The sequence below is a fragment of the Apus apus genome, chromosome 1 (assembly GCF_020740795.1).
Source record: "Apus apus isolate bApuApu2 chromosome 1, bApuApu2.pri.cur, whole genome shotgun sequence".
NCBI classification, from domain to species: Eukaryota; Metazoa; Chordata; class Aves; order Apodiformes; family Apodidae; genus Apus; species Apus apus.
The window spans coordinates 61291513-61579870 of NC_067282.1; the positions used below are offsets into that span (position 1 = coordinate 61291513).

The 288358-nt window shown below is 41.0% G+C and overlaps 4 protein-coding genes across 12 annotated transcripts; 3 read left to right on the forward strand and 1 right to left on the reverse strand.

Annotated features, from left to right (window-relative positions):
* Window positions 1–26438: 26438 nt before the first annotated feature.
* On the reverse strand, window positions 26439–167342 carry RASA3 (RAS p21 protein activator 3). Of its 3 annotated transcripts, none has more exons than XM_051631667.1 (25): window positions 167317–167342; window positions 119565–119682; window positions 108090–108193; window positions 95995–96089; window positions 82705–82781; window positions 60239–60319; window positions 57535–57607; window positions 53150–53229; window positions 48866–48970; window positions 48206–48362; window positions 47005–47153; window positions 44914–45028; window positions 43957–44031; window positions 43347–43470; window positions 42104–42210; window positions 41400–41477; window positions 40384–40461; window positions 39755–39828; window positions 38706–38753; window positions 36010–36116; window positions 34977–35059; window positions 31761–31972; window positions 30863–30966; window positions 28910–29093; window positions 26439–28291 (listed from the first exon to the last, which is right to left on the reverse strand). In XM_051631667.1, the coding sequence occupies exons 2-25, from the start codon at window positions 119639–119641 to the stop codon at window positions 28216–28218; spliced, it is 2463 nt and encodes an 820-aa protein (XP_051487627.1). In that variant the 5' UTR covers window positions 119642–119682; window positions 167317–167342; the 3' UTR covers window positions 26439–28215. The 3 variants fall into 3 exon arrangements, with proteins under 3 accessions (XP_051487627.1, XP_051487612.1, XP_051487619.1); XM_051631652.1 differs by lacking the exon at window positions 167317–167342 and adding an exon at window positions 157275–157527; XM_051631659.1 differs by lacking the exons at window positions 38706–38753; window positions 167317–167342 and adding an exon at window positions 157275–157526.
* Window positions 167343–203680: 36338 nt separating this feature from the next.
* On the forward strand, window positions 203681–227163 carry CDC16 (cell division cycle 16). Its single transcript, XM_051634615.1, has 18 exons — window positions 203681–203834; window positions 205969–206023; window positions 206943–207040; window positions 207530–207568; window positions 208332–208472; window positions 210281–210440; window positions 211093–211187; window positions 212021–212154; window positions 213818–213897; window positions 215448–215497; window positions 216192–216265; window positions 217533–217658; window positions 218388–218540; window positions 219158–219221; window positions 220891–220952; window positions 223002–223137; window positions 223994–224084; window positions 225177–227163. Exons 1-18 carry the CDS (start codon window positions 203787–203789, stop codon window positions 225440–225442), a joined length of 1872 nt encoding a protein of 623 aa, XP_051490575.1. The 5' UTR covers window positions 203681–203786; the 3' UTR covers window positions 225443–227163.
* Window positions 227164–230001: 2838 nt separating this feature from the next.
* Window positions 230002–256865, forward strand: UPF3A (UPF3A regulator of nonsense mediated mRNA decay). 6 transcript variants are annotated; one of them, XM_051611389.1, is made up of 10 exons: window positions 230002–230243; window positions 232197–232303; window positions 240427–240533; window positions 242813–242911; window positions 243001–243111; window positions 247552–247607; window positions 247699–247857; window positions 249618–249778; window positions 252106–252400; window positions 255366–255567. In XM_051611389.1, exons 1-10 carry the CDS (start codon window positions 230085–230087, stop codon window positions 255537–255539), a joined length of 1428 nt encoding a protein of 475 aa, XP_051467349.1. In that variant the 5' UTR covers window positions 230002–230084; the 3' UTR covers window positions 255540–255567. The 6 variants fall into 6 exon arrangements, with proteins under 6 accessions (XP_051467349.1, XP_051467370.1, XP_051467358.1 ...); XM_051611410.1 differs by lacking the exon at window positions 247552–247607 and adding an exon at window positions 245528–245694 and having other exon boundaries at window positions 230174–230243; window positions 232197–232334; window positions 252106–252180; window positions 255366–256865; XM_051611398.1 differs by lacking the exon at window positions 247552–247607 and adding an exon at window positions 245528–245694 and having other exon boundaries at window positions 230174–230243; window positions 232197–232334.
* Window positions 256866–261362: 4497 nt separating this feature from the next.
* CHAMP1 (chromosome alignment maintaining phosphoprotein 1) lies at window positions 261363–272529 on the forward strand. Of its 2 annotated transcripts, none has more exons than XM_051644050.1 (2): window positions 261363–261435; window positions 268823–272529. In XM_051644050.1, the coding sequence occupies exon 2, from the start codon at window positions 268884–268886 to the stop codon at window positions 271743–271745; it is 2862 nt and encodes a 953-aa protein (XP_051500010.1). In that variant the 5' UTR covers window positions 261363–261435; window positions 268823–268883; the 3' UTR covers window positions 271746–272529. The 2 variants fall into 2 exon arrangements, with proteins under 2 accessions (XP_051500010.1, XP_051500011.1); XM_051644051.1 differs by lacking the exon at window positions 261363–261435 and adding an exon at window positions 262297–262530.
* The last annotated feature ends 15829 nt before the right edge of the window (window positions 272530–288358 follow it).

Here is a 288358-nt window from a genome sequence, read left to right on the forward strand (position 1 = left end):
GATCCTTGCAGACTAGTTTCTGCCAGTCCCAGATCACTGGTTGCTGTATATTTGATGGGGTTTCCTTTTGCTCTTCCTTTTGATTGGTTTGGAAGGGAAAAGGTGCTGTCCCTGAGGGCTGAAAGCAGTGAGTCCTGAGGAACAAAGGCTGTAGACTGTCTGGGAGCTTTGCAAGCTGTAAGGCCCAGCACAGATCCCATGGCGGGTCCTTCTCCTTGCACCCCTTGCAAACTTTTCCCTTCTGACTCATTGAAGGAATCTCCGAGGAGAGCAGGAACACTGAAATTTGAACACAAAGAGACAACTGAGGGGTTCAAGAGAGGACACAAACTTGATCAGTAAACCAGCATCACGCTGTGTGGCTTCTCCTAGCAAATCTCAAGTGAAGATGTAAAATGATGTCTCCTGCTGGCTCCAGCTGTCCCTGCGTAGGAGCACAGCTCTGAATTCAGTTTCCACAAGGGAGATTTCTTTTTCTTTTACTTGGATAGTGGTTAAAACCATATTTGGGATTTTTTTTTCTGTCTTGCCTGAAGCAACACCTCCCCTGCATGTCCCAGGCTGCTGCTGCTGCTGTATGATGGAGATTTTGTTTTGGACTACTCATGGGTTTGGAGGCATTTCATACCTCATCATAGCCAATACTGCGACTCAAAGCTCTCCTATGTTGTGCACACTATTAACCAGCCAGCAATTTAAAAAATATTTTTATTGCTGCTAATTACCCTTCAGGGAGACTGTAAAACAGAGTCTTTATGGGAATCTCTGGGCTGTCTATGCCTGGAGGAAAAATATGAGAGTGATTAGCCACATTTGCTAACCAGAACATCACAGCAGTTACCACTCTGTGCCCAGCTTGTGCCAGGCTGCTTGGGGGATGTCTATAGCTCGCCTGCTCACAGCTACTCAGAACACTGATACTCACTTGTGAGGGAAAAAGAGTCATAATTCATTAAATATCTTCCTGTTTCTGAAATTAGCACTTCAGTTAATTTCACTCAGCTACTCCAACTAATACACTTCATCTTGCAGGCCAGGACACTAACTGTATCCTGGGCTGCATCAAAAGAAGAATGACCAGCAGGTCAAGGAAGGAGATTCTCTCCCTCTACTACACTCTTGTGAGACCACACGTGGAGTTCTGGCTCCAGCTCTGGGGCCCACAACACAAGAAGGACATAGGAGGAGCAAGTCCAGAGGAGGGCCATAAAGATAATCAGAAGGCACCTCTCCAATGAAAACAGGCTGAAAAAGTTGAGGTTGTTCAGCTTGGAGAAGAGAAGGTTCTGGGGAGACCTTATAGCAGCCTTCCAGTACCCGAAGAGGCTACGTGAAAGCTGGAGAAGGACTTTTTACAAGGGCTTGTAGTGATATGGCAAGGGGTAATGGCTTTAAACTAGAAGAGGGGAGATTTAGGTTAGACATTAGGAAAAAATTCTTTCCTATGAGGATGGTGAGACACTGGCACAGGTTGCCCAGGGAAGTTACGGAAGGCTCATCCCTGGAAGTGTTCAAGGCCAGGTTGGATGGGACTCTGAGCAACCTGGTCTAGTGGGAGGTGTCCCTGCACATGCAGGGTGGGTTGGAACTAGATGATCTTTAAGTTTCTTTCCAACCTAAACCATTCTGTGGTTCTATGATTCCATGATCCAACCTTCCACCAGTGGACTGCAGAAGTCCCAGTTCAAAGCAGCTACATTACAATGGCTTGGTCTAAGGCAGCTCAGGGCAATGGTGGGGTGCTGTGGGGAGACAATGCCCATGAAGCTCTGAGGCTACAGCCAGACTGACACAGGTTACCTGTGAGATATGTGGGAGTGGGGTGCTGGGGAAGGAGCTCTTGTGGCTTATCCTGGGCACTGCAGAGCTGTAGCTCTGTCCTTACCTGTACTGCTCTGACTAGGCTGCCTCAGGGCAGCCTAGGACCACAGGCAGCCAAAAGACAGCCCCCTGCCTGCTCCTGTACCTCTGGCCAGACACGATTTTCCCCTGTCTTCAGTGCCAGCACCAGTGCTTCTAACACCACAGCTGGAGTGTGGCAGGAGATGAGCGAAAGAAGGGGTCAAACGGCTGGGGGCTACAGAGGGCATTAAGGTGCCTTCTTTGATCACCATGTAGATTCTATACATCTATACATAGAGAAAGAGAGGTTATAGCTTAAGTGCATCATGAAGTTGCACCAGGGTGTCCTTGAGCCACACACCTGGCCCTACATCTGCAGAATGGGTGCAGGCACCTGCCCCTTGGGGTTAGTGTGACACCACACTGAAGTTCAGCAAAGAGCCAACACTGAATGTTGCTGCAGCCAAAGGAGGGTTTGTTTGTGTTGAAGTGGAGAGGAAAAGAAGAGAATTTAAAAAAATTATTTAGAATTTTTAAAAAAAGGGGAAAAAAAAAAGAGAGGTGGATAAAGACATGAGCACAATTCCTTCTAGCATACAAAGAGGTGAAAAGTAAAGCTCTTGGGAGAAAGTAATCTTGTCACTACAGCCATGCAAGTCCACAGAGAGCCTTGTAGGGACAGGATTTTCCAGTATTCCTGAAGCTGGTGGGCAGCAGGAGGCTGAGAAAAATGCCTTACCCATGCCAAGCTGCCCTACCTGCCCCTCTGGGCAGGCTGCCCACCTCCTCACTGCCCTCGGCAGCTCCCAGATGGAGATGCAGCTGCAGTTTGCTCCCTTCATGCTTTCCCCTTGGCCTCTGTGCAAGTGCTGAAAACACAAAATACTTAAGACAAAATGCAGGTCCCTGCCTCCACCCATGGAAACCTGGATCTGCTTCTGGCCCCAGCTCATAAGAGTGACACCATGCTGGTGGTGCGAATAGCACCTCATTTTGTGGATTTGAACATTGCAAGGCAAATTAAGGATAAAACACTTTATTGAGGCTTAAAACCACATGTCTGTGCTGGATTTGAGTCACACTTGAGCTATTTTAAAGCTCTCTTAGAATGCTTTGTCTTATTTTTCAGGAGTAGTAAGTAAAGATGGGCCAGATTAAAAGCTGTGGCCCAAACAGTCCTGAGTTTGGGTGGGGGTCAATGGAAAACTACATGGCAATTTTCCAGTTTGGCTCATCCTGTTGTAGGAGACTTTTGGAAGCTATCTTGTACTTGAATATTGTTTGTGCTCCAGGTTTTCCTTCCACAACTCCACTTCTTTTGCACACCAAAGTGCAGATTGAGTATTTGCTTGAATGTGGTGAGCTCAATTTTTAAAGAAACAAAGCTCAAAAGGCCGGAGATCTGGTAGATCCTTGCCAGACTGAACTGTGGAGTGAAAGGCAGCAGTTTTGATCTGAAGTCCCATATGCAAAAACCTTTCTGTCCTGTGGGAGCTTGAACCTAACCAGCTTTCTCTTTGAAGGAGCCAAAAATGTCAGCATGAATCCCTTCCTGGAAGGACTTGCATGCTTGAGCTGATGTGATCATGTGAAGACACTTGGTCTGTAATTACACAAACTGAAAAATCAGAACAAAATACTGAGACTGAGCTTTATTTCTGTCAGGAAACATCCTCTTTTGCTAGGTCTGAATGCCTGCTCTTTCTCCACCTGTGCTGAGTTTGATGCTGTAGCACTGGTCCACCAGGAAAGAGGTATCTGGCAAGTGCCTGGTGTTGTCCACGTAAATTAGGGACTGTTGCCCAACTGGCTCTAATGTCACCCACTGTGCTGGATGCCTGGTTCTTCTTGGGATCAGGGGCAGCAGCCTTTGAGGTCCCAAGCAGTGATCAGCAGTGCTTCCAAACTGCAAAGCCAGACTACTGGAATCCCTACAGTGCACCTGGGTATGTGAGTGGGAGGTCACATCTCCTGTGAATTCTACCTCTGCTGTCAGCTAGAAGTGGGTGGGAGGCATTGGTTTGGTGGGAATTCACCAGGGTTTGCATACTCCTGGGCTGGCCACTGAAACCAGCTGCCAGGGGCCAGGGCAGTGAGGTTTGCAAGCAGGGCTGGAGCAGCTGCAGCACAAAGATGGAAGAGTTGCAGTCAAGAGGTCTTCCTGAGGTTGGAAGGACATAATGCACAAAAACATGCACACACACACCTAGTGGCTGCACCACACTGAAAAGCACTGGGCCTTCAGAGCAGGGGGTCTGGGAGGCTTTGTGGGCTATAGAGAGAAGAGCTGGGAATTAGTCAAGGCAAACACAGCCTGATGGCCCTGGTGTTGTTACTTCAACCTATGTTTCTGTGTGCCCTTTTCCCTGAGGAGAAGTCTCATAAATAACCCACTCTGAGGGTTGTCTTTCTCTTGACAGCCTTCCAGCCTTAGCTTTGAAGCCACAAAATGCTTCCAAGCAATGTCAAGCACAAGGGAAGCAGGTACAGCTGCTGGCACTTGCCCTTTCGTGACAAGCTTGCCTGACACATAGAGGTAACATGGAGTGTGAAGTTGCTGAAGGCAGCAACTTCTTCTGTTCATATGCATTTTTCTGGACTCTGCAAAGTTCAGTGACAGAAGTGTTAAAAGAAGTTAATTTAAATGGTTGACAGCAGGCAATTGCAGGCAAGTCCTGCTCATGACGAGTCTCAACTTAGACTATTGATTTATTGCTTGTGCTGTACACACCTTCATGTTTCAAAGGCCAGGAAAGTTTTTGCACCAATGCCAAAATATGAGCAAATAACACAAAAATTAAACGTCCACAAGCAGAAGTACTGTATGGGAGATTCTCAGTCTCTGGAGGTGCTCTGCTTTTGAGTCCTGCCTAGCACAGGCCACTAGCGTAGGGTGTACTATGGGGTAACCTCATTCAAATAAAATTATGGATTGCTACACAGCCTTTCCAAGAAGGTTACACACTTGCTAGGGGCCTCTTTCAAAGTGAAATCCCCCTGAATCATCCTACTGAGGTTTTTGGATCAGAGCTTTCAAAGTCAGAGGTTAAAGGAAGATGGATGAGATAATTTTCAGCAAGAGCATGTAAGAGGAGTACATGCCTGCATATGATTTTCCATGACATTATTCTATACAGGGATTGGAAGTCCTGGGCATGAGCCTTCCCAAGTCATTATGCTTCATTCCTGGAAAATGGGAGAGACAAGGCAAATGCCAGACTCCAAAGACAGGTCACAAACTGGTCAGGTATCTTCTCCATTAGTAGCATCTTTTCTGTGTGATTCCCACTTTGGTATCAGCTGATGGGTTCATACACAGATCTCTGCTTTCCATGTTATTTGAGTAGACTAGGCCCAGGCTGGTAGAGTCTTAAACAATAAGACCTGAACTGCAATCTGTGATTGTTCTTCCCATCCTCAGTGCTGAAACCGTGGCTGAAATCCTGACTTTATGGTAATGAGTGGCCACAAGTCCCTGTATGGAAGAGATGTCAGGTTATAGTTTTAAAAGCCTACCAGTGCAATAATCAACAGAATAGAAAATATGACTACTGTCCTTCCAGCACAGGGTAATAAACTCTTTATGGACACGGTAAATTCAATGCCAGAATGATGCAATAATTTAGACAATAATTCACAACAGCCAACAAGATCAGACAAAGTTCCTGTTGACTTCAGTGAGGGCAGGATTGGTCCCAGTGGACACTGGCTTGCTTTGGCCAAGAGCTTACAGTATTTAACCTCATGTTTTCCAATGGAGAGAGCCATGCCAGCCATCTCTTACCTCACTGTGTCTCAGTGCTCTGAGTCTGCTGCAAGAAAACATCTGTTGAAGAAAGCACAGGAGCTTTGTGGGCCCACAGGACCCAGTGGGTCCGATTTAGGTACCAAGCTCACACGTGCCAGGTGCCAACTACAGCCATTCTCCAGCAGCAAGTGCTAAAGTGCCCTGTATGGTGTGGCCACCTGTAAAGATGGCTTTGCAGGTGGGTCCGCACAGAGGACCTGCCAGCCAAGAAGTGCAGGTTCATGAAGTGAAGCCATGGCTGCTGGCTCTAACCTGCAGCTGCAGTGATGGATGGACATCACCTGGTCCTGGGCATGGATAGTTCCCTGCTCCTAAGTAATCTCTTTTGTGACAAAACCCCAGACTGCTTGCCACAGAGGGTGAAGTTTCCTGATTGCTTTAAATTGTTCTAAGTGTGGGCTGCTGATGACAAGAGGCACCTCACCCTACCCGTGGGCTCTGGGGCTGATTCCTGCCCTCCCTCTGCTGCTGGAACTACTTGTCTTTTTGTAGTTTTGGTAGACTTACCTTTCAGTCAAAGCAAGTCCCCTGTTTGACTTTAACACTCAGCCTCACAAACCCCAGGTGCAGGAGAAGAAAATCTGTTTTGAAGGGACTGGCCATTTCAGTGACACTGCAAAAGTACAGCCTGGTTTTGAACAGTCCTTCTGCTCATCAGTGCCACAAGTAGGTGTGAAATCCTGGCTTTAGCAGTAGAGGGCAAAAAATTCTGCAACACATGGGATGTTTGGAGCTGCATAATGCAAGGATAAAGAGGAGAGAAAATGGAACTGCTGCCACTTGAAGGTGGGCTAATAAGCTTTTTGGATGTGGTGGTTGCAATCCCAGTGTACCACAGTAATTTAATAATTTATGCCTTCAGCAGCCATGCGAACTTGCTTGAGCTGGTCATGCAACCATGTCCTACAAGATGATGAACAGCTATAATTTTACCAAAGGGACTAAAATGGGACTAAAATAGCTCACTAGAGAGGATATAATCTCTCCCAAACAGTCTTTTGATTTATGTTCGCACAAACTGTCTCGGGTGAAAGACTAGGATGCCAAAGACTTGGGTATCATGTACCATGCTGGGAGATGTGCCCAGCAGCTCAGGCCAACACCTGACCTGCTGTAAACCTGAGCTGAGCTGGATCACTCCCATGTAGCCCAGTTCCTGTGCTGGGGGCTGGGGATGCTAGCAGAGGCTCCACACCATCCCCAGGTTTGACAGGCGTAGTTAAACCAGGCTCCTAGACACAAGAAGGACGGAAAGGTTTGGTAGGCTGGAGCATCTTGAGACAAAGCAAGAGCACAAAAACAATTTAGGAAGCACATCTTTGTAGATGTACCCTCCTGGCAGCATATTCAGCGAGGTGGCTTGAAAATGTGAGCAGGCTGTTTTGCAGGCCTGGCTGCATGCCCATGTCCAGCAGCTCTATGCCAGCATGGCCAGCCAGTTGGTCCAGGGGATGTTGTGGCCTCTATCCACCAGCGAAAGCAGGTACAGGCACCCTCCTCCCAGCCTGAGCACCTTCATTAGCATCCCTGTTGGTAAAACGAATTAGGGGACAAAGAGAAGGAAAAACAATACCTGAGAGTTTAAACAGGGGAGCAGTCCAGCCCCTCCTTTCCCCTTCCTTTGGGGCCTTGTGGAAGCAGCAGCTGCCAGGCATTTCTGAGGGCTCCCAGTTCAGCAGTGAAGCAGTTAGAGGAGGTGGTGAAGATATTTAGTTCCCCAGGCACTCCTGGGGTGAAATTCTGGCCACAGCAAAGCTGGTGGGAAGGCTGCCATTGCCTTCCACCGAGCCATGATTTCACCCCATAGGTATTAGTTTTTCCTCTCCTCCCCAGACCAGTAGATATTAGAAAACCACAGCTATCAGGCTGCTGCAAATAAATACTTCTGGGCCACAGACCTAGTTTTTGTGTCAAAAGGACCTGAAAGACCCTAAGATGACAGGCTGGAGAACAGCAAGGATGTCACATGACAAAGCACAATTAACACGAGGTGGAAGGAGAGATGAAAATCAGCTTCTGCTCTCAGTAGGAAATAATATTGTGTTCTGCAAAAATAATCAGCTGACACATGCTGCTTAAAGCACGTTAGGAACTTTGTTTTCCTGTGGTTATAAACAGCATCTTCCAGTGGCACACTGCACAGCCTTCGGCTGCCTTTCTGCCCAGGACACACCACCCGAGCTGATTTATGACCAGCATGAGAGACAGCAAGGCCTTTCCTGACAGAAGATCATTTTATTGCTGAACTAAAGCTTAACTCAAACCAGCCACTCCACTGCAGCGTGGCAAAAGGAATGAGGTGGCAGTGTGTGGCACAAGACCGGGGAGACGGAGATGCTCCTCTTACCTCTGGGCCTTCTCCAGCCAAGCCCAGAAGATGCATCAAGTGCAATTTTAATGGAGGGAGAAAGAGAACAGTTATATTGACCTAAACTTTTCCCTTTTTTCACATGCACATAGCACTGCTTCTCCTGGTCACCAAGAGGGTTGTCTCCAGCATTCATTCATGTGGCTCTGTAAAGCACCAGGGATGATGCCACATACATGACACACACGATCATGAAGGTGTTTTCCACGAGTAATCCTCACAGGCTGCTTTCTTGGGTTATATCTGAGAATTACTAAGTGTTTTAAGGTGAACTAGTTATGAATGATTGGTGCTGACAAAATGCTGGGTGGTTAAAACAGCTGCCTTCTAAAAGCATCTCATTATAAGCTGGACCACTGTCTGTCTCTGTTGAACACAGTAGGGAGAAGAGCTGCTGTAGTGAGCATAATCCAAACAGGAAAACAAAACTGATGGTAAGATCAAAAATGTGAATTTGAAACTATGGCCTTTTTTAGACACTTTTCTCATTGTAGCCCAGAGGAAATCAGCTGTGTTGCATGTACTTTTTTAGAAGAGTTCAGACTTAAAACCTGCCAAATGACCCAAAAAACCATGCAGATGGAGGAGAGCAGAGTTCACTGCAGCTGCCAACCCACAGGTATGGAGGGAATTTTGCTAAATATTGCATTTGGTAACAGAACTGGGAAAAGAAAAACAAAATATTTCACAGAAGACAGCATGCTCCTGATAAAACCTGCTGAAGATTAATGACCTTTCTGAAGACAATCTCTTAAGATATGAATGTATTTACATCCTGCAGTCAAACGTGGCCTTCTTATTTGCAGTGTTTCTTTCATACTTGATGTGCATATGGACACACCTCACTACATGGAGGGCTCCTGCCTCACCAGCCTTCAGGAGCTCTCACACCCAGAAGCCTAGCATGGAGCTCCTGGCAGGGCTGCAGCCTCATGCCCTGACCCTAAAGGAAACCAGCTGACACAGTCAATGGGATGTGTTCAACTTGGAGTCCCTCCTCCTGTGACCACTCACTTTCTAATCCAGCAGGGAGTTCCTCTGTGTGGAAAATATTGGGATCTTCAGGATCTCAACTAGTTTGAATCTGTGTATCCCATTTCTGCTGGGAACAAGCCAATCTCACAAGAAGCCTTGCTCCTCTCCCTTAGCAGAACAGGGAGTTTGAAAAGGAGGAAAAAGGGTCTCAGCTTTGATTGAGTGGCTCAGACTTTAGCAGCCACCAGCAGTGAGCCCAGGGCAGATGCCTGCTTCCAGTGTAGGGAAAACATTTTCTCAGCTGCTCTCACAGAAGGTGCTGAAATTGAAAAACCCCCTCTGCTAAGGGGGGAGGGGAGGGAGGGTCTGAAGCTGCCCTGAGGGCACTCTAGCAGAGGAGACTGAACCAGAAGCACTCCACAGCCAGATCTCTGCAAACCTGGAAATCTCATGTGCAGCAGGAACCAGGGGATCGAGTAGAAAGATCAGAGCCAAATGTGCCCAGATGGACACTAAACAATCCCTGAAATGTCATACAGAAGTGAGGACCCTGGCACAAGTAGGAAAGAGAGAGGTTTAGTTAGAGTGTTTATTCTTCTCAGACCTGTGTATTTTGAGCTTTGTCTATGATAGAATGCCCCTGGTTCAGAAACTCCTTTGCATTATCTGCATTCCCTTGACCATCACAATACTTCAAATAAGTGGGACAATAGCTTTCAAACTGGACAGTGGTTTGAAAATATTCTAATGAAAAATACACAAAGAAATGGTTTGAAACTCCAGCAAGATCAGTAGGCTGAAGAACAGGTGATCTACAAGAGTCTTCCTCATGTGAAGGCTGACAAAAGTCCCTGTCAATGGCATCTCCTCTCCCTAGAGGAGGGAGGCTGAAGGAATTACTGAACTAGGGGAGACTTTGTACTGGGAAAGACATATGGGAGTTAGTATGTAGACAAGCAGAGGCTGGACATCCAAGCTGTTTTTAGGAACAGAAAGGTCAGAATGGTTGAAACACAAGAAAGCAAGGTCCAACCAGCCCAACACCATTTATGAGCCAGTCATGAATGGAAGACCCACGCCTTTTGTCTTGAACCTCCCACCCACTTTGGATGCCCCTGATTCACACAAACATACACGCAAGAGCCAAGGACCTCCCAGGTCCTGAGACATCTGCTGAGGGCCAAGATGAGTCACCATACTGGGAGGGCCAGAGGAAATGCCCTGAACCTCTAGAAGTTTGAAACCAGTTGTGGTGCACAGCAGGATGGAGATTCACCAGGGTAGCACAGTGGGGCAGCTCACAGCACCAGGAGCATCTGTGAGCAAGGTATGCAGTGAACATCTGGTAAAAGCATAAAAATATAAAGCAGTGGTGGATGATAGATAGAAGTACAATGAAAAGAGAGGCTTGGCACTGTGTCTGACATGACTACCATTGGTAGAAGCTGTTGTGTTAATAGGTTTTATACCTTATACTCCTAAAAATACAGTGCTCTTCAAATATAAGCTGTCTTGAGTGTTGTAATGTGCTTGGACAAAAGTTAACTGATGGGTTTTCTTTATACTCTGTACGTTGTTTAATGTGCCAGTTCCTCTCACTTCTTGTGGTTTTGGGGCTGAAACAACTCTGGATGTTCAATTTTTTATCAATATGTAGGTCCCTCAATTTTTGCTGTATTTTCTAGACTATTTCTTTCTGTCTCTTGCTCTATTCTGTTTTGTTCTAGCTTGAGTTTATACACCCCATCACATTTTGTTTTGCCATGGTCTCTGTGAGCTTTCCACAGAGCTATCCACAGAGATTGGAAGGGATAATTAAGGAGTTAATGTCAGACTACTACCAGACTGGAGGGCAGCATTTTGGAGAGTCAGGCCATGAAATCTACAATAACTGGGGAGCTGAGACATGAGCTGGGAAAGCATCTCAGTCTGTCACACACATGAAGTGCAGTGCCCAGGATAAGAAGGTCACACCATGCAACGTCTTATCTGATGCTTACAGGAACATGCCTCAACCCTAGCTGTTGTGCAAGGGGTGTTCCTGCAGAGCAAGCTGGAGGTTCTCAGAAGAGTTTGCCTCACTCAGCATTGCAGGGGAAGCTGCACAAGCAGCTATCCTGGCACCAGCAGCTTCAAGAGGGAGTTTCCCTCATGTAAAAGCCAAAAAAAGAGAAGTAGGACTGTCTCCTATTGATCCTCATCTGAAACACCAAAGACCCCCACTGGTGCAGTAGGATGCAAGACAACCAGCCCACCCGCATGGACTTGAAGAACTGGGGTCTGGCCAAGGCTGTCCTAGGACAGTATCATACACAAACTCATCACAGCAGGAACAGGGAAAATATTATAATGAGAGGAGTCTCTGTAATTGCCAGGGACTCACTCAGGCAGTCTGGCTACACAAGTCATGCCCCTGCACCAGCTTCTTCTGATTTACAAAAGAAATGAGGAAAAGTATTTATAAGCTTTTTTTGCTCTTTTTTTTGTTGATGTTTTTCTTTTCTTCTCTGGAGATTGCTGGTACATAGAACAGCTGAGACATCCTTGAAAAACTGGAGTTCCAGCTCCCACTGATGACACCCCTTTATTCTGCAGCATTGCAGCCTGGGTCAGACTGCACCATGGCTCTCATCACAAGTTCCTTCCAGAAGGTGACAGTTTCCAGAGGATGTCTGCTTTTAAAAGGTTCCTGAAAGACAGCTAAGAAAAGGCAGCCTATTGTTTGCAGAAGTTAAAGAAACACAGGGAACCCAAACTGCCATGGAGAAATGTTCAGGAGTCAGAGACACACGCAACATTGGCAAGCTGTGCCAGAGGACACGTGGTTTGTGTTTCTGGCTGCTTATCCTGTAGGCTTTATCCTGTGGGATTTGTGTTTTTTTTTCTTACAATACCACACCTAGTTTGTTTTGACTCTCAGTTGGTGTAGGTATGCAATAGAGACCAACTACAGATGGGTATTAGCTCATCCAAATCACTTGGTTTCACACACAGAGTCACAGTAAGTGATCTCTTTGTGTGTTCTTCAGTCATGGGGTCTGTGGAGACCCAGATTTACTACAAAGCAGAGTCATACTGGAGAAATGTCATAACTGCAGATTGATCTACACTGGCTTCTACAGTTAATCAGTTTTATTACTCCCTGCTTGCTCCATCGTTTCAGTAGCTATGAGCACATCCAAACAGATAAATAGGAGAAGACAGGAAAGCTCTGTTCTCAATCTCAGTATCTTGAGTACTATTTTTTTATATACCAAGAGCAGCTAGATGGTATTTTGCAATCTAAACTTTAATGTTTTATTTCCTTAAGCTGAGGCTGCCAGAATTTTGTACTAGTACAAAGTAGTACAATTACAGTGTCTATCTCTGCACCAACACCACAAAAAAGAAGTCAAGCCAACATTAAACCCGTCCTCTTAGAAGACTGAAACTTTCTACACCATGTCAGTCTAGAGCTCCTGAATGAGCAATACTGAGCCTCTTCCATGGGGCTCTCTAATGACTTAAAAACATACTTTTAAATATATATTTCTGAATGTTTTTTGAAAGAAGAACATGCCAAAAAAGTACTTTGGCCAGGCTCCCTCATCTCACTGGCTGTGTAGATGAGCAGAGCCAGGCAGTGGCTTGGTGCCTCTTGCATGAGCTCGTGGGATTCTTGGAAACCCTGTGTCCCCACAGCCAGGAAGCAAGCAGAGCTGGGACATTGTGTAAATCTTCCTGTAAATTGCTGAATGCTCCCTCAAGGTCCCAAAACAGGGAGGGGAGGAGCCTTTCTTAGCTGAACAAGCCTCCATTCATATTTAGCTGAGAGGTGACCCTTCCTTAGCCTTCACAGATCCTTCCTCCACCAGCATGAGGAAAACATCTCCAGGGCTATCTGCTGCTTTTGGGATAAACCGTGAAGCTCTCATCAAACAGAAGCTCTCTTACCACTTGCAAAAAACAATGAATTTCAAGGAGGCAGGCACCTTGTCCCCAGGCCCCTTTCTGTTCATAATATCTCCTGCCCTGTGCCTTTGCTGGGAGGGATGCTCAAGAAGGTAGAGTTCTCTGGCACTGGTGACAGGCCTGAAGTATTGTGCATTTTTTAGCATAGGTCAGAAGAGTGAACAATAGGAAAATCAGAGTCCCATCAGACAAGGAACAGTTTTCCAACTCAACTCCGAGGACACAGTTGTGGCTCACCTATCTAGCTCCTATATGCTGGTAAAATAGAAAGTTTCAACCAATCTATTAGAGATGCTTGTCGCTGGCCCTCAGTAGGATTGCACTCTAGGTCAGTTCAGCTAGCAAGTTGTGTGCCATAACTCCACAGGAAAGCACCAGGAAGAGGCCAGTTACAGACTGGTCATAGAAGAGAATCACAGGATCATTTTGGTCAGAAAAGACCTTCAAGATCACTGAGTCCAACCATCAGTCAGGTCCAATGTGGTGGGCATAGAGCTTGTTTTGTAATATGCTGCTCTACTCTTTTACAGGACCACAGAAGAACCTTCTGGCAAACTGAGCTCATTTCTTGTGCTCAAGCTGGACAGCTATTACCTCGTCTACCACCCTCCAAAAGAGATTTCTTGACAGGGTTCTCACAACAGCTGCTTTGAGGAAGGAGAGGTGACTGCCACTCTCGGAGGAGTCGCAGCCAGCCTCAGTTGGTGGAGAACCCCACTGGGCTTCGCTCTGCAGACTTCTCCAGCTGCCACAGGCTTTGCATCTCTTCACAGAAACTGCAGTTCATTCACAGAAACACCGGATGGGAGCCCACCAGCCCATCTCTGGTGTCCAGCTATAAAGTGCCTGTTTGGAGGGGCTGCACTGCAGGGCCTGACATGATTTCTGACCCTCTGCACTGAAAAGAGGCAGCAAAACAAAAATGTGTCTTTGGGTCAAATAGGAACCACCTCTGGTTCAGAGGCCCAGGCCAAGTGTGATAAAGTATGAAAGCAACAAGCATGGCTGAAATCTGTCAAACATGGAGCAGGTAAGAGGCAATGTCCTCATGATGGGGCTCCATCTCTCACTTAGTAGCATAGAAATACTCTGCAGCAGGGCAGGAAACACATTGTTGAATAGGAATAAGAGGTTTCTAGGACAGAATAACTCTCCAAATCATCAATCTCTTCTAATAGGTTCTGATGCTTGAACATTTTCCAGGTATTATTGAAGGGAAGACAGGTGTCAGCCAATGGGGAAAAGAACAAAATAACCAGTCTTCTGCTAGCAATTTATTGAGAGGCCATGGGCAATTTCTTTATGACTTGTTCTTCTTCTCCTTCCTCCAGGTAAGGCGTGGCCTCCGTAGGAGCCACCTGCAATACCAGCCAGCTGTGGTGGTTGTACCACTGTGGCCTCTCCTGTGGGGAGCTGGGTAACAGAGTTCAGTTGTCGTCCTTGTGCCAAAGAGCTCCTCATACAAGACTGATATGACATTTTGACAGGTAGCAGTAGGAGGACAAGCAGAAACTTCATGTTCAGAAAATATACTTTGTGAATCTTGCACCTTTCAGTCTTCCCACCCTCTTCCTCTCTCCCAAAATTTCAGTGTATGCAGCTGGTTACACTGGATGTACTTGAAGTATTTGTCTAGCGGTAAGAGAGAGAGAGAAACATAAAAATATAGAAAGGTTTGGGTTGGAAGGGACATTAAAGATCATCTAGATCTAACCCCCCTGCACAGGAAGGGACACCTCCCACTAGACCAGATTGTTTAGAACCCCATCCAACCTGGCCTTGAATACTGCCTAGGATGGAGCTTCTATGACCTCCCTGGGCAACCTGTTCCAGTGCCTTATCACCCTCATAGTAAAGATCTCTGAAGCCTGAATCTCTCATGCCCAGCAGTAAGAGAAACCTGATCTGTCACTTGCAGGAGAAATAAAAAAAATTAAAAATTAATAGGAGGAAGAAGTAGTTTTCTGTCTGGCCATGAGGTAGCACCGTTGAGCCATTCACAGCAAACCCCAAAGCTAATCTGGAGGCACAAGGCTCCTGTCCATTTACAAAAGATTGGTTTAACCACTGTGCTAGTTCAGTTTCGGTGATGAGTCAGGCCATGCCTACCTCTCTCTGTCCTTTTTCCCCCCTCTATGATCTTTCCAACTTCTAATATGAAAATCAGCATTTTGTTGATCATGCTGACATCAGACCCTTTCCCAGGGTGTTTCTGGGCACCTGGTAGGTGCTGGTGAATGCAGATTCTGAGCAGACTAGTGCCATCATACAGCTTTCCAAGGGACAGAGAACAAACAGAGAAAGCTGGGCAGGCTTAGAGAGTGAGGAGGTGGAAAGCAGGGGCTCTAAAAAAATAAATTCACAGATTTGAGTGGGAGACTAAATTTGAGCTCCTAGTTTCAGGAAGTAGCCAAAAGGGCTAATGTGGTTTTTTTTGTTAAGTCCATGAAGAAATAGAAAAAAACAGGGAAAAACTGGCAAATCTGTTCCTGCACAACCGGGTCTGACTATATTATCTGCCTTTTGAAGATGCTGAAGAATTGGAGAAGAGTGCAGTTTGCTGCCAGAGACATTGTCTGGAAAACATCAGATCATGGCCTACAGGACTTACACATCTCTCCAGTGCAGCCTCATTCTTTGTTTTTGTATGCTGTTGCCAAGCAAATCAGTTGGTCAGACAAGGGTGAAGAAATCCAGCTTGCAGAGACGCCTTGCTGGCCCCCTGCAAACCCGTTGCTATAAATGACATATTCCCTGCATTAAAGATGATCTCAGGGAAAAGAACAGTAAAAGAAAGACTGTCTGATGAAAAGCTATTTCCATCTACAGCTGCAAGGTGATGAGACCTATTCAAAGGCAATTAAAGAGCATTTCAAGGAGGCTGCACGAATGTCAGATCAAGTTCTTCAGCCCTGGAAGACATTTACATTAGGAGAAGGGAGTTATGCTCTCAAGAGCTTCTAGGGACACTGGTTGTGCTGAGGTCTGACAAGATTTACTTCCCTGTGCAGCACCCCCAGGGGCACTGTACGTATCACCCAATATTTGTTGCTGATGTATCTGATGTGCAGCTGGTTTGACAACAGCAGCGAGTGATTTGGTTGCAGAAAGAGATAATGTTGTGCTGTTGAGGAACTCAGCAAGACTTCCCATGAGCATGGGAAGCTGGTGGCAGATATACACTGGGAATTTCAAAGAAAATATGCCCGTGCCATTGATGGAGGCAGGGCAGAGAGAGGAAAATGTTACTAAAGTACTATGGAAATGGGATTTTACCCATTCCACCAACTACTCAGCAGAAAGCCTCGTGCTTTGCAAGATGGCAAATGACCTGTAGTTCTAACAAACACCACAGGGCTGCTGAAGCAGAGGCAAGCCCTCTGGGAAGGGAAGCTATGGTGACCTTGGAATATTTTTTTGATATCTCAGTCTGAGCTGGAACAGCTGTGCTGCAGATAGCCCTACAGCACTGAGAACTAAGTGGAAGCTCTCAGAGGTCAGCACTGCTCAGGCTCTTCAGCCCTGTGGCAGCCTGTGTGCTGGAAGGCTTTGGAGGAAGACAGCTTTCTCATTTCTTCCATAATTCTTACACTCAAAGGAAACATTGTCTTCAGACCTCCCTCACTGAAGGGCTAACAGACAAAAGTTTCACCCTCTAGCTCTTTCTAATCCTCTGAGTATCTCAGTGAAAAGCATTCTTCTAGTTAAACTACTGCAACAGCTCCATTTGGTGCTGTTGATGTGTGCCAAGAGCAGAGGCAATGAGCAAGCATTATTGAATGCACAAGTGTGATAAGGGTATAAAAATGTTTTCCATCAAGCAATTCTCCTGCATCTTGCTGTACTGAATTTAGGCTAACAGTGGCAGTGATGGAGTCTGTGACTGTTTTTTCTACCTTCCAGAACAGAGGTTTCCAAACACAAGCTCATGTTGCCTCGAGGTTTTGCAGGACCAGTGGGTCTCAATAAGAACTGGAGAACAGGATTGCACACTGCTGTTACAAGCTGAGCAGGGTTTTGGGGTGTTATATTTCAGGTTAAGATAACAGCTCTTCGTTTTGTCAGGATTTGAAAGGGTTTAAGACCACACAGGCCTTCCTCTTATCAAGGAAAGCTGAACAGAATGTTTCTCTCTGGTCTAAGGGAACTGAATTATAAGCAGCTCCATGTATCATGAGCAGCTCTGACTTACCTTACCTGGCTCCACAGGTCGTCAGGTGCACTGGAGTTGTGTCCCTCAGATGCTGGTGGGATTACTCAGAGCAAAACATCATCCATCGAGTCCTCAAAGCTGAATTTAAGTCTCATTTTGTTTGCTTGATAGTTTAAATCCCTGAGGGTCAAACTTTTAAAACTCATTTAACAAGAAAAATTGTGCATGAGGCTGACATGTTTTATACACTCACTGTACCAAAAATATCTCTCAGAGCCACCTTCCAGATCCCTGCTCCTTAGCAAGGTGAAAAAGTCCTCTGTTAGAGTCTGAGACTACTGGACAGCTTAGTTATCAGAGAGAGGGCTAAAATTCATCTGGATGGTGAGCATGTGGGTATGAGGCTCTCACTGCCTGAGGAAGAGATGGTTTCTCTCATGCATTATCCTGAGTGTTTAAAGCAAAACATGATCCACTCCTAGAGAAAGCAACTCTGCTCTCACTCACCTATTAAGGCAGCATGCTCCTGAAAGCAGCAAAGATTTAACCTCCAGCAGGTTTCTCACAGCTGCATTTGGCATTTTGCTCATCCTTTTCAGTTGCCAAACTCAGAGAACTTCTCACTCATATAAATTTTCTTCTGCAGAGCTTTAGCCCAGTGGTGCTTTCCCCAGCCTTTGAAAACATTCGGAATGACACACAGGTCTCACTCCTGGGAAATGCCCTCTACTTGCAGTTGAGTGGAAATCTTCCAGCGTCATCTCACCTGTGCTTACTATGAAAGAAACAAAACAGACAGCAGGATAAATAATATTGTATTTAACACTGCTTTCTTCTTCTTCTTCTTACGGGCTTTTGTATTTGCAGCAGATGCATCTTGAGCAGAGCAGTCTGAGCACACTCCCATTTCTCTGGTGCAAGATCAACCGAATTTCTTCATTGCCCCCAGCTCTTCCCACCTAAACTGTTGCTCTGTACTATGAAAGCAGGACCCTTATGAAAAAACAAGGTAGGTACGATTTAGGCCACAGAAAATGGGTATGAGACAGACCAGTAGCAGGAACCTAAGGTGTAGACATTCACCTAAACACGAAGTTACACATCAAATAAGAGTGGCTTCAACGTAGCCCTTTAGAAATAACCATTACAAATCACAGCCCCTCCTTCTGCATCAACCACAGAAAGTAAAAGTGTTGGCCCTCTGTGTAGAGCAACCTGGATGTATGAACAAACCAGGCTGAAGCTCTGCTTTTCCATTTTAATTAGCATCTGCTTCTCAGCTGGTCCTTGTCAGCCCTCATAGCCAAGGATGAGACACTCCAGCATCTGGAGACAGACATCTCAGAGAGCCAGCGCATAAAACGTCCCAGGCTCTGGCAACATAGGAAAAAGCAGCCTGTGCCACAAATATGCAGCTCCTGCCAGCCCACCTCCTACCAGCCCTGTCCCCATGTCTGCCCAGGCAAAAGGCAGGAAAAGCTGCTGTTTAGTGGTGTTGCAGAGGAGGGGCTTGCTGAGAAGTGCTCTGCCCCCATACCCCAGCGCTGGCTCAAAACCGAGGCAAACATTTCTTAAGAAAGGATAACTGCAGACCAAAGATCATGTGTCTTCCAGGGAAATACACACAGTGCAGACAAAAATAATTCAGCTGATTTGTGCTGAGTAGGGAGGAAAAGCCACCCAGACAGCATGATTTATGCTGTCTCTTCCATGATGTGCACTGGAGAGGTGCTCCATGGCCACATGTTACAGCCTCACCAGCACCAGCCAGGTACCTCTCTTTGGGAAACTCCCTGGGCTGGCACAGTCCTGCCAGTGGTGGCTGAGGGCATGTGGGAAGCAGGATCTGCTCCTCCCAGGAAAGCTGCCAGCAGCCACCCTCAATGCCACAGGAGGATGGTGACAGCAGAAGGGGCTGGGGGAGGTCAGGTTTGGGTTAAGACACAACAGGGAAGAGGTCTGAATGCATGGTGCTGGGGAAGGGACATGAAAGAAGGCTGGTGGAGAAAGGTTTTCCACATCCTTAGGTCGCTGGCATGCCTCATCCCTGCCCAGCTGAGGTTTAGATCCCTCCTCAGACCAAGGTGCGAATAGCTTCTGAGAGATGGTTACCTGTTTAGCAGTGCTCCTCTTTCCAGCTCCTCTGGGGCCTGGATGACAGGAAAGAGGCAGAGATGGTTTGCCAGCTAAGGACAGCACCACTGGTAACCCCTGCAAATGAAACAGTAAAGCACAAACGATGCTTACAGGGTCCTAGGCAAGCGCTCTATGGTTTTTCTTGGTGAGGCAGCTGAGGGGCTCTAAAGAAGTCTTCACCTGATTATATTTCACAAGACTGGTCAAATATAGTATTATTCTTGCTTCACTAATGCTTGCCAAGACAATAATGAACTATTTGGTGTTCTTAATGAATTTAGGAATGCCAGTATCCTTCACATTTTTTACAAATCCCAATTAAAACCACTGTGGACACACCACAGAAGGCTTTAACCTACCTGCTTAGACTCACTCTACCAGTTTGAACTTGTTTATGAAAGGGGACTTGGTCCTGGCAGCTTTCATAGTGCACCAGGAGCAGGTCCAGATTTGTACCTGACTGGGTGTCCTCCTGTCCTGCTGCAGCAGGCAGAAGAGCAAAAAGCTAGTAGGGTCCTGCAGGGCATGTTCTGATGTGCTCAACGGGAGCCCACAGTGCACTCACACCCCACCTGGGTCAATCGTGTGGCACCAGCCGAGTCAGCAGTGCACAGAGCCAGCGCTGGTGCTCGCAGCTCCTCCTGGTTGGGATCCTTGCATAACAAGGCACGCTGAGCAGTGCTGTGGGGCAGTGGGACGGATCCTGCAGGAGAGCACCCCCATCTAGTGGCCTGAGCCCTCCCTGTGGCACCCAGGGCAAGAAAGAAAGGAAATTCCTGTGGGAAGAGCCAGGCCTTGCAAGACAATCACTGCAAAATGAGGGTGAGTAAAGAAGAATGACAACACTCATCACAGCAGCTGGGGTCCTCTCCTATCACCTTGGGTGGAGTTCATCTCAACAGCTTCAGATGTCTTTATAGTAAGCGATCATACCAGGTTCCTTGTGGTCAACAGAAGGGAACTGGCAATTTTTAGGTTTTAATTTCATTCACTTTAATTTCATACATTTCATTACATGTAAAATTGTGATTCATGCTCTAGAGGGGCCTCTCTCTTTCCCTTAACTACTGAAGGAGGAGTCTGAATAGCTAACTGAAGTGTAGGAATACAGATGTTGTTTCCCGAGGATGCTAACAAGACATCAGAAATTGGCTGGTTAAGTAACACCCAAAGAGTGCTGTAAAAGCTGTATATGAACCTATTAAACAAAGCATCACTCCCCACCCCCTGCAAAAGAAAACCCATTTCTGATTAATGCAGTTTCAAAGCCCCTAATGTCCATTTTTGAAGACTCAGCCCATGATACATATAAATACTCAGAGGAGTGAGATTTTACAGACAAGGATGCTTGTATCATTGCTTGTGTCATGGAGACACAGACTCCTTCTGCACCCTGTCAGCTCCAAGGAGTCCTGAAGTTATGATATTTGTAAAGGAAGAAAAAAAAAACAACAAAGCAAAACAAAACTCCATGGAGAGTTCACCAGTTTCCTTCCTTCTCCACTGCAATGTGATATTGCCACCCAAGTGGACTCCTTGATCAAATGAAGATAGCGGTGTTGTCTCACAGAGGTACTATGAGGAGGAGCAGAAAGATCTGCCTCATCTGTTTGAGAGGGAGGTGAGATGAGGTGGACCCTAGAGGTGTGTTCCACATTGTGTCTTACAGTGAGTGTCTAATTAGTGATGGTAACCAGGACTAGGGCAGTGGTGAGCAAGTGGTCTGACACACAGGAAGGGGCAGCAGGCTGGAACTGGTATGCAGGACAAGAGGGAGGTGCTGGGAGGCAGAGGCTGTCGCCATATTTTCTCCCCAGAAGAAGTGAGGGACAGTTTTGAAGGGACAAGGCCAAGCCAGTACATTTGAAGGAGGGAAAGCAGGCAGGACTGGCAGAAGAAATTGTGCCAGGTAGAGCAACTTTGCCTGGAGGTACTCCCAGCAGCCTCATCCTGCAGCATCCTGCAGGGAGCCTGGGCAGAAGTACTCTGCTCTCCTCCTTGCTGCCCCCAGGCAGTCAGGTGGCCACTGCAGCTGCAGGTGGACCCTGCACACATGGCTGTGGGGTGGCTCACAGGGTTTTCACCCAGGTGCTGTTCTGAGGAACACAAAAGAAACCAACAGCTCTCTTGCACAGCAGGGAATGTTTAAGCAGGAGAAACAGTCAGAGGAAACTAATTACCAAACAGCCTGATCAAGGAAGCAGTGTTCAACTTAGGGAGCCTGGTGGCCAAAAGCAGTTTCTGTTTGATCCTGCCCAAGGCCTCTTGATTCTTGCTTTACCTTGACTGTGTCAGGTCTCACCTCAAACGCTGAGCGGGCTCTCAAACACCCTGGCACTTGACCTCCTCCAGGCTTGGAAGATGAGTCCTGTCTTCTTCCAGCCCAAATGAGGACTTCCAGGCCTTCCTCATTTCAATGTGCTGATAATTACCTACCTGCCCAGGCCTGTCAGTCTCTTCATCCTCTCTCCTGCATTTGCAACTTCTAAATAAGCAAAAGCATCAGTTATCTCCTGCTGACACCAAAATAACTTGGGTGGCAGCTACTCTCTCCTGAGAATCAGTAGCAAGTTCCCTCAGATGGCTTTCCAAACTGCTCCTCCATACAAGGGCTTTTTGCTTACCATTGCCCTTTCCTGCCACTTTTGTCAGAAATTATGCCAAGGGGACTTCTCCAGAGTGAAAAAGGATGGTATTTTTTCAGACAAACAAGCTTCAGGCATGGTTTGCCGGGGGAAACCTGCCTTTGAGCCTGTGGTGATGTTCACCAGGGGGTTTCATGGCAGCAAAGAGCTGGTGGGTAGGGTACCTGTGCACTATCAACAGGTCCAGCTCCTTAGTAAACCCTGAGGAAACAGCACTGTGTCAGCAGGAAGAGCCAGATCTCAGAGCTGAATTTCTCCCTGCTTTTGCCTGGTTCTCATGCTGGAAGAACAGCAGGACTCTTGGGCAGCTGCCTGGCTGCACATGCAGACAAGGCAAAAGATGAAGATGGAACAGGGGTCACCAAGCAGTAGTGCATTTTTGAGTGATGGGACATTCATGTAGGCAATACTGGCTTCAGAGAAAGGTTACCCCTATGCATCACTGATTTTAATGGAGAGCATAAGGTGGCATGATGCTGGAAGCAAATGGCACACAGCTGGGAGACACATTCAGTTTGGTGGCAAAGCCATCTCAGGTAGCTTGTCCTCACCTCATCAGGTGTGCTGATGCACGTGTTTGTGAGGCTGCTGTAAACCTGGTGAGGTAGATTGCCCAGGTTTTTAAAAATTTCCCCCTCTTCACAAGTCTCAATTATTCCATTGATTCAGTTGCATCAAGTGCTATTAACAGGATGCTGAATCACAGCCAGGGCAGGGAGCTGGAATCTCTTTAAAGGGGCTTTACAGCAAGAGAAAACATACTTTGGGGTTGTCCTCGTAACACTGTAGCTCAGCAGGAGGCAAAGTGTTTGCATCTCCAGACAACACACATGAGCTTGTCTATTTATAAAGTTGCTTTTCTCAGCTGTGAGCTCTCCAGTCATTTCAATCATAGCTATAAGATGCCCTGGCTGCCGGGGGGGGGCTTCTGGAGAATGAGAAGCAGGAATTACAGCTCAGCTGTACCACAGAAAAACTTGCTAGAGAAAGCAAAACGAAAGGTGTTTTGGAGTGGCCTTTTTTTGTGCATCATTTCTGTTTCCATCAAGTATTTCCCTTTTTCTTCCCCTACAATTCACAAAATTTGCTTCCTTTATTCTCTTCCGCAGATTTCTCTACACAAACATGGTGACCACAGTTCTAGTTTCCATCGCAGAGAAATACATGGCTACACTTACCCCAAGTGCCTTTCTTAATCAAATAAATATTCACACCTCTGATACCTGTAGGCAGCCCTGTGAGCCACTGTCATCTCTACCAAGCCTTGTTTTCACATTGGTAAGTGTCTGTATCCAAGTAGTGCATCTGTTGTGGCCTCAAGTGAATAACAACATGCTTCCACAAGCTTTAGGGCAGGACAGTGCAACAGTGACAATCATGACAGAGGTTAAAGAAGTTGAGTGAATTTAGTACAATTAGACACCTTCCAGCCCCCATGCTTGCAAAGAGAATTTGTCCTTGATGTCAACCAGAACTGTGTACACACAAGGTGTTTGTTTTTTTGTTAAGATTCAGCTTAGCAATGTCTTCAAACTAGTAAAAAGCCAGTTTTCCCTTTTATAATTTAAACATTCTTTATATCTAGCCCAGGCTGCTGGTGACCCTTTTGTTTAATTAACACATCCACAGGCAAGACTGCTAACACCAGGCAACTTTGTGGTTAAAAGCAATAGCTCTGCACAAACATGAGAAATCCAACAATTTGAACACTTCATGTAAATCAAAGTAACTCAACTGGAGCAGTAGGAAAAACAGGCATTGAATTGGAAAGGCATGTGTGATTTGTTCAGAAGCTAGGTGTGCTGGTTTCTAGGCTCAGGAATAATCTCCTAGGATCCTATTTTATCTTAGGTTATTTTAAGAACCGAGACCAATTATTTGCTCTGTGATGGTTTCTTCCTGCCTTGCCTGTGTAAACAGTCCAGATCCAGAATCTTATACATGTAGGAATAAAGAGCTTCTGTCTTTAGACTTTTTCTTTTCCTTGAGCTTTGCAATAATTAATTTACTGTTTAATGACATTAGCTCATAGCCAGGAACAAATGCCTTCTCCAGTCAGCCTGCTAGCCTTTGTCTCCAGCTGTAGCAAAAACAGAGGGTGGCTCATGGGAAGATGCTGTTAAACTTTACCTCCAAGCACCACCCAGCATCAGCCCCAGCCCCCAGCTGCACCCACACTGCCCTGTGCCACAGCCCTCCTGCAGCCTCCATTTCCTGCAGCTAGTAACGGGAACCAGCAGTGCTCATGCATTCTCTTGCTGACCAGGCCAGCTTTACACACAGACCTTTATAAGCATGCTTACCAGATTATAAATTAAAATTACCTCCTTGGAACTGTGTGGAGGGGAATGGAGATGGGAATCACACCAACATCACATGCCTCAGACAGCTGCATTGCACAGACAGGAGCCTTAGCCTTCAATCAGCTTATCTTACAGTCTCAAAGTTCTCACTGATTTCTCTCAGCTTCTCAGACAGCAGTCACTGACATACTCACTCGCATGAGCCTTGTCAGGGTGTGGTGGGCCCTGGGTGCTCTTTGCATTAACTGCATGCCATGCCCGTGGCACATTGTCTGTTTCTTTTTTTCCATTTGGCAATTTTGACATGGAAACATTTCCAGACAAGAACCTTGTTATTCAACACTCTCATCCACACACAGACCTCGTTAAAATCTTACTGGGTGAAGAACCAAGTGCTACTGGTGCCAAAAGAGCTTTGGGACATTATTGGCAAGGGTAAGTCTTGTAATTCCTGATGCCCACCTGACTGCATCCCAGCACAGCTACAGAAACAACAGTCACACTTGTTGCCACTGCAGCAGCTGCTTTCCATCTCTACTCCATCCACTGAGAAAACACACACACAAGTGACCAAGGTTTTATCTGTCAGCTAAACTCTACTCCACTGCCTTAGGAAACTCTTAACAGGAAATCCGACTTCAGATGTGCAGTTTCACAGTCGAATTTCCCAGTCTGAACTCTTTACTTCTGAAATGGAGACACTCCCCGGCCAGAGAGACGACCTCTTTTGAACTGGAACGGACACAGGCCAAGGCCACTGGGGTCCTGTCACCAGGTCAGCTGTGTCTTAGTACGCTGGTTCAGGGAGGGAGAAAACAGGTACTAGGATCATCTTTGGAATCAGGAGTGTCAGGACAGAACAGCCCGACTTCTAAATCTTTTTCTGTTAAAATTTTCTATTTTTTTTTTTTGCCTTTCAGGCTGAGATAAAGGAGAGAAGGAAAGAAAACTGACCTGAGCTGCTTACTTCTGGCCACGGTTTTTTGTTCGTTTGTTTGGGGGCTTTTTAATGTTACTTTCTTCATTCCGGATATAAAGGATGCTTTCCCAAGTGTTCCTATCAAATCATCTGTCTTGTGGGTACCATTTGCTCAGTATTTCTGAAGATAGCATCATAAACATATGCTGTAGACAGGAGAGAGAGGCTAAGCAAGTATTGGAAGACCAGTTTTAACACAACTCTCTCACTAACCCTGTTAATTAAGTTATGCCGTAAGAAAAGCAGCTTTCAAAAAATTCCTATTGACTTAATCTAAGACATGTTAGCAGGAAAACAAAATTATTCTATACACTGAATGAGACTGAGTGGAAAAGAGAGACCTGGCAATAGTGTTACAGTAATTTTGCATTTAACCCTGCTCATTTCTTGGAAATCCTGTGTCACTTCTCTACTTCATCTTGCTAAAAACTTCATTTGATTTTAAAACAAGACTTAAGATTCCTCAGCAATAACACACACTTGCATAATTGTGGTCAAGTTCACCTTCACCAAGACAGTAGTGATGTGTCTTCTACCATCAGTTAGGTTTTCTTTCCTGCCTGTGGCATATCTGTTAAACCACTACTGTCACTCAGCTAGACTGTGCCTGCAGAAGCTCTTCTTGAGAAGTTTCCTGGAAATGCACACCTGTGTTCTGGTGACAGTGATGCCTCATACAGCACACACCTTGAACACGTGTCAGACTAACACACTCCTGAATGAGCCGGTCAATAGCTTTCCATCCCGGAGGGGCTGCTGCTTAGCCCTCCTGCAAACACCCCACAAACAGAACCAGTGAGTGCAGCTTGCCACACCCAAGGCTGCGCCACAGAACAGGTCCTATTCAGAAGGGTGGCAGTTCCACAGAGTCATGAACCAATCTACACACAGGATGCTGAGCTCCCAACTTTTTCCTCCTGTCCCTTCAATATAGACTCACTCCACCTGAGCAGCAGCAAGAGCTGTGTAATTATACAAGGAACCAGTTCACAAGGCTGATCTAGATGAGCCGTAACTGCCTTCTTTGCCAGAGTTGTTTGTGGTTGGCTCAGGTGCCCAGCCTGGTTCACTGCAGAGTCCCATGGGTGTGGTGCTGAACCAAGAACAGGGCTGGGGATGTGAGTCGGGGTGAGGATGGGACTTGGCAGCCCCCACAGAGATTGGTTTATACTCAAAAAGGATCTTGGTCCCTGGTCCAACTTTGAACAGCAGATATTGTGCCAACAGGCACCCCTGGTGACCACTGTGAATCTTAACAGACTGCAGATGTGCACACAGTTTTCAGAAATAAACATTTCTTTTAATTGGCAAGTAGAACACACATTACAGGTCATTAGTATTTGATAAACAATATTAAGTTACAAATACACGTTAAAAATTGCAGTTCATGGCAGCTAAAAGCTTGGAGTCCAAAATGCATCTCTGCAATGCTTCATTACTTCCCTTTCCTCAGTCTGCTGGGTGAAGATGTATAACAGATCATTTATCATCTACCAGGAGGTGGTCTACTATATACTCAAACAAAAAGAAAACCTCATTCCTAAGAGCATCACTAACAAAGAGAGGCATCCAAAGTACTTCAGCCATCTTAAAACATGTCAGATGCAATGAGGACACAGTTAAGAGTTACTCTGTAACAATTTAAAGCAAAGATACAAGTATCTTCACATTAAAATGATAGTTCAATGCTTTCTGTTCCGATTCAGCTTAAAACCAACACTAGCTTCTACCACACAGAAGTTTAAAGTCCATCATGCAGGCTTCTGTGCCATCAAAGCTAGATGTTTGTAAATCAGACCTTTATACAGAGGAAAGTTAAGGTGTACAACTAAACAGCATACACAAATATTTATCTTACATTTAGCAGATCTTTATTCGCCTCCTTAATGACTTTTTGTTGGTATTAGTGAGATACACAGCTCATTCCATTTTCACTACACTCAGAATATTAACAAGTTACCACTATGTATGTTAATATACTAAACATCCTTTTACAAGACGCTTTAAAAAAGTATTTTTAAAAACTTTGGAAAAGTAGAAATCTATTTTCCAGAAAAAGCAAGTGATACTAGGATAGCATGAACTCCAGTGCTAAAATCCTTTCAGAGAAAACCCATCTTGACAGCTTTTGTGCCTGGGAATCAGTGTGTCTCAGCTGCCAGACTCTTACTCTGTCTGTCCTTCTTGCTGTGGTGGTAAAAGGTCATCAAAATCAGCTTACCTTCCCTTTCAGTTGGCAGACTTTCAAAGGTTACCATTCACTGGACTACGAAGAAGAGACATGCAGCTTTCACATAAGTTCATTTCTTACTCACATTTATGAGAGTCAGTTTTATTACACCATTGAGATTGCATCTTTAAAACTGAAGTCTGCTGAACGTGTCTGGAGAAATGACTTTGTATCTCAAAAATATCAAGAGTACCATTCAGATCTGAATTTCTATTAAAAACTGTGCACATTTAGCAAAAATTATGCTGCTGTAAAAACAAAAGGCCTGCTCCTTGGCCTGCTCAGAATATAAGCTACAATGCAAGAGATTACACCAAAGGGTTTTTTTCTCTGCGTCATTTCTAAATGCAGGCATTAAAAGTGTTACTAAGCTTTTCCTAAGAGAGCACACAGGGGTGTGACATAATATACATTGATCGGGAACAAAAAACAGTAACAAACAACCATTCTAGAAAATGCTGCATATTAGCAGCATGCTTGGTTTCCAAAATATAAGAAATTGCATTGGAGTTGTCAAGATGAAGTCCACACACCTCGATCATTGAACTGATCACTAGATTCCAAGAAACCAAAGCAAATTTAAAAATACACATGACAACAACTGCCCAGAAGGCAGAGTTTTATCATCTGTCAATAACCAGATGAATAAAGTGCATAGCAACTATTATAACAGTTTCTTGAAAAGAGAATACGTTTAGCAAGTCTCAAAGTTTGTAAGCTTGACACTTATCCATACATTTTGCTACATGTGTGGCTTCCCTTTTGCTTTGCTATTTAGCTTCACTGATCGACCCTTCAGCACTGTCCTGTGATTTCCTTTGCACTTCATATGGAATGTGCCGAGATCTCTGACTGCTGCCTGATGTAGGTCTGGAAGCTCTTGTCACCAATGGGATGCTCTCTAAAAGAAAAGAAAAGAAAAAAAAGGGAAAAAATACTATGCATATAATTTTCTGTCAGGACATCAAAATATCATAACAGAAAGTGAACAGACAAAACCTTTTCCCTAAGTCTGATTTTCAAAGTTTTAACTGCAATGATAACACTACATCTTACTTGAACTGGAAGAACTGATTGAATTGATCCTCTTTTTTGTCAGCCATGCACAGAATGCTCCTTTATTTACATGTACACAAAATACATTTTATGGCTGTACCAGCCACTTTTCCCATTTTTAAACCAACACTCTTTAAGAAGGTGATAAATATATGTAACTTCTGGTAACAACTACTCATTCCATGAGAACAGGTTCAAAATTAGAAAAAAGAAAAAAATTTTAAAAAACCCAAACAAAAACCCCACACTTCTTTTTATGAATGAAACTGAATTTAGAAATAAGCATTTCAAATTTTCTTACAGTTGTTTCAAATATTGCTGTATCAATCCTAAGTCACAGTCTTACTTTGCAAGTATTTGCAGGATCTTTTTTGAACATGAATATGGTGAAGGCCAGGACATAAGCATGGGAAATAACAGTTTCCAGGACTGTTCCCCTATTTGGGCAAACCATTATACTTACTGGCTTCCATATTTTGTCTTCTTAAATTTATCCCTCTTATATTGAGCATGCTCCTGCTCTAAAGTTCCAACACCTTCAATAATCAGCTTTAGTGTTTTATACGTCTCCTTAGGGTCATCAATGATGAATGTAGAATATTCTTCCTCTTCAGGTCCATCATACACAGATTTGCTGCCACAGGCCTCTGGGAAAAAAAAAAGTACAGGTATAGGTATCAGCTAGGCAGGGGAACATAAGCAGACTAAAAATACTCAGTTCGGGGTTCACAGTTCCTTGGTTTGCTTCTGTATGACCACCACAGAACTGTGGCTGACAACAGCAGCAGCAGTTCCTTGTTCTTTTGCTGGACTGCTGGTAGGCATAGAGAATGTCCCATGCCTGTTTCCTCCTCCTCTTGCAAGGGAAGGGCAGCAAGCCTGGCAGCTGCTCCTGGCTTGGTGTGAAGCTGTCCTTTGCAGCACAGGCAATGCTTTCATCTCAGTTACCACCAGCAGCACCCCCTACACACACTTTGGGAACTCTGACACTGGCCCAGCTGTGCCACTGTGCTGTAGGGCTGGCCTGCACCAAGTCAAGCATTCACTTGTCAGAAGGACAGGTTCCACCCCTAAGCAGCAGCTAAGCAACAAGTATGGCACTGCACAGAAGTCTGAATTCAAAACAATTGCAGTTTGAAGTACTAATGGAAGATATTTTACCACATTACTCCTAAGAGATTCACACAACAAGCATAAGCAGACTATGTCATGACTACTGCCTGGTTGCCTGCTTAAGGACACACCTAAAAGCAGGGGCAAGTCATACTACCTTCTTACCCTACCAGAGAGCCTTCCTGGCTAAGGGATCAGAACACTGATTACACATGAATGTTTGCAACACATCCATCATATGATCTACTTCTACGTTGTAGAAGGGGAGAGAGAACATTTTGCTTTGTCTCTGTTTTTCCCTAGCCTTCTAGCTTTACTGCTGTCTCAGTCTCAGTTTTCAAGTTACCTTCCCCTTGTTGCACTGGTTGTGCCAGTCCTGTGTCCTTTTCCCTGACACTGAAACTCGATGCTGGCCCTGGCAGTGAGGATTTGGAATAGGGAAAGCTGGGCATTGGTTCAGACAGCTCGGAAGTGGTGGGGATCTTAAGTTTGCAATTGCACAGCAGCCAGGAATGGACTGAAGTGCTTTCCAATCCGTGTGTTTGACACCACTCGCTTATCTCATATTATAAAGTTCTATTAAAAGAACAGTGCCACAGTGAAGGCTTCCCTGCCACTCCCTGTGCTAAATTTGGATTCCAAGTCTGGCACCATGTACGTCGGATACTTTTCTTGGCATGCCTACCAGTGCTAACTTCCTCTGCTGTCTCTTCTTTCTTTTTTCCTTCATGTCACATCTCTACTGCCCTCAGCTCCTCAGGGTTTCCCAGCCCAAACTTCACTTGTCAACATTTCACAGACATCCACAGGTCCTCTTTTGATGATAATTCTTAAGGAGCCTTACTGAGAAAACCATTTGTACCCAGCCAGTTCTTGGGATTTGAATCGGGGAATGTGCACATGACTTCTGGTAACAGAAAACAGTGTTCCACTGAAACCTCAACTTTGCTGGTGCTTCTTTTCAGGATCAATAAACTTCTGGTTTAATGCATGCGCTGTTTTGTCAATCCAGAGCATCCAAGAAATGCTCTGTGCCTATGCTATTTTAGGATGTTGTGGTTAAAACCGTATTTCAAGCCACTGTGTATTATGCAAAGAACTTTGTAGAGACTGTGAGATTGCACACTGCACCACAAATAATTCACACAAGTGCCTCGAGACAGCAGAAGGGGAAACAAGTCAAATAATAGCCACTGTGTTCTAGTATGTGATTCGCCAGGCCGGTCTAGCTAGAATATACTATTTTTCACAGGTATTTTGCCTTGCTAAGTGTATTGGAGATGCAATGATCTTTCATCCTCACCTTGCATTTTCTCCAATTTTGGCATATATAAGTTGAAAAGAGAGTAGATGCGCTCAGTTTCTCTGTCTCCATCTATATCCAATTGTATATTTGCTGGCAGGCCTCTGTAAGGCATCAGGAAGAGAGGTAGAAGTTATATGCTAAACAGCGTATTATAGCACAAAAAGCACTTATCAAGGATGGAAGTAAAAGTGAGTACTCATGGAAGCAAACCAGTTGTATGGGATGGAGCTCAAAGCTTCCCATTTTGCCCAAAAGAAAAGGCAGACAAGTTCAAAATTCTTTGTGCCTAGATCTATCCAACATACTTTCAGTCTGACTTGAAGAAAGGACTGTATCAGTATCCAGACATTTTGGTGAATTTGTCTGCTATAACCAGATGGAGGAGCCAAAGCACTGAACTCCCAACTATCCGAGTCTCGTATCCTGACACTGAACTATCACTACAGACTCGCTGCTTCTCTGATTTTAGATGAAAATGGTTTCATACTAACCAGACAGTATCTCTTTATTTAGCAGAAAACATGAGTGGGCCCCTTAGAGAAAGATCAGTTTAGAATTAAATTTAGAAGCAGACGACTGTCTGTTTCAGGAATTTACAAAAAGAATGTTGAAGGGATTTCTGACATTTTTGCTAACGACAGGTGATCAGAACCACAGTATCTAATCCCACAGTCAACTCCTATCAACACCCTGAACTTTAAAAATTTCTGCATTTTGACCAAGACAATGCAGATACTGACAGTATTTGAAATAAGAATAAAGATGGCCCTTGAAAGCACGCCACCACCTGCACACCTAGCAGATATCCTTAGTAATTCCGTATCTGCAAGTCACACTGCAGAGATGCACACAGCCCTGGCAATATTTAGATCAATAGTATGTTACCAGTCCTTACCCTGTGCAGGGTGTGCAGCCAGGAGTATTATCTGTGGTAGCTTTACAGCAAAGCCAGTGGCCATTAAGATAGGCAGACGGATGGTAGACTGTGAGGCGCTTCTTGTTGCATTGGCTGACTTTGGTGAGGATATCAATCCAGTCCTTGGCTTCCACACAGTTATTTGCTTGGATATATAGGACTCTTCTTTCAGGCTGGATCACCTGGAACATCTGCAAATAAGGAAATAAGCCCCAGAATAAACCACCAGAATGAATCTGTGAACCTAAGACTGGACTCAGACTGATGATTTATTAAAGGAAAAACACAGCATACTAGGAGAAGGCACCAATAAATACATTTCAGCACAAAGCCAAGCAGCAAATGTGCCCTTCAAACAACAAGACCTTTCACCTGGTACAATAAGTAAGATACTGTTCCTGTAGGAGATGATTTACAAACAGCTAATATCAACTTGCTGGTTGGGCCTCAACAAGATCTGTTGTCAGCCTCAGGGGATGCAATTTTAGTCATGTTCCAGCTCCAAGTTTTGGAAGGCTGACAAAGGGACCCAACGCAGAGCTGAGAGGAATTGCTAGTCAGCAGAGGGCAGAAAAGAGACAAACGACAGTTTGGATCCGGCCTCGGGGACAGATTTGCTTTAATACTGCAGTATCTCTTGACTTTTTAACACCTATTAGAACGTGATCCTTTCCTTTTAATAACTTTCACACTTCTGCACCCAACTACAGCTGCTTTTAGCAAATCACAGCAATACAGTTTCTCTTTTGGGCACAAAAAAACTCCAAACTAAAACAAAACAAACAAACAAAAAAACTACACCACAATTGAAATGTACTTTTGTCTATTACAAAGACCTGAAAAATTGGCCTAAATTCTCCACCTAACTGGTCAGGAGAATATTACAGACTGGCACCAGGTGCAATCTCTTAAATTTGAAGCAACTTGCAAATATACTTAATAATTTGTGAAGAAAAGGGTTTTTTTAATTAAAATGTCTTTTAACAGGAAAAGGAAAGCTCCAAAAGACACTTCCCTAGATTTAGCATCCTTACAGATGTCAGACAGTAATTAGAAAGGTAGAACACACAACAGCAGTGTAGGACCTGCTAGTGTGATCAGTCCAGCACTGCAAAAAATACACACCAAAAGAGTCCGATTCTTTTTCATAAAGCTTTTCAGGATATAACTGGCAATTTGAGTCTGGAGAATAGGATAGGATAGAATGAGGAAGACAGCAGTGTGCAGCTTAACACAGAAATACAGGAAAAAGAATGTTATTGTCCTGCTGGGGTAAATGGAGGCTTCTGCATTACAAAAAAGGAACAGATTTAAGGAGTATGACTTTGTGTAAGGGGATACCAACCTAAGTGAACTAACATATGGCAACTGTTACCGAGAAACCCACAACTAAGCCAAGAATTTCAAGTGGTTGCAAGACCTTTACACTACCAAAACCGCCAGCAGCTTCTCAAACAACACAGAAGACCTGACCAGTACTTAAAGCCACCCCCACACCTTCCAAACTGTGCTTAAGGAAGATGAAGGCTACTGGTCTTACTGCCAGACAGGCAGATTTATCAGGAGTAAAGAAGACACACTTGGTGCAATTCAGAGCACAGATACACAGCGAGTATTTATAGAAAATGTGGATCTTTAATCACACTTAGCACCCATGATGGAGTATCTATTGCAAATACATCTGCTGTGGTGTTTTGAGAATTCTGTTCTCGCTGCAGTATTCTATTTATGTATGGCAAGATAAATGAGAATATACTAGTAAGGGAAGGTAATAATGGTACTTTCTACTGCTTACAAGAAGACTCTGAACCTTACTTTCCAGAAGGGATGTAGTTACCTTAATTTCCTAGGTAATGCTAAATTTAAGCAACCAAAATAGCATAGTTTCTGATGTTAACAGTAACTATAACAAGTTTTTCCTGTTTTGGATGCATTCTAGCCCAATAGGTGCAGCAGCAGCTCATTTAAGACTGCTGTCACTGGAGACTTGATCAGAATAACATTTCTGCTCCTCCCCACGTACAGTAAGTTCTATCTCAACTGAGTGGCTACTTTTAGTTCAATCCAATTATTTTGCAGAGTACAATTGGCAACATTTCATCGAATGTTGCAGCTGCTTTCTGACAGCTTGAGAATTATTTTGCAGCTTGGTTGCTTTTGCCTGTGTAACTACCATGAGCTATAAACACCAAGAGCCAGCTACAGTGCAATGCTTGCTCCAGATGCAAGTGAACTGAAACTTCCTCCATCTTTTAGCAAAGAGAAATATACTACCAAGACAATACCTGAAGCAGGGAAAAAACTGATGAGTCAGGTATTGTATTTCACTTTAACACGGTGTTTTTTGAGGAACCTAATATCTGGAGCAGGTCTGAGCACTGTCCTCCATGGTGTCCACAAGCAGCGCAGATGGCAGGGAAGACTCAAAGGCAGGAAAGCTGAAAGTCACAACTGTTCATGTGTATAAAGAAGTCTGTAATGTATGCATGTTTAGAAATAGAAAACACTGACCTGCTTTTTTCTTTCTTTTTAAACAAAACTTTTTAAGGACTGTAATCAGTTTTACAAGCAGAAAAGTATGAAAAAGGCCCCCAACATCACCTACATTGATGACATTTACAAACTGTTTTTATGCAATGGATGGTATGTCTTGCATACAGAAGTTGGCAGTAGTGTCCCATGCATGAGAAATACAGCTTTATTTGACCCCTTTGCGTGGCAATCAAAATGCTAAACCATACTGGCACAGCACAGATGTTTTCACACATGACCTAACCCAAATATATATATATATGCACTTCCATTAACTGCTAAAGAAATCCTTATAGCTAAGAAAGATGTGATCCTTCACAATGATAAGCAGCCAGTTCCTTCCCAACAGAGAGATCTGACAGAAAGGGCAGGGACTCGATTATCTTACCTGTGCCTGACATTACAGAGCCCAGAGACAGCTGGTCAGCAGTGGTCAGATCTGTGTGTGCTGCAGATCATGAAACCCAAGGACTGCTGACTGGGCTGTTAAGAATCTGAATGGGTTGTACTTTTGGAAACTCCTGCTACTATATACAGAACAAGCAGCTGTGGTTGTACATCTTCCAATAGAAACTCAATCCAGGTTACAAAAGGGAAAAAGGCTATTAGGCTGGTGGATCTAGATGAGCCTAACAAGGAAATCAATGAAGATGACCTACTTACATTTTTCATTTTAAAGGATTCCTCCTCCAGTCTTTCTACTGCCAGAATGTTTTCAATTGGAATGCTACACAGAGGGTGATCACCTGCAGAACATACACACACACAGATACTGAGCAATTTAGTCACAATCCAACTTCACCCACTGCCCTTATTCTAAGGGCTGATTATGTTCATCTGAAAATCATTTTGACTGCACATGAAAAAAACTTGGCAGGGATTTACTCGTGTGGCCCTGAAGTATTATCTTAAATTAATTTCTGTTTTCAGCTGCACTTCACTGTGCTAGCAAACCTCTTAGAAACTAACTACTGCAGCAGAACACAGTATATCTCCTGAGAAGGTGACAATGGAATAAATAATTCCTGTCAGTTCAATTGAACTAGGTTGATGGTGGTGATGTAAGATCTCGAAGTTGAGTGTGAAATGATGACTGGCATGACGAAGATAAGGAACACGCTTCCTTATCTTTCTCACTTCCTACATATTTAGACGATGGAAGGAAGTGGTTTTGTTGTGTACTACTGAACAGACAGCAACAATTGGTGAAAAGCAAAATTCCTGATATTGGGCAACATTAAGCGAGACATTTTTGCAAGTTCAAAACTTGCAGGCAAATCCCTCCCTTCTGCAGCCAGTTGTGCCAATGCTACAGAATTTATGAGATGCATCTAAGAATGTTCCATACAAACCTAAATCCCAGTGTAAGGTATTTGTATCCTGAGTTTTGTTTCCTTGGACATTCCACTAGGTAACTGTGAAACCTACATTTGACGTCGACAACTGACATTTGACAGATATTACCAAATATTCTGCTAATTCTGCTAATTTCTAGGATACTGTGCTATCCAAGAAGCTTCTCTAACAGTTAGTACAGATAAACTAAAATAAGGGTAAGAACATACAGGCTGGCAGACTTGTCTGCACTGTACCTTCTACAGTTACATATCTAGATCTCAGTGTTCTGTTCTTACAACATCCTTATGTTTATTCTTTACTTTAATGTATCAAAAGAAGACTGGCAAACCTTCATTACCTTTGCTTTTCTGATAGGTAAACTCATGGTTTGTCAGGCGAAACCATCTCTTCTTGAAGTTTTTCATACCAAATCGTTTTCTTCCTTGTGCTCTCTTGATCATGAACCTAGTAAACAGGACAACAGCTGTTACAATACACTACAATTTGTATAAACATGCATATATATATATATACAAACACATGTAAAAATATGTATTTATTTCTAAATATTTATATATATACAAACACATACATGATGGCACTTGCAAAGCTTTAGGAGGGGACCCACAATGTCTTCTAATTATTGATGCCTTGTCTAGACAAGCAAAGGAAAGCCATATTTGGATAGGTTTAGTGCATCTGTTAGTTATGCCTGTCCTTTTCTCAGCTCTAGATAAGGGGAAAGACATGGAGCTTGACTTGCAGTCTACACAGGGGCTCTAGTTAGTTCACTGAACTGCAGCTTGTGCCCTTTCCTCAGTTACAAATCCAGCTAATTGGCTTCCTACTCCAGCAGAAAAAGGGCAGAGCATGGTTAGTATAGCTCTGCTAAGCTTGACCTCTTAACTCTACAAGCTTTATAATTTTTTTTAAACCTGTGAGAAAGCTGAAGATGCTTAGAATATGTTTAGTTAAAAGGCAGGTTTAAGACCTCTGGGGCACAGGGGCTGTTCCTTTACATGCTTTAGTCACTCTCAAGCTCTAGAAACAAAATCAGGACGTTCCACAGCTCCTTTGCAATTGCATATTGATGCTGCAGTTGGAAACATGCTTTCAATAACATACAAAGCAATTTGATGGCTGAAAGCTAGAAAGCCCTGCCTCCCTTTTTTGGCGGAGGAGGGGCATTCATTTACTGAGTTCTCACTTTTAATTGATTTCAAACTTGAAATGGCTTACAAGAAACTCTGATGTGTCCAGCACCTTCCTAATCACTAAATCAATCCAAAAGCTTCAAGGTGACTTTGGAAAGCCTGGTAATGTCGTCCTGCTCAGCATCACTTTTGGTGGAAAAATATGCATATGCATGTGCAGTAGAGAGTTCGTGACAACTACTCTACATATTAAATTAACTATTATGTAAAATACAGAATTGTATAATGGAGTCAGTAAAAACTACTTACTAGAGAGTAGTTTTTATCAAGAAAGAAGGTACTATACAGCACAAAGAGCACATGGAGAAAACAGCAAATGGTTTGAAGACTTTCAATAGCAGAGCTAAAGCCACTTAAAATGGCTAATATTGTTTCTCACTTCTGGTATCTTCAGCCAGAAACAACCACCTGTCTGTTTAAAGCTCAAACAGACACTCAGGTTCCTTCAGACTTTAACTATTTCATAACCAGCTGGGCTGGTGCCCACCACCCCATTCCCAGTTGTGTGGACAGTTACAGTTATACACCTCTCATTCTTAAAATGCTCAGACAGTTACTACCTTGGTCCTTATTCATGGATTACTTGAGAAATGTTTAAAAAAAACATATGATTCAGGTCATCACCAGGGCCACTGGCAGTAGTCTTTGTATTTCAAAGTTTAGGCAGATATAAGTGGGCTGGACAGTATGCTCTTCAAGTTCAGCTTCTCTTTTTTTCTCAATAAAACTGCAAACCCCTGCAGATCCCTTATTGAAAAACGCAAACCTCATACTGCAGAGTTAAGAGCATATTTCTAGTTAAATTCTTCATAGTTGACATAGCCAAGAGAAAAAATGTGCTTTTATTTGCCACATATAGGTAACAAGCATTCAAACTCACATTAAGTTAAGCTCAATTTAAAGAATTTGTTTCTAATATTCACAGAACATGTGAGAAGTTGGAGCAAATAGAAGGGGAAAAAGACTCTAAGATGAAACGTGTTTCTGTGCTGGGTGGCCTGTGATACTGTTTCTTCTCATGTTTATGGCAGACCCGAGTTTGGATCTGCCTTAGCCTTGCTTGGAAGCATCAGCAAGCCCCTTTCACCTACAAGAACGGCAGGACTTGTTCTCCTTTTAGTTCTCTTCCTTTTGGAAAGAAGGAGGCAGATAGCTGTTAAGCAGCAATGGCCTGATCAATGCCAGCAAGCCCAAGTAATAGTGACTAATCTTTGGTACTGTATGTTCATTCCAAAGTACATATGCTATAGCTTTCCACCTAGATAAAACCAAAAGCAAACAAAAACCTTGCAAAGTCACACAGAAATCCCACTATCCAGCCAATCAATCTGGAGAAGAATCAATTCAAAGGCTGTGAAAATTCCCACCCACTCCCCAGGATATAACATGGCAATCATGCAAAGTGTCAGGAAAAATAGGCAGCTGAAGGCCAATGCTTAACCTTGAGAACAATTTATGCAAATACTACTTAAGAAGTGCCTAGAAAATGCATGGCGCTTCTTAATCACCTCCAGTGAGTTCATCAGGATATAAACACTGAATATTAAGCAAATTCTAGTGCTTCTTGAACTTCCGACTACACATAGAAGTCCTTTATTCTTTATCTACATCTGTTTTTTGTTTTAAGGAATAAAAGAAAATAAAAATAAAAAGGAAGAGACAGTCAGTATCAAGAAACAGGTAACAAAATATTCTCTGTTGGGTTTACACAGACATTGCAGGATTGTTAAACAGAGTACTTCCTCCCTGAAGTTAAGTCAGACAAGTCTATTGCTGCGAGGGAGGGACAAGCTGTCAGCCAATAGCTACAGCAAAGCACCAACTGCCCCTACCATCTTACCTGCATGAACTATTACCATCAACTTTCTTTACTGTTAGTTTAAGAGTCCTTACAACAGCAGCCACAGGCCGAGCAAGAAAAGGCAGAAAAAAATCAGACAGGAGCAAAAGAAAGACAGAGGCAGAAAAAAAATAATGGTTTAGAGTTAGAGGGAAAATGTTACAAACTACACATTTATTTTCAGAAACAAAAGAATGATAAATGTACAGAATTAAAATAGACAAACTTGCTCCTAGGGAAAAATGCTCATCAGAGAAGTGAACTGCAGAGGTTAACTGGAAGGAGTAGTCATGTTTTCACCGAAAACCTAATTTTTGCATGACTTAAAGCTACCATGAAAGCTTACTTTCAAGCAGTAGTTCAGTTTACTGAGCTCTGACAGGAAGAATCTGGAGTTTTTACTTTCTTCCTCCCAGCTCAAAGCAGCCCTTTCCACAGTGCACTTAGATAATCTTAACAACTCAGTTTGGTAACACAAAAAACGTCAACGATTAGTCTCTAAAACTAACATGGCACATGGAACATGCTTCCAAAAAAAAAGGAAAGGTACTAAAATCATAAACTGTTCCAAGTGCATCCAAAATTTTCCTTGAAATGGTCATGATAATGATTAGCATATGGATCTTTCAGAGCAGCAAAAGTAAATTCCATCTGGAGGCTTTGCCCTCAGTAAGATATTCAGTATCTGCCTTCACAGTGGAATTGCACAGCTTTTCTTCACTGGAAAAATAAAAAAAATCAGCCTGATCTTAACACTATACTGACTTAAGTTTATTTTGCCTTAGCTGTGCTAATTAAGTTCTTCAGACTTCCTTTCCCTCCACTTATTTGAAAATATACTTAAATTAACATGTTTAAATCAAATTAAAAGATGTTAAAATCAGCTGTAGCAGCCAAAGAGAGTAATAATAGCAACACAAAAGTCTTCCTGCATTCTTCTCTGAGCACACAGATGGAAATGGGGGGAGGGGGGCAGAAAAAAACAGATAACTGCCTTAGAATGGTAGCAAGAACACAAATAGAGGGTTTTGTTGCACAGGCATGCTTACCCTTCTTTAAGCAATATAGGTTGCTCTATGCTCTTGTGATCTCTCCTTCCTGAAGATGAAATTAAATCTAGAAACTAAAAGGTGAACAAAAAGCATAAATAAAAATGATAGTACAGCACTACCCAAATGAAAACATCTGCTTAGCACTACAAGAAATAATTGCAAAAGTAGTTAAACAGAAGGTAATGGCAGACACTTGAGGAATTTGGGAGGTTTCCTGGGTTGTAAACTAAAAATAGGACAAATGTTCTTAAGCAGAAAAACTGCAGATGACCATTACTACTACTTGTGCTTCTCCTCTTTATATGTATCTTTCACTTCTTTTTGTCCTAAGCAATCTTCATCACACATCTGCAGCATCTTATGAAGTATGCACATCTTGCAGATGCACATCTTACATCAGCAGCTTGTTCATCCAACCTAATTATTAAGTAGAAGTAGATTCCAAGAAGATTTTACTGTTGATATGCACACAATTTGATTGAAGTTTCTTGAATATTACAGTTATCAGAAGTCTGCTTTTTCCAGCACACTTCCCAATTTACAAACACCATGCCTTACATTCTAGGATTCCGAGCATAAGTTTCAACAACAGTTGGATTTTCACAACATTCACATGCATTACTTACATTTTTTACTGCATCTGCATATTTCTGCTCATTGAAATAGTCATAAAAAGTAGCCATGTAGGATTCCTTGAAGTTGGCCTGAAATGCAAAGCCAAAACCATGCATATCATAATACAGTTTATAGAGAAAATATTATTGTTAACAGCAGCAGACCATGAGGCAAGCCAACCCAGATAAGAGGGGGGTTTCTTCTGGTCAGAGGTAAAACAAGCAAAGCACTACTTTCATGTTGTACAGCACACATTCAGTAATACCACATTTTTATTTCAAAAAGGTAGCAGAATGCGTTTCAAATGTTCAGTCACTACAGTTAATAATACATTCTTCAAAAGCTTCAAGCTTCTGCATTGACTTTTAAACTTGGTCCTAAAAGAAGCTGACAAAATGGAGAGAAGGAATTCTATTGTCTCAAAAGATTTGTAATTGAGGTACAGATCCATCTACAGTTGCCTGTGTGATTCCTAAGTAGACCACCAGTAACCCCAAATTATCACCAGATACAGCAGTGTGGGGCAGTAGGTATGCAAGCTTTACCTCAATCAAACACCCACAGCACGGCCATCAAGATCTAGTCTCGCCATTGACTGGCAGAAAACTGAACTGGAATGAAAAGCAAAGCAAAGCCCTTCCCCTTACTGCACGATTCTTCTCAGTTGAGCTTTAAAATGCTGAAACAATCCGTAAAGCCCTTTAGAGCTGCTATCATGTACCAGACGCAAGTAGAGAACTTCAAGGATTTTCCTGATCATTATCTTACTTCCAGAAGCAAAGAAAAGCCCTGGAAAAGGCTGCTATGTTGGACACACAATTTTGATTTACTGAAATCTAGTTCAGATTAAGACAGATTTAGTTTTCCTGTGAGCATGAGAGGCTTATAATCAAAGCAACAATAACCAGTTTTGCATTAGCCCAGTGCAACTCAAGCATTTTAAAGGCTTAATTACAATGAGTTATAAAAGATTAAAAAAAAAATCACTTTCCTAAATTAAGCCTTTAAATGAAAATGGCATACTTACAGATTTAGATTTTGATAGGCTGCCTAGTGTTTGAATGGTTTTAGAGATAAGTGTCAAAGTTCGAGAAGTTTGAGGATCCTAGGAAAGAGAACAATATTATATGGATTAGCTATTTAAATAATGGAATAGAGGAAGGTAAACTACATTTCTTCTTTGCTATTTCAGTTGCAGAAACGTAACATAAAATTAGAAAAGACGACCCAATTAAAATACTACAGGAACAAAACAGCTTTTTTTAAAGGCTTTTGACTCTTGAGCCATCATGCTTCATGGCTACCCTATTGCTCTTCAGAGAACCAAAGGCAAAACAAAAATAAAGATTTCTATCTTGAAGGTTGTCCAGGTCCTCCCCATTCCCAGTAACAACTACTGAAAACCTTGGATAAGTTGCTTAACATCCAAACATTTCCAATGCTGCTGACAGTCAACCCAGCATTTATGTAATGAAGCAGTAATCTTTCCTGCAGCATCTTAAAACTATCTACTTTGCTTGACCTCAAATTTCACTGTTCTTCCCGTATCTCCCAAGTTCTTCACATAAGCAGTCATTCAACATATGCTTCATATCCAAGACAGACAGCAGATGATTCAAGTAACAAAGATACTTCTCCTAAAGGCTATTAAAAGAACTGAAAAAAGAATTGGGATAGACTATGGCGAGAGGACCACATACATAGCTAGAAAAAAAACCCACAAGTACTTACTGGATGGTGTGGTGTAAGCTGAAAGAGGTTTGGAGAAAGAATGGCAGGAGCAAAGAATCTCAGGAAAATAAAGCTGCTAACAGCTGTATACCTCACATCTAGGTCACCTATTGAAAAAAAGACTTCTCAGCATTTCAACAATCCTTCCTTTGAAACCTTCTGAAATTATCAGAATGCCTTCAGAAAACTAATTCAAGCACATGCTGGAAAAACATATTTGTGAGTTACAGGATTAACTGATGATGGAGAATTTGGAGCCAGAGATTGGCTAGCATAAACCAAGGAAATGTCAATGACAGACTTTTAAGAAGAAGTGAGTTCACAGTGCAGGCCACACAGGTAACACTATTCACTTTTCCACCACACTGGGCACTTCACACAGACGTCTGCTACTCCATCTGTGCAATTGAAGTATGATGAATAACTTCCATACTTGATGAAACATCCAGCACAGAGGCCAACTATCCATTAGCTAGTTACAGCCCTGAGCACAGCCACTTTGCAAGACTCCTAATGTAGCTATTCCGGTTGGTAACTACAGAAAAGACTATTTATTTATTTTTACATGAAATAAAGAGCACGACAGCACAATCAATGGCTTTCTGCTTGAGCTTCTCTACTACAAAGTGACTGTTTAAAAGCTGAACTTGGGTTACTCTCTCTGAAACATCCTTATTGTAATCTGCTTTCCTTCATGAAAAGACATAGGTTGGTTGTTTGGTTCAATTCCAGTTTTATACTGTATGTCCACTCTCCCGGAGCAAAAACAACTAGGCAGGGAGCAGAAAGAATTCTCTCAATAGCTGGAAAAGCTTTGCAGCACATGTGCCTCCTAGGGCAATGAGCTTGCAATAACTCAATTTATAGACTGGCCTTTATGACAGATTGATGTATGAGCAGAAAATAATTCAACTGCATGGAGTCTGCAGAACCATTACAATAACTTGAACATTTGAAAACTAAGCATACTTTGCAAATTTGGAAACCATAAATACATACCATCTGAAATGCTGGTTCTTTTTGAAAGATGCTTAAGGAAAACTCACACAATCATTAATAGTCATGTTCTTTGTGGAATGAATAATCAAGGAAAAAAACCCAGCATTAATACATACTCCAAATGCTATTTTGAACAAGTTGCTGATCAATTACTAAATCCATCATGGATCATGCAGACTGCTAGACTGCACCTACATTTGAAAGCTATTAGTGAGATCAAATAAAAGAATATACAGAAAATCACCTTGAAAACGTTTGGCAGCCGATTCTCTCAGTGAAAAGAAAATATCACACATCACTGTGGGGCAGCTCACACCAGATTTTGTAATGACAGTAAAAATGCGATCAACATATTGCCTCAGATTTTCCTGAAAAATGCAATGATTGTGACAAAATGAGTATAATATTCTGCTATAGAAAATTGTATTATTCCTGGTTTTCTTCATAATAGCATCACTAAAGATTCTCACTTCCAATACAATGTACTTGCAAAATAATCTCTGATTCAATGATACTCTGGTAAATGCATATAATATGCAAATATTACTCCTATCAAAACCAAACATCAAGTGGTAAGTCTGCACAGCATACTGTTCCTTTTCATAGCATCATTTTCTACATCAGCAGAGCCACAGGCTAAGTTATCCTTGTCCTCAAGGATAGGGAAGAATGATTAACACTCTGTAGGTATTGTATTTACAACAGTGTAACACAATTATAACAGTTCATGTGTTAAGAAAGCTTTCAGTGCATTCTAATGAATAACAAAATTATTTGCAACATCAAGCATCTGAGGACTCCAGTTAAACTTGATAGTGTAAACAGGGCTTACATCTTCAAAATCTTATACGTACCCTGTTATTTTCCAGATTTTCACCATCTTTTAATTTCACAGGATCAATTTCACAAGGTTTATGGACCTGGCATATCTAGAAAAAGAAAACAGTGAACAATTAACATATCGGTTTATCTTAAAGTATAAAAAGTTTAGTAAAAAGCATAATCTGTTGTTTTTTGGGGTAAAAGGCAAAAGACATGATAAATTTATAAAAGACTTTATAAATTGTATTTTTTCTTTTCACAGTGCACTGAAGGTAAATTACATGTGATCTTTTTTCCTAAAAGTAGCATTAATTTGTTTGACCCTTTCCTTCAGCTGAAACCAAGAACTGGTCAGTAGACTCTCTCAAGTGAGGCTATTCAAGAAAACTCCTATTTTGTCAGAACAGTCAACTTTGAAAGACTCTCTATATTCTTTAATAACTTGAAATTTTTGGATGAAACATTAAAACAACAGCTGAAGAAACTGTCGTATCACTGAAAGGAAGTCTGTGGTCTTAAAGTATTGCCTAATTACTGCACTAAAATACCCACAGCCAGCATTCTGGACTGGATAGATAATAGACCATAGTTACAATACATGCATCACAAACACAATTATCTAAGAATAATTTTATTCCTTTATACCCACTGGATGAAATGTATTACTTATGGCTTTCCAAAGGACGTATATATTCCTTCTACATTATTACTCTGTTCATTTCTCAGAAACAATAAATACTAGATTTTATAAAACAGTAATTTAGTCAAATAAATGGGAACTCTCCCTTTCCTTTAATACAATCCAACTGTTTCTGAATTGGGTGATTCAGCTGTGGCTAAACTAACACACAGGATTTTAACATAAAAACAGACTCCTAAGCATCATTCCTACATGATTATCTTAAAATGGGAAAGAATAAACAGTATCTGCTCCCTGAAGGCCTTTTACAGTGACATTTTATCAAATAAACAGTCTAAACTGCTCTTACCTCATCTATAATTGGCTTTAGTGTAACTTGCAGATAATGCATCCCTGCCAGTTTCATTGTCTCGTCAATGCACTTGGAAGTTAATGAGTTTCCTCTGAAAATGGTGTTTGGATCTCTGGAAGTGAAAAATTTTCTGCAATTTAGTCTTTGTAATAAACTGCTAATATATGGAAACAAAAGAAGCAGTGAAAGGTGACAGAAATCTGAGTTGGAATGCACAAAGAAAAACTCCCTTTGACACCAACATGCCTTTAAATGCAGTCATGTAGCACTCAGTGCACTTCCAGATTGTAAGAGAAAAGCAGTAGTCATGGTAAGTCCAGAGGGACTACAGATTTTTGTCTTTATACTTGCAGTCTGCTCAGCACAGCATCCAAACATGGCAACACAGAGGCTCAAATCAGAGGGGTTTAAAAACCAAAGAGGGGAAATGCACCTGCCTTCATGTGCTACCAAGCAGTGTTGATTTGAGAAAGGGAAGGAGGCAGTGGTTTTAGTCTCAAAGCAACACTGGACATTACACGTTACCTACTACCTTCTCCTACAAAAAGAGTATTTGTAAGCTGGGAGGGAAATGAAAACACCAGCTCCAATGACACAGCCATCTTTTCTAAGCAACTTACAGCACTGTCCTGTGATAACACTAATGCAATAACTTCTGTGATTAAACATAGGGCAAATCCCAGTTCTGCCCCAAGAATCGTGTGGAGAGCTGATGCCATGCAGACTCTCACATTTTTCTGAAAGGCCACTTGTACCAAGTTCTTCTTATACTAGACATACAGCCACTGTAATTAGTCACGTATCTTTTTTTTTAGCATTTTGAGAATGCAAGCGATGTTGTATTAATTTTGTACCTGCATTTCCTTGTATAGCAATTTGTTATGCAGATAGGTACATAATCAATGATCTCATCTACACCCATACAGTCAAAACCTGTGCCTACTGAAAGCAGGTAAGACTTGGAGAGGAAGTTAGTTATTTGCTTGTTCTTATAAACACACCAATATCTTTTCTCATTTATAGCTTACTACAGTTGCACCCATTTACAAGCAGTGAATAATAGGATTAATTACTTCGCTGGATTCATCACTTTGTTTCATTAAAAAGTAAGCTCACTGCCTGTTATAAATGCCAGAAAGTCCTGAAAGCAAGCACCATGTTTGCTGTTTTATCACAGGAACATGACTGACTAGGGAGTAGCAAATTTCCTCATACTGCAGCAACCGAGCTATTTCAGCCAACCTGCTGCACAGAAAAAATACACCTACTTACAGGAAGAAAAACACTCTATCCCTCAGACATGCCAAAGAAAGCCAGCCCACACAAACACTTTACTTTGTACTGAGGAAGCTGTTCCTTTAGACTCAGTATTTGTTATTCCCTTCAGCTCCTGGTTGTCTCTTCTACTGTCAGTGAAGAGCATGACCACATAGCGACAAGGCTGGTGGCAAGACATGCTGTTTAGGACCTGCCTGGTGTGAATATTAGATCTTACACTACTGAACTGTCAGCACACCAGTAAGTCAAACAAGGGCCTTCCAAGAAATTACCAGAAAAAAAGATTGTTTTCTGCTGTCCACTGCCAGATCCAATCACATCTTTGTTCTTCTAATTGGGAAGACTAAAACACACAGCTTGCCTTGAATACTCATGATTAGGGAGAAACTTGCTTTTTGTTTTGAACATATTCAACAAACACTTTTACTCAGCACTAAATGACTTATTAGCACACTATAAAGCTGAAATTATTTCATATGAACAGCTGAAGGCAATGTAGGATTTCAGTTACTACAGAATATAATCCAGACTGAGATGAATGAAAAAGCCCTTTCTCAGACCTTACAGTAGCCTTGCAAGCAGACTTGACAAAGCATGATGGGAATTCCTCCTAAAATCAAACTCACCAGATCTTCAGAGCAGCGAATATGTTTATAAAGAACTCCGCCACTCAGCTGGGAGGAACAGAAAAAACTCCAACAGTTTCTTTTGAGATGACAAAGTTCTAGTTCTAGAAACTGAGTGGAGGATCCTAACACTAGCCAATGCAGAGTAGGTATGTTTGATAACAATTTGGTTTTTGGTACTTACTGAGTTCTCTTCACTTCAGCACTCGCAATGGCACTTATGAAAGGCACAATTCTGCCATAGTGTAAGAACAGCCTGACAAGAGGTATGGCTGCTTCCTGTTTTTCTCTGCAAACTTCACCCAAAATGTGTGCAGCTGATGCTGAAACAGGCTGAACAGTGGAAAGAAACAACAATTGTTGAGAGATCTTTCCAGAACAAGCATCCTTTCTCTCTTTTCCCATTAGCTCCTTAATGCAGAACCCCACACAATAGCTGCAACGGCCAGTCACCCAAACATGCCTGTACATAACATGGGTGGTGGACATTACATTTCAGTTTTTGTTGGCTTTAAGTTCTGATCGCAAGAGGGCAGCAATTTAAAAACTATTTACAGTACAGTCTCTCTTTTTCCTCCCATTTTCAATAGCTTTCTTTTCACTGAATGTTGCTGTTGCCTGGGAAGCAAGCTAAGAGGAAGAACTCTAACCCTTCTCAATTTCAAGCCACATTAAGTACAGAACCCAGCTCTTGTACTGAAAAAATAAAATCACTTGTTACAACTGTTAAAAGTAGACATAATGGCACACACAGTCCAACTCTATGATGTTTCAGGATTAGCTCTTGGTTTGGGTATGGTGCTTTTTTAATTATGTAAGCTAACCTGTTCCTCTCCCGTAAAGAAAAACCAATTGATCAAACTGAAGTTTACTCTGCATTTTCACATGTAAAATTAGCCACCGAGAATATGCTGCTGCTAAAACCACTACTGTTCCTGGGTGTGCCTTCACCCATCATACTGCATGCAGATAAAGATCTTCTCTGCAAGGACTCAAAACAAGCACCATGGATATACAGAGTGTAATTAACAATGCCATCAGAAAAAACTTAGTTCCTGTGAGAGTGACAGAGCACTGGGACAGGCTGCCCAGACTGGTTGTGGAGTCTCCTTCGCTGGAGACATTCAAAACCCGCCTGGACAAGTTCCTGTGTGATGTGCTCTAGGTGATCCTGCTCTGGCAGGGGAGTTGGACTAGATGATCTTTCGAGGTCCCTTCCAACCCCTAAGATTCTGTGATTCTGTGACTCTCAGGTCTGAAAAGGAAGAAGCTGAAGCCTCTGCTAATTGGCCCAACTATGGTGCCACAAGACAGTAACAAACAATTCAGAGAGACCCCTGTGAGGATGATCTGCAGGTAAACAACAGGCAGTGAAGGCAAATTACCTCGACATCTGCAGATTTTAGCAGGAGGTCTCTAAGTGGACTGTAATAGTCTGAGGAAAAAACATGGTCCTCAGTGTAAACCACATTTAACCTTAAGGAACCGAGGTCATCAGGTTTCAGTGACTTGTTACCATTATCTCTGGGCTGCAGGAAATACCTGATATGCAAAAAACAAGACAGAAAGTTTGTGCTGTAACACAGTATTATCTCATGCTACACATGAACTTACATAAAATGTATTGATACACACAATATTTATAGATATAAACATATAATTATTGAGAGTTCTGAATCAGACTTTTAAATTAAGTTAGTCAGTGGATTTTGTACCAACTGCAACTTGGGAAGTTCTGATCATAAAGATTTATGTAGATATGATCAAAAACCCACACACTATGGCACTGCCAATGAACTACAGTAAATAATATCATAAAGCCAATGTATGAGAACTCCCACGTGCAACAGAGAGGCAGACTGAAATTTCTGATCACATTATCAAAATGTCCTGTTCTTACATTTGCTAAGATTACTTTGGCTTGCTTCCAGAAATAAGATAGAAATTAAATCCATTTAAACTTTATCACATAGCAGTAATTACTCTTAAGTCTTCACAGCAGACATATGTTTCTACTTATTCTCCAAAAGAAAAATGTCAAATACCATGCTTCGTAAGAACTAGACTGTCGGAGGAATTTCAAAGGGAGTCTCAGTTCTCCTAGAAACTCATCTCCAAACTTCAGGTTACTGGCATTCCAAAGATCAACTCTGTAATAAAATCAAATAATTTTAAAAGTTTCATAATAAATTAAAAAAAATAAAACCAATTCCAACCTTGTTTTCAATTCTATGAGTTACAATCTCTCAAAACTATCCATTTCCAAAAAGTAAATAGACAAACTTACCTTAAGATTCCTGTAGCCTTGCAATTCACCATTATGAAACATCAGTGAAAAAAAATATCATCTGGACTATCTTTCTCTCATTTGTTCTGTTTCCACTATCCATATTGATAAAGATATAAGAGGCTGCTTGGCTATCCCAGATAACAGAAAAATACAGGCAAAACAGACACCAGGGGAAAAAACTGTAGAGATATTTATGGACTCCATACTGTCAGTCCCAATCTAATCTATAGGTACAAGTTACTCCTGGATAGATTCTAATTGAACATGAGTAAAACTTTTCACTATGAGAACAATCAGCCATTGGAATAGCCTCCTCAGGGAAGTGGTGGATACCCCAACATTCTACGTTTTTAAGATTAAGCTGGACAGTGTGCTGGGCCATCTTGTCTAGGCTGTGCTTTTGCCAAGGAAGTTTGGGCCAGTGATCCTTCAGCTCCCTTCCAACCTGGTGTTCTATGAGCCTATGATAATTTGAAATTACCAGCAGCTAAGTGACAGCTTCTCAGAGTTAGGCTGATTGGCTACACAGTCCTTCCCAGTGCTTTAGCTCCTAGGAAGACTGTGTCAAGGTGACAAATTTGTTGCACCTGGATTAGCTCTGTACAGATACTCAATACCTTAAGACGGTTCTACCACTCTATATAATCAGTGCATTGACTGAAGCCTACACAATTTTTGGCACTCTGTCCCTCACGTTTGGGAAGTTCTGGTATGTATCACTAGGTGATACTTCCTTCCCTTTCACATGCACTTCAACATTAGGGTGAAAAACAACTGCTCTGAGCTTCAAAGTAGAAGTGCTGGTGTCTAACCTGGCATTTGTAGATAAATGGTACAATATCCACCTTGGAGCAACAGTTTCAAACTCCAGGGTAGTTGTTTCTGTATACATTTTAAGGTTTTCTCTGAGAAGTATTTTTATTTTAAAATAAGTTCAGCTGAGAATTTTGCAGCTAAGCTGCAGCCTGAATGTGCCTTAAACTTTGGGGAAAAAACATATATATGGGAAAAATACAGGTTTTCAAATAAGGAAGATTTTTATCAGAGTAACTTTGATTTGGATAAGGTGCAAAGTCACTCACTTATGGACATATTTAGAAAACCTTTCAAATCTCAAGTAAGTCACAGAAAGCTCATCAAGGAATGAATGTTAGTAGTTCTGCTAAAGGTTTGTGACCTATGCAAGTGCAGAAGATGTCATTTTTACATCCTCTGAACCTTGTATATCTCAACAGTGTCTCATGCATCAAGTTTCATACACTAGACATACCACCAGCTCACACTGCATGTCTGCTGAATAAAGTTCTCCAAACTCTGATTTGACAGTCTTTTACAAAGCAAGAATTCCTCAAAAGGAAAAAACTCCCTTAAGAATTCAGTATCTTCTTCTTCCATATCTGGTTAGTTACTATCTTGCTAAATGATTCAGATGAACTAAAAGCAGTTTCAGGAGGAGAGGAATCTTGAAAAGTTTATTTACACAGTCAAAGTTGCCAAATATTTACAGGCTACCTGTTTCCAGTTTATCCAAATTCTTTCAAGATGCCCACTAGCAGTAACACTATCAAACATAGGCAGCCAAGGACTGTTCTGTTCCCCCCCAGCAACTTGTTACAGAAAAAAAATCAGTGCAAAGTATCTGTAGGAGAGGAACTAACAACTTAAGTTAGATCTCACACTATACAGTAAGCAAACCAGGCACAAAAATTCTGAAGTTATTGCTTTGTGTGGAGTACAAAGCACAAGCAGCCTTTAAAAATCCTAATATACAGACCTCAGAGTCTAAAGGTTTACTGTTTCCAGAGGTTTTTAGATGGCAAAATTCTGGCAAGTGTTACTGTAAAACTGGTCAGATTGCAGTCACAAAAAGAAAGAAACAGCACAGAGTGGGAGGAGAAACAAAGAATTTCACGAGAACATCTGGTCCCTAAGTGTTGATATGCCCTGCCTGCAACTTCCTACACCCACTCAAAAAGAGAAACTTTTATAGCTTTAGAAAAAAACCATGAGAGACTAAGTCTCCTCTGTACTCTGGGGATTGGTATTTTCTCAGGAGAGAAAAAGAAAACAAACCCCCAAACCCATAAATTGTATAGTCCATCCAGAGGGCACAGGGGCAATCTCACCCTGACTAAACAGACTGGAGGAAGTGAGCAGGGGTGGAAGGGGAACCTGAGATGGAAACAAAAACACTCTGTCCTTACAGAGGACAAAACCTCTGAGCATAGAGTTTGCCCAACCAAGACGAACACTTTATCCCCTTTTGCCTATTATTCGAGTGCTTAATCTTTTCCTGACTATTTTGTAACCCTCCTCACAAAGTCTTAATCTTTACCACACTATGATGTGCTGGTTTTAAGGAATGAAAGACCTTTTTGAAGCTCAGCTCCACATTTATTATCATTGCAGACAGTAATTTGTGCAGAAAATATCCTTAGTAAGTATAAGAATTGTACAATTCCATTCAGTCCAGTAGTATGAAACAAGAATCAACTGAAATACTAAGCAATGTGTAACCCACTGTCCACCAATTGCTAGGGCCCCCTTCCAGAGTCACAAAACTATCAGAGAATCCTAGCTTTTATTTAGAATCTGTGTGTGACTGGACGTCATAGTTACAAAGACTAGACTGGAACTCTCATCAGGACACTGTTCAGTTGCCCATTCCATCACACACATCCTATAGAATACGGGACTTGTTACTTCATATCTGCCTATAACCCACAAAGCTTTGCAGAAATATAGTCTGGTGCTAGGATTAAGTCATCTGCTGTGCTGCAACACTGACACCACCAAAGCAGCATGGCACTGAACCTGAGCCTTTGTTCCCTCTCCCATGAATTGGGTTGTCCTTAAACCAGCTACTTTGCATTACTCCAGGCAGATTTCTCAAAGAGTACAGCTCATCTCTCTCACATATGAATAGTTTCCCTTTCCTGTCTCACAGAGCCATGGTAAACACAAATCCATCAACGACCTTGTATTTACTGTGATACTACACTAACAGGCTACATGAACCAGCAGCTGACTGCCACATTAGAACAGCCCTCATCCATTCATTGGTGACCACAGCTGAATCTTGCTTGCAGGAAGTACACATTTTTCCCCCTTCCTGGTCTCTCCTCTGCCTTACAGCAAATTGTACTTCTGAAGGTACTCAGGAATGTTTTGGGAGATAAGCCCTCCCCCTCTCTCCAATGAGAACACTGGGGAGGAAGAGGGTGCCACCATTCTCCCTCAACTTTTCTTCCTACAGCAGAGGAGAGTTTCACACCATCTGATGCAAATACAGCACTTTTCAGCTACGCCACACCCAGATCATCGTTGCACATGATGGTATGACGCACGTGATGCCCTTTGAGTCTTGCACCCCCTATTGTTTCCTCTCCACTCATCTTATTCACCTGTCCCTACAGACACTGTTGACAGCCCTCACCAGGTTCTAAAATAGCATAAAGTGGGTGGCAGGGGGTGAGGTTGTTTTGGTTTTGAAATCAGAGTTGCTTCTTTCCTGTGAAATGGCATTCACATGTATCATACCCAGCCTTGCAAGAAGGGGTTTAAGTCTGTCAGGCAAAAGAGAAGAGAAACTGCTTCTGTCCCAGAGAAACTCTGAGTTCAAGAGTTTCCTATCAGGGAAGGAGGACCTTACGTGGGTTGCTAAAATCAAGTGATAAAAGAAAACAGACCCTTTAAGTGAGAGCATCACAGAGCTTCTGGGCTTTCTTGGGAAACTGAGGGACAGAGAAAAGGGGAGCCCAGACATAAAAGGCTGCACTTGATGACAACCGCACATTAGTAGATACAAAGTGTATATAGGATAGCAAGGAAAATAATGAGGGTTTCTCCTACAGAGCAACTGTCACACACTCACATACATCTACAGGACCATGAAGTAAAGAGCATATAGAAACAGTGATAAAGACTCATCTTGATTTATGAACAGGAAAACCATGCTTGCCACTTTGAAAAACAAATCTACTGCAAAAATACACAACTTTGAAAGACAAGTTTATTAGTACAAAGTGTTTTGTATTACCTAATCTCCATTTTGTCAACTTCATCGACATCTTCAATATCAAAATGGGATTTCTTGTTGTAGCTACTGGGTCTTGTAACCTAATAAAAAGGAGTAAACTTTAACAAATTGATCTGATACAAAAGCATTCCTGTGTTACTTGTACAAAGCTCTGGAAGACTGTAGGCTTTTACTGTCAGCAGTAACTTCAGGGCTGATTCTGAAAACATTTGTGCATGTGAATAAACAGGCTGACTAAAGAGATTCCTCACTATACAAAAGTGGGGGTTACACAATCATATTCAAAAGTAACTAGGTACTCCACACTTTGTTTATAGAAGTAGGATGTCTTTAATATTACTGCAGAACTTTGACTTTATGTTGACAAAAGATAAAAAACACAGAAAGGAATATCATTTTTATAACCCATCTAGGGAAATAAAAGGCAATTAATAGTTGTGTTTTAAATACAGCTGTATAACAGATACCCTGAGGCACTCCGAAGAGGGGAAACTTTCCCCCCAACCAACCTTTAAAAACATTTTACTGTGGATCTAACTAAAATTGGGAAGCTCTGCCTGTGTTCATATGCTGGAATTCAATTTATCATGCTCAAACAAAAAATACCACATAGATCCAAGAGGTGCTAGTATGTGTTATGCATATTAATAAAGAACCAGTTGTACAGTTCACCAACCATATTTGCAAGACTGATAAACAGTAAACCACAGGCAGAAAATATTGGGAAGGTAGCTGTAAATGTAGAGCTATAGCAAAAAAAGTTTTTGTACAAACACTTCTTAAAATTTGTTTTCTTGAGTGATTATAGACTTTGATGGTTTTACTTTTTCATATTGTGTCGGAAACTTGAGAAAAGGGTTACCCCACCCAGCCAAAACCACAGCAGGAACTGATCAAATGCAACTGTGTGTGATGTGTGGGTTTAGCTCATGGTTGCAGACAGAAGCTGAACTTTATTGTAGGTTTAAATACTGTTGTGGCTTAGCGCTTCCCACTCACAAACTAGCTTTTATTGTAAACTTGACTTCTTGATTTTATATTGTACATCAGATACAGATGGTACAAAGAAGGGAGGCAAAGATATAGCTGCAGAAGTAGAGAGGAACCAGAAAAGAATCTTCAGTATGGGACACTCAACAGAGACTTTTTTTGTGTGTGTGTTTATGTAAGGCAGGCACCATTTTCAAAGTGATATGTGAAAACGAAAATGTACCAACAGCACTGAAGATCAAACCCTCTGGACTGTAATTGAATCAAATGCACTGGTAAGACAAAGAGCACAAAGGATTTAAATACAGCCTACAACCTCAGCACAATTTTTCTCACTCTACACTAGCAACTGTCTTCATTGTGGCTTCAAGAAAATTGTTCTATGTAACTTCAAATGACATTTTCTACTACCATTGTGAAGCTAATGGTGTAATTTTTAATAAGGAATAAAACCTTTAAGTGTTAAAACGTGAGTGACTAAAAAATTATAGAACAGGTGTAACTTATAGCACATAACATAGCACTTATAGCACTACAAAAAAGTAAACATTTTTCTGAGAAGCTCTGCTGGAGTCTGCATGTACGAGGTCTCTCTGTTCACCTGTAGAACTGCTTAGCATGCAGATTAATACAGCACAAGAGTGGTACTCCTAAAAAGATAGCTGTACAACGTCCATCCATTCCAAGGATGGAACTGGACATGAGGGAACTCCCAGTCCACAGTGCTGAAGGAGCTGCCACATACCATTTTACAAAAAAGGGGACACAACTCTGCTGTGCCAGTTCCTTTCTTTAGGCAAAGTTAGCAAGCCATTTATCAGCTGCTCATTTTTTTCATCTCATGCATGTTTGCAAACAGGTCCCCAGCACTAACTTCTTTGGTTCCCATAAGAGGGGTATTTTCCTGTAGCTGCATATAGGACTCTGAGCCACAACACTGTACTGCAGCTGGAGCAGTGGTGAAAATGGCTCCTGCCCATCAGGTGCAAGTTTCGCTCATAGCAACCCTTAAATAAGCACTTACATTTCTAAAACCAATTACAAGCTACTTGCCATTTAGAAAATTAAATCTGTGTGAGTTTTTGGTTGTAAAAAGGAAAGCACCTATTATCTGCCTTTTAGAGATCACCATCTTCCTTACAGGCATGGCCAATTGCTACACCAGCAGACTGCAGGAAAGCCGATGAAGCTGTTTGGAAGCAGTAAGAGACACTGCTGTCAACAGTGTGAATCTGTGCAGCTCCACAGGAATCAGAGCACTATGTTAGCATGCACCAGCCACAGGTCTGCCCATATCTCATTAGTGAATACACTCCCTGGTTGCAGCAGTTCTACTGAACCTTGTCTCTTGGAGACATTTAGCCTGGTATGTACTAACTACCCTCAAAAGGACATGAATTGACAATGGTTCTGTCTGCTCTAAGGGTATGTTTGTGTTTCAGAGTTCTGGCTGATACAGACATCTCCCAAGCTCTGCTCTTACCCACATGGAAAACATTTTGCTTTCAGTTAGCTTACCAACTGGGGCATGGGCTTGAGCGTGGGTTTTGCTTCTGCTGATACTTGCATGCAACCCAGCTCTCAGCATGAAGGCAAACTAAGCCCCCTCCAGAACTCCAGCTGGAAGATGCTTTCTGGTTTTCTCCTTCCTCTCCCAGCGTTGCAGCACCTGCCAGGTTCAGTGTTTAAAAACCAAATGTTCACTGCTCCGGCAGCACGCAGAAGGATGAGGAATCAGACAGGTGAGGTTTTGTGGTTTACTGAATTCCTGGACTACATTCTCTTTAAAAAAGCCCTGACAGATGCCTCCACAACTGCTTATGTTAAGAATTAAGGAAGTCCATTTTAATTTATTTACATATAGCATCACTCATGTGGTCACTGTCACAGGCTGCAGCTCTGGGCCAGGTGACTGACTGAAATCCTGTGCAGCCCTGACTGAACACACAGAGTGCAGTTTCAGCACTCAGTACCATGGGATCTCTCCCCTGCCAACCATGCCCATGTAGCCCCTCCACACAGTCCCACGGAGTCAGGCAAGCAGGCACAAAGGCTCATTGCTAGCTAAAGTCAAGTCTGCAGTGAAGCTGGACTCTAGGGACAGGTGTGTTGGGTTACCAGAGAGATTACCTTAGACAGCTATTCTAGTTGACCCTCAGGGCTTCGAACCTTTTGGGCAGTTAGAAAGTGCTCGTTGCCAATGAAGAACTTGCTATATCTGTTCCTCAAATCCAAAGACATTACATCATCAAGAGCACATTTCTGATGGTATGACCAACTTCAGAATAGTCAGTTCAACTGTCACCTTCTAGGCTAAGATGGTGGTGGTTTGTAGAAGGAGGGAGAAGACAGAAATGAGCCCCTCACTGGCACTGCCAAGAATTATATGTGCACTTCAGATATGCACAGTGCAACATAACTCGTATGGCTCCTCAGTCCCCAGATCTCCTTCCTGATATGGCTGACTGTGCCTCTGAACCATTTCAACAAACCACATCCCTAGGTACCATCCCTAAGCCAGAAACTATTTCTAATATAAATGTATCCTGAATGATGTAAGCCATCTGGCCTGAAAGGGCTTTTCAGTGATATGCCAACTGCTGTGTACTGCCCTGGCTTTTCATCAACTTTGTTATGCCAGATATGTTCTTGAAGTATCTATAGAACAGTTAAGTGTAGACCAGGACTAAGAGGTCCAAGAGAGAAAGAAAAGATACACATACTTTAGGAGACAGAATTAAAAGTTTCAAGGGGTATCCAAATTATAAACACATGCACATATATGTATGGACACACCACAATTACAGCTACTCTTGCCAGAAAGAATCAAAATGAGCACTTTCATGAAAGTTATACTTTCTCTGAACTGGACTTGTCGAAAGTGCTCTGTATTAAATAAAGCTCAGAAGGTTTCACCCTTCTTCACTTGGAAGAAAGGCTCTGGTATTGCAGCAGACTGGTAGAACATCCAGCTTTAGTGTATTTTTCCTGTACAGTTTTCAGTATTCCTAGGAGATAACCTTCCTCCCATTGACTGGGAAAGACAGGGTGGAGCAGCTATAAAACCACAGGGTAAGAAGAAATGTCTTGGGTTTTTTTTAATCACATTTTTAACTGTCCTTTTTCAAAACTCTCTGGGGTAAGTTGTGGTGGAGTGTAAAGTCTGCTGCTCAGAAATGCCCACCTTGCAACTTTTCCTACAGAGCACCTGAGCTGCTCTGATATACTGCTCCATCAGCAGACAGATAAACCTCATCCGGGGCACTTCTTTCCCCTGCACCATGCTTTGAAACAGTTTTCAAAGAAGACAGCTGGCACAACATGGAGCAGGATGCTGTGCCAACTATCTACAGTGTAGTATTTCAGCTTATCACCCATTCCTTTGAAATACCAACCTCAAAATAAAACACTTCATCAAAATGTGGATTGTTGGTCTTCTTTTTAACTTTAGTCTTTTTGGCTTCCGATCTGAATTAAGGAAAGAAAAAAAAAAGATTAAGAAACAATTTTAGCAGAAGTATGATCCTAGAACAGAGACACTAAGGAACAGTCATCCACTTCATTTATCTGATAAACATGGAATGCCATGTGCCTCCAGCACAGCAAGGAATACACACTCACACGCATTTAAAAGAGGGATTCACTGCTTGCCTAATTTTTCTGAAGTGGCAGTAACCACAGTTTGTTACCATCTCTTAAACAAAAGTCCTTGAACTCTGGTTCTGTAACTCAATTGATCCAACAGAATTTTACAATTGTACAAAGCAACTGGCAAGAATAGGGCTCTGAGCAGCAACATTTGGGGGATGGTCTCAGTCTTGATGTGACTCAAAAATTTCTCATGCCCTAAAAAAACAGGAGACAGGAAGACTGACACAGCTATTTCTGTGTTTTATATTTTATAATCCTAGCCTGAGGAATCAATTAATGCTTTTCTGTGGTGTTAAATAATAAAAAACCCCAGAATCAGTAAGAATATTTATTTGCTGTATTACCATTCTTCTCTGCAGCCCCAACAGCACCTAGTTAATATTAAGCTGTTGAATTATTATGAGTGGTGCTGAACAGAAGCCTCTTAATGTCTGCTGCTCTGCAGGAACAAGACATGGCAGACCTCCCCCAAACCACTCACCAGGCAACGGGCCTGATGAAGTTCAGCACTGCCCATTCATTCTCTAAGGGCAGTGCCATCCGCCTGTGCCTGCCTTTTAGAATACAGACATCTCACTGCTTGACTTTGGGCTAAAGCCAGGCAATGCATTTCACACAGGCCAGCCAACAGCTGTTTGATAACCTCCAAACATTATGAACCCATGCTTGATTTGTTCTTACTACCTACAAGCAAAAACCTCTGTGTTGTCCTATGTCACCCATCTTCCCCTACAGCTCTGCAGTAACAAGAAGGCATAGATAAAACAAACACAGATGGAGAGGCACATCAGCCATGTGGAAAACTGACCTACTAAGAATTTCATTCCAGAATCTATCCCTCATTTCTCATGCAGCAAAGCGGCTTAAATTGCTTGTAAATGCTTGTATTAACTGGACTCTATGTATTCTTTTACGGAGGTCAAGTAAAGCTGGGTCTAATTCCCAGTCCTGTTACAGCCTTCCTGTGTGAGATGAATGGGCCAGTCCACCAGCATACATTATTTTTCCATATATAATACAGGCATTGGAACAGTTTTAATCAGGAAGTCTGATGGTTTTCTAAGTACAAATCACACAATAAACAGCAGCACATTTGTTGACATTTTTATGCTTGGCACTGCACAAATGCAACCGAATAAAGCAGATTTCCTGCTCTAAAAGGAGAGGAATTGAAAAATCCAGGGAGAAGAATGATGTGCAGATTAAGAATATCCCACTATTCCAAGTAGGAGCTGAGAGATAAGAGAGACTAATCGCCTCCGGGACTTAGGGCAGATTGCCTATCCTATCTCATCAGTCACACTTGCCAATCAACCTCTTTACTGATAAGCCCATCTGGGAGGGGACTGGGAAGCAGGATGTAGAACAGGAGGTGATTAAGGCAGGCACAATTATTGGGCAATTACAAAGCAGTGGATGGGAATAAGCTGCAAGTTGCTGACTGGAGACAGGAGGCAAGCCTTCTCCCTCCCAAAAAAACCCAGACAGGAATAGGATGAGGCTATGCTCCTTCTGAAGGGGAAATACGTTATCAGTTGTCATTCATTATCTGGACTGAGGGGTTTAGGGAAGCAGACAGAGAAAGACCCAAGATACAAGTCAGTCAAAGTCTCCTTACAGTTTCAGTACTAGCCACACAGTACCACCTGAAACAAGTTATAGGCTCAAAACATCAAAAGCATACAACTCAAATACACAGCTCATTAATGGCGATAAGGTATAACACACCTAGACAAACATGAATACAGGCAGTCTCAGACTCCTCTGCATGCAAAGTAAGAATGCATCTTATTTATAGCATTTTCAATAAATGATTGTAAAACATTATTAATAACCCATGGTACCAAATGTGATTCTTTGAGGTCACAGCAGAGCTTTTTTGTTTCTAACATGGCACAGACATGAAAGATTACTCTAGATAAGCAGAAATAAAATAGTGATAGCCAAAAGCAAAGAAATATATTGCAGAATCCCATTAGTAAAACCTCATTCCAAATTTTATCCATGCTATTATGTCCACATATATCAAAGGACTGAGTCACCTAGGGCTTTTGACACACACATTAATTTGTCACATCTTGAAAGTGAAAAGACTCTTAAATATTCACATACAAACATGCATATTCTGCAAGATGCTGATGTACTTGGTTTTCTCTTCTGCCCCTGCTCAAAATTAGGCAATAAATTTGTTCAAAAACTGGCCCCCAACTGTGAGGTGAGAAGACACACAAATTAAGCCTAACCACAAATTACATACTCCAGGATATTCAAATTATTCGGGGATTATTCAGACCTTTACATAAATCAAAACGGCCCACACAAACACTTAACATATTCTAGTGGTGCCTAAATAGTCCCATCTGGCCATTTGAGAATGAGATTTCTAACAGACAAAGGAAACAGAAACCGTCCTTATAAAATGGAAGCTCTTGTATGTGCAATACTTGCCTGGAGGGTCCTGCTAAGGTAACAGTAGCATAGGGATCACATTGCCCATTCACAATGGGAAGCCCCTGGCATTCTAGAACTCTAGAAAACAAGAAAATGCAGACAAACAAATCAACAAAATAGGAAGAGACTGGAGTGAAAATAAAAGCAATGCATTTTCATCCTGATCCCTTTACACAATACATTAGGGCATTTGAAATGTAACCAAGCACAAACTTTTAATTTACACCTGAACTTGAAAACACATTTTGGTCTTCAACGCTAACTTTAACAGGGTCAAAAATACTGTTAAATTATTGAGAAATCTTAACTCAAAGGATTCTTATTATGCAAGTACAACAACTTAAAATTCATTAAATAAGAGTCTGCTGTCAAGATGGGATCTGTCAGCACTTTGAAATTCTGTGACAACTATTAAAAAAAAACACTTCAGAACTTACTTTTGTAACAAAAGAATAAAAAAAATACATGAACAGATTCCAGCAATAGTCAAGTGATTTCTCAGAATCACATTCATGAAGGCCTCAGTGCTTTTGACAAAATTTGGCATGGGGTTATTTGTAAAGGTGAGTTAACTACAGATCAGGAGACATGGTGACACAGCCACCTTTCTCCAAAAAACATTAAAATAGCAAACCTGAAGAAACACATTCAGCAGCTCTGCACTGAAGAAGTTAAAGAGTGACTGGAGGGATAAAATGGAACAAATTGGGGTCTCCTGCAAGCCATAGGGGGAAATCTGCACTTCTGCGTACTCAACACCTCTTTGGAAAAAAAAAAAAAAAAAAGGAAAAAAAATCAACACAACCCTAAAAAACAGTAAAAAAATATTTCAAATTTCACAAGTTAAAACCTCCTGAGGAATACAGCACCAATTGGAAACAAAGGCATACAAGCCAGTTGCCAGGATTCTCCCTCCTGTCACAAGTTCTGCTTCCAACAGGTAAGCCTGTTGGGCTGATATATTTACACAATTTTAACCAGAAAATTTCAGTGAAGACAAACTCTGAAGCTCCTAGGGTAGGTAGGCAGTACTATACTTGCAGTGCTAAATGTCTTGCACACTTCCGGGTGCTGTAAGTCCATATGAAAAGTAATATCCATTTTGCTGCTTTCAGTGACAGCAACGTTGATACAAAAACAACATTTAAAAACCTCAGAAAAATTCAGTCACAGACTGCGTGCTCCACAATTTTATCCACAAAACAAGTTATTTGGTTACATGCGATATAGACTTCAAATACAGTTTAACTACAGACCTATTACCTACTCTGCATAATTCTGCCCCAATACAGGAATAATTTTTATAACAGAGGAGGTACAATCCAGCTATGTTCCTGCAGTCCTAGGAAGTACATGAAGACTGAAGATCACACTACAGGGGCACACACAGGGAGCTGAATTGGTAAGACTACATTCACGGTTGGATTCTGACACCTATGGTCCCACAGGATAAAGGCTAAATAATTGGCTGAATACAGACAGCCCCCAATAATGGGCTCACTCACCAGCTTCTTATTTACATAGCCCCTACATATATGGAAAAGCATTCAGTTATTAACCTAGATGACTCCCAATTACTGATTCACTAATACTATTGCAAAAGAGAATTAGGTTCTGTATTCTGCACACTCAAGTGAAATCATAGATCTAAACCATACAGAAAGTTAGGAAAAACTTGCATTGTACAGGCACTGTGCTGATTTTGTTTTGGGACTTTGATCAGTTCACTGCAAGTTTACCTTCCACACAGAGAACTGAGAATCATAGAATCACAGAACTATTCAGGTTGGAAAAGATTCTTGGGATCAGAGTCCAACCACCATCCCTACTCTACAAAGTTCTCCCCTAAACCATATCCACCAACACCACATCCAAACACCCCTTAAACACATCCAGGGATGCTGACTCAACCATCTGCCTGAGCAGCCTATTCCAGTGTCTAACCACTCTTTCTGTGAATAGATTTTTCCTGATCTCCAGTTTAAACCTCCCCTGTTGCAGCTTGAAGCCATTCCCTCTTGTTCTGTCACTAATTACCTGTGAAAATAGACCTCTCTACAATGACCTTTCAGGTAGTTGTGGAGACTCATGAGGTCTCCTCTCAGCCTCCTCTTCCTCAAACTAAACATTTCCAGCTCCTTCAAGCATTCTTTGTAAGACTGATTCTCTAGACCCTTCACCAGCTTCGTCGCCCTCCTCTGTACTCACTCCATGTTTTGTTCCCATTTCTGTGAATTTCATGAATTCAAATATTTCAGTAACTAGTCTTCTAAGGGAGAAAGAGGTTATGACTGGGTTTTCTCTATCCTTTGAATAGAAAGAACACCTATACTGTAGCCTTCTGGCAGAGTAGCTAGAAGTACAGGATGAAAAAACCATAAATATGAGCAGAAAACCTTTATGAAGATGCAGGTCTAGCTTGATTTTCTTGTGAGTAAAGGACAGCCTTCTTTCCTTCTAGTGGTCTTTGCAATAATATGACTATATTCACAGCAGAAACACGTGCCAGTGAGCTACAGCATGACTGCTGGTAATTATTCTAGGATAGCAGATGTAGCCTGAACACATTCTTGTTTGAACAGAACAACTGTACAAGTGTCAAACTCCCCACCCCTTCCCACTGCTTCCTTAAGGCAGCCTGCAAGTTCTTTAAAATGAAATAGTAACTTGATGGCTTTACATCAGTCAGCCAATTTTCTAATGTTGATGAATGACTTTCCAAGCCAGCTCTCAGCCATTCAGGAAGAACTATGTGAAAATTAAACGCAGAAAAAGCATGCTCAGAGTAGGATTCTTGTTTTCACAAAAGCGGTCCTTTCAAGAATATGCAGACAATAGAAAATTATCCCAGACAGCATGATCTACACTTGACGACATGTAGAAGTCATAAATCACTACATAATAAAATCAAAGATGAATCTGAACGACGGAAAAGTGCGAACTTACCCATACACAAAAATATGCATATCCTAACCATACACATGTATAGAAATAAGATCTATTCTTATGCCACATAAGAGGATTTTTTAAAAAAACTTATTTTCCTCTGTCATCACATCAACAGTCAGCAATAGTTAGAAACAGTATCATTAGCTGGTCAGAGGGAACTCGGTAACATAAATCACTGGATACAAGCAACTTGAACGTGCATGATCTGTGGAAATACATGGTGAAGAACAAGACAACTTCTAATTGCTTGTGGCTCTTCCAGATTGGTACTTTCCAGCTTGGAAAAAACAAGTTATCCATTCATGAACAGCTTAGAAAATCATGAATGTGTGAAGAGCATTTCCCCACAAAAAAAAAAACCACAAAACAACTAAGGGGCACATAATGAAATTATCAGACAGCAGGTTTAAAATAAACAAGAAGAAGTACTTTTTCCACACTATGCATAATGAAATCGCAAAACTTATTGGCATGGGTTATCGTGGAAGCCAAAAGAATAGATGGATTCAAACCAGGACTGCACAAACTCATGGAGTGTAGGTTTGTAGGCAGCTATTAAAACTTAATGATCCAAAGGTCTGCTCCAGCTCAGGAAAGCTCAAGTTGCTGATCAAGAAGGGTGTAAATTTTGAAGTACCACTCATCAGCAAATATCAGAAACAGTACTAGGCTAGACTAGAGGGGCATTTAACATAGTAGGACAGGTTTTCTGTTCTCTGGGGAAAAAACAAAAACACAAACCACCACAACAACAAAAAAACAAGAACAAAAATACACAGATGGTCTCAAACAGTCACAATGACTTATGAGTAAGAGGTTTCTTTGTGTGCAGTTGGAGCAAAAATAACCTTGAAAGAAACAAAATATGGGAAAATAGGAAACTGATAGACATCAATTGTATCTAAGGCTTTTCAGGTAATTTAAAAGTGGTTATTGCTTAAGGATGTTGGAGAAAGCAGGCAAAAGACTAATTTTGAAGAGGGAAGGCTATGTCTGGAGAAAGGTTCATTCCAGTTCTTGTACTAAGCAATGTGGGGAGATACAATAAAATTCAAAAAGGCACAGTTTTCATCAACTTATGTTAATATACCCTCATTAGTTGCATGAAACTAATCCTAGAGCTGCTTTCATTGTGACCATTTTCTTCAGACACGGGAAAGTTGTTAGGTAAATGAACACTCCTCCCCTCCAACCTGGTACCAAAAATACTGGCTTTAATTGGCAAGCAGGAAAAGAGCTAGAACAAAAAGACAGCTACTTAGACATATGATAAAATGACACATTTAGTGGTGCCTCAATTCTACTACTTGGGTATCACATTATTCAGACTTACAGTTCATATCTGGATTACCTGAAAAAACATACAAAAATAATTATAATAAAGGTATAATCTGGGGGGGAAAGGAGGGAGAGTAGTGAATAAAGCCAGTAAAAATAAAATGCCTTTGCTCCAATAATCTAATAATCTGCAGAATTAATTTAACATACGTGTACTAGGATAATTAAAAAAAAAAAAAGCCTAGGCAATCAAGATTATTCAAGAATTACAAGCCAACACATCGGGCCCCAGAGGAAAAATGCCTGGTGGCTGCTAGAATTTTTTCAGCCCAACTGGTAGTCTCTGATCATTAGCTGTCTCAAGCCCAGCTGGGGCAGGGTGAGCCATCCCTCTCAGCTAGCATGGCTGGGCTGGGCTAAGGTTAGTGCTGGGTCATACAGGAAAACTCTCAATGCAGCTGCTTCACTATATTTTGTTTGTGGTTCATAAATTAACAGGTTTCAAGGAACAAGACATTTCAGTTTTCAATGTGGTTCATGACCAAACCTTCAGAAGAGTAAATAAGCTATGGAAAATTCCCAGAGGGTAAAATAAAACCTTAAACCCAAACACACCATGAGCCTACCCCTCTTGCCTTTAAATTACATGATTAGAGAAGTTGAAAGGGAGGCAGGGGGGGAAGGTTTTGAAAAAAATAAAAGATTTTTCAATGAAGACTCACATCTGACAGTACAGAAATCCCCTCTGCCTCTTGGTTGCCAACCAAGACCTGTAGGCTGTATTCTCTGAGACAGCTCCTACACAATCATACTCAAACCAGGATCCACAGGCAAGTAACATCAGGATGATCCAAGCCTGTGGGCGTTCCACACCCCTTCCCTGGAATCACAGAACTTATTTAAAAATTATAGACTGATTAGTTCAGGATGCATGTGTGTCATCAGCATCCTTCTGAACCAGAACGGACAATCAATGCAAAAACAGACACATAAAAAGGAACCAGAAGGAAGACAGCTGTTCCTAAAACATGTATCCACATTTATTGTTCTTTCCAGACTAAATCACTTCAAACCTAGTCAGGCTCAGATTTTGCCCCCAGGTTCAACTTAGGGTAGGGAACAACACACTGCTCCCATTCTCTTTTCTCCAATCAGACTGTTTTCACACTGTGGTTCTTCAACAGAAAATAAACACATCTCTTTTCTTTCACTGTACATAATCAGACTATTTTATTTGCTTTCACATACATAGCATGTTCCTCAGATTAATCTTAACACTTAGCAAGTTTACTGATGTGCCTTATTAAACTTTATTTCCAGTTTCCACTTGTTCCACCTCTCTTTCACTACCTAATTTTGAGGCTTTGTTCCATCTCATATGTGTATTTTTTGACCATTTTCATGTTCTTCTCTGCGTCATTTCAAAGGCAAGAGACTTCCTCCTCCTTGCTTGCTCTAGTGATCTAATTATTACTTGAACATTCAGTACTTTGTGTGGTAAGCCTGACCAGACAGGGAGTATCAACTTAAAAGCAAACTTGTGGCAGATTTGTCAGAGCTGCCATCAAAACAATGCATCTTTGGCTTATACTAAGTACTTGTTTGGTAAAGTACATTCACCAGCACTGGGTGTGTGACTTTCTTGTTTTCTCTTCCCCCCTCCCCTCTACTGCCTACAGTATCATCTTGTAACATAGACACTACCATGAGTACTTTGTCTTCCTGGAGTAATGGAGCACCTCTGAATAGTCTCAGTAGCCCTTTGTGAATGGGCTTCTCAGGGCACGTAAACCAGCCTATTGATCTTTAACTTCACAATAAAGTAGTCCAGTCCTTCTGTTTAATCTGATAGTAAAGAAGCAGCACTTCTCTTTTCCTTGCCTCATTCAGTTCATTCTTGAATGCCCTTTTCTTTCAGTGCAGCCTTGCATCATGGCTTTTTTGCCAAGAGGCTGACCAAGGGGTCCACTTCTGGAATAAGCCAAAGATTTTCTAAATTTGCAAAATCCTGGTTTTAAGTAACACTGTGCCTCCATCATCACAAATGTTAAAATAATTAAATCCCAACCTCCTCAAAATTTCTTTACCAATCCATACTCTAACTCTGCCTTGCCCCTGTCCCCAGGGAATAAAGAGGCTACCAATACTGCATCCATGTACTGAGTCAAGCCCTTGTTCTCTGGATGAGTATTTGAAGCCAAAGGATCCTGCCCACTCCCAGTAAGTGAACTCTAGCAAAAAAAAATTCAAAAGTACTTACATTCTTTGAGTTATGGAAAAGTTTTACCAAAACAAAATTCCCTACTTTTCCTCTCACTTGCATACTTTTTGTACTGGGAACAGACTAGCTTCCTCTGGAAGTAGTTCTAACACACTGGAAATTGCTTAGAGATGTGCCCTGATTCACCTTTATCTTCTGTCCTACTCAAGACACAAAATGTTACAGCACTGTGTAGTGTTTGGGGACCACTGACCATGCCTGGTAGAATGAATTGGGAAAAGGAAAGGATGGAACAATGTCCAAGTATTTACAGTGATACTGAACAAAATGCATCAATGCTTGTTTTATCATAATGATTTTTCAAGCCATTTCCCCAATACATTTTTTCACCTCTCCAGAAAACCTGAAACCAGAATCTTTATCCAGCCACACTGCTGCACTCCAATCTGTCCTTCCACCACTTACTTCTTCCCTCATGGGAAAACCACCCTCCTTTAGGAACTCCAGTGGTACTTTGGATTATGTCATCCTTCTTTTGTGTTTTGGAGGGGGTTTCTGATTGTTTGCTTTTGTTTATTTGTGGGGTTTTTTTGTTTGTTTTCTTGGGGTTTTTGTTGTTAGGGTTTTTTTCCCCAAAACAAACATGTTCTGGCTTACAAACAAGAAAACCCTTGCCATCCTCTTAACCTCCGAGACCATTAATACTTAACTGGGGCTACATTTCCCCTCTTCATGTGACAACTCACTTTGCCACAAATATGTGTCACAATAGATTAAATCCTGCTCCATTCAAACAAATGGGACTACTTTACCTGGGACCAGCACTTCATGCAGTGTGTACTTCCTTAAAATAAAGGCCTTACAGCAGCTGATGCATTGGCTCTGAAAGAAGGTACGTTATACACTCAAACCTGCCTCCATTTCACCTTCTGCAAACTGCATAGAGCTTATGCAGATCAGAGCTACAGGCTGTGCAGGGAACTATTTTAATTTTTCTCTTTAAAATATCCTCCAAAGCCTCCACGCCGAAACTGAAACCTTGAAACTCTGAGATTACAGCTGCAATCCCACTTAAATACTGCCTTTTCTTCCCCATTCCTGGATGAGTTCAGAATAGTTGCAGTCCAGCAAAACATTTAAACACGTTCTTTAACTCATATTATCCAGAGCATAGAGCATTCCAGACAAAGTTACTTAGTGATTTTTGCTTTCGCAGCAGGTGATCCTAGCAATAGTAGGTCCAACCATAATAATAACCACAGATGCAAAGGTAATTATTTCCTTAATGCCTTAATTCCTGTTTGCTTCTCTAAAATGTTGGTCAAGATCTTGAAGAACACAGATCCCTTCCTGACTGACCTACAACAGTTTTTGCAGCCTCATGCAGCACCCTGATTAGAATCATAGAATGGTTTGGGTTGGGAAGGACCTTGAAGATCATTTGCTGAGGGCAGGGACACCTTCCATCACTAGACCAGGTTGCTCCAAGCCCCATCTAACCTGCCCTTGAGCGCCTCCTGGGAGGGGGCATCCACAACCTCCCTGGGCAGCCTGTGCCAGTGTCTCACCACCCTCACACTAAAGAATTTATTCCTAATGTCCAACCTAAATATCCCCTCTTCCAGTTTAAAACCATTACCCCTCATCCTATCACTACACACCCTGGTACAAAGTCTCTCCCTAGCTTCCTGTGGGCCTCCTTCAGGTACTGGAAGGCGCTATAAGGTCTCCTCAGAGCCTTCTCCTCTCCAGGCTGAACAGCCCCAACTGTCTCAGGCTGTCTTCATAGGAGAGTTGCTCCAGCCCTCAGATCATCTTCGTGGCCCTCCTCTGGACTTCCTCCAAGAGTTCTATGTCCTTCCTGTGTTGAGGGGTCCAGAACTGGAAACAGTATTCCAGGTGGGGTCTCATGATTGCAGAGTACAGGGGCAGGATCACCTCCCTTGACCTGCTGGTCACACTTCTTTTGATGGAGCCCAGGACATGGTTGACTTTCTGGGCTGCAAGTGGTCATTGTCCACTCATGTTGAGCTTTTCACCAATCAACACCACCAAGTCCTTCTCCTCAAGGTTGTTCTCCATTCATTCTCTGCCCAACCTGTATTTGTGCTTGGGGGTGCCCCAACCCAGGCACAGGACCTTAAATTTGGTCTTGTTGAACTTCATGAGGTTGGCATGGCCCCACCTCTCAAGTTCCCTCTGGATGGCATCCCTTCCCTCCAGCATGTCAGTCACACCACACAGCTTGGTGTTGTCAGCTTTTGGTCTTAACTGTAAAGCTCTGTAGATGCAACATTTCTGTAACACACACATAGTTCTTGTTAAAACAAGGCTGTTAATGGTGATTTCCCTTGGACAGAGAAGAGGAACTCACCATTAATGTTTGGATTTAAGCAACAACCTCTTTCCCAGGTATTTACTGAAGATGTTTTATAGCAAAACAGGAACAAATGTAAAGCCAACCAATATACAGAAAGCAAACAAGCTAATGAGAACAACCCCTGTGTCCCCAAACTAAACTAAATAACAGGAGAAATATTACAGTAAAACTATGGACGATGCAAAAGCCTGTTTCATTGAATATAAAGAAGAAATACTGCTAATACATACACATCCCTAAAACTTCTATGAATTCAAATAAACTGCAAAACTTTCTCATGTCAGTAGACACTTAAACACTTCTTAATAGTTTAAAAATTACATGGAATTTTTTCTGCTATTAATGTGGGAGCTGTTCTTCATGCTACAATTCAAAACATCCAGTTTACTTCCCAATATCAGCTCTAGAAAGACTTTTAAAATCACACATTTAGAGAGTACCATCTGTACTCTGTACTAAAAAAAGGGTAAAAAATGGGTGTCAGACATCCTGTTGTCACAGGACAAGGAGTTAATCCAGTGGCAGTTAAGCTAGTTTATGAGTTGACTACAGAAGAGTTGCAAGCTTACTAAAAGCCACTTCAGAAAAGTTTTTAGTTAGGTTAATATAAGAAATGGTTACGTTATCTCCTGTGACAGCACCCTGAGGCCATGAACAAAAACACAAGCTTGCTGAAATTTTGACCTGCGTTGATTCAGTGACTATTACCAACACTGACATCATCATCATTTCCTCCTGCCTTGATCTCAGACTTGAAACCCCAGTTACTAACAAGGAGCAATAGCTGAATGACAAGAGAGCAAAGAGAAAGGGTAAGTAAGAAGACAGCATTATTTCTGGCACATGTTGATTTTCAGAGGAGACAGAAGACTCAAATACAAGTTGCAACAAAGCAAGAAGTATGTAAAAGTTATAAGGAAATAGCAACACAAAAGAATCATAGAATGAATCACAGAATGGTTTGGGATGGAAGGGACGCTGAAGATCATCTAGTTCCAACCTCCCTGCATCATCAGGGACATCTCCCACTAGACAAGGTTACTCAAAGCCAAATCCAACCTGTCCTAAGAAGGGAAAAATGGAAAAATTTTCATTTGAGGTAGTATGGCAGGAAGCCAAGAATGGGTCAACGTATCAAGGCAGTTGCAGAAGCATTTGTGTTAAAGCAGCATGGTGAGGAATGTAAGAGGAGCAAAGCACAAAATGACAAGTACAATATGAAGCAAATGATTAGAGCCTAGACAACAGCTTTAGCTGAGCTGACTGTGGCCTCAGGCAATATTAAATTGAAACAATGAGATACTGTCTGTACGGGCAGACAAGGGAAGAAAGAAGACCAAAGACAGCATGGGAGACAGACACAGAAAGGCTGTTATGGCTACATAATGAAGCCAGCAAGTGACACAAAGATTTCTCGTGTTGTTTTTTCTGTGATTGGAAACATAGGTTGGTCTCAAGAAGACACAGTGTGTGCTATATGGGATATACAGGGTTTACAGAAATCAAACTGCAACTACCTGTGACTTCAGGCCTGTTCAAGTTTAACCTGCTTCCAGGAAGGAGTTTCCTGCACACAGCAAAATACCTCCAAAATTTCAGGCCGTGCCTGCAATGTCACTGTATACATCTATGAGCACATAAAGAAACAAAATGAGCTGCATGAGCACATCCCAATTTCTCCAGTCCACCAGCCAGTGAGGGCCACAAGCATCTACAACTATTAGACAGATTGATAACCATGTGACACAAGAAGAAAGACAAAACGAAGAAGTTAGTTTTGGAATGACTGAAATACATCCCAAACACAGAGTATGTGATACTTGGCAGGGCAAAAGCTACCAGGAAATCACCCAAAGAAAAAGCTTTTGAGCCTACTGGCAGGGATCTGTCAAAAAAGATAAATAAGAGAGGAAGAGACTAAAACCAGAAGCTTTAAAGAACTTGTAACAGAGAAAAAGAAATAAGGCTCCCTGGGGGTGGTATTCAACTATAAGAAACAACACACAAAACAGTCCTTAACTTACCTAGGTGTTTCCTACCTAATCAGTGAGTAAGAGTTTCCTCTGAAGTGCTAATCAAGTCAAACAACTGTCCCAGCTTGGCCATAGATAATAATATTTTAAATAAGAATTCAGACATGCTAGCAAGCAACGTGAACAGATAGACATCTGTAACAACCAGAAGAGCATCAAGTACAGCAGATTGGAGGAAAGCATCTAAGCTCATGCCACAAGATACTTGAATCACAGAGTATAATAACCCAGAACTCTTGGGCCAAAGGAATGCATCAGCTGAGAGTCTGGATCAACTCTCAACTACTTTCAGGTGGTGGGTGGTGCACACATGGAGGAAGACAAGAGAATAAGATGGTTTAACAAGAGCCATGGCACCAACAGGATGAAAACCCAGCCACCTCCTCATCCCTACCCAGTCTGAGTATGATGATTCTGTACTAAATAAATCCTTGAGGACTCTTTGACATAGATTCTCATATCACATATTTAATTACATGTAGTATAGTAGGAAATACTCCCTTCTAAATAATAAAAAAAAAATCCCCCCTAAAAAAAGAAAAAAGGTCATAGCTTAAAAATAAGACAAGTAATTATTTGTGGACCTCGAAAACAATCAAAAGTGTCTTCAAAATACTACATGGAGGCTACAACCTTCTCTACTGGGCATGTCTTGGCACACCTGAAGTAGGTGGTACTTTAAATGCTTTAGAAAACCAACTTGAAACAACTTGGAACAACTTTTGAGTACATTTATGGGAATAATCAGATGATCTGCAAATTTTATTAACAATACTTATTATGAAAGAGCAGTGATCTTTCCTACACATGCAATACTTTCATTAAGGAATTCAAATTAAGCTGTTTCATCACCACTACTGAAACCTTATGGCAATTAAGTTGCCAAATCAGTCCCAAAGTAATGCTGATGCACTGAATTCATTTTGATATGAGAAATGGGCTAAGGTTATACAAATTGTGTCACAATTAACACTAAAATGTTCTCCAAATAGAATTCAAGAAATAATATTAATAACTTGATGCTGTCTCATTTTACATAACTGGAAAGATATTAACATATCTCACTGTGCTTACAGTAATCAAGCAGGGTAGGTTAAAAAAAAAAAATCACACAGTATCAGGTATTTAATAATAAAATCAAGGCATTATATCCTCAAAAACTATGTGCTATTAAAAAACAATGTACGGAAATGTTCAATCCAATTCAGCCATCAGCAACACCCAGCCTGTGAAAGGCAGGAAGCAAAACTGTGAATTGTTTGTTAATTATCCAAACAGCAACATACAGATCAAATTTGCTGATGTTTTATTTACCATAAAAAATTTTTACATGAAGATGGACGAAGCTATTCATTCCAAGAAGCACAAACATCATAAGCATAAAAAAGTACATTTTGTAATAGTCTTTCCCATTAAATTAATTGAAAAACCTTCCTCAGTGTCCCTGACTTGGCAGGAGGAGAGATCAAATAATTTAAAAAACTAAAATTATTCCTCTGGCCCTTCAAGGCCACTTACTTCATGACGTGATGATGCTAAAATCTCTGAAGCGGGTACTGAAACATCTCATGTGTTAGGCAATATATGTGCAGCTTTTCAGAGCTAGTGTAACAGTTTCATTGATCAATATCTGTCCTTCCTTCTTGACATACTGTTAGGACTGTTGGTGCCCTTAACTCCTGCTAAAGCCTCTCCATTATAAGTTTCAGCAGAGAAACGGACCATTTCACCTGGGGATGTGCTGTAACGTTCTGTGCCTAGAGGATCACACTGTGAATATAATGCAGAAATTGCAGAAAGAATGTTTTGGGGCCATTTTGCAGAAGCACCAAAGACAGTGGGTCCTGCAGACAAAACCTTCTTTTACCAGTTAAACCTTCTTAATAAAGCATCATCCTCTGCAACACCACAACTGTAAAGGACTAGACTCCTAAGACACTCCACAATTTTTAAGACATTAGGAAAATACCCATCTAGCATGATCCTGCCTAATGCTTTCTCCTCTAAAAATGTACAGATAGATTGTCTTATGGGTAGTGTTACAAAAAAGAACAGTACACGATTTAGACTTTTCTGAGTGATGGCCTACTACTGAGTCATCACAAAGCAATACCTAGGAGGTACATGGAGAGGAAGGCACAGACAGTTAATGGAAGACAAAATATCTCAACCAGTAGGATGGGTTAAAGCTCCAGGTGAGACCTCCTGCACAATGAGAGCGCATCAGAACAGTAAAGCTGGTACCCTAACCAGGAGCAAAGCATTACATATATTGCGGACAGTCTCTGCTAGCACACTGTATCATTCTACTTTCTACCCCGAAAGGTCAGTAATTTCCAAGGTTCAGTGAAAACCTAGAATATCCCACCCCATAAAAGCTTCTGCTTCACCAAGTGGTAGTTAAGCTGTTGTTTGTGCAGCACTAAGATCCTTGGAGATGAAAAACAATGCAAAGCAAGGTCTCTTTAAAAATAGGGGGGGGTTTGTGTCTTGTCACTCTAGATCTTAGGGAAAACAAAGATGCAAATTAGGGCATGGTCAGGTAGGCATTCTGGTATAACCAGCTGTAATTAGCAGACCACATCAACTTCATAATTCCAGTTATTACACAAACAGTTCACGATTGTATTAAGCATCTCCTCATTTCGGGACCAAAAGGAATAATTGGGATCACATTGTCTGGCCCCTTTCAAGTCAGTGAGGAAAGCCAGTCAAGTTGTGCAACAAGTTTGTGATGTTGTCTGCATCTCCAGAGCAGCTTCTTAAAAAGAAACTGGGGCTTAACTCACAGGACTCATAATGATTAAAATATCCTCACAATGGTTTACAGTAAACTGTTCAGTGATTAATGATAATCATGACTCAAAAAACAAACAGACAAAAAAAAAGAAACAAAAGGGTTTTTTTACTTGTTTCCACCAGATTAGCTGTTAGCTTCCAACCATTTGGTATCACTGTGGTTAGAGTAAGTAATCATACAATCAGGGGGACTCTCCTCTGAATATCGTGCGTACTGTGATTGCACGACTTGGAGATTTTTCTTGCAAAAATCAAACTTTTGCTCACTGAAATACATATTTACCAGGTCTTCAGTTCTTCCTGTAGCTCTTCTATGAACTCTTCATAGTAACTTTTTTGTCTGGTCTCCTAAAGATAAAGGCTTATGAGAAAATTCTTTCTGTGTATATTTGGCTATTGATCTTGTACTGATGTGTTGTTGTTTTTTATCAGTTGGCGATTTCCACCAAGTTTGAAAGAGTAGAAGATATTTCAAAAGATACTCCAGTTCTCTGAATTCTGTTAGACCCAATGGCTGTGTAAAGAAGACAGCACCACTGGATACACCAGGGAAGAAAGGGCTGCACATGGCAGTTCAGTGATTCTCTGTAGTCACTGACTCTACAGTACATAAATAGCAAGAGTTGGCCATTAACCTGTGCCACCTCTTACCAACATGAGGTTTAGGCGGGCAGGGCAGGAAACTGGACAATACAACAGTGATTGTCAAACAACTAAAAGGTGCAGCCAGTTCAAACACAGCTGTGTAGTGGCTAGCTGAATACTTCTGTTTGAAGTTTGTACACATTTATTACAAAACCATCAGCTTGGAAGCAAGTCAACTTTAAAACGAGTTAAAATCAATTGCAGACACTACTGCCTCTAAAAGCACAGCCTCCTTGCCAATTTCTGTGATTGTTAGAAAGATACCTTGCATTTTCTTTCAAAACATTTCCCTTTTATCTTTGTATTTGAGAGAAAAAAATTATTAAAGAAGGAACTAGCAAACTGACATGTACAGTGGGAAGGAAAAGAGTGGACAGTGAAAATTACTGATCTCAAACTGCTATTAAATTAAAAATGGATACTAGAAGACTTTTAATCTTTCCCACTTGCAAGTGTTTTCTATGTTACAGAACCATGGAATTGTCAGAGTTGGAAGGGACCTCTAGAGATTGTCTAGTCTAACTCCCCTACTTAAAAGCAGGATCACCTAGAGCATATTACTCAGGGCTGCATCCAGGCAGGCTTTGAATATCTCCAGAGAAGGAGACTCCATGACCTCCCTGGGCAGCCTGTTCCAGGGCTCTGTCACCCTCCCCATAAAGAAGTTTTTCCTCATATTTAAGTGGAACTTCCTGTGTTCCAGCTTGTGCCCATTGCCCCTCATCCTGTCACCAGGAACTACTGAAAAGAGTCTGGCTCCATCCTCCTTGCACCCACCCTTTAGATACTCATAGGCATTAATAAGGTCTCCCCTCAACCTTCTTATCTCCAGGCTAATGAGTCCCAGCTCTCTCAGCCTTCCCTCATAAGGGAGATGCTCTGATGTCCCTTATCTTACAAATACATAATTAGCAACACAGATGAAATATTTTGGTCAACTCTTACTGAAAATACCAGAAAATAGCACCCAAGTAAAAGCAGTACAGCAGACACCTGCTGATTTTAGCACTGCAGACTCTGAAAAGAACTTGGTCATAGTACATAAGCAGTTGTATTCCTAGTACAATAGTGTACCCAGAAACATGAATGTGATTTCTAGCTAATCCAGATGGAGTAGAGAAAAAGAGATTCTCTCTCATCATTGCCACATACACTGTCAGACTTCTTGCAGTAAGTTCTTCTCGACAAATAGTTCTGTAAAGAACTGAGTTAATGGTGTTTCCTATGCATTGTGTACAGTGTCTTTGCTCTCCTTTCACTTGCCAAAAAAACCAAATTCAACACCTGGGGCCCTGCAACTTCTCTTTACACTCCAGCTTCCTGTATTCCTATCATACCCTGATGTCCCCAGTTCTCTATTCTGCTCTCTAAATACCAACTTGGCAGGTGTTGTTCTTAAAGCAATACATAAGAAACTTGCAGAGAAAAGTGTGATACGTAAGTTTTGTCCTATCCTATTGCTCCTTTGAGAAGCTTTACCAACATTTGTTTTGGATGGTGCCTGCCACAGTATCTCTAAGAATTCCAACAGTCATTGAGCATGAAACAGCATATACATTTACCTTTGCACTATGCTAAATACTGTGTACTTCAACAAGCCTTTTCAAAAGGGTCATGTTGCACAGCTAACTAATTTTTCCCAGGGCCCCACCTCAAACATAATTGAACTGCTCCTACTGATCACTGATCATTACAGGTAAAATCTGCAGAGGTTTGGGGTAATTTCAGCAGATCCAAGGTATTAACAATTCACAGTTCTCAAAATCCATTCATCTCTTACAAACACAGATACTACAGGAATGCTCTCTAATGCCACCAAACCACCCCTAACACTGTGACCTTGAGCACATTTAGAAGTTAAAAATAATTTATCAAGAGGATTTATGCTTGAATAATTTGCCATTTATAATCCTAGACCATGTTTACTCTGTGTAAAACAGGAAGCACCCTCATGTTATTTAACTAGTGGCACTTACTGTTGAAACAGACTGACTTAGAAGAGTTACATTCCAGCCTTGAATTACAAATTCAGTTTTATACATATTCCAGAGTCATGTGATGACGACTCAATCTCAGAATGGAAAGCAATTTAAAAGATGTTCTGCTGGAGGTGGACTACTGCCATAGGGTCTAATCTAAGAAGCTGCTCTTGAGTAGGATTACAGATACGAAGATACTCATTTGTGAATTGAGTAAACAAAGAATTTCATGAACAGGGGAGACGCACTGAAGAACACTGCATACAAAACCAAAAAAAGGGAGAAACTATAACTTCTTCTTGTGGGAAACCTGGCAGCAGGAGATGGTATTTATAGATATGGAGAGTGAGCCATTTAAACTTCATGTAGACTGCAAAAATGTCAAAGTTTTAGTGGGGATGGACAAGCAAAGGGGAGAGAACTACTTATATGAAAGACAGTGCAACCTTAATGCTACCAGAGCTGGGAAGAGGGGAAAAATAAATAAATGTACTATGCTAAAGCCTTGGGCAAATATACGTATCCATTCCTTTTCTCTTCCCCTCCCTACTCCCCAAAACCCACAGTATTGCAGCACAACATGACCAAAATATCAGATACTATGCAATTTAATCTGAACAATTTTCCCCAACCAGTTTGTTATGAAATACATACACAATTAAAAGCATGACCAAGATGCAACCCTGCAGGAAAAGGTGCAGCTTGATGCATGTTATGCTCACTAGAAAAACAAGATTGTGACACATTTTAATGGATGTATGAGTTTATTGAGAACGAAGGTGTGAAACCACTTTGTACATTCATCAGCATTCCCCACCAGCAGCAAACACAGCTTGAAATTTCTCAAACTACTATGAGGTGACCTGATTGATGCATACATTAAACTGATCTGTTCATAGTCAGCAATACCTTCTGTGCCAACCTCCTTCCCTCCCCACCCTAGCACATATTTCAGGCAGGAAAATAAGCTTCATTTGACCTTGAGGAAATTTCAAAGATGGCAGTATCCTGTATATGGAGCAGAAACTTCTCTAAAGCAACTCATAAATATATGTTCTTCAAACCTGGAAGCAGCAAACCCAAGAGGCTGGGTGGCTCAGGGACCCATCTGGAACATAGGCAAGGAGCGCTGATAGCTGTAGCATCACAGAAAGAGCACCCACTGTCACCTCTGGCCTCAGGCTACTCCCAGATTCACCAGGAGCTGCAGCCTTGCACCCAGCCAACACACCATAAAAGAGTCTGAGAACCAGCACTGGTGCCTCATATAGTGACCACTGTCATCAGCACACAGCTTCCATGAGGGAGCACTTCCTGGCTCATATTGACTCCTTTGCAGAACACCACCTCTAACTTGGAAAAGGAAATACAGTATGGCACACCACCCACAGGAGAGGAGCAAACCCTGCTTTATACTACTGACAAGTTACCAGATTCCACACGCCACCACCACCTATTAAAGAAAACTGGAATACTCTGAGAGGTTAAATAAACTGCATCAAGCTAATGAATCCTTGTGTTTTCTGCATTAAAATGGTGTTCAGAAAAAAAAAATATACAGCACAGAACAGAAAAGCATTATCTAAAACTTTGGAGAGAGCCATGACAGAAAGGAAACAAAATCTAGTCTTCAGAATAAAAGGTACAACGCAGCCACGTATTCCCAAAATCTCTCTTTAATCCAACACTTTAGACAGTTTCTTTACCTATTCCTGGGATCTGATTAAGATAGTTATCTACAGGAAAGTAAATCTGCTCCAACATAAACAAGAAAAGCAGGAAACAAACTACTTAAGAAAGGAAAATTATCAGATGACTTGAAGATGATGTCTGTATGTTTTAATTTTACACCAAAGGATTTAAATATATTCCATGATGGAAAGACTAGGTGGACTTCTGCAGTTTCTCAAGGTGTCTCCAAATGCAATCACAGGTGACAACAGCAAACTCTCATCAGACAAGACAAAATCATGTTTTCTTCTTATTCTTAGATTAGGATGTAGACTGCTGATCCACAAGCAATGGTTATCATCTCAGCCCTTCTGAGTAGACTCGATATAAGCAGCCTTACCCTTCAGGAGCTGTAACTAGCAAAACATACAGACTGACCCTCTAAAATTTTCAAAATGGAGCATCCTTAACCTTAGAAACATCACATTGTGTAAGAGAACTTTATACATAATGTCAGACTAATTTAGGGCAATGATTGCCAACCTGCAAGCAATGTGCTGCCCAAGCCACTTTCTAGCAAAGCTCATGGACAAAGAAATTCAAATCTATAATGGGAGCAAGCAGAGAGGAAGGTCAAATGCTGCCAAGTGCATGCTCTGTACTCTATTCAAATGGCAGAGAAGGCTGGGGAACCATTGCTGACTCCCAGAACTCCCTAGGCACACACCTTCTGCTTTAACCATGCTTGACAAATAACGCTTTCCTCCTTACCTCCCACTTCCTCTTCAGGAGGGTTTTTAAAGCTTTTAAATGCCCACAGCTCAGACACTGTTCTCTTAATGGCCCCTGAAGTGTTTATCTTAGGGAATGTCATATCTACTTATTGTTTCCTTTCCTGCTTGCTCTTGCAAACAGCCCATTTAACTTTGTTCCACGTGGTCAGAATGCATCTTGTAGACCTCTCCAGAGAGTTGCACAGCATTTAAGTTTAATTCATAAGTTAATGCAGAGCTGCCACATCTTCCACACCAGGGCTACAAATGCTTCATTTATTGAATAAAATCTCCACATTGCTATTTATCTGTAGAATTATTTTCTTACTGGAAAACTGTTACAAAATATGAAAGACAACAGCAGCTACTATACCACATACATAATGACTTAGCTGTATAGATTTACAGGGGTGGGAGAACAAAAGAAGGGCAGGGAGGGGAGAGCCCCAAAGCAGATGTTTCCAAGCTTTTTTAAACTTAAGAGACAAGACATAAAACAACACTTGAAGGAGCAGCTGGGGACACTGAATAAATACAGACATTTAAATGTGACTAATTACATACACATGCTGGAATTCTCATAGGAAGATTAGGGAGCCAGGCTCCCAGCTCATGCTGACTTTCAACAGGAGTTCAGTGGCCTATTCCTTCAGGCATGCTGGAAGTCAGATGTCATCCTGCTAAATACAGAACACTGCTTCTAAATGTTGTCTCTGGTAGCTTAACCACAGCAAGCCTACAGATTTCTACAAAGCTATCAGCAGGAGCCCCCCTGTTTATTAAATAAGAATGCAGGCATCTGCTGATCTTAGCCTGCGTTGCCCTGCGAGATGAGAGAAAGTTGTCTGGACCAGCACAGAGGCTTTAAAAGCATCTGGGGAACCACCTTTCTGTGCTAAACACAAATGTGCTGCACAGAATCTCTTCTAATGGTGGTGGGGAAAGGTTTACAAAGGGTCTAGGGCTCCTTTCTGACTACTTTGGTTATGAAGCAGGAAGGACATCTGCACAGGGAAAGTGGTGGCTCAGAAAAAAATAGGAAGAAGTACAGGCCGTTGCTTTTCAGATGAAAATGGCAAATGTAAATTTGGTAAATCTGGGTACACACAATCCATTCATGACTTAGTTCAAGCACTTCAACCTGGCATGTCTGTAGAAACAGCATCCCTCCCTAGTCCATGCTGCTCATTTTCCTTCCTCTTAGAGCAAAAGAATAGTGCAGTTTCTACTAGGATGCAGGAAGCAGCAGGAAGCATAGGAAAGTCTTGTCCACTTCTAGCCATGGCCTTAGTACCTCAAAATGGTTCACAAAACTAGACAGATTTCTTGCAAATGGCAAACAAGAGATGGCCTTCACTTTATAGCCAATGGAAGGTAAGGTCAGATGTTGGTAGCCACAGCATACAGCAGTAAACTGTGTAAAGGGCTAGGAAGGCTGTGGCTGCAAAGAATTTGGAGAAAGACAACATGAGATCTTTTGTGAGTGAAGGAGAGGGGAGAAGCCAGAGCCTACTGAGTAAGACAATTTTTTCTAGAACTCAAGACCACTCACTAGAAGGCACAACAGTAGATGGTACAAATGCAGTTACATGAAGGTAATTTTTTCCCCTGCTGATGTAACCATTCCCCTCTCTTTTTCTTCATCAGTACCTTTCTCTTTCTCACTTGTAAGACACATTGCCATGAAAACTTGCACCAGCTGAACTGCATACTCCGGACATTTTTTTTATATCCCTGTTGCCTTATCTAAGCTGCTACAGTCTACTCTCACCTACCACTCATAACAAAAAGCCATGGAAACTAACCAAAGACAGAGTGCCCAAGTCAGCTACAGAAGACAACAATAGGAAAGATAGCTTCAGCAGACAAAAGCTTGCATGGGCTCTGATTTTCAAGGTTTTTTTTCTAAGAACCAAGGCCTGGATTTAAATAAATATGAACTGCAGTTAAAACCTCAGGAATTTCCTACACATTTCAGCTAATACATTGTATTTACTGAACAATACCTTGCAAATCATGGTTACAGCATGCTTCACAAGCCATTCTAGGTATTTTCTCTGCATTGTAGAAAGTGAATGAAACAGTTTTCAAATCAAGACCATACAGGCAAAAATTTGAATAAAGATTTAAAACCTGTCTAGTCAAATTAATAAAAAGGTAGACAAACATGCTGCATGCTGCCATGTTGTTAAAGCTGTCACTGCCTTATTATAGCTTTTCAGGAAGGACTCTTTCAGACACCTACTTCTAGCATTTCAGGAGTTTCACTGAAAAATCCCTTGGGATCTAAGTTACCAGGTCTTAGTTAAATGAAGATAAAACCTTTAAAAGAAAGATGGCTGCAGCATGGCACATTCTCTCAGAACAAAACAAAGCAAGGCAAACACTTCTGAAGGCATATATATACCTTAGGTGTATACCACCTAGCCATTCAAAACAGACTATGGTGAGAGAAGGATGTTCCAAGTTCATCTATGTTTGTAGAGTCCCTTGGTTTCTCAGAATGAGTGTGATCATCATCATTCAGTCATATTCAAATGACACAATGGAAAATGACAAAATGAGAGTCCTCAAGTAGTAGTTAAAGGAAGGCTGGATCCTCCAGCTGGTGCACAGCCATACTGACATAGCAACTTCTGTTCCGAAAGAAATACAGTTGTGTTCCAGTGGCATTGTGCCCTGGTTAATAAGCTCACTGGAGCTCAGAGCCTACACAGCAACTTGCACCACCCTGTCCCTGTTATTCACTCTGCCTCACCCCAGCGGACTGTAGAGAGAAAGATTTCAAACATGTCTACTCGCAGAGCTCTGGTAGGGCCTGGCTGGCTACTGGGTATATGCACAGGCACGCAAGATCACAGACCCCAGCACATCCTCATATCAACAGCGTGCCTAGGAGGATGGAGGTCAACCACATGGCTCACCTGCATTTGTTAATAGGTCCTAGATGTAAAAACTACCATGACCGCTTATCAACAAAGCCTTAGCAAAGGCAGTAACAAAATGATGTAAAATACTGGTCTGAAAATAGGGCTGGTTCACTTGCAGAGCATTTTTTCTATTGACACAATTGTGAAATAGCTCAAGTGTATGATGCCAGCAGGCCAATTTTGACAGAGGATACAAAGCCATTTCTTGACAGAAGTTAACCAGCTATGCCACTGGCCCTGAAGGAGCCATCTGAAAGGCTCTGGTGTGGTCAGAGAGTAACGGCCTTCCCACCTCCTACCCAGAGGAAGGCAAAAAATCTCAACTCCCATCCGAGTCCTGCAGCCTCTAGACATCCATTCATTTGAGTGAGACTGGATGGCTGATTCTGAGACTGTGTTAATAACTGATGGCAGACTTTTGTTTGCTAAGTCAGCTCTGAAATGCTCTGTAACCACACAAGTTGTGCTAGAAATTTGTTTAGCTGGTAAGGTCCTTAATGCAAATCAGAAGGACATTAATATTATGCTTTTATGTCTTTTAATATTTATGCAATGACTAAATTGGCTAAGTGCTTTATTAACATTTAAGACTATAAGGAAGAAAATTATGCAGATTATGTGGAGAAAAGAAGACAAAATGAAAAAATATCACACTTTATAAATTCCTAAGGATATCACTGATTAAGAACATTCAATGTGCAATCAATGTTTTGATTCTTCCAAAATTTTTTAAATGAAACACTGCACACCACTGCACACAATTTGTGTGTTTCTTGAAACTCTGCAGTTACATTTCAAATCCTACCGTGTTGCAAGCTTATGGCAGACGACTCCAGTGTCTGTTATGACTTCACTCAGTCTCAGCTCAAGGTGAACCTTCCCCTGAAACACACCAAAAACACCGTATGACAAATTAGTTTCATGCACAGCCAGCCACACCACTCCAACTTAAAACTAAGTCAGCTAATGCAAATAATTCCAGGAGGAGTTGAAAGACAAAGTAACAGCTGTATAGCTAAGGTATTTCACCTGCCAAAGAATGTAGATTAGTAGTCATTTCACTAAATTTCAGTGCATAATTCCTATCATTATCTTATCTCTGTATGTTTTACTAATTTAGGGATACGGAATTTCTGCAGTCTGACACAAAAATATGGTGTTGGAGCTGCATCTTTATTTAACATTTTTAATAATAAACTAAGATCTGCAACCCAATAATTTAGAAGATATCACAGCAGTGTGTTATAAATAAAAACCTACAGGTTTTAAATATTAGAAATTAAAAATTATGAAAGAAACTGTGATAAAAGTATCAGTAAAACTACATTGGGTGACTAAAAAAAAAATTCAACCATGTTCCTAGCATTTATAGCACCTACTGTTAAACAGTCTTCAACTTTTTATCATCACATTAACTTTGTTATGACTTGGGCCAAAATGTTATGCTCAAATATGCTAAGAAAATAGAGGCAATCATGAATACAAGTGGCATTCCTCTTCTTATATTTCAAACATGAGTATCCATTCCCACTAGCAAAAACTCAGAACTACTCTTACAGTGTGTATATATAGCAAATGTAAAATACATTTTGTTATTGATGTATTCCCATCTACAAGAAGAGCTAGAAGGAGGATCTGGGGTACTACAGGTCTGTCAGCCTGACCTCAGTGCCAGGTAAGGTTGTGCAGCGTATCATTTGAGTGCCATCACACAACACGTACAGGACAAGCAGGTGTTCAGACCCAGTCAGCATGGGTTTATGAAAGGCAGGTCCTGCTTGACTAACCTGATCTCCTATGACAAGCTGACCCACTTAGAGGATAAGGGGAAGGCTGTGAATGTTGTCTACCTAGACTTCACTTAAACCTCTGACACAGTTTCCGACAGCATTCTCCTGGAGAAACTGGCTGCTCAGGGCTTGGATGGGCGTACTCTTCATTGGGTAAAACACCGGCTGGATGGCTGGGCCCGGAGAGTTGTGGCAAACAGAGATAAACCCAGCTGGCAGCCGGTCGCAAGTGGTGCTCACCAAGGCTCAGTGTTGGGGCCAGAGCTGTTTAATATCTTTATCAATGATCTGGATAAGGGCTTCACCTGCAGTAAGTTTGCAGATGACACTTGGGAGGGAGTGTTGATCTTCCCGAGGGTAGAAAGGCTCTGCAGATGGACCTGGACAGGCTGGGTCAATGGGCCGAGGCCAAATGTATGAGGTTCAACAAGGCCAAGTGCTGGGTACTCCACCTGGGTCATAACAAACCCACCCAAAATCAGTCTTGGGGAAGAGTGGCTGGAAAGCTGCCTGGCAGAAAAGGAGCTGGGGGTATTGGTCTACAGTAGACTGAACATGAATGTGCACAGGTGTCCAAGAAGACTCACAGCATCCTGACTTGTATCAGAAATAGTGCGGTCAACAGGAGTAGGGATGTGATCATGCCCTTGTGCTCAGCACTGGTAAGGCCACACACCTTGAATACTGTGTTCAGTTTTGGGCCCTTCAAGGACATTGAGGAGCTGAAGAGAGTCCAAAGAAGGGCAACAAAGCTGGTGAAGGGTCTGGAGAACAAGTTTTATGACAATCGTCTGAGGGAAGCGGGCTTGTTTAGCCTGGAGAATAGGAGGCGGAGAGGAGACCTGTACAACTACCTGAAAGGAGGCTGCAGCGAGGTGGAAGTCAGTCTGGCTCTCCCAAGTAACAAGTGATTGAACAAGAAGAAGTGGCTCTAGTTGTGCCAGGGCAGATTTAGATTGGACATTAGGAAAAATTTCTCGGCAGTGTTAGGTTAATGGTTGGACTGGATGATCTTAAGAGTCCTTTCCAACATAAATGATTCTATGATTCTATTCTGACATGCCAGCACTGCAAATCATCATGGCCATAACTGAGTCATTCACCTTTAAAATCACCACCGCACCATCCTTTTTACTAAACGACCCTAAAATCCACCCTGCTAGTTAGTCAGAGCTCTAACGTGGGTGTCATTTTTTACTCAGATCTACCTCAACTCACACAAAAAGTCTGTTACAACCCCTTTTCATAAGATTTTCCAGATTTGACCTTTCCTCTTTTTTGAACATGAACTCTTGCAAGACACTTCACTGTCTCTGAGTGGTTACAGCAACATCCTGCTCTATGAGGATGTCTATCCTGCATAACAGAAGGGAGTGAAGATCAAACCCTGGCCTCAAGATGTACTTCCTCTACAGCAGATTTGTCTGGACAAAAGCAGTTCAAAGCAGAACAGGGAGTGCAGTAACAATTAAGTAGCATGAACATACAGAAGCTCAGTTCAAGTTCATCGTCCAGTCTTACATTTAGCTTAGCAGTACAAACCCTGAAGCCTGGATACTTGTCCTGAAGAAGCCTTTAAGAGGTTCTGTTTCTCACTGCAAGAGTTGTTTTCTCTCCTTCCTTGTATATCCCTTTCTTGGTACCATTTTTCTGCCCCATCTTGAAGGTATGCTTTCACTCCTCAAACCTCTATTACCTACTTATACCTTCAGTATCCTGACTCAGTAACAGTTTTTCCTGTCCGAAGGCTGAACACAGGCCTTTCAAGTACATGTAGTAGATGACACTGGTGTTCACCCAGAAAACAAGAAAAAAAGACTTCTCCATGCTGCATAAAAATCCATGTTGCAGAGGCATCACAGCAGCTCACTGGTATTTTTAACAAGGAAGGACACCAACCTGTGTGGGAGTTTAAAATGATGAGTCCTGCCAGTTGTCTTTTGCATAATTTTAAGCAAAACACTGAAAACAAACAAGAATGCAAAACCTAAACATGTTGCATTTGGCTGTCAGGCTCCTGATTCATGTCTGTTTCAGCAAGACATGAATCCTCCCTCACCCTGCCAGTGCACGCAAATGTCAACATCGGTCATTTTCTTCCCAACTGAAGCCTGTCCTCATTCATAAGAGAACAATTTATTTGCACAAAAGTGTAAAGCCACTTCTAAACCACCTTTTTAAAGACTCAGTACCACTGTAGTGCCCATCAAACCCAAGCATAACAAGGGCTAAGCATACAACCAGCTGAGAACTCCAGTTAAGCAGGATGGTTTTCTGACTTTAGTTTTACTATGTTTTCCCTTATTTCTTCACTGTTCTCTCTTCCACTGGTCACATTTTAACACGAGTTAAACCACTAGTCTCTGGAGAAAAAGTTTATATTATGAACCTGTAAAAACACTGATGCAATATTCACCAATATTCTGTTTATTAGCTCTACTAGAGAAATCAACGCTAATACAAGTTTTGAAGAAACTAAGAGACAGGAACAGACCTTTAGGAAAACTAGAGAAAATATCCCTTTGTAGAATAATACCAAGGAAGGTAATTTTTTAATCGAAATATTTCTGCTGATCTTAAACAAAGGCAAGACTGACCTCTCTCACTAAAGAAAGAATGCTTCAGTACACTTACGTGAGCCTGAATGCAAATCTAATTACAGTGCCAATTTGCTCCATCTCACAGACTATGATGGAAGCTCTCTATTTTAGAAATTAAGTTGCAAAAATATTTTTAAATTGGCAGTACTTCACATATTTTCCCAGCTACATTTAGTACAGAAATACAGCACTGTCTCCTTTGAGCTGAGACTACTTTTTTCTTGTAGCTCTCATTTTTCTCTTGTGAAGACTCTGAAAATGGTCAGCTGTTCACAAAGTGACTCAAAGCTTCACAGTGAAACAGGGATCACTGGGACCAGCAGCTCTACTATCATTCCAAGAACACCTCCTTACTTCTAGTTAAACACTCAAATACAGAAATACATAAAAATAAGGCTACAATAACATACTTGCAGGCTTATTTCACAGGAAATGCAACTCCTATGTAAACAGAATGCTTTTTCCCATATCAACTGTTCTGTTAGGTAAAACATAAGAATTCATCTGAATAAATTTACTACTGAGCAATGACATCAGTTATTTTACAAAATACTGGATAATGCACTTCTCAAAGGGAAGAGAGGAAATTATGCAACGAATCAGTACCATAAAATCAATCCTTAATCTAACCAAGAGATGACAAATTGCTCACCTATACTGGATTAAATGTAACACAGGAACAGGGAGTTGCCATTATCTTTATTTACTGACAATTTACAATAAATAAATTATTATTTATAGTATCAAAAGAACTACTGTGATAAGAACAAGAACCTCCCATTGCTCTAGGTGTGCACAGTTACTGACAGCATTTACAAGCAGGAAAGATCAGATACTGTGGCAGAATAAAGAGTATGTTGTCCCTGTTTTATGGCTGAAACACCATGTCTTACTCCTGCTCAGACAGAATCCCTGTTGCAGAGCCAGGAACTGAGTCCTACGTCCTAGCCATAAAGGTGTTTTTTTTTCCCTTCAGCACAGAGAAAAAACTCAAGAGAAGCTGGAGGTTTGACAATTTTTAAGTAGAAAGCATTAATTACTAAAGACATTTCCATAAAAAAAAAAATCAGGATGTTCCTAGAAGCAGCTATGCTCATTAGCATACCCTTCACATTTGGAAGGGTAGGACTTCTTCAAGGAACTAGCTGAAGGAGTGCCAACTGAACTGCTGAACGCTTCCTTTTTCACAAACTCTGGCTGATATGGATGAGGGGGTTCACAGGTCATACATCCTTCCTAATCAGATCTAACATTATAAAATGGGGCCAGCCAGCTTCCATTTTTCAGATTTTTATTAAAGAAGCCATCACTAAATTGCATTTCTTCTAGGGAAGTAGACAGTATTCAAAAGGAAATCAGCAATGAGCAAAACTTCTAGTGGACCTTACTGAGGAAAAAAAAAAATTATTATGCTTGTTAAATGCCCTCTTTACTAAAAAATAATGGAATAAAGTTCCAGTCTTAACAGTCTCATAACACTAACAGGTATCTGGGAGAACTCCAAGCATAACTATATGAAAAAAAAACACCTGAAAATTATCATAAGGCTTGCAAAGCAAAGAAAAATCAGAATCAAAGCCATGTTTTATGGATACAGGAAGATCCTGTCTCCAACAACCTCATTTCTCCTTGGAAGACAGCTGTGACTTACCGTGGACTGAAACACCAGAAAACAGTTGTAAAGAAAGTAAAAGTATACCAATGCAACCTGTCTGTCTCAAGTTTCCAGCAGTTGCAAATTTGCAGTTTAAATTAAACAGAGTATGTTGAAGGACAAAACAAAACACATGACCATACATTATCCTGAGGTTATTCTTATGACAAGGTTCTGCTATCCTGATGTGAAGCACATTTAGTGGTGGGCCTTACTTAGAGGCAGCATTTGCAAAGCTACCAGGACACCGCTGGGAGCCATTTCTGAGTACAGTTAGATGCACACATTTTGGCCTGGAATCTGACACACTGTGTGATCCAGTGACTGTCGATTCAGATGCAACATCTGATTTAACCCAAAACAGATGTGATCTGATTTTCCAGGGCAAGAGTTCTGAAAAAACACTGATAAACACTAGGAACCTCTGTGCTCTAAAGCTCTAGAAAATGCACAAAAGACTTACAGTCTAAGTTCAAAAGAGAGGAGCCAAATCTATCCAAATCTCTTAAATCATCTCTTTAAGGAAGTATCAACCAGATCTCCATTCTTTTTGCTACTGCAAAACAGTTTTTAGAAAATGTTCACTTTTTAAAAACACCAGAGGACAAGAACAAGTCTTCACTGTTAATTTTAAACAAAAAAATATAAAACATACATTCTGCTTCCTTGAATATCAAGTCAATTATCTTCACACAGCAGTATAACTCTCTTCTACAGAAGAATAACTGGTATCAGAAAACCTCCTAAAAATGCCGTCTCCTCTTAAACATGCTACCCAAAAGGTTTGTGAACACCCATCATTCTGCTTCTCACCAGCCTACCCAATTTTGCTGGGGACTTTCCCCTCCAAGGTGGGAGCATATCTTCATGGAAGTTTTCCAACCATCTATTCCACATAGGGGACCCTTTTCCCAGGCCAGCTGTCTACATCTGCTGCTCTAACAGATGTTCTTTCCTTTAGCAGAGGGCAGCATGGGGTTGGGAAAGGTCTCAGGATCATGCTCCAGATCACAGCCTGCCTGCTGTGCCCCAGTGTGGCACACAGAATCTGGAACTAAATCCAGTCTATCACTGAGGAAAGTGCAGCAGCTCTAATGAACACTGATTCACAAATGCTAGGCAAAGCAGAACCCATGTCTGCTTGAATTACTCAGTAACTGGCAAACATCTTCAAAAGGCACAATGTCAGCTTTGCTGTTTCTCTAAAGGAACAATACCTCCATATGGCCAAAACACTTTAATGCAATATAATATGTAGAAACTGTAAATGAAAGCTACCTGACTTTCACTTCCTCAGACAAACTGTGTTCTGCAAACACAGAATCCAGGTATGTTGTTTTGAAATAATGTAAATTTATTATTCAGCAGTAGGTGCTCCTTACCACATGCCACATTACCAACTAGCTTCTTAGAAGTAACAGACTAAAACCGGATAGAGTGTCTTACCCCTTTGCACTGCCAAGTCTGAATATACCACTCTTAAATTCACATAAGGAGGAAGTCTTGCCACAAAGCAGGATCTGTTCAATAACTGGTCTTTTTGTTTATCACAAACATTATTTACCATTACTGATGCAGAACTCAGTTCTCTGAAATAATTTTGTTGGCAGGCATGTGGCCTTAAGAATCTTGCCACTCTATCAAAACAGAAATTTCACCTCTTTTCAAAACAACTAGAAGAGAGAGACCTAATAAAAGCCACTGTTGATAAAATAGAGGGTAACACCCATTTATTTCCTGTGTGTGGTTGAAAGCTGATACTAAACCTGGAAACAGCTTCTTCTTTTTACAATTTGCATATAGCTGGTTACAGTAGGTTATACAAAATGTGCCAGTAACTCATATTTACACTAGAAGCATTTAAATACCTACACTAAGACAGTTCATGTCAGTGTTGGACAGTGGGCAAGCAATCCCCTCAGTTGTTTATTAATAGAGTAGGTAATTCTGTGAACCACTGGAGTGAAATGGCCCTATACAGTTACTCCTAAAGACAATTTGCTCAACTTAGTTTATCTTCAAACCCGTATTCTTAAGAAAAGTAACAATTAGCATCAGAGTCATTTCACTTTAACGTATATACAGAGCCATTTCAGTTCTACATATACAAAAAGTATTGATTAGAACAGGATGCAGACAGATATGGGAGAGATTGTGGCAGCTTCCACATTATTATGCAGGTAAGGGAAAAGAAAGGACGAGAGTAACATATATCCAGCTTCCTCTACAGATTGTGGGTAGACTTCTCTAGCTGTCACACAGCTCTGAAAGGAGAAGAGATAATTCAAAAGCTTGTGGTGAAAATCTAGCTCTGCTGAAGTCATGGCAAAACTCCCATCCAGATAAGGCCAGGATTTCATTCATGAAGCCTGAAGTCTGGGATACAGATTCTGTATTCAACGGGAAGGCTAAAACAAAGGAGAGGTTTCCTGAGCAGCACAGAGTGCCCTGGATATATTCTTCTAGCTAATATACAAGAAGCATTTCAGAGCCAGCAGTCATCTCCAGCATGACAAAAAGATTGTAGGTGTACTCTCTCAACATACCTGTAAGTAATGTTTTCCACTTTGTCCACCACCTGACACCTGTATCAGTCCATACTCAAAAACAGGCATGCTTAATCAATAATAATCAAAGGCCTGTTAGGGAAACTGCTAATGTTGAAAGGAGTAGGATGGGCTTTTGGTGTCTGAAGAAAGTATTCTTTAAAATCGGTAAATCTTTTGCATAAGTTTTGAGTACAGAAGGTTAAAATGTGAGATTATTTGCTTCCCCAGTGTTGGTTATCTGCCCTTTACATCCTTTTTTTTCTTTTTAAGTTGATAGCCAAATTGATATGTTTCAGACACATCAAAGTTCTTGTGAACAGGAAGGAGAAATGAGCAATTTTCAATTTATGTCAGATTTTTTTATCCCCAACAATGAGCTTTACATAAGACCTTGAGCATGACTGGCTTTGGAAAAGCACTCTGTCATTTAATATTGAGAACTCAGCTGTAAGAGAACATGACCATTTCACATTTGTCAGTGCTGCAGAGGAAGTAACTCAAAGTGCACTTGAAAAGGGGAACTTCTAAAGCAAGAGGCTGCACAGGAAAACATGTCAGAATGATCTAACTCTCCTTGCATTTCTCCCCTGCTTTGTCATATACAGACTACATGGTTTAGAGTATGCTGGTGTATTTTGATATTAATCACAATGTCTTTGGATCTTTAACTGCTTCACTGATTACATGCGCACAAAGGGTATTTGGTCTGGAAAGCTCAAACTTCACAAAATGGACTTGAACGATGCAGGGCTGAAGTTACTGTGAAAGAAATTGAAGGGTAAAAGTACTTAAAAACAGGAAAGGCCTTTTAAAGATGGCATGAGCACTAGGGCTAGCTGAGAACACGTGGACCACTGAGAGCATCTGTCATCTACAGCCCCAGGCAAGTATCTGAATCATTTACTGTTGCGTAAACTTCAGCATGTGAAGTAGAGGCAAACATCTGTGGATGAAGAGAGATGTATGCACTATAGCACAGCAATTTTTGCTTCCAGTCCTCAAAAGGCATGTGAATGAGAATATAGCAGGTTCTGAATGACAAATGACTAGTAGAAAAAAAAAGATGCATCCTGAGGAAAGCATGCAACATCATGATCTTACTGACTTCAAACAGCTAAGAAAGTCATGTCTTCTGTTGCTAGTCCCTCCCCCCTCACCCGCTGAGGCTGACTAATTGTTCATAGGCTATTTCAATGCAAAACTTAAACCACTTTAAGTACTGTTCAGTTGCTGTTTTACTTCCCACTAAAATGTTTGGGCACTTGTACTGTCAGAAACTGGGTATTTAGCTCTGGGCATAGTAACATCCCACTGAGGACCACGCAGGTTCCATCAGAAGATGGGAACTTAAAAATCCTTCAACTAAGCCTGCACAAACCCACTTGGTTACAGCTTCATACTTCTAGAACAACTTTACCAGTCTGAAAAGTTAATCCATTATTATGCATTTAACAGCTGCTGTCAATCATCAAATGGTTTGGGTTGGAAGGGACCTTAAAGATCATCTAGTTCCAACTCCCCTGCATCGGCAGGGACACCTTCCACCACTAGACCAGGTTGCTCAAAGCCCCATCCAACCTGGCCTTGAACACTTCCAGGGATGGGGCAGCCACAGCCTCTCCAGGCAACCTGTGCCAGTACTTCACCAGCCTCACAGTAAAGAATTTCTTCCGAATACCAAATTAAATCTACCCACTTTCAGTTTAAAATAGATCCCCCTGGTCTAATCACTACACATCCTTGTTTCATTCTGCATTCTGTATAATAAACTTCCTGATGGCATTTAACATATTTTAGTATATTTTAAAGGGAAATTTTCAGAAATCATGTTGTTTCATATTTGTATGCTGAACACAAATACCATTTTGCCAAAGTTAAATAATTTGCTCCCCACAGAGAAGCTGAAACTTCAGCCACTTACATCACAACAGTTTCATCACCCATGCTATATCAAAACAGCACTCTGGGTATACAGTGACAAGACTATATTATTTTCAAACTAATGAGAGCAAAACCAGCCAGTAAGATATAGGAGCATTGATTTATCAACAGAATAAAAGCCTGTCAACCTCAAGGAGAAGTTACAGTCCATTGCTGAAGAATACAGCGCTGTGTTCTGATGGCTACTGTTACCCACTCACTCAGATAAAGGAAAAGTCAGGTGATTATCTCAACTAACTAATTTGCTAGACCTAATGATGAACCAAAGCCACAAAGGGCATGTGGGTGATCAATGCCCCACCTGCATCTGCAGGCTGAGCAGCTGTGCAGCGCCTGTATGGCTTTGTGGGGGACTTGCACCACACCAACCAGCAACAGTGGTGGTGAGATTAAAGGCCTCTAGTAGCTCCTTGCCTAGATGGACAATGCCCTCATTGTTTCTTCAAGATAAGCAATCATGAAGGACTCTGGTACATCTTCCTGTCAAGCAATAAATGAATATGGTATTTAAAGCACCTGACTCCTGACAATACAAAGCATCTTTATAAGACAGTAAGAATTGGCAACATTGGAAAACCATAAAACTGAATGCAAAGCCTCAAGCTAAACACCTGGACAACTATGTCTGATTGAGTCATACAACATTACCACTTACATCTTGATTTTTTAAAAAATAAATAGGCTTATTTTGTACATCAGAGCACTTAAAGTTATAGCTTCTTAATAAAATTGAGAAAACAGCAAAAAATATTAAGAAATCCACTCAAATTCCGTTAACATTAGAATTCTATTTGTCTGTTGTATTATTCTGCACTTGCAAAAAAACAGAGGAATCTCCTCACCACATACTACTCCCTCCCTATGTATGATGACAGAAACCAGTACTGCCATTTCAAAATTTTTACTGTTTCTGGTATTCGTACAATTGAGGTCCAAACCATGTCAAGAACAAAATTCTAAATTCTACTCATTAAACTTAAAACAGGCAGCTCAAAATACCGGTTCTTACATTAGAAATGTTATTATCCGTAATTTTAAATCGGTCCTTCTGTTCTCAAAAATTAGGACAAATGTGTCCCAGAACTGGGCATCTGAGAAACACAGCACCCAAGATCATTAATATTTCAGTAATTCATTGATTTTTAGCTGCTTTTCAGTTTGACTTTGCTCATTGGTCTGCTTAAAACCTGGATATTTTCAGCTCATTTTCTTTCATATCACAGTGTAATGAATTAAAAAGGATTAGAAACCTGGTCTCTTTGACTTTTGTTGTTTTCTTTTTTTTTAATTCCTCACTCTGACTTGTATGACCTCAAGCAAGTCACATTCCTTCTGACACTTATTCTCACTGTATTCAAATGGTGGGAATGACAGTAGCTTACCTAAATATGGTGCTGTGATGCATAACTAAATAGCCATGAAGTGCTCTACAACATGGAAAATAGTATTAAGGCCACTGACTGACAATAGTAGTAAGATGCAGGAGTTCCCTGGCACATAGCTCAGTGTTTAATCCACTACATTATATGGCCGAAGGAGATGACTGTTAGAATGATAAAACTGATAGCTGGCACAGTAAAATTGCTTTTTGGCTACTAGTGTTTGTATGATTCACTGCAAATGTTAACTACTCGAAGTTTCTTAAATTAATTTCCTTAAAATTGGAGAAAAACTAAGTAACATTGTGTAAATTCTTATCACTAACATGAACATTTTTTTTCTCTTATAAATGAAAAATTTAGAAAAAGATAAAACTGAAATACCACCAAAGGAAGAAAATACAAATACAAAAATACTCCTTCATTTGGCTATCTTCACTTGCACATGAGTTTATACAAAATATTTACAAATCTCCTCCCAATATTAGGGAAAACAAAGCCCTCTTGCAGACTCCTTAACATAAAGGTTGCAGAACATATAAACAGTAAATGGATAAAATCACCAGTGCTTGCTGTTCATGTTCACAGCAGTTGCCATAAATGCTTTTCATGGAGCCCAGAAGCAGCTTTTAACAGTTGGGCTCTTGTAAAGATACAAACAGTGGAAGTGATAAACTGTACAAATAATTACAAACAGCATTTGCTTTCCAGCAAATATTGTGCTACTCATCTCTCCATAAGCCAGAGCTGCCTGCAAACCTTTCTGTTATGAGTTCATAGCTTCCATCACCAGTGCTGTTCTGGAAAGCACCCTGGTCTAAAAAGCTTCCACAAGCTCACTCTGTGTAACAAAATAAACAATGTAGAAGCATATCCAAATATTGGCCTTCTTCAACTGATAAATTACAAAGGGAAAGTTTTCATATCCTACAGGAAATAAACACTAAATCTATTGTTTTAAGGTCACTGTCATAAGAGGCTTTGGAGTAAAAGAAGAAAGGGAGACCGTAGTTAACAGAATAGACCTCAAAAGGCTTTTAACAGCCTTTCCTCCATCACCATTGATATTAAAGAGCACCAGTATTTTACACTAGAATGTTACACATTGAACAGGCTGTCAGGACGCTTTCTTTGCATCATGTGCACAACAGTGAATTATTTATCTCTCAAAACAACAGAAAACATAACCTTGAATATATTTTCACATACGCTTCACTACACATAACCACACTACATGTTGCAACAAGCGTGCACTTTAGGTGTCATTTTCTGACCTGGTATGTGCAGACCTGCATGCAGACTGAAAAGCCAAAACGTCACATCTAACCCTACCACACAGTGATACCTACACAGCATTTCCCCTTCCACTTATTGGAGACTGTTGCACAGGTCAGACATTCATGTCTGTGGCCTCCTAAAAAAATACTGTGGTTCAAACATGACCTGCAATATATAGTTGGGGGAGTGGGGAAGAAAAAAGAATAAAAAGAAAAAAAAAACAGAAAAAAAAAACAGAAAAAAACCCCCACAAAACAAACAGTCGCTGATTTAGCTGATTTATATTGACTTGAGATCCTGCTACATAATTTTTATTTCTTGCTTTCTTAAAATGACTGTTTCTGTAGGACCTAACATTGTAATAGAAAATGGAATGAGGGTAAGTACAAATTAAAAAAGGACCTTCACTGTGCACCAGTAGTGCAAAGTACCAAATCCTAAAAAAGCTAAAGCAATAAAATTACCAGCGGGGCCTAGAAATCTGTCAAGGAGTGGTGTTTTTCCATGAGATTTAATTGTTGCCATTCCTGGGACAACCTTCCTATAGAATTATTTAAAACAGGACCTGCAGACACTGTTTTCAAGCTGGCTCCAATCCCTGAGGAACTGACAGTAATTTTTAGGACTTTGAAGTTACTTGATAATTGACATAACCACACCCCTACTTGTATCAGTGACCCTGACAGCTCACAGTTTTTATTATTTCTCTGGCAAGAACCCTGGTCCCAATGACTTACCCACACTTGTAAGTTATCGTGCAAGTTGCAATATAACTGAAACCTAAGTCATACCAATAAGTAATGCTTCCTTTCTGTAGGGAAGCAACACATCTGTCTTAGAGCCATAGAACCCATAAAGCTGCCACGGCCCTGTTACAAATACTCCTTTGTCAAGATAATCTCACCTGTACTTCTGAATCAGCATCAACATGCTGGAGTTGAAACCAGGTGTCTCTGTTGTGATACTTCTGTAGATCTTCTTTCTGTATAGCTACCTTTCCTGGAAATAAAACAAACCAGACGCACATTTTAAGACTTATGATATAGCTCTCCCGTAGTACATTTCCATAAAAAGTTTTAAAACAATGATTTAAGGACTATCCTATTCAAGGAAGGCTTCTGAGCAAGAAAAGATTTCTTCAGGGCATCTCCTTTACACAATACATAATCATTTCTGATGAGCAACTTTTTCCACTTCATATTGTGAAAGACTTTAAAATTCCTAACAACATACTCACCTAACCAACTGAAGCCCTGAGCTCTGAGGATAAGCTTGCAAGTATACTTATAGTAAAAATATCATTATTACTTCTTTGACATGTCCATTAAACTTGTGGGAGGAAAAGCTTGAAAACGGTTAGAGAGAGATTTTTGAGGCAGACATCTATTAACGATCCCAAAATAAATGTCCATGCCTAGTGTTATTGCTAAAAATAAATTAGGATGAGGCTTTTAACCATAATTTTTTGTAGGAGAAAGGAAGCAACTAGAGATGTCAAGTCATAGCAGATTCACAGATCTGCATTCTGAGGCCCTGCTGACTCACCTCTCTCACTCAAATCTTGCAGATTTTGCATTCTGCAACCCAGAGCCACCCAAAGTACTACCCCTGACTGCAGAGAGAGAAAAAACCCCACAGCAGTTTTTCCCCTCACCTTTTTTACCTTCTCTTGCTCATCCCAAATTAATTGCTTTGGTTGTAACAGCAACCAGTTCCACGTTGCAAACTAATGTACACGCATGCTAAGGGGTAATATAAAGCTGAAACTTTTCTTTTTCCCAGTCACTCTCAGACATCATGTAAAAGCACACTCTGAGGAGCAAATAACTTTTTCCAAGTGTATGTCTTTGTACACACAAAGCTGAGCACGGCATGCCTAAGGGCACGTGATCCCCAAAGCTGCTTTGGGCTGGGCGGTTCCCCAGGCGCTCAGCAAAGCAGCACGTTCAAAACCAAAGAATCCAGGACAGTCAGATTAACTCCAGGAGGCTTGAGAAAGCTGGTTTTTGGCAATGTGATTTGGTAGCAGACCTTCTCTGCTAGACTGAGTTGCTTGCATACAGTCTGCAACCACTGCTTTGCTATGGAAACACAGACTTTCTTTAACCAAATCCTGCTAGATAAAATACACCGATGGACACAGTCTTAGTGGGAGGGAGATTTCCAAGGCTTGCCAAACCCATGCATTTTGGCTAAAGGCCAGTAATACATTACCACAGCAAATGTTAACACGTTTACAAAAAAAAAACACAAAACAACCCAGTACATGCAACCAAAGACTACAAAAATGGTAAACACAAATCATTCTCCCTTTTGAAATCTAAAAGCTTACTAAAGTTCCAGCAGTAAGTTATTACCCCAGTGCTTCCTCAATTTTTGGCCTTCTCCTCTAGCTGTTGTTGGATGGCTCCACCCAGCCCTTCTGTTTGCTGGGCTGCTCCGTGTACCCTGCTGCAGCTGCTGCTGCATTCTTCTGTCATGTTCGGGTTGCTTCTGGTGACAGTTTCCAGACTTCCAGTTTCTAAACTACTCTGCCAGCTTTCTAAAGCTGCCCTCCGTAGTATCTGCCAGGGTTTCTGCTCCAGCTTCCACAGAGCTGCTGACCACTTACTCCCAAGTCTTGCTTATTTTGCCCTCAGTGCTCTCCTCCCTCTGCTTGTCCTCTAGAGATTACCAGATCCATCTCCTGGCAAACATTAAGATATAGATTAACAAGGCAGATTGATTACCAGCCTCAATTGGATATGAAGAGCAAGCAACTTGAAATTTCTTAGAAAAGCAAAAATTAAATTACACAAACGTACAAAGTAATATGGCAGAAAGGTTAATAAATAGGACATCAGAACCATGCTGAACAGAGGACACCAAGTTAACACGGCTGAGAATCTCTGTAACGATGGCTGTGTGTTTTCAAAGCTTCTACTTTTATTCTCCAACCACAGCAGTTTGTGGGCAGCTTAGTTTCTCTAAAACATTCTGTGAGAGGAATACATTTAAACATGTGACCTTCCAATAATTGCTTTGGACCTCATTTGAAATTGTTTACTTTCACTGCTTGCTATCCTCACTGTACCCTTTAATCTCTTGCAGAAATCCTCCACCCGACTGCAGCGTAACATGCACTTTCCAACCAGCGTCACCCATATCTTTCAATCAGTCTCATTCACAGTCACTACCCATGCAGGGAATGTCCTTGTGGAACACTCTAGGATGATTTCACCAACATCTGTACCTGTATATAGCACAAGTGGTGTTATCACTGTCCCCTCTTTCAGCAGGGAGTCAGAACTGCTCTCTACATCAAGGACGGCAAGATAACTCAGGTGGGTCTGAGGGCACAGTCAATATGTAACTGCAGCTTGTGTTTGGAGGCAATGGTACATGCCTCCAGCTCCATGAGGGTTAATGTGGTGGTACAACTGTTTTGATGAGGAAACTGAACAGCACTGTTTGCTCTGCACACAAGCAAGTCTTATTAATGAGTGAAACTTATTGACTTGGCTGGCTGGAATCCAGGGCTTTTCACTGTATACTAAATGATCCATAAAGGAGAAAAAAATCTATTAGGAAAAAAAACAGGGGGGGGGAAGAGTTTAAAGAAAAAAAAAAAAGCCCTACACCTTGGGTAGTCTAAACATCTACAAAGGTGTATTACTGATAAGCAGTTCAAACAATCTGCCCTGTTAAACAGTTATCTGTGTATAGTAGCAACCTGCACAATTTCTAACTCTTTGCCTGTACTGGCCATGTGCATATGCTCACCCAACCCTTACTCCTCCTCACCACCAGGCCCACCTAAGCCGCAGTGCAGGTGCTTAGCATGGTCAGGTCTTGCCCTCCTCTGTACAGTCATTGCTCTGCCACCACCTGACCTACATCTGACCTGGCTCAAACAACTTCTAGCCTCACCAGAACCAGGTTAAATCTAGTTAAATCAATAATCACAAGCCCTTGGCACTGTCACTTGACCCTATCTGACAAGGGCCTACGATTCTCCTTGAAGAGAAACCTGACACAAGAGGTTTACCACTCATTTACAGGACGTTTTCCTCTTTGTGGTTCTTCAGCATGCTCCCAAACTCAAGCCCATAGTCTCCTGCTCTTTCTCAAGACTTGGGTGCCTGCCAGGCAGCAGCAAAAGACTCAAAAACTTGCACCTGAGGCAACCAGCCACTCCTGCTGGTTTCCTCAGAGTTGCCCCAGGCTGCAGAGAGTCTGGGTCTGTTTAAGCTTTTCGACACTGTATGGGAAGAGGCAGAAAACAGCAGACCATAATGAATGATAGAAGGCATAATTCCAAAACACAGTTGAAGTTAGTTTTAAAAGTTAGATTCTCAGCAATAAAACAGCAATAAGGTAAAAGCATTTTCATCTAAAAAATTTCTTTCTCAAGCCTGACAGGCACCAGGACTTCAGGCTGGGGAAACACCACACACTCCTGCCCATTTTTCACCCATACGGCAGCAATTTTCCAATGTGCCCCCAAGTTTAGACTGAACAGATCTTCATGGACGCATTTAAATCCTCAGCCCTGTGTTCAAAACAAAGATGCCCCTTGCCACACCTGACCCAATCCTGCTGCAAATCTCTCTTTAAGGAAAAAAACAACCTACCAACAACCTATGATTCCAAATATGTAGCTAGCTCATGGATTAATGAAGTTACTACCTAGGGCCTGGATGGTCCTAAGGGTGCAAATTCCACTTTATGATACATGGTGCAAATTGATTTAAGAGCCTCCTACTTACCTTACCCATACACCCCTGTCCTTGTGACAGGCTGTACTGAAACTGTTAAGGAAACCAATCCAAACTAAAACACTCTGAACAATGAAAACAAACATTCTGGGGGAGGAGAAGGAAGGGAGGAAGAAATAAGTTTCAGGGGTCATGTGTGGGTGTTGTTGGCATTTTTAACACACAGATCATTTCAACTGACCTGTTTCATGGCTTCCTCACTCAAGAGTCACATTAACACAGCTAGAGGGAAGATCACAGCAGAAGTTCAATAATTTAGGCCCAGAGGCAGAAAGATGAAACAGAGATGTGTAGGGATTTCTGACTTCACTGCTCGGCAAAGTGCTTGTGGAAGCACAGCACCCCCAGTGCCCATCCCTCACTGGAGTTTCAAAAGCTCTTCCCAGGCAAGTCAATGCAGCCCATTAGCTTATTCCTGGACATGCCTGGGCTTGTTAACTCAGGGTCTAACATTTCCATACAAAGACTAAGAGAGTTGATAATTTAGCTCAGGCATTCTCCATCCAGTCACAACTACCTTCTTTCTGGATTACCTGTTAGTGACAAAAGGATTAGGCACTAGTTTGAGGACTACATGTCACATTTTAATACTCATTTGCCAGTTTGCAGAGTGTTTGTCTCACAGCTGAGATATACAAATATTTATGTCAGATGCCAGATTATTCTAAGTTCTATTTCTTTCCCTAAAAGTAGTCAGACAGCAATAGAACAGGAATTTATTATTTTAAAAGGGCATGAGGCTTTACCCGAAAAAGGATCCAACAGTTATTTTATAGTGCCCTACAAACAGAGCCTTTCAGGAGCTCTTCTATCTTCTCTAAGTTATCATTATAATGGAATACCTGCACAGTGAAAAATCACAGAACTTCACATATTGCTGCCAAGTGAGCTGGAGCAATATAATGTAATATTTTTCATACAACATACTCCATTAACACTGACTGCAGTATAGTTAATCTTCAGCAAAATATTAGGTTTGACTCACATGTTAAAAGGCCCCAAATGCCTAATTAATTCAGTCTTCTTTCAGCTCTAAGCTGAGACTGCTTTGCCTCCTATTGTGCTGCAATATTAGGCAGTAAGAGGACATGGAAGCAGAAGTTGTGTCATGCTAGTATGCTAAATGCACAGACACACTTTAGCAGTGAATTCACTTAAAATAGCAGGTACGAAGGAGAGTCACTTTCAATAGCTGGAAAGAGTAAGGAAATCAGAATAAATTCCAGTAAATGTTGCAGGCTGTGAAAGCCTTATGAAACTTTAATTACCTTGAAATCTCCACCCAAGAAGCACTGCTACTGTTCCAGACTACCTTTTATAATTATCCATATGAAAGGTTATTTGTCATTGAATAAAAGTACATAAAGTTTGCAAGACAAAAAAGGCTAGATGCTTGCCCTGTTCAAGAACAGCCCAAATTCACTCACTCCTCCCTCCCTGTAACACAGAAAAAGATTCAAACAAGCAATCTCCCTACTTGAGGATTAGAACGATAAGGATGAGCATTAGGGGCAACGTAATGCTTCAGAGCCTTAAGAGCAGCAGAATGGCTCCCTCCCAGCTCCTGTGCAGTGCACCATGAAGCACAACCACTACTAAACCATCTGCTACCATGGGTAAAGATCAGTGAGGACAATGGCAGAACACTCCTAGCACAGCAGCAGAGGGTACATCCTTCACAGAGTACTGAGGTGTACTGTATTAATGACCTCAGTTTTGTTGTGTTTTTTTTTAATAACTAGTCCAAATATAATAAGAATATCACTTATAAAACCCATTTTTCCCCTTTGTGGAACTTCTCTTGGATAATAAAGCAGGGAAAAGTAGGCTGTGGATAAGACAAAGCTTCTATCCTTAACAGAAGCAAGGTGCAGCATTGCATGGACCATCCTCAGAGTAGTTTCACAGGCCACAATCCTAAAGATCTCACATGCCTTACATCACAATTTCTACTGTCTCTTCCCGTTAAAAAGCAAACCAAAACAAAAAAACTCTACCCAACCACACCTCTGGTATCAATTCTTTGCCAGATGCTCTCTGGGCCATTAAAATGTCCACACATTTGAGAAAGGTAATATAGCCCCTGGCTGGTTGCAATGGAGAGCAGTCCTAAGAATCTGGGCTTGCAGTCACTACTGTCTGCCTTAGAGCAGACACCAAGACCTTGAGCATGCTGTGTGCACTGAACCACTATCCCCTTCATCACCAGCCCCCTCCAGGTACTACCACTACAAGCCACCGCTACTGCATCTTCTTCACAGTCCCAGCCTTTGCTTAGTTCAAAAATGAGGCATAAATCAGACAGAGACTGCTTAACACCTCCTAGTGCCAAGATAAGCCAAATACTGCAGAAAATACAGAAAGCTCAGCTGAAACTATAGAAGTCAGAGATAAACTGGGAGGATGGATCCATAGTGATATTCCAAATACAGACAGTCTCAGCACTGTGATATGGTAAAGAGGAGGGTTGCATAAAAAGACAGTAGACGTTCTAGCACATTATGCTCAGTAGTTTTGTTCATAATACCTGTAACTGTAGGAGGAAAAAGGAAAAAATATCTACTTCTGAAAGCTCAACTTTGTTTTCCTGCTTTTGTGACCATCTGTTATGTTAAAAGACACTGTGAGTGCATCCTAACAACTTTTTCTGTGCAGAAAGTATTTATTTTAGGCTTTCTGTGCAAGTGTAGAGAATCTTCTCTGGGTAATGCTAGTTTATAGCTCCCTGAGGCTTGTCATTGTGGGACAGTCATGTGTTTCCTTTATTTCATTAGTAGCTATATTTATACCATACTGAGTAGCTATTATTCCCATGTCATCCAACAGGACCTCACGGAAACAGTAAACCAAGTTGTGAATGCTGCCTAAGCCATGGTCACAGTGGAGGAAACAGAGGACCACAATTTTCTATTAAAATCTTGATCTCTGTTTCATGCTGCATTGGAAGATCTTTCCTCCACTTAGGTAGCAAGAATAGTTTAACAGAGATAATTATTTTTCAATTTTTCTTTTAAACCTGTAAATTAATAAAAAGGTGATGCTTCAGCTACATTTGGCAACAGTTACAGAATCACAGAATGTGTGAGGTGGCAAGGGACCTTTAAAGGTCATCTAGTCCAGCCCCGCCTGCAGTGAGCAGGGACCTCCTTAACCAGATCAGGTTGCTCAGAGCCTTGTCAAGCCTGACCTTGAATGGCTCTCAGGATGAGGCCTCCACAACCTCCCTGGGCAATCTGTTCCAGTGTCTCACCACCCTCACATTAAAGAATTTCTTCCTAATGTCTAAACTAAATCTCCCCTCTTTCGGTTTTCATCCATCACCCCTTGTTCCCTCACTACAAGTCCTTTTAAAAAGTCCCTCCTCAGCTTTCCTGTAGGCCCCCTTCATGTACTGGAAGGCTGCCACATGGTCTCACTGGAGCCTTCTCCTCTCCAAGTTGAAAAACCCCAACTCTCAGCCTGAATTCATAGGAAAAGTGCTCCAGCCTTCTGATCATCTTTGTGGCCCTTCTCTGGACTCGTTCCAACAGGTCCATGTCCCTCTTTTGTTAAGGGCTCCAGAACTGGACACAGCACTCCAGCAGGGGTCTCGCAAGAGCAGAGTAGAGGGGCAGAATCACCTCCCTTGCCCTGCTGGTCACGCTTCTTTTGATGCAGCCCAGGATGTGACTGGCCCTCTGAGCTGCGAATGCTTTGCTCATGTCCAGCTTTTTGTCCACTAATACCCCCAAGTCACTTTCAGCAGGGCTGGCTCTCTGTCATATTATAATGGTTTGCTCGGACATTTGGTAATGAATTGTGGCAACTCTACAGACACACCTCCTCATCTTTCGAAGTAGTCATTAGCAAAGGCCCAGTCACCTCAAGCATGCAAGCCTCAAAACTTCCATTCCAGGGTATTTTCATTCAGTAAGACTGTCCAAGAGCTATGATTTGGTTTCATCTACTTTAGTTCAGAGCAGCTAAGTTTAATTACCTCCTAAGGTAAATCTGTTTTACTGCCCTGCTCTGCTTCAGCTCATCTAACATTAAGCAGGAAGACAGTTACAACCTGCCAGGATACAACAGCTGCAAGAGTTCCAATTTGTTGTAGAACACACCTAATAATCTCTACGGAAGTGACTTACAGCTATTAAGTTATAGTAAATGTAATTAACAGAATCACTTGCTACGTCTTCTCCTTGCTGGCTTTCTGTTCCTTCACTGAGGAGCTTAGACCTTTCAGATCTGTGCTTTATTCAGTATCATCCCATCAGCATCCAAACCAAGCCTTCTCCCTCAGTCAGGTGTACCACAAACAGAACCACAGAAAATTAGGGGTTGGAAGGGACCTCTGAATATAATTTAGTTCAACCCCCCTGACAGAGCAGGTTTTATTTCCCAGTGCAATATGAGGGCCAAGACTTGCTACACTGAATTTACTCCTTCCTCTCAGAACTTCAAAGGGGGTGTATTTTGTTCTGTTCAGGTTCCTGCTTAACACAAATGCTAGCAAGTCAGTTACATTCATCTGTTAAAAAAATAAAGTGCTGGGGGCAAAAAAAAACCAAACATGTGATCTGTGATTTAAGTAGATGATAAACAATTGTGTACTTGTCACCTGAAGGGCATATGATACAAACTATTCTGCATTAAACTAGTTTCTGTGGCAGATTTCCTGTTTTTTAACTGATCTGTGTGTTCAAAGTCACAGCCTGGCACCCTGCACTGTTGATTATACCCTGAGGAGAACACCAATTTAGGGCATATCATGGAGATGTCTTTCTTCACTAAGTCTAGCTCAATTATTAAAGGGTGAGAAAAGCCTTCTGTCCCCCTGTCTTAGTGCAGCTTGCCTCATTCAACATTTCTAAAAATATGTTCTATTAGAGAACATATATTCACATTTACCTTATTTAGCAGCACTACTATCCTAATATTCCTTCTACTGTATCTAGCCAGAGGTATCTTTTTTTCCCATTACTCCTGGGGGTGTACCAATTGACAGTTTTTCACATGAAGCCCATGTCTTCAATGTTTTTCTCATTGTAACAACTAGTTGGAAATAGCTTTCCTATGTATTATGTAAACAAATCAAATTGGCCTACTACTATTTGATCATTTGGAAACAAACAAATCTAACATCAAACAAAATTTACCATTACTTTCAGTAGTTCATTTCCTATTCAAACCATCTCAACATACCATAAAAATCAGTATAAGCTCTAGCCAGTGGCAGTCAAAATAAACAACAATTTAAGACTAGCTGACTTCCACAGTAACTGTGTATTTGCTACATTTCACCTATAAAAGACAAATAATACTTCAGATCCTCTGAGCTCTGGATTTTCTTTATTGTATTTGCATTTCAACCAGCTTCCAAGAGTCTTCCAAGACATGGTTGTTCAAGAGTTGTATCTGTTGAGCTAACAAAATCCTAGATGACTTAGCAAATTATGATTAGGAAAATGCAAACGTAATAAACAAACATGTAAACTCAAAGATATCTTTATCTGCACAATCCTCCCATCCTGTATGCCAAAATATTACAGTACTTTGCAAAATGTGTCTGCTACACATGCGTTTCAGTTTCTGAATTTGTTTGGTTCTCCTCGGAAGTTTCTGTTAGAGGTTTCAGGGGGTTCTTGTTTTTCATTTTCTCGCCCCCACTCCTTCCGCTTTTGGTGGCTTGAGCTTTCTTGTCTATCACACATTTGAGCTGCATTTAGGACGTTAAAGAATTTACCATCACAAACTTGTACTTCATACTTGAATAAATAAAACCATGCCTATTCTGAGAGCTCCAGTCACCCTGGAAATCAATATTATGACACCAAGAGAAGGTTCTGACAATACTAGATAGTGATTCTAAAGGAACTCTACTAGCACACAATCTCAAAAAAACTGCTACTTGCCAAATTCTCACCATTTTTGACACACATGCTCCCTCTGTCTTGAAACCCCCTCAAAACCAGCCAAACAATGCAAGCACATGGTCTAAACATACCATATCACACAGGAAACACAGGCAAATTCACAAGCCCAGTAACATCTGAACTTAAAATTAGTCTCCCTGGATGGAAGACACAACCCCCCAACTCCCTCCTCTGAGAAAGTTCACTGCTGGATGAGCACGGGTAACCGCATTTTCATCAGAAGCGTCTCATGATGACATAATACAACAAGCAATCTCTGTAATGCAAACAAAGGGGCCCTATTTGCAGAATCCAGCAGTTCGGTGGGAAATACCTTATTCTAGAACTACTCTGACCAAGCTTTTTCAGTAAGGACATCTTCTAAACCTCCCTTGCTGAAGCCTCTTCAAGAAGAGGTCTCTTAAGACTGAGCTGAAGATACACATAAAGCAGCTATTCCTTCTAAATATTACAGACTTTGTTCCAATGAAAGAGCTCCCATTCTCAAAAAAACTCCACTGTTTAGCTTTGCTGCTGCTGACTCCTGTTCAATAGGAATTAATGAAAATAATCATCTGTAATTACTCCAGAGCACTGTTCTCTTTCCAGAGTATTTTCCTATTAAAAAAAGTACTTAGAGTGTTAATACCAAAGTGCAAGTAATTCTGGATTGTTTTCTTCTCTCCATTGCTATTTACTACATTTCCACATCTTTGAAATGCTCTTCAAAACATGCCTGTGATAAGGAGGCAGGGGAACAGAGGGAAGAAGAAGGGAAAGCTCAGACTACAACTCCTATCATGCAATGTAAAATCTCAATGTAGACAGGTAACACAGAAACTTTGAATTCTAGTGCTACATCAGTATAGTAACACACCAGTCTGCCTACCTATGGATTCTGCAACACATACAGAAGTCAACACTGCCTTTTCCTGAAGAGGTAGTGAAAAATAGAAACCTGATCAATCATTTAAGCATTCAAATAAAATTATCTTTATATCTTCTGCAAGTTGTTCTTTTCACAAACTGTGCTCAGTACCTCTGATACATACTCTAGCAGTTCCTGAAAAATTCCCCTCTAATGTCAGACATTGATTATTAAAACAGGAACTTAGGAAACAGAGAAAAGGAAACAATTTGCACTTCTCTATCTGCAATTTCATGGGTCTGGCTTCTGTTACATGTTCAGAGACCCTTGTTCCAAGAGACTGAATAAAGCCCTGAGCAAGAAAAATCCCAGTCCATGGCCTGTTAACAGGTAACTGCAGCTGCAGAAAATGGATGACACACAGGAGGACCAGATGAGGCAATTTCAACAATGAAAAACTTACCAGTTGAAAGAAAGGAGGTATTACTTTCATGTCACAAGGGGAAAATAGAGATTAGATACCGAAAATTCTTCCAAGAGCTCACTCAAAAATCAGAAACAGACACCCTTCTCTCCAGGAAGCTAGATGCTCAATTAGGGACATATAGAGAATGACAACCCCACTTCCTAGCTCGTATATTAAAGGTAAACAAATAGTTAAAGAAAAAGCTAGTGTCTGCATGATAAACTAGAGTAAACAGACATACCAAGAGAGTTGCAGCACCACCCCATGCATTTAACATAATGCATTTTAGAGCATTATACCAACTGTTGCTCAACATCAGACAACTTCCTCACTAGAAGCTCTGTTGGCACATACACCTCACTGATAGCTATAGTCATGTTATACCCTAATTTAAAAAATGGTAGGCATATACAACTCATTTCAAAGGTAAGAAATGAAAAATTAAAGATATCCAAACAGTTGAAATTACTTAAAGTGGAAATCTTCCCCTCAACAACAACTAGGCTTTTACAAGATTTTTATTCTTGAAGAGATAATGGAGTATCACACAATTTGCTAAAGGCAACATGCATAGCAGATACTATCTGGAGAAGCAGATGCCTTGTTCATGTCAAGCAGGCACTGGAAGTCTTACAGAGCTCTTCTGTAAGCAATAGCTTACTCTGAAGCTCTCTATAAAACTTACCATTGTACTATGGATACCTATGACTAGTAGCTATACTCTGCAGTAACAAGTTATGTTGCCAACATTAAGTAATGTTTTATTGCCTAATTCAGCTAAACTGCAATCTGCATCTCCTATAATAACAGAGAGCACTTATCCCATTGCTTTTTTATAATACATAATACTGAAGGCATTTTTACCCCTTGACAAAAAAGGACAACACGGATCAATACTTACCACTGTCATTATCAGTCCTATCCAGACCTCAACTCATAAGACTACATAAAATCTAACAGTTAAAATCCAAGAGAAGTAAACTATAAAGAAAATAATAATTTATGAACACATACCTATAATGGAATCCCTTCGGAAAACATCTCTGTCAAAAATATAAAAAGACAGATGGCGAAAGGTCCGAGGAATTTCACAGTAAAAGTCTTCTCCATAGAAGGGGCTGGGTAAACAAAAACAACATACACATAAACACACAAAAAAAGAAATTAGTGTTGGTATCCTGGAGGAGACATAGTTTATACTTCATACCCAGAAAATCACTCTGGACTGTGAGGGTCTTTCCCAACCACCTTACATGCCCACAGAACAAGACTTCTTAATGTGCAAAAAACCCCCAGATACTTTTTTTTTGGTCTGGAAAAAAGTATCCCTAAACAAAGGGGGCAGAGACCACATTATTTCTTAACATACAGTGCCTTGAAGGGTGGAGAAAGGCACCTCCTGCCACACTACGGTTATAATAGACCATTATGACAGAGATCACAATAGAATACACATGAACAGGATGAACAAAATACAGTGTGGCTCATAGCTGATATTTATTTTTAAAGAATTTTGTTTATTTAAAATAAAATGCCTACAGACATTGCCTCATTTTTCATGCCCTGCAAAGTTTCTTATTTAAAGTCAGGTTTAGTCAACTAATTGTAACCAAGCCTTGGAGCTGGCATGATGTTTGTTACCTGATAGCACTGCATATCTATTTTTGCTTGCTGGAATTGTATAGAATAAGTTCTTTTGCAGTAAGACAAAATTAAGAAATAAATAAATACTACCTCAGCACAAAAAGCTCTTTAGAGACTTCAGGTGCTTTCTTTGGATCCTACCAATTTAAATTAAAAAAAAAAAAGTATCTCAGACACCTCATAGCAACCCTTTCCGTTTCCCTCTATCCAATTATATGGTTAAGGATTTATTCCTAAAGAACTAGAAGCATATATCAACATTATTTATTCATTGACAGTTCTACCATTTTGGACAGAGCTTTCATTCCAAATCACTCATGCTTCAGTAGATCTAAATGAGTGGATGCAATTTGAGTCATATGGACAAATACAGTAAGCACAGATGATGTAGACTTAAAAATTGATCTAATTCCAACAAGCCAAAAGCCAACAGGTTATTTTTCTTCCTCTTTTAAACGCATATCTCCTTATTGTCCTGGCTAAGCTCAAAAATGTGAGACAGAGTTGTGGTGAAGCTTTAATCATTATCAAAAGCTTTTCAACTTAGAAAATTAGATCTCCAAAAAGTATTAATAGTTCCTTGCATTAATTTTTTTGGCTTCTTATCAGGAGAAGTAGTTCCTTTGGCTTCTTTCAGGATATTTTACATTATGATACACTTCTGTTTGTATTTCTGCCTACAATAAAAATACACTCCCCCAGAATAGCCACATTCCCTCAAAGAGCTTGCTGACAAGCCTCACACTCAAAAGCACACAGGCAGTGCAAAATCAATGTGGCATGTTCCATTCAAAGTCCAGAGACATCACTTAATATTCAATAATAATATTATCTAAGGCACTACTCCACCAACCATGTGAAAGAACACATACTGGATAAACAACGAAGGCCAAGACGTACCCACAGGTTGATTTTCCACCACTGAAACAGTTTCCTTGAAATAAACGCACCCAGCCACAAGTTATGAGAACTAACCTGTGCCCCACTCAGTCATCCCTACTGTGAAGGCAGGGGAGCAAATCTAACAGCTGGAAACAGCAGCCGGTTTGACTGGTTGTCCCAACTGCCCCCTCTGATTCTGCACTCTCACTTTTGTCCTCTTTACCCATTCTGCTTTGAGCGGTTTTTATTTGGAATCTAGAATTCAGCAGCCAGTGCTTCTGGCATGAAATATAAGAGTTCTTTAGCTTATACCAAACAGGGAACTATCTGGCTGTCCCAGCAGCCATGCTTCTACTGGCAGCTTGGAGGGCCTCATTCTGTGCACATGACTTGGTGAGGGTTTTCATGCATAGGCTTAACCTAAAGGAGCTACACAAATGCATAAATATTGCCCAAATATCTAGTGCATTATTCATGCAAAACACTTGCATTGTTTCAAGTCCTAATACTCTGTTCAGGCATAAAATTGTCCTTTCTCCTGAAAGAACACTATAGATTAACTTACTCACTAATGACCTTATGATGAAATGATATTTAATGAACTGTGGATTATATACCCAGTCCTCTACCAAGACTATGATGGAAGCTTCAGTGTACTGGATGTCTAAAGGCAATGTAAATACAAGTAAGGCTTATACTGAGCAGCTGATTCTGGAGGGATAAGCAGAGAAGAGACTACACTTGGGACCTCTGGCAATTCCCTTATTAATACTTTCGACTAGTGGTGGTCAGGGGCAGATGATAACTAACACCACACCACATCAAAACAAACATAAGACTCAGAAAAGCAGAGTGGACAACAGGAAGCATCTAGTCCAATACATGGTATCAGAAAGGGACTATTTAACAAAAGAAATGCTATGAAGACCGACTTAGCCATGCAGGGACCACATTTGGTCACTACTTTCAGGCACAAGGATTACTGGGCTGAGCAGTGCCTGCTGGTTGGTTCTGTTCACTGGATACATTACTGGCAGGTGCTGCCAACAGAAGAGAAGTTTTGTTCTGCTCTTGGCTTTTCCTCTCCAAGATCTAGTATCCCTTGTACAGTCACCATCTCTCATCACTTGGGTAACACCCCTGAGGCACACTGCGTTTTTAATTAATATAAGCAAGCAGATTTCCAACATAAGTGCACTCACTCTGCACCAGGTAATTAGCCAGCAAAGTTTTAACTGTAAGCATACCCATCAAACTAAATCTGATATCCTCCCACCCCGATCTTAAGTAGCTCTGCAGAAACAGTATCTTCTTTCTAAAGGAATCAAAAGTAACCACACAAATACTTCCAGCTTCCACTTAAATGTATGCTTTTTCTCCATATATCTCTTCAGAACAGTACTGGCTTTGTCTCCCACCCCAACCCAAAGAGCAAGAGGTCACAGCAGTCAAACCCCATGATTTATTTCCCAAGCTAACTTATCTTGAGTGTGAGCCCCAGGGCTCCAGAATGGTTTTCCAAAAGAACAGCTAAATCCCTCCCCTCAGTAACCTCTCTCTCCCAAAAGCCAGAATTAGCCTGATGGGGCTTCAGTGAGTACTTTTATTTTGACATAGCAATTAATAAAAAGCAGCAGCATCTGCCTACACAGCCTTCAGGAGTCTTGACAAGATTTTCCAAAACAAATACTAGAATTAGCCAGCCTGAAAATTCAGGAATCTTTCAGATCCAAGTGAGTTCAAACTCAACCTCCAGGTTTTGAGTTAAGCTTTCCTTGTAGATTAATGAATTCTATGCTCAGGAAAAATTTTAGTAATTCAAAGAGGAGGAGAAATAACGAGGGCCCTCTCCCCAACCTTGAAGCATAGCCTGCACATCAGTATGGTCTCAACGGAAGGGCACAGTTAAGACCACTGTTGTCATTATTTCACGTACTTCTGAACTTCAAACAAGCAACAGGATGTAACTGCTGAAAGCAGGATCTTACACCAGCATAAACAGTGCACCTCCACTGTAAACGCAATTTGGCTCCTTCCAAGTTGAATACAAAAGCATTCTCAAACCCTGCTTCTTCAATAAAGACTAAGTTTAGAAGTTTACTAATTTCTTTTTAGTTTTGCTACCAGTCATGAGAAGAGCAGCACTGCAGGCATCAACTACTCTTTTAGTTATGAAATGGGGCTTGTTCCTAACTCACTGTCTCTTGTTTCCCTGAAAGGATTAGAAACTACAAAGACAGACCTATACCAATGTTTAATGCTTTCATGCACACAAGGGCCTGCCTCTGCAACCTTCTACCCCACATATACTCACTTCACACTCCTTTCTCATCTCTATTCCAGTACATACCCATCATCTTGCTGTCCTCTGAAGGAGGGAAGCTCTGTCTCAGCACTCCTCAGGAAGCAGGAAGCCCTCTCACTGCACAGCTTTTAAACAGCCCCTACCACCGACACATAGTGTAATTGACCCCTCCTCAGGACACTTTCCCTAGGATGCCTCCATAGCTTTCATGACAGAAGAGCCACACCAAAAAAAAGAAAAAGAAAAAGAAAAAATCAAGTAAGAGGTTAAAGACTAGTGTAATGGATTTAAATCTCCAGGCATACTTTCCTCTCACCAAAAACCTGCTTGTTCCAAATGCTCACGGGAGCAGGAACACCAGGAAATCAAAACCAAAAAGTTCCCTCTAGGTATTGTTTCACTCACAGCTATCCAGTTTAGCACCCTACCCATTTCAAGGTATCTAATTTTTAATCTCTTCTAATGTGTACTTTGGCAACTAGTATTTTCAGAAGACAGGGAAAGAGAAGAAAATAAACTAGTGTGTAGATCTAGTGGAAGAAAAGCAAATAAGGAAGAGAATCTTCATTTCAAGCATGATGAATGGGAACTTCTTGCCCTAGAAAAGGTTAAAAATTTGATCATTTTCACATATTTTACAAAACTCCAGAGGAATACTTGCAACTTTAATTCCATACCTTCAGCTATCTACAAAAATAATACTATTAACAGAGAGGAAGACACTTCATAAAACAAATCTCAGTGTAGAAACATTTTTACATGGAAACACAGTTTCAAGCAGTGTTGCAAAACCTTCTCTTTCTTTCTCAATACGTTAGGATTCGCTGAAGCAGTTTTGTTTTTGTTTTGGCACAAGTATTTTAGTGGATGAAGTGAGAGTTTGCATGATGAATAATAATGAAACTTCTCAAACCAGAATTCTTTGTGTACAGGGTTGTGCTTTTTTTTTTTTCAAACTGCTTTTGTGATTTAAAGTAAGGACTATTAACATGCCACAGACAACTCCACATCCTCTGACTATTTTAAATCGTTTAGAAATACTGGATTCATCCTGCTGCATGAACTGAAGACCAGAGTTCACATTGCCGTGTGAGTGGGAAGCAAAATCAGTCTGTACAAAGGAGTACACTTGTTTGTTTCTACTACTGAGCTTTTTCTACTACTCGGCTAATACATTTTATACTATGCCTTGCAGTGTACGTAAAGGGAGTGGGGCAGAGAAGAGAAGGTTTATTCAAAGGAGATAGAGCAAGCCAAATAAATCTGAATACACTTCAGTCTCCCACTAGACACAGAGCCACAAGATGACAGGCAAGTAAGGCAGGCTCTGTAAGAGCCAAGGTTGGCAGATGTCATCGCAGCTTCCTTACACAATTTATTAAAAATACCTAGTATTATATTTGAAGCAGAGGCTTGGCAGAGGACACACAGCAGGAAGTATATGGCACAAAAGGCAACATCTAAATCCAAACATACCATTTATGCCCACTGTTAGAATGCAGGCTGCAGTCCTCCAGATATCCACCAAGCCTAAGCAAATTTTTCTTCGTGTCACTGTGCAGAGACACCCAGATGGACAGTGCTGTGCTACAGCCACAGCCACAGTCACCCCTACTACACAGAGGAAAAAAAAATCAAGCAGTGTGCATTTTCCCAACCCTATGCTAGGAAGAGAGACACAGACACACGAGCTAGTTAGCATGCTCACTTGACAGTTGCTGGTTTGGCTCAATGAGGCTTACGGGGATTATGATAACTTTAAGCAGCAGCCATTTGGCCCCTAGTCACCTCCCAAAATATTCTGTAAGACAACACACAAACAACAGAAGTCACATTACAGCTGCATTTACTTTTTTTTTTGTAAGCACTCAAAGCAGCCTACAACACCAACAATTGTTACTCACATGGGTGGCTTTTCATGTGGATAAACGCTGTCATTCATAAACCCTGCCTCAGGTTTCAAGGCTCACTTCATTCCCCTCTCTCCATTAAGTACTGCTTCCCTTCCTGGCACCCTTCCCAGCTCTATTACTTCCCTACACAACCATATAGTCCTTGCCTTCAGTAATATCTCTGACCAGGCTGAAGTTGTACCCATACCCATCTTTTCCCTTAAAGGCTTGCCATGTTTCAGAATTGAAGTCTGCTGGTATTAGGAATTCAAGTTATGGTTGGATGTAGTCAATTGCAGAAGAAGGCAGGCCCTGGGGCAGACAGCACACTGAGCAGTGATTTCAGAGCACGCAGGAGAAAAGATGCAGAACATGCTACAACGTCCAGCTCAAGGACTCTTTACTTAAGGCCTCAGGGCTGAAGAAAGCTGTTATTTCAAGGAAGTGAGTTGGCAACATAAGAATATGGAAGCAGCTAAAGGAGCTAACTCAGATACAACAGCTAGTTCTGGCAACACTCCAAGTAAGGGAAACAACTTTGTGTTTAAAATTTGAGAAGTGGCCTGCATCCAAGATGTTATCAGAATACAAGAGAAGTTTAGCTATGCAACCATGAACTCCAAACATTGGAAAATAAAAGGTTTGAGCAAGCCTGGAATTAAAAAATAACAACCTTAGTATGGCAGTAGAATTATTTCGAAAAAGTTGTGAGAGCTGCTGATTAAATTTGTTACCTGATCTAACACTAAAAGAAAGACACAGCAACCTCTTATTAAAGAGAACACAGTCTTAACTGTGAATTTACAGCACATTTCACTATACACTCACAAGCACTTGACACTGCAGACTTGTAGTTCTCACTGTTACCTTCACTGGAGACTAGCAAAAAAAAAAAATTAATTTACTAGGGGTAGGGAAGGGGCCTCTGGCTTAATTTGCTGTTTCATTCAGGCTTTGATCACTATGTTTAGCACATGAAAAATTCCTCAGTGAAACAGCGGAGAACAAAATAATCACAGACTCAAGACGCTTGGCTCGTCTCTCTAAAGCACACACTGGCAGCCATTTGATTCTTAATGTAAGACAGTTTTTGCCTTTATTCATATCCTTGAAACAAATTTAGAGATGTCACATTCCTTCCATTCTTCACCTATGATTTGAGAAGCTGCCTTGACTTCCCGTTGCAGCTGACACTGCCCTTTAAGTGAATGGAAACATTTGATGCAAACAGCAAAGGCAAAGTCCGTCTTAATGCCAACCAGTCAAGAAAGCTTATCCTCAGGGAAGGTCTGTAGCTAGAAGTAAGTCCTGGATAGTGAAGCCTGAAGTTTCAAAGTACTCAAGGGGGAAGCTAAGTAGTTGGTGCAGCAAAGGAAATGAATACACAAAATTCTTGTCAGAACTGAAGAAGAGTTGTAGATCTGTGCATTTAAGAAAAACAGTAATTCTCACATGTTCCTTAGGACATAAAATACATGAGTTTCCTCACATACATCTTTGCTAGTTTGGAATGGATCCAATTCTATTTAGTGCCTTTGTGGATGACGGCAACGTAAATACTGAACAACAAATACAAAACAGAGAAGCACATTAAATCCTGGCTCTAACTGACCTCTCCCTCATATCTTATGACTTGCATGTGACCTTCCTAGAATTTACTAAAAGCTTGTGCCAATGAGTTTATGAAAATAGTGCTGCTTGAAGAGTCCAAGATTCTCTTCCCGGGAACCTGGAGAGATCACTCTGACCAACCCACAAATGCACTGTGCTTGTCCAGAGATCCCCAGGGAAGTCAGAAGACTCTGAACTACCCCACATAAACAGTCCTTTCACACTGTTCTGTGGTTTCATAGAAGGACCTGCCCATGTTGCAACCCTTGACTTGCTTCAGTCAGATATTACTAAATTATCCTCACGGGAGCCTTTAAAATCTTCCAGCACGAGGCAGCAATGCCACCATCCAGTTGCACAGAAGCCAACAGAGGCTTGGTGGTGGGAAAGATTTTAAGTTCCTGATTGTAATTCATGAATCCCACCTAACTGCTGAACAGAGGAGTTAAGGTTCACATGGTGCTGGCAGTTTTTGAGACACAAACCTAGACAGAGGGCATCAGACTCACAGAGATTCTCTTCAGAGCACTGGTAAAGGCACCAGACTGGGCAACAGAATCTGCTTAGAGTTCTGAATGATTCGTGCTTTGTTGATTTAAGAGGTTGCTACTCTCAGCTGTCTTCTCATGCCTCTGCTACAGCCTAATAAAATAAAAATCTGTTGCAGAAGATTAGGACAGAGCTCAGGGAGGCAAATTCTTACACTGTCCCAGTACAAAACACAGGAGATCATGAGTCAGAGTCTGAAGGTTCTGCCACAGATATCCCAAGCAAGCCAGAACTGGACATTCATCCAAGTCCCTCTGGGGAGGAGAGATAACAGCTTCCTTTCTCCCATTAGCCAGTTCTATCTTTCCACCAGAAGGCCTGCCTGAAAAATATACTTTTCTGCAGTGCTTAAGAGAAGCTTAATGAAGCTCAAATGAATAAAGTAAAAAAAAAAAAGAAAGTATGTCTTGAATTCCCAATTACACAAGATAGTGTTTCAGCATGATGATACTTACAAGCTTTTTTGTGCAGATAAAAAAAGCCAATTTACGCAAGTTTACTGGAGAGGTTAGGCTTCTCCAGGACAAATCTGAATGAGAAGACATTCAGGGTCAGTAGTATTATGGCTGCATATGAAACACCTTCCAACTCAGAGATTCAGACAATACATCTTACTTTTTCATAGACTGTATAAAAAACATTTTTTTTTTTAGCTTAATGGAAGACAGCAGTTACCACTATGAGGAAAAATGCAGACAATTCTTAAAACTTTATAGTAAGCCAGCCCCACATTAGCCATGAAGTGATAGCAAGCAGAAAATATTCATGAACAGAGCAGAGCCAGAGCCAGTGCTTTCCCCTTCTAACTATAGTCAAAAGGCTGTGTCACCCACTTCAGTGCCAGCCACACAGATGTTCAGGCAGAATTCTACTATTTTAGTCATGCATTGGCCCAGCTTTACATCCCTGCTCCCATCTAACACCGCATACCTCAGTAGTACCTCAGAAAAAGGGACTCAACACACGCTTCACTATTATGTTGGCAAGTGCCTGGCAAAAAAAGCACTGTACGTGAAAGTAGGTATTTCTCTGCTGCAGATAAACGACATGGGCCTTAGGACACATAAGCCTTGCCTGCCCAGTTAATTCATGGTTACTCAATGGGTTGAATCAATTTACAAACAAGCATTAAAGAATGTAACAGCATGACTGGCTCCTCAGCTATGTGCACATCTCAGCCTTACAAAAAACAATAGGACACTGCAGTACAGCCCGAAATAATTAGAAAAACATCTTCCTTCGGAAGTCTGTGCACTTGTTCTAATATATGTAAACACAGTCATAAAAGATTACGTAGCTGTTGGAGTGTGCCTCACAAAATAAGAGCAATTCCTATTCACAGATTGGGAAGACATCCAAGTTTTATCATTGATGTATTTGGGATTTTTGTCTGCTTCTCTTTTATGCAACAGAAAAACAAGGACAGATAAAAATCTATATGGATAAATGAAAAATTCACTATCAATGTCTAAAACTGGATATTCAGGGACTGTGAAGAAGCAAGTTTTTCAGAAATATATTTGCAAAGAGAAGCTCACAGAGGGAGAAAGCAGACTACTACTGAAGGCAGAAATTCACTGGGAGAAGAAACAGTAACTAAGGAGATGATCTTTAGTCAACTTTTAGATCAAAGAAAATAGGACTGTGAAGGGATTTTGAGAGGTTATCTGGTTCACCCCCCTTTCAAAGCAGGAAGATCCCCATATTTTGGCTGGGATTGATTCTATAGAACCTGTTAAAAGTCTTCAGCAATAAATATGGAAAAAACAAGGCAATTTACTCTAGTGCTTTGAATCTTTAACAAGGGCAAGGTTTTTCTTCACAATAAACCTTAACCTAAACTTCTTCCCCCACTGCAATTTAAACTTATTATTACTTGCAATATCCATAGCGGACATACAGAGCAATTCCCTCCCTCTTAAGGTTTTTTTTGGGGGGGGGTTGTTGTTTGGGTTTTTTGTTTTGTTTTTTAATATATTTACATTGAAATATCTACTCTCATTCCTCTTCTCTAGGCTAAACAATCCCAATCTTTTAATCTTTCCTCATTGGTTATGTTTCCTAGGCTTTTGGTCATCATGTTGCTCTCCTCTGAGTTCACCTCATTAATAAAAAGAACTTGGTTCCACAAGAATCAGAAACCTTCCAGTTCTGGACAGGCCCAGTGTACCTCTTCAGCTTTATAATGATATCTGAAGACAGATGGAACTTTTCCTGCTGAAGGAATTACACTCGTTGCTTATTCCTACTACTAACAGTTTATTTTCTCAAAAGAAAAATACTTGGATTAGTTCAATGAAATCACATCAACTACTCTCATACATCCCACTCCCCAGCTTCCACTTTCCTGAGAAGCTCTAATGATCCTCCAGCAAAAACCTGACCATGCAACTTTTAATTGTAAGCGGGAAGGCCACAACTGGCTGATCCAGAGATGAATTTGAATGAGTTACACAATCACTTTAGAGAAACAAATGGTTCAGGGACAACTGGTTTAGGGACACCACAGTTAATGTAAATAAATAAATAAAAAATGGGGGGGCCCCCCATACAGATCAGTCTTTGCTTTTTAACGATTTTTTTTAATGTAGTAGACTATAAACAGGGGAGTGTTAGCATCACCATTCAAAAACACACTAAATATTTTTAGCCAATTTAAATACCTCAAGAAACAAAAGTTCCCATTATGGATCCCAGTATACTGTATCAGAATATAAGATGAGGAATAAAGAAGATGACAAAAAACTATGCAAGAGAACAATTAAAGTGACGTAAGGGAATAAACTCCACTTCAAGTTACTCACTCACATTCTTAAATGCATTAGGTACTTCTGAGGGATTGAGGGGTGAGGTCTAGAGCTACTTCCCCCCAAGTAAGTCATTTGCAATAATGAGACAAACAGCAAATTCCTAACTGTATTATTCAACTCTCCCTCTTTTTCCACTTTATATCTTAAGTAAAAGTTATAAACTTGACTGTCCTTGCTGCTACTTTCCTCTCAATTGCAAAAAAAGCCTTGCTTGACAGAGTATATACATCTGCCTAGTCTTGCTCCCCTTTTTTTTTTTTTATCTTTGGGGATTTCCAGGATAAAGCATTTTAGCTTTTGCTGCATGCTTCTCATTCTATTTTATTCTACATTTGGCATCTACAAACTCACACAAAGTTTTCAAGATAATCAGACAGTCATCTTATGTTCAAATCTCTCCTTTAAGTTGCAGCCTCATGACAGAAAAAAATTCCTAACTACCCATTAGGTAGCTAGACCAATGCAAAATCCTAACCATTGATAGATGTGAAATGGAGTTCAATGCTTCCTTCTAACTTGAGATCTAAAAAGCTTAGGCAAGTTCAAAACAAATATTGCAGGGTGAAAGAAGCACTGGCTGTACGTTCTTTGGAAAACAGTTAAAATGGCTTGCCTTGGTGAAGACACTTTCCCACATACACAGAAATCGTGACATTAATACTTCTAAGTACTCTTAAAATCAGAAGAAATATCATACTCATCCTCTCTCCTCCCCACAAAATAGTATCTTTGGAGCATTAAACAAACAGTACGCAGAGAATGAAAAGAGTTAATTGAATACGTATGTATTTGTTACCATAATGACTTCTCCACTATTTTGGTCCTGAAAACCTCCTCCTGGTCCAGGTTTACAGTACAGTAGCAATCCCTCATCTTGTTTGGCCCCGGATACGTAGGAAGATTTTTGGCTTCACCTAAAGACAAGAATGAAAAAAAGACCAGAAGGATTACATATTAAAATGTTATCCATAAATTAGTCATCCGTCAACTAATGCAGTGTCCGCATCACGGCTAAAGCAAAGTATTGCATTGTATTTTTCTTCCCAAATATGAAGTCTATTAAACTTAGCAGCAGTATTCTTTTTCCAAGGCAGCTCCTGACAATCCCCGAGTTTAGAGCTCAGCAGCAGCCAGCAACAACTCAACAGTTTGTTGTGTCCAATTTATTCCCATGTATTCGGGTGCATACTGCTTCCTTCCAAATTTATGTTTAGGCTTTGATCAATCCTCCCATAAGACACCAGCAACACAACACAACATGGTAATAAAGCCCACGGATTTTATGCTTAAAGGCATTACCAAAACACAGCAAATGAGGACTGACTCCCAGCTCCACCACTCTCCACAAATGTGGAGATGGAAAACAGTAACTCTAGTTACAGCCAACAGCCCTACACCACACATCAGATTTCAAAGCAATCTGGTGAGGTAATCAGCATTTGTGAAACTGTCTTTGCACAAAGGTACCATGCAAGCCATGAATATTCTTCATAATAAACATTTGTTTCAAAACTGCAATAAGAAACACATATGTATCCCTATGTTTAACAACAACAAACAAACAAAAGATTGATGGGATTGAGGGACTAAGTGTAACCAAGAGACTACAAAACACGAGTATGGAACAAGAATAAAACCACAGCATTTCCCTATACATATCCATTAATAACCAAAGCTGAGCGCTACATTTCCTTGGCAGTCTGATAAAATCAAAACTCTCAGAACAGAAACTGGGTAATGCTCCCCAGGGCTTTGCTAAAGCACCTTAGCACTACATGGATGAATGATTTAATTCTAAAGACAAAACTTGGAACTCTCAAAAATGCATGTAGCCTTATCTACCTTCCCTCTTTCCAGTCCCCAGAGATTACTAGCACATACCACAGGAACTAGATCATTCTCTCCTGGGAAAAATACAAGGGATAAAACAGCCTAAAGATCAAAAAAACAAACAAACAAACAAACAAAAACCAATAAAAAATAACATAAGTGATAAATAAAATACTAACAAAATTTATAAAAATCCTAAATAAAAATAATAAATACAGAGACCAAGGGAACACAGGTTTGTTTGCCAGTAGAGAACAGAACTCTAAATGACAGGAACAAATATAACTTTTTATCAGATGTCTGCAGCTCAGCTCAAGTGCACTTCACTAGACACATGCCTTTCCAAGTCTCCAGCTCCCAAAGAGCTTTATACTATTAACAGAATCATCTTGCTTCTCTCAACCTGATCTCCAGTAATTACATACTTTTTCTTTCTGCAGATTTGCTCAACAGCACTCTGATGCATGTGCATGTAAATACCGAAAAACTACTGCAAGGAAGGATTAAGGCAAGCTGCATCCTTGGCTTTAAATGGAAAGCATGAAGTGGTGCATGTTCCCATGTCTTCCTGCCCGTGATCCCTCTCTGGCACGCTGTGGGCACGCTCTTGCTAACTGACTCATGACACGCCCTTGGAAACACCTCGCATCCACACTTCTGAGGAACAGCCTGTATATGGGTGCTCATACACCCACACATTTTCTAAAGCTAACCATAGAACATATACAAGACACAAAAGCATTGTTTCAGACAGTAATGACTCACTTCATAGTTTTCTAAGTTTGCTCTCTCAGCTGAGCTGATGCAACTTGATAGCATTCTTCCCACTTCCTTCAGAGCTGTGAGACCCTATTTAAAAAAAGCTGTCTCCAGTGAAATGTGAAGGTGTGACTGGAACACCTGTTGGCATGCCCAATGTAGCTTTAAAGTAACCTGAAGTGTCAGCAACAGTTTGACTACAGCAGCTCTAGCCAAAAATATATATGGAGGATTATTGATGGCTTGCTCAGCCTGCACTGAAGCCTGTTCTGCAGTGATAAACCTCCAACTTTTGTTCAAGTTCAGGTAAGTTACAAATCAGATATACTAGCCTGACACAGGGTGAAGTCTCTGAGTTTGCCTCCTCTCCCCTCAGTCCCAAACATCCAAATTTATTTTTATCTATTCTCACACTGAAGTCACATGAAGCCAGCCTCTTTTCTGGATGACTGGGCAAGGTTCCCCAGAGAGCATGAGCGTGCGTGTCAACAGGAAGAGTTTCAATAGCGGAACGATAAGGAAGTCTTCCTCTGGGGCTGGCACACTATTCTCACAGTTCTTCCAAGAGAACAGGACAAAACTTTTCAACCTTAAAATTCAACAAAAAAAAAAAATGGTTTCCCTTTTTCTGCACTCTTCCACTTCCTACTTCAACACCAACACACACACACAAATCCAATTCAGGATTTTGTTATTTTAATTTCCATTTTTCTGAAGTGCACAACATTCACTTAAATGCTTAATTAGTTAATACTCAGTCATGTCAAAGCACCCTAAGAATTGTATATTGAAAACTCAGTTCTCTTTGTCTAAAGACTTACAGTAAAAAACCCCACAATACTGATACCTAAAGGCAATGCAAAAGACACCATTTAGCACTGCTAGAACATTACTGCCTGCAGAGTCTGTACAGAATCATCACCAGAATATTAGAAAGTGGGACACAGTGGGAAGACAGAGGAAGAAGACATTTTACAGTAATTTCTTTCTTCAAACTGGAAAAAAGCCCTGAAAAACCACTGAGACTAGAACAAGGGATTAATTGACCAACCCAATATATTAATCATGTTACTGACTTGAGTAGGAGCTTACCAAAAAAAAAAAAAATACAGTTCCTTCCCAACGCTGGCAGCAGCCAATGGCTGTTTAGATTCCTCTAGCACTGAGCAGTTGAGAAAGAAAAATTTGTCAAGCTTTCAAGCATAGCTAAAGACTCAGCTCTCTAGCCAGACATTTTATGTCAACAAATGCACTTTGTTAGAGCTTCACTTGCTCTTTAGATTCCTCCAAGACAAAAACGTTCCCTCTGTGGCACTGTTTTGCCATCTACAGTGAAGCTGAACAATTTCCTTGCTATTTTTTTGTTCTGCTACTACTGAACTGACAAAATGAAAGCCTAGAATACTTGGTATAGTCATGCACCAGTTCCATTTTCTCAGCAACTAGAGCTGATGAGATTTAAATGAGGCAAGAATTTAATCATTTTACCTATTTATATAGAAGAGGTATATTCAACTGACTATTTTCAAGAGGGAGCTCCGCTTTCCCCCACTTCATACTTGTGAAGTACCTGTATGCTAGAAATCGTGAAGAGGATTTACAGACAAAAGGTCAATACACTCAGCTTTAAAAACTTCAGTTTTCCACTTCTGCTAAGAAGATTTCTTAAGATGTCTAAGACCTTGACAATTTAAAATACACAAGCACTTTGTTTTGGAGCGTAAGGCTTCCAATGTGGAGCCATAAAGTCAGAATAATCAGGGCAAGTTTGCAATAGCTTTTCTCTCTACCCCTGCACTTCTAAGATACATGGTCCTAATTTAACTGTGTGATGCACTCAACGTAGCATTAACTTCTTAAGCATAGCAAAGCCAATTTTAACTATGGAAAAGTTACCATTAGGTATTTTGGACAAGGCTTTAAAAATAGATTACACAATTCTGACTTGCTATCTTCTCCCCATGAACATTGTGTTACTACAGATTAAAAATGGACTATTGCTAAACTTGAGCTAGGCAGAGGAAACATAACAGGCTGGAAAAAGAGGAAGGAAAAACTCAAAATCTTCCTTGTTCCTTTCAACAATACACATTTCTGCCCTGACAATAAAAGGGAAGCAAGAAAAAAGGGCCCTCCTGCATATATGGCAGAGAAGAGCACTGCTTAGATGCTTCGGAGCATAACTGTAAAAAAAAAAAAAAAAAAAAAAAAAAAATCTTCAATGTTTTCCTTAAGAATAAACAAATTTATAAATACATGTGTACATTTCCTTCAGGTTTTGTCACCTTACTTTTTTTGAAGCATTTGGTATTTTTAATTGAATTTAGAGACTTGGCACCATGTAATCTTTGCTTTTGATATACTTCCCCAGGTGCAATTTAGAACAGAGAACAAACAACTGCTAGGCATCATTTCTGCCTTTTGGAACTAAATTTGCTGCACCTGTGCTTCAAAGTATTGGGACATCAGCACATGGCTGCCAATCTGAACACATTAAGGAAGACTTTGCCATGTGTCAACAAATTTACCTGTCTTCTAGCAGTGACATATTTGATTTTACCAAGATGGCACAAGAGAATAATCTCCCAAACCATTTCAGAAAACAAAAAGGCAAACAGAAACCTACCTCCAAAAAATAAACCAAATACAGGCAGCTGAGCATTCAGTGCCACTGCCATTTGGCTTTAGGCACCCTCTGCCGAAAGACCTGAGTACAGAAACAAAACACCTAAAATCTGAAAAGGGCAGCAGACCCAAACCAACGACAAGTCACTTGGTTTCTGACAAATTCAGGAAAACACTCTCCAAAGCAGCTCATAGGCTATATGTCAAGAATAAAAACAGAGAGCAGGAATGGATGCCAAGAACAAAAAGCTTTCCTGTTCTCCCATAAGCTCTTGATACCAATACTACATGCTCGTATCTGGAAAAGCAGAGTAGGGTTATATTTGCATATAATCCCTTTATGCAGATATACTGTGTGTGCACCTCTGAGGGGAAAGTTTCAATTCATTTTCACATTTCCAAATAGGAAAAAGCTTTTATAAAAATGAAAAAAAGTGAAGTTCCAAGAACCAGTGTACCCACTGTGCAACTGTGGAGTTATGTAAGTAGCTCAGTATTATTGTGTACTTTTGTAGTAACCCAAAACCAGCAAATGCTTTTTAAGCAATGTATGCCAAGTGTCAAAATGTTCTCCTATGTATATAGTTCACACAGTCTGAAAATAAGAAAAACACATGGAATTCATATCTAATCAAGAAAATTTATGAAAAAAGGTATTTCTTTAGTAGAGATGTGGCTAGAAACACTTCTTGTTCAACATGCTCTCTTTGTTTTAACTGTAGGTATTTCTGTGCACATACACACACACACACTTTGCTCTGATGGAGAGGCAGATTGCATTAGATTTCTAAACCAGGTCAAAAATAGCCATCTGTGAACAGATTTTGATGAACTGGAAAATGAGATTTTTAGATGACCTGTTCTTAATCTAAGCCCTTGCCTCTTTCCACGTGAAATGATCATCACATTAGAAGCATCAGGGAAAGTATTTCCTCAACAAAACAACACTGAGGACCTGGGCATTAGCAACAACCTCAGAGCAACTGGATAGCACTGCTAGTGTTGCTTCAGCAAGTGACCAGTAAGGAAACAAAGCACACTACATTAACTACAACTTTTTAGGCATCACATGGAAACCGTCTTGGCTTAGGGGCAATAAGCAGCATTAATCTCAAGTCCTTTGGCACTAAAGGCCAGCACCAGCTGGTATTTCACTGCTAAAAACTACCTACACCTGCTTAGACCTAGTATGTACAATGGGGGTTTACTGCCTTCACAGCCTATTGAGAGGTGCATTTTACATCCATTAAAACCACTTCTGCACAATTCACTTCACCAGTACACATGGTGCCCTACTACTACACTACCACCCTTTCCTCTCACATGATTCAGTTTTTTCTATTTTAGTTAGGAACCTTCATCTTGATCTTCCTTTGATCTGAAATCTGTTCTGAGACAGCAAATGACAGGCCTTTGTCAGCTCTAACAAAAGCTAAGCATAATCAGCTATAGCCCCCATGGTGGACAGATTCAGACCTATCACTCAGAATAGCTGGTAGCCAAATTCCCTCTTTCCTATATGCATATGAACACACATCCAGTTCTCCTTTTGCAGCCCTGAAGGTCCAATAAACTGTCCAAATACCTTGCCTTTATTGTTCTGAGCTTAAGAAAACCAGCTGAGGATATTTTCATTGGCAAGCAAGATGTTGCAGGCTGACAGCCTTACTTTTCTTGTAAGAGGCAAGGAACACCAAGGAGGCTCAAAAGATCTTGCTGTGATCTGAAGTACTTAAGTGCTCACAGCACAAAGGCTGTTAATCATATCCCATGGCTGAGAGGAAAGAGGCCTATACGGCAAGTTACATGGGAGCCACTTGCAAAATTAATTAATTTTAGTTTGTACAAGAGGAGAAGTATAATTCTCCTCAACTCATTAATGTAACTGGTTGCATGCTACTTGCCAATATCATGGTCTAACAGCAGGAATCAGGTTTCTCCAAGGACTCCCTTAGGATGGTAACTTAAACCCACAAAATAAATAAAGAAGTACTGTCCAGATGTTTTTTAACAACACTGAAGCTATTTTGTGTAAAAGGACAATTTGAAGAGATAATTTTAAAGCAGGGTATTGTCAGGAAAAAGGTGTTCTCAAGAAGTTTTCATTCAAATTCAATTTCCTGTGACACTCTGGCATTAGCATTCCAAACTTCTTTCATGTGACATTGTTGTACTTCTGCAGAAACACAGATGAATTAACCAAACTACCTCCTTATCTGTGTTGATACAACATTATACTCAGGATGCCCATGTACTATTTTTTAGATCCAGCTTGTATTTTGAAGATGCTACTTCATGCCAATACCCACCTCGAGCAACTTCCCACCTCCACTTGATTGACACTCTTGAGGCTTTTCCCACTGGTTTCAGTAATGCAGTGACTGGCTACAGGTTGTTCTGTGCCTATGAATAGTGGCCTTCATTTAGATTGGCAGCTTTTATAATTTTTTGTTTTCTTTTGTTTGAGGTAGAGTTTTGCGGGAGCTTTGGTTTGTATTTTGGTTGTGTGTGTTTGTTGGATTTTTTTTTTTTTTTGGGGGGGTTGGCTTATTTTTTTATTGTTAAAAAAGAAAAATGGCCTCCTAAAGTTATAAAAGACCTTCTCTCAGCAAAGTTCAAGTCACTGAACATCTGTTGTGGGAGGCCATGAGGGAGAGGATTCAGGCTGCAGGAGGGGCAGAGTAGCTGAGAGGAAGTAACTTTAAACAGGCTATTCCATCACGGAGCTGAGTTGGGCCAACAGCAAGAAATTTCAGCTATTTTTAGAAGGACAGTATGAGACAGGAAATATAAGCAAATTATTTACAACATCAAACAAAACATGACCAAAATCCAACATCAATTCAACTGCTCCCTTTTTAGAGCTTCTGGACTAACTTTAAGATTGTTGGTCTATAGTATAGACCCCACTCATCACTGAAGAACACAAGCAATGTTCTCAAAACCACTGGCATAAGTAAAGTTTCTTGTGAAAGTAAGTATTTTTACCTACCTTCATTTATATTACTCACACAAAACGAAAAGCCAGGACACAAAAGGAAAAAAAAAAAAACAAACCACACCACAAACAATCGATCTACATATATATATCTTTTTTTTTTTTAATGTAGATTTTAAAAAAGCCATAGCTGTGTGGGAAAAAAAAACCCACCGTAAGAAATGAAAAAGGAATTATGCATTCTCTACTCCAGGACATTAATCACTTCTATCATAAGTGACAAAAAATGTTACAGTAACATGAAAAACCAATCTGTGAAAGGTTGTGTTTTCCCTAGATTAAAAACTAGTGATAGGAGTATCAATTGCTGAAAAGTTGAAGTTTTACCAGCAATGTTAAGAAACAATAACAGTTTCCTCTAATGATCCTGGCTGTCCACAATTCCTTTTGCTTCAGAATTGCTTATTTAGAAATGTCTTAACTAAGTTTCACAGGATCAAGTTTAGATCAAGCTCTTTTTGGCTCTTTGGCCCCACAGTGTTAAAACAAACAAACAAAAAAAAACACAAAAAAACCCTAGCTATTGAGAAACAGGATGACTCAGAGCAGCACAGTTCAAGGCAATCTTGAAAACCACCTAAGATTTAGGAATTAACTGAGCACGGAGTGTCTTCCTCAATATTTACCACACTCTTTCTATTACAAAATGTATCATAATAAGGGTGTGAGAAAAGTTTCAAAATTTCCCCAACTTGTTTTACTTTAGCCTCTCTTCAGAAACAGTGAAAATAGGTACTTGGCTACAAGATCAGACAAATTTTTCCAAGGGAAGATCCAGACTCAGAAACATCCTTCTTCAGATTTCCAGTAATTAGCAGTTTCCCTTAAATCAAATAACAGGCAAGACTACAACTACTTCAAACTTGACATGGTCTTATTTCATTAGTCTACATATTCCTTCATACACAAAAAGCATTGTATATACTAAAGAACACTGTAATAGGAAATACTTGATTGCAAGAAAAGTGTGATCATAACCAGTTCTCAGACTACATGCTTTATAGATGGGTTTTGATTAAAACATCAACTTAAGGAAACACTTCTGAATGCTCTGACATACCGACCTACCACCTCCACTCTGACACTGCAAGTCCACCAGCACAAGACCACTAGGTCTAACGGGGCTTAGCAGAGAGACATGCTGCCAGTCTTTAAGCCCAGACAGCACAAAGATGAAGTATACTGACATAAATTCAGACAATAACTTACCTCCAAAGTGCAAGCATTTCTACATAATTCTATCTGCTCGGTTTCTTGATTTTTTTCTTGTTTTCAAAGGACAAATGTTTTTCCTGCTATACTATTAACTCCCAGGCCTGGTGCAGCCCTGTGATCACTACCCACTAGTGGTCATGCAGGTGGGCACAGATGAGGTTGCCAAGGCAAGTCCCAGAGCGATGAAAAGGGATTTCATAGGACTAGGTCAAATGCTTGTGGGATCAGGAGCACAGGTGATCTTTTTCTCAGTTCCTTCAATGGCAGGAAAAGCTGAAAGGACTAGGAAAACACGACTGATTAAATGTATAGCTTAGAGACTGGTTCTTTTGGATGAACGTCGGGTTTTTCGATCATGGAGATGTTTACAGGGCACCAGGTATGCTAGTGAAAAATGGCATAGAGCTATCAACAAGGGGGAAAAGGATTCTTGGCCAGGAGTTGGCAGGACTCATTGAGAGAGCTTTAAACTAGACTTGACTTGTCTAGACTTGACTAGACTCTGTCTTTACTCCTGCACACTCTCCCCAGGAGCCCTAGATCCCTGTAGCCCCAGAAGGAGTCAGGATAAAGGAGGACTTTGCTTTGGTAGATGAGGATTGGGTTTAGGGATCAGTTAAGCAATCTGGACATCCATAAATCGATAGGTCCAGATGGAAGGCACCCGTGGGTGCTGAGGGAACTGGCAGAGGTCATTGCTAGGCCACTGTGTCATCTTTGATAAGTCATGGACAACAGGAGAGGTGCCTGAGGACTGAAGGATAGCAAATGTCACTCTAGTCTACAAGAAGGAGGACCCAGGTAACTACAGACCAGTCAGCATCACCTCCATCCCTAAAAAGGTGATGGAACAACTTGTTCTTGGCACTGTCTCTAAGCTTATCAAGGATGAGGGGGTCAGTAAGAGCAGTCAACATGGTTTTACCAAGGTTTGACCAACCTTATTGCCTTCTATGAGGAAGTAACTAGGTGGATAGATGATGGTAGAGCGGTAGATGTGGTTTATCTTGATTTCAGTAAAGCATCTGACACTGTCTCCCACAGCATCTTCGTAGATAAGCTAAGGAAGTGTGGTCTTGATGATCAGGTAGTGAGATGGATTGTGAACTGGTTGAAAGGAAGAAGTCAAGAGAGTTGTGGTCAGTGGGACAGAATCTAGTTGGAGGTCCGTGACTAGTGGAGTCCCTCAGGGGTTGGTACTGGGACCGGTACTGTTCAATATCTTCATCATTGACCTGGATGAGGGAACAGAGTGTGCCCTCAGCAAGTTTGCTGATGACACTAAACTGGGAGGAGTGGCTGACACACCAGAAGGCTGTGCGGCCATTCAGAGAGACCTGGACAGGCTGGAGAGTTGGGTGGGGAGAAACTTGATAAAATTCAACAAGGGCAAGTGTAACATCTTTCATCTGGGGAAGAACAACCCCATGTACCAGTACAGGTTGGGGGCTGACCTGCTGGAGAGCAGGGTAGGAGAAAGGGACCTGGGGGTCCTGCTGGACAGGAGGATGACCATGAACCAGCAATGTGCCCTTGTGGCCAAGAAGGCCAATGGCATCCTGGGGTGCATTAGAAAGGGGGTGGTTAGTAGGTCAAGGGAGGTTCTACTCTCCCTCTATTCTGCCTTGGTGAGACCACATCTGGAATATTGTGTCCAGTTCTGGGCCCCTCAGTTCAAGAAGGACAGGGAACTGCTGGAAAGAGTCCAGCGCAGAGCCACAAAGATGATTAAGGGAGTGGAACATCTCCCTTAAGAGGAAAGGCTGAGGGAGCTGGGTCTCCTTAGCTTGGAGAAGAGACTGAGGGGTGACCTCATCAATGTTTACAAATACGTTAAGGCGGAGTGTCAGGAGGATGGAGCCAGGCTTTTTTCAGTGATGTCTAGTGATAGGACAAGGGGCAATGGGTGCAAACTGGAGCATAGGAGATTCTGTGTAAACATCAGAAAAAACTTCTTTACTGTGAGAGTGTCAGAGCCCTGGAACAGGCTGCCCAGAGAGGTTGTGGAGTCTCCGTTGTGGGAGACATTCAAAACCCTCCTGGACAAGTTCCTGTGTGATGTGCTCTAGGTGACCCTTCCCGGCAGGGGGGTTGGACTAGATGATCTTTCGAGGCACCTTCCAACCCCTAAGATTCTGTGATTCTGTGATTAAGTATACTTCAAGAAAAATGGGTACATTTTGGTATGATTTCATGAAAGTACCTTTTCTTCATAAATCAGAAGCAGGTAAAAGCTCTCTCTCAAAATCAACTATGTCCTCCCACCTTAAAAGAACACTACATACAACATCCAACTAATCTCTTAGTATTTTCAGGTAAAAAATTGGCATTATTATTGTTATATAGACATTTATATATTTAAGCAATGAGTGTTCCCCCTGGGGTTCTTGGAAGGAACATTCCTTCCCCCTCTCACTTGTTCAACATCTTCTATTGCTAAAGTGGTCCTTAAACTGAGCAAGGGAATTCAACTTAAATAGCAGTCAGAATGCTTGACTAGCAAGCTCAGCTAAACTGGACAAGCTGTATTTCCATCCTATCAAGCCACCTTTGCCAAGACAAAAGGCAACCAAAGATTTCTTTAGAAGGAGAAAGAGGAGGTGATGGTTTTAGAGGAACACTGAGGGCTGAAAAGCTTGTAGGAAGAGAAGTTTTAAGAACATCTCAAAATATTTTCAGATCTGTTGACAGCAGAATGACAAAGGAACAGTTAGCTAGAATATGTGACAGGGAAACTAAAGAAGTACTGAAGAAGGGAAGAAACTATTTTAGATCCAAATTCTGAAGTGAGGTGAAAAATAGAAATGTTAAAATTGTTTCCTTCAGTTTCATACAAACCGAAAAGTATTATTAAGCTTCTTTGCTTATGTGCAACAGTTTCCCCTTTCCCAACAGTGCCCGTTCTTCACAGTGGTGAAGTCCATACAACTCTAAACTATGTGCATATGAACAGACTTAAGCTTAACTCTTGGAAAGTTTCTGAATTGTAAACTGACAGTGTATCAGATTATTTTTAAATACAAACTGTGACGTTCTACCCACCAATCTGGGACTGACTGCCCAGTCTTTTTACTAATTGTAAAAACCAAATGAGAAACCCTCCCATTCAAGTTTCAAGCCTCCTGAGCAGTAGCGGCTAGGCTAAGACTCTTTCAAGTAAATTAAGTTCATATGCATGAAGAAATAATTCACTTGTTCTTGCTTGACCTGAAGTCACAGAGGTCAGGTCCCCACCTCACAGTATACAAGCTGATGTACTCTGGCTAAAGCTTTAACCCAACACACTCAGCTCTGCACCAAAGAAGTCACTACCAAAATATAAGGTCATGTTGCCTTCCAGAGGAAGCCAATGCACTAGGGGCAAACCAGCTTTGAACAAACACAGGTCTGATTTATTTCAGTGGTTATTCTTACAGAAATGGGACCACGATTAAAAGATAAATTTGGTTTGTAGCTAGTCACCCAGAGGCTGAGGATCCTTCAAAACTGCCAGTGATTTTTGGAAGCTGGGCACTTCCTACAAGCTGCTCATCCACACCCACAAAAGTTCGTCCACAGCTGAAAAATCCAAAGAATTGTTAATATCTGCTTAGACACTACATGGATCACATAGAATGAAAGGAAAACTAACAATCTGAACTCATCCTTGTAAAGTTGTCTCTGATATCTGTAAGAATCAGCTGAAAACAGCAGGCAGAACAAGATCACCACAAAAAGCTACACAAAAAAACCCCACTGTTTGAAGTCTCATTTTGTTCCCCACTGGTCTGCACCTTTAACTACTTTACTAGCATTTTCCTATGAGCGCATCAAAGCACTGCTAACTACTTACAAGACAGAAAATAATGCTGCTCAAAAGAGCCAGAATCAGAGCTTAATGTGGAAATTTAATCCATCTTTCCTTCTACTCAGGCTCTCACCTATGAACTATTACAGTGTTTATAACCATTCATTTCATCAATCCTCCACCCTGGTGTAACTCTGATTATCTCCTGTGGTGCAAACCAGACATTGCTACCAGGGATATTCATACAATTCAACATTCTGCACAATTTAGGTGCCTGCATTAGCATCTGCTGTTCATGTAGACTCCCACGTGAGAAGTCAGGGCATGAACCTAACTGGTCTTCTGAATCATAGTTTGAAAGAGTAGATAGGCATCCTAGCCAGCCAACATCAGTGTCCAGATTAACTGTTTATAACCCCACAGTACATACTTTTCTGTCTCTCTTCCTACTTCTGACCTAGCCACCTCACATTTTCTGCATGGCTAATCTTTAAGCCTATGTTTCACAATGAACCATCAGCCCTAAAATCTTCTGGTACCAAGAAGTTCAAGAACTTTCATAACAACATATCACACAATAGGAATCAGAAACTCTGCTACTATCCTTATGTTTGAAATCTCCACCAGATCTTGACTCATTCAAACATTTCCAGGTACAGATAATTCTGCAAGGATAGTTTCTGCCCCAGATACTTCAGGTTTGATTCAAGTACCATGGTAAGAGGCCACACGTGTGCCAATAATTTTATTACCACTTTTTCTAAATTTACATTTCACAAAGTTCAAGCTACTACCACAACTGCCATGTAGTTTTTGTTCTTAATAACGTAATGAACAAAGCTGAAGTTTAAGGTAGATGTACTTTAGCACACTGAACTTGTTTGAATTCACCTGCCTCATAGCCAACTCCTTGCTAGTTCCAGGAGTCCTGAATTTAATACACTAAGTTCAGTGGGACTCCAATATCAGCTACCATCACCATAAACCTCTTCCAATACAATTATGCTGTTGAACTCAAACAGCAAGCACGGTAGGGGTGGAGGGGGGGGTGGGAAAGCATATAACTGGTAAGCAAGGCATCAACCTGTGGTGCAATTTCTTTTTTAAACAAGATTTCAAACAGTGACTAATCTGATCTCCCTGAGAGGGGGAACATCACATGAATCTCGGCCTGAGGAACAAAACTAACCAAGAATGACTCATTGTGCAGGCAATGTGATGAGAACCAAATGCTCCAATATCTAACTTCAGTAACTACAGGAAGAGAAAGAAACATTTACTTCTTCACTCCTCAGCACTGAATATAGATAACACAGGCACAATAGTACACAACACCAAGCAAGAAGAGGCTGAGCATAGTCATTTATTTATAAGCAATGATCAAAAGCACAGAGTTCAGAAGTTAGTGTAGCTGTATGCACCTAAAACATGTCACTGGTATAAACAGCTGAGATTTTTAAGAAATATTAAACCAAAAAAACACTACTCCCCTGTAATGTCTACAAATGCTCATAAGATTAAAATCCGTATTTACAGAGAAACATAAAACTTCCCATGAAATGGCTGAAATCCAGCTGTTGGGTTTTTATGCAAAATATAAAGCAGGGTATTAAAAATGGAAAGTGACCTACTTTCATTTCCTAAACAATGCAAAGTGTTGATATAATGATACTCAATTGATGTTAGTTTTCTTTTATTATTCTAGTTTCAGTTTACAAGTTAGCTGTATCAGCTGCAGAAGAGAGGGTGAGCAAAACATTTTGTCTGTAAAGCATTCTGGAAGTGTTAAGTATTTTGCATACTTACTACTAGTGACAAATCAGAATTAATTTACCTATGCAGAAGTGATGGAATTCAAAAACATGAATAAAAGAGAGAACTGGCAACGGCTCTGAAATACATTTGCAAAGTTTTATTCTTAAATACACTTTCCTTTGTACAAATGTGTCTAACACAGCACAAACCTGCTCTGACTTTGTTTCAGTAGCAGAGATCCAACCGTAGTGAGAGCTGTACCAACACAGAAGATAGTCTCTTTCTTGAAATACTTAAGCCTACACAAACATTCATAGAAGATAAGGAAGGATTAAGCTTTAAAAATGGAAGGGCAGGTGAAGGATATTTGACAGGATGGAGGCATAAAGGCACAGCATTCCCAAAGATAATGCAATACAAAATACAGAGAAATGTGATGTTAAGCTTAAGAAGTTTTACATTAAAAACTCTTCCAAATCAAACCAAGATCAAATTTTACAATCTTAGGGCTGACACAGATAGATAGCAGCAATAGTTTGCTTTAATGACACACAGGCAGAAGGATAAAGCACTGCAACAAAGCTTATTCCTCAACTCGATGACCAATAACGACAATACATCCAAGTAAGTTTAAACTCACAGCTTTGAATACAAATTTGTGTGCTACTCGGTTACCAAAAGACCAGAACACACATAACCTTGGTCAACCCTGTCCTCAGCAGTTTACAGAACACATCAAACAGGCAACAGTGATAACTTACCCCCACAAACACCTATAGTTAATTTTTCAGACCCCAACAGAAGTGATAGAATACACATAATGTTCTTCTTCAAGATACAGCATGTACTAGTTTTATCACAAATTTAAAAATAAAAAGCAGAAAGTTCTTTCATATTTATTCAGAGAGTCAAGCAAAACTATGGTATCATGTGCAGAAGTGTCAAGAAGTATTTACATGCCAAGCTATACTTGTGTAGTATCCACTTGTCTTCAAATTAGCTCCTGAAACCCCTGTGCAAATTCATGGCTTACAGAAGAACAGCAGACTGGAGTCAAGGAACACTTCTGATAATCATGTGTAAAATGAAGTTGATTTCTGGATTATATCATACACTTTCACTGACTGTAAGAAAGTTCCTTACTGACATTTACAATACCCAGCTGCAAAGCTTAAAGCATGTAAACAGATACGCCTATCCAAAGACTATTTGTTGGATAAAAAGGTGCCCTTTTTTAACTTCTAGGGTAGAACAGAAGTTATATACAGTGGATATATACAAATCCATGTGCATGCTGTAGTCATTATTTTTAACACTGGGGGACAGGGATGAATATACACCAGACATTTGGCTACCAAAGACGACCAATGCTTCTTTATAAATATCACCCAAGGATGGAAAGCCATTCAGCTTCAGTTAACTCCTTAGTCATTTCATGCAGTTTCAAAACTGGTCCATTTTTTTCTACAAAGCAATACCCCACAGTTGAGCTACTCTGTGCAAGAAATATGTGTGCCAGTGCAAAAAGTTAGCTCTTTTGGTTGAAGATCCAGATTCCATCCCAGTTCTACTGCAATCTCACTTGGGATTGTGCATGTCAGATAGCTAACTTCCATACTTGAACTACCTCCTTGTCTTAACACTTCATATTCAAAATGCAACTCCATATTCCTCATATGTAAAGACTGCATGGGAGTACTGCTAACATCTAACGCAACTGCATGAGATGTTGCAGAAATCGCATTTGAGGGCTAGCTTCATAGGGGCCAGCAAAGCTAACCCAGCCTGACCAATATGCAACTGAAACCCCTGTGATTGAAACTTACATAGTACGGCATCTCCTTCATGAGGTCCCTTGTTCCTTACCAAAATTAAGTACAAAATACAATCAGGAAACCCACAAGGTAATCGGCTGCTGGCCAAGTGTGGCCATACCCTACTCACTGTCAGTAACATTTACTCTCCATCTGATAATTAAATATTTTCCCCAAAATAATGTTTCCTGTAAGTTTCTTGGTGCACAAGTTGTACCTAATTCTGTACAAATGCATATTCCCAGCTGCAGAAGCTGTGTCCCTGTTTCTCCATCTCCAGTGCCTTCCCTGAAGTCAAATATATCCAGCTATTGCCTTCAGCTAATCAACAAACTGACGTGTGGCATGGCAGAGCCATCAGTTATGTCACCAGGTTCAGCCAGCTCCCCAGCTCCTGCCAACCTCCGGACTCAAGAGGGCAGAAGGTGCAGATTACAACCTCTCAAAGAGACGAAACACAGTGAAGAGTGCCCCATTAACACAGATCTCTCCAGTTGTATTCAAACCCATCTATGGAGGAGACACACCGGAATCACTGCATTACCAAACTCATTACATAAAACCACATTTCCCATCCTACATGGTGTATTTACTCACTCCAATACACAGGCAGGCTGAAGGTAAGCAGACCTATTAGACTTTATTAAAAATACTGCCTTGAGATTATTCACAACAGCTGCTTCCTCTTCAAGTTAGAGGAAAACAGATGGCAATATAACAAGAGCTAGATAATTTTTAAAAATTAACTCTAAAACATGACACTTGTACATAATTTCTTCCACTCATACATATCCAAATGGGATAGTAAAAAAAAATTCATGGCAAATGTTATTTTGCTGGTAGAATATATATCAGCTTGATAGCATAATTAACATATTAAAAACAAAGGCAGAACAAAGAATACATCAAATGGCACAGAAAAACTGGAAGTTACAAAAAACCCTATATCACAAAGCTGTTGCTGTAGATTCCCTACAAAAACATTCAGAACTTAGTTTATCTCCTCTGTCAAACACCTATAAGGCCTGATAGCATAAAGACAGTGCAAATACTGGTGTGGACAAAAGGGGTGTACTTGTTTTAATATTCATTAGCAACTTCAATATTTACAGGGTCGGAAAACAGCAAGAAAAATGTAAAGTTGCACTGATTATTCTTGCTAATATATTTTTATTTGTGTCCATCTGGCATCAACTGTAAGCCATCAACTGAATTTCACAGACATTCCATACACTTAAGAATAGAATTTAAGAAGCTATAAATACATCACTATACCATTTTAAACATATGTTGTGGGAGACCATGTATTATTGAGCTAACGCATGTTAAAACAACTATTTAAAAGTGTCCAAAAATTCCTACCAGTACAGAAGTATTTTTGGACAGACAGCAATACTCAATTGGCTGTTCCTTCTGCAGGACAAATTTAGTGCAGAAGGAAAAATTCTGGACAGAAATGAAAGCTATGCATCCGACTACCTACTTTAAGAAAAAAAAGTTTAGGGTAAGTGAAGAGCTTATATTTTTTTCCTCATATGCTTAGAGCTGAAATGTGATATGCACTATGCCCCTGTAATACCAGCCCAGGTTTCAGGACCTGCTAATGTCTATTAGACTCACAATTACTGTCGTGAAGAAGAAAATAGTACATTTCACCATTTTTCCAGGCAGACTCTTTCCTGGAAGTGACACTTCACTTTGGTATACATTGAAGAACTTACAACATGCATATTTTTTTTCATGCAGCAGAATTTATTTATTTTAAAAACCAATGGGCTGGTCTCTGCCAATCTAAACATCTCTCCAAACACCACTGAAGATCTGCAGAGAAAATACACCCACTTCCATCAACTTACTCATTAACATGCCAGGTACGAGCCTTCACCACTCATTCTACCAACATTTCTAATAACTAGAAATTAAATAACCAGAAGAGTTAGACACCAGCTTTACAGCAACAGCAAAACTGATCCAAAAGAAAACTTAGATTACATGTGTGTGTATCTCTTCACACAGCACACACACACCCCTGCCAAATAAAACAAACAAACAAACAAAAATTAACCACAGACAAGTTGTGCCAGATGACTAGCACATTTAGAAACAGTGAATACATTTAGAAACAGCGAGAGCCCTAAACTCATCTCTGGATAAACTCAACCATATAATTTACAGCATAACCCATGCTACGGTCACTGTGATACTTCCACCTATAATTAATTTTAGTAGTTTGTAGCCAGTGTGCCTCAAAACTGCAAGAGCTTGTGGTCAGTAAAATACATGTACATCCTAGAATACAGTTCCTCATAATAATATATAGCAAATCCATATAGTATATAAAACATACTACAAATGTAATATAATAAGCTGTATAATATATATTGCAATAATTATGTAATTATATATATTTTACATTGTATATTTATGTTATATAGATATATTAAAACTCTGCACAACTTTCAAGCAACCTTTAACTTGGAAACTCTGTTCAGTTAACATTTTAAAGCCTTTGATTTCTGACTATTTATTCTGTTTTTTTTGGATACAGCTTTATCTGAGTTATAGAAGACAAAACCCTCAGTTCTGTAAGCATAATCAAATATCATACAACACTAATCTTTTAACTAGATAAGCACATTTGAAGTGCATGAAATACTGAAATTGTTTGAAGTACTGAAAATGCAAGCAATGAGGTGAACTATTACAGAAAAAAAAAAAAAAAAAAAAAAAAAGATGTTTTCTTCCATGCCATTTTGTCTTTCTGACCTCCATTCTAAGGATAGAATATGACTGGATTTTGCAACTCGACCGCCACGTTATTCGGTGTATTTGTGATCTCAAGCAAGACAGTGAAGTCTCAGACATGCTCATGTATTCTCTAGCTGTGACTGTATGAATCAACTTCCTCTATTTATGGAAAGCGGGTATTAAATTAACTCTTGCCTTGGCATTTATAATCTACAAGCTTCATTCTCAAATTCACGGGATATCCTCTGTCCAGCAGTCTGCCATTCCAACCAAGTTGTGTAACTCCTGCTGGCACGGTTCATCAAAGCTGACACATGTCCACACTGTGGAGGAAAAAAAACTCCACAAATTGTTACTCTCTTGTGAACCATAGAACTCAGGTAAGTGGTGTGGAGACTGCCATTCTTCATTATCATACCCACACCCAAACCTGTTTAAATGGTACCTCTTCCACTTGCTCCCTTTTGTAAAGGCAAAGTAGATGTAAATATACGCATCCAAAATTTGTCTTGTAGATTAGAAGCTGTATTTCTTTTAAACACAAACGCTGCCTTGTTTTCTTCAGGAATCAGAGGTAAATGTTGTCAGTCAAGCTTACATTAAAAAAAGAGATGGGGCAAATATACGGTTGATAACTGCAAAACAACCACCTAAAATAAATCTGCCAAGGCATCCAATTACATCACTGAGCTTTAACCAGTTACAGCGTGCTTGAAGGAATGAGAAGGACACCCATTTAACAACAAGCTTCTTTCCTCTCTGAAAATGCTTTATGCCAATCACCTATATAATGTGGGTTATCTAAAATAAAGTTCTCTCACTTGTTATCGTTAAGAGGTGCAAACTGCCAACAGCTCACACCCAGCCGAAGATGTCCACTGAATAGATAGTAGAGCTTTCTGGTCTTCCCGGCAGGAGGGAAAAAGCCACTTAACCAGATAAGCATGTCCTTTCAACTTCTCTCCACTTCCACCTCCTTGATGTAGCCTTCAGCTCAAAGCAGTACCTAATCTAACCTCGACAGTGGCTGAATCAACACTGCACTTAAGTAAAAGTGCTCACATAAAACCCCAGTACTAAAACAGTAAAGCCACATAATAAACCAATGTTAAATAACTCATTGTACACTTCTCACAAGCTCTCTCTGCTTCTTGGTGTAGGGAGCTCCTCTACCACTTTCTTTACAAGACAGCTGTGAAAACCGTTCCTTCTCCCCCCTCCTCCATGTGATAGCTGTCTCCTTACATCTTTGCTTAACTTGATTCTCTGTCATCTCCCTGCTCTTACACAAACAAGATACCCTTAAACACACAGGAATGCTTGCTGTTCTACATCAAGGAATCACTAAACATACACAGTGCACACATTGTGTGCAAGTGAGGGTAAAAATCTGAGCCATATGTTTCTGCAGAGAACAAGCCCCAGATATATTTCATAGTAATCTCTAGTATGTTCTCAAGCGAACCTCCATGATAAGCATTCAAACTACAATTCAAAATATTTTGCATGAGTTATCATTCACCTTTCTGAAAAAACGATTAACACTGACTCTAGCTCTTATAACCAAGCAGAATTCAAGAGGAAGACTGAGGCACTACATTCCTATCTATAAAACACTGGTCATTACTGTTCCCTTTGTGGAAGCAGCACATGGCAAGTGTGGCTGTTGTAAAACACACAATTGTCTTTCAAATCAGCAGGAAACTCAAACGCAAACATCCCTTTCATCTTCAGTCCAGGTCTGCAGGGAAAACCATTGGTTGAGCTGAGAAGCTAAGTTTTACACAACACTTCTGCCTGTTGCAAAAACTCCTTCAATACCGCTCCCACAGAAAAAGCACAGAGAAGTCTAAAAAATCCTCTAGGGAAGGGGTAAGAAAAGAGACAGGAAATGAAGGAACATTATACTAATAGTTCTCTTCTGCTAATCAACAGAATAGTGCTGACATGATCTAAGGACAGCCTTGCCACAGCCTGGAGAGAAGTAAGAACACGCACCAGAAACAAAAATCAGACATGGTTTTCAAACCACAGAAAAAGGGAAGAAGAATAAATCACTAATGAATGTAATAAAATGAGAGCAAGATATTATCCAAAATACATGGATGAATGGACAAAACAGCTACAAAAGGTTAAAGAGGCTTCAAGAGAATTTATTTCCATCCCAACAGTCCAATTAGCCATCATTGCTACATACTGTAGCAATAGCTACCTAATACCTAGTGCCTCCCATATGTCTCCTTATCCACAAAGAGCTGTGGAAATACTTGCCTTCCAATGAAAGTCACCGTGACTTCAAGAATCACAACAGGAGACCTGGCTCCCCTAGCATACAGGATGCATTTTATTACCACAGTTAGTGTTATGAAACATGCAGCCCTATTTTCTGTTATTGCTTCTGCACTTCCTCTTTTCACCCTTTAGGATTTCCACCATGGCTATCCCAGGATCAGGAATTGCAGAAGATTTTAGGAGACAAAAGCTATCTCAGACAAGATCTTACCAAAATATCAGTGGTGTCAGGAGCACAGCCTCTCCTCCTACCCCTCAGGGATCTGAACACCTCAGCTCAAGGCCAGCTGTGACATGGTGCAGCTGTGTAAGCTCAGATCAGGCTGCTGGGAAGAAAGCCATGTGAGAAAGCACTGCAGGAGACCTCATTTGGCACACTTCTCCACTTTGGAGCTGCATTCTAGCTCAGAAACTTGCCCTCAGATCATTCCAGAGCTATGTAGCAGGCTCATCTATGCCTTACCAATAATGACCCTGAACTGCTGCCTTAATTTCCTGGTGTTATCTTGGATCTACCCATCACTACAGACTTCACTGGTGAACACCAGGCTCTTGGTTGACCTGGTTACCATCATAGACCTGCTCTACTCTTCTTATCTGGGTATCATAGGACTCCCCATTTTGTTGGGAAGATCACTGCTCTGCCTGCTTTGCTGTCACACTCAGCTTCCAGCTTGTCTTTCTGTACCAAGTAATCCATTTTGTGCTCCATGACAAGTGGGACAGGATGACCTCATGGCTTAGGAGAGCCACATTAAATTCACCTTTTCTTCATCCAGCTCTGCTCTAAGTGTTAGTAAAACACTACCCTACACCAGCAAGGCACTGGGAGTTCTGTTACTAAGGTCAGAAGGACCACTGGAGTATTTAAGTAATCACTATCCTGAACAGGACTGCATTTGTCAAGGCTAAGGAAAAGTTTGTACTTGAAAAGTAAGTCATCAGCCACTCTTCAGAAAGGTAAGTGGCTAGAACAAAACATGGGATTTATTATTAAGGCTATAGCAGACTTCTCTACATTGTTTAGATATCAAGCAACTTGAACAGAAGTTGCAGTATACGCTGTACAGTGGCATAAACCAATGCTCTACACCAGGACTGGGACCTTTACATGGCAGTGCAATGCTAAAAATTCCATTACTGACAACTTACAGAAAGGCAAAGACTGGAGTTAAACCCTGCAGAAGAACAGGAACAGTCTGAACAAGCTCTGCTGGGGAGGAGCAGGGGAAGGAGGGTTACAGAGGGGCAAGAAAAGGGAAAGCAATAGTTTAGTACCAGTTTCTTAATAATAGCTTCCTCCTTAGTTTCTGTGCTCCAGACTCAAAATAGTCACTTCAACTGTTTTCTGCAAAGCCTTCTACTCCACTCAAGTGTTTCACCTAAACAAGCTAACATCAACCCAGACGTCAGCTTGTCCTGCAGATGTCAAAACCAAGTATTAGGCAGCCTGTGGCTTTAGCATGGGCACTTAAAAAAATTTTAGAAGTCACCCAAAATCCCAGAAAATAGAAATCAGCGTCTCTTCTGATCCTTGTTAAAGCTGTTTGCTCTGGTATTGCGTTTCATTTCCTCAGCACTAGACATGCCAGGCAGGACTTTCACAAGAGCCCTACCGCGTCCTGGAGGATGCAGAAGGCATTTGACTCGAAGTGCAGATTGACAAGAACAGGATCTTGAAAGGAAGAAAACAAGACTTGGCCAGGCAGTGAAACAGAATCCTGCTTGTTTTCCCCTGCCAGGCTTTCTCACCACCCTGGGCACTGCTTAACCAAAGCTAGTCAGCTCCATCTCTACATGCAGCTGGGAGAGTTGATTGTGAGGCACCTGCCCTGTGCGTCTCAGCAAGGGAAGCACATTGTGAATGAAGCAAGCACAAAGAGGACTGCCACAGTGGGACATCAGTGCCCAGTCTGCTATCCAGATATCAGACCCTTGCTGCTTCTACAAAACCACCTTAAAAAAAAATATGCATATTTAGACTCAGATTGGCACTATGACTGATAGATACTGCTTTCCTACCCTGTCCCACACTAAACAGAGCTACCCCTGCCTCTGAAAAGGCTGGAAGATAACTCATAGAATGCCACTGTATTGTGAGGAACATATATAGGGGAAGAGCCCAGCAACAGTGCTAGAGCAGGTACTGAACTGAACATATGTGCAAGAAGCCATGTATTTCACTAGAGGAAGAGAATACAGCATAACTCCTTGTAATGCCAAATACCACCTATCCCATGGACTGAAAGCAGCACAGTGTCTTCCTTTTATAAGTAAGGATGTATTCCTGTAGTGTCAGGAATTTTGTGTCCCCAAAGGAATCAGATCAAGGTTACAATGGACAACCCTCATGATGGCAATCCTCAATTTCAAGTGTTTCACTCTGGAAGCTTACTGGTGCTTAGTGGATGCAGGGGTAGACAATGCAAGCCTTCTAGATACCGGTTCCAGCTGCCAGAAATGTCAATGAAGACGTATGTCTGATGCCGTAACAACATAGTGAGACAAGATCCAGGCTGTCTTACAGGCTGAACAGCAGCTACATGTTTCAGTGACTTTCCTAAATCAGGCTGTCTTTCAAATAATTAATACAAACCCGTTACATATCATTAAGGTTAATTAAGGTTAATTAGGCAATTAATGAATGGAAAAAAAATTCACCTGAGGAGACTAAAATGAACAAAGTGGGCCAGGTCAAACTTACTGTCTAACGTCTTGAAGGTTTGGGGTTGAACCATCCAATCTGTACAAGAGGATAAACCAACAGTAACAGGATTACACAAACAGGACTGTCTATGGCTAAGCCATAACAGTTGATACAAACAGTTCCCAGAAGCTTGGGAATAACTTTGGATCTTTTAGAGGCACCATTAATACCACAGAAGACTTACAATAGCCTCCTCTTGAATTAGTTTTAATTTACAAAAGCCTTAGCCTCCTTCCCTTTCTCCTCCAGAAGCTCTCAATCATAGCCTCACAGCAAAATTTGCATTGCTTCCCATCAAGAGCCAAGTAACTGCTCCACTCCTCAAAGAAATACTTAAGCATACTCTTGATAATAAGCTATTTTGGTCCAAGAATTTTACTTCAATGTCTGTTAAAAAAACCCCCTAAAATCCTGATTAAAATAAAGCCAACCCATTGGCTCAAAACAATGTTTTGAAGCTTTTTATTGTCATCACCTTCATCCTATGACAGCCTATTTTAGTGTTAATCTCATGTTCTCCCAAGAAAGCTATCATTCAACAAAGAGAAATCACTGCACAACAAAAAAAAAACTAGCATGCACTAGTTGTCTCATCCTTCCCACACTTTGCTCCCCCTACAGCTGTGAAAGCTCAGCACTCCAGCACAGGGAACAAAGAAGCAACAAACACCTTGTCAAGGGCTACTGGCCAACACAGACTGGTTATTCTCTTAAAGAACATCTGCAGCAGGTGAGCTGCATGGACCCCACATTTGATTTTCAAGACGGGTTCACCATAAGACACTTTTCTCTCTGCCATGCCCAGCCTCATTCACTATAAAATTGTAACTTTGGGTAAGACACAAAAAAGTGTGCATTCACATCCAATACCAAGAAGAAATATCAAATAAATGCACATAACACCTGCACTGGACCCAAAACACTCCACTGTGCTTTCCTTCAATCCAAGGCCAACCTGCCGTAAGACAAACCCAATTCTGTCTCCTGCAGCCTGACACCACAGTAGATGTGTACACTGCAAAAGACATCATGATTTTTGGCATGACACCAAAGACTACCAAATGCTCTATCTAGGCTACATCAAAAGCAGTGATACATCACCACCACCACCTCCTCCAAAAGCACAAAGAGAATTACATTCCCACCATTAAGGCACAGCTACAAGGTCCTGCCTTGTGACTTACTCCATACTCTTGAGCTCCTACCTCTGTCTCACATACTGGAGGCTCTGGAGATCAAGAAGGGATCAGTATTTCCTTCAGGCAAGTCACCTCAAGTACTGGGTTTTTTAAATCACATTCTGAAACACCTAGTGAACCTCAGGCAGTACAAGCGGAGTTTTGTTATACCTGCAGCCTGGCACTAACTCACGAGCATGCAAGCACTTACTTGGTTCTAAGCCCTTCTTAGATAACATACTGATGCATGACACTGTTTCATTCTGCCTCTGTGCATGGTACTGCTGAAGTAGGGACCTCACCTCACAACCATTTTATTTTTGGTATTAACCACAAGTACAAAACAGCCACCATATGAAAAAATAAAACACACACAAAAAACCCGCACACCAAAAAAAAAAAACCAAAAAAAAAGCCAGCCAAGAAACCAAAACAAAACATGGAGCTTGATATGGTACAACTACACCTAAGATTTCATAGGACTAGGAGAAAAATACACTTTCAATTCCAGAGATTCTTTGCACAAGAAAGCAACACCCATGTTCAAGAGCATGAAGTACATGTTTCCTGCAGGACTAATTACCAATTCCCATTACCAGAAGCATGGCACCAGCATACCAAAAATTTACAGGTATAATCAGGGAAACTAATAAAGACAACATATACAACATTTCCTGCTTGACTGCTACAGAGACCAATTACTGCAGCTGACTTTAAAAGTAATTCAATTAATACTTCTTTACTTTCAAACCCACAACTTTCTGGAACACTGTCAGAGAAGCAGGTGTCAAAACACACTAATTATCAGCCTGTTAGAGCTACACTTTTACTGAATTTATTTTGCTCTGTTGCAACATCCCGGATTCCCCCAGGCACTTTTTATTCCTTGTCAAAAACTTCTGCCTCACTACTCAAAAACAGACAGTTAGGCCTTTTGGTCTGAATAAAAATTAGCTTTCTTTTTCCTCTCTCTTTCAGGGAATTCTGCTTAGTAGGCGTAAAAAATAAAAAGCCACAGGGGATTAAGGAAGAGAGTATGCCACTTAAACCATCTTAACATCTAGTTCCTTCCAACCATAACATGCAACACCAATTTACTGAAGTCTACTGCAGGCACCACCCAGGTGAGTAGAGAGGCTGGCTCAGTATGAAAGAAGAGGCATAAACAGTTCCCCTACCTTTAGTCAGCAGTGGATTTATGACTACTGACCACAATCTCCTTCATTCACCACCATTTCTGAAGCAATTAACAGTGGAAGACTTTTCTGCAGCAACTGCCTGGAGCTCCTCTCTTAAAGTACTGTCCACTACTAGTGGGAACTCTGGTGTTCGCACCAGTCACGCAGAATCACCCAAGGGCTGCCGGCTGACAGCATGCAGCGAAATTAATTACTTAAAACAATCTACAAATGCAGGGTAGGACTAATATTTACAACAGTAAGTAGTGTTGGTCAACTCCTGCCTTAGACTTGAGCTAAGAGATGCTATCAGAGCACAAATCTGGTTCATCCGGTATCTTAATTTGACATCTGAGTATCATAAACCATCAGCCAAGGTCCCAAACATAAAATATCTATTCTACAAAAACCAAATACAAATTTTCAAAGAGGAACAGACCAGAAAACACTTGCAGAAATAGCTGATGGGTTCCTTCTGCTTATCCGCTGGGGAATACTTGCACAATAGTCATGTTCATGGAGGTAAAATGCAACTCCTGATGTCAGGAAGTGAACTAGGTTAATGTCCCAGTGCTTCAGGGAAACATGGTCTAAAGGAGGTCTTAACGATCAGACTTGGTCTATGGTACTGAGAATTTGCATAGATCAAGAGGAGGATCTTCCTGACAGCAAACACAGGACACAAAAACATATGGGAGATGAGGTCCTCACTGACTTAAGCAGAGCAGGTGCAAGTTTTCTAGGACCTTTACTGCCTCCCTGAAATAGAGCACAATACAGTCTTGAAGTAACAATAATCACCTACAGAGCAAAGTAACTTGGTTTTACCCAATTCTCAGCCACACTGAGCAGTATTGTCCCTTTTATAACTGCAGTTGACTAGAAAACTTTAAAGAGAAAAAAAAAAAAAGGAGGGGGAGGAGGAAAAAAAGAGGTGTGCTCTCTTACACTGTAGCCAAGTGATTTGCTGAAAGATTTCAGACAACTGCTGCAGTTTCACAGTTCTGCTACTATTTTTGTATATTTTTGGGGAAACAAGTAGCACTTCCCCTGCTTTCCTTATAATACATGGAATGAAAATAATGTGCAACTACCCATATGTATAATCCTTCTAATGTAATCAATTATACAGTTTCTGTTATGGACTTCTGGAAAAAAAAAAGAGAACAGAAACAACTGGAGTCAGCAGATGTGAAAATCTGATCTGTAAAGGACTGACAGGTCTCAGTGCTAGCCTTTCTTGCTTCTCTCTACTAAACCTGCACTAAAAGAGGCAGCTAAAATAAAATAATCTGAAGTTCTTCATGAGAGCAAATGCTGACATTTCAGACATATTCCACAATTCAAAAACAGAAGGGAAAACACCTAGTGCATTTATAAAGAGAAGAAACAATGTTTGTAATGCAAGCCTCATCTTAATAGCAGGTGTTTTGTGAAAAAGCTTTTGAATGTGTATTGTATGACTACAGAGAGAATATAGAAAGCAAAACTATGATTTCAGAAACAGCATCCACAGTTGCCAAATCACAACAGAAGAGCCAACCACTGGACTATGAAGAGCTTCTATTTGTTTCGGAAAACTTGGGCGAGCCTCTCAGATACGCAAATATTCATAAAACTACAGGTGGTTTTTTTTCACACTGTTCTTAGAATGAAACACAGTCTTGCAAAAAGTAAGAGCAAATCAGTTATACCACTGCATCCCTTCTCTTTGACAGTGACTATTAGGCATCTGCAACAATGCAATCCCAAGCAGTAAATCCAACTTAAACATCACTGGTTCAGAGAGGATGGATTGTTTTTGCTTTAGATACACACAACTCTCACATTGTGTCATACTGTCAGAGCTCAATTTTCCAAGGCTGTGTGCACGTGTTCTGTAGCAGTCACCAGCTCTTCAAACCAGGATCTAAAAGCAACTATAGGATGTCACACCCTGTGTCTCCTACAAAATAGATCTAATTTTCCATTACAAACTGGTGATTGTTCCTGGGAAGGGGGAGGAGGGAGAGAAAGAGGGAGGGAGACTAAGAAAGGGAGCTTTTATACTATCTACCAGATTTTTCTTCTCTTTCTGCCACCCTCATTCCTACAACTCTACAAGCTGAACGACCGCCAAAAAATAAACAAAACTATTTTCCACTGAAAAATGAATACAAAACATTTGAGAAGCTTCATGATACAGTTCAATTACAATGCTAAAACCAAGGAAAGTATAACCACCTTTAAGAACTCACTAAATGCTTTAAAACACACATCTTGGAAGAAAGCACCAAGAGAAACAGCTTTCAGAACCCAGCACTGTAGTACTGAATGGAACAGGAAATGAGGAACAAAGAAAGGAATTTCATAGATTCCAGATGTACTCTTTAACACCAGCTGGGAAATACAAGCAAGAATCAACTAAAGCCTTGTAAAAGGCTACCACGAACTGTTTTCTTCTAGAGTTCTTGAACAAAAGTAAGTAGCTGTAAACAATTTGTGAATAGAAATATTGTTAGAAGAAATTGGAAACAGTAGAAAAAATAAGCTTCTTCCCCTCTCTCCTATTTTTGAAGAGTTTAAAAACCAGCCATCACTGCATCTATTTTTTGGAGTTGCTTTTTTAAATATGAGAACTCTGTATGAGCAGGCATAAGAGATGCACAGGTGTAAATAAAGTATTTCAAGTTGTCAGTTTTTTGACACTTGAAATATCAAAGCTGAATGAAAGCTGAATGCAAGGAAAATAAATTTTAAAAAACAACAGTGAAATTGATTTATACTACATGCCTTCTGTGTCACTGGAATTGAATGGGAATTTAAATTTGTAAATTGCTAAAAACTAAGTTATCAGTCACTCAAAAACTTTGTTCCTACAGCTATAAATTAAGAAATTAACCACCCTAGGTTGAAAACCCTGGAAACAGAACTCCTTACCAAGTTCAAATACCCTTCTGCTCCCCATGTAACCCAGTATCTCCAATGTTTTACATCTCTTTTTCTGAAACACAAACTCAGGGCTTTCAACACAAAGTTCTTTTACATAGATCCTGAAATCTCTGAGTAACAAGTATAGTGACAAACAGACAGGTATATTTGCTCCTAATGTCACTGTAAAAAACAAAAAGACAGCTTAAGTATGCATCTTATAGAACACAGACCTGCATTAATAGAAAAATCCCCCTCCTCCCATTATTACAGAAATAGGTGTTCTTCCCAATTTAAGCCTTTTCATTCATTTGTTGTGTGGCTAGAATTGAGATGCTTCATCTAATATTCGTCCCACCTGCCAGCGACTTAAATAAGTAAAATATACTAATATTTATGTAAATTAAATTCCACATCAAATCCTACCTGTTCAAACCTACCCTTCTTAAGTGAAAAACTCTCTCTCTTATTATCACATCATACTAATACATTTAAGTAAATGGTGATGCAGTTACACACCCCAGTAGGTAGGGAACAGTAAGATTGACTTGTTGGGCTAATTAAAGGATCTTTGTTTTGCCCCAGTGCTCCCTGCGAGGTAATAACATGCAAACACATGAGTCTTTAGTCAGGTAAAAATACAGTAAGACTCCCCAGGTCTGGAATTAAAACTGAAGAGCAGAATTTTTAATCAACCTCAGAATTTAGGCAAGTTAGACCAGGCTGTAAGTCTTCAATATTTTTGTTCTTTCCTCAACAGACCTAAAAAAAAATACATATACGCTACATTTTTTCCCTTTCAGATGGAAAAAGAAGAAAAAAAACCCCACAACCTCAAAGCCCTCAAGCTTTCCACTTAATCTTTACAGTGTTTTACACTTGGTAATGATCCATGAAAAAAATTTGAGAAATGAGAATAGGGGAAAAAATATCCAGTTCTTCATGATTTTGAAGCTTCATATCTCATTTTGCAAAACTTTCACCCAGAAAAGCTTCTATAGGAGGAAAACAACATGCAAAGTTTCAGGGAAGTTGCTCTCTTCCCCTGGTAGAGGTTAGGATGGGAGAGGAAGGAAGTTAGATTTGCTTTGGTTTTATTTCAAAACAAAGCTAGTTGGATCCTAAATTCAGTCATCAGTCCACTATGCTGAAGAAATCAAACAGGGACTGCTAAACAGCAGATATTTCATAAGGTTTAACAGTTGATGCTATAATCAGAAAGTCAGCTATTCAGAACATGCAAGTCTGGGATCAGCTTTTCAGTTTAACAAAATATAACCTGTTATTAAATCCAAACATAACTTAAGTTTCTCCTCGATTTAAGCACAAAACAGATAAACCTTTGGTACTAGAGGTTTAAAAACACAGTATTAAGACATACTAGTGCATGGTTTAATCATTAATATATGCCTTAGGTGACTTGCTCCCCAGACACACTAGCAGTCCCCTGGCACACACATTCATTTTTCTTCTACATATTTGGCTGAACATTTGCTTGTCTGACATAATTATGAGTAATATAACTGTCTGATATTAACATCTTTTATAGTGTTCTGCAAAAACTACAATCCTCTGTCTTTACTCTAGGCTTCTTGCTCTCACACGGTGAAACTAAGTTTTATTCTCCAAACACATCACTTTGCAGAGGGCTTTCTCACAAGTTAATTTTCACAATTGAGAGATATTAAGCACTCTTTAAAAACCCCAAGTGGATTTTCCCGCGTCCTTTCCCACACCCCACCCCCTCCAAGATAAAAATTATATGAGCTACTCAAGAACTTAATTTGGCTCTCAGAGAAGCATAATTGTGGCTTCAACAGAATTATTCACAATTTACACTCCTGTAACAGGTATCAGCCAGTTCTTCATCAGTCAGAGACTAAGAAAGGATAGAGGGAATTCCAGAAGGCCCATTTATAGCTTACAGTGTTTATCTGCTCTAAGAATTTTAACCTGATGTACACCATCAACAATATTTTAGGATTTTTTTAAATTGTATTTTCTAATGCTGCTGTAGGCAACACCCTTCAGTGTTTACATGAGGTCTTCCTTAAACGGAAGCATCACTGCAATAAATGGCTTTGTATTATTATAGTGTTTCACAGCATATCTGCAGACGTAGAAATTTGGCTGTGATGCAGAGAAACGGATGGGGAGGTTCTGTTAAAGCATAAACATGATAACCAACATTAGGTGCCTCAGCTTTAGAGGACAAGTATGTAATGGAGAAGTGGGGCAGTGTGTGAGATTATTAATCACTTAATACCAACTAAAATACCTAAACTTTCCTAAGCTGCAAAGGCTCCTGCACTGATCGTGAAATGCAAACAGTTCTCAGGTGGAAGGCCAGAGATAGAGATGTATCACTTTGTCAGATATCCTCTTGGTGGTCCTGCTGGAGTTTTAACATTTTTTCCTCCAGAGCAGCTGACAAAATTGGCACATATCAGAGGCTAACACATACAGCATCATCAAGAAAACATGTACAATGGAAGAGGAGGAGACTGAAGAGTGCAAAAAGTTCCAGGCGGTCTCATGATGCTGCCAGTACACAGACATGAAAGCAGGGGATGCACCTGATGTCCCCTCCATCTGATTTCCCCACACGTGAATGCACTCAGTCAAGCTCCTGCTACTTGTCCACAGACAGCTCTGAAGTTCACTTGAGCGCACAGACTCACCTCACTGAAATGAATGAAAACTAAGCCTGACAAGAAAAAGAAGCTGCATTCTTTGGGCCTGCTCTGCAAATGGAACTGGTGTTTTTTCTTAGTAGAGAGGCATCAGCCCACAATAGGTGGGGATTTTGGGGGGGGGAATGTGGGGGGTGCAGAGTGTTCCATAGCTGTGAGCAATATGAGCTGGGAAGGGGAAAAGCAAGACCTGTCTTTTCAGTAGCAACAAGCTACTAATTTGGGCCAGTGCATCATGATTCCATGCTTTGGACTGCACCTATGAGAACATAATCACAAAGCAACGTGTATCTTGCAGGATAGCATCAGGCAGAACAGAGACATAAGAACACAAGAAGAGAAGCTGATACTGGGATCTACCTAACACAGTAATTTCAGAAATAGAAATTTGTTTTCAACCAATAAAATTACTTTTTTTAAAAAGGCACAAAACCCCATCAACCAGTCTGAAGAGTAATTTAGTGCAACGAAAAGTTTTCAAAAGCAGTTTCTGGAAAACCACAAAGCTAAGATATCCAACACTTACATAATGTTCTTGTTTAAGAGCACTTGGAATCCTGACCAGCAGATAATCACCTCAATAAGCAGAGAAGAAAACACTATTAGTTCTCATGAGAGAGATTAGGGAACACTTTTTCAGATGTACTAATTCTAAAAGATGAGAAAAAAATAGTAAGTTTGCTTCCTGACATCACAGGCTCAAAGCAGATCTGTTTAATGGTTTCACTCCTGTGAATTTACTCTATAAACTCTAAAAACCAAGCCACATTGTCTTCCAGTCTCATATATGAATAATTTTTTACTTAAAAGAAAGTTATGGATAATTCGATGTCAGGCTGGCTACCTCAAAACACAGGCATATTCCATTTCTTCAAAATGAAGTCCACTGAATCATTTCCACTGCTATCTTTTATTTCCTTCTCTCACTTGCAGAAACTATGTTTTGATCTCCATTTTTGCTCCAGCCATGGCTGCTCCTGACAGTTCCTCAACAGTCACAGCACTCTCCCTCTAGAAATAACACTGGTCCCCGCTCTTACATTCAGCCAGCTGAACTGAAGTTGGTCAGAACACAACAACCACCAAATTCAGCAGTCTGAAGCACTGGAACCAGTGGTGAAAACATCTGCATAATCTATTCTGCACCTTCCACAGCCTGCCAGACTTAAGCCTTAAATAGCATTGCTGTCAATCAATAAAAATGCAAGTTGCCACTTTATTTTACCTATGTGACATCAGCTTAAGCTGTACTTGTTAACTTTTCAATGTGCAGAAATGATCTTGAGAAGTCTTGAATATATTCAGAGTGAGATGTAAATAAATTTTCTTCCTGTCTTTACTTGTTGGTTCACTAACTTTGAAACACTAAAAAAGTAATTGTTATCTTTATAGGAAACATTTTATATGTCCTAAATAATATATTTCTCATATATATACATATATATATATACACACATAGATAGATAGATAGATAGATAGATAGATAGATAGATAGATAGATAGATAGATAGATAACTGGGGAAAATTATCTCATTCTAAAAATACCTATCCAACAACCTTATGTCCCATTCAAGTTGGGATAAATCCTTTTATAGCATTAGGCAGTGAGTATATTTAGTCATGCTTACTTCTACAAGTAACCACTTAAGACAAGGCACTAAATCCAAAGAGACAACATTAAAACAGACATCTTCTCAAGGCAAAATGGATTTCCCTGATCAACCTTAGGATTATTAGACTTAAAGGAGGCCTTAAGTTCATTAGAGGCAAGATAGTCCCTCCTTAACCTTACAGAAGAAATGCAGAGGCATCCCTCAAATATTTATTCTATATCAAGTTTTAATGGTGGAAGGGCAATAAATACCTTCTCTTGGCACCTGACCTGCTTAAACACTAGTATACTAGCACTTAAGCAAATACTCTGCCTGACTTCACCCAAGACTCTCAGTTTCCCAAATAAAAGTTCAATGACTTTTACAATGTCTTAGGCTACATAGCACAATCTACAGATCAACAATGCACATCTAGTCAACTGGACCATCACAACATAAACTAGGTTTTTGAGTTCTCAGAAAATTGTGGGTTTACCCTTTGAATGGGATAAGCTGCGAGTGGAGCACCAACCCACATCAGGTAGTAGACTTTACCACAAAAATTTCAGTTTCATGCTTTTGATCATGCCTTGTGTTAAGGAGTGACTATGCTGCCAAAAGTCCCACCTTTTAGACTGACTTCAACACCTGTAACCACAAAATGTCCATCCCTGACCCTTTCTAAGGATAATAAAAGAGCTTCAGAAGTTTATGAAAGCCTTAAATTGCAACAAGCTGCCAGAGCGCAAAAATGGACCATTATGATCTCCAAGGTCAAAAAAACAATGAGCAAAAGGTCTTCCTCACTCTACTGCTGCCTCTGCTCGCCTCCTGACATGCAGTATCCTGTCTCATTATTCCAAAACTACAGGACAGTTTAACCTCTGTAACAAGCTCACCTACAGCTACAAAAATATCATTTTAGAGTACAGCCTCATTCTTCTTAGTGCAAGAGTACTAGATTTCTGGGACACAGAAGTTTGTTTACACTGTGAATTCACAAATTAGCCATTTAATTATATTTTTCAAGTGTAAACAGTTTCACAAACTAAGATATTGCAGAAAGTTCTCACTAACCAGCATACAGCCTTCCACAGCAGAAATGCTGAATATGAGCTTTTATTTTTTCAACTAAAAGTGTAATTGTTGATGCCATTTAAGGAGAGAAAAACAGCAAATACGTACAGTATATTTATTAAATATTATTAACAGTACAACACAAGTCATGTTGTCAAGCAGAAGGACTCTCTTTGTAGTTTTTCCAGCCAATCATCAGCCATAGAGCCTTATGTTGTTTCCTTTCAGGTTTTGAAACACTGACTCATGGAAATATCAGCACTGCACACTTCCTCAAAGCAGCAATCTTATAGGAAGTGCTTGTTTAGTCTTACATGACACATTGTTTTGTTTATGTATAAGAGATTCCGGTAAAAATAATGTTCAATTAAGGAAAAAAAAAGACAAGACAACAGTTTCAGTTATGGGAAGCAAAAATAAATCAATTTCAAATAGACATTTGAACAGTGCATGAATTTAACACAGTTATTACTTTTTTCTTTTTACTGTATGGTACTTCCTTGCAATAGAGAAGAGCAGAAGTAGCCAGGCCTTGAGTCCTTTCAATTAAACAAACTGCTACAGAAACCAGAAACTAGACAAAAGGTGGTAGCACAGTTACAATTCCTCCTAACACTGCTATCCACAATGACAGTTTTCAGATCACTGATCCACTTCAGGATCTCAATGAGACATTTTTGGAAGTGCCACATCATTGGCACTGGAACAAATTAGGGAAACACAGGTTCCTAAGAAACTCAAGGGTTCACATTTTCAATAGCTGAAACAGATGGCTCAAGTCAGCACTACACACAATGTGGAAGAGTTTAGAAGATCTAGGATATAATTATTCATCTAGCTAAATATGACTGTTTCTATGCAGCCTGTTAGACCCAAAAGAACAAGTTACACCAGCAGTAGAAAATGCCTTCATTCACCTGAAGCTTCCTGGAAATACAAGGTAAGATGCAGCCATAGCAATACATTACATTAAGGCGTTAAAAAAATTTTTAGGCAACAGATGTTTTGCATGACCTGAAACCTACAAACTGCATCAGCCTGGCAGCGTGAGTGCCCCACCCTGATCTCACAGTGTGTTTGCACTGATTCTTCAGTGCATCAGTCTTACATATCAGGAGATTTACACCAAGGAATACTTGTGCATCAGTGCCCTCATTCATGATTTGCCAGCAAAGGTACTGCAGAGAATGAAACATCTCAGCAGCTCAAGCACAGAACACCTGCAAGTCAGAGACTGGCCATGAAACAAGCTCCCAAAGGACGGAACTGACCACTTGTAAAGCATGATAAATCAGGACAGGAAATTACTTATCCCTTTGTCCTCAACTTATCCCTTAATCCATTGAAAGAGTCAAAGCCTCCTGTCACTGGAGAAGAGAGAAACCTACAAGATACTAGCAAACAGGAACAGCTAAAAGACAAACAAATTTAGTCTTGGGGACAGCTGACAAAAGTAGTGTCACTCCAATGTTCACCATCTCCTTCCAAATCCACTCACAGGTGTTTTTTGCAGGGAACCTCTGAGCCTCTATATACAGTTTCTTCAAGATCGGGGCTGCTTTACAAGGCCTGCTAGATGAGAAATGCTCCCTCAACCCACCGGAGCAACCAGGCCACTAACTTTCGGGAAACATGTCTGAAAAGTATAAGCCCGCTACAGAAAGGCATTTAACTTCCCGAAAACAAATCCCAGAAACTCGTGCTTCTGCCGCGAAAGCTGAGGAACAGGCCTTCAGACACTTCCTAACGAGGAGAAGGAAAGAACCCGCTGCTGGGTGCGCTGATGATCGCCCTCTGCTGTGGAAAACCCGGACGCCTGCAGCTGTTCTTGCAGTTCATCGAGTCAACGCAGAAGCGAAGCACCGCTGGACCAGGGATGCTGGAGGTTTTTCCTACTTGCTGCCCACGTTAAAAGGCAGCAAGAACCCTTCCTGCAATACTGCACAATGATCAAACGCTTAGGGCTGCTGAAGACTCCAATAGCTAAAGTCAGCAGTAGGATTAGCTTTAGTCCATGATTTAACGAGATTAATATCAAGTCTTTTGCTGCTGTTACCAGCTTTGATCCCTTCTGCCACTCTGCTGGGAAGAAATTCCCGCACTCTAGTAACATATGGTTCAGGTATGACATCGCTCTTTTCTTCTCAAAAATCCCCTAAATACCCAAGAGTCATCTCTGTGTGAGGTGTGTTCTTACACCTTTCACTAAAAGTGACCAAATTGCAATAGCACCACTTGCGGAGTGTCCAAACTTCACCCTTGTGAGAAGACTCCTTTTTTTCCTCTTCACTTTGAGAGCAGCCAGAAAACAAGCCTCCGACCATACTACACAGTCCTACTGAATCTATTTTCTGGATATATAAAAGAACACAGAATCAACACGTAATTTTTGGTTTCTGTCACCAAATTTCACTTCTTAAAGCCTACTACCACTGAACGACCTGCCAACCACTAACGAGGAAACCATCCCCGCAGCCGCCCCCCTCAGACGCCAGTGCCATTATCCAATAACGAGATTTCCTGTGCAGACGACAAGTTTCAGTCGGACCTAACGTGACAACTGGCGGCTGCAAATTTGCCTTTACATGCACGGAGAAGCAAGAGGAGGCTTCTGAAGAGCCTCGGTAGGAAGCTGCGAGCCCTTGGGACCACCACCGCGAGTGTGACGCGGAACTTCCCCACCTGCCCCCGAGCTGCCCGTCTCCGCGCCCCAGCGAAGCCCGGCACACCGCTCCCTGGGCACGCCGGCGGGATGCGGCGGCGGAAACGAGGGATTCCCCTCACAGCCGGCACACTCAGAACTCTACCAGGGAGAGTTTAATCGGCACCCTGACATCTGTCGCTTACTTTCTAATAATGCGGTTTGGAACCCGATCAACAGCAAGAAGGAGAGCGACTCTCCGAACGCGAGTCGGAGGAAGCCGCCAAGGCGGCGGCGGCAGCAGCAGCCTCAGCCCGTCCCGCTCGCTGAGGCACCGGCCCCTTCCCACGGACGCTTTTTTTGGCCGGTTTCGCACCAGCTTTGCCAGTGACACGCAGCACTGGGACGCGGTGACCGCCTTCAAACTTTTAGCGCGCAGCGCAGCAACAAGAGGAAAAAAAAAAAAAAAAAGAAAAAAGAGAGAGAAACCGCGGAACCGGCCGGATACCCCGCACCGCCCGGCCTCCCGCCGGGCCCGCCGCCCCTCGCAGCCCCGCTCCGCCGGGCCCCGCCAGGCCGCGGGCATCGCCCGCCCCGCCGCCCCCCAGGGAGCGCAGGGCCCCGCGAAGGAGCGGCCGGCGCCGCTGCCTCTCTGCGGACTGACCCGCTCCAGCCGGGCTCCCGCCGCTGGCCGCCCCCGCCCTCACCGATTTTAATCCTGACGCTCTGGAAAACCCGCAGCCCCTCTTCCTCCACCGCCATGGTGGTGGTGGTGGTGGTGGCGGCGGTGCCGCGCCTGGCGCTCAGCAGCCCTCGAGCCGCCGCAGGGACGCCGGGGCCGGGCGTGGGGATGGAGCAGAAGGAGGCAGGCGAGCCCCGCCGCGACGGGAAGGAGGGCGAGCGGACGCCGGGCAGCACCGCGCTGCGCCGAGCAGCGAGCGAGCCAGGGAGCGAGGGAGCCCGCACACAGCCCAGCCCAGCCCGGCCCAGCGGAGCGGAGCAACCGCCTCCCGCCCCTCCGCCGGCGCCTCCCGCCCCCGCCCTCTGATTGGCCAGCGGCACAGACGGGCGCGGCGCCGATTGGGCGGTTGCCTGCCTGGGGGGGCGGGGCCGAGGGGGGGGCGGGGCGCGGGCGGCGGGTGTGGCGGCGCTTTGCAACAGCTGGAGCGCGGCGCGAGCCGGCGGGGCGCCCAGCTGCGCGCGCGCGCGCGCGTGTGTGTGTGTCTCCCGTCCCGTCCCGTCCCCCCCGGCAGCCGCGGAGCTGCCGCCGCCTCCCCCCCCTTCTCCCGGCCCGGCCCGTTCCCGCCGTGGCGTGAGGGGGCGGCGGGTGCGAGGGGCCGATCCGAGCCTCCCTGCCCGGCAGCCCCTCCAGCCCCCTCGGCGGGGCTCGGCGGGGGCGGCGGGGGGCGGGGAAGGCTGACCGAACGCCAGGGCCGGCCCGCAGCAACCGCCGCGGGGCAGCCGTTGGCCCCGGGCGCCGGGCCTGCGCGTCGCGGCCGGAGGGAGGGAGGGATGGGCAAGTCCTCTTTCCCACAGAGCCACGGAGGAAGTTCACGTGTGATGCCCCCGGGTTGAAATCCGTTCAGTAACGGGGCGGGCGAGGCCCCGGTTAAACGAGCAAATCAGCCCGTCTGGGCGCTGGGAGCAGGCCCGTCTCCCCCCCGGCTCCACCTGACCAGCGGCCAAGCTTGCCCTACCTGACTGCACGGGAAGAGCAGGGAGTGAAGGTTTCGGGCTTGCGTGATCACCCGTGGAACAGCAAGAAACAGGACCTGCGTCAGCACGCGGTGCCCATCTTCGGGGCTTGTGAAGTTAGTAATTGAAATGCCCCGTCCCTAAAGGTCTGGCAAAAGAAGAGCGCAGAGTTCATTAGAGGTCTACAGATGACATTGTTTAAAAAAAATGTCATAACCAAATCACCGCTGGTGCAGACAGTCACTACCCCCCTGAGGAGGCTCAGAACATCCCTACACAGAACAGCCTGGGCATACCAGAGTTCAGCGCATCTGAGAAACCCAACGAAACGGTCTTTGCTCGCGCCTGCAGCAAAAAGAAAAAAAGGAAAAAAAAACACACCATAAAATGCTTTCCTGCTCTAGCTGTACTTTCAGAAGTGCGAGGCAAACAGACTGAGGACAATCTATACATATATCAAGAAGGTAATACTGAAATAATCGGGGTATTGAAGGAAGCAAGAAATCAGAAAGCAAATCCTCAGTCAGTCACAAGCCATATGAACTCCGTAGGCAAGAGGTTGTCCAGGCAAGCTAGAAGAATACAGTAGGGCTTAGTCCACTCTTGCTTGGTACTTGGCAAGTACAACAGGTAATTAATTTCCCTGATTTAAAAAAAAAAATAAATATTGAAGTATACTGCAGGCAAATGAAAACTTGGGAAGGAGCTACAATAGCAGTGGAAGTCAGCTTGTAGGAAAGCCTGGGGCACCTGAGTTTTCCAATACAGGTATGGGCCTAACTCTGAAGGAAACTGGCAAGCTCACAGCCAAAAAAGGAAGCAGTAAGTTATCTTCAGGAGCTGTCTGCCCTACAGTGTTCTCCTTGTTTGCATAGCCAAATGATACATGTCATTTGGTAAAAAATACTTTTACAGCACAAGACTGAAGGGATTTTGTAAAGCACAGGCTTGCATTTACCAACATCCATGCCATAATTCCCTCCTCCTCACTGCAATATGCCCAGTGTCCTCCGTGATCTCATTACATTATCCCCATTCCACCCACCCTGTGTAGTCTTTTCTCCATAATGCTCCCAGCTCACTGCAATACTTCAGCTCCTCTGTCTGCTGTTTCTTTGCATCCCCTGTGGTACTTCCAGTACTCTCTGTCCTAACGACCTTCAGCATTTTCTTCACCATAGCCCCAGATTTCACCTGTCACAATACTTCTGTCTCCTCTCTTTTTGTCTAACCTTCCAGCTGGACGAGAGACAACACAAGCAGCAGCCTAAACAGAAGCTACAAGAATGCTGACCAGAGAGCTCACATTTTAAGGACATTGTCTCAGACTGGCCATCCTGTTGTTGTCTCTCAGATGCTGGATGTGACAAACAAAGAGTTCTGGGGTGTTCATGTTGTACAGGTCTGTTTCAGCACTCTGCATGCTCACAGATAGAAAGCAATATGCAACGGCCGTTGCTTTGCTCCTTCGCCACACATGCACACACCTTGAACATATTTACACAGAATAAATTCAGGCCCACTGAATTTATTATTCTATCTCACTGAAGAAGAATGGCAAACAACTGTTACACACAATGCTGTACACAGGCAGAAACAAGGACTGCCAGCTATAAGCAAGTGGATAAAGTTTACCTGTAAGGAAAGGAAAACGGATCCTTTTGTTGGGATCTCTACAAGTGGACCCCAAATGAGCTCAGAAATTGAGCTTATAGATCTCTTTAAAAACATGTTATCTTTGTACTTGTGGTGATGCAGTAACCAAAGAAATTTATTCTACACCCTGATATTTTGAACTGATACATCTTCCCCCACAGCATCGGAGAGAAACGGGCTTCCATGCTCTGAATACTATAGGCAACTCAGATAAAGTATTTTACTTCTCTCTGTTTTCAGTGTTTGCTTTTGTTGCATAGCAGCTTTGTCTGACTTCACTTCCCCATCTGAAGCTTTTCTCATCTGCAGAAAGTTGACCCCAAAATAGTCATTAAAAAAAAATCAATTTATCAATTCTCTTCCCAGCATTTGATGCTGTAATTTACTCTCAGCAGATTCTCAACAGACTGTGCTTCCTAATGTGCAGTTGTGGCACTTCTATAATCTCCTGTATATCCAGAAAACAAAACGAGGTATCTGTCTAGGACCCAGTTATTATACATTCACAAAACCCAGCTGTACATAAATTCTGTGCTCTGTTTTTGTGCACCCGAATTTGCAGTCAGAGCCCACCATTCTGAAATTTAATTTCATTTGATCCGGCATAAATTCATCCTGTCATCTAAAGTGATGGTTGCCCCCCACATCCTCACCTCAGGTGTTGGTTACCACTTCTCCCTGTGCTAGCACTGGTGCTCACGAGGGTCTGTGGTGTACCATGGTTGTTGCTTCAAGAAAAAAAAAAAAAAAAAAAAATCTGTCAGGACTGCCATTTGTATATCATGAAAAACAAGAGGCCCATAAGCCATGACACGTGGAAATGCTTCACCCATGATCATAAGCAACCTGGGCAGGAAGCATCCCAATCCAAAGGTGTGACTGGGGCACAGTGTTATGCTGGGCAGCTTTAGGAGTGTGTGCTTACCCACAGCTACACTGCCAGGCTGTTTTTCAGGGTGGCCTGGCTTTATCTGGAGCATGGATATGTCCAAGAAGGCTGTAACAAACCATAAACCACGTCTTTCCTTTAAAACACAGTTGAGTACCATCAACTTCTGCACTTAAGCAAAAAGGAAACTACCCAGATGCTTGCAGAATCAATTAGCAACAATCAGATAGTTAAAACATCAAAACAGAAAAAAAACAAACCCAAAGCCCTAGTAATAAAAAAACCTTACAGCAAGGAAAAAAAAATACATATCTGGCACCTTCTTACACTCTTTGCCATGGAAATAAATCAGGTTTCCTCCCATGAGAATCTACAAATCATTACTTGTGGCTCATTGTGCTGCCCAGCTTGCTATGCTTCTGGTTTCCCACCAGCCCTTTTCTGCTGAAGCTCTTTGACAGTGATTTTGTGTATTAGTGTGCTAATTTATTTTCTGTTGTCTCTTGTTTTCTTGACAAAACAATGTAAATGAAAGCAATGTTTCAAAACTTACATGAATATGTATTTTCAAAGATGTTAAATGCATCATAAGAAACAGCCAAAGAATGTGCCATTGCTTTTTCAATATCTCCATTGTTGAAATGAAACCTCAGCAGCAGCATATCACATGTGTGTGTGTATTACAGATAACATGTGCAGGCAACATGAGGTTTGCAGCTGCTAGCAGTCTGATCAAAAAATCTAGGCAAAGTGAAATGCTGCTTTTTAAGATGTGGATGAGTCTGTTAATGACAGTATCTTTTCCAACTTTTCTTCATCCAAGCCATATGGGTTTATATTATCAGCTCTTCAGAGGATTCCTGGGTCTAAATTAGACTACAAAGAAGGTCATTTTCTGTGACTCATTTGTGCCAAGCAAGGAAATAATTTCCTCTCTTGATCTACATGATAGCTTTCTCTCGGGAGGAAACAGAATATAAGAAGCTTTCTAATCTCCTCTTGCATTATGCAAGAAATGAACAAAATATGAATTTACTATCTCCTGGGTACCACAAAGCTGCTACCTATATTTATGTAAAGGAACAGCGTATTTAAGACAAATCTAAGGAAATATCACTGTGATACAAAGTAAGACTATGATCTGATGACTGAGCAAGATATTTTGACTGGATTTTAGGAAGACATAGATAGTTTCAACTAATAATAGCTATCCCAGGCCTAAAGGCAGCTAATATCCATACAGCAATGCTGCATAGTATGAGTACTCCAACTAGGGTGACCCAGTAAATGTATCCCCAGTAAAGTGAGTGGGGAAGTAAAGGTGTCTTCAGTAGTACCTCAATATTACTTCCTGACTGAGTGGTAAATTCAGCCCTTGCAATGACACCTTTCACAGTCAGACAGTAAATGCAGTGATTTTCTTCTGCTCCTGAAATCCTAGAACCAACTGATCAGAAAAGAGCTGTAGTCCTTGCCTCAGCCTCCATGCATAGTCAAGTATGGCAGAAATACAATGATTCCATGTAAGTAGGAAGTGAAGAATGAGTCTGTGATTACCTGTGTCTCCAAGGGCTAAGAATTTACATCTGACATAGCTACAGAAGAATGAAGAAACAGTAATGAAATCACTCATATGATTAGTCTGGCAGAGAAACACTTTGGCCATTACAGCAAATGAAAGAAGGAAGGAAAGGAAGAGAATGATGACAAGAAGAAGGTTTTAATTAGCAATATATCAGCAACAGTGACAAGAAAGCACAGATATCATAAAAATACAGAAGTGACAAAGTTTAATTGAATGAGAAACCTGGGAAAGAGTGGACCCTACTGAGATAGCTGTTACTGAATGGGGGGGGTGGCCTGTGTGGTGGTGTTCCAGTACATACATGTATGGATCACTCACTCACCAAATAAAAATAGATCTGTGCATCAGAAGCAGGAAAACCGGGGAATGCACTGCAGTTACTACACTTAAAGAAAGCAAATATCTCCAGTGTTACTCCTGAGCACAGGAAGAAAAGCATCTCTACCTGTTGTTCTCACTACTTGCCTTTCCAAAAAAATCTCACATTTTTTGCTGGTTGTTGCTGGAACACTGGGCCAGGAAGAGGCCAGAAGGGGGAAAAGAAAAATGATTTAATTACAGGAAAAAGGGGCCAGTGAGCACCGGTTGTTACAATAGCTGAGACAATACAACTAATTTTCATATTACATGGGCTTTTAATATTTTTTTCTTCAAAGAAAAAAAAAGAACAGCTTGCACTTTTAGTTCTCGTTCGTCACTTCTAAAAATCTGTCAGTCTAGTGTCCTCCTAAAACATGTAACTGTGTTAAAATCCAAGTGATTTCAGCAGCAAGCACAGAACGTTCAGGATTCCAATGAAGTTTAACAACATGAAATACCTTCTGATTAAACTTGTAGAAGCATTGTGTTCTGGGTCATATCTGCTTTACTTGAGCCTATAAACTTTGCTTTCTTAGTAAGGAACAAATCCCTTTATCCTTCCAGAAAAGATTATAATGTAATAAAACTGCATTAAGATCTTACAGGAGGAAAAAACAAACCCAACAGTGATTATGTTCAAGAATGAAATGTGGTGAATTTTACTGCAGTTTAATTAGTATGCATCCATTTTCATCTCTCCCACATTAGCCTTCTGTGGAACTGCTGTAACTAAGTGAAAATAGCATATCATCTTGAGAAAGAAAACTGAGCAGCAATGGGACTTTCTACTTTCAGAAAAATACTGGGTACTGCTGTTTACAATAAACATGTGGTTATGCAAGCAGGCATATAAACACATACATTTCACACGTCATTGCATATTGGCAGCCATAATAATCACTTTCATATCTTCTTTGCTTTCATGCCATTGGCTCGTCTGCAGTCTTCTCTGTTCTATATTAGAATTAATTTCACAACACAGGACTCTATCCTTACTCTCCAACTCCAAGGCAAATCTTCAAACCCCCTCAGTTTAGCAGCCCCAATAGCATCTCTTCTGAGGGAACTGCAAGGAGAGCTCTTACCCATCTTCTCCCTTCCGTCTACCTCAGGGGGTTGTTCAGACCCCAGAGGGAAGTCACTGGGATTATACTACCACCATCTACCCAAAACCACCCATAAAGCAAACACTTCTCTGCCTCCCAGATACATCCCAGTTTTGCGCTATAAGCAGTCTTTTTATGAGACAGATGCTATAAGGTTTACATTGACTTTGAGAAGCTTTGCATAATTCATCCACAACCAGCGGCAGTGCGTGAAACAACCATCCCACACGCAGCTATAAACCCTGAACAGACTTTTCCATGTAGTCACGCGTTTACTATGGGTCAGATCCTGTGGTCTTCCATTTGCTCAAAAATCCCATTGAAGGCAATGCTGGCGGGTCAGCTTGCAAATGCCACCCTTTCTCTGCGTGCTGAATAGCTCCCATTGAACCCGCTGGGATTACTCATGTGTGTGAGTAACTACTAACGAGAGCAAAAGGAGCAAAATCCGGTCCTCATTAGGGACTGCTAATCGGAAAGAAAAAAAACCCTCCCTCAGTCAGTGGTACCACTCAGGCAGAGCAACTCTGCAGGCAAGGTGCTACCTAGAAAAGGCAATTTGGCACCATTTTTTTTAGCATGTAATTCTTCAAAGCATGGCTAATTATCCAGACATGACTGTGTGGAGGAGCTCTCTCGCATCACAGTACATGAGCAAAGATAATCTTATACCATGAAAACACAATTAGCCAGATGGTTATTTGGAGGTTTTTGGAATAGAAGCAATTTCTCTGATCTGGGAGATAAAAAAATAAAAGCTGAATTAAAAAAAAAAAAAATCATACCACACTTGATTCCCAAGTATTTAATTATATATTATCATGGGTAACTACTAATCGGCTCCAATTAAGCAATCTTATTTTATTGCTGTTGGAAACACATTTATAGCCACACTATAATGTGTATATTTAAGTCAATATCTGAACAAACAGTCTGGAAAACACATCATTTGTACTGAGATTTGGTTACTAGCATGATTATCATCTGCCACCTACTGGAAATAACTGTGATATCTCAACTAAATTCCACAGATGGAAGGTCTGGTCATTCATCAAGCAAGCACAAATGTTGAAGAGTACATTATGCTCCTTGTACCCAGGAGTTTATTCCTCTTGCACTCAGTGGAAAAGTTTAATTTGCACATGGGGGTTTTTGCATGTATTCACAGAGAAGACATAATATGATATTGTTAAAACAAACAGAAATTTAATTTGCTATTGAGAATAATGCTATCTGCTGATGTCTGACCAGAAGGCAAGATACATAACCTGAAATTAATGCATGCAGCTAATCCCATCTCAAACTGACATAGCACTCTTGCCACTCTGCTGGAAATGGTGCAATTGCAGGTCCCCCTGTGCTATCCTTCCAAAGGATTTATCCCTCTACCAAGTATAGACTAGCATTGTCTTTGAGTCTCACTGGAAGAGATTGACCATTCTAGCTTTATGCTGGCCCATAAAACCCTCAAGAAGAACACCACCTGCCTGTCCAAGACATCAGCTCTTACTCCAAAAAAAAAGCAAGAGAGTTTGGATGAGGCATTTCTTAGAGTGCCAGAACCTTGTAAATTGCTGCCTCTGTGCCAGCAAACCAGAGCAAGTAATCCAAGTAAGCCAGAGGGTAAATCTGAAGGCAGCACTGCAAGACTTGCTTTCCTCTCTTGCTTGTGTGTAGCAGGCTGAATAGTAGCAGGACACACAGGTAAGACTAGCAGTTCTTGTCAGTGTGCTGGCTTGCTGCAGCTGACTGGCCGATGACGGGGCTAATTGTATTGGTGTAATTTTGCAGCTGGCAGGTCTCTCCACACCAGTAGGGAGACAGGTACAACTAGATTTGAGTATCAGAACTTTTTTTTCTTTCCAAAAAAAATAATACCCATATCCTTAAGCAGCCAGCTCCTGTGTGCCCAGCAAGTTTAGAAGAGCCCAGGGATCACATTCAGCTAGTGTGCGCAGGGAGCAACACATTAGCAAGAATTAACATTGGTCTCTGCTTTCACATGCCTCCTGCGGAGAAGGGCCAGGCCTGCCCAAGCTGCACACCCCTGGTCAGAGATCCCTACCTCCTACTGCAGCGTGCAGGATTCACACAGGGAATGCTAACCACAGCCCATCCCCAAAACACCTGTGCACTACCACGCACCCACCTACAAATGCACAAAACAATGCTTCTGTTGGCATTTGCTTTTGGCTGAAAGTATTTGTCATTTCACAGTGCTTTTTCTGTTCTCAGGGGGTCAGAGCTAGCCATGTTTCAGGCTTCTCCAAGTTTTCTCCTTTGTGCCACTCCCAGGAGGCTTCCATCTCTCTTCCAGAAACGTAGGCCTTGCCTGCACTGGCAAGTTGCCCTCATTCCAGCTGCAAATTTAGCTATGCCTTGTGCTGACAAGTAAGCTGAGGTTTGCTCTTGTAAAGCCTGACTAGGGTTCAATGCAAATAGAAGACCCTCAAATTAAAAAAACCTGCCAGACAAAGAATCAGCAACACCCTCAGCCTGCCCTCAGCAGAAATCTCACCTTTGCTGCAGCCATTACTGCAGGGACATCTGTATCCAGGGGGGCACATGGCTGAATGCAGATGTTCTCCTTGGAGTGGATGGGCCTGCCAGGCCAGTTCACCCAGCCTTCATCCCAGTATGTGCCAGCCTCCAGATAAGGACAAGCTTTTCAGCAGCAATAGCCTGTTCCCAGTTACTTTCTCTGGGCGCTTCTGGGGTCACCCACTAAGTGCTCCCCTCCCCAGACAAGGAAAGGGGTACAGGGCCATGGCCTCCTCTCTGTGTGAGTACTCTGTAGCACCCACGCTGCAAGACCAGCCTTCTTCCTCAAAAAGCCAAGGACTACTGCACAAGCAAACTGACCTCATTGTAGAAGATCAGTTAATCCTCCTTCTAATCAGCCCTCTCCTCTCCCTCTGTGCCCTCCTCCCACGCTTAACCCACTGAGGAAAATTACTAATCAGCACTACTCTACTGGGTATTTTTGCTATAGATAAAGGAAAACCTGGATCTTACCAAACATTGTCCAAAAGATTTAAAATTGTGTATGTAGAGATAAACATATGTATAGATAAATAAAACTCTGTATAATTATGGCAATGTTTTTCCCTTCCTCTTCCTCTCTTCCCACCCCCTTTCCCTTCTCTCAATTTCTCAGACAATAAGTGGGAAGCAACTTCTTTTCTTTTCCCAGCCAAAAATTAATTCCTGCTCAAAGCTTCCAGAAAGGGTCAAGTCTAAAGGAAGCATCTGGTAAATCTGCTTTTGTGTTGCAGTGGGAGCCATAGCCTTCATGTCCCACTCCCTTTTCACCAGCAGCAAAGCCTTGGTGCCACACTGGGAAGGGTTTGTCCAGCTGCACACACCTGCATGAAGCCACACTCTGCATGACTGCTGGCAGCCCTTAGATGGAAGTGTCTAGGTATGCTACAAGCACAGGCAGAGCGGGTCCTACTCACCCCAGCAGGTTTTCCAGTTGCTTTTTTTATCCTCCTGACTACAGATGGACTCTTCAGCTACTCAGGCGGGTGGTTTGCTTGTGAGTTATATGATAAGGGTGTGTGCTTGCAGGGTCAAAGTCACAGCACTTGATCCTATCACGTAACATACTAAACTGACCAAAAAAAATGCTTGGCTTCTCTCAACATCTCCACAAGCCCATTCAGGGAAAGGCAATGAGTGAAAGACTTATCCTCAAGCACACTCACAAGTGATTCCAGTCCTGCAGTTTCAGTCTGTGCATGAGCTCAAAGTCCAACAGAGTAAAATATTTCATAAAATAAAGTGAGGAAATGTCATGACTTTAAAATAACCAGAAAAGCCATCAACAAAAAAGCAGGGCTTGTTTCCTCTTCACATGTACTGAGAACCTTTAAAGCTTTAGAAAGTGTACACTCAGCCTCTTACATTTCCTTACTATATATACAAAGTTCACAGCAAAAGCACACAGTGGAAAAGGCCATTCTGGTCACAGTGAGGACGAGGACCTCCAAAAATATGATATATACTGGGGTTGCAGCAAAAGAAGAAACATCACCTTTAACTTACTCTGTAACTGTGCTGTAAGCACAAGCAACTGCTGTGTGTAGCTGGCAGCTCCTGAGCCAGCCCAAGCTCTTCTTCTGGCTAAGACAATGGGATAGGAAAGGGCAGCAACTCACTAACCTTGCAACACAGTTCAAGGGGGAAGTAACTCAAGATTAAAATTCGTAGCAGCAATACCACCTGCAGAGCTTACAGTTCTATATATATATCATATGAACAGGTTTGCTTGAAAACCAGACCAATAGAAAAAAAAAAAAACATTAAAAAAACAAACCCAGAAACCTGTAAGAGCCACAAGGTGCTGAGATATTAGAAAAGAAGCTCAGTACACTCCACAACTGCCACATTAAAGAAGTAGACTCGTATTGACTATTGACTACTCTGCTTTTATGCTGCAGAAAACACTGTTTTGTGTGAAAACTTAATGTATACATGTCTTGACATATACTGGAAAATGCATTTAGGAAAAAAAAAAAATCTGATGGTCATTATCTACTTATTTCTCATCTGTTCTTCTTCAGCAAGTAGCTTTTGCTATAAAGAAATTATATGCAAGTCCTTCTGCACACACCACTTGGAAATTCCCGTGGCTGTAATTCATAGAATTGTATAACCTACAGAACAGATGTTTCATAAATATCTGGTTTATCTTGTAGAGGTCCTCTGGTATGTTAAGGATACTTCATGAGTCTTCTATGACTAAGTCAGCATTGAAATGCTACTCTAAAGAACCCCCTGTTGTAGCTGTAAATTTATACCATGAAATTAGGAGGAGAGGTAGGACATATTGTTCCTATCTTCCAGGACCAATTTTGACAGAAAGGTCCTCCTGTAGTATTTTGACATAAAGACAGTACATTTTAAAACTGTTGAGCTTTGCTTTCCTTACCTCAGAACACAACAATATTCACCACCACCAAAAACCCAGTTTAGAATGAATACATATACAGTCTGCAGGTTTTGAGGGTAGAGAAAGAACAGGGAACTGCAGAGGAAGTTTAAAGCCATTTCCTTTCTGTCACAAACTTTAATTGAGAATCAGCTGGGAAGTTATTCTAAGTTACTTCAGTTTCTTGGTGGGCCATGTTTCCATCCATGTAAGAGGCTAAGTTTTCATTATATTTTAAGTGCTTCATCAAAATACATTAAAAGGTTCCTTTGATAATGGTGCCCTTCAGATCTGTCTGTAACAGATCACTACATATGTAGCATTTAAAAGACTGAGGCAAAGACCCAGCCAAGCAAATGAGGGCCTAAGCATTTCTACTTGTTCAAGAGTAAAATGTAATTGCACTGTGTGCACAGTTAGATTTATATCTATATTTTGAAGAAATGCATTTCAGCTCTGTACTCTACTGTATTTACTGACATTCTCCACATCTTCCTGTTATATTAATAGGAAAATAAGAACCCAAGCAGCTGAAAAAACCCACTCTTCAATTCCTTCCATCATTTGTCTGAAAAAACATGTTTAATTTACAGCTCAAAATTAGTATGTAGGAAGGTTTTAATTTTATGTCTGCTCCTGCACCATTTCACACCAACTATAATAAAAATCACAAAACCCTTTATCTAATCTTTGCTACAGAAATGCAGACGTTAATCAAGATACAAATTGAAGAGAGATCTGGCCCTGATTTTGTGTTCTGTAGTTGTGCAATAGATGTGTTGTTTTTCCCCTGCACCCACATGAGGCACCATGTAAGAAAAATCTGCACCAACAGCCTTATGCCAAGATGTAATATCCCCTGGCTCATCCTCATACAGAACCATTCTGGTTAGTGAATTTTGATAGGTTCCCGTAAGTTCCCTCCTTACTTCCCAGTGTTTTTATATATAATTGTGCATTGTCCTACCTGGTTTAAAAGACCTAGCAGAGCTTCAAGTTGTAGTTAAAGTCTTCTCCATAGGAACTATGGGCCTTATGAAGAAAATGCATGAGCCAAAAGAAAAGTTCTTTGGCAGTCTAGTGGACCCAGCTTCAAGGGTGCTCTGCACCATGAGGACATGAACATCAAATGAAGTGTGCCAACTCAAGTGTAGCTTTGGAGGAGACCAAGATGAGCTTAAATGATCAGAAGTAACTTCTCCATTTTTGTGTGAGCCTGAGAAAGCATCTTTGCCCATTCATCTTTCTGCTGAATGTAGCCTACGAAGAACAAAAGCCAAGATTACCCTGCTTGAGAACCAGTGGTTAATTTGGTAAATAACTGTCTTTTGCACATTTTTTTGAGTTTTCCATAACTCACTAACAATGAGATAACATGCAGATAAAGGAAAGTGAAAAGGCAATTAAAAACCAGAACTATTTCACTGTGAACACATTTGCTGTGACTTTTGAAAAGTGCATATTTATCAATGAAAACAACATGTTTTAAACAAGTTATTGCAGTGCAGAGGATGACACCTCCCACTGTGGGTTTGCTAGGAGCACTACTGAGACATGCCAGTGTTCAATTCAAGGCTCAGCAAATACAGCCCATTATACCATCCTTTGCATATTTACTGCATTATTAATAGCTTGTACCATTGCCTTTTCATCAGAGGGAGGTACTCTGGCTAGTGAAGTATAATTGGTAGTCTATTTTATAAACGAATAAAACACTCGTAGGAATGCTTTGCTATAACATTTAGTTCTTGTTTGTTATTAGTTAAATGTATTGTTTGAAGCGCTACCATCAGCTATTCATTCTTTTTCTGAGCAGCGATGCCATGACAACCCCCACGTGACTGGCTACAAACATACCACAAGTCTCCAGGGCTTTGCTTTAGGAAAGGCTCAGACTGGTATTACTCATACTTTTTTCTTTTTTTTTTTTTTTTAAAAAAAAACAACCCTCAGATTCAGAGATGCTTTATTTTGTGCAAGATGCATCAAGCTTACCAGCCAATTTTACCATGTGGCAACAATATCTTCAGATAAAATGGGGCAAAGCAAAAACAGTATGAAGAACACAATAAAAAGAGTAGGTACAATTATTTGATAAAGAGCAGAGGCCTTTGTAAAAGAATAAGCTTACCCAAAAAGGCTACAGCATCTTTCTACTCATTCTTAATACCTTTGTGAAAGCAACTGGTCAGTGATAAGGCACAAGAGACACATTTTTTAAATAGACAGCAGATATAGATATAGCTTTTGTGTCCATTTAGAGTTATCATGATGATATTCACCAAATTTAGAAGTGAAAAAGCTCCAGTCAGTCATCTGCTCCAAATCAGTAGTAATGCAGGACCACTCCTTCTTGAAAATTCGTAAGTAGTGAATACCATCAGCAATGATTCAAATACATTGCTGCCTTAGGAAGATTGTCTCACAATATAATTAGTTTTAATATGAAGAGATAGTTTTTCATTATTGCCAGACCAGGTCTGTTTCATTACTGTATAAAAATATCTTCCTTCCTTCCATTGTTCCCACACTTTGACTTGCGGGTGGAAAAAAGTTAAAGATGAGGTAGAGAACTGCATTTGACATATTTTTCTAATCAAATTGACAATATTTAAATTAATAAATACATTTCCTTCTGTGCTAATTAACTTTGAGTCTTACTGTTGTATGTAAGCATGGCTGTTGAAACAGCGGCTCTTGTAAAGCAAGGAACTGACATTGGTGTAGCTGAAATACTCTCAGCATCTGCTGTGCATAGAGAACTCTGTTCAGTGTACAGAGCACTTCATACATGCACTAAGGCACTCGGAGGCCAAGAATAAAGCTTAGATATCATCATGATACATAGCAAATAAATATATTTATAGAGAACAAAACATTTCCTACTCCTCAGCTTCTCTTGGATTAAACACAAGTGTTAATTTCTGAGTGCAAGGAAAGAGAAAGAGTAACTATCATACTGGGCAAAGGATGGCTTAAAAGGAAGGTACTGAATTTTGTTCCTTATTACAGGGTTCACACCCAGTTCAAGTAGTCACTAACAAGGTCTCCAATGGCCAAAGAGCAGCCTTTTCAAGTGCAGCTGTATTGTTGTGTTGGCTCATTCCTAAATTCCCATACTACTTTCCCCCAACATAAGAAGGACATGGAGCTCCTGGAGAGAGTCCAGAGGAGGGCCAGAAAGATGATCTGAGGGCTGGAGCACCTCCCCTATGAAGACAAGCTGAGAGAGTTGGGGTTGTTCAGCCTGGAGAAGAGAAGTCTCCAGGGAGACCTAATAGCAGCCTTCTAGTACCTGGAGAGGCTACAGGAAAGCTGGGGAGGGACTTTTTACAAGGGCTTGTAGTGAGAGGACAATGAGTAATGGACTAAAACTGAAAGAGGGTAGATTTAGGTAAGAAATCAGGCGTAAATTCTTCAGTGTAAGGGTGGTGAGACACTGGAACAGGCTGCCCAGAGATGTTGTGGGGGCTCCATCCCTGGAGGTGTTCAAGGCCAGGCTGGATGAGGGTCTGAGCAGCCTGCTCTAGTGGAAGGTGTCCCTGCCCATGCAGGGGAGTTGGAACTCCATGATCTTCAAGGTCCCTTCCAACTCAAAAAATTCTGTGATTCTGTGATCTCCTCTCTACAACATTCTGCAGAGAATCAAATGTAAAATGGCTCCAAAACCACCATGGCTCTGGAAAATGCCACAACAGAGACTAGGGTGGGCTTAAAAATACCTGTTACAGTTGTGCATATACGGACAGAAGAGAAATTAATCATAACACTTTCCAGAAAAGAAATTCCATAGAAGAAATGTTTTTTCTAAACGCACCTTCTGTTGGTCAAATTTGAAACAGTTTGCATATCTATACATTAAAATGAGAATTTGCATAAATATCAGATTTTTTCTTCACACCAGTGATTTCTACTGACTGATTCAATAACAAATCTCTTTTACAAATTGCATGTCTTCTTAAAGTTATTTTTAAAATAACTTAATAGCATGTTAATTTAAGAAACTTGAAGAAGCAAAGGAGAGAGCAGCACAGAAGTCAAACCCACCAAAACCCTCAGAGATTTACCAAGCTCAGTTCTGCTATCCAGTAAAAAACATCTACTTAACATGTTGTGATCTAGAAAGGATTAAGATGGACACTCTCATCTGCCCCTGAAATCAGCTGGAGTTGAGAGCTGACAGCCCCTTCTGGGATCCCACATCCTCTGAGATGACTGCCACAAAAAAAGCAGCTGAACGTTTTCACAGGAAGCCAAACAGTTCAAGTGAATTTCAGACAAAGCCAGAAACTACTTAACATTGTTCCCCTTCAGTGCTGTAAATTATTCACCCTTGTATAAAAGCTAGGAACCTGCCAAGGTGCTGTGTATGACAGGTCTGCCATCACGTATTCAAGCCTGGTCATCTGCTCATCACAAAGCTGCTACAGAAAGAGAAGTGGAAAACTTCTCCTGCACTCAGGCAGTGCTTTGGTCATGTCGTGCTGTGAGGGGTTTGCATTGATGCTGTGCCTGCCACTCTTACATGGCAGCCTTTTTTTTTTTTCCAAAATAGCGAGTATTTCTCTCTTCTTTCCATATCACTGAAGAATCGTTCCAAATAGCCTGAGTCTGCCTGAGATGGAACAGTTCAAGTATGAAGTATGACAGAGGAAGAATGTGTATCACACGCATTTCATTACAAAAGTCATGGTATTGTAGTTTATACTGATCCAGTCTCACTCCCTGCAGTACCCCAGTCTTAGGGAGAGTGGTCTCCCCTCTAAATCTTGTTTTACCCAACTCCCCACTACCAGCTTTTCTTCCATGGGATTTATTCAGTCCAAGACAGCTCATACATTATTCTTCTTCCTCATATATTACATGGCTATTTAGGTCAGGATGAAGATAAGTATTCTTATGAAACTGAACTACCAACCCTGCTAGAATAATTAAATCCACAATTTGCTTTTGATGATAATTCTAAAATGCTAATAAGAAGAGGCCTGGGAATACTTTTGACACAAGAAGTCCTTTTGGAGTATTACATACATTTTTCTGGCAGCATCCTAAATGTGCATCCCTTTGGAAGACCTAGCACAGCTTAAGAGTATCTGGGGCTTTCTTACACTAACCTTTTTATTTCTGCTGGGTGTCTAATAAAAAACACCTGCCTTCTCTTAGACAGTCTTCCCTGTATCATAATATCAACACCACTGTAACCGGACTGTATGTATTCTTACAGTTCTCCAACATTCAAAGAGCACTTCACATCTCCAGCAGACTTCAGAACAACTGCCTTTAACATTTGCATTTCCCAATACTCTTCTTCAGGGCATGTCTGGCTTTGCTGATATAATGAATCATATGTTTAATAGTGTTAGTGCTGCCTAACAAAACAGAACGTGAGAATTAAAAGATTTCCTGTAATGATATGCAAGGCTATTTCCAACAAAAATGGATAGACATTTCATTTCTTTTGCAGATCCAGACAGCAAAACCATTAGTCCCCCTGCAATATACAGCTACCTTTATCTGAAGTTAGGGAAGCTGAAGGTAAAGTGTTGGCTCTTCCCTGAGCCCTAGCATGCTTACCTTCACACCTCCTCTCAAAGAAAACAAAGAGACTACCACATGGTCACAATTTCAGGGCCTTTTTTTTTTTCACCTTGGAGCAGTGATTGTTGTGACAGGACTATCAGGATCCATGAATAGCACACTCCCAGCAGCCTTAAATAACTAACATTTCTTTATGATTATTGATGAAATCAGAGCGCTTCAGATGAACAAGCGCTAAATTGTTCAAAAAGCCTCCGAAGAGGTACTTCTGCACAACCATGAAAAAACCATTGCAAATAAAAAGAGTAGCATAATCGTCAAGATACACACAGAGCAATGAACTGAATAATAGGATGTTAACATATTCAAAGCACAAGAAAAAACAATGGGTAGCCTTGACTGGCAGTTATCCTTCAAAATCTTACTGCTCCCAAGAGGCAAATCTTTATTAAAAGATGAGAGTGGAAAATAAATTGTTGCCTAATTAACCCTGCTCACTAAAAGGAAACAACAGTTCAAAAAGCACAAGCATGAGCACAGTAGAAATATGCACAGCTAAACCCTGTCAAAGACATAATTTCTAACACAGTGCACCACAGGCAATGGGAGCCTAGCCCATGTAAGGACTTCAGAATTAATTTCCTTAAAGTTGTTTATTATCTCACTGTGCATCATAAAAATCCTTGAGCACCTTAAAATCATATCATTAGCAAAAGAATTAATTTCTCCTCCATCCATAAAATCATATGCTATATTAGGAGGTGGATTCAATTGCTGTTGTTCTTTTTTCCTGTTACTGTAAAAATAACACTGATGAAGTTCCTTTGAAAATTATACATTGCATACCTTCCCCCTGACACAGAGGTTACCAAAAACAAACCAAAAGCACCAACAGGAACCTACTACTCTCAGGCACATTTCTTTAAACTACAGGCCCTGATACCTGGAAGTGAGACAGTGTTCCCAGTCTCTTTCCCATCCTCCTCCATTCCAAACTGCTGCAGAAATAAAAAAAAAATGCAACCTCTAAGGTTGAAATCTTCTGTTAACCATTTTCTCTTTCCAATCATTCTCCTCAAGGTTATTCAGAGCCTGATTGGATTGCTTAATATACCAATTTTAGGTATCTTTATACCAGGGTGTGACCAGCATCTGACCTGCTTTTGTTATAAACCCCAGCCATCAAGGCAGATGCACTAGATTCCCTACAGAAACATCAGCCACTCTAAACTACTAGAGCAGGACGAGTGGATTTCCTATTTATTGTATACAGGACTTGCAGTATCTTTGGAGTACCTAGAATCAAAGATGAGAAAAAAGGGAAGAAAGGAGAAGAGTGAATAGGCGTGCTCAAAACAAAACAATTTCTTCAGTGATTCTGTTCTGAAAAGCTTTTGAGAATGAGGTATTTAAGTCCAGCTATGAAAAAAGTGCTTTCCCTACTTTCCTCCATCCAGCTTCTCTTTGGTTACCTCCAAATCAGCACTGCTGAAGAAGGCATTCTTGAGACTCAAATAACCTTGAAAATAAGTTTTTCTCTTCAACTCTACCCCATTCTTTCCCAGTCCCCACAAACACACTTTTAGAATGGATTGGTGTTCTTTGAAAACCAACATGGTAATATTTTTTACAAATTAGACAACACTGCTGGAAATCTAAAGAGATTCTTCCTTCTCCACTGGACTTTCTCAATTTTTATTCCACTTTTGACACAGTTAACTTCAGAGACTGAGATTATTAATCTTCCATTTTAAAATCAAATTTAAAGAGACTTAAAATCATGTTCAGGACTAACAGAACTAGCTTATACTGCCTCTTACATCTCTCTCCATTTGTTCATTACACCCAGTTGTTGCTTCTCTTCTTACATTAGCCTCCAACCCCTCCAGGACAAAAATGGCCTGCAACTGGACCTAATCCAAATCTCACTGGAGTCAATGGAAAAATTAACATTTGATCCAAAGCCCAGAGAGGATGATGGAAAGACTCCCATTGACTTCAGAGGAGCTTGGGTGAGCCCGTCACGTGTTTGTACACTGTCCACCAAAAAAATCCTAGAGTTTTATGGGAGTCTGTAAAGGCTGCTAGAGACAAAATTATCATCCTGGAAAATACATTGACAAATATTTACAGAAATTCTGCTTATACTGATGAAATACATTTGCTAATCCCGCAGGCTGCTGCTGTGGTTGCATGAAAGTGTTTCAGGGTCAAAATCACAGCATTGCAAATGGCTTTCTTTCATTGTGTCAACATTAAAATGGTGAAACAAAGTATTTGCTCAACACTAGCACAGAGCTTTACCTGATCAGTGTCTGGCACACTCCGTGTAGAGAAGGGGACCCTGTTAGGTGTCCATGGTACATTGCTGCTGCTTGCTGTGGCTTTGTGAAACCAGAAGCATTTCTTTATCCCTTCTCTATGCAAAGTTGGGACAAGACTGACTTCCCTTCATCAAAAGAGACAACCACTTGCTGCTGAAGAAGATGTCCTGTATCATGAGAACAAAGAGACAAAATGACAACAAAAATGAATATAAGGCCAAAAGGTAGTATCAGCAGTACTATTTCTACATAGTTATCAAGTTACCTTCCCAGTGACAAACATAGCTAAGGATAAACTGCTCTGTGAGGACATGTATTTTAAAACGCAGCCTAAGGTATAATCAACACTTCAGAAAGCCATTTGCTTGCCCTGTCACATGAAATCCAATGCTGGGTCATTTCCCTCCTACCCTCTGTGGAAGAGAAGATGGCTGTAAATTAGTTTTTCAGTTTAATAACTGAGGGAATGAAAAAAAAAAAAAAGGCAGGAAGAAAGAGAGAGAGAACATTGCCCTACTTTAAGGGAAATAAATGAAGTAAAACTATTATGCCTCAGCAAAGCTGTTGTTCCTGCTAAGTGAGTCATTGCTGCTGACTTTGCCAGTTGTTCCTACAGACACCACCGGAAAAAGGGAGATCCAAAGCTTAGAGATTAAATAAAAACAGAGCAAAAAATAGAATTAAAAAAAATATATATAATGGAGCAGGAAGAAGGCAGAAATCAAAATATGATTTACTGCTCAAAGGAGACTAAGCAAAATATGCTGCAATGATTTAACACTAGAGAGAACCACCTTGCATATTTTGATTCAGGAGGAAATTCGTACCCTGAACAGAGCACACAAAACCAGTCAACAGCAAGGACAGGCTTTTGAAGTGAAGAAAATGGTTTGTATAACTCAGGTGGTGGCTGTTACCTCCTGTGATTCATTTACAGATACATTACTTCATGACAGACTGCTCATCGGGCCCTAAAGTGTCTTCAGACAGCAAATGCAGCTCAGGTGCAAGTAGCCTTGGTAGAACTCACTACACATCACCCTCACAAATATCCTGACATTTGCACACATCCTTGGGAAGGCAGAAATGATTTGAAAAGAGACTTGGTCATGTCCACATCATGCAAATCCACATCATAGCACTTATGGCTTGTCACTAGTGAATAACACCCTGATCAGTGCAGGCGTTGACAAGAATTAGTTAACTCCTCTGGTGAAGGTGTGATTCCACAGGATATGGAAGGAACAGAGCATCTTCCCCCTTTTCATTCCCTCTCTCCCTTCCTGGTGCAAGTTGCAAACTCGTGATTTTCATTGGATCAACTCTGGTTTTCATCAAACCTCTCCATCAGCTAATTAAACTTCCAACAGCAGCATAAAACTAACCCAACAAAAAGAAAAAAACCTGTATAGTTTTTCTTCCACTTTCTGCAAAGTGATGCATTCCAGAGCTGGTGCAAGGGATGGAGAAGACCACACAGGTGGAAGCAGTGGGGAGATGAGCAGAGGAAGGAAAAGAGCAAATCCTTCCCTTTTTTTTGGTGGGAGACTGCTATGATGTCAGCTCAGCTGCCTGGGAAAGCACGGTTTAAGAAATGAAATGAAGTTTCCACGATTTTCCAAGGCAGTAAACTTATCTCCATTATCTTCACACTTCGGAACTTGCTATATCCAGTTTGTCCACAAAATAAATGTATAAACCAAAGTAACTGAAATTGGCTGTTAAACATCACAGACATCAGCCACACCCTCACTTACATTACTGCACTACAGCAATTCCAAGACTGGGGGGTTGGCATTAATCCAAGATAAAACTAGCATTTTTCCTCTTGTAAAATGTACCAAACCTCCATATGGGCAGGGCTGTGTTTAGAAGATACTGAAAAGAAGACTATTCTCTTAAGAAGGACAAAAGGATTGGGTTGCAAGGGCCAGTTAATGCAGATCAAAGAGAAGCAAGTTGCTGTAGGAGGGGTATAAAACCTCAGGCAATTTTTTTCTGGATACAAGATTGACAGATATTTTACATTCTGGGTTCCCAGGCACAGGATCATGAACAAGCCTGAAGAAGTTTGATTCTGTTTATATGGTATTCCTCTATATTTTAAATGGAATAGGAACAGGAGCTGCAGAGAGCGAACCAGGAGAACCGTGCCATTCTCACATCTTACAAAGTCCCTGCCCCAGTATCAAGTTCAGCGATGGCACGAGGATTGGCACCAAGCTGAAAAATACATGGCCAACATTGTGAGATATCCTTGTGGGTGGTGTAAATCACAGAGCTGAAAGGTATCCCAGAGCTTCTGTTCTTTCCTTCCTGATTATTTCTGGATCGGAACTGCCCATAGAGCTCGTTTTGCTGTGCTTTTGCACTGGTGATTAACTGTGCGTGGCAGCCAGAGGCACAATTAACAGCCTGCCATTTGTACAGTCTCTCTTAGCAAATGAATCCCAGAGCACACTGCTGCAAACTTTATTAGGTGACTTGTAAGTGGTGTAGTTTCTACAATTAGACTGTTCATCACAGAGAGATGATACTCTCAGAAATAAATCTAAAAATAATTTAAAAAAAATAGAAAGAAGCGATGGCTCACCAGTTCCCTGAGAGAAACAGCCAACCATTGCAGCAACATTTAAAGCAAAGTGGGAGCATGCATTGAACATACGCTGGCCATTCTGTGCAAAGTAACCAGCTTCTTATTTTCATTAGTAACAGAGGTAAAGAAAACAACAACAAAACAGCTATATGAGGTATTGGCAACCTTTCTCACAGAAAGAAAATAGACTGTCTCTAACCTTTCCATGTCCAAACTCCCTGGCTTTGAGCCCAGTAACTCACAAGCTCCCACCTTTCCTCCCAAACAAACCAGAGTGTAGCTGCAACACTGCCCACCAGGCAGGGAGTTGGCATCATCTCTGCCTTTACCCATCCTCCTTGTCACCTTGGACTGCTGGGCCTTCATGGTCATGTGTCTTGATTTGGGAGGCATGCCCTCTGTCACACAAGTGTGAGTCAATATATCTGGGTGCTGTTTGCTCCCTATATTCACTACCTTACCCATTACCTCTGGCCCAAGGCCACCGAAATAAGTCTTTTTGAAGTCTGTTGTTTCTGAACGTATGTAAAAAGATTTTCAAAGGTGTAGCTCATCCAAATCTATCCAAGTCTTTGGAGAACAGTGAGTAGTATTTCTTGGCCAAACTTTTAGGTCCCAGTTCTAATTCCAGAGGATTTGCCCAGGAGAGGCAAAGAAGAAAACAAAGAAAGAAGAAAACAATCTAAATTGTGGCATTGTAAATAAGAAGCGGAACCTCAAACCAAATTCTGTCTGGAGACCATTCTTGAATACAGCTTGAATACAATATTTTTTAATAAAGATTTCCAAAATTATTCAGGCTGAGGCAGAAAGCAAGTATGGAAAGCTTCAACTCAAACAGTTAAGACTTGACAAAGAAATAAGCAATGAAAGGAGAGTCTTCTACGGTGGAAAATCTTAGGCAGCTTTAATTACTATGGGTGTATCATTACAAAACAAAGAATTATATTAAAAATAGTAAGATTGTAAAGCCAGTTACTCCATAATCAGAAACTATTAAAATTATGTCTTTAAGATAGTTTTCAGATATTTGTATGTTTACCAACTTTTTATTTTGGCAGATTTTTATAAATACATAAACAATTTCTTATAGAGCACTAACTACATGCTGCAACCTTCCCCACATAAACTGTTAAGTCTCTGCTCCACAACTAACAAGCACTAGAACATCCTTAAAAAATAGTCACTAGAAAACACTTTTTTCCAATCTCCAGAATCAAGGTGGTGACAGGTTCTTTATTTTACATATATTGTTTTCTCTCTTTTCTGGCCAGAAAAGCAATTTAAAACAAAACAAAACAACATCTAAAAAAGACAGAAAAAGAGAAAAGCAACTTAAAGAAGAAGGTGTAAGAGTAAGAGTAAGAGTAAGAGTAAGGAAAAAGAAAGAGAACATGTCCACCAGAGAAAAGGAAAGCACAACTGGAACAAGACAGACTTCCAGACATAGCATTATTCCAGTAGTCTCACGTGAAAGCAGTTTAGGAAGTAGCAAAAGGGCTCTTACTCCCTGTTGGGTAACTGCAACATTTGAAAATTTTGCTGTCCTCAGCCTTTTGCTTTGCCTTTTTTCTGGAAGTCACTCCTTTCCTGGCATGGTGATCCAGCAGATCAGGGGGTTGTGAGCCTCTTTTGTGATTGTAACCCCATACATCGGCATACTTTGATTTCTGTACTGTAAGTGAAAACATTGCTGTTCCTATGCAGGTGATAATTTTAAGCATCAGAAAAGACTGGATTTGTGAGGGTGGTAACCTTTTCAGCTATGCAGATAAACTCAGCAAAAATTACAAGCAGAATTCCAGCTTGAGCTGGGGTGCCTGAGAGAAGTAGGTGGAAGGACTCATACAGTTTAGGATACTAGGGGTTTAAGTGTTCTGTAGGAGTGTAGATGTTAAACACATGGCACCTTCAATAAAGTGAAAAAAGAATAAAGTAAAATGTCACAAAAGCCACTTCCCTTCTAATTTCCAACAAAAGTCTTTTGAATTTATAAAAGCTAGCAAAGAGGAGCCTAACTGGGAAAAGGATTGTAACTGAGCAACTCTAGCATAACTAATTGATCTGATTCAGATTAGGGCTTTTTTTCCCACATGACAATTTTCATCACATTATTCAACGTCTTCCCAGTGAAGACTCAGTTGGCCAACAGTAAAGACGTCATAGTGAGGGTTTTGGAAAGTCTTCATATGCTTTCTGAAGCCTCTGAGCCACTTGCCACAAGGGAGAGAGCTTGATGGACCAACATCCTCCCAGCACAGTGACAAGGACCACTTCCTTCTTTACTCATTCATTATTTTATGCTATTTTTGTGTCAGTCACAGTAATTCCATTCACAGGGTGAAAATACTAAAAATACAATAAATTTGTTTCTAGCTTCCCTGCTAATGGGATTTAGCAGCTTGAAACGAGGAGAAATAGAACCACATGACTCTCTGCATTTTATAATCTACTACTCTTTTAGACCATCATTGATCTAGAGTTCAGGGGACAGGCACTGAAATGTATATCCTGTATTACTTATTTTTTAACTACACTTATTCAAAATCATGTGTATTAAAATTACAAACTGATATTAGTAGAGCCAAGTAGGCTAGCAGCACTTCTCTCATAATAGGTATCAATTGAAACCAAGCATTGAATCAATATCATCTCTTACTTTATCTGAAGTAGAATTTAATCTGTAATCATTTTGGAGGCTTCCAACTTCCCAAGCAGATGCCCCAGCAATAACTATTTACTTCCTGGCACTTGGAAATGCTTTATAAATAAATTTCTCCTTTCTCATTTGCAACGTGAATCAGTGAATAATGTTTGAACTACTAATGAAGAAAACATTTTCTGAAGTACAGATCCTCTAAAAATGCAAGACTGTCTTAACACTACTAAACTGTGAGTAGAAATAACAGCTACCCCAGCCCTCCAGTCCTTTGGTCACTCTGCCACACAACTGTAAACTCCTGGCTCCAGAAAATTCACAGCTTCCCAGGGCAAGATCCACAAACCCACCATGCTAGAGAGTAAAGCTTCACCATACTGAAGGGCCTGGGTCAAGATTGAAAAAGGATTCTTTTTTACACAAAGCAACAGTGGACTGGCCCGATGGGCTGTGGCAAGACACATCCTAGAGTGTGTTGAGTGTGCCCAGACCCAGCGTAGAGGAGTTGACCCCCATGCAGTGGTCAGCTGTAGGGCTCCATGGCTGGATGGAGGTCATCTCAAGCCATCAGCTGTGATGGGAGAGTGCCAAGACAGAGAAATTCAGCCTTTGTTGCACACCTCTGTTACAACAATCACATCTGGCAAGCACATGTCAACTGTTCCCTCCAACAGTAGCTAATTTCTGAAGGAAAGATTGTTCACCCTTTAAACAAGAGCCAAGAAGTAATTTAATGAATAAAAATTTTCCTCACTGTAAGAAGAAAGATGCCAGCTTGGCTTTAATAGCAATTTTATTTTTTAATAAAAATGTCTTATGCCCTTGTGGCTGAATTCAAACATCCCTCACTTCACGTGGTTCCAGGTTGGATGATCAGAGCACCCTGTAAGGGGCCATCCATTCTTGACAAGTTATATCATTGAAGCAAACAAAATTCTTGTTTCCTTTGCTTTTTTGAAAAGCTTCAGATTGGGATAATAACCTGCAATGTTTGACCAGATGCCACTTGCCTTATAATTAAGTACAAATGTTACTCTCTTCAGATCCCTGGCTCCAAAGTTAACACACTTTGCTACTGAAACACTGGTATGATTACAAGCTAAATACTTGAAAAAAAGAAAAAAAAAAAAAAAAAAGAGCAAAAGTACCACTATAAAATAAAGTGTTAAAGAGTTACAGGAAATGTTAATCTGAGGGTCATATTCTGCTTCCCTTTCCATTATTGTACATCCAGGCTAGTAGCCTTATCTTATAAGGCTTAGGTAATAACCTTACATTACAAAATTATCCCAAAAGAAAACTCATGGTGAAGTTTCAAAGCTGCCTGGGCTGAGCTTAACTACCAACTGGCTGCCATGGGAAACAAGAGGTAACTCTCCCCCTTTTACCCTCCTCCCATCTTCCCTTCTGTTTGTTTTATACCAACAGTTGTGCTCTTTAAACCTTGAACAAGTTTATCTCCAGGATAAAAGCCACAAAGGAAAACTTTTCTTTAGTTTTTTTCTTTTTTTTTTTCCTTTTTTTTTGTTGTTTGTTTTTTTGTTTTAGGAAGGAGAGGAGTTTTCCAGCGGGTTAATGAATCAAATCAGTTCATTGAAGATGAATTTAAGATTAAGGCCATAGCTGATGCAAGGAAGAAGTAAAGCCACATATTCCTTGAGTAAAGTGGAAAAATGGTTACTCACTGCCTGGCAGTATTTAACAGCAAAATTGTCCTCCTAAGGATCAATAGGAACACATGGAGCCTTGCAAAATGGTCACAAGTCAACAATCCATGTAGGTTACCATGGAAAAAATATGAATATAGACACAACCAGGATTTGTCCAAGTTAGGAATGACTAATCTGGTATTCAGCACCACCCCCGTGTTAACTGGACAAACACGAAGTATGAGTGTATTAATTTTACTATTTATTTCTATTTACCACAATAAAAGGAATATTACTCAATGTTCCTGCATTATTAGGGGGTTTCTTTTATTTCCTTTTTTTTTCTCTTTTTTTTTTTTTTCTCTAACATGAAGTTTTCATTATTTCAGAAGAAAACTATCCACCTGGATTACCAGGTTCTGAGTTTCAGTGAAACTGAAATCTGGATTCTGAATATTTTTATTTGCTTTGTATTTACAGAACGTGCAGGCTTCATGGTTTCAAATTTTCCTTTACTTTTACAAATTTAAGAAAACTTCTTTTGGAGGGTTTTCATTTAATGCCCCAGCTGGAAGTTGAATTAAAAAAAAAAAAAAAGAGAGAGAGAAAGAAACCACAAATGTTGCAATAAAACTGTAACAGTAAGGTCAGTGAGGCTGACTGAAGTCAGCTTAATTGCTTTATGTTTGAAATGTGTTTCTAAAAAAAAAAAATGGTAAAGGTTTATTTAAGAGGGGATGTAGTATGTGTCCTAATGCACTTGACTTGTATGTGTTCAAAAAACAAATCAGCACAAAGGAAGTGCAACGAAAGCAGCAGTATCATGCAGCAATAACTAGAGGTTACTGGGACAGTGTACAGCATGGTCGATTGTTTAAATCTGTAGTTTATGCTGTAGATCCATCTGTTCAGTACTAAAATTATTTCATCCCACCGTACACGTACTGAAGGATTGAAATGCTACCTCCACCATGGATATGAGGAACTCTGGTATAACAGCTACTGTCGTATTACTCAGAGGGTGATATTTGGACTTGACTTCAAAATCACCTTTTACATTTCAGGACAAGCCAACTAGGTTGCCAAGCAAAGCAGCTCAGGTATAAGAAGAATTTGAGCTCTACTCTTAAATGTAATATAAATTAAGCTGTCCCCAGCCAGTTCTGCAAATTTAAGCACATACTTAAGCCTGTACACAGATAACCAGAGTTTGAGGTCCAGATTCACAAATCTGTGAGAGGCTGGTGTTTAAAATACCATGTGTGGAAGCCACTTCCTGGCCAACAAGAGGTCTAGTTATTATTTTGCTTTTCTACAGATGAAAAGCCAGGGTCTGAACAAATGTGAATGACAATATGTGGAAGCACTAGAGTTTCTTGAGGTACAGGAAGACACTGCTTAATTTGTCATCAGTACAGCTCTCCTATTTCCAAGCCAGCTTCTGCTGGAACTTTGCAAACAGTATAAAACCATACATGGGGGAAGATACGGGACATCAGGAGAAAGAACATCCCTAGGGTGGGAAAGAAGAAGCCTGCAGGAAGGAAGATGGAAGCATGGTAGTTGCTGTGCTACTGTGTCAGAGGGGCACGTAATTAAAAATGTCCATGCCTGCTGTTGTCCCGGTCCTCATGCATCGTTTCTAGCTGGAGCAGCCAAAGAAAAGCTAAATGAGGAAGGAAAGCTGGATGGAACATCCTGGTCACCTCCACATCCGGCATTGTCCTGTATTTCCTTATTAGCCAAATATAACCCCTATTTACTTCGCTGTGGCATTTACTTTGGAATCAGTAGATTCTTTATTTTTCAATTAAAGCAAATCTTGCCAAAGCTATAGGAAAACATACAAGCTACAGAACAAAGGTAATGAGTACTGCCATTATCTATTTATGTAGCAATGATATATTACCACCTCCTAATAATTCACCTGTCTGAAAAAAAGAGCAAAAAGGAAGTAATATTACCAAAACCATAAGGAAACTACTATTTTCTTACAAATATATATGTACATAATACTGCAATCTTTCTTCAGCCTACAAAAGCCTGACATTTACATACATTGTCAAAGGAATAGAAGAAAAAAGCTCTTTTGGTAAAAACAGAGATGCAACTTGTGAACTGAATCACAGCTACCATTTCTGCAGTGTAACATTATTTGAGACTTAAGAATCCAATAAAAGGAATCCAGAATCAGACAATAAAGATTTTTTTGCTTTCTTACCTATTTCTTTTCTGCCCATGACCAACAGAAAATGAATTTTACATTCTGCATCAACCAGCAACTTCTGAGCCTCATTTCAATTTTAAAACTCACAGTTTTCTTCATGAATGAAATATGGCACCTAGTAATACAATCACTACAGTAAGGCTCGAATTTTAGTTCCAATAATACATTGATTAAACTCTGCCCTCGAGATTTTCAGTTTTCAGTATGACAAAGGTTGCTTTGATTATCTCACATCTGCATCATCATCTCTGCATTAGGGCTTAAGTACAGTGCCATGATTTGGAAGGGATGTGGAACCATGCCTGTCATATATTATCTATACACATACGCACAAATTAAAGCCCATTGAGCTGGATTCCCTGGTGCTTCCCTGGAGCTCAGCTGGCATAGCTGCACTGAAAATTGGTCCCATTATCAGGAGACAGACAATCATTTCTTGGCTCTGCCTTCCCTGCCCCCTCCAGTTGTCCTTCATGGGGCTGCTGGCTGCACTGTTTGTGTTCAGCCAGTGCTTTGTTGTGGGGACTGCAGCCTCTGAATTGCTCCTGCCACTTTGCTAACACCCTCGGAAACAAAAGCCTTTGCTGAACAGCATATTGTTGATAATTGGTTTAATTTGGTCTCCCTCTCTCAGCCAGGCTTCCGTGCAACAGTACCATGCAAAGCAAACCTGACCAAGCTCTTTTAACAGCCTACATAGCACAGGAGCTTCATTTCACTTACAAACTCCTTAGCTGGAAGCTTAGCACAAATTAGCATACATACTAACAGGTTACAGTGCAAGGAAGTGCTGTCTTTACAGGGCAGATCTAACATCTTCCAGAAGATGGCAGACCTTGGGTTTTGGGCCAACAGCTACCTAGCAAATGATGTGCAGCTGTAGTTTGGACACACTTACATAAACACCTGTGAAAGCCCAATATAAAAGACAAGCAAAGAGGGTGTAAACCCTCTGGAAATACTGGCTACCCACTAGGCAGAATCCCTGCAGCTCTTCTGCAGCATTTTGAAAGCCTTTCTGCTAAGCGTGTTCATACAGCCTTGATAGCAAGGTTCTTGTGTGACGTTCACTTTACTTCATCTTTGTTGCTGTGTTAACCTGCGCTAGTTAGCTTTGGTCAACTGATTTAAGTTAAAACTCAGACTTCCTAACCGTGTTTCGCGATGTTGACAGGTCCTATATCACACTTAGCAGCCATTAGCTACAGGGTTTCCATGTCACAGCTACATCCTAGGCTGAACAAAACGTGATTGATAGATTGAACAATGTGAAAAGACACACAGGTTGGCAGACACATGGTAAGGATACAGACAACCTGACGGGTCCAAATTCATTATTGGTGCAGATACAGAGGCAGCTCTCTGTCCATGGGGTTATGCAAGAACATGGGCTGAAGTGAGCCTTATTTCAGCGGGGAAAAATCAAGGCAGTATTTGCAAACCCTTGATGGCATCAGCTAAAATGAGTAGAGACCATAGTTCATATTACAATGTTAGTCATGAAAACCTGTGAAAGTTTACAAATCTTCAGACATGGGAAAAAAATAATAATATTCACCTTCTCTGGAAAATATCAGAGAAACAAAATTCCAGCAAAAGGGTGGAAGTGCAGAATAAAGCTGGTCTAGACTTGAATCAAGACTGTTTTCAAGTACGTTAGAGATCCAATCTCAATGTTTTGCAAAACTCATTTCAGGCATTGATTGTGTGAGCTGCAGGCAAGAGCCCATTTCCTCTATGCTGAGTGCAACTAGTAACAGCTGTAAAATGGTGCTGGCTGCCTGACAGGGCATAATACTTTTATCCTCTGACCTTTCTGAGAAAAGGAGCAAGGTTGGCAGGGATGCACACTAGCACATTTTTTCCATCATTTAACATTATCCTGGTGCAACTAATTATTATACTGTAAATGCAATTTTTATGTTTATGTTTATAATTTCTCAAAATTATAAACACTTTCTGCTGCTGACTTTGTAAATACATGCACTTTAAAAATATCTTGTTTGTAATTCAGTCTTCTTATAAGAATAATATTTTGCATGCTATGTTATCTGTAATACCAGAAGTAGACATTAGAGTTTGACATTCTTGGTCTGCGTGTCCTGTGCAACGAACAGTCTCACTACAAGATACATGGCCTACTTGCCAAACCTACCTGCAAGTGAGGAGAAAAAAATCTCTCAGATTTGGAAGTTTAAATTAGGTGCCCCAATAAAATATCCTGCTTTCAAAGGCACCCAGCATTTTCAGATGAAAAGCAAACCAAACAAAAAAACAAGTCTTTTTCGTTGACTGCCTGAATATGGTTTATATCTCAATTAGACAATCAAATTTGAATTAAGATGTTTCCTTCCATTTTGAAAACGTTGTTCATCTGACCACACTTGTAATGGCAAATAGCTCAAGCCACTGAAATCAAAGGGCAGGCTAATTGTATGAGGTTAACGCATGCAAAGGACTTGACTTTACAAGTTCTTCATATACTAAACTCCCACTGCCTGCAGAATCAGGGCATTACATGGAGATCCAAGACCTTCCTAGTTCTTTCAGTTCTTTTTTTTCATGGTGAAAGAGCTAGGTTGCCATCTGGCACTGGCTTGCAGCAGCTGCACAAAATAAACTTAAGCAAACATATTGGCACAGGTGTGATTAACAGTTAGAGGGGGACAAGTACTGCATTATAATTTATTTAAACAAAAGCTTGTGGAGACTCTGGATCTCTGAGTACACCGTTTCAGATCTAGAATTAATTATTTAACCTCAATGGTCTGGAGAAGGCTTTATCCAAATCACTGCCTCCCAGCATATTTTGGGTTAAACTTCAAAGATTACGCTTCTTCCTTTGAACTACACATAGTCCAGTCAATGTGTGTATACACACACACACACACATATCACTAAAAAAGCTCTTTTGATAAGTTCAGTAAAACACTTTGATTTTTAAACTTTACTTGAATTTACTAGAACTTTAAAGCTGCCTCCCCCCCAAGCCTTTCTGCTTAATTTGAAATAATTTGGCTTAATTATGCAACTGAAGAAATAAACTTATTTGCTCACAAGAAAGCAATTAACAGCTTGCAAGTTGGAAAAGGTATTTTAGTGGCCTTAGAAAGATGGGCAGATTTTAAAGTACAGTCCTGTTGTCCACAAAAGCAACTGAGATCTTCGCAGATATTTCCAGGTATCTCTTTCCTCCAGTGGAGGAAAAGACAGTTTTTGCTTTACGTCACATAAGTATGTTCTTTCTAGGCACCAGATGAGGAATTTTTATCCCATGGAACTGAAATCTATAGCTCTTTTAAAGCCTAGCTACTTGTGACTTGCTTGCAGAGAATGACCATGTTAATTTGACTGTGGTGAACATGTGACATTCTAGGAAGTGGTTTTCAAATCCTCAGTTTCCACAAGGCCAAACAATTCAACTTAGCTGAGTCCTTTAAGCCCAGACAGCAGACTGAGTCCTTTCAGATGAAAGCACAGGCTGCTTAGATTTGAGACCGGACAGGAAGGCAGAGAATGCTGCTCCATGTGTGTGGTTGTGTGTTTAGACAGGGCTACCAACTCTTCTCCTTTCATCTCTCACCCTGCTGCTTTGGAGACTAAACTACTGCAACTGCACACACAGAGTGACTGTTGCCTGTGATTCTTGTGCAGAGCAGCCCTGTTCTGTATGCACAACGAGACCATTACCCCAGGCACCTCAGATTCTATTCACCTGTGGTAACTGACACCTTTTAGACACATGGGGTTACTGAGCTTACTCAGAGCACGTACGTATGTTCTTGAGCACCAAGCCTGGAGTACTCTCAACATGCACGAGGCCTAATGCCCATCCACAATCAACATCACAAGTGCACCAAGCTCCACAAGTTCCTACTGCACTGTTGAACAGAAACATGAGCAAGCATGTTAGCTGGGTCTGTCCTGGGTGTCCAAGTAATCTATGATGCCTGTAGAAAATGCTGCCAGAAGCGCTGTGGGTCAGGGTTTCCCTGCTAACAATGATCAGAAGAAAATGGAGCATCTCTGAGCAGGTCTTGCTTCCCAGACATTTGCGTCAGATTGTGATAATCCCGATTCAGGAGACAGTAACTTTCAGTTTGATTATGAGCCACATAAAGTTCAGTGAGATCCTCTCTTATTAGCCTCAGTCCTTTCCTATCAGCTGCTGCCAGGCAAGAGGAGTGGAAACAGAACAGTATGCAGAAACCAGCTCTATGGCATCTGGGAGCTTTCCTCCTCCAGAGGAATTCCATACTGGCCATTTTCAAGCAAAATTTAATCCTCTGCATCAACTGAAAAATGAAATCTGATAAATTAGAGACAGTTGGTGATGAGAGACAGAACCTGGGACCTCTCTGCAAGCTGTTCCTCAGCTGCACAGTCCCTCTCTCCAGCCATAACCTTCTGGATCCATAAGATCTCCAAGCAGGTTTCAACCAAGGTCCAGAGGGATATGCGGATTTGTACACACCATGTGGTCAGTTGAATGACATCCAATCAAGGAATCAACAGGTATTGGCTTTTCCAGAACCAGTGGGAGGCATAAGGCATGCCAAAGGTGAGTCAGTTAGCAAAAATCGTAACAGAAATCATAACATATGTAACAGTAACACACACCAAGGCCAGTTTGCTGTGCTACCACAACAGTGTGTTAATCTAGAGACTCTAACAAACAGCCAGCCTTTGCAAAAACAAAACAAAACATAACACCAAAAAACAACCACTTAAGACTCATACCAAACCAAGAGAAATGCCAGTTACATTCTTACAGCTAGTGTCCAAATTACTGATCACGTTTCATCATGAAGAAACATGTTACTATTGCCTGAGGCAAGCATAAAATCTTATAAGGAACCAAATGGGAACAAATGAGATATTAAGCCTGAACTCGAAAAGCAACATTCCAGGTCCTGCCATATTTTTTGGTGAGGCATGTATTAGGAAGGCAGATTATTCTGTAAAATTTGTTACTTTTCCGTGAAATTTATCTAGCTGTAGCAAAGTACCACCCAGAAGATCAGGACAGGATTTACCTCTCTGGCCTTTGAAGGACAGGTAGGGTAGCCCAGGTCAATATACTGAGGAAGGCAGCTCATGGTCTCTCTTGACTTTGTTTGTTTTGGTAGAGAGGGTTGAGCTCTCTACCATCCCAGAGAGGAATGAGGTATATATATTCACACGTATATATCTTTGCGAGTATCGGGAGATGGGATAAATTGATAAATACCAGAGGCAGAAATAAAGTGAAGCAATTTTAAAGGTGTGTTAACACAATGCTCACAAGACTTTCTTTGAAAGCATATGTTGTACAGGAACATGGTACTTATTCTTAGCCCAGGAAAAATTTCATCTGTGGTACGAGCTCCTATTATCAATGAGTAGTGAAGTATAGCGGCATTTTATTCACTAGCTCATAGATTCTAATAAAACAACCTAAATCATTCTTACGGTGAAGGCAGATAGTCATCACAGCTACAGTAATATTGTTTCTCTGTTTTGTAAAAGAAGAGACGAAGTATCCTCAGCTTTTGTGAGAGCAGTGAACTAAATTGCTGAGGGACCACAAACTAGCAGCATGTCTAGGATTGAATTCATTACACACACCTTCATTCACTCTAGAAGGTCCCTAGGCAACTCTTACATCTCCTTCCTACCCATGGTGTGAGATCAGTGTATTTCTCTCCTTCTTGTCATATTTCTCTCAGCAGTGTTGTTTCTTTCCTGTCTGAGGGTAAGTCATTCACAGTGTTACCACATAAAATTCTGAACACAGGTGAGTTAAGAGTCCTATAAGCCACCCATCAAAGCCAGGTTTTTGCTCTGCAGACATTTGTGGAAGTGCTTGAAGCTGTGACTGCCTGACTCTTGTTTTCAGTCTCTAATGCCCAAATCATTACAGTTCTGCCCACTGATGCCTAAAACATTCTCTAAAACATTTGCATTGATTGCACATAGCTTTTAGAAAGTAATACATCCAGGCTGACAGACAGATGAGATTAACTATGTGGCCTCACAGCTTTGACCAGCAAACAAAATAGAGGCATCATAGCAAAGCCTAGTTATAATTAGCTTGCCATTTGAAGCTTCCCAATCAGCATTTATATACAGTGTCATTTTCTCATCCTCCTCAGTGCTGAACAGGAACAGAACAGACAGATGTAAAAAAAATACTGCTTAGGAGCCACTTGCCTGACGTGCAGCAAGCACACATTCTTGTACTTTGCAAGCAGATGTGTCAATTCTCATGCATAAAACTCATTTAGTCCGACTTCTGTCTCAATTTATCACAGTGGCTCCAGCAGCTCAACTATTTCAAATCAGTGGTCCTGAAGCAGAGGGGAGGTGGTTGCACTGTAAAGCAGCAAAGGCTGTGCCCTCCATTAGGTTTCCTCCTTCTTTTCCCTCCAATACACAAGCAAAAAGGACCCATCTTCAAAAAGAATCATAGAATGGTAGGGTTTGGAAGGGACTTCTGGAGATCATTGAGTCCAACCCCCCTGCCTAGGGGCAGATCACACAGAAACGTGTCCAGATGAGTCTTGAAAGTCTCTCGAGGAGACTCCACAACCTCTCTGGGCAGCCTGTTCCAGTGCTCTGTCACCCTTACAGTAAAGAAGTTTTTCCTCAGGTTGTGGTGGAACTTCCTGTGTTCCAGTTTGTGTCTGTTGCCCCTCATCCTGACACAGGTCACCACTGAAAAGAGATTGGCCCCTTAGTCTTGATGCTCACCTTTCAGTTGTTTGTAAACATTACTAAGATTCCCCTCTCAGTCTTCTCCAGACTGAGAAGCCCCAGGTCTCTCAGCCTTTCCTCATAATACAGACATTCCAGTCCCTTAATCACCCTTGTAGCCCATCACTGGACTCTCTCTAGAATATCTATGTCCCTCTTGAACGGGGGAGCCCAGAACTGGACACAATACTTCAGATTGGTATCACTAGGACAGAGTAGAGGGGGAGGAGAAACTTCCTTGACCCACTAGACAGACTCTTCTTAATGCACTCCAGGATACCATTTGCCTTCATGGCCACAAGGGCACATTGCTGTCCCACAGATAACTTAACTGTCCACCAGAATTCCAAGGTCCTTCTCCATGGAGCTGCAGTCCAGCTGGTCAACCCCTAATCTGAAGATCTGAAGATGCTGAATAAAACTGGACTCACTAGTGTCCTCTGGGGAACTCCACTAGTTACAGGTCTCCATCTGGACTTGGCACCATGATCACGACCCTCTGAGTTCTATCATTTAGCCAGTTCTCAATCCATCTCACTGTCCACTCTTTTAACTCGCACTTCCTGAGCTTATTCACGAGAACGTTATGGGAGACAGTGTCAAAAGCCTTGCTAAGGTCAAGGTGGACAACACCCACTGCTCTCCCTGCACCTATCCATTCTGTCACAACATCACAAAAAGCTATCAGATTAGTCAAACATTATTTCGCCTTGGTAAATCCATGCTGGCTACTCCTGATAATCTTCTTCCCTTCCCTGTGCTTAGAGATGACCTCCAAAATGAGCTGCTCTGTCATTTTTCCAGAGATGGAGGTGAGGCTGACTGGTCTGTAGTTTCCTGAATCTTCCTTCTTGCCCTTTTTAAAGACTGGAGTGATATTGGCTTTCTTCCAGTCCTCAGCCACCTTTCCTTTTTTCCATGATTTTCCAGAAATGATGGAGAGTGGTAGAGCAACAACACCAGCCAGCACTCTCAGCACTCATGGGTGCATCCCATTGGGGCCCGTGGATTTGTGCCTGTTAAGTTTACCCAAATTGTCTCTAACCCAATCCTCATTCACCAGTCTTCCTTCCTCCAGGCTTTCTCTCTTACATCTAGGGTCTGGGGTTCAAGAGGGCTGGTCTTAGGAGTTAAGACTGAAGGAAAGAAGGCATTCAGCAACTCTGCCTTCTCTGCATCCTATGTTACCAGGGCTCCTACCTCATTCAGCAGTGGGCCCAAGTTTTCCCTATTTTTCCTTTTACCACTGATGTATCTGAAGAAGTCTTTCTTGTTCTCTTTCACTTCCTTTGCCAGATTTAATTTTAAGAGGACTCTGGCCTTCCTTATTGCATTCCTACATACCCTGACAACGTTCCTGTAGTTCTCCCAAGTGACCAGTCCCTCTTTCCACATACTGTGAACTTCTTTCTTCCACATGACAAGAGAAGCTCTCTAGGGTTGAAGTCTTCCCCTGCAGTACCTCTTGATCACAAAATATGACATTGCTGAGGAAAGACACATAACCCAAAGAGGTGTGCCTTCACAGTACAAGCCAGTGCCTGCAGCTTCACATGATGAACAAGATTAAAATAATCAAGGCTATAGACAGAGTGCTCTAATTTCCCATGCAACTCAGGACAAAGACCTGAGGCTGAGGCAACTCCATCTCTCATTAATCTAAAAAACCAAGAGATTATTTTCAAACTTAAAATGTGCATTAAGAAAATAAAATACCCAAGGGATAGGGCTCTGTCTGCTTAGCCATGCTGAACAGGAGCTGAAGGTACCGGTTCTGCAAGAGGCATCCTCAGCCCCTGCTGACTGATGTGACTCTGTGGCACTTCAGGTATTGTGGAGTGGTTCCTGTTTCGTTCTGTGAATCTAGACTGACACAGGGCACTTATCTCAGCTTAGTCATCACAAAAAGACTACAGCTACTTGTAAGATTGTTGCATACTGCGACAAATTAACACAGAAAAATGTGAAACACAGGTTACACCTTTGTAAACATTGCTCATAAATCAGAAGCTAGATCTCTCACCCAGCTAAATCTTGACATCTACTTGGTTTTACTCCTTCTAGATGAAATAAAACACTGCCAAGTCTTGAAATGTGGATCCAGCATGCAGATGTGAGGAATTCAGATTCTAATCGCTAACCAGCAGCCCCAAGACTCATTATAACTAGGTTTAACAGTGACCCCTAGTGTTGTGCAACATCTTTGCTTTGTGTGGGGTGTTAGGCAAAGAATATCAAATAAACCAGACTAAAATAAACCCAAACTAAAATAAATACATTATAATGCAGGGCTGTATCAATGCTCAGTCTGGCAAGGGTCCATAACAATCCACCCGAGAGAGCAACACTATGTTGCTGTGTATAGATGAGCCTTTTCTCTTTAGCCTTAGTACTGCATCGACCAAGTTCCCAGTGTCTGGCTGAGGACTGGAGGATTATTTCACAGTTTATAAAAAATGAAGATCAAGGAAAAAAAATACACCAAAAACTTCCATTGGCGTATGTTATGGAGATCTATATGACAAACTTGTCAATAGCATTTTATTTTAACAACTTCTCACTAAAGGAATTATATTCTTTTTGCAGTAGAGCCTATTGTTACAAATTTGATTTATATTTGGCCTTATATTAATATGTTTACATTATTTACATAATGCAAAATGTCGTGGCATATCTATTTTGGCAGTAGTTTGGATCTACATTTGGGAATTTCAAAGGATATTAAACGCTGGCTGGCTATTTCTGAGGAAAGCTGTGTGAGACTGCCAAAAAGGGAGAGACTGAGCCATAGCTGAAGACTGGAGCAGGAGGGGAAAGGGCAAGGAGAAATGAATCTGGAAGTAAGTAGAAGAGAAACTCCAGATTCTATGCATAACAGCTGCATAAGTAAATATACTTCGAAAAATGAAGCTAGAGAAGACAGTGAACTTTATGACATTAATGGTTCTACAGATAACAAAAAAGTCAGAATGGATACAAGTTTCCAATCACTACAGCTAACTCTGCAAACCCAGATTAAACTGCATGTAGCCATAATCACATATAAAGTGTCTAGTTTGACTTGAATTTACACAGAGAATTCCATCAGCAAACCTGAAACACAACAATGAATAAATAAATAAATAAATTCATGAAATACTGAAAAAGCATTTAAAAAAAAAAAGAAAAACAAAAAAAAAGAAAAACTGTCAAAACAAGACCTATACTTCCTTGTTTTGGTGGGGATTTTTGGTGATATTTTTGTTTGGTTGTTCTTGGGTTTTTTTACACTTTGGTATTTATATAGCAATTTGGATCAACAGAACAGTTAATGATAAAAAGCATTTTAAAAAAATCCTTAACTAATACAAATTTTCACACATTTAGTAGACCTACAGTGGAAAATTAGCTACAAATGCCATCCTGCTTTACAGAGGAAAAGGGAGGGAAAAAGGGGGGGGGGAAGGGAGGGAAACGGGGAGGGAGATACGCAATAATGTCTATGAAGAAGAAAAGCGTATTAACTCTGCAGATAACTATTTAAAGCTCAAAACACCTCTTAATCTCCCAGTGTCATTTCCCACTTAGATTAAGGATCAATTCGTAAGTTTTCAGGTGTTTTAAAGAGAGCGGAGGTTCACTGACAAGAGAAACGCATCAGTTTATTCGAGACTTGTACAATGACACTAGAGGGCAGGAGAGCAGCTTTTAAACCAGTCTTGCAATTTCAACTGGTAATCTTCATCTGGCTCAAGGTGTGCTGAGGAACTCGCCTTTGGTAAGGCAGCCAAATGGAAATAACATATTTCTATTCTTACAGACTACTTACATCTGCTAAAAGTGTAATGAATTTTATTCCCACGTACTAGCACACGCAAACTGAGTTGAAGAAATTAGTTTGCTATGAAATATCCTTTCACTAACACTAGTTTTAAATATAAACCAGCATCCCACCACCCATGTGCTGAGGACCATCAGGTTTTGCTCTCACAACTGATTTCCTTGGTGCAGATAGTAAAAATGAACAGTCTCTCCTGACTGGTGTACAAGGAAGATGTGATCTTATTTAACCACAGTGAGAATTAGCATATTTGACTGAAAATAGTATTTCACAGAATCACAAATGGGTTGAGGTCGACAGGCATCTCTGGAGGTTATCTGGTCCAACCCTCAGCCCAAGTAGGGCCACTGAGAGCCCAGGACCATGTCCAGACAGCTGTGGAATATCTCCAGGTATGCAGGGTCCACAATCTCACTGGGCAACCTGTGCCAATGCTTGGTTACCCTCACAGTAAGAAAGTGTTTCCTGATGTTCAGATAGACACTTCTGTGTTTCAGTTTGTGCCCATTGCCTCTGGTCCTGCCACCGGGCACCAGTGACCATGGTATCTATTTATTTATAAGGTGCAGAGATGTGCACAACTGCTTGTCACATCAGAGCATTTTTGAATCTGCAAGTTGGCACTAAAACAAGTAAACTAAAACCAGTTTGGAACCTCAGGTTAGGAACTTTCGCAGTAGCCAGTGCTGTCTTGAAATGTGAATGCATAGGGGCCCCCTGAACAAATCACAGACTCAAGATCCAGTCACAAGAAAAAGCATGCTCAGTTCTCACTCCTAAACAACACAAGTGTCTAGGGATGCAAAATGAAGAGGAGATTCACACCACGAGCACAGATCTGTCAAAATGCAAATGTGATTATGCAAAATGTCAAATGCACCTGCAAGAACAGTTGTTGGGGTCTATCTAATATTTAGGTAACGTGTGAGTTTTTGTCTACTTGTCGTGGGAACATGTTCTTTATTTTTCTTTTTTTTTTCTTTTTTATTTTTTTGCTGAAAAGTTTTCATTAAATGGTGAAGTGTTCCTCTCGCATGTATGCTGATGTATGGTTCAGTACACAAGGTTCAGTATAAGGACTGTTAATTAATTAAAGCAGGAAGCTAAATAAATAAAAATAAACTTTGGTAGGAGATTCAAAGAATTAACTTGAACATCTTAGTCTAGTTGATGATGAGTTAAAAATACTTTTTGCATCCTCTGAAATGAAGTTCTCATCCACTTCAGCAGAACAACAAAACTGTACAAGAAAACAGAATCTTCATATATCTTTATCTTCATGTGTTTGAAAATCTGTAAGCTTCAGACAAACAGCAATGATAGGAATTAAAATACAACCTTCAGAAGGTAATGATATTGGTAGCAAGAAACATGGGGAGGGGAAAAAATGCAACAAAAACTAATTCCAAAGGTGCTACAAAACTGCTTTTCAAGGAAACCAAAGTTGATGCATACATACTTACATTTATTTTAGCTACTTTCTATTTTGTGTGTATTGTATCTCACACAACCATTGCTGTAATTTCTTTATGAAACTGAAGGATTTAAGTGCAAAAGGATAACGTCTTGGTGTAAGAAGGCTGCTTCTGTCTGGTACAGTGACCTGAGAAAAGTAAAAGTTGTTTTCTGCACATGATTGTTTCAAAAACTGCATCTTGGTAACAGAATAATCAACGTCCATGTGTATTTAAGAAGAAATGCCAACAAACTGGATTTCACGTTAGCTAACTAGAAGACACACCATGGATTTTCTTGTCCATGCTGGAGATGAGCTGCAGGGGTGAGCAGTCCTCTTCACAGTTAAGGGAGAGAAGTAACGAGCTGTACAGCTGCTCAAGCTGCAGTCCACATAGTACGGGTGAGGTCTCATAATCCACAGATAAAGTTTTCACATTACTTGCTACTTCACTGCCCCAAAGTCTAGAGAGCAAGCTCTTAACCAAGCAGACATGTTCCTTTAAGTCACAGTGTGCACATTTCAAGTAAGCATCTGAATTTTTACTTCAAATGAAATGTCAGACTGATTGAAAATATGCCCCAAGCCCCAGAGTTCTTCCATTGTCAGAGCACGTGTATGTGGCATTAGTTAGGGTTCACATGCGTGTTCTGGTCTGCTTCCTCCCTTCTCTCTGCATCCAGCTGTCTCTCTGCTTTCTACCCCCATACCTGCACTGTGTCACTCAGATCTACTGTTATGGCATGGAAAATAATTTTCGTTTCCAGGTTGCTCTGCTACAGCCCTGAGCATGAAAACATACACAGCTGAGCTACCCCTCCACATCTTTCAGTTCTGGATAATGGAAGGATAGAGAGGGAGAAGATAATTTTTAAAGGTCAAGCCACTAAGTCCTGCTACAAGGACTCCAGGGAACCTAGATACTCTGTGTGCATATAGGCATACAGGACAGGATTAATCTCCCTAAACATGGGCACTGGCTGTCAATGCAGGTATTGCTGTGATTCCATCCAGTCTCCCAATCACAGATCAGGAAAGCAAGGATCTTCAGCGGACTTCTCCCATGCAGAGGGCACAGATACTCCACAGTAACTCAGTTAATGCTCAAATTTATTTCCACTCCTACATGTGGAGAAGTGAATCGAGGTCCTAGAGTAGACTCCATTTGATATTAAGACACGTACATTTGTGTAACTACGAGATAGGTGTTTAAGGTCTCATTCTAGTCAGTAGAAATCTAATTAACACAATCAATGGCATCCAGAGGGTCAGTCAGCTCCCCCTAATACAGACATCTACGTCTAGTCAGCTGAACTGTTGCTTTTTCTCCACTGACAATAGAAACTTCCAGGAAAATGGCAAAATCTAAACAGATGGCAAAGCAAGAGCATCTCATCTGCCTCTTGGTATATCTAGCCTGGCTCATCACCTTTACTATTTTTTGACTACAGCTACCTAGACACTGCAGGCGAGGAGGCACATTGCTTTGTATACTGGTCAACATAACCCATTCAGGTGCTTCTCAAGAGAAATATAAGGGATCTAATATTGAAAAGAAAATATTAATGAAGCAGAGAATAACTCCTGGGGCTAAGTTTCACTTCTACACTTACTCATATAATTTATTTAAACTTAAATGAAGAACAGCCTAATTGTAGTCAGAAGCATAGATTTGTAACAAAAGTTGCCTGTTGTGGTGCAAATATTTACATATTTTCCTGTGTTAAAATTTATCCTGAAGGCTTTACATTTTATTGTGAGCAGCAAGAAGAACTGAAAGAAAATTGTATTTTCTTAATTTCCTTAAAACTGGTTTCTCTTTGTTGGCTTCTATGCAAGGATTAAACATCCTTAAACTCACCCTTGGCTCCTCCAACAGCCATAATGGAGTAATGCTACACGTATGAAAGAGGTAACTCAGCTTGAAGGAGGCCACTCTTCTAAAATTAAACTCTTGGAAAAAACGAAGCCAAATGTGATCTGGGTGAGTCTGATATAATCAATGGGACTCACTCATCATCACTGCAGTAAATCAAAAGCTGCTGCGGAGATTAAATATAAATAGGAAGATTATTTATTTTAGGGGGAAAACAAACACACAACAACAACAAAAACAGCAACAGGTTTTTATCACCTAGATAACCACAGGAAGAAGTGTTCTACAAGCAGCAGGCCCAACAAAGGCCGATTTCATATAGGCTGAGCCATGCACCACTACAAAGTATTTGCCAAGCCCCAGCTTCCCTTCTTCCACAATTTCTTTGGTCCCTGTCCTCCTAGGTACTTCAAGCCTCCTGTCACATTCTCCAATTTCAATCCTGAGCCATATACACTATCACTGGACTCCTGGCAAACCAAATGGAGCAGTTAACTGTTTAACTCAAGGTGGGGGTGGGGGACGGAGGGGAAGGGGGACAAAAGGGACACTCATCCAGGTCTGTTATCTTGCCCCTTTCACAAAACTTGCAGGAACTCACTTTGCTATTGGAGACCTCTATTTGCCTTTCAAACTTGCTTGATGATGACTAACAGGATGGAAGACATTGTGGAAAAGGCAGGACTGATTTACAGTGCAGTTGTGCAAGCCAAGCTACAGTATGAGAGACAAAACTTAAAGACACTAATTTTAATTGTATATTGCTTTCTTGACAGCTTAGGTAGTGCATGGTGGGCAATCAAATAATGGAAGATTGGATATAGAAACTACAGTCACACTATTGAGCCTAAAAGTGGGTGAGGTTATACTATTTCTATATGAAAAAGCAAAAATTCTGCAGGATAACTGAAGAACACTTTTGGGAGACAAGACAAAGACAATTGCTTCACTTCCCATCCTTCTCTACCTCTGTGTAGGCCATGGATGCTCCTGATTTGATTGAGTTGTTTCCATTTTCCGATTGACTTTTTTTAGACCCATTAAAAAAACAACAAACCAACAAACGAGCGATAAAACCAAAAAAAGCAAAAAAGCAAAACAAACCAAACACAAACTTTTTTCCATCTCCCTGCCACAAAGCTTAGCAATTCTGCAGACAGCAGAGAGGAGTCACACCACAGAAGCAATTAAAATACGCTGCTTTTGTGAAGTGGGGGTTGCCAAGGTTTGCACCCTGGCAGGTCTGCAGTAGTTACACTCAAGGTTGGAGTGTAACTCAGGAGTCCACACGGGTGTGGGGTTGCAGAGATCACAAGGAAAAGCTTCACTCTTATTTTCCACTTATGTGGACAAAACAGCTGAGTTAGGAGCCACCTCTGAAGCTTTCCCAGAAAGATCAACATGTTTCGGGGAACCTTTCACACGTCTACACATGCCTCTGTTTCAGAGGCCTCATACAGTTACAATACTCAAGCCAGAAACAACAAGTGACTTAGAAACAATCACTTAAAAGCAGCAGAAGGAAGCTGGGTGCTAGCACCAGCATACAGTACCTATAGGTATTTTTAGAATGAAAGACAGATAGATCTCAACGTAGATAAAAATAACTTGCACGAAGTGAGAAAGTTTTAGTATGACTGCAGAGCCCTCCCCTTCCTCTCAAGATTTGAGCTACTAGACTATAAATTGGTAAAGCAGTTTGCTTTAACTGACTATACTTTCACAACTTTTAAGTACTATTAGCGAAGCAGTAGATATATCAACACTACTTAACCCTTAGAGTGGTTCTACTTGTTACTAGTTTTGAACTTGAAATATAAACTTATATATTATTTAAAACTAGTTAAAATTCAATTTTCCCCTGTTCGTACCTAAAATGATCTTTAAGCCCCATCTACCAGTTCACAAAGACCTTGCTGTTCACAGCGCTGTGCATCAGCCTCATCTATTTGCCCATACACATCACTCTCAGTGAAGGAGCAAAACTTTGGAGACTATCCATGCTCTCTTTGAATGATCAGCCACTTCAGAAGATCTTCAGTTCACCATTTTTCAGAGCTCCATCCCCAGAAATATCTTGCTCGGGTGAGCTAAGTTTTCAGGAGAACACAAGAAAGCAGCACATAACATACAGGCATTAGGGAGCAACCTGAGGTGATGTACTCTGATAACTTAAGAGCTATATAGATGCTAACAAAGTAATAACACACTCTATGTGCATTTCCATGCCTTGTTCTCCTCACCTTTGTAGAGCATTCCATAGGCCCCTCCAAGATCCTGCAGCTCATAAGGCTTCTCAGCGCTCCAGACCAGCTCCCTGTGACTACGGCAGCTCTTAACGGCCCATCCCCAGCAAGAGCGTTTTCTTCTCTTCCAACCCCCACACTTCCTGTGCATTTTTTTTTTCTTCCCCAGCCAAGACTTTTATCTCAGAGCTTAGCACCATCTTCTAAGTTTTTGTCCATTTGTTCATTTATTTATTTATTTATTTTTATCCTGCATTTGCTAATGTTTAAAGCTTGGTCCTCTACTGAGCTATTTAGAACTATCTTGTTCTTCTCTGGGTTGCTCCAGTTTGCTGCCCTGATAACTGGAAGCTGAATAGAAGCCATTGAGCCCTGGTGAGTTACCATTGCACCTGGTCTATGGGGTGATGTGCTACTTACAAGCAAACTGCAGGCTCCACCACTCAGCATTTTCTAATTAGTACCAAAACCTCACTCAAACAACTTCTATTGTACGTAGAGAGATCCACAAACTGACAAATACCTATGTTATTAACTGCACTAATTTCAAAGAGGTTTCAAACCAGCAGGTACAGTGAGTGGTAGCACCCATGACAAGCCACAGGTTTCACAGGGCTGAAGGTACAGAAGCTTGATTGCATCCTCTCTTCTGCTGCAGTGTGGTTGGGTGGCCACAGAAGCTATTTAGACACCTGAAGGTGCCTTCAGAAAAGCTGAACATGATGATAGTGCAGATTAGATAGCGCCGCTGGGTCTCAAGAACCCACTAACAAAAAGGTGTCTTCCTTCATTCCATGAGATGATGGAAATATGAACAAGGATTTTGTTTTTCTCAAGACTTAGTTACTGAAAGGGGGAAAAGCAGCAGACCTATGCATGCAGTTGACTGAAAAAAAAGCAAAATAAGTCTGTTTTACTGCAGGGATAAAAGGAGTATCTGACACCTGCAGTGCTCAGCACTGCCAGAGAGGAAACAGTCCCAAAGGGTGACACAGTGTGAGGGGAGAATCCAACCTAATCAATAACTGGTAAAACCCCTGAAGTTTCACAGTTTTACATCAGAGTGCAGCTACTGCAAATGGACTGAGAGAAGGCAGATGGATCCTATTTTTCTCAGAGGAATATTTTTTTTGCTTGACACCAGCTGCTGCCATCTCTGTGACCCTGACACGAGCCTTCCCTCTCCACCCAAGCACAGGCAGATGATTGTTTTTTCTTGTACCAGGCGTACCTGCTCCGAGATTTATCAGCCAGCACCTGAATTACTTCAAATCAGGCTCATTCATTCATTCATTCATTCATCAACGTCACCAGTTCTTCAGCAGTTAGAGCTGACATTTCCCAGCAATAGCTTAGCCGACGATGACTCCCCAGTCTCCGCGATGCCAGAAATGACTGACGAAGAACGAAGGCCTGGCAGAAAACCTCCTGACCCACCGTGACTGCAGAGCCTTGAGGAAATCTCCTCCCCCCAAGGCCACAGCAGCCAAAGGGCGGCGGGTCTCCTCACGGAGAAAAAAAAATCTTCGCCTCAGAGCTGCGGAGAGGAGTTAAATTTCAGAACAAACCGACTAAGGGGTGGAGTGCGGGCGAAAGGCTCAAAACACACTTATTTGGGAAGCGGGGGGATGGGGGGGGGGGGCAGCAGGCCCGGCGGCGGGGTCCCCGCCGCGCTCCCGGAACGATGCGCTCGGGGCGCTGTTTCCGGGAGGGGCGGCAGGACGGGGACGGGTTTGAGCGCGGCACCGGGGGCCGGGCCGGGCTTGGCGGGCGGCGGAGCGGCCGGGGCTGCCTCCCTCGCTCCCTGATTCCCTCCCTCCCTCCCTCCCTGCTTCCCTCCTTCCCTGCTTCCCTGGGCCGCGCGGGAGGATGAACCTGGAGCGGCTGCGGAGGCGGGTGCGGCAGTACATTGACCAGGTGAGGCGCGGGCCGCGTCTGCCGGGACCGGCGCGCTTGGCCCGCGGGCTTCTCCTCAGGGAAAGCGCTTCTCCGCCCGGCTCCCGGGCCTGGGGGGCGGGAAGGGGGGGCGGCAGGTGCCAGGCTCTGTGAGCGGGCCGGGGGGAGTTCGTTCTGCCGTAGCGCCCCGTTTCTTCTGGGAGAGGAGGGCGGGGGCTGCGGCCCCCGCGGGTGCCGGGGTGTCTGCCCCTCCCGGGGGCAGGCCCGGGGCGGGGTGGTCGCGGCTGCCTCGTCCTCGGGAGGAGGAGGAGGAGGAGGAGGAGGGAGGGAAGAAGGGAGGGGAGCGGCGGGAGCTGCCGTGCGGCCGCGGCGTGTGTGCGGGGTCCCTCCCGCGCGGGCTGGGCCGCGCTGCCCGGTGACTGCCGCCGTGACACCCGTGGGGGGGACCCGTGAGGAAGGCGGGCTCGTTCTCCTGCCCGGATGGATTCAGCAGCTTTTGTTGCTGCGGGGCAAACAACAACAAAAAGCCCGACCGAAAACACCACGGGAAAAATGCGTTAATAGATGAGATTAAGCGTAGCGCGAAGCTGCTCTGTTACATTTCTTGTTCCAAGACTTCATACTGGCATCGCTACAGAGAAAAACCCATCCCTTCCATGAGCACGAACATCTGTGTGCGTGGCCAGCAAGTCTGACTGCGAGATTGATTGGAGAGCTAAATGAATTTGGTGAACGTTGTTGTTTTGTTTTGCAGTACTCATTTGAGTTAAACTGGTGTGCCAGGCTGCTTTGCCATGCAGCTGTGCAAACGCTTGTGCAGTTCTGAGGAGGGGGCATCAAGAGGAACTGGAAACTGCTTCTTTGTACTATAGTCAGGTTTTTGTACTGTAGAACTGCTCAGCAGAAGCTGTAGAGTGCTCTGTAGGCCTTGGGTGATGCCCTTCTTCTGTGGCACTGAGGGATTTATTTAAAATCCAGTTCCTGTAGACAGCTATTACGTATGTGGGGGTTTAGTGGAGGTTTTTTTGGTGGGGTTTTGTTTTTGTTTATATTCCTGGGAGTACACTTTGAAACCAGACTATTCTCCTGGCAAATTTGCTGGGCATTCTTAATCCCCACTGAGTAGGAAATGTGGGTGCACAGGATAGAAAAGACCACTTAGGTCATGGAGTGTTGTGCTTTGTGGTGACTAAAATACCATTAATGTGTGTTTCAGAGAAGTCTGACAAACCTCTAGTCCAAAAGCACAAAACAGTCTCTTAAGACTGTAAACAAACTCCACAAGTGTAATGTTAAGTTAATGTCAAGTCTAGGTAAAGGAGCAAAAGGCTTTTCTAGTGTTGCAAGTCCTTGCACTGGCAGAGTATCTGTGAAATGTCCTGCAGATCCTGAGAAGCACATTATGCCTGACAGCACAGAGAAGGATAAAAAGGAACAGCAGTCAACCCTGCTGATCTTGGAGAATAATCTCAGCCAATTCTATGAGGTTTTGCCGAGCACCCTAAATCTGATGGCAGCCTTAGCTGAGTTGGTGGGACATACCTGCCAACTCTGCTTCCATTGAATCTCTGGTTGCCACCAGTCTACTCCATTTCACTCACTTCTTCTGAACTGCAGACTTAACAGTGAACCTGTGCGTTCAAGGATAAGGGGAAATTCACACAGGGATTATGGTTTGTGTGAGGTTAAAGCATCTTTACTGCAGAATGACAATTTCTTAATCAGAAATGGTGCTGCTGAAGTTTCCTGAAGGAATTTATATTTTTTTAATACAATATTCTCTTTTTTTCTAAAATGTAGCATTGGCTTTAATTGGGAGGAGGGGATTCTTCCTGCTTTTTCAGTGGTAGCAAATCAATTAATGACCTGTTGCCATACTTATGTAGTGTGTGCCTTTTGGTCAAAGATACCTGCATTTTATTGAAAATAAATTAACAATCCCATCTCAAGTTACTTTTTTATATCCCTTAGGAGTTACAGTACTGGCCCTTTTAAATGTTGGGGTTTTTTTATCTTCTAAAGATCTCAAATGTGACCATTCATTAGAGAGCACAAGTGTATGATACTAAATGTGAACGATGTATAATATATTTTCAATTAATCCAGGAAAGCTAACTCCAAATAAATACTAATTGTTTCTATCATGTTTTTACAGCAGCAGTATCAAAGTGCCCTGTTTTGGGCAGACAAAGTAGCTTCACTGTCTCATGGTAAGTACATTGTTTTTCATTAACTTCTTTATGATAGTATTCTGTCTTGGTTTTGTTGTGGTTTTTGTAAAGCTCTGTGGCTAAATGTTGGAGTTACTGAGTTTGGTGTAAGTGCTTTTCTGTCATCTTTGGAATGCCATTTTTCCAGAGCAGGGCCAGTCTTCCTTCCATTTCAGACTTGGTGTTAAAATTAATGTTTGGTCAAACCTAAAGGTTTACATACCTTAAGAGACAAAAAATAAGAGCTATGAGAGACAGTGGTGTTTTCCTGCAGGATTCGCTGCTGCTCAGAGTGACATAGAAAGCAGATTGATGCAATGAGTTGGTGCTAGTAAACTACATCTGCCTACAGCCATGGTCCGTTTGCACTTCTTAAAATGATTCTAGGGGCCTGATCCCACAGAAACTTTGGTTGCCAAAAACGTGGGAGAGTACTAAGCTATTCTTCTGCAATTTTATCTCTGAGCTGCAGAAGTCTAGTGCTTTCACTTTCGCCGTTGTTAGGGTCCCACTGATCTCTTGAGAGAGGCAGTTCTAGGTTGGTTTTTTTCTGCCCTGTGTCCAAAGGTGGGGTGACCTACAACTGCCCTTTTGTTTCTTGTTAATATGGATGTATCTGGGTCACTCATCTTTCTGATGACACACCTTTAGCATGAGATTCTTTATATTCACTGTCCAGTGCACTGTCTGATGTCTTTTAAGTTAAAATCTGGGGTATTTTTATTATAATCTCTCATTGATAGGTTTTGTGTGTTGTTATACACATACATAAATACATATATATCAACCTTTGTAACTCAATGGGATGCAAAAATAGGGGAAAAATAATTTTCTAGTGAAGCAAAAGTGAATATTCTGTATAAAAGTGTTAAAAGATTTATTATAAATTAATTATTTGTAATTTGTTCTTTAATTTTAGAGGAACCACAAGATATCTACTGGTTGGCCCAATGTCTTTACCTAACAGCTCAGTATCATAGGGCAGCACATGCCCTTCGATCACGTAAGTTGGATAAGGTAAGTAATTTTAGTCAAAGACTTACTACTGTTACTCTACTTTTAAACCTCTGCTCCTAACCACAGAGAAGAATATTTTTGGGAAAAGTAGCTAAAAATCTGCATGATGTGTTTTGTCTGAACCAAGTATAGCCCTGTATTCAATTGGTCAGATTGAAACTCTAGTCCCCAGTTTGGGCCAGAGAAAACAAAGGGTCCAAGGATGTAGTTGCAGCAGGAATGGGAAGGTGTAGGATCACTTCAGGTGTAGTTGTTTAAATTGTCCTTCCACTCTGCTAACGACTGGTGAAGGCAAGAGTGAAATCAAGTGTCCTTTGAGAGTTTAGTAGTAGAGAAGGTATTACAGACTTAGTCATTTTAGTCAGAAGAGATTTTTTAAGATGAAAGGGATGATGAAGCCATACACCTGAAAAAGGAGAGAGCAAAAGGGAGTCTAGCATTGTAAGTAAATGTGTTCATTCTTTAATATCTCTGAAACTTCTCTTTCAGTTATATGAAGCATGTCGCTACCTTGCAGCCAGATGTCATGTGAGTACACTTTTTAACCTCTACTGGAAACAAACCAAATTAAATCAAAGGTGTCTATGTTCATTGGAATAACAGGTTTAAATTCTGTGACAGCTGGTTTAGTTCTTGCCTTCAGTATGGTTGCTGGAGTATTCTGAAGAAATCCAACCAACCTTTTTTTCCAGGGAGGAAAACACGCGTCTAATATTTTGTGGGGAAAGAATATGAACAATTTCTGTCTCATCTCTTGATGTTTACATTTTTTTATGGGTTGGTGTTATCTGACCAGAGGAGATGTGATTTATGGTTGTATAAATATGGTTAGCAGTTCCATGCTTCCGTATAAAATGTGATACATAAATAGTAAAATGCAGTGCTTTCACCAGAAAACTGAATCAACTGGTAGATTAAATACAGACATTTGAAATAGAACAATGTGCTGCTTCTAGAATAAGATCATTGTGTTTTATTAAAACATGTACTGACTATTTTTAGAAGTATATCTGCTTCTATGGTTGCGGAATGCTGAATAACAGACTTTTCTGTAGGTGTTAATACGCAAAAAATCATAAAATTATAGATGGCTAGTAAAATACTTGGGTGTAATTGTAAAAATACTTATATCCAAATATGAATTTTCATGCATGAAAAACCTGCTAATAAGTACTGGCTGTTACCATCTGCATCTTTGAAAGGCAACACTCTGTTTATTGGTGCAGATGTTTCAAACCCCAACCTTTTTTTGTTTGTTTGTTTTTGTTTTTACATGCGCATGTTTGGCTAGTATGCTGCAAAAGAACATCAACAGGCCCTGGATATTCTTGATATGGAAGAGCCAATCAACAAAAGACTTTTTGAAAAGTACTTGAAGGATGAAAGTGGATTGAAAGACTCTGCCACAGACTGGGAGATGTCACAATCCTCTGTAAGTGACATTTTTTAACAAATATATTTTATAATCAAGGAAAAAAAAAAGTGTGAAGTCAGTGATTTTACAGCTGTATGAATCTCTGTTTAAGCCTGTTTTTTTGGATAACATAATTTTCAAAAATGCTTAATTGTTCTTCTTTCAGTCACAAGTCATGTGTTAGTTTGCCTGTATGACAATAATTCAGTTTGTAAAAATGAGGAGTGCTTTTCAACAACTTCCCATAAATTATATGCAGACACTTCACAGGAAGTTCATGATTTAGCATTGTTTTTTAGAGTCTCTTAGCTCTATGTTGCAGTTTCAGCCTTGACAATGTAAACTAACATTTCTTATAATTGGGCTGCAGGTTCTGAGATAACAAAGCAAGTTTTTTTCTCCTCCAGTTATTTTTAATGAAATATTTCCTTAATCACTCAACCGTTTTTTCTCAGTAGGATATTTCTAATAACACATGAAAGTTATGTGATGTGAAGATGGAAGTTTTTGAAGCTCAATGAAAAAATTCTGTGTAGGCACATAGTTAAAAGGGATCAGTGCCACACATGTAGGTGGAAGAGTCAGTGGAGAGTCTTTTCTTTTGGAATTTGGAACTGAAGTCTCTTAGCTGAAACTCCAGTGAAGGGGATTGACAACCAACATTTTCTGTGTAAGACTGAAGTAGCAAAATGGGTTAAATCATCTTTTGAATGCTGGTGTTAGAGGGCTTAAGGGAGAAGTGGATTAGACTGAGTTACTGCAGGGCATCTTAGTGGGAACATCTAAACTGCTGCTGAAGCAAAGGAAGAAGTCCTCAACTTTGGCTGGTTATACTTGCTCCCTGTTTCATGGTACTCTGGCCCTGGTGTTTGGGTGGCTAATTATTGAACTAAATCAGGAAACTCTTTTGAATGAAGAAACACAGCCAAATAAATTCATCAGTCCTTACCTCACAAATGCTCGTGAAGCAGAGAGAACTACTGCAGTAGGTATTGCTACAAGAAACTTAGATTAAAGTCCTCTTTAAGGAATGTATCTTTTTCAAACTTAATTTGATTAATTTGCACAGATACTAGTTAGAGAGTAAGAATGACTGATGTCTGAGCTGGTAACAAGATTACCATTGTAGCAGCAGCCCCCTGGGTTTTATTGGCTGTTAATACAACTATACTCATGATATAGATACAATGTGTGTCAACTTTCCCAAATAACTTGCTGACACTTGTATAGCCACCTGGTAATTGAACACCCATCCACGGAGGTTTGAAAGAACATGTTAGTTATTAGACGTCTTAGCAAAACTTTAACTATGGTAATAATCTTTCACGACTTTAATTTCTGAAACATCTGTGTTTTGACTTGAAAAGAAGGATATATTTTTCTGCTCATAGTAGTTGAGTCCATTGCTTTGGCCTTTTTCATGTTTATTGTGGTGATTCTTGTCTTGCATTAAGTATCTGGTTTATTAGTCAACATAGTGAATTGCTTATGGAAGTGGTGGTTCCTCTGTACTGAGAATGGGGAGAGTTTAGTATAACTAGCTTACAACTTAGTATCAGAGAGCTGGATGCCAGAAGTAGAAAGGATAAACTCTAACCCTTCTGCTTATTTCAAGCATGTGTTTGTTTGGCAGTAGATAACCTGACAAAGCATTCATTTTTTTAAGATAGTAGAGCCAATATTTTCCTTGAAGATGGTGCTAGAAAACCAGGTTTCATCATACATGAAATGCTTTTTACTTTTCAGGGAGTCCATTTGATTTGTGCTCAAAACCAAATTGCAAACATTGATTCAGTCTTTGACCTCCAGCCCTGCTTTTCCACCAGATCAAGAGCTCTATATGCCTTTTGCGGGGGAAGATCTACGATGCTTTGGATAATAGAACCCTAGCAACATACAGCTACAAAGAGGCCTTGAAGCTTGATGTTTACTGCTTTGAAGCATTTGATCTTTTAACATCGCACCACATGCTCACAGCACAAGAAGGTCTGGATAGCAGTATTTCTCAAATACAGACAAATTTTACCTGCTTTCTCAAGATGCCTTTTTTTTTCTGGATAAAAATTAAAGCAATACTACGATTAGCAGACTTTAAATGTTAAGAATGGGAAATGTATGAAATGAGTTAAAATTTTAATCTGACCAAATTTAGATTTTACTTTATTTTTTAGTCATGCAGTGTTCAGGATTAAAAGAAACAGAGTAACCCAGCTGTCCTGTTTGTTAGCTCCAGAAGTTCTCCTGCCCTTTGCCTAGCCTAAACAGTGTTTTTCCTGTGTTCTCAACATCACAGTCTTTGAATCCACAAAACCCTACTGGTGTTTGCTTACTTATAGTGGGCACTGCTTAATATAGCATTCTTAGTGATGAAGTATGACATGTAAAGTAAATAAAAAGTGGTGTTTATCAAAGTCATCTTTATTCAAGTGTATCTGAAAGTGTAGAAGGAAAAATATAAAAATTCCATTATTCATTTCCATAATTAGTAGTATTTTCTGTTTTAGTGTATTTGTGCTGTTATCTTCCTTGCAATATTGGGATAAGCATCATAAAAGTCTTTGCATCTCTAGGTTCTTAAAATGTTGGATCTTGATATTTTTTCTGTAATATGACAACTTCTTTTTTTTAATTCACATAGAAAAAGAACTTCTTGAATCTCTACCTCTTAGTAGACAATGTACAGAAGAAGAACAAGAGTTGCTTCACTTTTTATTTGAGAATAAATTGAAAAAGGTAAACCTTAAAACTGACTAAAAAACTGGAGAATGGATTGAAAGTCTGAACTTCAGATATAGATTTTCTCAGTTCCCATTTATTCTGAACATTAGAATAAATAGGGGCTTTGTAGTTTAATTTAAAATGGATGATGCGGTAGATATCTCTTTATGGGAGGGGTATAATAGTGTTGTGTAAACTTAATCTCTGGTGTGGTGACAACTTGAAATTTTGCTTTTTTTCTTTTAGCTTTATTTTTTGACAAACTTCTAGGTGGGGAAAAAGAACATTAATAATGGATGTAAAATGTCTGTTACATAAAACAATAGGATATAGCAACATTTTTCCAGGCTATTTTTTTTTTTTTTCGAAGATAATATGAGAGCACTGAAAGCCAACTATATATTTTTCAGTATTCATTTCCACAGGCTGTGCTCAAGAGAGTGATACTGACAAGCATCTTTCATGTTCTAAATGAACTTTTAAGTACATTAGAAAGAACAATTTTACCAAATGCATGTTTTATGGAATCATAATAGAATCATATTAGAGAATGGTTTGGGTTGGAAGGGACCTTAAAGATCATCTAGTTCCAACCCCCCTGCCTGGGCAGGGACACCTCCCACTAGACCAGGTTGCTCAGAGCCCCCTCCAACCTGGCCTTGAACACTTCCAGGGAGGGAGCATCCACAGCTTCCCTGGGCAGTTTTACAGACTTTCAGTTTAAAGCAACACATTTTAAAAAGCTTAATGCTTCTTTAATATTTTTTTAGAACTAAAAGTAGTAATAATTACATAATCTGATGTTTAGATTGGTTGTTGTTTTACATTTTGTCACTTTTGTCTTTCAGTATAATAAACCCAGTGAAACACTGATTCCTGAATCAGTAGATGGTCTCCAGGAAAACCTGGATGTGGTGGTATCCTTAGCTGAAAGACATTATTATAACTGTGATTTCAAAATGTGTTACAAGCTCACTTCAGTGTAAGTATACAAACCAACTGTGAGGTTGTTTTTCTTCATATATAGTGAAGTTTAATTGTTATGCCTGGATTTATAGTGAATATCATTGTTTAATGCATCGACATACATAACAATTTGATACAAAGTTTAAGGTATTTAAAATGTGTAGTTTGTGTCTGGCAAGACACATTATTTCTATTAAATGTAGCAGAAGTACCCAAAGGAAAACTCATCAGTACTGTGCTACACTTCCTTTTGTCCGTCCTCTTCCTTGCTCTGGTAACTTCAGTTTTGTGTGTTCTCTACCTACTGTTTTAGCCTTCAGAATGAACAGATTTGGATGAATTTGTTAGTTAGGCAGTATGATTTTACATTGATTAAATGTTGTATTAATTTTGATGTGCAAAGCATTGCATATTGGTTGTTACCTATCCCAGGTGTACACTGCTGTTGTCAGATGGGTCAGAACAATAACATGGATTGCTTCTCAGCTGCTATCAATCTGAACACATGGTTGTGGAGCTCTTTTCCTGCTGCTCTGACAACTGCCTTTTCAAAAAAACTGTATGTTGTGTATGTGCTGCAGAGATTGAATATTAGCAGTATAAAATGGAAGATTTTTTTTTTTGGTGGTGGTCTTTTTTTTAAAGTACAGCTTTTTCTTAGCTAAAGCAAGCCATCACTGTGTAGAATATCCTGTGGAACCGAGTACAGGCAAGATTTTTGGGAAGGCTGTAGAGAATGCTGACAGTTACGGTGAACTTAAACATCTGAGTAAAATCATGATCCTGTTGAAATAAATTGCTCCAATTAAGTAAATAAAATTATACTATCACGTCTTTCTTTCTGAAACTTAATTGCCACATCTTGTCTAGCAGAAAGTGGCAGAGTAAATGTCTCCTAAGGAGGAGACTATCACAGATGCCAGAGCTTGGAAATGAGAGTCTGAGAAGTCCAGGTAACTTCGAAATTTTAGACTCTCTTCCAGAGAGACAAGAGAGAATTTAAATTTTAAATACCTTGAACTATTTTTAAACATTAACTGAACTTTTAACTGTTTCAAGGTGTACTTTTCAGAGAATAGAGTTACACTGTTGTGCTTCTGATTTAAGAGGTTCTATGAATAGATTTCAAGCCATCTTTTTTTTTAATCTGTTTACCCAATGCCAGTGCTTACAAAAAGGGCACATGCCTACAAGCCACATCCTGCGTGCAGACTGTTGTCTGTGAAACTACCTTGCATGTCAAAACAAACAGAAAATAAAAACTTAAAGCAGCTAAATATTTCTTGAGGCATACAGCTTAGTGTTAAGCTCAGGAAGTTGTGGACTATTGCTTCAAAGTTGCTGTCAAATGTATGGAAAAGATGAACAGAAATGTTGCTTGCGGTTTACTGGTTAAATTTGAATTGACCTGCAAACGTGCATTGTATTCAGTTTTTCTGCTTGCTTATTCAGCTTGCCAGAGTTTTCTATTAAGAAATTTTTCCTCTTCTATTACGTTATATTAATACTTATTTTTCTGGTCTGAAGCCTTTATTATGGTGTTAATAGTTACCTTCTAGTCACAAATAGTTTTCCAATGCCTAAACTGGCACATTACACACTGTTAAAGCAGCTTTGCTTATAAGAAAATGAAAAGCTTGAATTGTGCATTGCAGATATTTTTCTTTTTATTTTTTTAGAGTAATGGAAAAAGATCCTTTCCATGCAAATTGTTTACCTGTGCATATAGGGACACTTGTGGAGCTTAATAAAGCAAATGGTAAGAAACAATCTTTAATATGAGTCAAAAGAGGATTTTAAAGCTTTTATTTTAATAAATAATTAAAGATGCCTAGAAACCTCCTTCTGTACCATTTAAAAAAATTATATTTATTTTTCCTCTTACCTGGAGTTCCAAGGAAACAGTGGTAACTGGCAAAGAAGGGAGTTTCAGAGCTGACAGGGGCTGCGGGGAGTAGTTGTGCAAAGGGTCTTTATTCATTCATGATCATGAGTGTCACTGTATTTTAACCACTGGTTATATAGCCAGAAATGTGGTGAGCTTCTTTTCTGTTTGATTTCTTGTTTTGAGGTTGTCTTCCTCAAATATCTAGGTGGGTTTTTTTCCTGCTCAGCAACAAAATAAAATACATTAATTTAGACTAGAAGGAACTCTTCAGCAGTGTGTATGCTTGGGTGGACATGGTTTTTCCAGAATAGAAAAAATTACAGTTTTTTCTGGCCTTTGCTGTTATGAAGGCCTCTTTTAAGTTCAAACAAGTTAATAATCATGCAGCACCTTTGTTGGAATTACAGGAATAGCTTACTTGCAGCTGCAATGGCTTTTTCTCATTTCAGACTGCATATAAACATCCAAATCAAGTGAGGAACTTGAATGTCTTTAAAAGCAATTGGAAAATACAATAAGGAGCTCATATGATTTGCAGTCTCTCAAAGGATGGTGCATTGTATGTACACAAAGAGGTCATTAGGTGTACTAGTACTGCTCAGTGTTTAGTAAATGTACTTTTCAGTTACTTTACAGTTAACTGCATCTGAAAATGCAGCCAATGCTGATTTTTCTTCTGTCTGCCTTGAGAAGCATCTTGTAAATAAGTTGCTATTTTGTAAGCCAGTTTTCATATTTGATTTTTCTGAAGCCAAGAACCGACACAAAGTACTCCAGGAAAACCTCATCCATTTAAGAGCATTTTACTCTGAAGAAGGAGAAATTTTATGCACTGTAATGCTATTTCTCTTGAAATTGCATAGACTATAGAAGTGTTGCCCCGTATCTGATTGATTACTTATGCTGTTATTAGAAAATCTGTAGAAAGTTATTCTAATAACTAGAATTATTATTTTATTAGAAAAGCAACAACTTAGAATTATTCCATTTATTTGCTGTTGTCCTATTTTCAGCATATTTATGCAGAGGATTCTACTGGCTAGATTAATTTCATGTACCTTTTAGATGTAGAAAGTTCAATAGTGTTTCATCTTGGCAAGATACATTTAAGTGTAATGTTACAGGCATTTAATTTAATGTAAATGAATGACCTAAGTTGTTGCAGAATTCTTCAGGAGTGGGATGTATAGCTGCTTATTTATGTGCTGTGAAGACTGATGGGTTGGGTGGTTTGTTGTTTTTTTTATTTAATTGCAAAACTGCATCTATTTTGAGGCATTGCCACTAAAGAGAGAATTTTTTTTTTCACTTGTGCATTAATAACATGAGGTGTTCTGGATATTTTGTATAGAAAGGTAAAGGGCTTGAAACATGTTTTAGCACATTCTAATTTTCTTTTCTTGTTTCTTTCCACTATGTAGAGCTTTTCTATCTTTCTCACAAACTGGTGGACCTGTACCCAAATAATCCTGTAAGTTGTTCTAAGCCTTAATTACCAGGTAGCTTTTTTCTAAGTGAAAGCATATAAAAACTGTATTGTAATAGTCAGTTTGAGCAACAGAATTAAAAATCTGTTTCTGGATGGAGCTAGTAAAATTGTTCGCTCCTTTTACTTTATGCACTGTAGTTGTCTTACACCAAAGTTCTTATTTAAAAAAATAAAAATAAATGTACCTATAAAGTATATCCAGTGTGAGATATTAACTTTGAATAATGATTTAAAATAAATTCTGTAGTGATAAATGTATATGCCTCTCTGAGCAACCTTTTCCAATATTTGATCACCTTCACGGTGAAAATTGTTTTCCTTTTACTCAGTCTGAATTTCCCATGTTTCAATATGTACCCATCTCCCATCACTGCACTTCTGAGAAGAGTCTGGCTCAGTCGTCTGTATTCCCCACCATTAGGTAACTGAGGACAGCAATAAGCTTTTCACTCATCTCTCTCTTCATGAGGCTGAACAAACCCAATTAGAGATGTAGATGCCAGTAGTTACAGCTCATCTGTAATATTAATATTTTAAAAAGTTGACTGATTTCAATGAAAATCTTTCTAATGTCTCTGATTATAACCTGTTCCTCTGTTTTGTCACCTGTGGTGATATTTCACTAAAAATCAGTGTGATATATCTAATAATAATCTATTTTTATTTTAACACCTAGGTGTCATGGTTTGCAGTAGGGTGCTACTATCTCATGGTTGGCCACAAAAATGAACATGCCAGAAGATATCTCAGGTAAATTACTCTTTTTTTTTTCCCAATTTTCCTTAGCAAATCTGTTGCTCACTTGCTAAAGAAATATTTAACATTTGTGATTGTTTGTAAGCTCATAAACAGAAGCTTTCATGAACTGCTTACTACTAAGAAATGCCTTTTGTTGACACCCTTTTTTTGGTGTAGCAATTTAGACCTCAGCCTTCTAGATGCTTTAAAAATGACATACAGACTTCTGTGGAATCTCTTTTGGCAGTCACCTTCCTGTTATGTGCAGTTGCTTGTGCTGCCAAGCTAACTACAGCTAGGCATTCAAGCCCCAGCTCTTAGCTTAAGAACACCCAGGCATCCTGTCAGGTTCAGGTTACATATCTTACAGGGAAGAGTTAGACAGAAAATTATAACATTTGGGTATCAGAGAGAAGAAGGTGGACAATGGGGAAAGCTTTTGAAGAGATCAAAGCTCTGTAGGATATAGAATGGGAAGACGCAGATTTTTGAATATTTGAAGTTTTGTCCCAGACTGTTCTCTAGGCCCTGTGATGAGAAAACACGTTTAACTGTGACAAACGAGATACAGACTAAATCTCCATGTCAGAAGCCTTTAAGAAAAGATTGGGCACATTTGTCATGAGCTATTCAGTTATGAATGCCCTTGCCTCCAGATTGAGGAAATACCCTGCAGAGCTTTCTAATATTCATGTCAAGTCCATCTTCCTATAAAGACTCCAGGTTGCAGTCTAGATGCTCAGGACTGGAGTGACTTTTTATGTACTTGTCTGATGCATAGCAACTGTTTGTGATTTGACAAATAAATACTCTTGTCTTCATTAAGGCTAGTACAATTGTGCTCAAAATTCAGCACACAGTTAAATCTAAGAATTCATTTGGTATTTTTGTATCCTACATGTGAAACCTTAGGTTTGCTACAATGTATTTCTTTTGAAATGTATAACTAGAACTTTGTAATACATTATTAGTCACTACTAAATTTTTCTATATTCTGGCCAAGTCACTTATTACATAATTATTTATGTGCAGTAATATCAAATAATTCCTGCTGTCCCTGAACAGCAATAGAAATAATACATTGAATTCTTGCAAATGTGTGATACATTAAAGTACTAAATAGTCTGTTGAACTTTTGTTTACCAGTGGTTACCACTGGTCATTTCAGAAGAGTATCTTGATAGCAATGCTATGCCACATAGTTCAGTATGTGTAGTCATCTGAAGCAGATGAAATTTAATTTCAGGTGTGTTTGCTTGTGACCTGCTCTTGTTTTTAGCAAAGCTACTACACTCGAGAGAACCTATGGACCTGCATGGATAGCATATGGGCATTCATTTGCAGTTGAGAGTGAGCACGACCAAGCAATGGCTGCATACTTCACAGCTGCACAGCTCATGAAAGGGTATGTCCAAAGTGTCATATTCAGAAAACTAAAAATGAATAAATCATTAACATTATTCCATAAATAGTGTAGAATAATGACCTAGATCCCTTTAAATAGTAGGGATACATTTGCAGCAATTACCTGGTAGAGACAAAAGGAGTAAAAACTCAAATATTTTAATCTGCATTATTATTGTGGGTTTTTTTGAGTTCTAAAGTCAAGATTTATATTTAGGTGAACTATGTTCTGCCTGAAAGTTCTCTGAAATGTGTGAATCATGTTTGTCATACCAGGTCCTAAACTGGTGTATAGTAATACCTTGAACAGTTGTTTCATGCTGTGGAGAAGGCAGTAAAATGAGTAGTTGACTAATCATGTCATATTGTGTATAAACTGTTATATTTGGTTGTAGCTATTGGTAAGTGTAATACCTTTATTATTACTTCTTCCATGTTCCATTTGTAAGTGAAATGTAGAAGGGTACTAGGAAAAAAAACCCTCAGAACTAACTTAAGCACTGAGAAAATACATGTAATCCAGAGCAAGTTACAGTTACGTATTGGGGTGCAAGTTCTTCTCAATAACTAACAGAGATGTAAAGTCTTTTAAGCTGCCGCTTTGGTTAAAAGTCCATTTAAATCAGATTTTTACTTGGATGTACACAAACATATGCAAACACAGTTGGCATTTATTTATAGTCTGTGATGCCATTCCTGATAAGTGCATGGTATTTTTATTTTTTAATAGGTGTCATTTGCCGATGCTCTATATTGGACTGGAATATGGTTTGACCAACAACTCAAAGTTAGCTGAAAGGTTTTTCAGCCAAGCTTTAAGCATTGCACCTGAAGATCCTTTTGTTATGCATGAAGTTGGAGTGGTTGCATTTCAAAATGGAGAGTAAGCTTTCAAAATTAGATTAAATACAATCTTAGACATGGATTATTCTGAAGTGTAATGTTCCAATATACCTACTAAAGTTCTTTTATTGAGCTGTAGATTACAAAGTTTCTTTTGGTTCTGGTTTAGATGGCATTTACCATTAACTCTTGATTTCTATATTGTTCTTGTTTCAGATGAAACAAGGAAAGAATTTAATGCTTAAGGAACATGCAGTGGTTGATTATTATCTTGTGTGAGGTAGTTCCATGCCTTGAAAAGGCATCTGTCTGCACACACAAGTGTACAGATGCTATAAAATTTTGTACAGCAAATTATTTTGTCACCTCAGGGAGGTTCCAAATATAATTAAAAAAACCCACAAACAACAAACCTATCAGATGAGAGAACTCCTTTGTGAATATTCTTGGTTTGCTTCTGATTTTTTTTAACTTAGTCTTGTTAGCTCCTAGGAGCATGTGCAAAATATAGCCAAATTTAAATGACTGGTTTTTACAGCTAATTTCACTCTTACTATGAAGTAATGTCAAAACATTAGTATTTGTTATACAGTTTTCTCATACTGCTAATGAAAACTCTTCACTAATTTACTTTTCCCCCACCTCCTCAATTTGTAGCTGGAAAACTGCAGAAAAGTGGTTCCTTGATGCTCTGGAAAAAATCAAAGCTATTGGAAATGAGGTATTTTTCCTAATATCATGCACAATCTTAAATTTGTAAAATTTCATAAAATTATTTTAACATCTTCTGACAAAATATGTTGTCCTTATTTTAAAGTAGAAGCAATGCAATATAAATTTGACTTCAAAACTTGGGCCATCTACTTACAGTTGTGTATACTGGGTTTTTAGATTGAAATCATCACACATTTTCTTCAGTGCTACAGGAAAAGGCAAAAAGTATGATTCTTTATGAAATTAAAAGAAAGTAAGTGTTAACTGGAGCGTGGAATCCAGATTTCATCCTCAGTCTTGGGTCTCAGTAGAACAATGATTCTTGACCTAGAGGTGGAACTGGGTGCACATATGGAGATGGTTTCTACCACCTTAAGCATGAGCCATTTCTTGAATTATGTCCACTTTTGTTTGGACACAATCCTGTTTTCTTGCTAGCAGATAAACTCACTGTGTGAGAATGGGCCCACAGATGCTTAACTGATTTCCTGAAAGTAATCAAAAGTAATCACTGGCAAAAAAGCTTGCCAGGAAATGTGTTTGTAGTTTTCATGCTTTTGGGACTCAAAAGTCAACCATTATAACCCTGATTCCTCAAATACTGAAACACATGAATGTGTTTGTGTCTTGTCATCTTGTCTAAAGAAACACATTGTACTAGAGTAACTTAAGATGCCTTAATGAAAGTCATACTACCTTGTGACAGGCTTCTTGTGAATTTTCAGATGGATTTTCTTGATTTTTAGCTTAAATTTTGTTAATGAGGACAGCACCTCATGCTTCTGTAACTTGTTAACAAGGCATCTCCTATTGAGATAATTGCTTCTAATACAATATAAACCTTATATAAAGTGGAAAACTCTGAAAAAACTATAATCTTCACATGAACTGGGCACACATTCACTGAAACAAACTGCACAGATACTAATTTATACATTCACCAATATATAAATAGGGTTGGTCTGTTAAGTTAAAGCCACGTTGTTCATGTGAATACCACAAACTTCATAGATCAGGCTTAAACTTATGCATATGGCTAAGTTGTTTTATGTGTGGTGTTTTTCTTGCTTATTGGGAAGTACTAAGTAGCAATATATCTATTACACACAAACAGAAATTTAGAATTGGAATGGGAAACACCTAAAATAACTAGAGATTCAAAGATACTCCTACATTGTTATAAATCACAAATCTGCAATGCAGTCAAGTCCAAATGTTTTTTAGTATCAGCAAAAATTGTTTTAAGGATTGTATTGGCTCAGATTGTCCTATGTGTGCCTTGTAAATGAGCTAATTTATTTACAGCAGATAAAGAGACTATGGAGAAGACAGTAAAAAGAACTTTAGTATTTGTTATTCTTTTACAGGCACAAATTTGGGGGCTGTTCAGTGCTCCTAGACTGAGAGACTTAATGTGATTTTTAAGTAGCAAACAAATTTTATTTTGTTTTACTATCATTGATCTTTTCAAGAAATTTAATTTGGACAATGGAAAAATTAGTGTTTAATTAATGCTTTGATATTAAATGTTTTCTCAAAAGAAGTGAAAATGCTTGTGATATTTGCCTGGTCATGAATTAATTGCCTTGTTCATTTGTATGTTTGTTTTAAAGTAGTCAAGATTCAGTTACAATCTGGGAAGGTGCAGTTGTTTGAATTGTTGCATTACTTTGCAGGTAACAGTTGATAAGTGGGAGCCTTTATTGAACAACTTAGGACATGTCTGCAGAAAACTCAAGTAAGCAGAGAGTATGGGAGCTACGTTTATCTGGAATACTACACAAATGTGTTTTCTCTTGGTCTGCTTATTTATGTCAAGGTTATGTACCACATGAGAGTAGTGTAGAAGCAGCTTTCTAAGAACAAGATTCCCTAAATCAGCTTGGGCACATAAATACTTTAATCACCACTTATATCCAGTTTACTACACGCAACTCAAAAGCACTTCACATGAAAGCTCTTCTTGAACTGTTGATTCTTATTAGAAATTTGGTTGTAGGCTTTTAGATCAGTATGTGATTCTGAATTCTAACTGGCTGCTGTCCTAGTCCTGACATAATGGAATATGCCCACTGATTTAATTAACATAAAAGTGGTTTTGTGACGATTGTTTGGCTCAGTGTTTATGGTTGTTTTTTTTTCTTGAAGCAAAATAATCAGTGACATTAACACAACAATAACATACTACTTTATGTAGTAAATACCATACTACTTTATGGTTTTTGAGAACACATTTTCCATTCTAGGAAGAGGAAAAGAAAGTGCAAAGCACATACGCAAGCTGTAATAGTTTTTAACATGGATAAGTACTTTCTCTATTTCCTTAATGTGATTTTTTTTTTTTAACCAGTGTTTTGTTTAATTGGTACTGTAGCTTTTTTTTTAGTGTCATGCTTTTAATTGTCCAATTGGTGTATACTGTAATTTTTGTTTCAAAGCTGCTAATGAGGATATGATTTGTGTAGATGTAAGTTGTACTTCTGCTTTGGCTTTGGTTGTAATTGCTTTGTGTTTCAATTGCCAATTAGTCTTAATTTTCATTATGAAATATGGATGTGTAATAGTTAGCCTTTCTGCCAAGATCAAACAAGGCACTGCTTTTGGAATCTACTCATTAATTTAATTGCAGATTTTTTTCAAATATTTATTTCAGTTAGAATTCCTCTGGTCCTTTTCAATTTCTACAGTAAGTTAGTGACTGCTTACATCACATTTATGTTCAGAAAGCCAACCTAATGTATTTTTACATCCTTGTAAATCATCTTTCAAGAAAATGAAGCTGAGAATTTAGGCAGCTGTGCATATGCTTTGACATCTTAAAAAATGTGTAATAACTTAATTTACTAGTTTTCATAATACATGCTATTGCCATTATGAAAAAACCTATTGGATATATGTCTACTCACTAGCATAATACATGGTTGAAATTAGAAAGCAACATATTAAAATACAGGGGTAGTTAATTGGACAGGTAAATACTATGTGTGAAAATAAAATTCAAATACTCGGAAAGTTTCTTGCATAATTTTTCTGCCTCAGTTGTTACTTAATGTCCTCATCATAATGTGTTGCTGTTTGCATAATGTCATTATAACTAAAGGCATGAAAAGTTCTCTGAAGAGACAACTACTATCTTTATTTTGAATAACTTGGTACTAGGATGTCAAATGTGACAAATCTCTCAGAGTGATGCCATAATACACATTTAATTCTTGTTTTATAAAATAATAAATGCAATAAGCAGTCTAATTATTGGATAATTTTCAAAGAATGGGTGGCTGTGTAAATAAGTGTAAATCTCTATTTCTGGTGGAGACAAAATGGAAGTGTTAAAAAGTGCCAGTGTATGGAGCACTTAAGGGTTGTGAAATTTCTGCCCCCGAGAGCTTTTCTCACTTTGAACAACGAGTGATTCAGTATCGCTCCTTCACTCCCCTGGGGAAGAAAATGGAAGCTGAAGAAAGCTAATGTTACAATGAGCAGCATTAAAGATCTAAAGTGATTTACCATATCAAATTGCAAAGATCATTTCCAAATGGGGCCTAGCTGTAGGCAGCTGTTTGGCTACATGAGGGGAACAGTGATTTCTCAATTACACCGAGGAAGAAAATTGTCGATATCCTTGAGTCTTTTGTGCATTCTATTCCATTCAGAATATAAAGCAATGATTTTTAAGTTCCTGCAGGAGTGCGTGCCACTGAACTAAGGAAAGTATCGGTATAATACTATAAAAACACATTTCACTCTGAAGCGAACTAATAGATTGTTCTGTATTTAACCCTAACAGGAAGTACGAAGAAGCACTGGAATACCATCGCCAGGCACTAGTATTAATTCCTCAAAATGCTTCCACTTACTCTGCCATTGGCTACATACACAGTCTCATGGGCAATTTTGAAAGCGCCATCGACTATTTTCATACGGTATGTAACTGGCTTAAAGTAATGTGCCGGTCACAGATGCTGTTTCATTCTTGGAACAGACAACCAGCTTAGTGTTTATTTTATATTCCCAATTCTGGGTTTTTTAAAAAATATTTTCTTTTTAAATCTTGCTAAGTTTTCAGTTGATTAGGAAAAAAAATGGCCACTTGGTGAAACTTCGTACTTGGATCCTTCTTTGTGTACTTACGTAAACTCCCTGTGCAGCTGAAATAGTAAAATACTTTCAACATTTGCCTTGAAGTAGAAATTTTACTGCAAGTGCAATATTTAAATATATGTTATTTTCTCTTGTCTCAGGTTTATCTTTATTATGTGATACTTGTATGTTATTGTTGCAGGACAGTTTTGGTGATTTCACATTTTTGCAAAGTAACAATGAATTTTCCTCAGTTGAATTTTCAGCATTGAAGTTGATTGTCTTGAATTTAGCTGCTGTTCTATTTACCTAGAAGGTTGTATTGCATGTATTTAGCTGTAATTACTTTAAGCATGTCTCAGTCTATTTTGATACAGATTGTAGCTTAGTTATAAGATATTAACTTCCTAATAGGTTTTAGAAACTTTATTTTAGTAGTATGTTATACTTTATGATTTGTAAATTATTCTCTGTCTGCATACATATTATTTTCTGGTTTTGTTTTTGTGATTTGCTTGTTACTTCAGCCAGTTCACAAGACAATACTACTTTGGTTGTGCAATGTTTTGCTTTTACAGTGAAGACTATGCTTTGATAGCACTGTTGAGCAACAGAACAAACTCAGAGTCATCGTGGACTTAAGATGTAAATGGTTTTATTTGCTACTAAATACTTTTAACTTTATTTTTATTTTAATAGGCACTTGGTCTAAGGAGGGATGACACATTTTCAGTCACGATGCTTGGACATTGCATAGAGATGTATATTGGTGATTCTGAAGCCTACATTGGTAAGACTTCCCCTTATGTGACTCTTAAAGTCATCAAGTCCTTTGAGAAAGACTGTCTACTATTACCTAGTTAACTTACAAAGCAGAGTATGTTTTGTTTTAATTTGTTTTTGTTTAATGGCTAAATTAGTCCTAACTTACCAGCAATTGCAGATAACCACTGGGTTTTTAAAGCATCTTGACAGTAAATTCTTACCAGTATAAAGAAACACTTTCCCATTGGAGGTGGTGGTGGCTTCTTTTATATACAGTATTGATTCGTGGCAGCTTAGAAACCAAAGGGAACAGGAAGAAAAACCAACAAATAAGGAGCTAGAAACTCAGAGGACTTGATTACAGCTAATGCTGCTGGAGAGAAATATGGGCAAGGCATTTTCAGCATGTCAAAACTCTGTTCTGTGGAGACAGGATAAATTTTTCTGCCTCCAAAAATAGAGCTTTACATATGGGGGAAAAAAAAAATGCTTCATAACACTAAAACATTATATTGCCATAGTTTGCAATACTCTATGGAAGCTTTCTGCCCCCCCCCCGAGAAAGCTTTTTACTGACATATTTCTACTTCATTGAACTTGGTGATTTATCTGTAATGAACACAGTTGATGTCCTGTCAAGCATGTTAATGAGGCTGAAGCCAGTAAAAGCCATCTGTGTGCTCTATTGCTTTTCCTGCAGATTTTTCACACAATTGAAGCAGATGTTTCTTCTCAATGTTGTCTTGCTCCGTAGGTAGATGGTTAACACATCTGGAAGAACCATGCAGCTGCGTGATATACATTAATGCAAACCATGCTGTGTGTAACTTAAACAACAACAACAAAAAAGCCTCTTAGAGAATTGGGAAGGGAACTGGCAATTACTTCTAATAAGACTTTTGAATCTGAGTTGTATGTCTTGAATTGTGCTTTTTTCAAAAAGGAGGCTGCTGGATTTTTTCAGAACCACTCTATTCAACTTCAGTCATTAAGCAGAAGCAGCTTTCTGTTGGTCTGAAAGCAGAGAATCATTGTAGTGTCTGGATAACAGTTTCTTTGAGAGAGATTTTTGGGAGTGTTCACTTGGAATAAACTAATGGTTTGCCTGTTTTCTTAGGAACAGAGATCAAAGACAAGTTAAGATGTTACGACTTTGATGTACACACAATGAAGACATTAAAGAACATAATTTCACCTCCCTGGGATTTCAGAGAATTTGACATAGAAAGACAAACTCTGGAAGAAAGTGGCATAGTGACATTAGAGACATCACATCAAAGGAAAAGTACAGATACCAGTCGCCCCCTGGAAGAAACATTTGAGATTGAAATGAACGAAAGTGATATGATGTTAGAAACATCAATGTCAGACCATAGTACATGACCATAACTACTGGTAGAGAGCTCATTTTGTCTAAGTGGAATAATATGTTTGTTTTAGCATTTTTGTTATGGTGTTATACTTTCAAGAATTTGCTATTTTTATATGAATTCAAACTACTACTCTGTACTTAAGACCGGAGGAATAATGCTTGCCTTAAGGATGATTAAACAGTAAACATGATGGACTGTTTCTACAGAATTAATCATACACGATGAAGTAAAAAATAAATTCACCTCTTTTTTTAAACTGTTTACTGATCCATGTGTCTGCCATCAGTAAGACTGTGAAGGTTTAAAAATAGTACTTAACATTTGCAGTGTTGTTAAATTGAAGAGCCAGTCTAATATAGTATTATTGTGGCTTCTGAATTTTCACCTTGTCTGTGAGGATTGCTTTCTTAGTAAATAGACCCAAAAAAAAATCCATAAAGATTTATACTTACTGCTTTATAAATACGTATTCCTTTAAGGAGCAATTTCAATGGTTTTCCATCATCTGACTCTTAATTTGGCATACATTAGGTTGATGACAAAGCTTTAATTAATGATGAAGCATGTTACGTTGTTATACTTTCTCAATATTATTAATTTCAGTTCATCATTATTCTTTATTGTATTACTGAAAAAGATCATTTACAAACTGTTTTTGGTAAGCTGACTAGACAACAAACTTGAATGGCATAAACTTGGTGTTACTAGTCAGTCTTACTTGCAATTAGTGTTAACAATAAAGTTGTCAGCCACAACGTGCTACTGTAGGGACCACCACAGTCATTCTCTTTACACGTAGTTGTTTTGTCAGTTCAAAGGATTAACTGAATAATACACATAAACAGCTTTTACAAGTCTCTGAAGTGTGATATTTTTTTAATGTTATTGGTTCCCTGAAAAATGAAGAAGTAAAGCCTATGTCTCTGAAACAGAAGAATTGATTTCTCCATCCACTAAACAGGATGGGTCTTTTTGCCTTCTTAGCATGAATGTTGAACGTGTTTTGTCTAAATTTTTTCCTTCTTGCCTCTTCCACATGTGTCACTGTGTGGGGCTTAAAATTAAAATCGTAATGCTACAAGCTGTCATAGTATTTTCTTCTGTGACTTCCAGGTACATTTTGGCATTTAATGTTTAGAACAGATTACCAGAAGTTTAGCAGTCCAGACTTCAATGTGAAGTACTTCAGGACTCAAGAAGTAGCAAATTTTCTGTAGACAAATATTTCTCATTTGTTTGAGTCAGCAAAATAAAATGATTGTCTAAAATGTAATTTCTAAATCATATCACAGTACATGTGTGTTAACATTAAAAAAAATATTTTTCAATTATACTTTTAGCATAAAACCAATTATGCTTGGTTATTGTGATATTATGTTCATCTACTGGGGCAAAGTATAAAAAAACCTGACATACTAGTGTGACTCATAAATAACTTCCTATACTCTTGGCACTTTATGTAACTAAGAGGAGAAAAGGGCTGAATCCAAGTACCTGTATTGAAAGCTTACTGTCATTTTTGCTTTCCAGCAGTCCCTCTGTCTTGATTTATGGTCATTTTAACTTTAAGACAGACAATGTTTACTTTTAATTTTGCCAATGATTGGATAGCAAAGAATGGGCTGATTCTGTAAACTTTCGAGTGTTTTGTTGTTTGGTTGTTTGGTTTTTTTTAATTTTGTATAGAGTTTTGCACAAACTGGAAAATATAAACTACTACTTCTCATCCCACTACATCTGTCTTATGGCTCATTAAGTTCTCAGTGGCCAGTTTCTGAATCCTAAAGGAATATACACTTAGAAACCACTACCTGGAAGAAATTGTTAGATGGGAACGTCTTAATTTATCTGAGGATTTTCATTAGTTGGTCTGAGCTACCTGCTAGTGAATAAAAATGTTGATTTGACTTTTCCCTTATTTGCCTACTGTGTCACTCAGGTGGTTTTTTGCCATGACTGATGATCTCTTCATTCTTTGGATTTTTTTCTGATAGTGCTCTCAGGAATCCCCATCTGGATCAGGGAGCCTGCATCGCATCCATGCAGGTCACATACATAGTTTGAATCCAGGGTATTGCCTGTTTTCCACGTGTCTGTGCGTTATTACACATGAACTCAAGTTCTAGACACAGCTGCTTTTTGAAAAATTCAGGGCTATCAAGAGAGGAAAAGCTAAGAGAAAAGTGTGTTTTAACAGCAATTGCACATGCTCCCACTGTTGAAATTAAGCTGGGTCCAGGAGAATCCCTGGCTTTCCTACAAACACTAACACAGAATTGCAGACAAGTCTGGTTCTATCCCAGTGACCATGGGAATTTTTCTGTGGTTCCACAGGGAACTGTGGATGCCCAAGTTGCCATTCCTTATGTCAGAACATATGGATTGGAGTATGTGTCCAGTGCAAAATTCAATAGCAATCCTATATTTTCTGAGATGTTAGGTGAATGAAAATGTTCATAGGTAAATGTTACTAGTTTTCTACTATGACATTGTGGCAACTTCTACATGGAAGTTGGCAAAAAAAAGTCTCCCAAGAGATCAGACCTTTTGTCTGATGTCAGGCTTGGGTTGTTTCCTTTTTCATAGGTTACTACTATTTCCAATTTAGAAAACAGTTGAAGAGATTGATAAAAGTTAGTATTTCCTCCTGCAGTCTCTAGTTATGACCTGATGGTATGTCAGCTCTGATGACAACACTGGTTTATAGTGTTTCTGCCGGTAAGAATCTACTTACCCCTGTGCTAGTTCCTCAGTTGTGGTAATACAAATGTTTGTGGTTATGCTGTGGATCAAATCGAGGAACTGCTCCGGTGTTTACAAATCTTTTCTCTATCTGATCAGTTCTTGGGCTGAAAGACAGCAAACCACTGCTATGTTAGTGTCACCAGTGGGGCAGAGTGGTAGCAGCTGGAAGAAACAGTTGGAACAGTGAGAAGGTGCTTTGCTATGAAGGCAGCGTATCGTGACACTGCACTCTGGCAAGTGTTTTGTCAAGGTTTTTTGGCTAGCTGCAGCTGGCCTTCATTTATTGGCATTGAAACTTACGCAGAAGGAAGCGTGTGTAAAGTGTCCCGGATTGTGAATCACTTCCTGGTCATCAGAGGAATTTGTGATGTGACTTGGCTTGGCTTGGCTCCCACCCCTTTAGGCAGCTACAATTAGGTTAGAGCTTCTGAGCTGGTTGATGATGTGTGTCTCTCAGACAGGACTTCAGGGAAAGTTTCTCTCCTTTCTTTTTTATTCAACCTTTTTATCTGCTCTTGTTCTGTCCATATCCTTGTCTTTGCACCAGCAGCTCTTGTGCTCTAGTCGTCTGTATTTCCCAGCATCTGTCCTGCTTCAGTCCTGCTCTTGCCTGGACTCTGCCTCCTAGGCAGTGCTTGGTGCCTTCCTGGGTTATTCTGACATTCTAATTTTCACCCTGGCTCTAGTTAAATTCAGTATTGTCCATGTCCTCATGAGGTCTTTGGTTATTAATTTTTGTCTGACTTGACCTCAGGGTTTTGATTTTTGCTTAAAGTCATTGCCTCAGCTGGCATTGGCCACTGGGTACAAGGATCCAGGACTTCATCAGGTTGAGTAGCTTATCCTTGTGTCCCCAGAGGAGACACCCTCACCCTGTCACAAACCCTCATCTGTTGCAAGGGTCAGTCTTGTGGAGTGACCTGGCTGTTGCCTTAAAGGTTCTTAGAATGGTTTTGAAAACCACAAGGTATTTCTACTGCAAATGGCTCCAACAGTTTCTTCCCAGCTAATATTGCCCAAAAGATCTGAAGAGGAATAACACACTGCAGAGTTTCCTTGACCAATGCCACTTTGCCAAGACAAATAAAATGCCAAGCATCTACCGGTATTTGACAAGAGCCGCTGGGGTTGATGCAAGAGACCGGAGCATTTGAGGCTCTACAGGAGAAAAAGAAGCATCCGAAATTTGGGAAGCCAGCCAGAAGGGCAGGGAGACACCTGAAGCCTGCACGGCCCAGGAGGCGGCGGCAGGCGGAGCAGCCTGCTGGCAGGCGCTGCCCTTCTCGGTTGACAAGGTGCTCCCTGCAGGCACAGGGCTCCGGGGACGACGCAAGCACCAAGTGGCCTCTTCCCCACCTTGCTCTCTCCACAGGACCTGGCTGGCCTTGGGGCCCTGCGCGCCGAGCCTTGGGCGTCAGGTCGGGCTGGGACTGTGCTGCTGCGGGAGACAGAGGGAGCCCGAAGCGGGCCTGGGCACCCGGGCGGGAACGCACTGGCCCAGGCCGGGGCCCCCCGAGGGGCAGGGGCGCAGCTCCCCGTCCTCCCCTTCCCCCCAGCACGGCGGGGGCTCTCTGCGGCTCCTCCCTTCACTGCAACCTTTCCTGAGCGTTGTGGCCTTTTTGAAACCCCAGGGGGACCTTTAAGAAGGCCCGAGGCGGTAATTCACGGGACAAGGGTTTCAAACGGAGACAGAGGGTGGCTTGGGACGGACAGACGAGCCCCGCCATCCCTCACCCCCGCCGCCCCCGCCACCGCCCCCGCACGCGAACTCTCGCGAGATCCCGGCAGCGCGGCGGCCAATTCTCGCGAGGCGCCGGCCGGGCCGCTGCGGGCGGCGGCGGTTGACCCGCGCGCGGGGTGCGGGCGGCCGGTGCGGGGCAGGGCCGGGCCGGGCAGGGCCGGGCCCGATGCGGGGCGGCGGCGGCCGCCACAGGGGGCCCATGGACATCCCGCTGCGGCGGGAGTCGCCGCGCCGCCCCCCGGACCTGCCTCCCAGCCTGCCGCCGCCGCTTCACCCGGCGCCCCCCGGGAAACAGCGCGAGGAGAAGAAAACGTCTCTGAGCAAAGTGAGGGGGCGCGAGCGCAGCTGCGGGGGGCAGGGGGGGGGGTCTGGGGGTGCCCGAGCTGGGTGGGGTTGGGTCCCGGGGAGGGGAGAGGCGTGAGAGGGCGGGGGGCGTGAGGAGGAGGGTCCCTGGGGGGAGGGTCGCGGCGCAGGTGTTCAGCTGGGCCGAGTCTGACTGCGGGAGGCCCCGGTGCCTGCGCAGGTGTTTCTTCGTCTGCAGAAGGAAGGTGCTTCGTTCCTTGCGGTGTCTTGAGCTCGCCGGCCGGCAGCGTCGCGCGTTTTGCGTGCCCGTTCACCTCTCGTGCTTTCCGAAATGAGGATTTGCCGTGGTTGTGGCAGAGCAGCTCCTGCAAGGAAGGGCAGGGCCACTTCTCTCTCCCTGGCTTTATTCGAGCCCTTTTCAAAGAATGCTTTGCACAGAGTACTGTGACATTTGATTTATTCCCGTTTTATAAATTGGAAGGCTGGAGCACTGGGAAACACAAAGTTAAGTCAGGATAAATTCAGATATTGACAAGTATAAATAGTCTGAAGTCTGATGGCCATTTTACTGCTTTGTGTGCTGGCATCAGTCTGTCCCAAAGATTATCAGCCTTTATTATTGGCCAGTTTACCTGAGTGTGGTGGGTTGACTTTGGGTGTCTGCCACATCCCCAGCCAGGTGCTCTCTCAATCTCCTTAGCAGGACAGGGGGACAAAATAAGATGAAACAAGTAATCGGAAAGACAGGGAGGTCAATTCCAAGTTGCCATCCTAGGCAAAACATACACAACTTGGAGGAAACTAATTTACTTTATGGCTATTTTAGAGAAAACGATAGTAGAATGGTGAAAAAGAAAGATTAAAGCACCTTCCCAGCCTCCCTTCTTCCTTCCTAGGCTCCACCTTCCCTGTGACCAAGCAGTGCAGGAAGGTGGGGAATGAGGATTGCAGATGGAACATAACAGCCGTTCTCTGCTGCTCCCTCCTCCTCCCACTCTTCCCCTATCCCACTGTGGGCTGCCTTCCATGGGATACAGTCCTTCATGAACTGCTCTAGGGAGGGTTCCTCCCACACACTGCAGTTGCTGGTGAACTGCTGCAGCATGGGTCTTTTCCATGGGCTACAGGTCCCACCAGAAAACCTGCTCCAGCATGGGCTTCCCACAGGCTGCAGCTCCCTTCAGGGCATCTCCACCTGCTGCACATTGTGGTCCCCCATGGGCTGCAGGTGGATATATGCAGGTTGTCTATGGCCTCCAGGGGTATGGCTTGCTTCGTCATGGCCTTCCTCCAGGGCAATCTCTGTTCCAGTGCCTGTAGCACCTCCTCCCTTCCTTCTCTCACCTTGGTGTCTGCAGGGCTGTTTATCACACTTTTTTCTCCTCACTCCTCTGTCTCACGTACTGCTGTGCAGCCTTTTCTCTCCTTTCTTTAATAAGTTTTCCCTGAGGTGCCACCATCATGTCTGAAGGGTTCAGCTGTCCCCTCTTGTGGGTCCATTGGAGGTGGCTGTGTCCAGCACAGGGCAGCCCTGGGCTTTCAGAGGCTGCCCCTGCAGCCCCCCCACTGCCAGCACTTGGACACATAAACCAAATACACTAAGATACTGTTGTAATAAAAAACTTGAAAGTTAGTTTAAATAATTTTAAAAAGAGATACTGTAAAATGTTTGTGTAGTCAATATCTACTTTTTTGGTCTCATGTTAACATCTTTTGTTCCTGTCTAAATTGCAGTGTTTCTCAAGCTGGTCATCAGAGTATTTGTTACCCTACAATTTTACAGTATTAGCAGAAACTGAGATAGGGAAATTGTTCCATCTGTCAGCAAGTCCAAGAAAGTAAATAACTAGGAGGCTAGTGCTCCAAAGTTCCCAACTTGAGGAAGGGCTTTTAAAGAGGAGTAATATAATTTGCTTAGTCCCTTCCTACATTATGTAGATCAAAGAAAAACCTCTATTTTCTTTTGTATGTGCAGGTAGTTATTCGACGACTTCCTCCTTGTCTAACTAAGGAGCAACTGGAGGAACAACTACATCCTCTGCCTGCCCATGATTATTTTGAGTTTTGCACTGCTGATCCCAGGTGAGGATGAGCTGTTTGTGCAGGCTTTCAGGTACTTAAAACCTAATTAAGGTATTTTAGATGTACCAAAATGCGTAGTTTTTCTGTCAAGCCCTTTTTGTTAGTTACTTTAAATATTTGTGAAAGCAGGATACATATGCAAAGACAATGCATTCCTGCCCTCTTATTTACACCAGTGATTTTAAAACAAATTTTTTGTTTATGAATAGGACATAATTTTATTTGAAACCCTGATGTTTCTTTTAACTTTCATTAGTAAAATGCAACAAACTGCTTATTGGCTGGGAGAAAGAGTCAACCTGGGGCAAATACCACACAAGTTTTTTCATGAGTGCCGTTTGAGCTTCGTTTCTTTGTTTGCTTGCATCTTTTTGAATTTATTTCATACTGTTTTTCAGATAATCCAGTTTTATTCATTTTTGTCTCATTCAAAACAAGAAAAAGGAGTAGTGGTTAGGTTAAAATAAATCAGAGTTGCTGATGTATTCACGTCATTTACTCAGTCTTGCAGTGCTAAAATACAATTTCCTTTTGAATAGAACAGTTTCCGTAAGAGAATGAACTTAACCATTAAAATAAACAAAACACCCTGTATGCTACATCTGCACGTGTTCCAAAAAGCTAAAGTATAAGATCTTGCCCACTTTAGCCTGTCCTCCACATACACTAGATTCTTTGCATTGACTGCAGAGCGATCCTGGTTATTTATTAGAGACCTACTTCTAAAATTATGGATAATGTCACTCAGATCCTTTACTTTGTAGAGAATAATTTGTGGCAAGTTGCACTTGGAACAATCTAGTTCCTGAGCTGATTTTATTTGAAAGGATACTACCACTGCTTGCCACCTCTGTGTTATTAGGTGGTTTTCTCTGACTGTACACATTCTCTTAGAGTCAGTTCCAGGGTCAGAAAGAAACAAATGTCTGTTTAGCCAAACTTCATGGCAGTTGCCTGACCTCGGCAGTTAAGCAGTGCAGCAACAGAATAGTAGTTTCTTCAGCTTTTCTGCTAGAACCACAAAGGATGTGAAGTTAGGAAAGAGGAGTATTTAGGCTGGTTTAAAATCTATGTATTTATTTACATTTCTCTTCTGAACCACATCATCTGTGTTTCCAAATGGATCTCTTTAACACTTCTCTCCCAGCTGTTTATTTGATAAGGGCAAAATATCAAAGGCAAACCAAGAAATATCTGAAGGAAAGTGTCTCTGTTGTCCGTGCTTAGCTGCATGAATGCCAGGAAATTCAGTTTTAATTTTCCAGAACAATTGTTGGCATAAGAATTTAGGGAGTTAGCCATCTTATAACAGACAAGATGCTGACAGCAGGTTTAATTTTCTCTCTACTTTTATGTGATGAGGTTTGGAGTACTCAAAAATCGTGCTGTCTGGTCATTTAATTGCAGCCATGTCAGGTTACTGATGAAAGATATTGTGGTTTTTCTCTCATGCTGTGTTACTTGTCATGTACTTTGATTTAGCTGGGGAGAGAACATAGGTATATATGAAAAGGTTTATTAGATCACATGTATGACACAGTAGTTCATTCTGGCAGAGGAATGAGGACATGCTTAAAACACTTCAAAAAATTGTTTGCCTTCAAGAGCAGATGTAGGTGATGGAAAATATAAAAAAGTCTGAAGAAAATGAAGCTGTATCCTTTATGTTGTTTGTTTCTAGACTTTAAGATCCAGCAAGCAAAGAACACGTTTTTAAACTTTTTTGTTTTTTTAATAATGAAGTCTTTGATATGCATTTATTGGATTGTCAGTTACCTTGAGTCCTGTGTATGACCTCTGTAATAAAACAATGATCTGCGAGAAAAATGTTCTCTCCTTCCTGGGTTTTCATGTTTTCATGTTTGCTGGTATTCATGTTTTCTTCTGCCTTCACAAATTTAAACTCTTTAGAATAAAAGCGTTTTCATAAAAGTTTCAATTTTGTAGCATGCACTGTTTTGTATTTGCTTTTTTTTGTTTAATTTCCTTCTTAAAAGTTATGCTTTCATATAAAAGATACATTTTTTCAGAATGAGTTTCTTTACACAGTCTGTAAGGCTGTAACTTCTTTCAGTAAACTACACAGTTTAAGCAAGCATTCAGCTGCAGTACTGCAGAGTATTAGCTTGACTTATTATTTGTTCTTTGACTGGCCCAGGATCACCCAGCCCTCTTAGTTGGAAGGCTGACAAGTACATCTCTCTCTAATTTAACTCTTATGTGTTCACACACTGGAATATACAGTAAACTCTAGACAAGATTAATATAGGGATTCTGAGTTTCCTCTTTTCCATCAGAGAACTCTTTTGAGAGTATAAAATATTTTGTTGTGGTAATCTCTCATGTTATGGCCAGTTCATAAAATTCAGAAAACTCTTTGGATATGTCTTCATGCCATTCCAGTTGACCGGAAGAGCTACATGACAAGGTGGGCATGTTCTTTCTGCAGTGCTCTCTGCCTTTCGCTGATTAGCTTTTTCCTACATCCTGTGCCATGTGCACAGTGGTAACCAATCCAGAAAATTCAGTGATAATAAAAACATGGGAAGATAAAAAGCAAATTTTACCTTACCCCACAAGAGAATGATTTGGAGAAGCTACTCTGTGCGGAGGATCTTTTTGTTGGAAAGAGAATGGGACATACCAGTGTTTTGATGCAGATAGAGACAGATTTGCCTTCAGAGCTGTAACAGATATCTCAGTTTAGCCCCATCCTCTATAGCTCTAGATAACAAAACTTCCTAAGAGCTCATTCATATTTCTTCAGCTGTGGAGTACAGACTTTTTTTCACATATCACTTTGTTAAACCATAGAACCTGTTGTCAGAAATTGATGCCAGAAACAAATCTATGAAAACCTATTAAACACAAAGATACGAGTTCTGTATTGCAAAGTCCCTAGGCTGTGAGTAGCTGAAATGATGTACTAGGTGAAGTGTCAGTGTGCAGTTTCCCCTTTCTAATAAACTTTCTCTAAGCATCTTCTGCTAGTTGTTGGAGAGAAGATTAGAGAGGTCTAGCTATAGCTGTTTCTACATGTTTAGTTCTGAGATCATCTCACCCTAGAGGACAAAGTGAACAGTTGCACTCTTACCTATGAGCCTTTGCAAAATATACATTATCAACTCCACTTTCAGTATTTTTGCAGTCTAAAATGTATTTTTAATTTTCCAATGTCCTGTTATTATAGGCAAGCTATAAAGCTTTATAGAATATCATTTGACTAAGTAATGTTTTTAATGTATAACACTCTTCTGGCTACGTCCTTTTCAGTAAAATAATTTCAGAAAGTGACTTTTGCATTGTGTTTCTTTCATTGTTTTGGGTTTATCTGTTTCACTGCATTGCATTTATTCTCTCTTGTACATTGACATCAAAACAAAATGCTCTTTCTGTGACTTCAGGGATGTTTGTTAGATAGATACACTATCGCTGTTAATAAAGACTCTGCCTTCCTGACAGCCCATCTTGTTCTCAGGTTCCAAGTATTAACTATTTTTTCCATGTATTCTTTTTTGTCTGCTTGTGTTTCTGAATCTTCGAAAACTTCAAGAGTCAAGTGATAGAGCTCTGGCCTTGATGGATTTTGGTCATCCCTCAGGACTGGCACTGAACGTTGTGTGCTAGGACTCGTTAATAGTGTTGTGAGGTTATGAAAGCTATAAGATCTGAACAGGAGCTTTGCTAATGTGGAAGCCAGTCAAATAGATAATGCCAAGCCACGTATCACAGGCAGAGATTAAGCTTCTTGCAAGCAGCACTCCTCCTTTGCCCCTCAGAACTGCTTCCCAACATTTTGTGCAGGTTTATTGTAAGCAAATAGCATTAACATTGCAGGATGACAGTTTGCACCCAGGAGCTGCAGCTCTGAATGGGCAGCACCATTAGAGCTTCAAGAGAGCCACCACTGCCATGTTCTGGATAGAAAGAGTGACAGTCTGTCATCACAACTGCACGGTCTTTCTAATTCTCCACTGCCAGGCAAATTGTGCTCATTTATATCTGTAAAAAGGAAAGGCTGAGTTAGTTATAATTATGCCAGTTCCATCCGCTATGTGAATCACTATAGAAGGTGAGAGGCAAGCGGAAGAAGGCCAGTGGATTTTAGTTTGACATGACGATGTCAGTGATGGGTTATCTATTTGATCATAAATTGTGATACATGAACAGGTGGAGAAGTCTATATAAACACTCCAAAATTTAGATGTAGAGATCTATACATTTAAATGTATATACATGTAGTATGCATGTTTATATATAGACACGTACTATGACTAGTAAATTGGTATTTTTATTAAGATGTGATCTCTATTTTTATAGTTCACATGTTGCTGTTTATATTCTAGATAACTTTAAAATTGTTTTCCCATGTACCACCCTTTTTACACAAATGCGTTAAAAGATACCTAGTAGAAGTAAAATATTAGAATGTCTTATTAAAGCTACTAAAAAAGTAAGGTGTAACGAGATGATAGACTATTACAGAAATAAACGTAATGTAAAAGATTGAATACTCTTGAAAAACAGAAAACAAAGAAACTCAAGAAATGTATATAGTCAGACTCATCTGGGTTATTTCCATAGAGTTTAAGTTATATCCCAGAGACACCAATATCATGTGCAGTGCATCTGTCCAAAAAATGATATGGATGGAAAGCAGCATGCTAGACAGCAAACATATGGCAAAATAGAACCAGCTGTCTGATAGTAAAGCTAACCATGGAACCCTAACTGAATTTCAAGTCCCAAATGAAATCTATGCTGGTAGATACTTAAAAAAGGAGGAGGCACACAGAGTCTAGTGGCCCTTCTGCAGGACTTGGCTGGAAGGCAAAATCTGAAGAGCCAAAGAGGTATTTTGTCCAAAAACTGCTGAATATAAAGTACAAAAGTAGAGCACAGCTATTTCTTCCTAGGAGAGGCTATTAGCCACAGAGTTCCTGTGGCCCTTTGAAGCCCTGTGCATTCTTTGTTGCCCTGTCACATTGGTGGGATTTCAGTAGGTAGGTGCAGTTGGGAGTCGAGTGTCTGAAACCCAGAGTAAGAGGCAGGATTTTGTATGCAGGGTAGTGCTAAGAATTTTCAATTTGCTACATTTAGTTAGCTTCCCATTTAGAGAGTGAAATTTATGCATTTATTTTAGGCACATTGCACGCTTTGTTGGGTGAGAAGCCTAAGACAGGTCTAAAACACTCAGTAATTGGGCTTTTAGACACTAAGCACTCAGCCATCTAACTTGCTCATATGTTTCTCATGTGAGAACCAACTCTTTGTAGAAGTGGCTCCAGTGGAGCAAGAAACCAAAATGGTTTAGCACTGTCATAGCCGTGTTTCTATGATCTTCTACCCTGATACGTAAAACAAGAATGGGCAGACAATCCAATTTTATTGTGCTGCTGTGTGCTGTAGTATCTTACTGTGCACAAGCATGATTTTATATTTTTGTGTTTCTGCTGATTTGAATTAAGTTCTTGAATGTGTTAATAATGTCTAGGAACAACATCGGATTCCTTATTTCCAAGGTAAATTCTAAATCTCTGCTTCCCAGAGTCCTGTTTATACATTTGGAACTCAGTTTTTTCTTAATGTAATAAATTCTTAATAACCATGTTGAATGTTTCTCTGTTTTGAAAGATATTCAGTCTGATAAGCCTAAGATGAAAATGTTAGAAAAATATTGTGTACTAGGAGAAGTTTGTGTTGCCAAAGCAGATCAAACAGATGGCACTAATACACAAGCTAAAGGAAACAAGGAGGGAATAAGTGCTTGTATTTTCAGTTCTATTTCACGATGGTTATGTACCCAACCATAAGGTTCTAAGTTACTGCAGGAAAAAAATCCCAGCCAAACAAAAAGCAACTATATGATGAAGCTGTTTGCTGTGCAGTGAGACAGAAAAGAAATGCCACAGTGATACCATGGCTAGGACACTTGTCTGAGTCCCAGTCTTGGATCTACAGAAGGTTTTAGTATTTTCCGAAACCTGAAGATTGTCCCTCAAGATTGCTGGTTTTGTCTTGTGAATCTTCAGCACTTCAAGTGTATAATCATATCAGTTTCTAGTATCAGACCTCATTTAATTGAATGTTAATTAATTAACATCAAAGAAGACAAAACTTAGTAATAGTCCTTTTAACATGACAGAGAAGGAAGACTTCTTCCTGTGCATCACCAGTTATTAGAGACTTCTTCACTGTTCCAGCTATCAGGAAGCACAGAGACATTTCTTCCAGCACAGCTATAGATTGCACAATAAATTTTCCTCCTTTAAATACACTTGTAGGCCTTTGAAAAATATTTTTAAACTATGTAATTATGAAAAGTGTTCCATTTTGTCTTTTTCTGCTTTGGAACAGATGAGAAGGATGCTGGCTTGTTTCTTCTGCTTTGCGCTTTGGTAGTCCCTACACAGCCACCCTCGAGATACCTTGGGTTACATGTGCAGACTGGAGGTTTGCAAATCTGATAACAGAGGACTCTGCAGGGTTTGCAGAACCCATGACAAAACATAGCTGTGTGCCACCATGTTCATCTGGTGAAACTGTCTAGAGGTTGCTTGCAAGCAGTGCATAGATGTGGTGTCTGTGTAGGCTGTGCTGGATGAGGGAGGGCACCATTCCTGCTGAGGCTTTCAGGACTGCTTTGTGTCAGGAGCGTAGCCCTAGCCATGCCCTAGCTGGTGTTCCTGTGGTTACCTTCTTGCAGTTTGCTCAGTGCTATTCCCATCCTAGAATATCAAATTCTAGTGAGTATATATGGATGAAACTGTTCTTCCTAAGAATTAGAAGGTTTATCACCTGCATGTTGTGGAAGCCCTCCATTGCTGGTATTTGTAAAACATTAAATTTGAAAAGCCCTTAGTTTTTTTGTTGAGCAGTTATGGCTACAATATCAAAAACAAATCAGGTGAGTTTGCAAAATCACTGGCCAGTTACTGACAGCACTGTTCTTTATGGTCACCTTCTAACACCCAGAGTGAAATCTATATGGATGCAGGTTTGAAAACAGTGGTAACTGTGTTGCTTTGAGCTGCCACATGTGTGGATCCTGTGGTCCAACCCGTATTTTTGCTCTTTCCTCACTGTGAAATCTGATTCTGAAGTAGCTATGGGATTGAAATATCATTGCAACTGTGTGTGGTCATTGTCTGCTGCTGGTGGTGAGTTTTTCTGAAGACAGGCTGTCTGTGGCAATCGTGTTACAAACACAGGTAATTTGAAGTTTTGGGCTTGTATTCAGCTGTGTTGCAAAATCTGACATAATGCATGCCTATCACTGAAGGCCATTTAAGCCAAGCTATTTTATATCACAGTTATGGGGGTTTAAAGTATGTACATGATATGACTCGCCATAACTTGGCCGATGGGTGATAGTTCATTAGATTATCTGTTTCATTGTGGTTGGTGATATGCCAGCCCTGAGGTTTTTATAAAGCACATTAAGCATTTACCCTTGGAGTGGGATAATACATTCTTGAAGAATCAAAATTATCTTAGGTAAGTGCCTGTTTGCTAGAAATGCTTTGGATTTTCACAGCATATGTTCTTCACAAGTCAACATGCCTCATACACATTTATGTCAGATGGAGTTTATTTTTTAATATATAATTCAGTGGATTATCTTGCCCATTTGGGGGTTATTTGACCTTTTTTAAAAGTGGAAATCTCTTTAAATACAGTGACAGCTTGGCAACAAGCCTTTCACTTGGAGCTTTTGCTTACCTTCTGTTTCAATGACAGAAGGCTTTCATAGCATACCCAAGAAGTTCCCCAAAAGCACTGCTAGTACTCCTGTCTCTTATATAATGAAGAATTAGACCTAAAGCTTTGATCCTGCACAATAGAAGCATATGCTTTACAAATAAGGGAGGCAAAATGAACTAGAAATATTAATCTCTGTTCAGAGTAAATATCACAGTTGAGCCCAGGAACTAATTTGTTCAGTTACGTTTTCACACATATAATTTGATAGATGTATATATGTAAAGTTTTCAATATGCATGTTTAAGGTAGCCATTTCTCAAATATGATAAGAATTGCAGTGTGATCTTTCTAGTTTTGCTTTTTTCCTAGTGCTGAACAGAAAAGTAAATAACAGAAAATAAAATTGTTTCTTCTTGCAGCCTTTATCCTCATCTCTACTCAAGAGCATACATTAACTTTAGAAATCCTGAGGACATCCTCCTTTTTAGAGATCGCTTTGATGGCTATGTCTTCATTGATAATAAAGGTTGGACTATTCATAAGATATTAAATATGTATATATACATATTTTAGAAAATCAGTTTATTTCCTTTTTGCTAATTATGCCAGGTTTTTTTTTTCTCAATAAACAGTTACCCAAAAATGTATTGAAATCTAACACTTAAAATATAATGAAGTGCAAATTATGCTTGTTCATGCAGTGTTGCTTATCAATGTGGTGTGCATGCTTTATCTGCATTCTTGTACCTTAAACAATCCACTATTGAGATCCTATTAAGGTAATTATCTTACGCAAGTTTCACAATTCATCACAACAGCAACGGAACACATTGCAAGTATGAATCCTTACATCTTCAGTGTGTTTCTATGAGATAAAGTTGTGCCACTTATTCCCATTTTGAAAAAGCAAGACAAAAACTTGTCTTGCCCAGTTGTAGACCTTTACAGCTTGACTTCTTAGAGCTCTTGCAGACACCTTGACTTGAGTTCCAAGAACAGGCGCGACAAAATTGGTTGCCATCTTTAAAATGTTCAGTCTGCAAAAGTTTGCCTAACAATAAAGAAAAATTATGTATTATAGGTATGGATAAATCCATGTCTCCTACAGTAGCATGAAACTGCCGTATCCAAGAAATGGTGCTTTACTTTTAACAGTTCCTTGCCTCATTCTCTTGTATCTTCTGTAAAAAATTGAGTGGATTATATAAAACAGGCAGAGTTGTAGGTTTCTTTTATAGGGTAGTCTGTGCAGTACAATGTTGCAGAAGTCCTGTGAAAGTAGTCCTGCCTACTCTTACAGGAGAGTTGTTCTCTAAAGAAGCTGTCTGGCACACTTTAACAAATTCCTTTTCAGCGTTTCCTACCTGAGATACTCTATAGGCCTCTAACTTGATCAGATTTGGATGGATTTTCCTGGAGATGGAGAACAACACATTCCTCACAGGATATGATTCGCAGATTTCAAACTCTGGGTGTTTTAGATTAAAAACTAGAAATAAGCTATTTTTATTATTCTGTCAAGGCTTCACTTTGTCTAAATTAAGGATGTTCTTCAGTGTTATGCTTAACTGAAGCCAGGGTATTCTGTGCATTGCAACAATGAACTTGGGCACAGCTGGCCAGTTTGGCATGATTGTGCAAATAAAGAGCAAAAATTTTGATCGAAGGTGTCCTCTGGTGAGGCTTGTGGCTGCATTGCATTTATGAAGCTAAAATTAAAACAGGGGATACCAGGTTCTATAAGATTAACAAGTGTTCTAGCCGATTTAAATCAAGTTTTCAGTGGACTTGAACAAAGTGTAATCTTGAACCTGCTGCAAGTGGAAGCCAAGCAAAATTCAAAAGCTACACACAGTTCTGACTCCAGTCCAAAGAAGAATTCAGTATTTAAAACAGAATTCAAAAGAAAGAATCCATGCTTATAAACACAGGCAAGAAGTCACATAGTCATAGAATCAGAATAATATCATAGAATGGTTATTGGAAGCGACATTAGAGATCATCAGGTTCCAATCTCCCTACTATTGAGCAGGGACACCTGACACTAGACCAGGCTGCACAAAACCTCATCCAACCTGGCCTTAAACACCTCTAGGGAGGAAGCATCATCAACCTCCCCAGGCAACCTATTCCAGCACCTTACATACCCTAAATCTCCCCTCTTTCAGTTTAAAACCGTTACTCCTTGTCCTACCACTACACTATCTGATGAAAATCCCCCTCCCCTTTCCTGAAGTCCCTTCAGGTACTGGAAGGCCACTAGAAGGTCTCCCCAGAGTCTTCTCTTCAAAAAAAGAAGTTCTACATGCTCAGTTTTACAGTTTTGTTTCTGAAAGGATGTGATATGTTTTATTATTGCATATTAAGCAGCTTTTACATATTTAAGCTTTGTGGCAACAAAACTTTACAGAAGCAACTCAACTGTTTCAGATTTACTTCCCAGAAGTATTTATTCTCTTGTCAGGCAGGGATTTTTTGTAATTTTTTCTAATAAATTAATGTCTGTGAAGAATTAAAAGGTAATTATAAATGATAATACGATAATTTTATTGTACAACTGCAGTAATCTTTCAGCATTTCAAAAATATGTTTATGTATATAATAAAATATAAATGAATTTTGTTTTGAGTTTAAAATAATGCTACATGTAATTTTTCATTGGAAGTTTAGGAAGGGTTTGTAGAACCATTCACCTTTGATTTCAAGTAAGACTGCCCAACACAATTTTGAAGAGTTTTGAAGATCTTCCTTGAATATAAGGAACATTTCTCCCCCTCAAAAATTTAAGCTTTGATCTCTCTTAAGGTTTAGAGTATCCTGCAGTGGTTGAATTTGCTCCATTCCAGAAGATTTCAAAAAAGAAGCTGAAGAAGAAAGATGCCAAAGCTGGGAGCATTGATGATGGTAAACATATTTTCTTACAGAGGAAAATAGATTCCTTTTCTGTCGTGCATTGCAAAGTATTAACATAGTGCAAAAATTTTTCTTCACAGATCCAGAATATAGGAAATTTTTAGAGAGTTACTGTGCTGATGAAGAGAAAATCTGTGCCAATCCTGAGATTCTTTTGGGAGAGATTGAGGCCAAAACAAGGGAACTCATTGGTCTGTTTTCCTGTTTTTTTCTTATTAATGAGTATATTAAATATCTTATTTTTATGATATTATTTGCAAGAGCTGACCTGTTCAGTCTAACAGAGATTGATATTATTGCAGTTAAATTTTCACTATCCAGCCAAGTACTGACAGGAGACAACCTAACTATTCTTTAAAGTCTCTATGCGTGGAATCTCTTGATTTCACTGGAAGTTTTGCATGCACAGTGACTTCAGAAGTAGGTCCTTAATACTTCTGAATAGTTACAGATATATCAAAAGATGGAAGATTTATTTTTTAAATATAAAATAGCTGAATACTTAACAATTGATCTACGATATTAGTTACTTTTATTAAGAAACAAAATGATCTCTCTTTGTTCTCATGGTCTTGGTTCTGCAAAAGCTTTGAAAGTAAGGCAACACCTTCTTTTCTGTATGCATGCAGCATGACTTTCACAGCCCTGGGGGGAATCTTCAGTAAGATCAACACTGAAATCTTCAATGCCAGTATGCAGCTTTCAGGATGACACGGAGTATTGACAAGCTGTATCTCCAACTGATAACGTGTAGAACACTGAGTCTTTCCTTGGGTGTACCAATCAAGTAGGAAAAAAAAAATAGACCTTTGCCATTATTTTTCACAGTGTAAAGGTAGCTGCCTCTTTTGATTAGAAGCATAGAATAGAATCATAGTATCATAAGGTTGGAAAAGACCTTTAAGATCATAATGTCTAACCTAACACTGCCAAGTCCACCATCAAACTATGTTCCCAAGTGTGACACACATCTTTTCCATACGTCCTGGGATGATGACTCAACCCCTTTCCTGGGCAGTCTCTTCCAGTGTTTGACAACCCTTCCATGAATTAATTTTTTTTTAATATCCAATCTGAATTTCCCCTGGTACAACTTGAGGCCATTTTCTCTCATCCTATCTCTTGTTACTGATGTTTGTCCCTGCCTGTGACAAGCATTTTTGTAATGGAATTTGTTATTCTTCATACACATAAATTAATAGTTGATTGGAGAGATGTGGAACTTAAGCAATTTAGAGGAAATGGAAATGTTAGAAATACAGAAATTTGGATAAATCTGCTACTAATAAAACTTGTTTGTTGCTTTTCCAGATAGACAAGTTCCCCAACAATATTTACTCCAAATCCTCCCTAGTATTTGACAGCAAAGAAAAGCACTCAACATTTTCTAAGAAGTTTATAATTTACAAAAAGTTTGCAATTTCAAGAAAGATTTGTTAACTTAAAAATAGACTATAAATGAAAATTATTATTATTGAATTGCAGATTTCTGAGTAACTATTGTCTTAGGGCAGCTTTATATTAGGAGTTTTAGTATTTCATTTCTTGAAGTATACTTAATCACAGAATCACAAAATCTTAGGGGTTGGAAGGCACCTCGAAAGATCATCTAGTCCAACCCCCCTGCTAGGCAGGGTCACCTAGAGCACATCACACAGCAACTTGTCCAGGAGGGTTTTGAATATCTCCAGAGAAGGAGACTCCACAAGCTCTCTGGGCAGCCTGTTCCAGTGCTCTGGCACTCTCACAGTAAATAAGTTTTTCTGATGTTTACACGGAGCCTCCTATGCTCCGGTTTGCACCCATTGCCCCTTGTCCTATCACTAGACATCACTGAAAAAAGCCTGGCTCCATCCTCCTGACACTTGCCCTTAACGTATTTGTAAACATTGATGAGGTCACCCCTCAGTCTCTTCTCCAAGCTAAAGAGACCCAGCTCCCTCAGCCTTTCCTCATAAGGGAGATGTTCCACTCCCTTCATCATCTTTGTGGCTCTGCGCTGGACTCTTTCCAGCAGTTCCCTGTCCTTCTTGAACTGAGGGGCCCAGAACTGGACACAATACTCCAGATGTGGCCTCACCAAGGCAGAATAGAGGGGGAGGAGAACCTCCCTTGACCTACTAACCACACCCGTTCTAATGCACCGCAGGATGCCATTGGCCTTAGCCACAAGGGCACACTGCTGGCTCATGGTCATCCTCCTGTCCAGCAGGACCCCCAGGTCCCTCTCTCCTACACTGCTCCCCAGCAGGTCAGCCCCCAACCTGTACTGGTACATGGGGTTGTTCTTCCCCAGATGAAAGACGTTACACTTGCCCTTGTTGAATTTCATCAAGTTTCTCCCCACCCAACTCTCCAGCCTGTCCAGGTCTCTCTGAATGGCAGCACAGCCTTCTGGTGTGTCAGCCACTCCTCCCAGTTTAGTGTCATTAGCAAACTTGCTGAGGGCACACTCTGTTCCCTCATCCAAGTCGATGCTGAAGATACTGAACAGTACTGGTCCCAGTACCAACCCCTGAGGGACTCCACTAGTCACCACTAGTCACAGACCTCCAACTAGATTCTGTCCCATTGACCACAACTCTCTGACTTCTTCCTTTCAACCAGTTCATGACCCACCTCACTACCTGACCGTCAAGACCACACTTCCTCAGTTTATCTACGAAGATGCTGTGGGAGACAGTGTCAAATGCTTTACTGAAATCAAGATTAACCACATCTACTGCTCTACCATCATCTATCCACCTAGTTACTTCCTCATAGGAGGCTGTAAGGTTGGTCAAACATGACTTTCCCTTGGTAAAACCATGTTGACTGCTCTTACTGACCCCCTCATCCTTGATATGCCTAGAGATAGTGCCAAGAAAAAGTTGTTCCATCACCTTTCCAGGGATGGAGGTGAGGCTGACTGGTCTATAGTTACCCAGGTCCTCCTTCTTGACCTTGTAGACTAGAGTGACATTTGCTGTCCTCCAGTCTTTAGGCACTTCTCCTGTTGCCCACAGCCTTTGTCATGACTAGAGTAAAAGTCTGTTCTCCCAGTGTGGCTCACCCTCTCTCCAGACCCTCCAGTTACAATTTGCGATCACTTTCAGCATGTAGAAGTGCCCAGAGACAGACACTGCTTAGACAGGGGAACTTACAGGAGCAGGAGAGAGAGGCAGAGATGCAGATCTGAGAGACTGGTAGGGAGGGTGCTGGAGACCTAAAATCTGTCAAAACTTACGAGCAGGTGGGAGAAGGGGAGTGTAACATGGGAAATCTAGGGATAGAGAGAGGTAGATATCAAATCAACAGTCTTCTTTAGTTGTGGCTTTTGACCACTGATATTTGCTAAAAATTAATACAGAATCCTATCAAACCTTCTCATTCATAACTGTGTAACAAGGTTTTACCATTAATTAACAGGTTGCCCCCAGGATAGTCACACTCTCAAGACAAAACATTAAGATGTTTTTTGGATATGAGTTGTGTCTACATTTTGTCTATACCATTTCAAATTTGATTAAAACTTTAAAAAAATATTTCTTCCTTTTTTTTCCTTTTTTTTTTTTTTTCTTTTCTTCCAAATCCTGTCATGCATTCCAATAGTGAAATTTTCTTCTGGTTTGAGGAGGAGTCCTGTCAATAACTATAGAGCAGTTTCTAGTAGTAAATATTTTCTGTAACTATCCTGGGACATCCAAGACTGACAAAATTTGTTGTAATTACTCACAGCTGTAAGTACATGAATTCAAGTTTGAATTCAATCCTGACAGTCATGAATGTTATACATGATGCAGAATTTGATGATGTTCTCAAATTTTTGGTAGAATTTGGGGATGGTTCAAGCAGGTGGCTTAGGCTGGATTTCAGGGTGTGGAGATAGCTCTGTTATATAGACACTGATGTATGATCCAGTAGATGAGGCATTTTATTTGTTATTTGGGAAGCCAGAGTTTTATTGAATCTTCTAATAACTTTGCTGTTTAACCTGGGACAAACCACTTATCTCTTGCTCATCCTGTTTTCCCATGGAGTGGTGAATGCTAAATGGTAGTTAAATTGATTGGGAGTCTCTGTCTCTAGAGATATTCAAAATCTGGATACAATCCTGTGTAAAGTGCTCTAGGTTATCCTACTTCAGTGGGAGAGTTGGAGTTGATGATCTCTAGAGGTCCCTTCCAACTCCAGCAATTCTGTGATTCTGTGAAAAGTATTATGAGATATTGCAGTAATGTGGGCTGCATATGAACAGCAATATAGTTAGGTTTTGATGTACTAAATTGAAATGTAGGAAGAGATTCTGAACAAATTTCTTTCTTTTTTTGGTAAATAACCATTTGATGAGCAAGAGAAAAAAGCCATTCTTTGAACTGAAAAGATACAATGTTTAATTAAACATCAAATAATCATGCAATGTATCTCTGTTGCTTCTAACCTTAACAGCAAAAAAACCCCACACAAACCAGCAACAAAATGTTTCTAAAATGGAATTATGGGAATGCCTTAAAAAATGTATTAAAAAAAAGGTTTATTAATTATTTAGCTCCCTTGCAGATAAAGCTAGAAAAAAGAGGTTAGTACTGAAGTAAAGAAATTAGTACATATTTTAGGAGTTGAACACTATATCCAAATTTTTTGTGTTTTAGCTAGAAGAACAACACCCCTTTTGGAATATATTAAAAATAGAAAATTAGAAAAGCAGGTATGTTCAGACTTTTGCCTGAAGTTCAACATTTATGTTTCTCATGGTTTTCCGTTGGACAGTTTACAATTAATAATTTTGAACTCTTCAGAGAATACGAGAAGAGAAAAGAGAAGAACGAAGACGCAGAGAATTGGAGAAGAAACGTCTGCGGGAGGAAGAGAAGAGGAAGCGCAGAGAAGAAGAAAGACGTAAAAGAAAAGAAGTGGAGAAGCAAAAGAAGATCTCTGAAAAAGAAATAAGGATCAAGGTACCTTAATGAAAACAACAACAACCACAGCCCTATTTTTCTGTTTAAGTTATCCAGAAGTTCCTTTGGTATCTCACATTGTTCATGCAGTGTACTACAGTATGGTGTGGAAATACCAAACCAATTGTGACCAGAAGGGCTTTGATGAAGCAGTGTTGTTGAGCAGTGTGACTAATTACCTTAGATACAATGATGTGCTGATGCAGTTATGGCAGGTATCCAGGGTAACATGGATACCTTTATACAACACTGCCACATTCTGTGCTGACATAACCTGACAGAACCGAATTGTTCTATGCTAACATGTCAGAAGATTTTTGCAAATACAGCTTTCCCACTTTCTGTCATGTAAATCTTCATCTAGCCATATGTGCTGAGATTTTTTTATCTTTATGCTCAGAATGGATTTATTTTAATAGTGTGCTTTAACCAAGTTATAACAAAGTTGCTAACTTAAGGCCATGTTGCCTTATAACAATCTGAATAGATGTGCTTTTAATTACTTCACTTCAGTGGGTGTATTTTGTTCTATGTCTAGGCATTTAAAAACTTATTTATATAATATGACATAGATAAAAACTATTAATCTGAGCTACGTTTTGTGGTATTGGAAAGGTTTTATAGGCTGTTTTGAAGAGAAAGATTGGTAGAAGAATTTTAGCTTAATGCAAGGGCACACAGACTCATTCCAGATCTTGTGGTGGGAAGCCACAGGGCTGTGTATTTCTTTCCTCTTCCTTTTCTTCTTGGACAACAGTTGTCTTCACCTGGATGTAAAAAATATCAAGTTCTGACGCTGAGTTACAGCTTTGTCATTTAGGCATAAAGAAAAACGTACTAGAACTTAAGAAGAAAAGGAAGTTATTTTATTATTCAAATGTGGTTGTCCAAAAGACTTCAGTAGTTATGACATATCTGTGTCAATGTGACCTTGAAAGCTAGTTCTGTCTCCTAAAGAAAAGCAAAATATTACCTAAGAGAAACATTATAGACATTCTAAATATTGGAGAAGAATAACCTGTATTCATTTCAGAAAAGCTGCTGGAATGAAAAGACTGATGAGATGTTTTTCTTATTCTTGAAATGTTAGTGAAAGAGTTTGATACAGTTCATCTTTCTATAAAGATTATAACTGCTAGGTACTGCTCAAGCCCTCTGTAGGTTATTTCTTATAAAAGAAACGAATTTGTTGGAAATCTTAATCTCCAAAGTGAAAATGCAATGTGATCTTTTTTGCTAACATAATTTTTTTCTCCATCTGTTTTTCCTGTCAGGGTGTATTAATACTAAGCACCTACTTCTACATGCCAGTCTGTCCCATGTAGTTCATTTGAAACACATTTTTTATATAATATTTAACTGAGTGAATTATTAATCTTATTCCGTTTGTCTTAGAGGTTCTGCTTTGTATTTTATTAGCAATAACACTGAGCTCTGTTATACGATTTCTAAGAAATCATGGACCATAATAATATCTATATAAATAAAACTTAGGAGAGAAGAGTAGGTAAGTGTTTTCTCCAGTATTCTCAGCATATTTAAAACTGTGCAGTTGAATGCCTGCTAATGATTGTCACCCCTTAGCAAAAGTAAATTGGCTGGTTTAAATAACTTTAAATTTTATACTTCGTAAAATATGTTTATAGCAGGTAAATATCTTCAATCTTAATAGCTTTTTGATGTACTTAATGCATTTTTAAAGTATCTGTTGTAACAGAGGAGAATAATTACACATCATAGTATAAACAAATATTCCTTAGCTTCTTAAGAAGCCTGAAAAAGGAGATGAGCTGGCCACTGAAAAGCACAAAGAAAAAGGTGAAGAATCTGACATTGAAGAAAACAAATGGGATAAATCACCTGGATTTGGGAGTGTAAGATCCAAATCACTGGAGGGTTCACTAAAAGAATTTAAGGAAAAGTAAGTAGTATGTATCTTCTAGGCTCCAAATTAGATTCTAAGTATTTTCATTTGAAGGCTTAAATGTGCATTGGCTGGGTGTTTTGTCAGCAAGGAACTAATTTAATTTTGTGTGTGAACAGATCTCTCACTGTCCTTTTTGTAAAATATGTCTAGTAACAGTTTACTGACCTGATGGCAGTATTAGTGGATGCAATTTTTTATTTGTGAAATGTTTTGAAATCCCAGATTGAAAGGATTTCTGCAGGACAAATCATACAGAGTTTCATTGTTATTTAATCTGATCCCCATCAAGAGCTCAGGGAAGGCCCTCCTTTCATTTCTGATGTCAAAGACTAAATGGCCTCTTCCATCACACTTATTTCATTTTTGCTGCAATAAACAGATAAATGTGTTTGATAACTGGAACAATGGCAGAATAGTTATGGTGTTAGTGACAGCCTTATGACAGATACATGCAGAAGGTTGTCTCTGTCTCCCACTGCCTTTTGTGTTGCATATGAAATGGTAGGAACAAGAGGTACAGTCTAGATCCCTACGTACTGTAGCCTGGAAATACCTTACAAATGTTTTCAGTAGCTGGTTGTTTCTCTTGTCCTTTAGCATGTGTGTGCCATTACAAGCAGGATTCACTAATAAATTACATAAGATTTGTAACTATGAATAATATGCTGCTGGAGTAAACAATACTTTGTTCTTTAATAATTTTTCAGCCAAGCTCTCAAAAGTACTTTGCAAAATAAAAGAGCTGAATCTGAGATGTCATGTATATGTGCAGCTGGTACATAAGGACAAGCTTGAGCATTTAAATAATTTACCTAAGGTATTATATACACAGTATTAGAGGAGGTTTGTGACTGTGCTCTAGGAGCCTTGCAAGCTACCTGCTACAGCAATGAATTGAAATGTGTCTTTCTGGCTTTTTGGAAGGTCGTGCTCTGAGCCTTGCCAGGACTTGAAGTTAGTGTCTAGAATAGCACATTAATGGGAAACAAAACAACTTACAGCTGCACACCCCTTAAGGGCTAAGTATGTATCTATGCTGTAGGTACAGTATCTCTGTAATTGTGATTGATTCAGATGTCTGTGACAGCTGGAACATTTCTTCCACTTGGAGAATGTGTTGACACAAGCATAGTCTTTAGAAATGCTGAATAACCTACATGTCATTCAGGTTTTGCTGTAGACCTCCAGCTCTTCATGAGATGGGGCCTCTGTCTTGACAGCCTCACCAATGCCCAAGTTCATGACAGAGGCTGACAATTATCACAGAGCTATTAAAAAAAAAAAAAGTTATCTAGAAAGATATATTTTTGTTGATATTAAACCATTCTTAATGAGAAGCATATCACTATTTGATCACTGCACCATTAGAAAACCTGTGTCCTCTCTGATTCTGCCTGCTGCTTCCCAGGATGTGAGCAGACTGTCAAAAACAGTTTTCCTGTTTCAATTTTAAGCATCTATACTTATGAAACACATAAAAATAAGCTGCCTGCATTTTCTCATTTAAAAGCTCAATCTATTCTGTCATCTTTCTTCATTATTTGCAGTTTGGCTGTACGAGAGAAGCACCCGCTTGCTGAACAGGAACAATGAAGTAAATAAGAGAGCTGAGAATTGTATCAGACAGGGAGTAAAATGCTGCAAACTAATGGTCTTTCTAATATAAATCCATTGCAGCATAGCAGAAATTAAATATTATATTTTGGTAAGGTAGTGGTCTTTCTCCTAAATGAAATATGCAAGGTAGGCTGAGTTACTTGGAGTCATAATAAACAAAAGCCTGGAAGATAAGCATTCATTTTCACAAATGCCTTCTGCCAGTAGCAATGTCAGTGAATAATTTTTGTTACATAGAGTAATGAAACTTTACAAATTGATACATGATACCTGCACAATTCCTTCAGTCCCTGAATGGTCCCATTCAAGGGAATACTCCTATACATGAGTCACCTCGAGAACCGGCCACAAGAGCTAATCGTGCATCATGTGCTTATGTAAAGAGTGTTGTGGAACTATTTATGGGATTGCAAAGAGGGGTAAAAAATGAAGAATAGGCTTTCCACAACAATTGCACAGAAGTCTGATTTAGCTTGCAAAGCTTTGCCTGCTACTTTGACCTGAATGCATAGTCAGGAGCCAGACATACACAGATGAGACATTCAGCAAAATTGCATGTAACCACTTTTTAATGAGAAGAAAACAGCCTTGCCATACAATTGATCTAAATACTGTTGAAGTCAAAGGAAGGCTTTGTATTGTATCCTCCAGCAACTTTTTTTTACTGTTGTTTGGATTTTGTTTCTTTTTATACATACTTGTAGGTCACAAAATGATAGTGACAAAGAGCAAAGAGATATGGAGAGAAGATTTCGAGAAAAAGAGCCTGAAAGACAAAGGTATCGATTGGATGATGGCAGAAAGCATAGAGCTCACTATGAGTTTGACAAGTTTGTGAGAAGGAATGAAGAAGAGCTGAAATGGGGGAAAGGATACAACCAAGACAGAGGAAAGAAAGGGAACTACAACTACAGCTTCACTGTGGAGGCAGTAGACAAACTGGGTAAAGAGGACAAGTGTGATGACATGGCATCCAAAAAGGAGCGCATAAGAAATAAGGTTCTTTTATTAATTTAGGATCATCTTTCATTAGTTAAATGTGCTTCCAGACCACAGTTTTTACTTTTGCAAACTCAGCATAAATATGCTTTTTCAAAAAAAGCAATTATTTGTTTCCTTTTCAGTAAAATTCAGGCTTCTTTTTATTGTTATCAAAGGACAACAACAGATAAAATTAGTTAAGGTCACAGGTCGCTGCTTGTTCATATTTACAATATATAGAAGATTTTCTGTCTTCCTTTCAACCCTAAGATTTTTAGAACACTATTCTTGGAAGCCTTGTATTTTATGAGTGTGTTAAAAATTGTTAAACTTGTGATCTGTAGTGCAATTTAAAACATGTGGCATGCTAGTTTTTTAAAAGTGTACTTCCATTACCCAGCTCATAAGGTAATAATAGTATGGATTTGCCAGGCATTGCTCAGTAGGGGAACTACAAGGACTTACTTAAAAAAATAGCTCATTTGGAGACCACTGAATTTGGGTGTGAATGTGCAAATTTTTCTATATTGTATACCTGCCAGGACAAAAAGGCTGTCCTTTGGTTAGGACAAATTATCCTCAGGGTCATTGTCAGGGAAAGAGCAGGTGCAAGTGGGGCCTGTAGCAGGGTGTGTAGTTGAGCCGTCCCTTATTGCCTCCCAGAGAAATGGGCATAATTTTTCTCAGACTGTCTGATTTCATGGATGTGCCAGAGTCTTTTCAGGAAGTGGCTTTCCTTGTCACCCTCGTTCTCTCTCCCTTCTGATCACAAAAGATGACCGAAACACTGTTTTGTGTAGAAATTTATTCTGCATGTGAAACTGTCCTTTCAAACAAAGTGACTGATCTGTGATGTGGGCTCAGGCTGCCAAGGAGTAAATTGGTCACATGCAGAGTGAGTCTTGATGGAGTGTGCATAGAGAAAGTCCAGGTGGACTCACTCTACGTGTCAAGTAAGTCACCTTGTGCAAACATGGAAAGCCTGGTGTGTCTCTCTTGTTGTTTATGCGAAGGTTAGCTGGGCAGGATGGGGGAGATCTATCTGCATATGCACTTTAGTCCCTTTACACGTACATCAACAGCTCCAGCTGTAGAACAGTCAGAAAAATCCCAGGTTCAGAAACAAGATGATGGGGAAGACAAATTTTCTCAGGCTTGCCATACTACTCTTGAAATCTGGTGAAATCTCTGCAACCTTGGAAGTGGATGGTGGGCCTTGGGAGCATTTTGTCAAGCCTTAAGAAGCCACCTCCTTTTTATTTCCTCCCATCACACTTCTAGTATTGCTGAGTCTCTGGATTAGCACACACTTTTAAGTACTAGATTTGTTCCCTATACAAAATAAGCAATATCAGTAAAGTTTATTTTTGCAGTGTGGTAACTTTTTTCCTTAGAGTATTTTTCATGTAGATAAGAGTTAGGTTGGAGTTTTCCAACTTACCTATAGCATTAACAATGCCAGCACAAGTTCTTAGACAGACATCAAGCTTCTTTCTGAAGTTTGCAAGAGGTAATTTGAAAATGGGATTTTTTTTTTTGGTATACAAGTTGTGTCAGTTTCATGGATACTGTGAGGTACAGAGTCTGTGATATGAAAAATTATTTGGACCCTTTATCATGAACTTTCTGATGGGCTTTTTTTTTCTGATGACTGTTTGTCAGAGGATCTAGGTTTATGCAGCTGATTGTGATGTAGAAAAAGGTATGTTATGCATTTCCTACCACACCTCAAAACACTAACTAGAATGATCTAATTGTGTGGCCCAATAGTGAATCTTGATGTCTGGTCTAAAGAGAGAAAAAAGTGAAAGAAAAAAAGACAAAAGTGAAGGAAAAAGAAAGAAAAAGGGAAAATGAATCTTTGGAGTAAGGAAAAAGAATGAAAGAACAAAAGACAGGAATTACTTCAAATTATGAAAGCAATTGAAAATTAATAGAGTTTGGATGTAGAACAATTTCAGTGCTCTGCCACTCTGTCTTAAAATAGGCTTTTTAATTTTGTTTACTAAACTTTACACAAGACTTTGGCCAAAAAGCTCAGGTTTTGGTGAATAGGTTACTTCATAATATTAAAAGCTGTTGTTTGTCAGAGTATAATATTCGTGCTAGGAAAAGACTTCTTAAGCAGAGCTTCTAAACAGTATGTTTTATTACTGAAATGTCAAGAATAAAAAGAGCTGTGAAGCATCACACCATTTGCAATTTTGAGGTGTCTTGTCTTTCTTATAAACTGGTTCCTTCTTCTATTTTCCAGTGATCAAATCAACGTGTATGATTTGGTCACTCAGAAACCCCCCACATGCTCAAATTGCACTTACTTTGTCTATTTCAGTGGGTGAATTCCCCTGCTCTCATACTCCGTGTGGAAGGCATGATGCAGCAGAGCAATAACTGCACAATTTTATTTTTAAATGTATAATTAAAATGTGCATTCCATGTTTAAACTGTGGTAATGATTAATGACTTGGAGTAGCAGTGCACACATATGAATCGGTCAAGTTCAGATGAGGGTAATTTTCTAGCTGTTACCTCTGAAACTGTTCTCTGGTTTGTCTTATTTATTTATGCTTATGTTTATTGTTTGTCATTCATCTGCAGAGTTGCAAGTGCACAGGCAGTTGTGCTTCCCAGTTGATGTTAGTCAAGGTAGCAACATTAGCAATGTTTTTCAGAGCTTGATGTGTAACACTATGATTGATAATTGCAGTGTTTTTCCTTGTTTACACCAAATGCAGCAGAGGATCTTTAATTTTTACAGCTTTCTTTATTAAAAATGCTTGGCTCCCAAGAATCGTGTTATAAACAAGACAGACACTAAAAATTCTATTTTCATTACACTCCATTTTTTTTCCTGGGTCTTACGAAATGTAAAGTCATTTAACACAAAATCTGCATTCTCCACAAACATTCATCACTTTAAAATCCCACATCTTTACCCCACACATCTTTCTTGGAGTGATAATCATGTCTCCTTTCCTTCTAGGATCGCCCAGCCATGCAGTTGTACCAGCCAGGAGCTCGCATCCGAACATATACGGGATCTACAAGTAAAACCTATGACTCCAGCGGGAAATCCTTTGAAGATGCTCTTGATAAAAAGTATGAGGCAGATAATTCAGCTGGAGGTGGTTCTGAGAAGAGCGAAGAAGCAGAATAAAACACACTGGAGGAAAGACTTGGGAAAAGGGATGAACTTAAGGTTCAGTGTCGTCCCAAAAAAATGCTGGGGCTGTTTCAGAGCTCGAAAGGCAGTCGCACCAACAAAATTACTATAGCTCTGCCTCTTACTTTCTGTAAAATAAAGGGAAGAGTAACTGAAGACATATTAAGTACCTTAACAGCAACAGAATATAGTTGTGTTTTTTTTTTAAAAAAAAAGCAGTGCAAAAACTATTTGCCTAATGGAAAAGCAGTTCAATATTTTATTAGATTTATCTTGAAATAGAAGACCTCTAACAGTTTTGAAGGAGCATTTATACAAGACTTTTCACAAGCTATTTCACCTTTTCAAGTCTAAAGAAATCAAATGTAGATTTGCATCAGTTTGAAACCTGAGGCACTTTAAATGTGTTTGGTGCATGGCGTGAGGGTCACGGGTCCCCTTCCTGCAAAGGGCAGCAGCAGGGGCTGCAGCCGGGAGCTGCGGACAAACCCGGTGGGACCAGCCCTGGGAGGGAGCCCTAGAGCCCGCAGTGTTTGTTTGCAGGAGGAGGCCCCTGGTTTGCACAGTTGTGAGAAATCTTCGTTGGTATCTGTACCTCATTGTGTTTACATTGTTTTTTTAATTAACGGTAAGGGTCAGATGAGTGTTAGCAAGTACGTCGTTAGTGTTTGTCATTTTCTGAGCCACTTTTGCGGTTTTGGTTTTAATAGATTAGTGTGCTTTAAACAGGAAAAAGCTAACGCAGACCTCAGCACTTACAATGTATCTGGTTTTAAAAAATTAGCTGTTTTTTATGTTTTTGACACTGACTTTTTCTAAAAAAAAGTGGTTGTACAGTGATGACTTTTTATATGCTAATGTTTCATATAAGTTGCAATTGCAGGATTTGGAAAATGTATGATAACATGAATGTTCTGCAGTTCCACTGTTAAAAAAATATGGACACATGAATGTAAACTGCAAGCTACCATTTTGTAAGATCTAGGCCTAATTCTGCCCTTTGATGCAAGCATATATATATATATATATATACACCAAAGTGTGTGTATATACATATCTTCTGTTGCTTTCAAACATAGCTGCATGTTTACAGAAAGGCAGAACATGTTAATTTATCTTTTATGGCTAAAAATTTCTCAGTTGTCTGACACGGGCCTGTTTTGTCATTGATGTTAAATAATACTAATTTATTTTTACATCCTTTTTGAACATTTTATTATTTAGCATAACATCTAATTGTTCTAAACTCATAAATTATTTATTGTATTTTCCCAGCTATTAAGCATTAAATAGAATAGATGCAAAAAGGTTTTGACTATGGCTTTGAGATGTGATCCGCAATTTTTTCATCTCCTACTATAGAAAAATTTAAGCTGCTGCGCCACTTAGTGTTCTTCAGAAGCAGATAGAACTACAGTTGAGAAGAATTTTAATATCAAGCTATGTAAGTGAGCTGCCAGCTACAGTTATTTAAAGGTTAAGTAACGCTGCTGTTAGAGAATAATTTGGTTTTCTCTCCATCTAAAGTTTATCTTGTTTGCCAAGTTTATCCTGACTGCAGAGAAAGTATGTTGTCCTGTTGTCCTGGCTGACTTGGGGCACAGAGGCTGGGTAGCATTACCATGGGGCAGGCTTTCTCCACAGCGAGAGCCTGGCTTGGTCCAAGAAGACTTGCCAGCGAGGTTCTCCTACAGTAGAGCCAGGCAGAGCAGACATCTTCACCAGACAAGGGTCTGCACAAAAGCAAGTATTTCCTACCTGTTTGGATGCCCAGGGGAGGCTGGAGGAGAGGGTCTGAGCTGTGAGAGGGACCCACAAGACTCAGAAAAGCAGCGATTTTGCACATGCTCACAACCTGGAGCTTGGTATCTTTTGGCCAGCGATGGCTTTCAAGCTACTCCCCCACCTTCACCTGAGTGCCTAGGTTATAAGCACCTTTTGATAGCATTGTAGGTAATTAACTAAATACAGTTTAGTTAGCAGATAGTTAACTAAAGTATGTTTAGTTAGAAGTAATTTTCTGTTTGAAGCTTCTTATTTTCCACCTCTTTCAGTTACCAGAAATCGGATGCCAAGTCTTGACCCAGTACAAACTGTCAGGGTTTTAAACGTGTCTGTCAGGTGGCCGTGCCCTCACTGATCAGGATTCCTGTGGCTCATTTGTTCACTTATTTTTTGTTTTCTTGTGAATGCAGCCTCCTACCTGGGGTGGGGGGCAGAGAGACTGGCTTTTCACTTCTGTCTTCACATGGAAAGAATATGCAGGACATTTGAATTCAGACTTGGAGAGTACACTCATCAGTATCTGCACCATGGTCGTGTCCTGAGGAGCCCGTGCCGCGTGATGGCTTGGCTAGGCCACTCAAGGAGCTCTTGGGACACCCCTTTTTCAGTAGGTACCAGCACCTCTGCCTCCCACATCTGAGAGTTCCAGAAGATACCAGCCACCACCAGCAGAACCTGAGCAATTCTGTAGTCACGCCACAACAAGCTCAGGAGAAACAGGAGCAGCAAGGCAGCACCCGGAGCCGGGAACACGAAGGAGTGCTATCCGCAGGCTCTCCATTAAGGTGTGACCCCGAGGAGGTAAGAAATGCCTCCTGCCAGCAGAGGAACACTGTGCTGATGGCCATCTCGGGCTGTGCCAGTAGGCCAGCTCAATGCCTGTGGGAGCAGGGATGGGGTTTGGGATGGGGGCTTTTAAAGCCGTTATCTGTAGGGAAGACTGCACTCCTCACCTGACCTGGGGGCTCAGGGGGCACTGCTTGCTGGAAATGAGCATGTACATCATGATAAGGTGGCAACATAAGATGGTCGAAGAAGCAGAATGCATGTCCAAACCCATGCCTCTCCTGCACAGGGATGCATCAGGGCTGGAGCTTGCTCCCCTGGCTGGGGCAGCTGGGCTGGAGGAGCTGCCACCTGCTCTGTGCTTGCTCGTTCTTCTTCGCTTCTCCCTAGGACACCACATAAATGCAGGCTCGTAGCCTATCTTTGTGCAAACTCAGTGTGGCGTGAGAGCTTTAATCGCCACAATGGTAACTTTGTTTCGCAAATTCAGCTTTGCTGAAAGGAGATACAGCATCCCTGCGGAAGGGGAATTGTGTCTGGTTACACCGCAGCAGACTTCGGTGCCATCTGTTTTCTTGCTTTTAAAATACAATGCTCTGAATTTAATAAAAAAACGTCACCAGCTTGATAGCTTCCCTGAATGCCTGATGCTCTGTTTCTTACCGATGACTGAGGTTATCAACATTTAGCAAGATGGGAATCACCCTGTCCATCAAACTGGAATTGGGCTCCAGTCTGCCTTGACCTTATTCCTGCTGCTGTTTTCTGTGGCTCTGTGGCTTGCCCTTGCCAGACTGCAAGGGCTGTTTTTTCAAGCTAACCTGAGGAACGCATAAACCCGCCCCTGGCGACACGAGCACATGCGGTTAATGCTTGTGAGCATTGATTCTGAAAAGAAATTCAGAAAAATCGAATCAAATCCTGTTCCCACTTGTAACCTTGGTGATAATGCGTCCTTCAAAGTGTTTTTGGAGATTAAAAAACCCTGACATTTCAGGCAAGTAACAGTCTGATAATTACTTGACTCATGGTGAGCATGAGGAATGGAACAGAATAGTTATGCTATGATAAACAGTTACATGTGACAAGCTATGACCTGAGGGGTCTATTCAGAAGAACAGCTTTCTGCAGTGCAGGTCCGAGGCCCACCTCGGAGCAGCCATGGGCAGACCTACAACATGACTCAGGCAGGGACTGAAGGCCCCAGGCTGAGCTGAGACACCACATCCCCATGGCCCTTCGCAGAAGAGTGGGTGCGGGTCCCAGGTGGAAGGCTGGTCCCAGCCATCGAGGCCTGTGAGCATTCCCAGGAGCCAGGCAGGAGCAGACCTGCACTGCTCACTTGGTCTCCTTCAGACACTGACAACTGTCCACCTTAGAGACCAAGTATTGAACGAGATGGGAGTTTTGCTCCGGGGGAGTACTGTTGTTCTCAGCTCTTTTGTTTTATTGTAGTTTTTCAAGGGAACAACTCGGGCATTTCTAAAAATCAGTACAAGGTGAAAAAAAACCAAATCTACAGGGAAAAGAAAAGGTATTGCTTGCCTCAAAAAGATTTGCAGCTGTTTAGTTGAGAAGCATTTTCTGCTTCAAACTGGGGGCTTGACTTTTGAGCCTTGCTAGTGCCAGAGATGCGGGGTTGGGCCATCCTGTGGAAACCCAGATCAACTGGATTAACACAGGAGACTTTAAACTGCACTTCCCCGTGTTTTTTGCAAATTTGTCCAGATGGTCAAATTATGTAGAGACCATTCAAAGCTCTTACCCCATCAGAAGGGACATGGCTTCTTCCTACAGTCACAGAAGCAGCGCCTGGGCTGTGATGTGGTTACCCACTCGATCCCTCCTGCTGGGGCAGGGCTGGGAAGAAACCTTGTAAGAGGTTTCCTCAGCATGGGAAGACATAGGTAGGAGGAAGAACAGAACAGAATAGAATATAGAATAATTCCAGTTGGAAGGGACCTATATCTAGTCCAGCTGCTTGACCACTTCAGGGCTGATCAGAAGTTAACGTATGTTGTTGAAGGCATTGTCCAAATACCTCTTAGACACTAACAGGCTTGGGGCATAGACCACCTTTCTAGGAAGCCTGTTCCAGTGTTCGACCACCCTCTTGGTAAGGAAATGCTTCTTAACGTCCAGTCTGAACTTCCGATGATGTAGCTTTGAACCATTCCCACGTGTCTCATCACTGGATCCCAGGGAGATCTTAGCACCCCCCTCCTCAGTAAGCTGTAGGGAGCAATGAGGGCTCCCCTCGGGCTCCTTCTCTCCAAACTAGACAAAAGCACACGGAAGCGCCAGGATGAGGTCTCCTAAGCTGAGCCAGACGCCACTGAGGTGGAACGCCGTGGAAGTGACACCTGGAGGAACCCTGTTCCATGTGCTTTGCCTCCCCGCACTGGCCCCCGCTCCCTGGGAACCCTCCCCGGCCCAGGCCAGGGGGATGGGAGACGCTTCGGCCTGGCGTGCCCAGGGAGATCCCCCCGCTCAGAGGCTGTAACCCGAGGAGACCCCTTCCCGAGCCGCCCGCACCGCCTCCCCGCAGCTCCCCGGGCTGCGCCTCACGCCGGCCCCCGAGCAGCACGCCCGGCACCGCACAGCCCTGCCCGCCGGGGCTCCGCCTAGCCCGCCACCCGCGGCCCCCAGCCCCGCGCCCGCAGCCCGTGCGGGGACGCAGGCCGGGGGGGGGTGGGGGCATCTTCCCGCTCCTCAGGCACGGCGGGAGCGCCAGGCGGCGGGCACAGCTGTGCGGGGGCCTGCCGGTGCAGAGCAGCGGGGAGCTGCCGGGCCGTGAACAGAGCCGCCGCGCTCCTCCGGACTCCGCCGGCCCGCCCCGCGTATACCCCGCGTATGCCCCGCCACAGCGGCCGCCCCGCGACCAGCCCCTCCGGCGCCGCGGCGCCCCCTGCCGGCCGGGTGGGGAGCGGCGGGACGAGCGGCGGGACGAGCGGCACCGCCCCCCCTCCCCCGCACACGACCAGGCCCGCGCGCAGCCCTCCCGCCAAGCCCCCCCCATCCCCCCGCCCCCACCGGCGGGGCGGGGCCTCGCTCGGCGCCGGCGCTTCCGGTTGGGCGGCGGGCGGGCGGGCGGGCGCGGGGTGGGGGCGATAACGCGGCCGCTCCTCAGGCGCGCGCCACCGCCCGCAGCCCCCTCCCTGCCCCCGCCCCGCCCCGCCCCGCCCCCGCGCGGCCCGAGCCCGCCAGCGCTGCGGCCCGGCCCTGCTGCCGTCACCGCCGCCGCCGCCGCCGCCGCCGCCGCCGCGGGGGAGCGCCCGGCCCCTCCCCCCGCCCCGCCGCCCCCGGAGGTGCCGCAACGGTGAGTGCGGGCGGGGAGCCCCTCTCACCCCTCCCCCCCCCCCCACAAGCCCTTCCCCGCGCCCGCACCGAGCGGAGCGGCCGATCCGGGCCCGGCCCGCTCCCCTCCCCCTGGGCAGCGGGCCTGGGCCTTCCCCTCGTCCAGCCCCCGCCGCGGCGGAGAGCGGGCGGCCCCCCGGGGGGGGGGTTGGGCGGCGGGGGTGGTCGCGCAGGCGGGGGGGGCGGTCGGTGCCGGCGCCCGGGGAACAAAACCGGCGCGGCTGAAGCGGCGGCGCGGGCGGGGAGGGAGAGGGGAGGCGGGGGGAGACCGCCCGTCGGGCGGGAGGCTCGGAGGGGTTGGGGCTGGAAAGGGACCTTGCAGATCGCCCGGTCCCGACCCCCCCGCCTGGGCAGGGACGCCTTCCACCGGACCGGGTTGCTGAGAGCCCCGGCCAGCCCGGCCTTCAGCGCTCGCAGCGCGATCGGGCCGGGGCGGAGCGGGCTGCCCGGGAGCGCCTGGTCTGGGGGCACCCCCTCCCCAAGAGAAAGTTAAAAGCCACGGGCGGCAGAGCCAGGAGCAGGTGGAGCGGGAGGTGCGTTCTGCTGCCATCCCGGCAGCACGCTGCCGGCTGCCCGGGGGAAGCGAGTTCTGCGCGGGATGTGTCCCCGCCGGGGCTGTCCTCCTCACTCCTGACAGAAGCGTCTGCAGGGAGGTACCGCATCGCTCGTGAGGCCGGGAGCAAATCAGAGAAGCTGTGGATGCCCCATCCCTGGAAGCGTCCAAGGCCGGGTTGGATGGGGCTCTGAGCAACCTGGTCCGGTGGGAGGTGTCCCTGCCCACGCAGGGGGGTTGGAACCGGGCGATCTTGAAGGTCCCTTCCAACCCAAACCATTCTGTGGTTCTGTGTCAGTGGATTGCATCCCTATGTCACTGGGGGCGGGTGAAACAAGTGGACTGTTAGTGGCATTCTGGAACTGGCCGCTGAACTGAAGGAGCCCGGAGATGCGCTGCGGGAGTAGCCACCGCTAGTATTTGGTGCAGGTGTTAAGAAGACCTGATGCATGACCGTGCACATCGGAGCTCTGTTAGCTGGGAACAGTTCCTCGCTGTCAAGAAGTAAGAGGGATAACTGGAAGCTTGACTCGTACAGAGTTGTTGTAAGTGAGGAATGTAGAGACCTTGGATTTGATTTTTCCCTTTGTAAGTCTTGCTTTTGTGATACTGTAAATTGAATTCTTAGCCTGGTATCACCAACATTCACAACTGTTATTCAAACTTTTTGACAATCGGTCTTGTCTGGTGGCTCCAGTGGCAGTTCATTAACTCAGTTTCAGCATTGCAGAAATAAGGTTTCTAGGGTCACTTCTGGAAGGCATCTAGGCACTGCTGTGAACTTGGGGGTTAGAAAGCTTTATCAGAAGTTCATGGCATTAATTTTTCCTACCCTTACTCTGTCATAGGTGGGTTGATATTGCTCTGCAGCTTACACTGTTGTTAGGTCTTGTTTTAAGAACTAATGTTGCTGCTTAAACTTGTTCTGTTAGCAAAGATGTAAATCTTGTGGGATAGCTGCAGTTCTGCCCCCTTTGTGCTTCTAAGTTGGGTTGTCTGCATGTGAGTGGAGTCTTGTTACTTTGTACCATTCCACTGACTTAAACCTTTCATGGAAATGGGGGACCCACATAATGCAGCCATTTCCTGCATGGATCTGGTGTCTCATGTTCTCACTGCGTATCTCACTGTGGCAATGGCTGGTCAGGTCAGGGTGCTTGTGCCTTTTTTAGGGGTGTAATTTTAAATACGTGGTTCAGCAATCATTTGTGATAGAAATTAAGCTGTGTAGATGCGCTGGTAGCCGTGAGTTTGGTTATGAGGAGGCAGTCAGGTTCCTGTGGACATGTCTGGATTAGCAGGAGCACAGCGTTGCCTGTCTCATTTCCAGTGTCTTGGAAGTGACCTTCTCACCTGCTGCTGGTGTTGTGAAGTGCCTGCTGTGCCGCACTGAGGGGATGTTTGTGTGCATCTTCCTCTGGGAGCTAAACTTCTGTTTCTTTTGGCAGTTGCAACACAGGGATGTAACTTCAGGAGAAGCATCATGTTGCCACCAGTCTGCTGTTCACTTTTTTGACACTGCAAGAGCATGTCCTTTTTTCTTTTACTTAAAAACAGCAGTAGTCTGGATCTGCTCCTGCTAGTAGAGGCAGTGATGCAGCTGTATCCAGTTTTCTTGTGTAGGGAGCAAACTTTTTAACACCAACCCTTCTCACTGATACAGGAAATGGCTCAATTGCATCACTGATGCTGTTTGACTGCACTCTGTGGTTGCCCTGCAACACACCTAGCCAGCTTCAGAATCTGCATCTTGAAATTTTGAGTACTACCACTTTCTGCCAAATCGTGACTTTGGCTTCTCGGATGCTGAGAACCAATCAAGAAAACTGGTGATGGTTGTTCTTTTCTTGAAGTTCTCATTATGGGTCTCATTACCGAGCCTTTTCCTCTGCAGTTTTTCTCTCCTTGTTGTGGAGAAGATTATGACCAGAATTGCAGTGTAGGGGACAGGAGCTGGTGAGAGAAATCTTCAGCATCTCTAAGAGCTGGCAGTAGGAACCTTTGTATGTAGGTTCTAGACATGCATGAAAGAAAGGGGATGGGGAGAGGTGGCTGATGGAGCCACAGTAGAGACTGCTGAGATCTCGACTTCAAGTAGCCTTCAACCTGAGTGGTGAACATTGATCTATGTCACTTCAGGTCAGCAAAAATCTTTAGTCAAGCTGAGTTGGTGCTTGTGCTGTTACTCTGCTGATATTTGTGGATACAGAGAGCTTGTAGAAGCACTTGCATGTTTGGGTAGATTTCAGTGGAAATATTCATGTCTTAGGAAGACTCTGAATGAGTCTTGGCTGCCTCAGACTAAAGTTTAGTATTGTAAGCTCCAGAATGTTAGCTGAATCTTAGGACTTTGTCTTGAAGTGGACACAGGGGGCAGACACGAACAAGCATAAGTGCAGGGCTCAGGCTTCTGCTTCAATTGTAATGTGTTCTTAGAATAGATGATCAGTTCTTTTTTGCTGTATCTGTATTTGTTTTGTGAGTGATGCAGCCATGAAAAGTAAGAACATTAGGAGGGAATGCAGAAATAGTGGTTAAGGAATGTAGTGTGCTTTTAAAGTCTTAGTGTCATGCAGCGCAGCCTCAGCCACTGTGGCACGGCACATGCTGTACCTGTGAGTTTTAGTAGGGGCAATGCTGAAGTGTCCTTTTTACAAAAGGCATAAATTATCTGTGCTTGGACAGGTGGCATCTCCTAGGAGTCTTCAGCAGGCTTTAGGTGAGGCCACTACTATGGCCATCTCCTTTCTGCTGTATTTCATGGGGGACCTGTCTCTCATGACAACATGATTTTCATCCAGAAATTCACACTTTCCCTCAAAGGGCTTCAAACAACCAGAGCTATGGTTTTAGCATTTGGTCAAGTTCTCTGCAGTGCACATGGAGCATCGTGCCAATTCAGTAGGACCAGCTATTTTCCTTACCCTTTTTATGGGTTTGAATTGGAGCAGTGCAGAGTTAGGTCCCTTTGATATCTGTAATAAAGCATTTACACAGAGGGAGCATGGTCCCTCTTTCTTAATGTTGCCAAAAAGATGCTGCTGAGCACAGATAACCAAACCATGGGAACCTAACTATTGATCATATGGTTTCTAGTCTGACTGGCTCTGCTGGTGGGGGACTGTTTTTCCCAACAGTGACATGCTATTTCTCAGACTTGCACCCAACTGGACAAGGCAGGATACAGTGCAAAAGAAGTTCTGATGCAGGAATTGATGGCAAAGAGATGTGAAGCAGACAAGTTTCCTGTGTGACAAACCAGAGTCCAGAGGAGGGCAATAATTAGAGCTGTGTAGAGACAGTGGCATTTGAGCTCAAAATGAGAAGGGACAGCAAAATCTTATAGACTAACTCTTCAGATATGTGCTAAGTGAATCAGCAACATTTTGGAGTTTACTCCTTCAGAAGTGTTTCAACAAATTGAAATTGACAACCTGAGTTAATAGTGGCTCGGCCCTGTTCAAGTTTGTGACTGGTTTCACCATCGCTGCTCTAAAACTGGGTTTACTATTCCATGGTGTTGCAACACCAAAGAGTTGTCTTGCTCAGTAGTATGCCTCAATTAAATAGAGATTTCAGCAGAAGAAGCAGTTTCTTCAGTGGCTGCCAGCTACAGAGTACTGAAATTATAAAATTTAAAAGGATGAGTGATGACAGTGAGAGAAAGTACCACCAACTCTTTACTGTTATTTCTTATGCCAAAGGTCTGAATGTCAACCTTTAAAAGCCTGGTGATGAAAATGAGGAAGGGCCTGTAACTTTTCCAGTTCCAGAATAACCTCCTGGTCAAAAAACATAGCCGTAACTTGCACAATTTGTGAAAGGGAGCTAGGGACCTTTTCACACTATTGCATCTGGAAGAAAATGGAAATTTCCATTGTAAAGTAAGACAGAACTTAATCAAAGAAGAGGATAGGAGGTGGGGAGGGGTATAATTGAGAGGATTGAGTAACAGAAAACTCCATAAAGGGCAACAGTTAGTTGATGTGTAAAGAGGAGGGAAGTTATGGGAAGGGCAGAAGTGATAGTCTGGTAAACTTTGTTGTAAGCTATGATAAATTCAGTTTGGAAGAGCCTTTTTAGGTTTTCTAGAGAAAATAAAGTGGACAATTCAGGAGTACCACCAATTTTGAAATTGACAAATTTCTTCTTGGTTCTGAAAACATGATTAGTGCACTATGTCCATGTTGTCCTAATTACATTCTTTGATCTGGTTTTAAAAATATCTTTTTCTTTAGCTTTTATGATAAGTTCAGATTTTTTTGCTTTCAAGTTGAAATCTTACTTTGCTCCCATCACCCCAAATTCCCCAACAAAAAATAAACCCTAATTCCTGAAGACTTTTAAGTCTTTTAGAGTGTTAAGAGATAGCTTGCTTTGGGGTTTGTCAGTTGACAAGTTGTTCATTACTGCAGAGATACAGACCATTGAGCACTGCTACTATATTTGTTCTTTGTTTTGACCTTTTACAGGAATAAAAAGTTTGTTATAAGATGCTGGGAGGTGTTTCATGATCACCACCAAATGCGGTGTGGACTGCATTTTGGGGTGTCTTTTGTATGGCTGCTAATAGTGCTGCAAAACTGCAATTTATACCCAAAAGAACCTTCCACCTCAGCATTTATAAAGCAGTGCAGTTACTTCTATGGTGTAGCTAGCTTGTGGTTGGATGCTGTTCATAGGTCTTATAGATGTGAAGCAGAATTCCTCTTCAAGCTCTGTCCATGGTCCCACCATGCTTCCCAGTTGGAAATCTCCCTATTCCTGTGACTTGTTCCAAGAGCAGTTGAGCCAGTGAACCATTAGTTCTTAGGGATTTATGCCCTCTGCTCCTCAGCCAATTCCTCTTTCCTGTTCTTTGTTGTGGGTGTTGTTGCTGTGTTGTTGGGTTTTTTTCTTTATCCGTGTTGTCCTTTAGCAGCACTGCTAGTTTACTTTCATTCCGTTGCTGGTTCAAATCCAAAGCAACTCAGCACTGTAGTATTTTTAAATCTTTCTCTTTTTCCCTAATTACAAGCTGCATCAGACACTGCTTGTTCTGCAGGTTTTAAAACTATTTGCATACTGACCATTTATGTACCGGTTATGGGCTAAACAGCACCAGTAACTGTTAAGTGAAATATTCAGCCTTAGCCTCAATGGAATAATTTCTCTTATTCTCTACTCAGTTCCTGATTTTCTTGAAACTTGTAGAAATTTAATGAGGCTGGATTGCTTTGTCCAGTTTGATTGGCATTGACTGTAGGGCAACGTGTTTGTGTAAGCCTCATTTCCATAAGAAGCCAGGGTAAAAATGCTTTAGGAATAAATTAAGAAAACTTGCTGTGCATGCATATTTTTAGATGAGTTGTTAGTTTAATAGATATTTAGACGGGAAAATTAATGTTAAAAGGAGACAAAAACTGGTGTGTTTTGAAACAGTGTCTTACTAGACCCCCAAAATTAGGTTGACAGCTTAGCATGATAATCATGCACCACGTTTGATTTGAACCTATAAAAAAAAGCCCATGCATTTTACATGAATGTCCAAATATTCCTTTTCACTATGGAGATACTACCTACATTTACGTGAAAATGACTTACAGAATATGGTTACAATTGGTTTTCTGCTCACTGTAGTAGTTAATCCAGGTAAATCCTGTTGAAAATAGTGAAATCTAGTCAAATCATGAAAAAAAAATATTAGCATTTCAGATGCTAAATTTGTGTGTTGTGGGGTGATTATTTTTTTGTGGTTGGTTGGTTTTGTTGTTTTCTTTGAAGGTCTTACAAAAACTAATTTTTAGAAACTTCTATCTTTTTTCTGGGGTAAGGCAAACAATATTTTGAATACAAAGGGCTGTTAACCTCACCAACTGGAAAAAAAGTCATTACTGTTTTCCTTAAGTAGTGTTTTTGTTGCTGTTAGAGCAGGAGATGAAATAATGGAGTGGAAAAAGTTCTTTTCATAATGGATAAAGTGTCTATGAGCAGCAGCTTTTGTTTTTCATGTAGTTAGTGAAAGGAAAACAGTGTTTAACAGACAAAAACAGTCCCTAGTCGTTAGGCTGCTTCTTGAATTTTTTTTGCCTTTGTCAAAACTAGCTAATTTGTTTTGAAATCTTATGATGAAGATGCAGTTCTCTAATGGCTTTATCTCAGTGGCACTTGTTTTCCAGTACTTTTTTTTTTTTTTTTTCAGTTTACAAGTGTAATGTAAAGAAAAACATTTCAAATCTGGGAAGACAACTGGGAAAGCAGGTCACATTTATCAAATTAAATATAAGCTTGGGTTCTTTTTTATCATTTGCTTGCATGTTTTTTTTACATAGATAGGAAGGCCTAGTGTTAAATATCAGCTTTGTTTTTCGAGTTCTACTGATGTAAAATGACTTGCAGAAGTTAGAGACACATATCTTTGGATTTCTTTATGAAGTAGTTAGGACGAGGGGAAACGGCACCAAGTTACAACACAGGAAGTTCCACCTCCACATAAGGAAAAACTTCTTTACTGTGAGGGTGACGGAGCACTGGAACAGGCTGCCCAGAGAGGCTGTGGAGTCTCCTTCTCTGCAGACTTTCAAGATCCATCTGGATGTGTTCCTGTGTGACCTGCTCTAGGTGGTCCGGCTCTGGAAGGGGAGTTGGACTTGATGATTTTCAGAAGTCCCTTCCAACTCCTATGATTCTATGATACCTATGCAGAAGATAGGCTTTTTAAATTGGGTGGGGAAAAAAGCATATGGGATTATTTAGGAATGGCAGTCGAAATTAACATTGCCTGCTAACTATACGGGTTTTTTTCTCTTTATTGCAGGAACTGAAGCTTTCTCTTTAAAAGGTGCAGTGCTGTGAAAACTGTTACTGACCACAGAAAAATGGACATGTTGCAGATACTACGTAAAACCACAGACCGCTTAGAATGTGATCACTGCAGCTTCAGAGGAACGGATTATGAAAACATACAAATTCATATGGGTACCATACACCCGGAGTATTGTGATGAAATGGATGCTGCTGGTTTGGGTAAACTTATATTTTATCAAAAAAGTGCAAAACTGTTCCACTGCCACAAATGTTTCTTTACCAGCAAGATGTATTGCAATGTGTATTATCACATCACAGCACAACATGCAGCACCTGAGAAGTGGAATGAGGAGCGGAAAGAACATGTAGAAGGAGATTCAGATCCCTCCAAAAAAGGTGTCACATCAGAGCCACAGAAACCTACCCTTTCCCCGGAGTCGTGCAAACCTACCCTTTCTCCTGAACTGTCCAAATCTGAACCTGTTGTTTCCCCCAAGCTGCAGAAATTGTCAGTGTCCCCTGAGCCTCAGAAGTCAGCTCAGGTGACTTTGTCAGATCCAGAGAAGTCAGCTGAGGGCACGTCCCCAGATCCGGAACAGTCAGTCCGGGGCACATCTCCAGATACAGAGAAGTTAGCCTCAGCTGTATCTCCAGACTCAGAGAAGCCATCTCCTGCTGGGTCTCCTGAACCACAGAAGCCATCTCCTACTCTGTCTCCTGACTCACAGAAGCCATCCCCTGCTGTATCCCCTGACCCACAGAAGCCAGCCCCAGCTGCATCTCCAGAGCCCCGCCGGCATTCCCCAGCAGTGTCTCCAGAGCCCCGCCGGCATTCCCCAGCCATGTCACCAGAGCCCCGTCGCCATTCTCCTGCTGTGTCGCCGGAGCCCCGTCGCCATTCTCCCGCGGTGTCTCCAGAGCCCCGCAGATACTCTCCAGCGGTGTCGCCAGAACCAAAGAAACCTCCCCCAGCCGTGTCCCCTGAACCGCGAAGGTATGCCCCAGCTGGGTCTCCTGAGTCCCGGAGGCATCCTTCTCAAATGCGCAGGCCTGCTCCTGCTTCTTCTCCGGAAACCCGGAGGCCTGCTCCTGCAGTTTCACCAGAGTCATGGAGACCTGGTCCGACTGTTTCCCCTGAGCCATGGAGATCTACACCTCATGAGGTGCAGAAATCTACGGTTTCTCCTTGGGCTCCAAAGCCTTCCATGTCCGTAGAGTCCCGGAGGTCTGGCTCCGAGTCCCGAAGACCTGGCCCCGTTGTGTCGCCAGAGCCTAGGAGGTTTGTTTCTGACTCATGGAAATCTACATCCTTTTCCGAATCCCAGAAGTCTACTCTTGTTTCTTCTGAGCCGTGGAAACCTATCTCATCTGTTTACCCTGAAGGCTGGAAGCCTGTTCTGTCCCCTGACACGTGGAAGCATTCTTCCTCTGTTTCTCCTGAGCTTCGAAAGTCCAGCCACACTGTTCCCTCTGACTCTTGGAAGCCTTCTTTCTTTCCTGAGGTCCGTAAGCCTGGTGCTTCGGTATCTCCTGAATCTTGGAAACTCTCTGAGTCTCGGAAATCTATGTTTTTTTCTGAAACTCAGAAATCCACCGCTGCTGCTTCTTCTGAGGTTCAGAAACGGGCTCATTTCCCTGAACCTCGGAAGAGAGCTCTGTTCCCAGAGTCTCGTAAATCTAATCCTACTGTTTCTACTGATGTCCAGAAACGTGGTGTCTTTTCTGAGCCCCAGAACCAGGTGTCTACTTCTGCTGTTTCTACTGAAGGTCAAAAACATGCCTTATGTTCTGAAGTCCAGAAACCAGCTCTTGTTTCTTCTGAAGTCCAGAAGCACGCTCTATTTTCTGAAGCCCAGAAACTTGCTCACATTTCCTCTGAAGTTCAGGAGCCTACTTCATTTCCAGAGTCTCAGAAGTCTGCTTCTCCTGAAATTCAGAAACATGGCCTCTTTACTGAGTCCCAGAAACCTACTCCTTCTCTTTCTCCTGAGACCCCCAAACAAGCTCTTTTTATTGACTCCCAGAAATCTGCTATTTCCCCTGATATTCAAAAGCATGCTGTTTTTACTGAGATGCAGAAACCTGCTGCTGCTTTATCCTCTGAAGTCCAGAGACGTGCTGAAACTACTGTGTCTTCTGAAATCCAGAAGAACATCTTGTTTTCCGAGCCTCACAAGTCTGCTCCAGGTTTTTCCTCTGAGCCCCAGACACCTAGTGAGTCTGGTGAGAGTGACTTTCTTTCTCACAGTTTAGATGATCAGAAACCACTGGATGATTTATTCTCACAGGATGAACAATCAATTTTAGCCAAAGAATCACCAGAAGACCTGTTATTTTCTTGCCCAAAAAAGAGGCCCAAGAAGGAAAACCAGGAGAACTCAGATTCTGAACTAAATAGCAGTGAGTGTGGAAAAATGGAGATGGACTCGATGGAGATGAAGGAACAAGAATCCAACAGTGACCAAGAGCAGTATGATATGGAGTCATCGGATTATGGCAAAGATAGCAAAATAGATGTAACCACTCCCATGCCACCGAAGTGTGTGCTGCAGTTTACTGAGGAGAAAGAGGCTTTCATCTCTGAGGAAGAAATAGCAAAATACATGAAGCGTGGCAAGGGAAAGTATTATTGTAAAATCTGTTGCTGCCGCGCGATGAAAAAAGGTGCCGTCTTGCACCATTTAGTTAACAAGCATAATGTTCAAAGCCCATACAAATGTAAAATATGTGGCAAAGCTTTTCTCTTGGAGTCTCTCCTTAAAAACCATGTTGCTGCTCATGGTCAAAGTTTGTTGAAGTGTCCACGTTGTAATTTTGAATCAAATTTTCCCCGAGGCTTTAAGAAACATTTAACCCATTGCCAAAGCCGTCACAGTGATGATACACCTAAAAAACACATGGACAGCCTTGAACCACTCGAAGAACAAATTTAATAAATTTTTTTTTCCCCTTGTGGTAGAAAAGCTGAATTTTACAGAAGTGTTCAAAAGTGTTGCTGTATGTTAACCGAGTAGTTTAGCTGATCTGACAAGTCAGAAGATGCATGGTTTATTGTACTATGTTTAACTTGTCTTATAGCTGTATTACTGAAATGATTTACTTTCAAAAGTCATTTTAAATATGTGTTCCTGTCTTTGTATTACCCATCAGTAGAGTCATATTTTATTTTTCAGATGTACTATGTTTTTGAAACCAAAATGGATACAAATTAGTTTTGTAAAGATTTGTAAAACATACAAACAGTTAAGGACTGGAGTGGCAAGCAATCCATATATTCCTGTGAAGACTGAACCTGGTTTTTCACATTTGTTAAATGTTGTATTTTTCAAAATGTTTTTATCAAATTCTCAAAATTAAAATTTTCACCAGATAGAATGTGAACGCAACAGGCATGAGGAACTACCAGTTCTTCTGGAATAATTGTGCCCCGAGGTTGTAGTTGAGTGTATAATCGTTGGAAAATTTATTGCACTCAATTCTCTGACTTACTTGTCTCAGATTTAGAAGCACCAAGGTACTTATTTTGTGATTCTGTATTTTGGCCATGTTTTAAGCATGTACTAATATACATTAAATTGATGGATTAACGTCAGACTATGTATAGCTCAACACTTTCTCTTGATTCAGATGTTTGTAATGTCAGAAAACCCCCAAATTTCTTGTATTTGGTGAAATGTTATGCTTTAATCTTTTAACAATAAAAAGAAGCCCAACCTGGCACTGACCATTTTTCTTTTTTTTCCAAATCAAGAACAAAACCTTTTGTGTTGAACTTACTGTCTTACGTGTCTTTGGCAACAGGAGATACAAAATTATCCTGGAATTTGAACAGAATACTTTTAACTCTCCACTCATCAGCCTATGAAAGCAAGGGTAGTCTAAATTCCCTGTGTGCTTCAGGAAAACACATCAGATGTAAATGAGGGAAAACATGGGAAACAGGAATTTTTGCACTGCTATTTAGCATGCTTGCCTTTGTGCTATATGCATATTAGCTGTTCACAAAATGTAAGGACTTTATAATTGAGCAGGAGTATAGTTTTTAAGCAGAGATAGCACAAGGAAAGTTTCCTTTTCAAGGAAAGCTGTTGTAAATATTGACTTAGAAGGTGTAAGTGATATTGTTAAATAAATACTAATTAAAAAACCTTGAGGCTCCCAAGGAAGAGCTTCAGACTGATTTGTTTGAAGCCTGTGTCTGATATCTTTTATGTTTCAAGAGGAGTGCTGCAAGGAAACAAAAAGCATTTAAAGTTCTACTCTTAGGTGACAACTCTGTGTTGCCTATTAAAAGCAAGCTTTCTTGCAGGGTCCTCTCACAGGACCAAACTCACTCTGTGCCCCTAAGTCAAGTGCCCTTTCTTTCCTTTCATGAGGTCCCGACTGGAATTCAAGAATATTTTTTTCCTAAGAGTGACTATAGGTAAATCTGAAAGAGAGCATTTGACTATTGAGGCTCTGCTAGACTATTGAGGTCTGACTTTGTACAAAAGCTGTTTTTCTCCTCTACTGTAATGGCGTCCTCCTTGTCATAGTCATTTGGTTAAAAAAGATGCCTTATGCTGTTTGAATAAAAGGAAGAAATCAAGGCAGGATTTGTTTGAATTGGCAGTGGTGTCACCTCAACAGTTCCATATCTCACTGCTGACAGGTGCTTGTTGCTTGCTGCTGCATACCAGTTAACTTCTTTGGTTTCTGGAGATCCACCAACAGGACTTGATGCTCTTTCTCTACACAGTTTTTTTCACCAACTGACTACTTGAGTCTTTAATCTTGATTTTCAGCTGTCAAAGTATACTTTAGAAATCTAGAACATGAGCTTTGCAAGTCCTGTTGATATTGGGGCATTCAGTCTCTAAATCCAAATGTGATGGGCACTTTCCAATTTTTCTTAGTACGAAATTTTGTCAAAGCCTTGTAGAAGTTGAAGGACATTTCTGGTGTGTATTTTTTTGTTCAGACTAAGACACAATTCTAGTTTGAGAACCTTAAGATGTGAAGGGGGGTCTGCTGGAATCTGAACTGATTTAACTAAATTATCTGAGCAACTGTAGGACTCCAACATTGTTTGCGTTTCAGATGACCAGTTATAGGTGTAAAGTACAAACAGTGATCATTCAAGAAAGAAATGCAAGTGAAGCACTTCAAGATTTACCAGTGAAAACATTTACTTGAAATATACCTAATGTTATCAGTTAGTCCTTGGACACTCTGTGAAGTAACCTCAGTCAAAATTGTCACTAATTTTTGGGGGTCAGTACTGTGTAATTCCAACATGAGGTTTCCTCTGGAGGTGGAGCTTGCTTGGGAAACATGGTCAGGTCAGGAGACAGTCACTGTGTCAAACATGAAGTTTACTGAAGAGTCATAGAATCACAGAATGTATTGGCTTGGAAGGGACCTTTAAAGGTCATTTAATCCAACCCTTCTGCAGTGAACAGGGACCTCTTTAACTAGATCAGGTTACTCAGAGCTCCATCAAGCCTGACCTTGAATAGACCGTCCAGGTATTTCAGATAACTTCAGTTCCTTCCCTCGCTGACTGAACCCTGTGGGCTGCCCCTGCCTGAGAAAAATGTGATTGCAAACAGTTGTAAAGAAGGCAGCAACATTTTTTTCCCCTTCCCCAAAATCCTATGCTGAGAAATGTGGTAGACAAGAATCACAGAACTATTCAGGTTGGAAAAGACCCTTGGGATCACCAATTCCAACCATCATCCCTACTCTACAAAGTTCTCCCCTAAATCATATCCACCAACACCACATCCAAACGACCCTTAAACACATCCAGGGATGCTGACTCAACCACCTCCCTGGGCAGCCTATTCCAGTGTCTAACCACTCTTTCTGTGAAAAAAAATTTCCTAATGTCCAGTCTAAAAAGCCCCTGTTGCAGCTTGAAGCCATTCCCTCTTGTTCTGTCACTAATTACCTGTGAGAAGAGACCAGCACCAACCTCTCTATAATGACCTTTCAGGTAGTTGTAGAGACTGATGAGGTCTCCTCTCAGCCTCCTCTTCCTCAAACTAAACATTCCCAGCTCCTTCTAGCGTTCTTAAGATTTATTCCCTAGGCCCTTCACCAGCTTCATTGTCCTCCTCAAATATCCTTAGATTTGTTCATAATGTTTAAGAATAGTAATGGGATTGGATATAGCAGGTTAGATATGCTTAAAATTCCCTTCTATTTGTATATGAATATATTGCTTGCTTAATCTCATGAAATTTTAGAAGCAGCACATACTGATTATTGAAGGTTTGCCCATAGGTTCATAGTTTTGTACTTGAGAGGGTTTTTAATCATGACTGTTTAGTGATGTAGAATGCTTTTATTAACATGAGTGCACTGAGGTCACCCCAACCATTGCTATATGCTCGTATTTATATATTTTCAAAAGGAGAAGAGAGAGGAAGAAGTTCAGCTGTTTCCTATGCTGCTGTTAATGTCCTGCTCTGAAGAAACATTAATCAAGTTTGGGTCAAATAATTACATTTCTGAGGTACAAGCATGTGAGAACATTTTTGTTGCTTACTTTCCATTGAGGATGGGAAAAGCTGCTCAAGAAAGTATTGCAATTAGATAAATAAATATAAAACTTTGAGAATACAAAATTTAGACACGTGAATTTTAAGGTGAAAAGCAAATAGGTGAAGGTGTAGGGTTCCACATGAATTCTAACCTTTCTGTATGTGCTTTGTAATAGACGTCAAACACATGATTGCATACTTTTAAAATATGGAATATATATTAACCTTTCACAGTATATGTATATGTAATAACTTTGCATTTTCTTTCCTTTAGGCTTACCTTATGTAGTTTAACATGTATTTAAAAAAACAAACCAAAACACAATCAGCCCCTTCCCCCTGTTTTCTAGTACTTGGATAAAATAAGGTAAAAATACTTGTTTTTTAACTAATACTATTAACCCAGCCAGGGTTGCCACATGGATGTTGATGGGTTATCTCTGAAGATCACAAACATAAGCATCCTATGTATAACTAAATATTTTGTAAAACTTCAGGGACTTGAGAAGGAGTTAACTGCCTGCCATGTGTATATAAATGGTAATGTAAATGTAAATATAAATGCATATATATTGGATACACTCTGTGGCTTATTACTTCAAATTTCCTGCAGCTGCAGCTCAGTGTAGTAAAGAGGGAAGTTAACTAAAAGCCAATAGAAGTAATTAACTTATGGCAGCATGGAAGTCTGTGAAGATTACTTATCTCTGCTTCCCAAGTATTAGAAAACATTTCTTGCCGTGATAAATAATACATGTTAATGAAAGTCAGCGTGGTATAATAATTTCCTGATTTGGGAGTATGGAATAGATATATACTCCTCTATAACACTCACAATAAACAACTTTATGATTCTCTGAATTTTTAAAGCATGTTTTTTAATTTATTATATTGAGAAATTGCCTCTGTATGAACTTCTAGGCAAGATGTCAGTGAAATCTGTGGTTCCTTTTTATACAATTCCAGTCCTTGGAGAGGAATGTTTTCTGTGTAAGCTTGGAAGGACACAGGCTTGAGTCCTTGTCATGCAAAATGCTCTGTGGAAAGTACAAAATAGAAAGTGAGAATAAAAACATGTTAGAGGATGTCATTGCTATAGAATAATGTTGCTTTTCAGCTACAACAGCAGTGTCCACATGTGCAGTACAAACTTCTTTTCATTGGTATTATTGCAAAAAAGGGTTAATGATTGTATGTAACGTCCAGTCATGTTTTTAAAGTGCATTTTCAAAAGCATTCAATGAGCCAAATCAAAAGTAGTCTGTAGAGATCTCAGATTTGTTTTTCCACAAAGGCCATTTCTATTACAGAGTGCAGCTTCCTTTCCTTTGATGTTTGGGAAAAGATTCTTGCAAGAATTACTACTTTCAGTAATAAATATTCTGTCTTCTTTCATCACATCTAAGAATATCTAAATATTCTGTCTAGGTGTAGCAGTATGTTGCTTAAGCTCTAGATCAAAGAAATGTGTAATGCAAAATCACTAGAAGGTAAACATTTTTATAGTATTAATGGTACTGGCTGTTCTTGTATTAGTGAGCAAATTAACTGTGGAAAAAATGTTGTTTATCAAAACCTGAAGGCCATTTAGGATTTAATGGTAGTGTTTCACAATAAGAATTGCATGTACTTCATAATCCCCTATTCTGAGAATGAGCCATTAAAAGAAGTTTTAAATTTTAATTAATTTAGTAGAAGCCAAATCAAAGTGACTTTTGCTTGTTTTTATTGTCTGACATACTTGGCTGAATATTTCTTCTGAGCTATATGGTCAAAATATTAGGTCTATTTTCTTTTTGCCTCTTTCTTTCTTTCTTTCTTTCTTTCTTTCTTTCTTTCTTTCTTTCTTTCTTTCTTTCTTTCTTTCTTTCTTTCTTTCTTTCTTCCTTTCTTCCTTTCTTCCTTTCTTCCTTTCTTCCTTTCTTCCTTTCTTCCTTTCTTCCTTTCTTCCTTTCTTCCTTTCTTCCTTTCTTTCTTCCTTTCTTTCTTCCTTTCTTTCTTCCTTTCTTCCTTTCTTTCTTCCTTTCTTTCCTTTCTTCCTTTTTTCCTTTTTTCCTTTTTTCCTTTTTCCTTTCTTTATTTCCCCTCCCACCAGAGAACTGTTGCCATTTCCACTTCATAAAGATCTGACCTCATCATTTCATAATCACCTCAGGGCAATATTAGTGCAGCTTTTCTCTGGAATGGTCCTGGCTTCTCCCTTGCCCTGGCACTGCATTCTCACCTTTTCCCCTGTTCACTTTGCTGTCATGCTGCCTTGAGGTCACACAGGTCAGCTTAAGAGGTTCTGCTGGAAACTTGCTGTTCTTTCATTGTGTTGTGGAGTTAGTCTGTTGATCTGACTTGCCTTGCAGCTGCAAGTGCTGATGCAATGGAAATGAGCATGAGGAGGACATTTCTTCTGAAGGTAGAGGGCCAAGACCAGAAGGGACAGTGAGCTCAGGTGGGCTTACAATCACTGTCAGAATGCTTCCTGAATCACAGACATGTTGGCTAAATTGCTCAACAGGGATGTCCTGACAGATCAGTTGTATTATTTTCTCACATCTGCTTCTTAACCTGTCAGTTGTCTGCTGGGTTGGTCTTTTCTTTCACTGCCTCTCTACCTTTTTAGTCTGTATTTTATGGGATACTCCAGGCAAAAGTCTTCTTGTGCCTCATGAAAGAGTGCCAAAGCCACAAGGGATAGCCCCTGACAAAAAGGATTAAGTCAGGTATGTATGCTTAGTGCTCCGTTAGCTGAGCTTGGAGCCTTGGCATAGTGGCTGAGCTGTGCTGCTGTGTTGAAGCTGCGAGGCAGCCCTTATTGTACCTAGACAACCCTTGACTGCAGCTGACCTTTGTGTAGATATCAGAAACAGATTTTTTGATTCCCTGTCTCAGATGCTTATACTAGTATTGGCTTTTCAAAGTGCACAACCTTTGTTGCAGAGCTCCTGACTGGAGTGAAGAAGCAGCTGAAGCTTTCTTTAAACAACTTGAGAAAGTCTGTATCTCAGATCTGGTTTTGTGGGGAATTTGATGCCCCTGGCATCTGATTAAAAGGGACCATGGCAAGATCCAATTAATCTGGTTTTCTGGTGGATGTCAGGAACAGCTTCCTGATACAGGTACTGGATGGGCCATTGGGGTGATGGACAACTTGGTCTGCTGTTCATGGACAACCAAGAAATGGCTGGAGATCTGATAATCAATGGTAGACTTGGCTGCAGTAACAATTAAATATCCTGATAGGGGGAAGTAGCAGACAGAATACAGACCATACACTTGAAGAGACCTGACTGTGAATTATTCAGGGAACTGGTAGGTGGGATCACAGAAGAGGCAACTCTGGTAAAGGAGCTAAGGAAAGATAGCAAGTCATTAAGGACAACCTGCCAAGAGTGAACTAACCCAAGAAGATTTATCAGGAGACTGGATTGGCTAAACATGGTGCACATGACAGAGCTCCAGTGCAAAAATAGCAGTACAAGAGAGATGGAAGGAGGGGCAGGCTACAAAGCAGGCCTTTAGGGGCATTGCAAGGAACATGAATGGCAATTAGAGCTGTTACTGCCACATTAGTGGGAAGAGTCTGAACGGTGAAAATATGGGACTGCTACAGAGTGGGGTGGGTGGATTAGTAACAGCAGACACACAGAAGGTTGAGGCACCCAGTGCTACCTTTGTCTTAGTTTTCACCAGCAAGGTCTCCAGGCCCCTGTGGTTAGTGAATGGGTAGAAGGAATGGAAGAGCTACCAGCAGAGATGGTTGAGTCAGGAGTTACTTGAGACAACTCAACTCATGCAAGGCCATGGGACCCTACAGCCAGCATCCCAGGGTGCTGTGAGAACTGGCTGTTGCCCTTGCAAGGCCATTTCATGGAGTTTCAGGGACGTCCTCAGTCACTGGAGGAAAGGCAAGTTCAGAAGAATGATTCAGAATTTCTCTGGTCCTCACAAATATTTAATCTTTATAGTTCAGATAAAAATGTTAAAAATAGATGTGGAAGATGGATACTTGCCTTGTCACTGTCATTCTATAAACGCTAATTCCTGTGCTGACTCTGAGGACAGATTATTTTGGAAAACTGATGAAACGCAGGTGGATGCACATAGAAGAAATCTTACAGCTCAGTTTTCCCTCCTTCTGCAGAGTTTCCAAATATGTGACATGATAAAGGCTCAGCAATGCAGTTGCTGCAGACCTGAGTTGGCCCAGTGGCATCCCGTGCTGTTCTGTGATGGAGAATGAGGAAGCCGACAATGACCACATGAAGAGTTTGGAGGAAAACAGCTCTGCAGTTAAAATAATGTCTCAGCATGTCAGTAACACACAGATTGATAGTACAGCCTCACAGATGGGACAGGAGGTTTTACACGGAGACCATATGTCCACTAAGGAGATAATGTAGTGACCTCTCTACTGTGGCGTTGGCTTAAGGGGTTACTGCTCTCAGCTCCTTGACTACCTTCATCTGGGCACTGTTTCCTAACTTCTTATTGTTGAACTGTTCATTGTGTGATTTCTAAAACAGAAGCTAACCTGTAAAAAGTATTTACTATAACTATGGTTTTTAAACCAGAATAATTTCCTAGTGCTTGGGCTTATGGTTCAATGACGCATTCCATTGTGGTGCAGACAGGGTGTTAACATCCAGAAAAGGCAGAAAAAGTCAGGTAGGGGTGAGTGGGAGGCGGTAATTACATATTTCTTAGTGAAAGAGCATGCAAACCCTCATGTGTAACCAATGTGGACAAAAATATCCCTGTCTGAATGAGTCCTTCACATGTCACCTCATGTTCCTTCCGAGACTGATACTCAGCAGTTTGGGGCTTGTATCAGCTGAGCTACAGGCCTCCATATTAAATGAGATGCCTTCTACATCTCGGTGAGGCAAATCAATGTGCATTAGAATGTTAAAGGCTATTCTTAAAGTTAAAATATTTTGCTGCATAAATTCATTATTTCTGTGGGGATTAAACCCAACATCAGAACGGTGAAATACTGTTTTCCTCTGTTTTTCAGATGCTGTTCTGCTCTGTACCAAGCCTACTGTCCATTATTGCTCTTCCTCTGCTTCTAAAACAGCATCTTGGTTTCCAAGTCAGCATTAGAAATAATGGACAATATGGAATATTTCCTCCTTCTAAAAAAAATAATGGTTGTGGCTAACTGCAGGTTGAGACTGACACAAAACCTCCTTAAACAAAAGAAATGTTTATTGTTTACATGTGAGATGAAAATGCAATGGACAGAAATAGTTAAATACATGCAAATAAATCATAGAATCATAGAATCATAGAATCCTAGGGGTTGGAAGGGACCTCGAAAGATCATCTAGTCCAACCCCCCCGCCAGAGCAGGGTCACCTAGAATACATCACACAGGAAGGCGTCCAGGTGGGTTTTGAATGTCTCCAGAGAAGGAGACTCCACAACCTCTCTGGGCAGCCTGTTCCAGTGCTCTGTCACTCTCACAGTAAAAAATTTTTTTCTGATATTCACCTTAAACCTCCTATGCTCCAATTTGTATCCATTACTCCTTGTCCTATCACTGGTCATCACTGAAAAAAGCTTAACTCCATCTTCTTGACACTCACCCTTTACGTATTTGTAAACATTGATGAGGTCACCCCTCAGTCTCCTTTTCTCCAAACTAAAGAGACCCAGCTCTCTCAGCCTTTCCTCATAAAATATGACTTTTACCAGTATCACTTACTCAGATGTGAGAGACTGTTGTTTTTTTACAGCTTTTTCTCGTGTCTGACTTCCTGAGGATCTCAGAGCTCAAACAATTTTCAGAACTGGAAACTGAATGGCCTTAGCCCCGTTTTGATTGTGCTAATCTCCATGGTGTTTGCTACAACTGTAGGGCTGCAGTATGTTAGAAAATATTAGCATGAAAATCCACACTCTCTGGTTGCAAGCTTTGGTGTACATTTTAATCTACCCAAGAGGAATCCCAGCTCCTCTTTGAATCATAATATACAGATTTTTATGTTAAGTGTTCAATTCAAACACCTGCTGTAGCTACAAAGAAATTTTGCTGGGAGTTCATCAGCCTTCTCACAGAAACACCAGCTCCATGACTTTATGCAGGGAAGTCTGACAGTGAGTAGTGAAGGTACCAACCACCTCCTAGAAGGCAAACCTTAGAATCTTAAAAAGGTTAGGATTGGTTTGATTCAACTGGATCGGGTTGCTCAGAGCCCAGTCCAACCTGACCTTGAATGTCTCCAGGGATGGGGCTTCCACCACCTCTCTGGGCAACCTGTTCCAGTGTCTCACCACCCTCATCATAAAATATATTGTATATTTAATCTAAATCTATCCTCTTTTAGTTTTAAACCTTTCTCCCTTGTCCGTGGAACCCTTTGCCTCTCGACTTTTTTCATTGCTCCTTTAAGCTCTTCTAAGAAGAGCTGTAGTATCTAGTGAGATAAAGATAAAATGACAGTTGGGTAGGGAATGATAACAGTGTTGTAGTTTTGTGCACATGACAACTGTTCCACCACAAAGATCTTGATTTTATGTTCAGAGCAGTTTTATCCCATTATTGCTCGCTGCTCCCCTGTTTTAGTAACGTTACCCATTAGAGGGAGCCACAGAGCAATTTATGGGTAGATCAGCCTTCAGGCATTGATTTTGCAGATGTTAAATGCACATAAGGATTAGAAGTACAACAATGATAGATTCAGAAGTTACTCTGGGCTTCTCTCCTCATTATGGTGAACGAGTTTTAGCCCTTCTAGGACTGATTTCCTCACCATGGTATCCAGAGTCCTCTGTTTTAAAGCACTTGTTTATTTCCCTTGACACCCCTCCCTGCTGAGCAGTTATCCCATTCCGCAGGATGTGCATTATTTACAAGGGTGCTTAAAATATTTGTGTAATCTCCCCCCCAAAATAAAACTCACTCTTTTGTTCCCTAGCTCACCACTTCTCCTTTCCTGATAAGAAAAAAATGCTCAGGGAGTTGCAAAGGAAGCCTGTCCTTCCTGTGGTGGTGTTGAAGAGCCTGGCCATACTGGAAACCACCTAAGGCCAGCCTGCTGGGAGGTTTAGATTAGACATTAGAAGAAACTTCTTCACTGAAAGAGTAATAAAATGCTGGCCTAGGCTGCCTAGGGAGATGGTTGAATCACCATCCCTGAAGGTGTTTAAAAGACATGTAGATGTGGTGCTTAGGGACATGGTTTAAACACTGGATTTGGTAGACTTAGGTTATGGTTGGACTTAATGATCTTAAAGGTCTTTTCCGACCAGAATGATTCTGTCATTCTGTGCAGGGGACTCGTGCTGGGGATTAGCTCTTTAAGTGCAAAGAGGATAGAAATATAGGCCACAGCGGCTGCTGCACACAACAGAAATGCAGCCTCTGGCTGATGAGGGGGTTTAAAATCTCAGACCTATTGACCACCAGAAGCCAAGAGAACAAGGAATGGCCATGAGCATTCCCTGCAAGTCCTGTCCGTACAGCATTTGCAGCTGGGTCCTGCTGCTTTTGTGAAAGACCTGGGCACAGCTTCTTGCCCAAAGCTCACACAGGGGAAGGCGGTGAGTGATCCATGGTCACACAGAAACACAACAGAGGGAATCAGTCAGATGGAAAAGATGAACATGAGAAGCCAATTTAAACCAAGGTTAATCTTCCCCAAGTCTAAGCAGAGAGGGGGCAACCTCCAAGCAGGAAATACCAGTTGTACATGAGCCAGCAGTGTGCCCAGGTGGCCCAGAAGGCCAGTGGCATCCTGGCTTGTATCAGGAACAGTGTAGCCAGCAGGAGCAGGGATGTGATTCTGCCCCTGTACTCAGCACTGGTGAGGCCTCACCTCGAGTGCTGTGTACAGTTCTGGGCCCCTTACTTCAAGGATATTGAGTTCCTGGAGCAGGTCCAGAGGAGAGCAACAAGGCTGGTGAAGGGACTAGAGGCAAAGTCTTACAGCGATAGGCTGAGGGAGCTGGGGTTGTTTAGCCTGGAGAAGAAGAGACTCAGGGGGGACCTTACCACACTCTTCAACTACCTGAAGGGAGACTGTACTCAGGTGGGGTCTGGGCTCTTTTTCCAGGCAACTAGCAACTAGACAAGAGGGCATGGCCTCAAGCTGCTCCAGGGAAGGTTTAGGTTGGACATTAGGAAGTACTTCCTCACAGAGAGGGTGATTAGACATTGGAATGGACTGCCCAGGGAAGTGGTGGAGGCACCATTCCTGGATGTGTTCAAGGAAAGGCTGGATGTGGCACTTGGTGCCATGGTCTAGCCAATGTGGTGGTGTTAGGTCATAGGCTGGACTTCATGATCTTAAAGGTCTTTTCCAGCCTTGGTGATTCTGTGTGATTCTGTAATATGAAAATCTAAATCCAGGCATGGCTGGCACTGCTGTAGGAAATCTGTCTGCAAGGTGGCAGTGCCGCTGGCCTGACTTACCCTGGTTGAGGATGTTTCCACTTCCGGCACTGACAGAGCTTTCTTGGCTATTGATGGGCATCAAGACAGCAACTGTGCTGTGAGACACTGTCGTCAGATGCAGCTTGCTCATCTGCAGTCAAGCTTCCCCCTGAAATACTCAGGAATTTTGCCTGGGCGTGGCTGTGCACTGCTTGGCTTACTGACATAAAAGCTGGTTTACACATCTAAAATACAAGCAAGACCTGAAACGTCTGTCCTTCATTATTTTACGTTGACTTGCTGTGGTCTGGGCTGCCTCCAGCATTTTTTCTCTACTGCACTCAATACTCCAGACAGTGATGAAGATGGATAAGCCAAATTACCAACTTGGCCTTGACACAGTTATAATGACTTTGGAACTAGGGAAAAACACAAACTTACTGCTTTGGCCATGGGAATCTGAAACCTTCCTGCTTCATTTACAGTAAAAAAAAAAAAAAAAAATCCCAAAACCTTAAATTCCCTCACTTTCAGACTTCTCTAGTATACATCCACAGCAAGGTGTTGCACAAAACATCAGTAGAAAGAAGAATTTCATCAATAATCTTTTGAACCTACCATCAAGAAATCCTTTGAAATTTAACTTCCCACTAAAGAAACCCAGGTAAATCTGTAGGGGTGTTTTAATTGTATTAAAAATGGTCACCAAAGACAGCCACATCACTTGGAAGCAAACTACTTCACTAAAGTAATCATCTCCTGCTGCAAGATAAACTGACAAAATAAGTGTGATAAATTATCATAGGCGGGACTGCTGGCATAGCCTTCATTGTGTTTTTGAAGCAGCAAAGGATTAAAATACCTATGCATTTACAACAGAACTGGAATAATTTATCTGCTCTGGTTTATGTCTGCATGTTTATGTCCAAATTGCTGAAGTGAAGATTCCAATTTTGCTGATAAATAACACAGAATGTTCAGCCACCACCGCCTCTGGCTTGCCCAGCATAGTTCAGATGGTTTTGCAGCAGCTGCAGGATGCATTCTTTACACTGATTGTGAACAAAAGATAGGATCTCAGTGCAGGGGAGGGGCTCCCAAAGGGTGAGGGCAGCTGGGTGCTGCAGACCCTTGCTGATGCTGCGGCTGGAGCTGCCTTGCAAGGAGAGAGCAGGCACTGGAGCCTTGGATGGCTGTTGGCCTGGGCTCTATCCTATCCAGATTTCTTAGAAGTGGCTATTTTATTGTTTGGATATAAGCTGGCTGCTGATTAGATGCAAGTAGGTTTGTTTAATTAAAACAATTTTAAAGGCCAGCTAATTGCATTAAAACTATGTGGTTTATGGGAGAAAATGCCAAAGTTAATTGCAGTTACCATCTGTTTCATCAAAACAGTCTTTCACTTTGAATATCTCTATTGTCAGGGCTGGTTTTAATATCTTTCTCAAATTCATTGCAGTGAGGAGGCACTTTAAAACTAAATTATGTTGTTTCCCATAATCTCTAGCAGACAACAGAGTGGTGGTGTCTGCAGTGACCTTATGGTGCTGTTTCTTTTAAAGGAAATATTGTCATGGCCTTAATCACTGCAAGCTTAGCTCTGTGTGTAGGAAGCTTGCATGACTTTTTTCCAGCCATTTATTCAAGGAGGTCTTTGTGTCCATGTTTCTCTACAAACCAAGTTGCAAATGTGAATGGCATTTTTACCCCAGTATCTCCTTTCCAATACCTGACCATGATTTAATTCCTGCAACATTACTTCTCACAAAAACCCATGAAGAATTCACCTCTCCCCTTGGTACTTAGGCACACATACATATGTATGCACGTACACTTTGCTCTTAAGAGCTATGTCACAATAGCTGAGTTAGCTACCTGGAGAGTTTTGCAATACACTTGTATGACACAGCCTGGAGGAACTGAGTGACTGGACACAGCATGAGATTATACCCCATGTAGTTGTTTGCACTATGGGGCCATTTGTCACAGACTCCTGCTGTACAGCCAGGCTGTTGGTGTTCCCTGGGGGATGCTAGTGTAAATACCAGCTCTTGCCTGGTTTCCAGGAGAGTTATGAGGTATTTGAAATGAATGTTCTGTCTTGCTGTCAGTCAATAGAAGAGGTCAGTCTAGAGCTCAGCTGATAAAAGCAAGGTGGCTGTGAAGTTGGCATCAAGAAAACAAAACTTATTTTAACAGCCCATCTGTCATACTATATGCACATTCTCCAAAACATTCATTTGGCTGGCAAAAGAGAAGGTATCACTGGCTGAATGTTCGTAACTTCCAAGGCTCAAAGGAACATATGAATTCATGTGTATGGAATACGTGAATTCAAGGAAAATTCAATGGAGAATTAATCTGCTTCTGGAAGGAAAAATTCTTTGTTCTCCCTCCTTCAAAGAGAAAAAGAAACATCTTTTGTTAATACAAGAACTGTACTGCTACCACTTGACGTAGTGAAATAACTCCTTGAAAACCTTGGTGCTTTCACATCTTGGATAAATACTTGCCTAATGGGAGTGAAAAAGAATCAGGCAATAAGATTAGAAAGAGAGATTGTTCCTGAAACAGTCCATTAGGATTAACCAAGCTTTGTTCCATGGCAACTTAGCTAAGAATAATCATGACTGCAAATAGTGCTGTTGCAGTTTCTTGGGTGGAGCGCAGAGTGAAATTGCTGGTCTCCAAATGCAATTGTTAATGTGTTTGGCAGTTCTTAAATGTCACTATGGCCGTACTTCAGCAATTCAGTCAGACCTGTTGTTTTTGCCATCATACGTAATGCACAAGTTGTGCAGAACCCTGCAGGCTGGCCAAGTTCATAAGGTCCCTTGTATTTTCAGATTGTTTTTGGTGGGGCACGATTTCTGACATTTGCAGTTGAGGTTGACAGCACTACCTCTGCCACCTGCCCTGAGTCACTGGTGGCATTCGGGGTGTGAATGGGGTATGTGAGAGATGTGGGCTGGGGCAGTCAGGCTGGCACATTGATGGGTCCTGATGATAAACTGGTTCTAAGGAATGTGGATCTGTTGTGGAGGAGAAGCTCAAAGCACCTCCTTTGTTTATTTGTGCTTCAGTCCCATTCTGGGTGCAGCTGAGTTGGGCCCAAGAAAAAGCAGTAATACCAGTGAGCAGATGGATTACATTGATTCTGTCATGGAAGAATCTTGAGAATCTTTTAAGAAATCTGGCATTTCTTTATACTACTTGCTTTGTTGATTCTGCTGTACACTCCCCCAGCCTCAAATTGCAATATATTTTTTATTTTAAGGGTATCTGCCTGTCTAATCTGTGCTTGGTAACTATGGTGCTTTCTTAATTCACCTATCTATGTTAGTATGAATCAGTTTATGTATTTGATTAGGGTGGCATAGTCATTTAAACAATGATGACGACCATTAATTTAACTACTTCACTACAGGAAACACCAGATTTACACAAGGTTCAGGTAGCATTTATTTGTTGATGCAAAACATTCTGGTAGGAGGTGAAAAAGAAGATATATTTACTGGCTTATAGTTTAATGTTTATTTCCAAACAGTCACTTGTTTCTCCCAAAACTGGCCAAGGTTGAACTTGATGATCCTAAAGGTCTTTTCCAACCAAAATGATTATATGAGTCTGGGCATCCAGCAGCTTCTGTCTTTGGGCAGTCTGGCTGATGCCAAGAGCAGATGACATCTCGTTTAGCTCTAGCTGTCTGGCCTGAGCCTGTCATCCAGCTTTCTTCATCACTTGGTGGAAAGTGGTGGGTACCACCATGAGATGGCTCAGGTACTCTTGGTGCAAGTCTTGGGGATGTGGGCCTGCCTCCTCCCCATAACTCTGCCCACCCTTCCCTGGCTGCAAAGGGGCACAGACATCCAGCCAAGACCCAGTCCAAATATGTAAAGAATGAAGGGACATGATTGTCAGCCACAGTGATCCATACACAGATGACAGCCATGAAGATGATCAGAGGGCTGGAGCACCTCTCCTTTGAAGACAGGCTGAGAGAGTTGGAGCTGTTCAGCCTGGAGAAGAGAAGGTTCCAGGGAGACTTTCTAGTGGCCTTCCAGTACCTGAAGGGGCTACAGGAAAGCTGGGGAGGGACTTCTTGCAAGGGCTCGTAGTGAGAATACAAGCGGTAATGGTTTAAAACTTGAAGAGGGTAGATTTAGACTAGGCATGAGGAGGAAATTCTTCACTATGAGGGTGGTAAGACACTGAAATAGGTTGCCCAGGGAAGTTTTTGATGCCCTGTCCCTGGAAGTGTTCAAGGCCAGGTTGGATGGGGCTCTGAGCAACCTGGTCTAGTGGAAGGCATCCCTGCCCAGGCAGGGGGGTTGGAACTAGGTGATCTTTAAGGTCCCTTCCAACCCAAACCATTCTATGATTCTATGGAAATAAAGCACTGTTTGTTCATCTGAAGGGACATAGAGTGAAGAACAGGGGCTGAATAGAGAGAAGTGTGCCCAGCAGTGTGCCCAGGTGGCCAAGAAAGCCAATGGCATCCTGGCCTGCATCAGGAATACTGCAGCCAGCAGGAGTAGGGAAGTGATCATGCCCCTGTACTTGGCACTGGGGAGGCCACAGCTCAAGTACTGTGTTCAGTTCTGGGAGCCTCACTATAAGAAAGACACTGAGGTGCTGGAGCGTGTCC

Excerpts from the sequence above, each read along its gene's own strand:
- RASA3 (XM_051631652.1), bottom strand. The coding sequence starts at position 157,329 with ATGGCGGTGGAGGAAGAGGGGCTGCGGGTTTTCCAGAGCGTCAGGATT. Across the intron at positions 96,090-108,089 it reads CCGAAGGGATTCCATTATAG|GAAAGGTAGCTATACAGAAA; the intron begins GTATGTGTTCAT and ends TTTTATTTCCAG. Across the intron at positions 44,032-44,913 it reads TAAAGCCAATTATAGATGAG|ATATGCCAGGTCCATAAACC; the intron begins GTAAGAGCAGTT and ends TTCTTTTTCTAG.
- CDC16 (XM_051634615.1), top strand. The coding sequence starts at position 203,787 with ATGAACCTGGAGCGGCTGCGGAGGCGGGTGCGGCAGTACATTGACCAG. Across the intron at positions 213,898-215,447 it reads GGAGCTTAATAAAGCAAATG|AGCTTTTCTATCTTTCTCAC; the intron begins GTAAGAAACAAT and ends TCCACTATGTAG. Across the intron at positions 223,138-223,993 it reads CCATCGACTATTTTCATACG|GCACTTGGTCTAAGGAGGGA; the intron begins GTATGTAACTGG and ends TTATTTTAATAG.
- CHAMP1 (XM_051644050.1), top strand. The coding sequence starts at position 268,884 with ATGGACATGTTGCAGATACTACGTAAAACCACAGACCGCTTAGAATGT.
- UPF3A (XM_051611389.1), top strand. The coding sequence starts at position 230,085 with ATGCGGGGCGGCGGCGGCCGCCACAGGGGGCCCATGGACATCCCGCTG. Across the intron at positions 232,304-240,426 it reads TTTTGCACTGCTGATCCCAG|CCTTTATCCTCATCTCTACT; the intron begins GTGAGGATGAGC and ends TTCTTCTTGCAG. Across the intron at positions 247,858-249,617 it reads AAAAAGAAATAAGGATCAAG|CTTCTTAAGAAGCCTGAAAA; the intron begins GTACCTTAATGA and ends AATATTCCTTAG.